Source organism: Halichoerus grypus, chromosome 14 (genome assembly GCF_964656455.1).
Source record: "Halichoerus grypus chromosome 14, mHalGry1.hap1.1, whole genome shotgun sequence".
Classification (NCBI taxonomy): domain Eukaryota; kingdom Metazoa; phylum Chordata; class Mammalia; order Carnivora; family Phocidae; genus Halichoerus; species Halichoerus grypus.
The window spans coordinates 10,241,997-10,509,713 of record NC_135725.1 but is presented as its reverse complement, the minus strand read 5'-3'; the positions used below and the strand labels follow the sequence as shown (position 1 = coordinate 10,509,713).

General features: G+C 45.9%; 1 protein-coding gene and 1 pseudogene across 8 annotated transcripts; one reads left to right on the top strand and one right to left on the bottom strand.

Moving 5' to 3' along the window:
• Window positions 1–25,220: 25,220 nt before the first annotated feature.
• KANK1 (KN motif and ankyrin repeat domains 1) lies at window positions 25,221–224,318 on the top strand. Of its 8 annotated transcripts, XM_078062000.1 has the most exons (14): window positions 25,228–25,536; window positions 90,202–90,333; window positions 105,967–106,077; window positions 162,112–162,231; window positions 192,882–195,542; window positions 210,123–210,320; window positions 210,970–211,078; window positions 212,259–212,501; window positions 213,889–213,976; window positions 216,980–217,199; window positions 219,728–219,870; window positions 220,464–220,664; window positions 222,705–222,803; window positions 223,330–224,318. In XM_078062000.1, exons 4-14 carry the CDS (start codon window positions 162,195–162,197, stop codon window positions 223,390–223,392), a joined length of 4,062 nt encoding a protein of 1,353 aa, XP_077918126.1. In that variant the 5' UTR covers window positions 25,228–25,536; window positions 90,202–90,333; window positions 105,967–106,077; window positions 162,112–162,194; the 3' UTR covers window positions 223,393–224,318. The 8 variants fall into 8 exon arrangements, with proteins under 8 accessions (XP_077918127.1, XP_077918126.1, XP_035946739.1 ...); XM_036090846.2 differs by lacking the exon at window positions 105,967–106,077; XM_036090847.2 differs by lacking the exons at window positions 25,228–25,536; window positions 105,967–106,077 and adding an exon at window positions 26,146–26,278.
• A 33,568-nt stretch (window positions 224,319–257,886) lies between these two features.
• On the bottom strand, window positions 257,887–260,156 carry LOC118534772 (tRNA N6-adenosine threonylcarbamoyltransferase, mitochondrial-like; annotated as a pseudogene).
• Window positions 260,157–267,717: the final 7,561 nt, after the last annotated feature.

Sequence of the window (267,717 nt, the reverse complement as noted above, 5' to 3'; positions counted from 1 at the left end):
GCACGGCAGTTTAAATGGGGCTGAGAAATCCAGCAAGCCCTGGGGGTTTAGTGTGCATGTGCACGGGGGTCTTGGGGGGCGTTTTTGTGTGTGGGTTTTTTTGTTTTCTGGGGTGTTTTGTCTGGTTGGTCTTGTTTTTTTTGTTTGTTTGTTGGGTGTTGGTTGGTTGGTTTTGCTTTAGGAGCAGAAAACTGATCCAGCCTGTCTCACGGTGAGTAGTGGACTTAAGAAAGAAAGAGGCGCGCAGCATCAGCCCAGGGATTCCGGCAGGCTCTGGGCTCTTTTTTTCTCAGGAGCTGTGAAGCTGTAGGAAAAGCAGTCCAAGTGGGAACCAAGTAAGGTAATATGAAGCATGGGCATAGTCCTAAAATCTTCCCGGTCCGCTCCAACTAGAGGAGCCCAGAAGGTGCAGCTCAACGTGCATTCAGGATGAAAGGGTAAAAGAAAGTGGGGGGCAGGGGGCGGGGCATCCTCCAGTGAAGTCTCCCGAGCAGAACCCCCCCCCCCCCTCGTCCCAAGCTTGGTGTTCACCTGCCTGAGCTCTGATTCTCATGGCAAACCCACAGCGTTGAGAGGCCAAGCGGGACAGCATTTCCTGCAGATGAGGAAGTCAAACCCAGTCTCTGCCCTTGGAGGACACCCCGCCCCAGGGGTGCGCATGTGTGCACATAGCTGGAGCGGAGGTTTGAAAGCGTCCCCATCCTCCATCACCCCTGAGCTCCAGTGGAAATCCAGCTACAGGTTAACCCCCTCACTGTGCACTTGCTTCTTGAAGCTTTCTTCCCTTTCCCACCCATCCCTCCCTGACTTCTCCCCCTCTAGTTTTATCTGTGTATGAGACTGTCCACCCCGCCCCCACTTGATTGGAAGTTCTCTGCGGCTGGGAGCTCTCCCTCTTTTTGACAGTGAAGAGATTAAAGATCAGGAAGCTGTTATCCAAGTGGACACTAGCCCTCCTGGGTAGTGAAGACAACCCTGGTCACAGTCCACATGGGGATTCTTGCTGTGTAGACCAGATACCAGAGAAATTAAATTCTCCTTCAACTAAACGATGCCAAGTTGATCATTTTGCAAAGAGCTGGTCCGAGTCATGTTAATAGAGGACATAGCATTTCTTCAAATAACAGGAGACATTTGTGGCCGGGTGATCTTAAAGCTCACTCGGTTGAAGTTGCTTGTTCTTTATGTAACGAAGGAAAAACATCTACCGCAGTGCTCCCTGGAAGGAACCTGCCCAGGGATCTGATCACCCACCAAGGCCTCCTCTACCTACTGGGCTAACCATGTTTTCTGACAGAGCTGGGCACAGGAAAGCCCACGGCACCAGCAGAGGCCGTAAATGTTGAGTTTGCAAGAAGGTACCAAGAAAGAATCAAGGAGGGGCACTCTATACTGGGGCAAAGAGATGGGGTTTCCCAAGACGGGGTAAGGACTCCAGACTGAAGGTGGGAAAAAGGAACTGTAAGGGGTAAGATGGAGAGAGGTGTGGGGGGCACACTGAGAGAGGTCACGAGATGGGGCTATCCCGGTGGGTATGCCTCCTTGGGAGAGCCCAAGTCTGCCATCTTCCCTGGAGTGGGACAGACTCAAGTAAGATAAAGTCACACTTTCTGGTCCTTCTTCACTCAGCTGTTCTATGTGGTTAATGGCATTTTAGTAGAAGAATGCATTCGAACAAATAAATAAAATCTTTTAAGAAATAAAAAATAAAAGAATGCATTCTCCCGAATCTCCATTGTAGGTGGGTGTTACCACATGAGGACATGTGCACCAGCCAGCAAGGAACAAGACCCACTCCCTGTGCACAAGCAACAATAAAAAGAAATCTGATCCCCACACCCTCCTCCCCTTCTGCTTCAATCAGAGGTAGCAAGAAATGCCCTTATGTGACTAAAAAGAAGGGGCTCTTCTCCTCTAGGGCCAACTTATATCCCCAGAGACCTAGGCATGGTGTTGTACATAACTCTTGGCATCTCATAAATAGCTGATACATAAAGACAAGCATTTCTGCTATGGCCCACCTTATCCGCAGCCCCTTGTTGAGAGCCTGCCCTGCCCACAGTCTCTGGACGGGGCTGTTGGCTCTTCTGAAGGACAGGCACCTGCTGCTTCTCGCACACCATGGCTGATTGACCAAGGAAACCAGTGTGATCCTGAGAGCCAAACAATGCCTCAGGCCCTGAGTTTCTCTCCTTTCCACTTTCCTGAGGTGTAGTTACCTTCATCTCTGTGAGACTTCTGACTCTTGACCATAGTTCCCTCTTTTTTCTGAGGTGGCTTGAGTGGGTTTCTGCTTCTGAGCACCAAACAAACTCTATCAGGACCTGATTGCTTATGGGAATGCTAAATGCAGGCAAGATTTTCCTCTTTCTCCCCTTGAATCAGGATAGGCTTTGGTCCCCAGAATACAGGGAGGTGATGTGGTATGAGTTCTGGCCTCAATCTTAAGAAGCTTACCAGCTCTTTTTTTCATCCTCTTGGAGCTCTGCCTCCTTGGGAGAGCTAAGTCTGCCATCTTCCCTGGAGTGGGACAGAATCAAGTAAGATAAAGTCTTGTCCTTCTTCTTCACTCAGCTGTTCTATGAGGTTAATGGCATTTTAGTAGAAGAATGCATTCGAACAAATGCATTCTTGGAGCTGAACAAATGCTCCTCTTGGAGCTCTGGGGATATAAGTTGGCCCTAGAGGAGAAGAGCCCCTTCTTTTCTACAAAAGAGGTCTGGCTATATAATGTGCAGGACCCAGGGTAAAAGGAAAATGCAAGGTCCCTTGTTTAAAAAATTATTAAGAATTTCAAGATGGTGGCAACAGAGCATTAAACCCAGCAGGGGCCCCTCTGGGTGTGGGACCCCGTGCATGTGTTGCATCCCTATGAAGCCGGCCCTGCTGGCCATCCTGATGGTGGGACCTCATGGAAAGACAGAGATCCCTGGCCTGGTCCTCGCTGCTCCAGCCATCCCAGCCAAGGTGCCTGACCCGGCAGGGAAGCCCTCTTGGATTTCCAGCCCCAGCTGAGCCTCCGGGGGGGAGGCGGGAGTGCACAAGTGACTCCGGGTAAGACCAGCAGAAGAACCGCCCGGCTGAGCCCAACCCAGATTGCAGAACCGTGAGCAGAGACGTGTTGTTCTTCACGGAAAGCACACTAAAGCTCTCAGGGCAGATGATATAGTCCCGAGGGCCGCTTACTTGGGATGATTTGTTACAGAGTCACTGGTAACTGAGACAGGAAGAAAGAGCATTCACAGCGACAGGACACTTGCTGTGCTCCCGACCCTCACAACAACCTGCCCGTTGCCCCTGTTTGCAGGAGAGGTAGTAGCATTTCCATGCGGGAGGGACTGCCTCCCACCCCCCGGTTCCACTGTCAGTAAGTGGCAGCAGCAGAATTTGAACCCGAGTCTGACTGATTCCAAGACCTTATGATGTTCCTACAATAGAACAAAGAAGGACCCAGGAAAGGTACGTGGACCTCGGAGACTGTTGGGTCGGGATCTGGCGACAAACGTCATTCCCACGTTTCCTCTGGAATCCCAGAGTTGAAATGTCCGCCGGGGAAGTGATCCCTGATGGGGCACCCTCCCGTCACAGCTCGATCAGCTTCTACGGTAATTCCTGTGCTCCTGGACGTAGCCTGCAGTGGGGCTTGCTCTGGTTTCCTGATGGGGATGATACTGAGAACATCGCATGGGATTAGCTAGGGGTAGTCACCGCTGATTTATGCACCTCTTATCCCCCAACAAACCTCAGGCACCTGTGGTCAACTGGGAATGAGGTGGGGATGCTGGGACCTTGTGCCCAGAAGGCACAAGAATTAATTTCAACAGTAGATGAAGCCAGAGTTCATTAAGAACCTGAAAGAGTTGTCCCTATGTGATGGCATCTGATAAAAAAAAAACAAACTTTTTATGTATGTTACTCGCGGTTTTGAATTTTCTTTACCGAGTCTTCTTGAGTGTCATCAAGGGATGAGTGAGTGTGTAGGCAGGTGCCCGTCTGTCTGTCCGTCTACCTGTGGGTGGTGAACTCATCACACTAGTTCAGCCATGAGATCACGGTTAAATGCTAAGTCAGCCTTAAGCAAAAGAAGGACAGTCCCCAGCCCAGAGGAGGTGCTGGGCAGGAAAGCGGTGTGGACCAGTGTTTATGAGCACAGATCTAGAATCAAAAATCCCAAGGTCCAGTGCCTAGTTCTGCTTCTTACTCATCAGTCATTGCAATGGGCTGAATGTCTGTGACCCCCCCCTCAAAAAAAATTCCTATGTTGAATCCTAACCCCCACTGTGATGGTATTTGGAGGTGGGGCCATCATAGGTGATTAGGTCATGAGGGTGGAGCCCTCAGGAATGAGATTCATGTCCTTACAGAAGGGACCCCAGAGAGCTCTCACCCCCTCCCACCGTGTGAGGACACAGCAAGAAGTAGGCCATCGGCAACCGGGGAGAGAGACCTCACCTCACACTGAATCTGTGGCATCTTGGGCTCAGACTTCAGCCTCCAAACTGTGAGAAGTGAGTGTCTGTTGTTTATAACCACCCAGTCTGTGTCAGAGACACAGTTAAAGCAGCCTGGACGGTCTGAGATGGTGATGAACTTTGTAAGCCTCAGTCTCCTACTTCCCTGCAAAATGAGATGCGTGAGGACTAAAGGAGATAGAACACGGTCAACAAGGTGCCAGGCTTCAGACAAGGGCTTAATAAATACCAGCTGTCATTTTATTTGATGAGCAAAAGAAGGCAAACATCTGTTCTTCGACTCCCTTGCCTTGTCGCCTGTGTCCTTTCTCTGAAAAGTGTGTGATTTCTGTCTTCTCTTCCCTCTCCCCTCACCTGCCATCTGGTTCCCTCTTGCTACCCATCCCCCCTTCTCCCTCTCTGTCCCCACCTTCCTTCACCTTCTGCTCCTGAACTGGGGTTGAGCGTCAGAGAGGACAGAGGAGGATACAGGGCAGAGAGGCATTGGGTGCCAGTGGGGCTATCTAGACTTTTCTAGGAATTTTTCCAGGACTCTTAACATTAGGCAAAACCTCAGCAATCATCTGATGGTGTCCAAACCCCTCACTTATGGGCAAGGACACCTGGGCAAGAACTCAGGCCTCCCGGATTCCCATCCAAAAGAAAAGAAGGGGGGGAGGCCAACCCCATGTTTCCGTCTCAACCAGGATGGCCTTACTTCTCAAAGCACTTCCCCTCCTTCCTTGCTCAGCTGTGGTAATCTCAAATCGTACCAAGATTTTGGCCATGATGGACTCCCCTCTGTGCACCAAGATGCTCATCTCCCGGGACACCCATAGAAATACTATTAGTAAATATTATCCATTGCTTTTTTCTGAGACCTTACTATTTTTTAAGTAGTGTGTTAAGCACCAACTTACTTGGTTTTATTTTCTTTTTTGTGTTAAAAATGTTACATTTGCAACATTGGAATACATGTCTGACTTCTGAGCCAAAGTGAACAAAAGCAAAAAAGATACAAATGGGTTTTTAAAAGTTGTTTCTTCCTCCAAATTAGCTCTGTTCTGTTGTACAAGTCACCTTTTCTGAGCCCCCTTTCTCCTCTGTTCACTGGGGATGGAAACATCTGCAGGGCTATCATAAAGCTTAAAAGCACATCTGTCTGACACCAAGTATTCAATAAACAATAATTATCATCATTACTCCATTTTGCAGTTTGGCCAGGAATTGTGGGGGAGTTGGGATGACAGGTGAGAAAGTCAAGGACATAAGGGAAGACTAAAGGGTGTAATAAGGATAATAGATTTTAAATATATTACTCATTTTTACATTCTGTGAATGACGTTCTCTCTGATCAGTCTGAGGTTTCTCTGTGCCTTAGGGAGGACTGAGATTTTTAGAGCAAGAATGCAAAGTGAAAAAAAAAGTAAAGGTCCAGCGTTTAACTTTCAAATTTGAGTTTCTAGAAAGACAGTCTTTAGAAGTCATCGATTGTCTGGGGCGCCTGGGAGGCTCAGTTGGTTAAGCATCTGACTCTTGATTTCAGCTCAGGTCATGATCTCAGGGTTGTGAGACCGAGCCCCGCATTAGGCTCTGCACTGGGCGTGGAGCCTGCTTGGGACTCTCTCTCTGCCTCTGCCCCTCCTCCTGCGCTCACACTCTCCCTCTCAAACAAACAAAAAAAAGGTCATGGGTTATAGAATAAGAAAAGGATTTTCTAAATTCCTACCACTTCTGTTAACAGATCAAGGGTCTGAATGGCAGAGCTGAGGTCTAAGCCATCAGCAAAGAGATGTGAGTTTGACCTAAGGGGTGTCCTTGCTAAGCAGAAAAGATGGGGTGGTTTTTTTCCCCCCTTTCCAAACTAGGAGAGTGCCAGGAAAAGACAAGACAGAGATTGGAGGAGAAAAAACGAGCCCCGTGTGTCCTGGCTGAGATATGGGTGGTACATACATTGAGGGAAAGCCGGGTCTACCCTGGCTCCCCCCATTGGCCCCCTGGGTCTGTCTCCAAAAAAGGTAGGTAATGACCTTGTGAAGGCACCCAGTGGCTGGAAGGATCTGAGGATGACGGGGAAACTGACCGCTCAGAACAGACAGGTCAGACTGAGGTGGTAACTTCCACCCCACCCTGATCATCAAAGCCCACCAGGGGCCACCCGGGGAGAGAAAGAAGCAGAAGAACATGAAGCACAGCAGAAATCGCACCTTTGTTAGGATCGTCCACATTGCCAGACAGATGAGATACTGATGTTCAGCCGAAGAACTTTCTGGAACCGTTACGGAGACCCTGCGTCTGGGGCCTGCCCCGTCTGTGGGCTGCAGTGTGGGTGGCTGCCACCTCATGACTTCATAGGTCGCGTCAGCAGTGGTGCAGAGGAATGCCCCGCTGGCTAAGAACGACAAAGGACGGTATTTCAATAAAGGGTCATTTCACAACAAAAGAAACACAGCATGGTTATCAGGCAGAGGGTCTACATGAGTGCTCTCGGACCTCCTAAAGCCCGGGTGGCCCAGGAGGGACCCAGCCATCTCCGCAGGTCCTCGAGGACATGGGCGCTGATGAGTGAAGAGTCAGACGGACGTGGCAAGGGATGGGCTGCAGGGCCTAACCAAGGACCAGATAAGGAGTGTGGCTGAGACACAGAGGGGTCTGCGGGCCACCAAAGCCAACGTGGGAGCTGGGAGCAAGTCACAAGAGAAGACCCTGGAGCCCTGACTAAGGCAGAAAAAGCCACAGTTTCCCCAAGCACGGATATCAACGGTGCCGTCAGCCAGATACCCAGAGACCTTGCTAAAAACATCAGCACCAACTATCTTAGCTCAGGCTGCGTAACGAAGCAGGCTGGGTGGCTTCCGCAGCAGACATTTATCTTCTCACACTTCTGGAGGCTGGGAAGTCCAAGATCAAGGGGCTAGCCAGTTAGGTTTCTGCTGAGAGCTCTCTTCGTAATTTGTAGAGGCCCAGCTTCTCACTGCGTGTGCACCGGGCCTTCCCTTGGTGTGTGCATGCAGAGAGAGAAAGGGAGGTTTCTCTTCTTTTTATAAGGCAACTAATCTCGTGATGAGTGGGATTCTCCCCACCCTCACGACCTCATCTCAACCTAACTACCCCCCAAAGACCCCGTCTCCAAATACCATCACATTGGGGGTTAGGGCTTCAACATATGCATCTGGGGGCACAAACATCCAGCGTTTGTAACACCAGCCCTGATCATAGGTGTGCAGATCTACAGCTTGGTTCTCACCTATTACCACCAAGACACCCACCTGCCTCTGGGACACCACAAGGTACCATCTTGGAAAGCAAGGCAGGAAACAAACAAGATTAGCCATCTACCTTGAAATGAAAACAAAAACAAAACAACTCTTTAAACCAAAACTTCTTTCCTATCTAAAGAGACTAAGATACCGTTAAATGGTTAATGCAGTGAAAGCTGATGACAGAGATTTGGTCAGTTGTAGGAAACCACACTTACTTTGCACGCTGAATGTAATTTGATACATTTGGACCCCATTATATGAAAGGAAAAACAATTGCCCTTGACTTTACTGTGCTAAACATCCATTGCATCTTTAAGGTATCTCTTTTCCACCTGTTTTGCATATGCATGCTTATTTTTTTTAAAAGATTTTATTTATTTATGTTGAGAGACAGAGAGCATGAGAGAAAGAGAGCGAGCACGAGCAGGGGGAGGGGCAGAGAGAGAAGCAGACTCCCCGCTGAGCAGGGAACCCCATGCAGGGCTCCATCTGGGCCCCGGGATCATGACTGGAGTCGAAGGCAGACGCTTAACCGGCTGAGCCACCCAGGCGCCCATATGCATGCTTATTTTAAATAGCTGCAATGCATATCATTCACGTAATTTTATCTGGTGCTATTTGTAAAATTCTCCAAAATCACTTTTCCATGCTGCTATGTGCTCTTCCCAATTATCAGTGTTCATGGACACATAAGCTGTTAGTCAAAACTCCTGCAGGTGCAGATAACATACAGCCAACCCCAACTCGCTTAAGGAAAATAGGAATTTAACGGGGCAATATTGGGACTGCTCATGGAACTGCAAAAACCAGGCGGCCTTGGGGACCCAAGTGTTAGGGGCCAGGAGCCTTATGTCACCAGAGTTCTTCACTACTAATTCTCCTTCCAGACGCCACGTGATGGGAGCCATGCCACCTGCAAAGGTGGGTGTCAATCATACAACTCTCCAGCATAAGCATAAAGGGAAGATGGGGTCTTTTCAACAGAAAAATCTAAGGGAAAGCCTTTGCCTTGGGTTGGCTCGTGTGTCCATCCTGGACCAATCATTGTGATGAAAAAGAAGGGTTACAGTGGCCCTTTCCAAGTTGCTTTTCTACTTCTTTAATGGGAGCAGAGGGAGGGCAGAATCTCCTAATAGAAGAAGGCTAGTATCTACAACACGTAATTGATTTAAACAGGCTATTTAACATTTAGACTGTAATTATTTTGCTCTGTGAAATTATTTGCCGGGACACTTCCTCTCCTTTGAGATTGTTCACTTGCAAGAGAAGGGAATTCATGTTTATTGATCACCTTTGTGCCGGGAGCTTAGCTGGAGGAGGTACATTTCCATTAGCCACATGTTCCAAACGGGGAAGCAAAGACTAACGGAGTTAGAAGGCTCACTTAAGGTGGTTCAGCTACTAAGTGACATTGACTTGAAAACCTGCATCTTGATTAAGATCAGTGGATCAACACAAAATTGCAAAGGACAGTACTATCTAAAAGTATATAAGAAAGCTACATGGGAGAATAACATATTAGATGTTGTGGGGACTACAGCTGAGGGAGAAGAGAAAAATCCTAACAGGCTCCCATTTCCCTACTTACAGCAGCTCCTTTCTTCTCAGACTAACGGCCTGGGGTCTTCCCGACCTTTGGCTCTCCCTCAAGGAAGTTCACACAGCGTTGTTTTCAGAAGCCAACACTCTATCCTCGTGTCTCTACTTGCAAGAAAATAACCGGGCTTCCAGTAAATGTAATTGGTGTTAGTGATTTATTATACACCCAGTTCTCCAGATGGCCCTTCGTGTGGAGATTATTTTTCCTGAAAACAGAAAAATATGGAATTTTCCCCCACTCATCAGGTTATAACAGGTCCACAATCGACTCCGTCAAAGCTGGAACCAAAAACCTTGACAGAGTTCCCTTAAGACAGAGAGAAATACAAAAAAAAAAAAAAAAAAAAGCATTCCATCTGGTAAATAATTGCTGGGGTCGCATTCCTGTGCATTCAGGCACAAGGTAACTACTGTACAACACAGAGCTGTGAAAACGTCTAGGCCTAATGGGGCAACAGGAGAGAAGATCTACTTACATCTATCGTATCCTCAAAACGCAGCCTCCCGGGCTGCTGGTGCATCCTGGACTCCCAGCTCATCCACAGTCGGATGAGCTAGACGGACCTAAAATTCCTCCCAGATGCCTGAGGAAATTCGCTCTGGAGTACAGAAGGTTGGATGGACACATTAAGAGTGAGGGGGAGCGTTTGCCAAGGTCATTTTCAGATGACCGTGTTTGCAGAGCCAAGTCAAACGTGATTCTAAGTAACCTGTCTTCGTCCTAAAGAGCAGGTTGGAAAATGTATCTAAAAGCTACCTCGGTCTTGTGATGGGATGCTTGGGAACCGGAACAGTGTTCAGCAGGAAGCGAGGAGCTGCCAGAAGAATTTAAAGCACAGGAGTTAATATGTAGCACATTAAGTTCAGCGGGAGAATCTATGCTATGATTTTCATTCAGGAAGAACCCTTTTAAGTCAGAGCTTGCTACCCACGGAACACACTTCCTCATAAGCTCCCTGCCTCTGGAAGCCTAGGCAGGAGAGCCACATGCTAGAGATCTTGTGTGTTTGTGTGTGTGTGTGTGTGTGTGTGTGTGTGTGTGTGTGTTTGGGGGGGTGATCCAAGAATTTGGGGAGCTGGGTTCAAGTTAGAGCTCATAGATGCAAATGCCTTTTAGGGGTGAGGTGGTTAAATTGTTTAAAATGTTAAGTGGATTAGACAGGCACACCCCACCTAAAGGAGTTCAAACTCAGTATTATTTAAAAAAAAAAAAGCATCGGCTTGGCCAAATAAAACATCTCTGCAGGATTCGGCTGTGGATCAAGAGGACCGTTTGCCACTCCTGAACTAAAAGATCCTTAAGTTCTTTGACTTCTTGGTTCTGTGTATGTGGAAATAATACATTTTCTCTCTTAAGAGCCAAACATTTGTGTTAACCTTTGCAGTAGGAGAAGACAGGCGGCCTAGAAGTACAGAATGTGGTCTCCATCCTCTAGGACCTCAAAAATATTTTTAAACTAGATGTGTTCATACAAAGGCAATATACGGGCAAAACTGTATAAAGGCCTATAGCCGCTCAGAGGAAGCAGCACTAACTTTTATCTAGATTGGTCTACAAAGAGCCACGGAATAGGCAATTTGGGCTTAAAGGAACAAACACTGAGATAAACAGAGAGCAGAGTTGTCAGGTAGTGAGAATAGTATAAAAAACAAAACAAAACCAACAGAAAGACCAAAAGGTGGGGGATGGGTAGAGGGAGGTCCTTGGATCCTGGCGAGAGTCCTCCCAACTTCTTCCCCAGACCCTGAAACCGGCTTCCTGTCACCTGTTCAGGTCCTGCTCCCCACCAGCCTCCAACTCTCCCTCCCCAGGGACTGAAGGCTTTCCCTGAGGCCCTAGTTCCCCTGGCTGGGCCCCCCCACCTGCGCTCAGAGCCTGAGACCCCCCCTTCCATAGCCTCCTGCACCCCTTGGCTCCGTGCCTATTTGCAGACTAATCGACAGGCTGCCAATCCGCCACTCCGAGGGACAATTACACCTGATGATGCTAACCCATCAAGGCAAGCGAATTCGATTTTCAAGTTGAGAGTGTACTTCTAAAAACCTGATGACCAGATGTGAGAAGGCAGAACCCCTCTTCAGAATTTGAATTTGGCTTGGGAACTCCTTGGTATTTGTAGCGTGCGCTTGGTGGTATGTTAGTTGCCGTCAGTCGCTCACGGTGACTCATGGCTCACAAGGGGTCAAGATCTGTGCTGGGCTCAGCACATGCATCCTTCACTTGCCTCCCCCCTCAACCCCTAAGATGGGGTCCATCCTTATCCCCTCTGTAGTGATGAGTAAACTAGGCCCAAAGTCCCGCCATCAGCGAGGGCACAGATTCAAATGCAAGGCTTCTGTCTCCAGAAACCGTCTGCAAGCACGAACCATGACACGACACAAGTTCACGTCAGCGTGCCGCTCCTGGGGGGTGTGAGCAGACACTCGACCGCCCGGGGGCCTCCGCTGGCCCAGCAGTTGAGGTGAGCCTCCCTCACTCCCCGAACAAAGCCCCCATTCGCTGTGGGAATTTCTATCACCGGCTTTTCTAACAGTGTGAGATTCTCACATGAGATCACCTGGGCCGTTTCAAAAACAGCCAGCACTGATTGGTGCCCCAACCCCAGCCCCCAGCCCCCAGAGATTCAGGTTTAATGGGTTTGGGTTTGAGCCAGACATCGGTGTCCTATAAGATCTCCCCAGGGAACCCGGATGTGCAGGAAGGCTTGAGAACACAGGCGGTGAGCAGTGGCTGGGGGCTGTTTTCTGGAACCGAGGGCCAGTTGTGGCCTCTGTGTGGGCCTCAGCGTTCTGGTCGGTAAAATGGGAGTTCAGAGGTGTGTAGTTTGTGGGGCAGAAGGGAGGATTAGGCTACATGGGAAAAGTGGTGTGCAGTGATGGCGAGGTCCCCGGTGCCCCCCGGAAAGCCTCACGGGGCCAGAATGACGCTGACATTTGTAGTTGCTCGTGCACACACCCCGTCGCTTGCAAAAGACGGTGCATTCTTCCCGTTTTCGCTCAGCCCGCCTGACACCACGGGGAAGGGGGGGATGGGCGGGCACCCCTGGCAACTTGCCAGGTTTGTGGGCGATGTGGGGTCAGACGGCTGGGGTGCGCCGTCACCGGGGGCCTGCTCTCGGGGGTGCTGAAATCAGGGGTGACGCGGAAAGAAGATGCCCCGGGAAGGGCCGAGACAGGGAGCAGGGCCTGCAGACCAGAGCCAGGCTGGTTGGAAGCGGGCAGGCGGCTCGTGGTCCGACGTGCCCGCCCCGCAGACCGACAGCGTCAGCTCCAAGCCCAGCTCTGCCTCAGCCTCGCCGCGCTCCGCGCACTCACTTCTCCGGGTCGCTTTTCCCCTCGTGTCTAAACTGTGGCTGAGGTTATCCACCCTCTGAGGATGCAGAGCGCTCAGCACCGAGCCCCCCCCCCCCCCCCCCCGCTCCCCCCACTCGGCACTCCGGATCTGGCCACTGTGCCCACTTTGCCAATCTGCCCCAAAGTAAGAAGAGCCTCCAGTGCCACCTCTCCCAGGCCCTGGAAATCAGGTAAACTGCGGCTCCACGGTTCGCTCCAATCCATTACCTCCTCCCTCTCTTGGACCCACAGTCACAAGCATTGAGAATCAAGTTTGAAAGAGATAGTGAGAGGTGAGATAAAGGGTCTAAGTGACCCAAAATAAAGGCAGTGGATCTATTTCTGGTCCCTTCTCAGGGAGCATGGGGTTGATGGCTTGCAGAGTGGGGCACAGAGAGGTGACAAAGGACTCCTCCCATATCTCTGGCCTGCAACAAGCCCCAGGGAGCGCTATGTAGCACCCAGGCTCAGACAACACAGCAGGAAGAATGATGTGCTTGAGCCTGGAGAGAAGGACCTTTGGGATTTTCCTGGGGATGGCTATTGTCAACGTCTCTCAGAATAAGAATCCAGCACGAGGTTGATCCCACCTTGGTGTTTGCCATGGAGAAGTCAAGAAAACAAAGGTTAGGCCTCACAAGACATGCATGTGACAGTGGTTTGGCCCACGAGGGACCCAAGTTTGACTCTAGAGAGGCCCTGGAAGCCAGCATGGTCCCGGGTCAACTTTGGTCGTTGGGTCTTAGGAAGCAAATCCATTAACCCAATTTTCAACTGGCAGACAGACTACCCCTTCCCTACTCTTTTTTTTTTTTTTTTTTAAAGATTTTATTTATTTATTTGACAGAGAGAGATATAGCGAGAGCAGGAACACAAGCAGGGGGAGTGGGAGAGGGAGAAGCAGGCCTCCTGCCGAGCAGGGAGCCCGATGTGGGGCTCGATCCCAGGACCCTGGGATCATGACCTGAGCCGAAGGCAGACGCTTAACGACTGAGCCACCCAGGTGCCCCCTCCTTCCCTACTCTTAATCCCTGTGCTTTGGATGAAACTGACTATATCCCTGTCCCCAGGGAGTAGGTGTGGTATTCAGGCCAGTCAGAGCATCATATTCCTCTGACCAAGCGATAGGGTTCCCTAATCTCAAAACAATCTCTCGTGCTCATTTGTAGTCATAGGAGGACTTCAGCTGAGGAGCTGGGGAAGATTCCCACATTCCCTCTGGCTGGGCCTGTGTGGTCATGATAACAGGTGCCATCACATAGAACCTGAGAAGGAAGCAGGAACTTGCCAAAGGGAGAACCAAGAGATGGAGAGATACTGAGTCCTGAGGGCACTGGTTCAGACTCTGATCAAGCCGAACCTGAAGCCAGTGCTTCTGCTGGACTTTTTTTTTTTTTTAAAGATTTTATTTATTTATTTGACAGAGAGAGAGTGAGCGAGAGAGGGAACACAAGCAGGGGGAGTGGGAGAGGGAGAAGCAGGCTTCCCGTGGAGCAGGGAGCCCGATGCGGGGCTCGATCCCAGGACCCTGGGATCATGACCTGAGCCGAAGGCAGACGCTTAACCGACTGAGCCACCCAGGCGCCCCAGGACTTTTTAGTTACATGAACCAAGAAGCTCCCTTTTGTCTTAAGCCAGTTTGGCGTGGGGTTTTCCATGTCTTGCAGTGAAAGATTCTCAACTGACTCCAAAAATTATTGGCCAGACTCCAATGACTGAAGTTGAAATCTTTACTTGTTGGATATTGGATTTATTTATTAATTGGATATATTAAGATAGGAAGGCCCTTCTTCAGAGCTGTTGTAATCATAGAATTATTTTACACATGACCATAGAGCTGCCATTTTACCAATGAGGACGCATAGCAGAATCTGAACAAGTCCTGGGCTCTGTGTAACCCTGAAGTCGATCCTGCATTTGCTTCTCAGTTAATCATCATCATTATCATCAAACCCAGGCCTCACTTCCCCAGGCCCTCTTCTTTGGGTTTCTTCTTCTGTGGCCCAGCCTGATTTCATATTCATCTTGAAAGGAAACTGATCAGCGTGGCCACCAATTCCCTAGGAACCTGGTTGTGTTGAATAACAAAAAGTCAGCTGGGTACATTGAGGATCTCATTGGCTTTATTGAACTTTCCATGAGTCGGGCAGCATCCCAACTAGCAAACAGAAAGGAGCTCCCTGGAGCTGTAGACAAGGAAAAGTTTTTAAAAGCAGAGGGGGAGTGGGGGGAAAAAGGAAATTTTTGGTGAAGAATGCATTGTTTTAGGCAAGGTCACCCTCCTAAGGGGAACAGAAAGGGTCTATCAGTAAATTTGTAGTGCTGACTAAAAAATGCCATGTTGACTGGTTAAAGGTTACCTCCCTGGAGAGCTTGAAACTGCAGTTAGGTTAAATATCAAATCTTGGTTTGCTTATGTGGGCCCTTAACATAAGTGAGGGGCTGTCGTTTTCTTAACAGTACTGACTAGTTCATCTGCTCCGTAAATCTCTATAAGTATGGGGGCCACACCGGGGCATGGTGCCTGGCTTATGCGCGTGTATGGGGGTTGAGGTTTTTCTGCGATCAGTCTGTCCTCACACCATGCGGTGTGTGGGGATGTGGAGCCTGAGAGAAGGGGAGCACACAGCGGCTGGGGAGGGGGCAGCTTCGGCGCAAGCAGGCAGGCTAGTGCTCATGGGTAACCACTGGGTTCCTGCACCTGGCTGGCCAGTCCTGCTGAAGGAGGAAGAAAAGAAGCCAGCTGAAATCTTCATTCACCCTCCGATTATTTTATTCATTCGGACGGACAAAACCTGGACTTGAGCCCTGTTTCTGCCACGTACAAGTTGTTTGAACCTGGATATGTGCGCTGATCTCCACTACCTCAATTGTAAAGGGCAGTTATGGTGACATCTGACCTGCCCCGTTCACAGGATTGTTGGGAGAATCGTGGGTCGATGTACATGATAAGTGCTGCACACACAGACTCTGCAAAGAGTCAGGTGCCAGGAATGACTGCCCCTTTTATCCGGGGTCAGGATTCTCTGTTACTGTGTGTGCATGTTGACAGCTGTAATCGTGGTGTTACGGTTATAGGGAGAGCCCCCAGTCATATTAAGTGTATGATTTTAAGAATGACAGAGCTTCTGGACTATATTTTGCAAATCAAAGCTTGTAATTTAAGGAACAATAGGATACTAACAAGGGAGTGTTCTGGGAAATTGAGGACATATGGTCAGCAGAGAGATATTAAAAAAAAAAAAATACTGAACTGGGAGTTAGGAGACTTGATCCCTAGTCCTTCCTCTGTCTGTGATCTTGAGCCATGGTGGCAACCTTGATGGCTTCTGTTCCCCCGATCTGTAAAACTAGGTTGCTTGACCTCATTGTTTCATAACTGGGATGAGGTTAAAAAAACGGTTCATTTATTTATTTTATAGAAGAAGCTTGAGAGAGCTTGCACGTGCACAGAGAGAGAACCCAAGCAGACTTCCCACTGAGCATGGAGCCAAGATCCAGGCTCAATCCTGAGATCATGACCTGAGTCGAAATCAAGAGTCAGATGCTTACCCGACTGAGCCACCTGGGTGCCCCACTGGTATGAGTTTTTAGAGTTACCCGGGGAGATCCACAAATGTAGAATATTTGTTTTGTTTCCTGCTGTGTTTCCAAAGCATAGAAAAGTCCTTGGCCCAAGGTAGGTACTCAGTATTTTTTTAATGAACAAATAAAACTTTATGAAAATTAACAGGCCTGGGCACACTCCAGAATCCTCATAGAGTATGTGTTTTTATTGGTCAGGTTTAGCAAATAAAAACACAAGGCATCCAGTGAAGTCTGAATTTCAGATAAACAATGACATTTTTGGAGCATACATATGTGGTATGCAGTATTAGGCTATTGCATCTCGTGTAAAGATAGCCAGGTAAGGTTAGAGCTTTGGGCCAGAGAGTGGCACCTTGAAACTGGCCAAGATTTCAGAATCAGACAGATAATCTTGGTGTGAGTCTCTGCCTTGATTGTGTAATTTTAACCGATTGCTGAACTTTACTGGGCTTTGTAAAGACAGTGTTCATCCCATAGGGTTGCTGAAGATATTCGAGATAATGTAGGTATGATGGCCTGCACTTAGCACGTATCTCTACTTCTGTAGCCGATATGGGCAGTTGGTCTGAAGGAAAAAACTCAGCATCACCACGACCTTCACCGAATGCATTGTCAACTAGTAACTTGGCATTCCAAAGTGACCAGGAATAGAAAGAACAGTTCTAGGTAGACCTGAGCAAAGTGAGACTGAATGCTGACCTTCTGTCAAACAATACCTCTATGTCTGGGGGGAACAAAACATACTCAAAATTAATAGCGTATCCAGAATAAACAGAGGAAGGAAATTCTTTCCTTTCATTTGTTATGAAATGTCATTTGCTTAACTGACTTTTTCTAATGTCAAAAGTAAATATTCAGGTTTCCTAGGGTCACTCGACAGAGGGATGGGCCACTAGTTGGGTAGTGAAAATACTTCAATCCTGACCTGGTTTCTCTCTCTTCTAAGTTAAAAGCATCTTCTGTGTCTGGAGCATTTGTTGTTTCTAGAAATGTCTGATACATCTCTTCTGGTTGAAAAACGAACACATGTGGCAACACGTGTAAAATGTTCATTGAAAGGAAACAACTTGCTAGAAACACATATTTAATGCTGAGTATATATTATGTACCAAAGACTGTCCTAGGTGCTGGGGCTCCTCAGTGAACAAAACAGACCCAAATCCTTGCCTTTGTGGAAATGGCATCCTGGGATAGGGAGAAAAATATAAGCATCCTGAATAAATGAGTTCTGTAGGATGTGGACGGTGATGGTTTCTACAGGAAAGGACCAGAGGGGAAGGAAGGTGGGACTGAGGATGGTGGGGTGGTCATTTTAGTTAGCATGGTAACAGTGGGCCTCATTGGCAAGGTGGCATTTGGGAAACGGAGGTGATGGAAGGAGCCATGCTGATCTGGGGGGATGAGAAGAAGACTATCAAGCACAAAAGACCTAAGGCAGGTGCATGCCAAGAGTGTTCCAAGAACAGTGCGGAGGCCGGTGTAGCCAGAGTAGAGAGAGGGAAGACGGTAGGAAGAGAGAAGACCCAAGTCACTGTTATGGTCTTAATCGTGATGAGAGATCCCATGAACCTCACTGCAAATGTGAATCTTAGTTTCTTTACTCTGTGCTTGTAGGGGTCATCTTCAACTACGCACTTGCAATGACGGCTCTTAATTTGTAATGCACGGTTAGATTAGAGATTTCCCCCCACACATCTATGACTGCAGGAAGCAACACAGCTTAGCAAAGATACATGCGCCTTCATCAATAGATCTGAGCTCCTATTCTGATGTTCTTGCTAGGTGTGTGCCCTTGGGCAAGTTACTTGACCTCTCTGTGCTTCAAGTTCCATCTCTGAAATGGGCGAAATGAGGCACCTGGAAGTGCCTCCGTTGAAGTTGTGAAGATTGTAGGGAAGGTCCACGGACAATCTTAACACAGTGCTTGACACATAGGAAATACTAAAAAAATACCATTATTATTTCTTGAGAAGTATAATCAGGAAGATGGGGTATTTTGAAATATCTATTTCAGTGTATATTTACCAAAACATGTTTTTGAGCAAAAATGGCCTTTGAGCCAACCTCTAGGATGATCCCTCATGATCCTTTGTCTGAGGATTCAGACCCATGTATGGTCCCCTCCCACCTTGGACCAGGGTTGGTCTATGTGACCATAAATTATGGCAGAAGTGATAATATGTTACTTTTTTAGAAGAAATATTTAATTAAAAAAATCTTTTTTTTGTCTAATGATATGTCACTTTGACGCTTAGATTATAAAAGCATTGCAACTATGATCTTGCTCTTTCTTTCTCTCTCAATCATCACTTAGCTCTGGGGCAAGGCAACTGTTATGTCCTGAGCAGCCCCATGGAAAGGTGCCCCCTATGGAGGGGTCTACATGACAAGGTACTGAGACCTTGCGCCAAGAATCATGTGAGTCAGAGTCTTTTTGGAAGTGGACCCACCAGGTGCGGTCAAGCCTTCAGATGATAGCAGCCCTCACGGACATTTTGACTGTAACTTCATGAGAGCCCCTGAGCCAGAACCATCCAGCTAAGCAGCTCCCAGATTCCCGAACCACAGAAACCAGGTGAGATGATAAATATTTGTTGTCTCAAGCTTCTAAGTTTTGCGATAATTTGTTTATGCAGCGATACATAATTAATAACAATAATTTATATATATTTTTTTCTAATTAACTTTTGATTATAAAGGATTTACTAGGCCTAAACCTATTTCTCTCATGTTTGATCTTTAAACATCACCCCTGGTCCTTGGTAAGTCTACAAGCACTTATTTTTTGACATAGTTGTTATCAGTGTAAATCAATGTATATACGCTACTTGGTATTTTGATTTTCCCCTCCGAGTCATGTCATATGCACCAACAGATTGCCGCATTCTTAGCATTTTTACTGGCTCTACGGCATTCTTTGCTATTGCTACGTCACCTTAGCTCAAACGTTCCCTATTGTAAGACATACTGAGTTACAACAAAAATAGTGCCCATGAGCCAGGCAATGTCCTGAGAGTTCCATAGACTAGGTCCCTGCTCTCAGATATGAGAAAGACAGGCAACACAGAGGGGCAAGTCCTCCTGAGGCTCACAGACTACCACAGGGATCAAACATGAACACTGGTGTTGGTTAGGTGAGTACACTGTCCTTGAGGTTGACCTAAGACAGTGGGTGCAAAGGAGCTGGGTGAACGTCATTGTTAAGATAACAGTCAGAGCTTTCTAGAATTCTGTGTGCTTCCTGGAGACATACAGAAATGACAGTAGACAATAAAACCTTGGGGAAAAAAAAAATCCTTGCCTTGGCTCCAAGTCTCAAAGCAGGATTTCAGGGAGGGTATCCCTGAACTAAAGCCATTGTCCCCCAACTCCGTGTGTCTGCCTCCCCCTCTCAGCGTTCTCCTCCCCTCCTTTGGCTGTGCTTTGTCAGACCCTACCATTGTGGCTGGAAGAGAAAAAGTTGACTAAGCCCTTCTTTGTTGAAATGCAGCACCACGTTACACATACCGGGTCTCTTCTGAATACAGCATTCATCAGAAGGCTCTTACGTAACCAGATCCTACAAGCAGGGAGCACCGTTTCTCCAGCTGGGTCGGTTCTGGTGCTCGCCGTTTGACTTTCCCAACCTTGCCGACAAGATTCAGGGGGACCACGGGGTCAGCAAGCCGTTTTCACCTGTAAAAAAATAACGTGCGATAAAGGGAGCTGCACTTAGTGTACCAAGGAACACGAAACACAAGCACCTCTAGAACCTCATCAGGGTCGTGCTCATCAGTCTATGGAACCAGATGCAGCCCCGCCACTCGGGGCAAAGTCAACACTTCTTGAGTGACAAGACTGAGGTATTGACATCAGGGATCCTTATTAGGTTTCAGCTGTGCTAATCCTCAGATGAATGTGGTGCAGCGTCCCTCCCTCCCCTCAGTGCCCCTAGCGCCCCCAGAAGACGCCCCTCCCTGTTCAGCTGCACTCAGAGAACCTTCATTTTAATTAGAAGTCTGTCTGATGAAAAAGCACCCGGGCTCAAAAGACCACTCCAGTTGTTTGAAAACTCCCGGGTTAGAGAATGGGGCAGTGAGGTCAAGGTCAAAAGGTCACCAGGTCAGGATTTTCTTGCCAAAGGAGAAAATGCTTCAGCAACAATGACTCAGTGCAAAGTTATGACTAATATGATTAAAACAAAAACAAGCAAACAAAACAAAATACCTCCAACACAATGCACACAGTGTGCCAGTTGAAAGTGACGGGGGGTGGGGCGGGGGGTGAATTCTGGCTCTGCCCCTTCGCAGCCCAGGTTCGAATCCTGCCTCCACCACTTAGCACTGTGGCTTCCTGTGGAGGCTTGAGCCTCCCTGAACCTCTGCCTTCATTTCTGCAATGTGAATAATCATCACGCCTACCTCGCAGGACGATGAGGTTCTCAGTAAGTGTTATCAGTTATTAAAATTATATTGTTTTAATTACGATAATACTTTATACCTCTTTCAAGCCAAAGTCTTTTATATTACGGTAAAGTTTGTACATGTATTAGCTCCTCTAAATGACGGGTGGTTTGTTTGGATTCTTCATCTTTGTGTCCTTTATAAAGCTTAACCCAGTGCTTTGGGCACAGTAGGCCCCCAATAAATATTTGTCAAATAAGTAAATGTCCTAAATATAGTGAGTCTGCAGGGACAGGCTTGTACACATAATCCCTCTAGTTAGGGACCTATGAGAATGTCACACACCTTTTGAATACTGTATAAATATTTTAAATGAGTAACAAGGATATAATGAAGATTACAATTATGAATAAAGATTACTCTTAGCTCAAATTTCCTGAACTAGGGTTACATCCTTCAGCAATATATAAAACGTATTCATACAGGGTTTCAGCTTACTGCAGACTAAACCCTCACTTACTTTGCAAAAGAAAGCAAATGAATCAATGTGTTCTTTACCTTTCAGACGGGTGTTTCCAGGAACCAGGAGTGTGGGGCTATCATGTTATAGGTTGAAATAACTTCCTTTCTTTCTAGCTTTAGATAATAATTACATGTTTTCTGACACAGACGGCAGCTAGATTATTTTACATTCATTTCCTAAGCTTCGTAATGCTTATAACTAAGTGGCAAACTAACTAGTGAAATCTGAGTTATGAGCTTTGGGACACAGAAAAAAGCAGAGCAGGCTCTATGGGCCATTCCCTTCTGCTTCTCTCTTTTAGCTTTCTCCAACAAGGGAGGTCGAAGCGCTGTTTTGGAAGAGGGAACCACAAAACCATTGGCAGTAGGTAAGTGATCCAGACTGTGAGTCATGGACTAGGGTTTTGTAATATTAATAGATGTTCTTCAGCAAGAAGACTCCTTAGTGGCAGTAAGAACTGAGCCAGGATCTAGATCCTCCAAGGTCGGCCTTGGAAAAGGATCTGTAGTGGTGAATCCAGCTGTCTCCACTGCCCGATATGCACAATATGCAGCCCCCCACCCCACCCCCAACCCCCAGTTTACCTTTTCTTTCAGGGAGACTCACTTGGGCTCAGGTTTGCACACACATACACTCTCACACACACACACACACGTTCTTGCCACCATGACTTCTCTTTAATACTCTGACATGAGAACAGCCAAAACACTTTCCCTCACATCTCTAAAATATTTGAGAATGACAAAAACTTAAAAAAAAATCTCAACAATAACTGTGGTATATATCTGTTGTAAAAAAAAAAATGAAATAAAGAAGAGTATGGGAAAGGAAATGACTTCCAGGGCCTACCCCAATTCTTCTGTCCCAAAGGACTAGTGTGACTTTGGTGACCTCTCGCCTGGGGGTCTTTCTTGCTCTGTCCTGATTTATCTCCTTGCTGCCGTGTACCTTATTGGGTTTCAATGCACAAGACATTCAGGGCGCCATATTCCTTCCTGCAGGTTACCCAAGGCCCGCTCTGGTGCAACTCACTCTGTGAGGTTCGAGCCTTACTGCAACGTGAGGTTGATACTTCCATTTTACAGACGAGAAGCTTGAGGCTCAGGGAGGTAAAAGAGTTGACTGCTCTTACCTGCACACACTTCCTAGTATATGGCAGAGGACTAACTGCGTGACACGAAGGTCCACTATGCAAATGGTATACCCCACAACCAGGGCAGACGCCCTTTAGCTGCAAAGCCCGTATAACGTATGGCTGTGTTTGTTACTAATTTACTAGATAGCTTAACTGAATCCTGAGGGAATGGGTGCAGGAGACATTGGTTTTGATGGGAAAGGAGAGTAAGGAGAAGGTTCTAAATCTGGAGTTGCTGCCAGTAAGACAGTCCTCATTATGTCCCCATGTGTAAAGTGCAGAGCCACATGATGTCAGTGGAGTGATAGAAATAAATAATGTGTGTTTTAAAAGGGCCTGATGGAAATATGTCAAAATCTGAACAGTGACTGTATCTAGGTGATGGAGCCATAAATGATTATTATTTCTAATTTGTCCTTTTCATATTTTCCCAAAGTTTTTTTTTTCCTGATAATGGGCATGCATTACTTCTATAGTCTGAAAAACTTAAGTATTAGCTTATAACGTGTTAGCTATATGTTATATTGTAAAAACATATGACTATCAAATTAAAAATGTATGTGCTTCAAAGGACCCTATCAAGTGAAAAGACAACCCACAAAATGGGAGAAAATATTTACCAATTATTTATCTGATATATATCAGATAAAGGACTCGTATTACTTATCAGATATAAGTAAAGGCCACTTACAACTCAACAATAGAAAGACACATAACCCAATGTAAAAATGGGCAAAAGATTTGAACTGACATTTCTCCACAGCAGATATACGGATGGCCAATAAGGATATGAAAAGATGCTCAACATCATTAGTCATTAGGGAAATATGAATTAAAACCACGAGACACCAATTCACACCCACTAGAATATATATAATAAAAAAGATGACAATGACCGTGGACGAGGGTTTGGAGAAATTGGAAGGTAAACAATATGGCCACCTTGGAAAAGTGTGTCAGTTCCTTGAAAAGTTAATCACAGAGTTACCATATAGCCAAGAAACTCCACTCCTAGATATATACCCAAGAGAAAGGAAAACCTGTTTACACAGAAATGGGTACACGATCATTCATAGCAGCATAGAGCGGCGTAGAGTGAAAAAGTAGAAGCAATCCAAAATGCCCATCAGAGGATGAATGGATAAACAAGATGTGGTTTTATCCACACGAGGAAATATTATTCAGCTATAAAAAGGAGTACCGATACAGGCTACAGCATGGATGCACTCTGCCAATATTAAGTTTAAGAAGCCAGACACAAAGGCTTTCTATTGTATGTTTCTACTTACGTGAAATGTTCAGTATAGGCAAATTCATAGAGACAGAAAGCAGATTAGTGTTTGCCCAGGGCTCAGTGTGGGGGGGACTGAGGAGCGACTTCTGATGGGTGTGGGGTTTCCTACTGGAATAATCGAAGTGTTCTGGACTTAGATAGTGGCCGTGGTTGCAGAACTGTGAATATATTCAAAAATCACCAAATGGTAAACTTTAAGAGTAAACTTTATGGTATGCGAATTGTATCTCAACAGAGGAATGACTAAAAATGAAGTAAAATTTCAAATAGAAATCCACCAAAAAAATTCAGAATCTGCCTTACTTTTGACTGATTAGGTTTGACTACGTTTGAGGGCCTGGGGAATAAATGTTCACTGACTAAATGTAATGAAGGAAAAACGACGGATGGAGAGTACTGTGTGCATGCAGGAGCCCCCTGCCTGATTCTCCCTCTTACTCCTTAACCCCCCGGGGTGGGGGGATAAAGATTCTTTTCATAGAATTGCGGACATTAGGCAGGGAGAGGGTAGAAAAGATCTGCTGAACCCATACACCCTTATTCTACCCATGAAGAAACTGAGGCCCAGAAGGAGGAAAGAGTTTGCTCACTGCCCCCCACCCCCGTCATGAGCTGCAAAGGGGCTGATGAGCTTTCCCTGCCCCACGTTATCTTTGAGCTGCCGCCCGCCTGTCCTTTTCACCGGCAGGGCCATCCATTTCAGGAATTAGCAGGTGTGCTTTGCCTGTACGCAGAGAGAAGCACTGATTGCACAGCCTCTTCGCCCCAAAGGCCAGCATTTCGCTTTTTGAGGTTCGACGACTCTCCACTGTAATCTACTTGCAAAAATACCGTGACAAGTGTACGGCGCCGCTGGGTGCGTGCTCTGCTGGAGAGCTCGGGGGCGGGGGGGGGGGGGTAGGGCCCCAGCCCCCTAAAGAAAAGCAGTGACTGGAGAGCGGGCATTAATGGGTTTTTGTTTTGTCTTGGTAATACTTGGTTTTACAAAGTTGGCCTTCCTGTCCGGTTTATTCAAACCATTTTCATTGGAAAGAAGACTCCAGCCACAGTGTCTCAATCTCCACGGATCCACTCGCACCCAACTGCGACTGCTCTGAATCCAGTGTCTGACTTCCTAGTTGGCTCTCAGCTCCCGCGGCGGGCACTGCGCCTTCTCTGGAGCCCACCCCCCCCCGCCCCCCCGCGCCCCTGCACGCCTCTGCACACGCTTCTGTACTCCCCTTTCCACTCAGGACTCTGTCCTACCCCCGGAGCCGGTCACTGGCCGCCCCTGTGCGGGTCCCGCTCAGGCACCTGCAGGAAACGAGAGCCCCGCGCGCTCACCTGGGGCCAGAAAACCAACCCACAGCCGCAGTTTGTCAGCGGAGTGGTGGGAGGGGGCAGTAAAAAGGCGCTGGGGCTGGGTATTAACCGTGATCCCTCCCGGCCGGGGACGAGAGGTGGGAACTGACTCAAGTTTCCCCGGGGAGTGGAATTTTTCGCTCCCTCGGGGAGAGAAGCAGGCACACGTGGGCGGCAGGAGCGCGCCCGGCGGACGGCGCTGCCCGGCTTGGCGGCTCGCCGGGCAGGGGTGAGGCGGAGGTGCGCGAAGGTGCCTCGTGGGCCTGGCGGAGTTGGGGCGGCGCGCAGGCGCACTGGGGCCAGCCCGCCGGCCGGGTCCCGGGGTACAAAGAAGCGCCGCGCAGAGCAGGGGTTCCTGGAGGTCTCCGGAGCCGCCTGGGGAGTCCCTCCCGCCCCGCTTCGGGACGCCGCCACGGTCGCTTCCCGCGCGGCGACTGAGGCTTGCCAGCCTCCCCCACCCGCTCGCCCCTGCAGGGGCTGCAGGGCCCGGAGAGCGGCAGTCCGTTTCGGGGTTTAATTCTGGCGCTCGCACGCGGGGCCGGCTCCGCCCTCTCCGCCCCGCCCCCTCCTCCGAGGTCCGGGAGCCGCGGCCCGCCGGGCGCCGCAGGTTGGGGAGCGCGCCTGGAGGTGAGTGAGTCTGGGGGCTGCGCCGCGCCCTGGGTCCGGAGGGGTCGGCGCGGGGCGTCCGGACCCCGACCCCTGGCGCGGGCCGGCCAACTTGGCGCGCGCCCGGGGCGGTGGCGGAGGGCAGCCCCGCGGGCTCGCGCTCGCCCTGCCTCCCCCGGCGGCCTCGGGGCGGGCCTAGGGACGGGGTCCGAGAGACCTTTGCTCGGGCCCCGCGGCCGCCCGGCTTTGGCGCGCGCTGCGGCCGCGCGGCTCGGCCGGTCGGGGCAGCGGCAGAGTCCGGGCCGGGGCCGGGAGGGTGCGGGCGCGCTGCGCTGGGGCACCCTCGGGCCCTGCACTAGCCCGGGACGGGGTGCCGGACCCTCCCCGAGGCGTCACGGGGTGAAGTTCTCGGCCCCGCTCCGCAGGGGGAGTGGAGGTCGACCTCTTTATCTCTGTGCCCCAGAGCGGCAGGTGGCCTCGGTCGCCCTCCGCCGACTCCGAGATGGCTCCGGCCCGGGTCGGAGGGGTCGGGAGGTGGGGGGAGGGCGGGGGAGCCGGGGCCTCCGGGACGCGACCCTGACCAGCGCGGCGTGCGCTTCTGGGCGGCCCGCGGCGTCAGGTCGGCGGAGGGTGCCAGCGTCCTTGAGCGGACTTGGTCCCCGACGTCCCCTGTACCGTGCCATTTCGGCAGGCAGCCCCCGCCCCTTGCTCACTCTCCCCCTGCACCTGGGTCCCCGGGAAACTTCGGAGGCAGCTTCTCGAGGTGGGTCCTGCGGGTCGGCGGGAGCGGCTCTGCCCCGGGGTGATGGGTGAGGGCTTTGGCCGCGTTAGCGTTAAAAACAATCTGTGGCGTCCCCCAGTGCTCGCTGTCTGCACCTCATCTCTGCGAGGTTCGTCTCTTCGTGTTAACGAAATACATCAGCAAGACAGCCCTGAGACTAGCAAGGAAGGGTAATCATCCACACGTGTAATTGTGCAGTTTCTCCCCCCCCCCACCATTCCTGCATCTTTGAGTTGGATGGAAATCAGAACCTGCTTCCTCTTTTTTAATTCGTGGGTTTAGTCACCTTGATTTTTAGCTGGTGCTTAGCTGTTCATCTCCTAATTGTTCTTTTCGTCCAACTTTCTCTACTAAAAAGTGGGGCACTCCCACGTTGTATTTATTTTAAAAATTGAGATATAATAAACATGCCATAAATTTACCCTTTTAAACTGTTCAATTCCATGGTTTGTAGTATATTCACAAAGTTATACCGTTATCACTACGAATTCCAGAACATTTTCATCACCCCCCAGAGAAGCCCCATCCGCGTTAGCAGTCATTCCTCATTTCACCCTTCCCCAGCCTCCCTCCTTCATTTTAAGGTGAGGTTTTCCCAAGGTAGAGATTGAATTAGAAACTGAGAGATTATTAACGTCGGACCTTTTTCAGTTAATGGATTTGGGGGAAGGTGCTGCGGATGAGGCAGTGGAAGAAAATTTTAGTAGGGACTGTCCCGTGGTGAGATTAGTGTCTAAGGATGCAGGAGAATCGGTTAGTGGTGGAATGATGGCCTCCTTCAAAGACACTCACAGGAGGGATGCATTTTATCTCCTGTGGGGCACGGGGGTGCTTTGGGGGTACTTTGTCAAGTTCGCAAACTTTTCTAGTTGAGGTTCCACCTCAGCAAAAGTGAGCTCTGTTTTGTGTGTGTTTCGGGGGGGCGGGAAGGATGATAGAGCAGAAGAAGAGCAATGTTTTAAAAATAGTTTTGTTTTAAATCATCCAAACTGGTCCCAAAGAAAGAAACCACAGGCAAATGGCCACGAGAATCGATACAGTCAAGACCTAGATTCATTTTGTGAGTGTCAGCATTTGCTCACAAATAGTGCCATGAGCTGATGTGCTCTTGCATCAATTCCCTAGTCCAGGGGGGAGGAGGAGGGTGGGCAGGGGTGTAGCTGGAGGAAATTCAAGGAATTGGGGAGGAGGCAGGCAAAGGGCTGACAAGGGGCTGTGCTTATGGGAGTGGAGGCCCGTAGGGTTCAGAAGCAGCAAGGGGGATCTCAGGGAAAAATTACAGACACGTCACTCAGGCATTTGCTGGATTATTTGTGCATGTTTTAAAAATCTCAGCGGAGTTGAAACAGCCCAAATGACACAGCAACCTCCGCACATCTCTTCTGCCTTGCATTCAAAGAAGCCAAGTTGGTTTCGAATGTTATGGGACATTTTGTCTCTGTTGCCTGGGTAGCTTGGCTTATGCCATCTGTTTTTTTTGTTTCGTTTTGTTTTTAAGTAATTGTTAAACTATATAACACACATACCAATCGTAAGTGTACAATATGATGAATTTTCACAGTGAACGTGAACTTGTAACTTGCCCTGAGATCAAGACACAGAATGTTGCCAGACTGCAGAAGACCCCTTCTGTTCTCTTCCCGTTACTTTTTCCTCCCAGGGTAACCACTGTCCCAACCCATAGATCAGTTTTGCCTGTTTTCATGCTCTACGGGTATGGTATCCTCTAGTACACGTTTTTTGTTTGTTTGTCTTTCAATCTGGCTTCTTTCTTTCAAAATCACACTGATGAGATTTAGCCATGTTGCATGTGGCTCTAATTCAGTCATTATCCTTGCTGTCCAATATTCCATTTGTGTGACTGTGCCCCAAATTATTTATCCATTCTGGGGTTGATGGGCGTTTGAATGGTTTCCACATTTTGTCCATGGCCAGTAGTGTGGCTGTGAACATTCTAGCACATGTCTTGATACACCTGTGCACATTTGTTTAGGTTATATACTTAGTAGAATTGAGAGTTCTAGACTGTTCAGTTTAGAAGATGCTGCCAGATTCCAAAGTGTTTGTTTAGTTAATACTTCTACTAGCAGCATGTGAGAGTTCTGTCCTGTTTTAAAAAGTAAAAGCAGTAAATCTACAGAGTTGCACAAATGGACAAAAGGTGACCCATATTTGCCCCATTCCAGCAGACGGATTATTTCAGTTGTGTCCACTTCTAGTGCTTTTCCATGTCTGCTCCTGTTTTTATGAAGCCATAAGAGTCAATTTGGTATTTTGTTTGTCTTAACAGTGTGTCTTAATATTGTTTCAATCTCCATGACTTTCTAATTCCTGCACACATCCACAATCCCGTGGACAGGCTTCCATTTAATAATCCCCCCCAGCAATAGAAATGAGTGTTAATTTTTTTGGAGTTGTATATATTGCTAAAGAAACCATCTTTGTGCATGTATTTCCCCCCCTTTTTTGGGATCATTTCATAAACTAGAGTCTTTGTTTTTTTATGGCTCTGGATCCATGTTGTTAAACTACCACTTGCAGAACCCAGCTGTCCTTGAATCTAGTACAGAATTGATTAAAGTAACCTTTAAATTGCTAATATGTTACCTGCAAAAAGGTGTCTAATTGGTTTAAAATCCGACTCTCAAAGTAACAGTGAAGTTGACCCTGATACCTGCTTTTTATTTTTATTTTTTTAATTTTTTTAAAGATTTTATTTATTTATTTAATTGACAGAGAGAGAGAGAGAGAGAGACAGCGAGAGAGGGAACACAAGCAGGGGTAGTGGGAGAGGGAGAAGCAGGCTTCCCGCGGAGCGGGGAGCCCGATGTGGGGCTCGATCCCAGGACCCTGGGATCATGACCTGAGCCGAAGGCAGTCGCTTAACCAACTGAGCCACCCAGGCGCCCCGAGATACCTGCTTTTTAAATAGTGTAAATGGGACTATTGTAGTTTCACTTGCCAGTCACATATGATTTTTCTTTATCTGATGCTTTTTTGCCAAGGTACTAAGTTAGGAGTTTTAGTGAGTACAAGAGGAATCCTAACATTAAGTAGCTGGTTGTCCGGAAATTATGTATAAAAATTAAGAATACCAGCTAGGCAGTTTCCTTACATGTAACAAAGGAGTGTTTAGTTCATTTACCAGATATTGAGTACTTCTGTGGGTTCTGAATCAAAAGAGGTCTTTCTTGCCTGAATGGTTAGGATCGGCTTCCTTGAAAAGTAAGACTTGAGCTGAGTTTTAAGGGATCCTTAGAAATTGGCGAGGGAGCAGATCTCGCTGAAGAAGATACCACTGAGTTATCTCCAGAAGAGAGATGAACAGCACACAGGCTATCCTGGACAGTGAAAATGATGCTGGTCTTCTTTTTATTCTTTCTCTGGAATATAGTGAAAATTGGTGAACTAATATAAAGGCAGAAAAAATTATTAAAGCTTTTTGGATGAACACTTTTTTACTTTCAAGTCAACATCCTGGGGTTCGATTGTGAACACTTGCCGAAGATTACCGTGCAGTGGACTGCTGCTTTGCCTAGTTGTGGCTCTAAACTCACTCTTTCCCCTCAAATAAAATACGGCAAAAATTTCTCTAAGGTAAAGACTGCTCCACCAACTTGCATGTAGAATAAGCCAATATCAATTTACCTTTAGTGAATAATAATGACATTTCTATTTTATGCAAGGCTTGGTGGGGAAATTCAGAGATGTAGACCCTCACAGAGTTCATAGCAAGTGGGGAGATAGAAAGATACAGAATTATAGTGGGAGGCAGAAGGATGGAAATATCTGCTCTTCATGGCTCATTCTGGAAATGTAAGGGGTGGGAAAATTCATGCTGGGAGGTTTGTATGATATTTAAGGAGATTGGGCCTTGGAAAATGTATACGGGTGGGGATTACAGCAAAGGGCATTGCATTTTAGGGCCTAGCTTTTGAAGCAGCAAGGCAGTCTGGTAGGGCTTGACGTAGTGGTTTGCTCAGTCACATACTTGGAGACTCAGGTGAATGGCAGCTTGAGATTATGCTCTCTGTCCAGTGGCTTCTAGCTGCTGAGCCAGCCTAGATATCTTTGGGAGAATGTTGTAGCTCTGGACCCAGACTGGCTGATTTGGATATAGGTTGTGCTGCGTGCTGGGTGACCTTTGGCACAGTTACTGAATCTCTTTGTGATTCAGTTTCCCATTTATAAAAAGGGGATAACAAAAGCACTCCCCTCATGGAGTTGCCTGAGGATTAAGTGAGTTAAAGTGATATCAGAGGGGCACTGGGGTGGCTCCAACTCTGGATTTCCGAGTGTCCAACTCTTGATTTCGGCTGAGGTCATGATCTCGGGGTGCTGGGATCAAGCCCTGCATCAGGCTCCGTGCTCAGTGTGGAGTCCGCTTGGGATTCTCTTCCCCTCCCTGTGCCCCTCCCCCTGTGCATGCTCACTCTCTCTTTCAAATAAATCTTTAAAAACCAAAACCAAAACCATAGAGAGCACTTAGAAGACTACCTGGTACACCATAAATGCTAAGCATGTTCACTGTTTTTTTTTTAATTTTTAATTGTTTAAATTTCTGAAATAGTATTTGTCTATAGAATAATGCAAACAACAAAAAAGCATTTAAAATGAAAACTAAAACCCGTTCCTCCTCTCGGATCCCTGCTCAGCTACAGTCTCTTATCGGGTGTTACTGTTAACTCTTGCCATTTTCAGTTCTTTTGGTGGTTGTCATTGTACAAATGACCTCAGACTTGTTTCATGGTATTATGGATTCCGTGGGTCAGGGATTCAGGCAGGACTTGGCTGCTTCTTGTGGTGGTGAGGTCTCTGTGTAGCACCCACTTGGTGACTGGGCTGGTCTGGACAGTCCGAGAAGGCTTTGCTCTCATGCCCCATGCCTTGACAGGGATGACTGGGGGGCTGGGCTCAGTGTTGACTGCTGACCAGAGTACTTACTACGCATGGCAACTTCAGCATGGTGGCCCCGGGTAGTCGGACTACTCACATGGCCACAAGCTTCCCTCATGTATTAATCAGGGTTCTCTAGAGAAACAACAAATAGTATGTATGTATTTTTATAGAAAAAGATGTATTTTAAGGAGTTGGCTCACATGATTATGGAGGCTGGTGAGTCCAAAATCTGCAGTGTGGGCCAGAGACTGGAGACCCAGGAGAGCCAATGGTGCAGATGAAGACCAAAGGCAGTCTGCTGGAGAATTCCCTCTTGTGTGGGGAAGCTGATGTTTTTGTCCTATCCAGACCGTCAACTGATTGCATGAGGCCCACCCGCATTATGGAATACAATCTGCTTTACCCAGAGTTCACTGATTAAAATGTTAATCTCATCCCCAAATACTCTCCAGATGGACGAATACATTTAACTGCTAGAGTGCCTCAAGAGAACCAGTTAGAAGCTTCCTGGCCTTTTATGACCCAGCATCGGAGGTTACATGACTTTCCTTTCACCAAACTCTGTTGATTGGGTCCATCGCAAAGCCTGCTCGGATTCAAGGAGAGGGGACGTGGACCTGCCACTCAATGGGAAGAGTGTCAGCACATTTGCAGCCTTCTTCTTAGACTGCCATAGTGTACCCTTGATTTCAACAGATTTTGCAGCATCCATTCGTTCCCTGCTAAGGAAGAAAGGGAATTAATACTATCCCCACCTCTCCTCTCTTCTTCTCCCCTCTGCCTCTCAATTTTTTTAGATATCCCATTATTTTTATCTTGCTCTTGCTATTTTTAGTTCTCTTTTTTCAGTAACCTTTATAATTTTAAATAAAGCATTCCATACTTGACAAGGCCATGGAGAAATGAGACTTGTTGAGTGTGTGTGTGTGTGTTTGAGCAGTGGAAAAGAACAGAACTGTCTAGGAGGAGACCTAACAGAGAGGCTCTTATTAAAACACTCCAGTCACTAGATGTGTGAATTGTTTGTGAGCATGTCCCCTGATGCGCACAGCAGGTGACCTAATCCAGCAGTTTTTATTTTCTCTTTGGCTTTTAAACTCGGATACCTATTTGCCTTTTTCTTCTTTGAGCTTTATGTTTCAAGTATGAATGCTTTCTCACTGATGAAGAATCTTAAAACAGATACACTGTTGAGTTGTGTATTTGTGTATGGATACATACACCAGAAGAACCTATCAGAACTAAGCATCCTCATGCTTTTTTCATTACAGAAGCAATCAGTTAATTGGAAACAGTTATATATTTCAGACAGTGTCAGGAACCCTGTAGCTCTGTTGGAAGGTTTTTTTTTTTTAATTAGTTAATGGAATTGAGCAGTGGGGTTTAGTTTAACGCTCAGAAGACACACTAATCCCTTTTTTTTAAAAATAATTATCCCCTGAGAAGCACACAAGAACCTCTATTCTTGTTGGTTTACATTGTTGTGTATTGCAGATAAAACTCCTTTTTATATAATTTTTGGCTTGATTAGAGGTAAGAATGTAAATGTGTTGATATCAGCATTATAATTTTGGCCAAATTCAGAATTCTGACTTGTTCACATGTTGGCCTTGGGGAAAATATGAAAAAAATAGAGCAAAGGTAGAAATCAAGCTGAATTCATCCTCCCTCTTTCTCTTTCTTTCTCCTTCTCTGTCTCTTCCCCCCTTACCCCCTTTCCTTCTCTCCCCCCCCCCCTTTTCTCAACAGAACTGCTCTTTCCTATAAAAGTAACTGCTTAAGAGTAGCCCTTTTTAAGGGCACCTGGGTGGCTCAGTCGGTTAAGCCTCCAACTCCTGATTTCGGCTCAGGTCATGATCTCAGGGTCATGAGATCGGGTCCTGAGTCGGGTTCTGTGCTCAGTGGGGAGTCTGCTTGAGATCCTCCCTGTCCCTCTGCCACTTTCCCCCCTCAAATAAATAAGTAAACCTTTTTAAAAAAGAGTAGCCCTTTTTAGGGGCAGTGATTGTCCCTCTTACGTGATGCTATGAGTCCCTTTTCTGCCAAAGACTTGCTCATCTCCCTTCCCCCACACAGAGCCATGGACCCCAGCTGATCATCTTTGTATCACATCCCTGGGGGTATCCACCTCATATCAGAGGTCACTTGTGTCAGTGTCTGAACTTTAATACATGGAATCGCAGTGTGTGTACCCTTTTGTGCCTGGCTTCTTTTCACTCCGTGTTGTATTTGGAAGACTGCGCCATGCTGTTTTATGTGGCTACGGGTTGTTCTGTTCATTGGTTTCTTGTGTTCCACGGTGTGAATATACCACCGCTGACCCCTCCTCCTGGAGACCTGCTTTGGGTTGTTTCCTGTTTGGGACCAGCACGCACAGTCTGCGCATGTGTTCTGATGGATGGATGTATACGGTTGTGTTGGATGCACATCCAGGAGCAGAGCTGGCGGCCGGCCTGTGCACAGTTCTGCTGTGGGAGAGATCGCCCGAGCGGTGGTATTCACGTCTATGCCCGCAGTGCTGTGTGAGTTCGACTCGCTCTAATGCTTTCATTCCCCTCTATCTTATTTTAGCCAGCTGGGTCATACCTATTCTTGAATTCCCCAGGCTGATGAAGATGAGCACGCCAAAAAAGGGCTCATATAACATATGCTATAACATGTGTTATAGCATAGCACGATACAAAACATCAGATTAGTTTAAAGAATTCATCCAGAGATGTTATGTCCGCTTTTTAACTGGCTTAGCTTTTCTGTTTTTCCATGCTATAAAATTCAGTTCTCATGGGATTTTCTTTAATTTGGTAGGAGATGCCTGTCAAGAGATTGACACTTAATAAAAGTTAACAAAACTTTACGAATAAACTCTCCTGGTTCTGAGCATTAAGGCTTTCGGTATATATAAAAGCTGAAATTTTGCCCGTGCCGTCTTACCGTTTGAACTTTGCTGATTTGTTAAGTTGATCTACTGATTTTTGGCATTTACTGTGACATTTTTATAGGAGGATTTGTCTAAGTCATGCTCTGTAGGTGGTCAGGAATTAAATTTCCACAAGAAAGTGCAAAAGAAAATTTGAGCTCTTGGGGCATAATTTTTTAAAGGCAGAAAAGAAGGGGAGTAGCCACACAGGGATATGCTGGATATTATATAGATTGAGTGGCAGTGCTAAGTTTTTTGCCATTTTTTTAGAAAATGAAATGAGTCATTTTGATGAAACTTAATGTGTGATTTGATGTGCTTGAGTTTGTTTTATTTCCTTTTGAAATTTCATCCTTCAGCTTCTACTTTTTTTTTTTTTAAGATTTTATTTATTAATTTGATAGAGACACCCCGAGAGAGGGAACATAAGCAGGGGCAGTGGAAGAGGGAGAAGCAGGCTCCCTGCTTCTACTTTAAGGGGCCTGTTTTATCTTCTCAATTGTTTCTTTTTGAGGATTGTATGCCTCTTTAGGAATGCAGCCCCGCTTTGTACTTAGTGCAAATGTTCTCTCCGCCTTTATATATCACTAGGGGTGTTGCTGATCAAGGGAGAGGCACTATTTGTCTTCAGTACTTGTAAGATATTTGTGGGTACTGTTTGGCCTGTTGGAGGCAAGATTAAATCCTGGGTGGCGTAGCCTAAATGGTCTTTAGAAATCCCAGGCTTCTGATCTTGAGAGCCGAATAAGATTTCTCTGCCTCCAGAGACCCCACCCTTTGATCCCCTTCCAGAGTTACAGTTTAGGAGTGGGGGGAGAGTTTGTAGGATCTCTATCAAGGAGAGGAGTTTGGAAGAGAAATGATGGAAGCTTACTTCCTACAACTCAAAGTTTCTTAGCCCAGGCAGGGTTTCAGTAACAATAAGGAGAAACAGTTCAAATAGTTTACAGCTGTGGAAGTTTTTTGTATATTGTTAAAAAAAAATTTTTTTTTTTTTTTTAAGTTGAGGGAATTCAAGACTAATCCTCTCATGAAGTCATGTGAACTTGTGTTCTGATATGTTTTGGTTGGGGGGAGGAAGGGAGTGCTTGTGGCCCTAGAGTGGGATCTGAGAATTGTTCATAATGCTGAGAAGGGCCATGGTGTGGGAGGGTGGGGGGCACTGGCTTGAGGAACAGCAGCAGGGGCTATTTATGGAGTGGTGAAATAGAAGGGAGATGACTAGGTTACGCTTTGTAGGCATTCAAAAATATTTGTTGAATGAATATGCATGATTATATTCATCACGTACTAAAGCTGCCAGATCTGCATGAAGGTCCCGATTCATTAACTATTGCAGTGGTTTAGGTGCTCACTGTGTGGGAACTTATCCTTTAGGTGATAAGGAATTCCGTGCTTCCATCAGCTACAGCTGAAGCATTTTGGTTGTAAAGAGATTTGTCTTAACAAGATTTGATACACACACACACCCACACCCACCTACCCACCGGCCAGGCATGCATCTGAATCCTGTTTTGTTCCCTACTGCTCCTCTCTACACACCCTTCCTGTGTGTGTGTGTGTGTGTGTGTGTGTGTGTGTGTGTGTGAGAGAGAGAGAGAGAGAGAGAGAGAGAGAACTTAGGGACACGAGGGTACTATAAGTTACCCTCAATGGACTCTGTTTTGTCAGGAGAGTTTTATTTATTTTTGTATTCAATTCCCATTTATTTTTGGCTCTTGGGGCCATGTGATCTCTTCAATATGAAAAAAAAAAGCAGCAAGTTCAACACAAAATAAGATCAGAAGTGCAGAGTAGGACAGAACCAAAGTAGGGGAAAGGGAAGAGGTGAGATGCTGGAAGATGGAGAACTTCCTGTCCCCCTCTTCTGAGGAATGACTCAAATGTTTAGGTGGCAGCACACAGCTTTCCATAGGTAATTTTCCCCTTTATTTTCAGCAAAGTTTTATTTTTATTTTTTTTAATTGTTTTTTGAAAATTTCATTTATTTTTTTAGAGAGAGAGAGAGCAAGCAGGGGGAGCAGCAGAGGGGGAGGGAGAGAGAGAACCCCAAGCACACTCCACGCTCAGCCTGGAGCCCGTCGTGGGGCTCGATCCCACGACCCCGAGATCAGGACCTGAGCCAACACAAGAGTCGGACACTCAACCGACTGAGTCACCCAGGTGCCCCCAGGAGAGTTTTAATCAATTTTTAGGTTACTAGAGAAAGAGAACTGTCTCTTTTTGTTTGTTTCTGGCTCACTTTAGCCAGCCCCCGGAAACAAAAGGCTACTGTTTGGATAATCACGGGAAACTGGGAGAACCTAATTGGAAGGACTTTGTTTTCCTTTAATGAAATCCTGTGTGCTCATAAAGCTGTTTCACACCTTCCAGAGAAAAGGAGCTCTCACTCAGAAACAGAGTGCTACTGTGTCTGGGCTTGGTGCTGCGCGCCCTGGGGAGGGCGTGCCAATGCTCACCTCCTGAGGTCAGGAGTGAGTAAGAAGACCAGGACTTTGAGCCAGCCCAGACCCACTGAAGAAAGGAGCTTTACTACATCGGAAGGAAGAAAAAGAAAATGTCATTCTTTCCTGTCCATCAGCTTTGCCAGCAAGTGGGGAAATGCTGCTTAAGGGCTTGACATTTATATAGTTTAGGAATCGTTTTCTTGGGAACTTTCTCTTTCAAAGAAAAAGTGTTAGGAACCTCTGGCCTCACATCGAGTTTGACCAAATAACCAGGCTTCCCTGTTGATCTGATTTGAGTCCTGACTTTAAGCTGTTACCCGCAGAACCAACCCCAGGCTGCCTCGGGGTGCTGAGTCCGTGGAAACTGTGCTTGGTTCTCAACATCTCTTTGTCTCTCCTTGACCCTCAGTGGCCCAGGGCAGCTTTATCTTCCCCACTTTCTTCCCTTTTTTTACCTTTATTTTTGGACCGCTCAGATTGAAGGGATCTGATTCAATATAGGGCAGTGGTCAGGAGCCTGGGTTCTAGAGTCTTAACTCTTACGCTTCCTGTTGGCCGTCTATTTCCTTTGCCTCCTTGTGTCTGAAAAGAAACAGTATCATTTTGCTATGCTGTTCAAGTGTGTCTTGGGTGTGTGAGTGTGGGGTGGGGGGGAGGCAGGGCAGAGGAAGTAGGGAGGGAATATAAAAGAAGGAAGGTCTAAGATATAGTATTTCCTGACTGTAAAACTCCCTGGAAGAACATCTCAAAAGAGCTGTCCTGTTTGCTCAGGGCCAGAGGAGCAGAGAAAGGGTTATGGTCCCAGGTAGCACACAGTGGATCAGAGAACCCTGGGAGCAAGTAGAAGGGCAGAGCCAGGCTCAGGGACCCCAACTCCGAGAAGTGCCACCACCCTTCTCTCTGCAAGGTCTTCCACAGATTTGGCTGAGCAAGATCATCTGTCTCTGCCTGTAACATGGGGGTAACGAGAGGTCTGGTATAGAGGAGCCCAGGTGATCAACGAGGTCATGGGCGTATGAGCCTTGCCGGAGTTGTGTTGACATCTGGATCACTTGGGAGTCCTGGTGCTCTGACTGCTGCCCCAGCCAAGGAAACTCAGCGGTTATGTAGGATTCCTGGTAATTACTGTTGGTTATTGAAGTTGGGGTACTTGTCTCAGGAGGCACTGGGATGGGGAGAGATGAGATACGGTCCTGGGACCCCAAGTTGGGGCTCTGCACATCTCTTCTGGGAAATAACCTCCATACGAATGCTGGTTATGCAGAGCTATGCTGGAAACATGTTATGGGACTTTCAAGGGCTGGTGGTGCAAACCATTCATCATTTAGAATAACGTTTCTAGGATATAATGCATAAATATTCTTGATAAGCTGTGGGCACACTACTGGTTGTTAAATCGGTGATTCATTGTATCTGAAGCTTTGGGGGAATGAGAAGAGTAACATTGTATTTATAGTCCAAAGCCTATGCAAAGGCTGGGTCCCATTCAGTTAACTGCTTAGCTTTTCTTAAATCAGTGACTGTGTGGACCCAGAGGTTGGGTCTTTTTCTCGCAGCAACATGTACTGTTTTGCCTTTTCTTGTGTTCATTAAAATTAAGAACTTTCATTTAGCAGTATAAATGAAGGGTGGAAAGGCAGGTCACAAAGTGGAAGGGATTTGTCATATATTCAATAAGCAGCTTGTCCAGAATATGTCAGGAACAGCTATGAATCAGAAGGGCATTCAACATCACCAGTCATCAGGAAAATGCGCATTAAAACTTCTATAAAATACCAACACATATTCAAATGGCTCAAATTAAAAAAAAAAAAAAAACGACCCTGATAACCAAATATTAGTAGAGATAGGAAAAACTCAAACTCTCATTAACTGCTGGTGGAAGTATAAATTGGGTTTAATCACCACTTTGGACTTACTTCCGAAGCTGGACAAATACCTAGCTTATGATTCAGTAATTATACTCCTAGATGTATATGCCCGACAGGAATGAGCACATATGTGCACTAGAAGCATTTGCAAGACCTCTCGTAACAGAATGATAGGAACCTCAGAGAAATAGTCCAAATGCACATGAATGGCAGGATTCATGTGTGAAATATTGCACAGCAATAAAAAAAAACAGTAGTGCTGCACAGAAAAACATGAATATTGAGACATTATATTGAGTAATATTATAGATATTATATTGAGTAAAAAAGCCAAAAGTGTACATATTGTATGATTTCTTTTATATGAAGCTCAAAAGGGGGGAAGAATAATCACTGGTGAATAGAAGAATAGGGCAGGGGGGCTGGGGTCAGGGGTATATTGACTGGGAAAGGACATGGGGGTCTTCTGGGGTCCTGATGAGGTTTTCTATCTTTGACCTAGTTGCTGATGACATGAATATGTTCGTTTGTAAGGATTCCTCATGATAAATATTTAAGATTTATAATTTTACTGTATGTGTGTTATTCTCTAATTTTAAAAGTTTATTAAGATCAAACATTTAAAAATAAATAAGCCAGGATTTATAATAAAACAGGTAGGCTTACTGGCTGTGTAAAAAGAGAAACTCATTTAAACTGGCTTAGACAAAGCAGCATGAACAAGGAGTTGGTTGGGAAACCAACCCAGCCAGTCCTCCTAGGAGTTAGGACCTGAGGTTGGTTCCTGGTACCTGGCACTCATGGTATCTTGCCTCCAGCATTTGTACCATCCTTTGGCTTTTCCCTACAGATTACCTTTCTCTGCTTCAGCTCACATGTGGTAGAAAATTGGCAGCTCAGCCCTTCCTATCTCCAGTCTTGCTGCTCTAGCCCACTCTCCCATCAGCAAGGCTTAGCCTGTGCCTCTTTTTTTTTTTCTCCCTGGAGATCGGAATCATTTTGTGATCCCGTTAGCTGTGGCCAGGGAGGCTGGGATTGTGTAGGGAACACAGAGTAGCCAAGGGTAAGGATGGGTGAATTTTTCTAAAAGGGAAATGTGTGTGGGAAGAAAATGGTCGCCATCCTATCACGTGTTCTCCTGCTGAATGTCTGCTCCCTCAGGTCTTTTTTAGCCCTAATTTGGAGCAGGGAAGAAGAGTCCCCAGGAAATTCTTTTGCTACCTCACAACCAATCAGACTCTCGTGTTTGCTTCCAAATGGACACCCCAGCAGCTTGACCCTGATATTTTGCAAAGTCTTCCTGAGCTAAGCTTTTCCAAGATCTCTCACAAACTAGCCTTGTAGAGGGAGCTGTTACCTTGTATCATTTGGGGATTATGGAATAGTTTCCCTAATGCATGAAGATTCACATCTTCTGGATCTAATTTTCTGTCCAATTGTAGGAAATAGTGTTCCTAACTTGATTTGAACTTAGCAATGAGAATAGCCTTCCTGATAACTACTGTGGGCTTGCTAACCATGATAGAGGAAACCATGGCCCCCAGATTCAGGGCTTTGCAGGGAAGAGTATAGCATTATCTCTCTCCCACTCTCTTGGGTCAGCTTAGTCCTAGTAAGTGTTAGGAGTTTCTCTGGGCATCCAGCTTGCCAAAACCCCATCACGAATTTGAGATGGTGCTGAATTTTTCCTTCAGCAGTGAAGTTTTGAAATGAATTGCTGTATATTTTCATCAGAGTAGCTATGAGAAGAGTCTTTAAGCATTGTTTTTCTTTGGCTTCTAGAAAAAAGTTTGAGAGATCTAGTAATTTTCATCAAGTTATTTTTAAATTGCTCATTTAAAAAACTGTCTGCACCATCAGAATATTCATATTGGTAAGATTTCCGGGCAGAGACTAATACTAAAAAGCTAAAATGAACCTGGCCTTTTTTGGGCTTGATTTCTACATCCCATAAAATCCCAATTACATTTCCTTGTTTTGCTGGGAGACCGGTTTGCCAGTTAAGTTTATAACCTTGATTCTTGTTTTATTCCCCCATCAGCTAGAGATTAATTACATGTCTGTGGAACGGTGAGCTGTTGAACCTTATCTTCTTTGAACCTACCATTGTTCTCCACAAGGTCTTCTAAAGGTCAAACAAGTAACTTAAGTTTTCTCTCTCTTTCTAAAGCACATATTTATAAGGTAAAAACTTGAATTAGAAAAAGACATTATTTTCAGTTTATTTTGTATGTTATGCAGATGGTTAGCATGGAAATTCACTGGTGGTAAGACCTACCTGTTTTTCTGCATTCATTAGGTTGCCCTGGGTATCAATTATTCCATTGATCATTAAAACATTTTTTTAAAAAAAGAAGTGATGGCTTCATCTCTCACCTTAGGCTACATGATGCTCAGTGACCTAAAACAACATTTTAATTTCTGGTTCACATTACGCGGCAGCTGCAGTTCTACTCCAGAGGTCTTCTCTAGTCTAGCTCCAGAGCCGGGTTGAACGAGCCACCCCTCTCTGGGACATGGCAGAGGGTGAGAAAGGGAATGACCAGTCCATTCGTGGCTGTTAAGGCTCCTGTTTATATATGACTTCTCGCATTCAGTGGGTTATGGCAAGTCACATGGCTAAGCCGACCAACAGCAGGGTAGGGAAATGTAATTAATTCTTCCATCGGGAGACACTACAAGTCACATGAAAATGGGAAGTCTATTCCTTTTATAGGGAGGGCTGCAGATAATTGAAACAACATAGTCTGCCACAATGAAGAACTATATTTAATTCTAAGAGGTTTAAGGGCCTGTATGCTGAATCAGAACCAGCATTTAGATTGATTACATCTGTATTTTGGGGGTTGTTTTGAAAAAGTTATGCTTCAGAAATCTGCCTACATATGGAAAACAGGTCTTATTTTTATACAGGACTGATTAATCTTTTATGAGTTGCAGAGCTGTACCCACAATTTGGTAACTTTCCACTCATTTTTTCTTAAGGGTCTAGATCTGAATTTAAACAGGAAGTTACTCTTCTTACTCTCTTGACCTTTGTTTCTTGATTTTCTATGTGTTATTGCTGTCTTATTGGCCGATTGTCTTTTGTTTAATTGCCTGAGTTAATATGGTTTTGGCAGCCACTCAAAGGTGGATGACACTGTAAAGAGAATGATAGAGATGAGCCTTTTGGAAAAACTAAAATTTATTAGGGCTTGGTGAATCTGTCCTGGTATTTTTCTTTCAAAAGTGAAATTGCTGAGCTGTTGCTAATATCCTTACTGGGGAATTTCTGTCTTAGTGTTGACAATGGACAAAATCAGAACCCTTTGAAGAAAGATGGCAAATTGCAATTGTACTTACTGTGAGGTATGAAACTTCAGTGCCTTGAGTGGTTATTCTCCCGTATGCATGTTGGGGAGATTCAGAACCCTTTTTGGGGGGCAAACAGGGAATCTTGGCTATTCTTAGAGTTTCACCCTCACAGCCTTTTGTGGAGTGGGGACCATCTGTTTAGGCAAGAGTCTTGCATAATTTCTTTCTTTATTTTTTTTTTAAGATTTATTTCCTATAGTTAAGAGGCTATTATGATTTGTCTCCCTCTCTGATTTCGTCAAACCGTAAGAGACTCTTAACTATAGGAAACAAACAGTGTCGCTGGAGGGGAGGTGGGTGGGGGAAGGGGTAACTGGGTGATGGGCATTAAGGAGGACGCTTGATATAATGAGCACTGGGTGTTGTATGCAACTGATGAATCCCTGACCTCTACCTCTGAAGCAAAAATACACTATATGTTAATTAACTGAATTAAAATAAAATAAAGAGATTTATTTACTTTAGAGTGTGTGCATGAGTGGGGGGAGGGCCAGAAGGCGAGGGAGAGAGTGAGAGGATCTCTGGTGAGCACAGAGTCACACGCGGAGCTCAGTCTCATGACCCTGAGATCACGACCTGAGCCTAAATCAAGAGTCAGCTGCTTAACCAACTGAGCCACCCAGGTATCCTTAGTTTCTGTAATTTTTATAAGAATGCTGAGATTTCTTCTGATTGGCTGATTTTTAAAAAACAGATATAATTGACATAAACATTATGTTAACTTTAGCTTTATAATGTAATGATTCAATATTTGCATATTTTGCAAAATGATCACCACAATAAGTCTAGTTAACATCCATCACCACACATAGTTACAAATTTTTTTTCATTGTGATGAGAACTTCTATTTTTTTATTAGAGTTTTTTATTTTAATTCTAGTTAGCTAACATACAGTGTTAGAATAGTCTCAGGTGGACAATATAGGGATTCAACAATCCTATACATGACTTAAGTGCTCGTCATGATAAATATACTTTTTAGTCCCCATCACCTCTTTCACCCATCGCTCTGCTCACCTCCCCTTGGGTAACCATCTGTCATATGAATGAAATCATATGGTATTCGACCTCACACCAGTCAGAATGGCTAAAATTAACAAGTCAGGAAATGACAGATGTTGGCGGGGATGCGGAGAAAGGGGAACCCTCCTACACTGTTGGTGGGAATGCAAGCTGGTGCAGCCACTCTGGAAAACAGTATTAGGAGGTTCCTCAAGAAGTTGAAAATAGAGCTACCATATGATCCAGCAATTGCACTACTGGGTATTTACCCCAAAGATACAAAAGTAGGGATCCGAAAGGGTACGTGCACCCCGATGTTTATAGCAGCCATGTCCACAATAGCCAAACTGTGGAAAGAGCCAAGATGTCCATCGACAGATGAATGGATAAAGAAGATGTGGTATATATATACAATGGAATATTATGCAGCCATCAAAAGGAATGAGATCTTGCCATTTGCAACGACGTGGATGGAACTGGAGGGTATTATGCTGAGCGAAATAAGTCAAACAGAGAAAGACATGTATCATATGAGCTCACTGATATGAGGAATTCTTAATCTCAGGAAACAAACTGAGGGTTGCTGGAGTGGGGGGTGGGGTGGGAGGGATGGGATGACTGGGTGATAGACACTGGGGAGGGTATGTGCTCTGGTAAGCGCTGTGAATTGTGCAAGACTGTTGAATCTCAGATCTGTACCTCTGAAACAAATAATGCAATATATGTTAAGAAAAAATCAGAGGGTTAGACGAACCATGAGAGACGATGGACTCTGAAAAACAAACTGAGGGTTCTAGAGGGGAGGCGGGTGGGAGGTTGGGTTAGTATCATTAACTATAATTGGTTGGCTTTTAAGGTAAGTAGAGCAGTCCTTAATGGGTAACACTTAATCGGTCCCAAGTATAAAGGAAAACTTGTTTTTGAGAAATAGTGTCCATTTATGAAATTCTAAAGGATTTTACACACCAGTCCCATCCAAATATTGGGTAGTTGTGATGCTGCTTTTCCTTTTCCTCTAATTTCTCTTATCAAGTTGGCATGTGTTATATTCTGAGCTTGCGTTATTGAAGGATAGGAAATGGTTTAAGGAATGGCCACAGGAAGCCCTAACACAGTGCATCTCTTTCATGTCTCTCAGTGGCCCTTTTATGAGGAGGCATTAGAAAAGTTCCCCTAGGCCCTAATATTGGAAGATTTTGATTTACTGAATGATACGAATCTCGTATGAGACCGTGATTTCCTTATTGCTTTGGCCAAATGTGTATCCTACTGTTAAACAATCATGTACAGCTTCATGATTGTCATTTTCCCTAACTATTTTAGACGTTGTTTACTATTCCATTATATTTTCCCTTGTTCTGCATTTGATGTTTTTCTTCTGTTTTTAAAATTAAGGTAAATATAGTTCAGGCTAATTTGGAAAGTTGCCTGAAGCCCTTTTTGGAATGAGGTTAGATACAAATACTTAGAGTATGCTTACTTGGTGCATTCAGACATTTTAAGAGGCCCTTAAAATGTATATGAAGTGTGCAGAGAGAGGAGGAAAGCCGAGTAGCCCCCTTTCTGTGCCCTTTGTCTCCCTTGTTATTCTCACTAACAGGTGTGCACGCTCAGGGGTCGCTGGGGTCTCTGGCCCTTCTACTCAGAGTCTAGGCAAGAGACTCTGTCGGGGCCCTTTCACTAATGAAGAAGGGGCTCGTGGTGTGCCATGGGGTCTACGGTGCAGGCCCAGGACTGAGTGGGATTAAACTGGCAGGAGGCAGGGGTATGATGGGCACGTGGGCAGGAACAGCTCAGGAAGGGACTGCACGCTGACTTTGGGTTTGGAGTTCGTATTTTCCAATGAGCTACGTTGGCATCTGACCCAGGTCACTCTGCAAACTCTGACACACTCCTCGGGCCAGGAGTGTGTGCCCGTCTGTGCTCTCCTAACCTCTAGCCTATGACCTGCTCTGGCTTTCCCTTCACTACCCTCCTTCGGTGCTGACGGCTCTTGGTAATCAAGCCAGAATTGGCCAGAAGCTAAACACCTGGCCTGCTGTGCTGTAGCTTCTCGAAGAAGTGCTTTCCCTGAACTTTGCCTTCATGCCCTTTGCTGTTATTGATGGACAGTAGAAAGCATGTTCATATTCAAGTTTTTGTACACTTGCTCGTTCTTCTCCTTGCTCACTGGCCATTCCTTTTCACTTTCCTTTGCTGGTTCTTCGTCTCCTTGATTTTTGGAGGGCCATAGGGCTCAGTCCTTGATCTTTTCTGTAGACTCTCACTCCCTCAGTGATGTCGTCTAATCTCATGGCTTCAGGTACTATTAATATTCTGCTGAGTCTCACATTTATTTCTCTAGCTCTGACTTCTTTCCTCAGCTCCATGCTTGTATGTCCAACTACGTCCTCCTGTCTCCACCTGGATGTCTCCTGTGGCCACCTCAGTGTGGCCAGAACAGAATTCCTGCTTTATCCCCAAACTTGTTTTTCCCACAGCCTTTCCTATTTCCATTGTTGGCAAGACCCTAAAACTATGTGTTCATCTTCACTTTCTTTTCTTTCCCACTCCAATCCATTAGCAAATCCTGCTGATTCTATCTTAGGAATTTACCCAGAAGCTTCCTCTTCCCCATTTCCATCGTCCACTCTCTCACTTGGATTACTGCAACAGCCTCAGAACTGGTCTCCCTGTTTCTGTCCTTGCGATCCATTCTCAGCAGTGGTTCTTTAAAAACAAAGGTCAGATGATGGCTCTTCTCTGCTCAAACCCTCTGTTGGCTTCCTGTTTGCAGAAGAGGAAAAGTTTTTACAGTGAACTCTGGGACTCTTTTGACCTGGACCCTGGGTAGTATATAACTTCCTCTCCTGTACCCGCTCCCCTCCCTTGCTTGAGAGCACTGGCCTCCTTGGTCTTCCTCAGACTTGCCTGTGTGCTTCCCCTGGGCGCTGGCTGCTTCTCCCCCTCCAGTGCTCTCATCCCCATCCCTGCTCATGCTGAGTGCTTGCCCCCATGTCAGGTACCTTGACTGTTGATCGCAGTACCTTGACTGTTGATTCAGAATTGAAATCAGCCTCCTCCTGCCACCCTTCATCCCCCTGAGTCCTTCCTTGTCCTTTTTCCCATAGCATAATAGCATATTATGTAACTCACCTATTATGTTTATTGTCCGTCTACCCTGGCAGAATATGGACTTCCCCGGGTAGGGCTCTTGATCTGGTTTGTTGGCTCACGTATCCCAAACTCTTAGAACAGAGCCTGGAAACATAGAAAGTGCTTCGTAGATATTTGTTGTCCAGTGAGCTGCTAATAAGGGTTCACTGCGCCCTTCACAGTCCCTCCTATAAGGAAGCGTATGCTTTGGTTAATGTTATGAAATAAAACCATCTATTTCCCTGTTGAACAGGGACTTTTACTTTTTTCCCCCAGTTATGAAAGTTGTGTAACTCATCGTATTTCCTTTTTTGCTCTGGCTACCAGGATGCCAGGAGCTAAGTTGTATGGTCAATTGTGCTTCACTATGTAGGTAAAAATCATCCGACCCCTCTTCTCCTTTCCTTTTTTTTTTTTTTTTTAAGATTTTATTTATTTATTTGACAGCGAGAGACACAGCGAGAGAGGGAACACAAGCAGGGGGAGTGGGAGAGGGAGAAGCAGGCTTCCCGCAGAGCAGGGAGCCCGATGCGGGGCTCGATCCCAGGACCCTGAGATCATGACCTGAGCCGAAGGCAGACGCTTAACGACTGAGCCACCCAGGCGCCCCCTCTTCTCCTTTCCTATTCCTTCCTCATAGGCAATCAGTGTTCTTGCTTCTAAAGATACTCATAAGTAAGAAACACTAAATAAAACAGTATGTGTGTGTGTATTGTCATATTCTTTCCCCTTTTAAAATCCCAAATAACATACTTCATGTATTGTTATGCACCTTGCTCTTTTCATTTAACCTAACATCTTGAAATTCCTCTATATAGGTAGAGTTTTTCTTACATTTTTATAGTTTTAAACAGAGCAACATAATATTTTCTTCTTACAGGTACTCTATTTTGTTAGATAGGTTTCCTTTTGATTTTGATATTTGCAACAGTGCTGCAAGAGATAACTTTGCATGTGGGTTATTTTGCTTACGTATGATAAAATCCTAACTATGGGATCGCCAGGTGAAAGGATACATGGCATTTGTACTTGGAGTAGATTTTGCCCCAAATGTCTTCCATAGAAGCTGTGCTAATATATATACTCTCACCAGCAAGGTGCACAAGTCCCTGTTTGTTCACATCCTTGCCAACATGGTATGTTATGAAACTTGTTCATCTTTGCCAATGTGATAAGTGAAAAACAGTATCTCATGTGGTTTTAATTTGCATTTCACTTAGGAGGTTGAGTGTCCCTTCATGAGTCAGTCCATAGGAGCCCTTTGTATTTACCTTCCTGTGAACTCTTTTGTCCTTTGCTATTGGGCTGTTAGGGACCAATTTGTGTCACTTTATATCCAAGGGAAGTGAGCCCCTTATGTGTGATGAGAGTTGGAGATGTTCCTAGTGTACTGTTCATCTTTTGACTTGGATTATGTTACATTTCTCCATGTAGACAATTTTATCAGCTGCCTATTTTAAGGCCTTTGAATTTAATACCATAAAGAGAAAAAGGCCATCCTTACTCTAAATTTTTTTTTTTTAATTGTCCAGGGCTGCTTTTGTTACTTCTTTGCTTTCAGTTTTTATTTTTATATTATTCATCCATCTTGAATTTATTTTACAATGTAGGGATCCCTGTATACTTTTTTTTAGATGGCTGCTGGTTTTCACAACCTTTTACTTAATAATCCATTTACCTCCTTTGATAGGAAATGCCACCTTTATCATATATTAAATCCCGCATGCTTGTGTGTCCATTTCTTGACATTTCTGTTCTGTTGATCAGCCTTGCTATTCATGTTTTAACTGTGACACTTCTCATTATTAAGGATTTTCTAATCTGTTTTGATATTAGGGAGGATTAGGTTTTTATTTTATTTATTTTATTGTTATTGTGGACATTTACTACCAATTTTGCAGTGGCATTTAAAGGTGAATTATGCAAAATTTAAAGGAAACCAATCAGCATTTTATGTAACTCAGAGGTACACTGACCTAGGTTGGTTCAGCTCAGAGTTTGCTAATGTGAGGCTTACTATTTTTGTTGTTTTCCAGTGGGGTGAAACAAGATACCAAAACAGGTTAAAAGTACTTAATTATTCACTTTTGGGATCAAGATTGGTTTACAAGTTAGAGCGTTTAGTCTTGAGGGAAGATTAAACATGATTAAATAGGTCAGTAATCACAAAGCAAAACTCTGAAGTTGGAGAGTTGGGTGAAGAGGCTTGGTGGTGGGGACTCCGAGACATTTGAGATGCAACTTGGTTCATTCTCAGGTGTTGAAAATCCAGTATCAGCAGCCTTGGTGATTTTCCTAGTGCAGAACCTTTATTTGAGATGACAAAAAGAGACTGCAGTGAACCAGAGACCATTTCATTCTGAGTCGTGACAGCCTTTTGGCATCTGTCTCCGGCCTTACTCTGAAAAACCTCAGAACGTGGAAGAAATAGTTTCCACGTCTCCGAGTATTTGTCTGTGTGAGCCAGGCTGTTGCCATATTGTATCGTGACACCAAGCAAGAGAAGAGAGCTCATCTGGATGCCCACCTTAGCCGTGGTGCCCAAAGTGCCTGTGCACGAGTGAGTCACTTTAGGAATTGTTTTCCTCCCGATGGTAATGAATTTAAACCATGAACTCAATGTGAGTGCAAGCACAGATATAATAAAGAGGAGACCTGTCTTAGCTCGGGCTGCCATAACAAAGTACCCAGACTGGATGGCTTAACAGCCCTGTTACTTCTCGCAGTGGTGGAAGCTGAAGTGCAAGATCAAGGTGCTCCATGGGTGGGTTCTGGTGAGAGTGAGTGTGAGTGTACTTCCTGGCTGGTGCTTCTTGCTCTGTCCTTGTGTGTGGGGAGAGGAAGAGCCCTGGTCGCTCTTCTTCTTCTTCTAGGAGCACTGATCCCTCATGACCTCACCTCAACCCAGTTACCTCGCAAAGGTTTCATCTCCAGATACCATCACTTTGGGGGTTAAGACTTCAACATACAAATACAGTGAGCGGTCAGTCCTTTCCTCAGAGGACTCGAAGGGGATTTTGGCTTCACCTAAACATACAGTATATGCAGAGTAAAAATATTCAGGAGATTCATCTTTTTTTTTTTTTAGGAGCTCTGGGCCTAAAACTCACGTTTCAGTTTTTCCATGTAGCGCCTACAGTGGGCCCAGGATGTTTCAGTGGTTTGCTTTGGAAGGTGCTAGGGCCTCCTTTCCCTTTGTAAGTGAGAGGTTTCAAAAAGAAGCATTCACTTGAATGTCCGTGTGCGTTTGGTTTGTGTTTCCCCATTTTCACCATGTTTAAGTATACATTTCAGTGGCATTAAGTATATTCACATTGCTGTGCAAGCATCCCCACTCTCTATCTCCAGAACTTTTTCATCTTCCCAGACAGAAACTCCATCCCCATTAAACACTAACTCCCCATTTCCCCCTCCTCCTGCTCCCAGGCAACCACTTCTACTTTATACTTTTTTTAATGTTTGGATTTTTACCTCCGATACCTTTCATATTAGAAAGTCTTCACTAAGCTACTTGGCCTCAGTGTACAATTTGCTGGTTAAGCTTGGGACGGTCTTAATCACTCGTTTTGGAACATGTGGAAAGTGGATAAAACTGTCTGACTTTATTAGGAAGAAATGTGCTTCCAGATTTCTGGAGGAGACGAGAGATTCCCTTACCAACGGTAGCGTCTCCATCAACCGTGGGTTTTCTTATCCCTTGGCCAGAAAGCGACCTCGCCGTTGTGGGATGATCAACCGTGTATACACAGCTGCAGGAGGGAGCTGGGAGGTGGCTGTGGTCGGAGGCTGAGTAAGTCCCGGAAGGTAACGCATCGAGCACCGTGCGGTTGCGGGTCAGAACGATTTTGGAATTGGAGCCCGGTGGGTGACTCTTTCAAGAGGAAGGCACTTTGGAATATTTGCTTTGCTTTGAAGCCAGCTCCAGGGAGAGATTGTGACTTCTTGTCAGACAGAGGCAAAGCTGGGTGTGTGAGGTTTTCACATGCAGGAGCAAAGGTGGTTGAAAAAGGGAGATCATCGTTAATTTTGTCAGTAAAATTTGTTGAGCCCCCAGGGCAATTTGGAGAGGCCTTGCTGTTCTCGGAGTCTGTTGCCGATGATGGTGTATCTTAGGCATTAATCCTGGGGTAAGAGCGTAAATCTGGGTTCGGAGTTTGGGTCTGCCAATTTGTGACTTTGGGCATGCTGTTTAACATTTCCAAGCCTGGGTTTCCTCAAGTGAAGAATGCACATGGAGATAGTTTGCTACTGGTTCTGTGTAAGGAATAGATCAAATAGGGCACAAGGCATTTAAAGTGTCTGGCACAGTCTAAGTACTTAAAGTAGGAAAACTCTTATGCCCCCGGAAGAGGCATATAACATAGACTGTCTTAGACGTGTGTATTTTTATCCTTCAAGAAAACACTGTTAGGATCTCCCAATCCTGAACTGTATGACTTCTTTGAATTGCGAATCATTTTTATCGGATCGTGTTGTGTCCGATCATCCTGGTAAGAAGTGCCAGATAAGAGAGGCTGGTTCTTCCAGCTTGGTCAAAACTGGGGCGGCATCACTCGCTCCCTTCAGGAGCGAGTGAAGCCGATGCAGAGGTCCTGGGAGCTTTGAACAGCTCCCATCGTGTTGTTTTCCTCTTCAAACAGTAGGCTGGAATTCATTTTCAGTAGCTAGCTAGGTTCATTATCTTCCTGTCTCCGAGTCATATCTCCTCCTTCCCATGTTGATGAAAAGCCAAACCAAATCACTAGGCACACGGGCCACATCCTACTTTTAGGAGGATCTGGAGATTCACCTGCCAACATTCCTGGATTCTATAGATTTGGACTGAGATAAGGTGGAGAGGATAAGCCATCCAGCTCCTTTACTCTGCTGCTATTTTTTGTTTTTTAATCCCCCTGGGTTAGCAGAGGCTTGCAGCTTGAGGAGCAGAGAATATGTGTGGGCAGAGATAAGGTCCAGTTCTCTTGTCATGTGCACCCAAATAATGCATCTGCTCTGATAACTGCCGATCTGGGTCTACTTGGAAAGGGCACTGAGTGACAAATAGTGGGAGTGCGAAGAATGAGCCTTTAGATCTACCCAACTTGACAAAATTCAGAAAATGTCATGCAGAAATGTATGCCTTTCCAGTTGGTGAATCCAAAACAATGGGATTGTTGGCAGAACTTTTGAAACTCGTTCTTTTTTGAAAGCATCATTGTGTTCAGTGGGTACATGTGCTTGGCTCATAAACATGCGTGCCTTCATCACACTGCCGGGGGCGGGGGGGCTGTGCATTTTACCACCAGGAGAAAGGAACGGAAGAAGTGGTGTCTTCCCTGCAGGTGCTAAGAGGTTTTCTCGAAAGAAAGAAAATGTGACTCTTAGGCAGAAAAGGAGGACTGTGTCAGTAGACATGTATCTTAACCAACCTACTAGGGGAGACCGGTTTCATGCCTCACCACTTGGTTTTATCTTCATCATTCCTAAGGTAACTTTTTCTCCCTCTTAGTTATGCAGTAGCCTGCTGGCTGACATTTAACTCTGGACTGAGAATCCTGGGGAATGAACGACTGTAATTTATAGCCAGATGCAAAGAGACAGAAGGGATATTCAAATGCTTTCGGCGCCTTGTTTCTTTCCTTGGGATGTCTTCTTCCAGAAACCTTACGAAAGCCCCAAAACTAAAGAATTCTTACAATAGGAAAACACCTGTCATTCCTCCTACGTAAAAAATTCTAGGGGTTTCTGCAAAATTTGGCTTTGCTGTGCCCCTGCAGGAACAATTGTGGTCTTTTTAATTGTCGTTGTGTATTATAATTTCATGGATGGAGATGGGTGGGAGGCGGGGGAGAGGGGGAGGCTGAGGTAGGAAGCCAGGCTGGAGAATTAAAAATGATGTCTTTCTTTGAGGATGCCCCCGTCACCCCCCTGCTGCTGGCTTCCCGACCGTGGGACCCAGCCGCATCACTTCCTGTCCAAGTTGGCACTGAGAGGAGCGCAGTATCTCTGCCCAGTGTTCTCAGACTGCACTTGGCATGTTTCCAGTAATAGAGTCACCCAGAGAAACGACTCGGCCCCCTTTTTGTCTTTTCTCTGTTGCCTTGGGCAGCTTCCCCAGGCCTCAGTCCATCTGTCTCTTGCATTTTGGAATAGCCCCATTGAGTTCCCAGATCTTGCCTTTGATTTATGTAGCACTGGCTTCCTGAACATCCAGGTCTGCCTCTCCTCCCTTCTTTTATGCTTAGACCCTCAGTCTTCCCTAGGGAGGACTCATCACATGCTTTCCTGTGGGAGAAAGGAAAGATGCATTCCTCTCCAGCCATTTTTCTTTCTACACTCAGATGCACTCCTGTCCACCCATTTTCCAGGGTCTGCCCTGTGCTAGGCACCGTATGAAGGCTCTGCCTGCATGACCTCATTAACCCCTGTCGTCCCGTGAGGTGGGAGCCGAGGCCATCCCTAAGTGTGGTTCACCTACGTTGTCTGCCCTAGGTCACGTGATGGGACAGCAGGATTGCCCCTCTGGTGGTCAGGCGCCTTCCCCCACTTGGGGGCTTCACTTTCTTAGCCCACAGTAGGCAGCGAATGCTAGACTGCTAGTATTCGTGATTTCCTCTGCTCTTGACAATGTAGGACGGCAATTTAGGTTTCCGCCCTCCCGAGCTTTCCTTTGCATCCATATGTTTCCTAACAGGTCTGTTCAGGGCTGTCTAGACTTTCTCTGCCATGCTCCGCAGAATTCCTCCAGGCCCACCCGCCGCCTGATTCCAAAGCCACGGCCACGTTTCTTGGTTTTTGTTACAACAGCACCCCACTTCCAGCTACCAAATCTGTGTTAGTTTTCTATCCCTGCCATGACAGAACCCTGAAATTTAATGCTTAGAGCAACACAAATATATTCTCTTACAGCTCTGTAGGTTAGAAGGTCAACACAGGACTCAGGGGAATCAAATCGGGGGGGGGCAGGGCTGGTTCTGGGTGGGGGGGGAGGAATCTGTTTCTTCACTGTCCCAACTTCTAGAGGCCCTCTGCATTCCTTGGCTCAAGACCCACTTCCTCCATCTTCAAAGCCACCAATGGTGATTTGAGTCCCTTTCACATTTCAGATTTCTCTGGCTACTTCATCTTCTGTCCCATCTCTGGATCTCTGACCACAGCCAGAGAAGTCTGTCTGCTCTCAAGCTCCCATGATTACATTGCACCCACCACGATAACCCAGGCAGCTCTCCTCAGCTCATGGGTCCTTAACTTTAACCACATGTTCAAGTCCTTTTTGATAACATACTCAGGTTGGGGAATTAGGACTTGGATATCGTTGGTGGGGTGGTGGGGGTACATTCTTCTGCCTGCCACACAAAGTACGGTATAAATTCTTAGCAAAATTAACTCTCTGGTCTTCGTTTGCAGCCAGCATTCCTGTTGGCCAAGTGTGCAGCTGCTGATACAAGAAGCATTTTTATTCAGGGCTCATCTGTGCATCTGGCCAGCGCACGCACCTTGCACAACAGGTGCGAGACGAGCAAGAGCCTTTGGAGGACTAGAAGCTTCCTCCTTTCCTCTTAAAGTGAAAACAAGCTGTAGAGGCAAGGAGACCACTTGGGTGTGACTTTCCCCTTTACTTTGAAATTAAGAAAAACTAAAACTAAACCAAGAACAACAACAAAAAAACCTTCCATAACAGAAATACTAGTGCTGATGCATAAAACTGACCCACCTCCTCAAAAGCTCTTTCTCCTTTGAACGCAAAGCTAAGCTTTCATGGGAAAATCAGACCCCCCCCCCCCCACCAGTGACATTTGGTTGTCTTTCTGAGCAGAGTCCCTTTGGGGGGTTGGGAAGCGCCCTCTCCACTTGCCACCTGGAACTCAATGCCAGTTCCGCTCTGATAACTGGTTAGCCTGGAGGGTCCTCACAAGTGAAATCTTGTCTCAGGAAATAATTTGCTTGAAGATCAAAGCGTGGATGGGATAGATTAAGTTTTCAACAAGCCACAGGTCTGGGAGAATGTAAACACTGTCTCTTAAGTGCTGCTCAGCTCCTCATGAACGAGTCATTTGAGGGGACTCTTTTTTTCTTTTAAGATGAAAATTCTGCATGTGGTTGATTTACATCTGAGTATGTAGAACAAGAACTCTGGAAAATTGGTCCCTCAGCAAGGAAGATAAGGCCCCGAGATGACCAGTTATTACTGTATATTTTCACACCTCCTTTAGATAAGTGCTTCTCAAGGGGCTTTGGTGGTGGTGGTGGGGGAGGGTGGTGACTTTGCCCCTTGGGGGGGCATTTGGCAATGTCTGGAGATATTTTTGATTGTCACGATTCAGGGGAGGGGTGCTCCCAGCATCGGGTGGCTTGAGGCCAGGGATGCTGCTGAACGCCCTACGTGTACGGGGCAGCCCCCACAACCAACGGTTATCCAGCCAAAAACATCAGTAGTGCCAAGGCTGAGAAACCTGTAGAAGGACGGGCTTCTCTTTTCCACTTATTCAGCTGTGGTTTTAACAGATGTGATTTCTCTGAGGGGCTGCTCCTTTCTTTCCTCATAGCATCTTGCCCTTAGTGGGCTTAGTGCCCGCCATCTTTGTTAAGATCTTTGTCTTCTTTGGTCTCGGAGCAGAGCTCTCGGGGTGGGGGTGGGGGTTGGGGCAGCATGGACAGGCTGACTGTGGCCGAGTCAGCATGGTCTCCAGAGTGGAAAGATCACAGGCTTTGGACTTCTCCTAGCCTCTGCTCGCTGACATGTAAAGTGGAGGTGATCATAGCACCCAATGTAGGATATGATTGTATTTAAGAAACATGGTGTCGCAAAATGTTTGATGTGTAACGAGTGCAGAGTAAATGTCTTCTTTTCCCAGACAACTGATCAGGAGACTGTGTGCAAAGCCCAAGGGGCCTAGGACCCCTTTTTGGGGCTAAAAAGTTGCATATAAAGGAGAGGCAGAAGTCTTAAGCTTTCTGGGATTTTTATCCCCCCACCATCCAGGAAGGAGAAGGAAAGAAACTTAGAGCTTTTTAGTAAAGGTTACTCTGTGATTGACAAAACAATCTGAAGCACTTAGGAGGCATGTTTTGCCTTGGGCCAGAGCTAATTTTAAAACTAAAATGACAGCAACTAGTTCACGTTGGAACATTCCTGACTTAATTACAGATACCTGCAAAAGTCCCTTCAAACAGGTGGGTCTCAGCGACCGGGGGCTCTCCCTTGGTCAGTTAGTTGGTCGAGAAGAGTGCAGAACAAAGGGCTAGAAGTCTGATCTGACAGAGAATTCTGTCTCCTCTCGATTCAGAACTTGTTTCCCATTTGTCAAGCGGACATAATAATAACTCCCCTCAGAGGATGGCTGTGAGCATTGAGCGAAAGTGTATTTTAAGACATCCCGCAGGGTACGTGCTTCATGAATGGTACCTGTAAAGGGTATTGGTTGAAATGTTTCCAGTTTTTCAGTGTCATGTAACAAAAGTGTGAGGAGAGGTAACAAGAAGTTAACATTTCACTCTACCTGTTTATTAGTAGTTCTGTCCAATTATGTTTGTTTTGAGAAAACTGATGTTTGAGGAATCCCAAGCCTTCGACTGGTTGCTACTTATGCTTTTATGGTGGGAGAGTCAGCCTAGATCTGTGACCCGTAGTTCTCATGCCACCAGCAAGTCCCTGTTGGACGTCATGTTTTTGGTGCCACTGGAAAATTAGCAGAGGGGCTGCTTACAAAGTTTTCACTTGAAAAAAACCTGCTAAACTCAACTGATGACAAAAGTGGTTAATCGTTGTAAGATTGGACATCTCTCCGGTTAATTTCTGTGCCCATCGATGTGCCCCTGGCCGCTTTCAGAACCTGAGTCCAAGTCCTTCTCTTGCAGGAGGTTCCAGACGGTCTCCACGTCGGCCTGATAATTTCTCCATTCTGCATCTCCTAACTTCCTATTTTCCCAGGCTGCCCCTTTCCTGCTTTCCATTGCAGACATCCTGTTGAGTACGTAGAACACCTTGTGTTATATAATTTCCCTGCCTGCATGTTTTTCTTGAGGCTCGTTCCACATCATGTATATATTTTGCTATCACCATGGCACCTGGACTGGTATTCGCTATTGAGGATGAGCCATCAAAAATTTGAGGTTAGCAGTGAGAGGACCTGCCAGCACCGTGCGGAGGAATGAACCAGGCGGAAGCCGATAGGTAGGGGGTGTGGGTGGGGGTCTGGCATGTTTGGCTGCAGAGTAAGTGCCCCGCTAGGGGAAGGGAAGGACAGGCTGTTAGGGGCACATAGTACTGGGAACAGTAGGGGTGGGGGCAGGGAGGCTCAAGCCCTGAAACCTCTTGTATGAGGTGCAGTTAGCCAGGTGAAGCCAATGTGAAAGGGGCGTGCTGTTCCAGACGCAGGTGGGAGAGTGTCTTTGTTCACAACCCAAGAGAGAGAGTTGAGTTTGATTTCAAATTGGAGAGTGAATTTGGGTAGGCGGGTGGGGGAGGTGTGCGGAGTGGGGATAAGGTCCTAAAGGGCCTGGCTAGCCGCCACGTTAAGAAATTTTAAACTTGATCTCAAGGGTGGTGGGAAATCATTGAAGAGTTTTAAGCCCGGTGAGTTCTGTAACTAGGAGTACGGATGGGGAAAGGCCCTGCAGTCTGGGGGTAGGAGCAGCCTGCAAAGGAACTTGAGGACGCTGGTCCAGAGGGGTCCGAGGAAACCTGCAGGGGTGCCTTTCAAGGAGGGGATGGTTACAAGCGTCCCATCCTGTGCAGCCACGGGAACGGAGTCGTGCGTTGGATCTCGCGGCAGGAACAGTTTCCAGGGCAGGATGCCTGCTGGCCCCAGAGCTGAGGGTGGCGGAGTGGGGGGACGTGAGGAACGGGCCACTGTGTGTAAAGCAGTGCTTCTGCTGGCCTTCGCGGGCGTGAGAAGAAGCTGTGCCCCTGGATGTGTGGCTCGGTGAGTGGACCGTGGGGGAGTGAGCCGCTCCCGTAGGCCCCCTTAGCTGCTGCCCTTGTCTGGTCTGCGGACCGTACCCCCACGCACCCCCATGCGCGGTGGCTGACGGTCCATCAGCAGTTCTCAGTCTGGGGCAGTTTTGCTCAGTTGGGGGGTATTTGGCAATCTGTGAAGACATTTTTGGTTACAAACTGAACCAAGGCGGGTGGGGGGCTACTGGCGTCTAGTGGGTAGAGGCCAGGGACGCTGCTGACTGCTCAGGACAGCCCCCACATCACAGACGTGTCCAGCCCCAAATGCCAGGTGTACAAAGCTTGAGAAACCTTGGTGGAGGCGAACCTTTCCAGGTCTTTGCCTGAGACGAGGAGGGCGTGGGAGGTGGACCGGGGAGCGGAGTCCTTCTATGCCTCGCTCCAGCCTTATTTGTGGTTGTCTCCTCTTTTCTCCATGGCCACGTCCCCTTTCTCATCAGGTTGTAGCTGGTCAGCCGTTCTCCTGTACCCATTTCTCACACACACACCCCGGCCCACCCCAGCACTGTGATGCAAGGTACTCTTGTGTACTCATTTCTGTTTCCGGGCACCTTGTAAGACATCTGTATTTTAATACCGTTCGGTCAGGAAAATCTATTTTGGCACCAGAGAGACGGATGTTGCTTCGGCTCATCGAAAGTAGCCCGTAATTCATTGTCAGGGTGATAGGGCTTTAACACATGGTCCGTCAAGCAACCCCTTGACCATCAGGCGTGGAGCAGGACTGGAAGTATTCCTTGTCTTTGGAAGCAAGCCTCACTCCTGGCTTTCGGAAGGAAAGAGGACACATGGTTCTCACCAGATAGGGTTGTAGCAGCTCTCCCAGCCCTCGTGGGACACATTAAGTCATTATGTCAGCAGTGTCCAGTCTGTGTTCCCTGGTCAGTTATTGTTGAAACATTTGGGGCCGATGAGGAGGAGAGGAATGAATTAGCAGCTCCCTCTCTCGCTGTCCGTTTCTAGCCTTCTCGGACTGTAGCACGATCCAGATGCTGGCTGCTTGTCTGATGATCTGGGTTCTGCACGGTGCGGAAGGTGGCCGGCTAGGTCTTGTGAGCCCCTCTAACGTGAGGCTGGCAGCATCCTGGGTCCAGTGGACAGAAAAACGTATTGCAACATCCTGTCAGTGGGGAGATACCTGAATTCACAGAACAGCCGTGGAGAGTCCAGGGTGAGTTTGAAGAGCAAAGTGGTCTTTTCTGTTTTCAGAAATATTTTACCCGCTGCAGTGGGTGAATCTAAACCCCCTGAAAGAAATGAAAACAAGCTTAATACTAAGTTTTGGCAGAGTGCTCAAAACAGCCAGACTGTGTGGGTTAAGCACAGGAAGCATCTTCATTTTAAAATGGTGGTAATGGTAATGAGCCACTGGCCATGTTGAACGCATGATGAGCCTTGGTTGTGGGCATGTCCTTTCTGAATTAATTGCTGGATGTAGAGCTGGATTTCAGGCCCCTTTCAATTAAATCGTCTTTCATGTAATTTAAAGAGATAGGGCTGATGAGACTTCCCTTCCTGCACACTGAGTACCACAGGACAGGTGACACACGTGGCTTTGGTGTGTCCGTTTGTAACGTCTTAACTCTGTCTCCAACCCCACAAAACAGTAAAACGCACTGTAGCTCTTCAGCTTCTGTGGCCAGCCAGCCCATGCTGTGAAAGGGGAAAGTGGTGGAGGGCAGGAAAAGGGGAAAAACTGTTGGTCTTCTGGTGTGGCCAGTTCCTCTTATGATGTGTGCTAAAAACTCTTGGTGGTAATTCCCCCGAGGAAAGGATATCTTGTATGGGTAAATAACCCAGCCTTGCATAATATCAACAGTCACTCTAAACCCTATTGCAGACCCTCAGTGGAAATGATGATTCAGGGTTTTTCTCCCTTCAGTCAACCAACAGGTGATTCTCTAGTGAAGGGTCCAAACTCCGTTGTTAGGGTTACTGTAGTTCCTAACCCAGGAAGCTTTCTAAAGGTCTGTCCATGGTGTATGGAGGATTCCTGATCTTGTGATTGCAGTAGGCGAACTTGGTACTTCCAGGCTGTCAATCTCTGGCATCATGTGTAGATGCCCTCATTTGCTTTCTAGGACTGCTTTAGCCGTAAATAGCAGGGGTATTTGCTGAGAACATTTGCAAAGAGAATGCAAACAAATCTGTATTTATTTGAACAAACAGATGTGCATGACTGGTGTGGAAAAAAAGTCTTATAAGGAAATTTTTATAAACAAAGATCCTCCCCCAACTCACTATGTATTTATATGTCTGTGTTTGCATACGAAAAAATAGAAAAGGATGTCCTGAAGTGTTAACAGTGTTTGTTTGTTTGGAATTAGACTAATTTAGTTGAAATTTTTTCTGATCAGGATCTTAAAATGTTTTGTAATGACCATGTTATATTTATGCAATAAAAATGAAGGGGGAAGATAGGCATAAATATATAAAGAGCCAGAATTTTAAAGTCTGGTTAAAGAGCTACATATTGCATGAAATTAGAGATGAAATCATATAAAAATTTTTTTTCATTTTAATATCACCAGTAATTTCAAAGAAGTTTATTTTCTTTTTCCATTTACTGCACAGGAAAACAGAGGGAAAGAAAGCATCTACGATGAATTTTCCACTTTTCTTCTCTGTGATTTTATTTCTTCTTTGCGCTCACTTTGATAGTTCTTCTTCCAGGCCTCTTACTCTAGAACCTTCCAGCAGAGAGAGTGGAGTACCCCATCCAGACCCTGACCTCGAGCCGTGGGTGTGACCGCGAGCCAGTTGCCTCCAGCCCCCCACTCTGCCCGAATTGCCAAGGAGTTTTTGGTGGCAGATCAAACCTGACTGGTAGAGGAAGCTCCATGGTGTTTAAAGACAGGCTCTGTTTCGTGTTTACTAGTTTTTGCTCCCTTAGAATAAAAGACCAGGCCGTCCTTAGGAAGGACTGTTGTCCCTTCCTTTTCCTGTTGTGGCTCAGACAGCTGCCTCTGCAGACAGCTTGAGATGGGGAGCAACCTTGGGTGCAGCTAGCCCCAGGCTGCACCGTGGGGGTGTGAGAGAGAAGCCACCCCAGTCCTCCCTCAGCCCGAGCCACCTGGCTCCTTTGTTTCTTTCTCCTCCTTGGCGTCTGGGGTACAAGAAGCAGTGACTCCATCACATAGGAACTCCGAAGCTGGTGAATAAAGCCCCGAGCAGGTGGCTGCCTATTGTCTGTCTGGAGGAAGTGAGCAAGGTTCTTCCTGGGACGGCTTTTGTCTTTTGAGAGCTTCTAAAGGGAAAAATGATCCTTAATTAGGGTTGGGGGCTTGTCCACACACAGTCCTGGGGTCAGAATATTCCCTAGGGAAGACCGCCTTGGTGGGTTTGGGTCTTTTCTCTTCCACATGACTGTGAGGCCCTGTGGAGTGAGGACTTGCTTTCTCTGTGGGCATGTCTGGAATGTCAGCAGTCTCCAGACCACTGGGTTGGATGCGGAGAGTCAGAAAACAAGTTCCAAAAAAAAGAGATCAGCTTGTGGGTGGGATAAATATGCAGACTTCATCTGTGGTAAGTTCCCCCTGAGGTCATAATTTTTAGTACCTTTTTAGATATCAGTAATTCTAAAGAGAGGCTCTAATCTTGGGGTTTTATGAAAGCAATTAGGGTGTCCATTACAAAAACCCACTCATTCTTGAATGACATGGTGCTTGTCCACCAGTCTTCCCACATCCATGCATTAGCTTGACTGCAGGTCTTCAGCAGTATCATCCTTCGGGTCGGGCAGCAAGAACAGATAAGGCATCTTAAAACCTCACCGACCACAAGGAACCTGGACTCCTTTATCAGATTAAATTCTCTCAGGAGTGAGAGGCCCTGACCGGCAGCCTGTGAGGTTCTGCCGGCTCTCCGCGCTCGGTCTTCGGGATTGTGGGAGGGAAGGGCTTCAGAGGAAGAAGGCCCAGCAGCCATCGTGGAGAAATCTCTGTAATCACTTTGTTTTATCCAGTTGCTTTTTCTTCCTTCCTCTGAGCTGTCTATCTCTGGACATGATCAGACTCCTCTCCCCCTTTTCCTGGGCTCCAGATTAATTTCCTGCCCCCTGCTCAGCAGTTTCTCCAAGATCATGTAGCTCTAGGAGGCTTTAGGTCCAGCCCTCTAGCTGCTGTTTCACTGTGTCTCCCATCTTGGCAGGAGCTGAGTGCGGGAGAGGAAGGGAAAGCAGGGGAAGAGATGAGGGGCCCGGGAGGACAGCTAACATGGAGGGCTGAAGGAGGTAGATGAAGAACGTGCCGTGAAGGGAGATGGCAGTTCATGATTAATTATTAGTCCCACCTCGGGCGCCTGGGTGGCTCAGTCGGTTAAGCGTCTGCTTTCAGCTTGGGTCGTGATCTCAGGGTCCTGGAATCGAGTCCCGAGTCGGGCTCCCTGCTCAGCAGGAAGCCTGCTTCTCCCTCACTCCCTGCCCCTCCACCCCACGCGTGTTCTCTCTCGCTCTCTCTCAAATAAATAAATAAAATCTTAAAAAAATAATTATTAGTCCCACCTGTCTGGCTCTGGCTGGTCAAACTTAGACCAGGAAGCCTCTCTCCCTCCCTCAGACTTTTCTCGGTTGCAATACAGGTGAAAATAAGGTGGGAAGAACAAAGGCAGGCCATAGGGACAAAGGGAAAACAGACCAGTTTGCCTGTTTCCCTCTTTCATCCAGATTGAGTAGATGGGAGAAAGAGTTGTTACCCCATGATGCTACTTAATACCCGTTTCAGGATACTAGGCTATTGGGTTTTATAAGAATGATTCCCAGGATTTTGAATATGAAGTTAGCTGTCTGTCTGAACTCAGAGGGCCCAAAGTTGTTTTTCAGTTTTGATCGGATTCTGCTGTTGGAAACCAGAAAGATGTTGAATGAATTTACTTTCTCATTTGACTTTCTTGTGTGTCTAAAAACCCGTCTGATCCAAAATTGTGTTTACCTCTGAACGCTATGACATTAGATGATAACCCTCTTTCTTGAAATAATGCCTAGAGGACTGTTCATGATGCTGTCTCTCAGGGGCACCTGGGTGGCTCAGTCGGTTAAACGTCTGCCTTCGGCTCAGGTCATGATCTCAGGGTCCTGGGATCGAGTCCTGCATCTGGCTCCCTGCTCAGCGGGGGGTCTGCTTCTCCCTCTCCCTCTGCCCCTCCCCCTCCTTGTGCGTGTTCTCTCTGTCTCTCTGTGAAATACAAAAATTAAAAAAAAAACAAAAAGATGTATAATGCTGTCTGTCCCCTGTGCTCTAGACCCTGCACTCGGTGCTAGAGATACAGCAGTGAACAGACGGGATCCCTGCTGCGTGGAGCTTGTAGTCTGGTTGTGTAGACAGTTACACAAGAGCAATGCAGTTATAATTGTGACAGGAGTTAAAGCGAGTAAAAGGAGTGTGCAACGGGAAGATCTAATCTAGCATCGGCTAGGACGGCTTTCCCTAGAAGTGACTTGAGACCAGAGGACTAATAGAATGGGCTGGGTGCAGGCTGGGCGTGGATGCTCTGGGTGGGGGATGGGGAATGAGGTGGGAGGGAACAGTGCTGGAACAGCATGTGCAAAGGCCCTGAGGTAGGAAGGGTCTTCAGCCTGCTTGGGAACAGATTAGGATTCTGTGACTGGTGTAGAATGGACAGGATGAGGACCAAAGTAGAAGGTCCGTTAGCTGGTGAAATGGCTAGGCCAGGACTCAAACCCAAATCTGTATGAAGATTAAAGGCATCATCTCCTGAGCATTTGTTAAACAATATTCGGTAATGATATTGACGTCAACGCACAGCTTATTTAAAAGATTCTTAAGTGAAAGCTTTCTTTCCTTATGGCTTATTGATCTTTTAATTATAATATGTGTTTTAATATTAAGTTATCGGCTGCAGAAAAGAAGGGGAAGGACTCATTTGAATCAACCAGCAGAAACTTGGAATCATGCCTGCTGCCTACTTCAGCCCTGCCAAGATGTAATTTCTTTAATTCATCCAATCGCATTCTTGACTAACCTGCGCAGGTCCGTACTGCACCTTGGCTTTTCCCCCATAACAGCTTAGGGATCTCTAAAGAAAATATTTTGAAATATTCTCTCTTGATCAGGGTGTTTGTGGTTAGATGCTGTATACACTGCTTTTGGTGCAGAATGAACTGTTTTTCTACCATGTGATTCTTTGTTAGGAATGAATGTGGTTGTAGTTTTGTCACCTTTATTTAAAAAATCATTAATCAGGTGCTTTTGTAGAGGAAGTGATTTAGATGTTTGCAGCCTTTCTTTTCCAGAGACTTAAGTAGGTTCCGAGGTATTTAAGATTGAACAGTTCTGTTGGGTCATAATAAAACGACTATCTTGCATGGAGAGCTGCTTTGTGCAAGGCGGTAGGCTTTAGATTGCTTTGATTCTGATGACTTCCCTGTGATGAAGATTGTACTGTAGTTCTTGTTCTACATTTGGGGAAACTGAGGCTTAAACATGGCGGAGCTGAGACCTGACCTCAGGCTCTCTCAGGGTCCCTGGTCTTGGTCCCATGCATTTCTGGTTCCAGGGTCAAGTTTGTCTTAGGCAGCTGTTGGGAGTCACCTCAAATCCTGGCAACCGAGTAACATCACAGATCAAATAAATCTGAGTCAAGTAGTGACATTTTCTTACCAACTATTGTAAGGACCACGGTTGAAAAAAAGGGATGCTAAGGGCTTACTGTCCCGTTAGGCACCCTTGTACACAAAACTTTTGATAAGTTCAAATCTTCCCTGTGTTTGCATATATTCTAATGGGAGTATTGGAAGATCAGTCAACTGCTCTTCATGGTATTGGTGGAAATTAAACCCACATATAACGGCAATCTCAACGAATGACCACTTAACAAAAACAATCATTGATTGCAGTGATTCTCAAATTGTAATCCTCATCTGAATCCCCTGAGGGCTCAAGAGTGGGACAGGGACAGCATGGAGCCATCCTCACTGTCGGGAAAACAGGGGGGTCCCCTGCCTCTCCTCCCCCTACACCACGTACATGGTGGCATGAGGCTTGGATGTACAATCACCTCTACAGGGATGAAACTTCCACTCTGCTGGTGTTTGTCCTAATTGCCTATACTGCTACGTTAGATGAGCCAAATGAGTAAATGTCAATCAGGATTCAGAGGCCCCATAGGTAAAATATTCTACTTGGTATATTATGGAGATGGTCCTTACTGGCGGGTGGTGGAGGTGGTGGAAGGGCATGTTTCAGTGCCAAAAGCTCTGCTGGGTTTTTCCTTCTCTCCTTGCTGTGAACGAGAATTACCTGCAGTAACTGAAAAATTTAAGATTCCTATTTGGCTGGAAATTAAATCACATAGGCTGGTTTAGTAAGCCTGAAGAAATTCTTTCAGATTTGATGTGTCCAGACTTGTTACTGGAATATGAAGTATTTGATTTAAGAAGATCTGTGGGCTCCCAGTGCATAAGTGTTTTTGAAAGTATGTTTCTCAGAATACGATTAGAAAAAAATTCCTTTGGAATGCAAAAATGACCTTTTAGTGGTGATAAAGATGCTGACAACCTTTGTACTAAGAAATGAAACAAAAACAAAAACTTTTAACCTTCATGATGTTATAATAACATCATTAATTTTTTTGTAGCCGAGCATCACCGATCATATTTAATCATTAAACTTTTTCAGAGCTGTACTAAAAAGACAATTACTTTTCAAATCATACTCCTCTAATATTGCAAAGTTGATGGAGGGGTGCTAAGTTATAATTCTTATTTCTTCTTTCTCTAGAGTTTGTTTTGTTTTAGTTCAAGCAGGGAAGAACAAAATTCTAACTAAATATGAAGGCATTTTAGAAAATCTTATTTTAAGAAGGAAGGGAAATTTTGGAGTCACTTCTGATAATGGACCTCAAAAAAAATCCTGAGACCTATTAGAATTTTTTAAAATTCCAATATAGTTAATACACAGTGTTCTGTTAGTTTCACATGTACAATATAGTGTGATTCAGCACTTGCATATAACACCCAGTGCTCATCACATGTGCCCTCCTTCATCCTCATACCCTATTTCCCCCATCCCCCCACCCACCTTCCCTCTGGTAGCCATCAGATTGTTCTCTATCGTTAAGAGTCTGTTTTTTGGTTTGCCCCTTTTTTTTCTTCCTTAGTTTTGTTTCTTAAATTCCACATGAGTGACATCTCATGGTATTTGTCTTTCTCTGATTTATTTCACTTAGCATTATACTCTCTAGTTCCATCCATGTTGTTGCAGGTGGCAAGATTTCATTCTTTTTTTTTTTAAGATTTTATTTATTTATTTGAGAGAGAGAGACCACATGAGCAGGTATAGCAGGAGAGGGAGAAGCAGACTCCCCGCTGAGCAGGGAGCCCGACGCAGGGCTCAATCCCAGGACCCTGGGATCATGACCTGAGCCGAAGGCAGACACTTAAACCAACTGAGCCACCCAGGCACCCCAAGATTTCATTCTTTTTTATGGCTGAGTAATATCCATTATAATGGAATATGTACACACACACACCACTTTATTCATTCATCTATTGATGGACACTTGGGCTGCTTCCATAATTTGGCTGTTTAAATAATGCTGCAATAAACATAGGGGTGCATATATCTCTTCCAGTTAGTGCTTTCGTATTCTTTAGGAAAATACCCAGCGGTGGAATTACTGGATCATAGTAATTCTATTTGTAATGTTCTGAGGAACGCCCATGCTGTCTCGCACAGGGGCCACACCAGTTTGCGCCAACAATGCACGGGAGTCCCTTGCTCTCTGCATCCTTGCCAACCCTTGTTGTTTCTTGTTAGAATTTCTTAGTTTATCTTGCTTAATTTTCTTATTCTTAAATTAATGAACATATGTTGCTCATGTAAAAAACTCCCTCGTGTGTGTATCTGCTGCACGGAGAGAAGTTCAGTGTGTATTTAGAGATTGCTGGCGAAGCGTTTGGGAACCTTGGTTTCTTGTGCTCTCCTCCGATTGTGTGTGGCTTGAGTCTTAAGCTCCAGACTTGACCGGGCTGGTTTTAGAGTCCCGGTGCCGTCAGTTATGAGGTGTGACCCTCACAATATCATTTAACCGTGGAGTCTCAGTTTCTACATCTCTTAGATATAATTATATTATCCACCTCATGTGGTTGTGCAGTGCCTGGCTTGGTAAATGATCTGTAATGTTAGCTATCGCCCTGATAAATTGCATGGCTGTATTCGTTTTCTTTTTGCAAAAAAACCCACAAAAACATATATAATAAAGTAAGCATTCTGAATCTGTGGAGCGATCTGGATAAGAATCCAGGAGCTAGAAATAGTCACTACCTTATGTGGTATTTTACACTTACTTTGGTCCCTGTGAAATAAAATATAAACTTCTATCCAAGATCTTTTTAAACTAATAGGGTAATCATTAGGGTGCCACGATGTAAAAATGTGCTTGTGAAACTAAGGTTTGGGAAGTGAAATGAATCAGATACACTGACTGTAAGGTTTTTCTTTTTCATAGCTGGTCTTCCGTTACTCTGTTGATCCGAAGTGGGATTTTAAAATCTAATGTCCTTGTTCCATTAAGATAATTCAATAATTTATCCAATTACTCTCCTTACTCAACTTCAGTTCTCAGCCTGTTGGTGCCTTATCTCTGGCTCTTGCCCTGGTTTTGGCTTTCCCGCAGAGTTCTAGTTTTGTTTTTTTTGTCCATTTCGGTGGGCTGGGCTTCTTTCTACTTTCAGTCTTTCAGTCATATGCGTGCCTCCTTTCTCGTTCCAGGCTCACTTAGGACTCATCCCTCTGCTGTGTAGCCTCCTTACCGTCTCAGCAAATGAGACGCAGTGTGCGACCTTGTTTGGATGCTTATTTGAACAGACCATCTGCAAAAACACACTTTTGAGACAGTCACAGAAATTTTCCTGTGGACTGATTCTCAGTGATAAGACCATTATTAATTTTGTTAGGGCTTGATAATGGCAGGTGGTTATGTTAAAAAACCGTGTTCTCTTTCAGGTGGAGGACAGTAAGAAAAAAAATACACGTAGGACTTGGGGAGGTTCTATAATACCACAGGGGGCCCAGAGGTAGTAACACTGCTCATTGTAGGAAATATGAGGAATATGGAGAAATTGAGAGGAGCCCCCCCAGCCGAATTGTTACACAGTCAATGCTATTATTATGTGTGGCATTTATGTTCTGCACAGTGCCGTGAGCACTGAGTTAGTAAATACCAAACCACTGCTCCTCATGTAAGAAAGACTAGCTTAGGTTCCTGTGAGCTTTTGGTCATTAACACTTTCGTCAGCAGTTCAGTATGTAGCCTTGTTTTATATGTGTTTCTGTTTTAAAGACACCTCGTTTAATATATGTTGTTGATTCACGAGCACTAAGCTCAGGGCCAGCAGCACCGTAGCTCAGGCCTGAATGAAGCTGATGTCGCACGCGTGTCTTCTCCGTAAGGCCCGTCACAGACTTCTCGCTCTTAGACCACTAGACAGCACCTTAGCCTTTTGCTTAGGGGCCATTTCAGACAACAAAATTATCAACAAAAATGCAAAAAACGTGGAACTAAATGACTGTGAAAAGGACACTTGTTTACCGTAGGAGAGCTGAAACAAGAAGGCAGAGTGTTGCCTCGTTTGACCTCAGCTGGGAATGTGTGCGTAGAGTGAATCACATATTTCACCGCTCCGCACATGCCCGTGAGTGACCACGAGTGTTGATTTGGGGGTTAGAGGTTTCACTGAGCGCCAGGCCACTTTGCAAATACGGAGTCCGTGAATAACGAGGATCTCCTCTAGTTTTGCAAGCCTTTTAGGGGTGGTCTACCCTACCCATAGGCATTGAATATTTTTGCCACAGATTTGTCACTTTCTGGTCAATTGTCTGGTCCGTTCTTATGGTCATACAGATTTATCCTAAACTCTAAACATCAAAGGTAGCCACGTAGAATTTCTTGCAAATATTTTTGCAGAGGTCACCCATTTATTTTTTGTGCACTGAAGTTTTTAATTACATAGTCAACACTGTTATTCCCTTTCATTTTTTGTCTAAGCTTAGGAAACTCAAGGATGATGATTTTTATTTTTTTTAATTTTTTTAAAAGATTTTATTTATTTATTTGACAGCGAGAGACACAGCGAGAGAGGGAACACAAGCAGGGGGAGTGGGGGAGGGAGAAGCAGGCTTCCCGCAGAGCAAGGAGCCCGATGCGGGGCTCGATCCCAAGACCCTGGGACCATGACCTGAGCCGAAGGCAGATGCTTAACAACTGAGCCACTCAGGCGCCCCAAGGATGATGATTTTTAATTGGAAAGAGCAAAACACATGTAGATGGCTGGGGGAGGATGCCCACACTGGGGTAGGTGACCGAATGCGGAGATTCTTCGATTGAGTTTGAGTCTCCACAACCAGTTTCATCCTATCTTAGGACACTTAAAAAGTCCCGCTGGAGGTAATCTACTTGAAAACGCTTTGTAAACTTAAAAATGCTGTCAAAAGTGTAAGGGCATAATACTTTCTGATTTGTAGACTTGTGCCAGCAATCTTGGAGGACAGGAGGAAGGCCAAAAAGAGCGAAAAGAGAGGCAGATATTCCTTAGAAATGGAAAACATTTTAATTTTCTGAAATAGAAAATGAGAAATGATAGATCTTTCCAAGTATGGCTAAGAAAGCTCTTTTAAAGGTGATTGCCTAGCAAAATCAGAGCTTTCTCAGGTTGGCTATGTTTGTGGCTCTTACCATGGGCCCCATTCCTACCTTTATGCTGTGGTCCCACCAGATAGAGCTCTTCCCTCCTGCAGGCTAGTGCTTCTGTGGTCTGGAACTTTCCTAAAGCATTTTAAAAAATGATTTATTCATTTTGGAGAGAGAGAAAGAGCACAAGCAGGAGGGGCAGGGAGAGGCCGAGAGAATCTCCAACAGACTCCCCACTGAGTGCAGAGCCCAACATCTGCTGGATATCACAACTCTGAGATCACGACCTGAGCCGAAACCAAGAGTTGGACACTTAACCGACTGCACCACCCAGGCGCCCCTTTCTCAAAGCATTTTTACCTCGGGTTGGAGTTGTCTGTGGGTCATCTCTCTACCTCCCTGAAGACAAGCTTCTGTCTTACTCATGGTTTCATCTCTCATTGACTCTAGTTGAGTGTCTTCAAAAGAACAGGTGTGAAATGATCTTGGAATGGAATAAACAGAGAGAAGAAGGGATGGTTTGGGATTACCTAGGAAAGAGGCACAGTGGTTGCAGGAAGTTGGCATGGGTTTCCCAAGGACAAGCCTTTCTTAAACTCACCTTGTTTTCTTTCTTTCTTTTTTTTAATTTTATTTATTTTTTTTATAGAGAATTTTTTTTTAAAGATTTTATTTATTTGACCGAGAGAGACACAGCGAGAGGGGGAACACAAGCAGGGGGAGTGGGAGAGGGAGCAGCAGGCTTCCTGCTGAGCGGGGAGCCCAATGCGGGGCTCGATCCCAGGACCCCGGGATCATGACCTGAGCCGAAGGCAGGCGCTTAACGACTGAGCCACCCAGGTGCCCCTCTTAGGATCCTTTTAAGGATAAGTTCAAAAATATAGACTTGATTATAATAAGATACATAGATGTGTTGCAGGTGGATTAACCATTTGACTTAGTGCAATTCACTGCCTTGCCAATGCTATTCTCATTTTCCCGTCAACATACTATTTAGGAAAAGGAGAGTTTATATTTTTTTGGGGAAGCTGTGAAGGGATAGAAGGTGCAGGGGTGGTTGTAGGCAGGAGTGTAGGGTAAGTTGGAAGCATAACCAAGAGCTATGTGTCTTTGAAGTTGCACATTTTTGTCCAAAAAGAAATCCACTTTGTATTTTATTTTTTAACCTATCCATATTTGTTTTAATATAAAAATATTTTAAATTGTCAGAAGATAAATAGTTTTGGTAGCCCTTCTAAAAAGACATGGTGTCCTGGTTTGAGAAAGTGGTCTTTGATAAAGAAAGGTGGATCACCATTTACGTCTGTCTCAGGGTTAGGATGTCAGAAATCAGGATAGAAAAAGGTTTCTAAAAGTCAAAGGCAATCAACATGAACAAATACATAATTGAGCTCTAGTGAATGCAATTTCCTTATCTCTGGTATAGGGAAAAAAATTTCATTTTTGTGGCATGGGGAGACCTGGGTCAATAACAGCTCTTGCTGAAGAGATTGAAGGTTTGAGCCAGGGGCTTGACGTAGTTGGCCATTTCCAGCAGCATTAATGACATAGTATTCCGAACTAAGGAGATAATCACGCTCTTGTTTCCTGCACTGGACAGGTAGCCTCTGAGGGCTTGCTTTCAGTTCTGAGCTCTACGTTTAAGAGGGCAACCAGGGAGGAGAATGGCCTAGAAACTATGTCCTACCAGGAATAGTTGAAAGGCTGTGGGGTGGAAAAGAGAGCAAACTAACTTCTCAGAAGTGGAACTTTCAGACAGACGGAAGAGCCTTCTCTTCTCTGTCCATGAATTCAAGATTTTTTTCCTGTGTGTTCACAAAGAAAATAGAGATCTTCTAGACACTCGTTAGTGAGTGCTTTCTTCCACCAAATGCAGCATGTACATCATTTCATGTTTATATTTCTGTATCTCTATTATTCTTTCTAATGGCTGCATAGCATCCCATTATATGAACACACCCTTTATGAAAACCATCTCTCACTGGTAGTCATTTTGGTGATTTGCAATTTCTTAGTATCATAAGCACCAGCACTAGGATGAATATCTTTGAGATATTCCTATGACCATGTACTTGTCAAGTTATTTCCTTAGGACAAATTCTCAGAAATGCAATAGCTTGCTCAAAGTTAGGTGGTTTTTTGTTTTTTTTTTTCTTTTTAAGGCTTTGGGTACTTCCTGCCAAATGGCCTTACCAATACATCTGGACGTGTTAAAGAATTTGGATTACCCCAAGTCAGAGATGTGCAGAGGGGATTTTGGCAATGAGTTGTATGTTGGACAGTGGTCTAAGATCCCTTCAAAAAGGTCACGGTAGTTTTGACCAGGTGATTGTTTTATCTAAAGGTGTCCTGTTTCAGTCTTAGAGTCCCTAAGGAAAGTAATGCAGATTTCTCATCCAAAAGCACGGTAGAAATGAACCAGTGAAGAGAGGCATGTCTCAGGCTGCACGTCAGCAGACCCTCTGGCTGGTAGTAGTCGGCACATGGAAAAGAAATTGCAACAAGTACTTTCTCCGATTGATTAAGAGAAAAGATGGAGCAAGCCTGCACACTGCAGTTCTGTTGCATAAAGTCACTGCACACCCATGAAATGTTTTGTCAGACTTTATTTTTATTTTCTGACCTTTAATAGAAAACAATTTTTTGTTTATATATAGCCCTCACCAAAGTCTATTGCCAGGAAGCTAATTCTGTTACCCACATCCCTAATATGGCAACTTTGTCTCTATTTCTGTTCTTTGTGCATTGTGTTGGGTCTTAAACTGTGACTATTCCATTAACTGAGAGCTCTGAATAGCCATTGTGTAACTGGAGTGATATTCTGTCTATGTCCGTTCCATGCATTGTGTTCGAGAATAAACGTGCTGTTTGATTTCTGACGGACCTCTCTCATTGCCACTACTAATATGATGTTATTGAAAAGATAAGCCGAAGAATAAACCTCAGAAGCGCTCTGCATTGTTGAAACAAAAAATCTTTCAGTTTAGAATTATATGATTATATATATGTATGTATATATATATGTATGTATGTGTATGTATATATATACATATATGCATATATATATATATATATGTTTCTGTAGTTGAATATAGGTGGTAGACACATCAGTGTCTTATCCTTGGGGTTTAGGTGAGAAGTGAAATTGAATCCAGCATTATGTTGATATGTGCTTTGCTAGGGAGAAGTTCTCCCCCCCGCCCCCGCTTTTAAAGTCAAAATCTCTAGTCTATGGTCCAGAAAGATGAGGGGCTCTGACCAACTCAAATGAATTCAGCCCTAGTAGCTTGTTGGATCACTAGGAATGGTATCAACAATATCAACACCTAGACCAGGGCGGGGTACTCAGAGATGCCACACAGATATTTGTCAGAGACCTGATAAAAATCAGAGGTTCTTGTTCTCTTATCTATAACATGTTAGTTTGTGTGCTCCTAGAGGACACAGTCTCTGTTTTGCTCATTCTTTAGCATCCTAGCTTCTCACCACTGTCCCAGTGTTATAAAATGTGCACTTTCTTTGTCAAGGTAGAAGTGTTTAAACTTTTCAGACATTCCCATTTATACAAAACGGTTTGAGCACATGTCCTCAAAATCGACACTTAACTCTAAATTAGACATCTGCATGTGTCTGTACTGAGGTTACATGCTCAGCTTCGTTTTACACTGATCATATAAAACACATGTAAAGTAATTATATGTAATTTTAGCAATGCTAAAATAAGAATGATGAAAAGCAGTGTTTTTAAATGTATTGATAACCGTGATGGCTTCATATTAACATTAGCTAATACTTAAAAGGGTACACTATATATTTATTTCTGCTCCTTCCTATTTTTGGCCTCTTCATCATTTAGTCTCGTACCCAGCTCTGGTGTTTCATGGCTCCCCTCCCACCTCCTAATACCCTTTCAGCCGGTGGCCTCACCGCAAACTACTTCTCTGTGCTTCGTTCAGATTCTTCAGAGTCAGCCTCCCAATTTCCCCATTTTGCCTTATCTTGTCAGGTCAACTCATGTGAATCTCTTTGACAAATGGTGTTGGTTTTGGCTTCTCTCGGCAGGTCCGCTCTGGGCCCCACAGGTCACTGGGACAAGTGGGAGACAAAGTCACTCGGCACTGGCAGCAAGGAGTGTGGGCGGGATGGCTTCACCGAGGAGGGGCCCACGGAGGTTGGAGTGGTGGCCCAGCCTTCCACAAATGTGGCGGTGGGCATAGAAGAGACTGAAGTCTGACTTCCTCTCTTTTTCCTTTGCAGACGCATGCCAACATTCTTTCAAAGATCACTAGGCATATTCAGCAAAGTTTTTGCCATTGAAATAAAAAAGAGCTGGGGACTGTTTATTCCTATAAAGATCTTCCCCAGCCACCCACCCATCCACCAGTCCTGTCCAGTGACGACTGGGGAGAAAATGGTAGCAACTGCATCTTGAAAACTTAACCCATAGTTCTTGCAGGAGCAGAAATGATTTCATGTTTGCTCCCATTTAGCCTCGTGCAGACTGGGGTTTAAAGATCTCTTGTGCAGAGCACAACTCATTTCTTCTGCATAGATGGAAGCCAACAAGGAAAACTCGAACGGCAGGTCCTAGTTTGGAAGGGCCATATGAATGAAGCACGTGTTTGGGAATGTGAAACCTACTTATGCACCCAGGGGAGTGTTTTCTTTTGAAAAGCACCTCTAGGTCCCTTCCTTGTAGAACCTGAGTACGGTGTTGGCCCCTTCTAAAGCTGTGGCCACCTGGAGCAGTGCATGAGCTTGTCAGAATCAGACCTCTTGTGAGTATGTTTCTGTGGTCTGGATGATTGCACGTGTTCTAGAACTTTAAGCGGCCAAGTGGTATTGAATTTAGAGTTAATTTTTTTTTTTTAGAGTTAATTTTTTTTTAAAGTGGCTCAAAACTGTCCAGCAGGAATATAATTTACAGTCTTCCAAGGAGAGGGAGAGGAGAGCCCTAACATTTATTGAATGCCTAAGTTCAGCACTTTGCATTCTTTGTTTTATTTCATCTCCCTGTCCCTGTTAGGTAACTATGATTATTCCGACTTTATGGAGAGGAAAGTAAAGCTCAGAAGCTGCAATATGAAAATCACAGACTAATCAGATATGAGGTATAGAAGGTGATCCTATGTGATGATAGCTTACATTTCTTTTGATGAACTATGTGCCACAAAGGATGGTGTGCAGTTCAACATGTGTTATTTTATTCTCAGCACATTTAAGCCTCAGAGGTTTTTTGTTTTTGTTTTTGTTTTTATTTTATTATTTTAGAGAGAGAGAGTGAGCAGGGAGAGGGGCAGAAGTAGAGGGAGAGAGAATCTCAAGCAGACTCCCTGCGGAACGGGGAGCCCTACCCGGGGCTCGATCTCATGACCCTGAGATCATGACCTGAGCCAAAATCAAGAGTTGGATGCTTAACTGACTGAGCCACCCAGGTGCCCCTAAGCCTTAGAGGTTTTAAAAAATCAGTCTCCCAAGACTGTCTTGAGACCAAGGACAAACATTATTAAAATGTTGTTGGATCTCCTTCTAGTCCCTTGTATATATTTTTTGTGGAATGAGCTTCATACCCAGTTTTCACTTAACTGTATAAAACAAGCATTTCTTCGTCTTCATAAAATCTTCATAAACATGAAATCTGTAATAATTTATTTCTAACTATTTGCTATTATAATAGTGGAGCAGTGAATATACATTACTAAATCTGTGGGGGAGGGGGAGTTTAAAACATTTTTTTCTTAATGTGTATTATTAGAAGCAAAGTTATAGGGTCAAAAGTTATATTTATTCTTAAAACTGTAACCACTTTAAAGGACCTTGATACATGTTGCCTAATTGATTTAACTATGGGCGCAATATCCACCACAGGGCAGTGTTGTGAGTGAATGCCCATTGCCCTGCAGACCTAGTCCCGGGGGTGGGATGGGTGGTCCCAATACTGTTCCATCCAGGACCATCCCCGCTGCGGCACACAGGGGATATGGGAGGCTGTTGGGGCAGAGGACTCACCTCAGTCTGCCTGACACCCAGCTGTTTCCAGCTGCTTAGATGCACCCTTTACTAGTCTTCCTGCCATCCCTCCATTGTGTCATGTCCATTTCGAAAAGCACAACTTTTTGTCTCTGTATTATTCATCATTCTTACTTCCATCCCCTCAATATGTCATAGTGCTTTTCTTTTCTAAGAGTATTTACTTAGGTATCCTTAGAAGAGATGTACACTTAACTTCTTTGATTGGATTTTATTTTATTTTTGATTGGATTTATTTTTTAAGATTTTATCTATTTGAGAGAGAGAGAGAGCGTATGCACAAGCAGTGGGGGGGGGGGAGGGAGAAGCAGACCCCCCGCTGAGCAGGACCCTGGGATCATGACCTGAGCCGAAGGCAGACGCTTAACCGACTGAGCCCCTTTTATTAAATTTTAAATCAACTCCTGGATTTATTGTTTCTTTCTTTTTTTTTTTAATGCATTCACTGTTGCTCAAGTGTTTTGTAGTAATTTTTCTTAACAAATGGAGTTGGGTGTTTTTCCTCATTGGATATGTAGTTCACTTATTGTAATTACTTACGGCTTCCTTGCATTTATCTTTGGCCAGATGCATAAGATTTGATCTATGGGGTTTGTCAATTCCGCACCTTCCCCAGCCCCAGATGTTTCTGTTATTGTCAAAGCAGTCTCATATTAGGATTTATATTTCTTTGAAACAATACTTATTTAGGAAAATGGTTTCTTTTCCTCTATGTATTGGGCTTTTTTGTTTAAAGGCCTAGTATTTCTCTGATGGTTTTGTTTTAATCTGTGCTTGGAGTGTGGTCTGCTGCCTTGAAGAATGTATTGAATTCTTTAGTATATAATACTAAAGATATATATATATATTTATATGTTATTTGGTATAAATATATATAATGAACGATGTATGGTATTTGGTATAAGCATATATAGTAAATTATGGATATTTGGAAAAGATGTATTTCTATAAAGTTCACTTAGACTTCATTTTAAAAATCTGCACTTGTATTTTAATTACCATGAAAATGTGAGGTCCTTAGCATGCCCTGAATATGAAGACTTGCTTTCCTAGCGGGGGTGACAGTTTTGAGATCACAGAGTCTTGCTGGCTGGCTTCACTGTTACCCAGTGGGCCTGGCTGGGTGTAGACCCGTAGTATAGACAGAAATCAAGACTCAGGTCCCTAGAAACCTGATCTGTGACCTAGACCCTGTCCAGGAGGTGTTCTGATCAGAAAGTTAATCTGTTAGAGGAACTTTCATCACTGTAAAAGGCAGAAATGATTTTCTTAAAGCTTTTGATAAAATCTGGATGCATCCTGCTTTACCCTATTTATTATGAAAACTGAGCACTGGATATTTTTTTAAAACCACCTGCCTCCATTAATTTAGATTAATAGTGACGTATACTAAGCAATTGAAAATATGTCCTTTTTGTAAGTTTTTGGAATGTATAGAGACTAAATTATGTTGCTTTTTATGTTAATAAAGTTATTGAAGACTCCTTGACTTAGTTCTTCATAAGGCTTCATACACGTGTTTAATGTCTGCCTAATATTTAATAATAATTTAAGTTTCTGACATTTTGTGGTAGTGGGACAATAAATGTTTAAGCTTAAATCTTTGTCAGATTGTTTTGAACATTATTTCTTTAATGTGTGTTATTAGAAGCAAAGTGACTGGGTTAAAAATTATAAAGTTGTGTGTGTGTATGTGTGTGTGTATATGTATATTAACATATAGAAATAATACTAAATAGCTGTAACCACTCTAAAGACTCTGGATGCATCTTGCCAAATTTATTTCTTTTAAATGGGACCACTGTCTACCCCATGGCGGGATGTGAGTATCTGTCTCCCACCTTGCCCCTGGGGGTGGTCCCAGTGCTCATCCCCCAGCTGTGGTGCTCCATCCAGGACCAACTCCTTCTATGGGGTGTTGGTGTGAAAAAGTGGTGTCATGTGTCTTCTCCGTAAGAAAAGGCATTGTTACCAAGACAAACAGTGGTACTGGATCCAGCTACGTACATGCCAGAGCCAGAGAAAAGCTTCACTGGAGAGACTGTCGACCATTGTTGGAGGTCGGTAATGCAGAAGTTACGTAGTGTTCCTTTGGCAACAGGTGTTAGTAGATTTATTCTAATGTAGGAGCCCTTTAAAGAAAATTCCAAGCACCTACACTGAAAAATAAAATAATAAAGTAAGCCTTAGGAATGCATTACTTGTTAAGACTTAGCAAGGGAGGGCACATGTTGAACAAGATGGGTTGCTTTTTTCAATTTAATAGGTAAGGAAATAAGCCATGCATCCCTTTTTAATTAAATGTTTTTAAGCAAGGAAACAATGACCAGTATAAGCTCTCCGGCCCCCAGGCACTTACACTCTCATGTAAATTTACAGTTAGAGACACGCAGTCCTGCTTTTTGGAATGAATGCTGAAACGCAGTTGGAGCAAGTCTCGGCTGAGAAACTTAGATGCACAGAGTGAGATGTGTTTCCTAATTCCTAGTTTTGTTTAAAAGGCACAAATTATTCAGGGAGGGAGAAATAGGAGTTTATAGGAAAAACTTAAGTTTTGGTAAAGATCTCCAGTTTTGTGCTTTAGCTTCTTGTCTCATAAAAATCAAGTCCTAAACTCACCAAGTGGTTATTCTTCCTAGTTTACCTGTGGGTCAAGGTCAGAACAACTGGGGACACTAGTTGAGCATCTGGGTCTGCTGGTCTACCCACGAGGTTGCTGGGAAGACTTGTGGGTTTTCCTTTTTTCAGTCATTTCAGTTGCAAACGAGTTCGAATTAGAAGGTCAGTTTTTCCTTGACTTAGATGTCTCTAGCTTGTATATATAATAAACAGTGATTAAAAATATATTTATGCTTTTTAAGAGGACATATATGTCTTAACTGGAACTTATTGAAAGAAATGTGAAAAAAATCATTATATAATGAGTCAAAAAACATGCATGTCAAGCAGCAACTAAATAAAAATTTTTATTTAAACAATAATGAACAATTCACCCATCCCCTCCCCCCGCCCCGCAACTGCCAATCTGTACTCTGTGAGCTTGGTTTTGCTTTGTTTTTTCTTGTTTAGATCCCACATATAAGAGAGATCATATGGTATTTGTCTTTCTCTGTCTGACATATTTCACTTAGCACCCTCTAGGTCCATCCATGTTGTTACAGGTGGCAAATCCCATTCTCTTTTATGGCTGAGCAATATTTCACTATATATATATGCCACATCTCATTTATCCATTCATCCATCGAGGACACAGGTTGTTTTCATATCTTGGCTGTTGTCAGTAATGTTGCCGTGGAATGGGGGTGCAGATAGTTTTTCAAAGTAGGGTTTTCATTTTCTTCAGATAAATATCCAGAACTGGAGTTGTTGGATCCTATGGTAGCTCTACTTTTAATTTTTGGGGGAAGCTCCTTACTGTTTTCCAGAGCGGCTGCACCACTTTTCATTCCTGCCAACAATGCCTGAGGGGTCCCTTTCTCTGTGTCCTCACCAGCACTTGTTACTTCTTGTCTTTTTTTTTTAAGTTTATTTAAGTAATCTCTACACCCAGTTGGGGCTCGAATTCATGAGATCAAGAGCTACACGTTCCACCAACTGAGCCAGCCAGGTGCCCGCCCCACTTCCTGTCTTTTTGGTATTAGCCACTGTAACAAGTGTGAGGTAACATCTCATTGTGGTTTTGGTTTGCATTTCACTGATGATTAATGTTATAGAGCATCTTTTCATGGACCTGTTATCCATCTTTATGTCTTTGGAAAAGTATTCAGATCCTCTGCTCATTTTTTAATTGGTTTGTGGGGTTGTTTTGTTTGCTGTTAAGTTGAATGAGTTTTTTTTTTGTTTTTTTTTTTTTAAAGATTTTATTTATTTGACAGAGAGAGAGATAGCAAGAGCAGGAACACAAGCAAGGGGAGTGGGAGAGGGAGAAGCAGGCTTCCCGTGGAGCAGGGAGCCCGATGTGGGGCTCGATCCCAGGACTCTGGGATCGTGACCTGAGGCGAAGGCAGGCACTTAACGACTGAGCCACCCAGGCGCCCCTGAATGAGTTCTTTTTTTTAAGATTTTATTTTTTTAAGTAATCTCTACACCCAACATGGGGCTTGAACTCACAACCCTGAGATCAGCCAGGTGCCCTGGGCTATATGCATTCTTTATATAATTTAGACATTAATCCTTATCAGATATATGATTTGCAATTATTTCCTCCCATTCAGGAGGTTGTCGTTTCATTTTATTGATGATCTCCTTTGTTGTGGAGAAGCTTTTTAGTTTCATTTAGTCCCGCTTATTTATTTTTGCTTTTGTTGCTTTTACTTTTGGTGTCAGATTTAAAAAATCATCACCAAGACTGACCTCAGGAGTTCTATGGTTGCAGGTCTTACATTCAAATGTCTCATCTATTTTGAGTTGATTTTGTGTGTGGTGTAAGATAGAAGTCCAGTTTCATTCTTGTGCATGTGGCTGTCCAGTTTTCCCAGCACCATTTATTGGAGAGACTGTTCTTTCCCCATTGTATTCTTGTCTTCTTTATCATAAATCAAGCGAGAATTTTTATTTTTTTTTTATTATTTTTTTTTTTTAAAGATTTTATTTATTTATTTGAGAGAGAGAGAATGAGAGAGAGCGAGTACATGAGAGGGGGGAGAGTCAGAGGGAGAAGCAGACTCCCCGCTGAGCAGGGAGCCCGATGCGGGACTCGATCCAGGGACTCCAGGATCATGACCTGAGCCGAAGGCAGTCGCCCAACCAACTGAGCCACCCAGGCGCCCTCAAGCGAGAATTTTTAATATGCCAGTGCATTCTTTGCATTCGTACATTTTACCTGCTGAGGTGACAATGGCTACTTCTGGTAGAACAATCTTTTCATCTTTCTGTGTTTATATTAGAAACTTAAAATCTGATTTCTTGTTAGGCTAGCCCAAGGTGAGGTTGTGTCAAGTGGCATATCTGTTTAGGAGTTGCTTTATTTTTTTGTAAAGATTTATTTATTTTAGAGAGAGTGTGTGAATGGGGGGGAGGGGCAGACGGAGAGAGAGAACCCCAAGCCAGCTCTGCGCTGAGTGTGGAGTCCGACATGGGGCTCGATCCCATGACCCCGAGATCATGACCTAAGCCGAAATCAGGAGTCGGATGCTTGAACCAACTGAGCCACCGAGGCACCACACCCTTTTTCTTTTTAAGTAGGCTCTGCGCCCAGTGTGGGGCTTGAACTCACGACCCTGAGATCAAGAGTTGCATGCTGTACCAACTGAGCCTGTCCGGCGTCACACGAGTTGCTTTTTTATTCTTTGCAGTTTCCCTGAACATTACCACAATATACGTCCTGACACAGTAAAGGTTAGGTTTAGCAGGAAATTAACTTTTCTAGCATGTTTTGAGAAAAATATTTGAGCTGGTATAAATTTTAGTTACTGGCAGGGTGGAAGAGAGTCTGGCTTGCAGGATTCATGATGGCGGCATGCGGCTGTGATTGGTCAGGTGTTGCCTTTATGTCCTAAATGAGTTCATGCCATGACCAAAGGAGAGTCTCTACAGTCAAAGAATAAAAAGTAACTTGTAAATGTGGAGAGCCTAGGTCAGTAAGTTAAAATTGCTGCTTTACCAGTCTCCAGGTTTATGTAATAAATTAAAAACCAAGACTCTGTGTTTTGCTTTGGTTTTTGTTGACGCTAGAAGTAACTGAAGTCCTTATTGGTTGGGAAAGAATGGTGGCGAGGGTGGCAGGGATTATAGAAGCCACAGGCATTGTTTTGTTTGTATTTTAAAGAAAATGTTGAAATGGCTGAAAGAGTTTTCCTAACTCACCCCCCTCCCCTGAGACGGATTGGTGTTTGCTTTAGAAATCCTGAGTGAAAAGACTTGAGGAATTACCCCCTTGGGGTGAGAATGACTGATGGAGGAAGGCCAGGCTCCCTACATTACACGGTAATGGAGTTACATACACACTTTGCAAATGTTTAGTATTAGACGGAGTTAACTGTCGATGAACAGCCCACTTCCCGTTCTTGTAATTGCAGTTAGCGTCCATGCGCCTGTGCTCTGTGTTTTCAGGATGCTTGCCAGGCTAACCTGGGTTTGTCTTTATACTGGAAAGAGTTATACTGGAAGAAATCGTTTTGTCCGCTTAGGACTCACCGATCATCACTAGCATGGACTCGCTTGGCTGCTGGACTGCAAATATTTGAAAGGTCCTTCAGCCCCACTCCTCTCTTGGGAAGGGTGACAGGAGGTCTGTGCCTGTAATAATTCCATTAAGGCTGAGGAGCAGTACGATGGTGGGTGGGCAGGGCGTCAGCTGTCTCTCTTGAAACGCTAGAGCCTGGGCTCTGATAATTAATGAGGTTGAGAGAGCATTTCCTTGGTGAACTTTACTGCTTGACCCAGTTGACTGGGGCACTCTGGGGAAATGGGCCTTGATTCCTGCTCTCACTTCCCAAGATTGAAATCTGGCATTTATATGATTGTTGATATTGAAACGGGCACCCACAGGACCCTATGTTCTCAATTGGGAAGAAGCCATTATATTTTGTAATTCTTTTTTTCAAAAGTACATACTCTTTAAAAAAAAAGAGTATGTACATTTCAAATTGAAACCTGTGTGTTTTTGCTGTCTTTTTTTTTTTTTTTTAAAGATTTTATTTATTTATTTGACACAGAGAGACAGCGAGAGAGGGAACACAAGCAGGGGAGACGGAGAAGCAGGCTTCCTGCCGAGCAGGGAGCCCGATGCGGGGCTCGATCCCAGGACCCTGGGATCATGACCTGAGCCGAAGGGAGATGCTCAATGACTGAGCCACCCAGGCGCCCCTTTGTTTTGTCTTTATATATAAAATGGACCTTGATTGAAGTAATTTTTATTTTCATGAGGAATAATCAAAAGCATCTTCTATTATTCGGATTTGGGGAATGCTCACATTTGCTAGGCTTTATCTTTTTTAAAAGATAAAGATTTCTCCCATCTTGTTTGGTGAATGAGGGGTATGGGTATTTGGCTTAAATGTTACAAATTATTTCTATTAAAGCAGTTAACAATATTCTAAAAGACAATATTCTAAAATCAGCAGCTGGTAGTTGGTAATGTCTTTTAAATTACCTAATAATAACTTTCAGTCAGGTTTCCAGTATTTGGGAAGTAGGTGTTCTCAGTTTATGGATAGAGAATTAAAGCACAGAGAAAGTGCAGTACCTGTCTGAGGTAAGTCCCATGGTTGGGGACAAAAGCCACGTTCATATTCTCTTTCATGTAATAAACCAATTAAAGAAGATGGTGTTCTAGTTAATAGCAAGGAATAGCTTAACAAGTGGTTCTCAGAGTATGGTCCCTGGGCCATCAGCACCGTCTGAGAGCTTGTTAGAAGTTTAAATTTTCGATCTTACCCTGGATCTGCGGAACTAAAGTCGGGAGGTCTGAGTCCAGCAGTTTGGGTTTGTAAAGCCCTTTCGAGTACTTGTGACACACTCGCGAGTTTGAGAAGCACAGCTTTGGTACCCGTGGATGTTGTTCTAAACGCTCGGAGTCGCCAGGGTGATCTAGCCTGCAGGGGACTGAGGGTAGATGGGGGCGGGCAAGGGGCCGGCAGGGGGGCAGCCTCCTTGGCACAGGGGGCCTTCCCAGCACCCCAGACCTGACCTTTCAAGGTGCAGAGAGAGGATAGGTCAGGAAGCAGCAGAGGAGGGGCTTCTGTCTGACCTGCCCCTCTCCAGCAGGTGCTTTGCCTGAGGCCCCCCTCCCGGCAGGGGTGTCCCGTTACTGCATCCCCAGGCCTCATGGTTTCTTCGTCATGTTCTGGTCGGAATCTCACGCTCTCAAGAGCAGCCTCAGCCACTCGCTTTGGTTCTTTGATTGAGGATCCCTGGGTGTTGCTCCATCCTTTCGTTTTGGGGGGCTGTGCACCGGCTCACAGGGTTTGTGCTTGGGATGCAGAGGCTTCCTGCTGAGCTCGGTGCTCCCCCTGGAGTAGGAGCTGTACTTCAGACCCGCGGGAGAGGGGAGCAAGGCCCCTGTCGGCTCGTAAGGCGTTAGATTCCCTGCTCCTGACGTGAGGTGCTTGGTGAACAACTGTTGAATGAAAGTCCGTATCGTCAGCACCAAGGTTGTATCCTGTCCTGTAGAGCTCATGCATGCCCTTTGTCCGCTTCTGTTTAAGACCGTGGTTCTCAAAATGTGGTGCTCCCCCCGGCCCCCCCGCCCAGCCCTGCCCGCAGCAACAGCACAGCGTACCTGGGCACTTGTTAGACGTGGACATTCTCAGGCCTCACCGCAGACCTAGTGGTTCTGAAACTCAGGTGGGAACCAGGCATCTCTGCTTTAAGAGACTGATGCTTCGGATTCGGATTTATGCTTTAGATTTGAGAACCACTGGTTTTAGGTGCTTGGGTTTTTTTTGTTTTGTTTTGCTTTGTTGTTTTTAAAGATTTATTTATTTGAGAAAGAGAGAGAGTAGGGGTGATGCGGAGGGAGACGGAGAATCCTGAAGCTGTCTCACCACTGAACTCGGAGCCCGACGTGGGGCTCGATCCCAGGACCCTGAGATCAGGACCTGAGCCGAAATCGGGAGTTGGCCACCTAAACGACTGAGCCCCCAGGCACTCCTGTTTCGTTTTGTTGTTGTTGTTTTTTGTTTGTTGTTGTTTTTTTTTTAATACCTTTTGTTATAATTTTCTGGGAAAGTAAAGATGTTTGGCATTTAGACTTTGGAGATAAGAGCGTACTGGGGCTCAGCGTGGCATCCTCCGGAGCACCTGACAGGGCGCTGTTAGCTGATTGTTATCTGCTTGCACACCCTTCCTCGAGGACTCAGGGTCCAGCAAGTGGCCTCTTGCCACCTCAGCCCCGGCTCGCCCCCAGTTGTGGTCTCTTGCTCCACAGGGAGCTGAAAGAGGGTAGAAACACTGGAGGGTACGGAACTTTCCATCCTGGGGCTTATGGTTTAAAGGGCACAATTGAGCCAAGCGGTACACCTATTGGAGAGAAAGCACTTTCTGATCTGGTCTCTCTCTCTCTCTCTCTCTCTCTCTCTCTCTTTCACACACACACACACACACACACACACACACACACGAGCATTCATTCACCTTCTGTTCTCTTTGCTTTAAGTTGGAAATGTTCTTCCTCCTTTATATAAAATCTAGATACTAAGTAAGGAAGTATACTTTGGATGACTGAATGCCCCTTATTCCCTGCGCAATTTCTCAAGTGTAACTTTTTTTTTGGCCTTTGCTAAGCTATGCAGGGTAAAAATGTTGTGTTTATTAATAGTATAGTTTACATGGTTAGTTAACTATTTCGCTTCTGATTAATCCTAAAAGAGAAAAGCTTTTTTTTCTTGAGCCCTCTATATAAAAATTTTTTTTCCTCTGGGGCAGTATCACAGTTTAAGAATATATCTGACCATTGATTTTTTAAAAAAAAATGCATAGATAAACAGCTAGCTTTTACCTTGTTACAAGATCATTGCAAGGTTTTAGGGAAAAATCAAGTATGACAATTGAAGAGAAAAATACCCATGACTAAGTTGGACTATTCTTTACCGTATCAAGAAATTGTATGTGGATGTTTATGGGAGAAGTTATTCTAGACCCTACCAGTTTTCTGCCAAAAAAAAAAAAAAAAACAACAAAACCCAAACTGACGTTACTCTATAGAGAACTGTTTTCTCCCACCTCTGTATAATGTTTAACTTGTCTTTGTAATGTAGGCTCAAGCTCTGCTAACAATTCCATCTTTAAGATGACAAGCCTATACCGGGGGGGGGGGGGGGGGCACTGCGCAGAGCACAAACATCCCTCTCGGGGTTTTACCTTTATATCCTGATTTAATAGAATGTCTGCATCTGGAAACAGGACGAATGGACTATATATATATATATATATATATATATATATATATATAAAATGTCAGCTAAAGCAGGATATTCACATGCAAGCCTAGAAAAACAGGATTCAGTGAGGCCCAATTTGGCAGGGCAGGCACACTGAAATGGGGAAACGAGACACCTAAACTGGGAGGTGTTCCCAGTTCCAGAGCATGGACTACACCAGGCAGCCCCCGTCCCACTCCACCTCCTACCCCCAGCCTGGCTCTACTTTCTTGGGTCTGGTCCAGTGCTCACCCAGCACACCCAGTTACTAACTTGAGAACATGGTAATAGGGAAAGGATGGTATTCACTTGGGTCTCTTTGGCTGTGAGGATCAAAACCAACTTCCGGAGGGCTTTCTCAGGATACTGAAGTACCCCCAAAGAATCCAGGATCCTCAGAGAAAACCTAGGATCAAACCCAGAAAGCACAAGGAAGTTAGAGGACGCTGTGTGTTGTCCTGACTGCTCTCAGTTTCACCCCCCCTTTCCACAGACCAGCTCTGTCTTTCACGGGGCCACCTGCTTCTGGCACCCAAAGCTGCTGCTTTGAAGCCCTATGAGAGAAGCATCTCTCTTCGCCTGGGTCTGATGTCTTTATGGGCCCCGTGAGGCCATGGCTGGGTGAGAGGTGTGCGTACTGGGAGGCAGTAAGGGAGGGTCACCTCTGACCCTCTAGCTGGGTCAGAAAATTCCAAAGAAGGGAGTAGTTGATGTGGAGAGGACAAAAGCATTCCCCCCACGCATACCATGAACATGTTGCTGTGGGTTTATTCATTAACCTCGCACTCTGTGGGAGGAATCATCTTTGGCTCCAAGAAGATCTGGATGTTGGACCTGAAAAAGCTTGGGCCAGACTGGGGAATCAGGGTCATGGATGACAGTGAATTTTCCAAAGTGACTCCACCCCACGAGGCCTCGTGGCCGCGAGCAGGTGATGTCTCTGTGAGTGCAGACCCTTTAAACAGCCCTGGTGACGAGCAAGGCTGAAGTTCACGGTGAATGCCTGCACGGTGGAAAAGCCTCCTGAATCTCTGCTCTAGAGACATCCTTTACTCTGAATAACATTCTGATCTCCTGATGGAAATCGACGAGTTTGAACTAATACTCTCAGAAAATATATATAGGTTACCAGATACTAATCCTTTTGGCTTCAGGAGTTCATTTGCTCACTCAGTTGTTAATTCAGATTGGGAATGAATCTTGGTACACAAACTCAGGGGTGAAAAAATACTGTATTTCTCTGAATCAGCGTATCTGGTGGTAGCAGAAAGGTTGAGCTTGCGGCTCTTTCCCGTATCGCCCTCCCAAGATTGTGCCAGAGTTCCAGGCTTCTGCTATTTGTCATGAAGTCAGAAGGCCCCCTGGGTCATCTCTTCACACTGATCCCTGCTGCTCTTGGGTCAGAATTGAGGCTGGGGGGTGGGGGGACACTTTGTCACAGGAGGAGTCCAAGCTCCACATCCTGCCATTCTCTTGGGGCCCCTGTGTGTCTGGGGGTGCAGCCAACGAGCAGGTGTGACCCTCTGTGGCTCCGAGTTTCACACTCAGCTCTTGTGCAAGAATGAGGGTGATTGCTCTCCTCTTAAGCTGTGTTCTTCTTAAGGAAGCCGGCCACAGCCTCCCTGATTCAGGGAAGCCAGCACTCTCTAACCACAGGAACGAGGCACGTTGAGAGAGACAGAGATCCTGAGAAGCCTCCCGCCCCGGAGTCGGAACTGCCCACGCCTGGCCAACAACCAGTCATGAGCATGGGTCCCCTGTGGTCAGTTCACCACTTGGAGGCATCCCCTGCTCTTCATCATGGCTCCAGATTTGTGGGTGGTTGTATCTGCTCCAAACCAGGTGCATGAAGGCATTTGTCATTGGGCTGTTTCCAAAGCCAGTCTGGAAACCTGTTGATTCCCGAAGAGTAGCCTTCCAATTCCTAAGCATTTTCCATACATCCTCAGTGAATTCATAAAAGCATCAGGAGAGCTTTTCCTTTTCCCTTCTCTGACGTTGGGTGATTTCGTCCTGTTAATATTCCTATGGGGAAACTCACCCACCTGGCCCACACACACCGTACACTTCTGCCCTCGGACTTTGCACGCACTAGACTAACAGCGACTACAGACAGTGTTGCTGATCAGCCTCCATCCTTCGCTGCCCGGCCCACAGCACGGCTACTGCATCATAAAATAAACATTTGGGGAGTGTGTGTGTGGGGGTATATATTTAGGACTAAAGCAAGGAGAACCCTATAGCAGATGGCAAAGCTTGCTCGCAGCATTAATAAAAATCTGCCACCTTGGGCAGCCAGCAGATGACCGAGGACCTGTGAATGCTTCCTCGTCTAGAATTTCAGCACTGGCTCTACATAAAATATTTATGCAGCCGTGCTTCTTACCCCCGGCCAAAGCGTGGGCCCACGTGTATACTGTTACTATAGACATCACCAACGTATAACCAGCTGAAGAACCCTGAAGGGTATTTGGAATGTTGGAAAGTAAACGGCCATGGGGTTCAGTTTGTAGGGGCTGAGAGAGAGTGGCCTTGGTTCCGAAACAGAAATATTTATCTTGTGACCAGAATGGCTCTTCAGTGGTCAAGACACATGACAGAGGAGGGGGAAGAGAGTTTGCTAAGGCAAACGCTAGAAGGCACGGCGCAGAAGCTGGTAAGCTGGGGTACTGTGGGCAGAGAGACCAGAGTTACTGTTAAGAAATGTTACTGAAAACACAGCTCGCAATCATTCTGTTACCGAGTCTCTCTTTAGGTCCCTAGAGACACACTCGTGTATTATGTTTGTAAAATGTATCATGCGCACATACCAAAGTAGACGATTAAAAATGCTAATAATGCTTATCATTTTTTTCTCTATTCAAATCTGATTTTTCTGTTTTCTTTTTTTGATTTTTTAAAATTTAAATCCAGGGGCACCTGGGTGGCTCAGTTGTTAAGCGTCTGCCTTCGGCTCAGGTCGTGATCCTGGGGTCCTGGGATCGAGCCCCGTATCGGGCTCCCTGTTCAGCAGGAAGCCTGCTTCTCCCTCTCCCACTCCCCCTGCTTGTGTTCCCTCTCTCGCTGTGTCTCTCTCTGTCAAATAAATACACAAAATCTTTAAAAAAATAATAAAATTTAAATTCAATTAACTCAGTTCATTTCATAATTAATTCAGTTAATGAACATAGAGTGTATTCTTAGTTTCGGAGGTACCTATCCGATTGTTCTAAACTTACAAGAAAGCACTATTTTGAAGGAAGAAAAAAATGTTTGAAGTTATCTTTTTGACAGTTTAGCTTATATTATACATGTCACCCAGAGGTAGTCATCTGGTATCTGACCTGAATCTGGACGTTTTTTTTTTTTTTTTCCCCTTCATTCTCCTGAAGCAGGGAAATAGAATGTAGGTAGATGCTGAGAGTGGATAGCATATGGCTGTTGAATAGTTCTGGAAGGTTTCTTAGAGAACCCAAACCAGGCACGCACAGGTGGTGGTGGACGGAGAGGTTGGAAGGGTCTGCAGTCAGTTGTTTTTGGTGACCGAGCTCTGTGCATTTGGTGAAGTGAGGAGTGAGGGAAAAAGCGAGGGGAGGTACTTTTATTGGTCTCAGTCAGGCAAGCTTCAGGGTACAAAATGACCAGCACAAACTCGGTGGCTTGTCTCTGCTTGTCTCCACGTGCCCTCCTGGTTTCTCCTCAGTCCCCTTCAGTCTGGGTACTTCACCAGCTCGATGGCAAATTGTCCTCAGGGGTCACCAGTGGCCACCTTACTTGTTGCTAAGTTCAGTGACCTCTTGTGAGTCCCCCATCCACAGACTTTGGCGTCACTCATGTTTGTCTGGGTTAGTGTGCCTCTCCACCTGCACGGGTATTCTGCACGTGTATCCACTCCTCTGTGTCTCCTTCCTCGGTGCTTCTTCCTCTGTCTTCCTTGACCTGTGTTCATTCATCACCCTTAGAACCTTCATTTAGTCCTGAAACTACAGCGATCATCTTTCTTGAGGTAAAAGGCTGGCAGCCAGTCCTCTTTCTCCACTGCGGGTCATCCCCGTTGAGGCAGAGAGTTTGATCACAAGATGGCTCTTCAAATTAGAACACATGTGCTTTGACACCAAATCTACAGGCATTGGGTGTGCTTAGAACTCATCTCCTGGCTCCATGAGAAGGCCCCTGGATTGTCTATGTATGGTTTACTTTTTGCTGATGGAATAAGCTCCCGCGTGAGCCTCTCCGGGCAAGTGAAAATGGTGGCATTAATAAAAAAAAAAAATCTCATTACCTCAAGGCACAAAGGCGTATAAATTTCAAAAAGCATTTGCAAAGCGGATCCAAAAAATACTGGGTTTGTAAACACTGAAATGTGGTCCACACTAAAGTGGAAAACTTAATCAGAATTGTCCTGTTCCAGCTGGACCACTGAGCTTAATAAACACAAAACAATGGACAATGCTGTTAGGACACCGTATGAGGGTTAAATTGCCTAGAACGTGGGCCTTGGAAGGGCCACGGGCTCAGCTGAGCCTTGACAGAAGGGATAAGAAAAGCCCTATCCTGCGTGGGGAGTGATGGGTACAAAGGCAGGGTCTAAGTGTGTGTTCTTTGGAACATAGGAAGACTTAGCCTGACGAGGACAGGCGGTATTTGTTGGAAGTTGGAGGAAGATAAGATAAAGTAGAGCTAGATTATGGAAGCAGCTGAGAGTCAGCAGAGGAGTTTATATTTGACAGAAGAGAATATTATTACCGCCATGGACCCGGATGTAAGAGAATGCTAGATTTGGAAATTCGAAGACCAGCAAAGTTTAGATTTGGAGGCATCCTCTAAGGTGGGATGGGAAGCACTCCTATTTCTCAAGCCTTTGCTGTACGCCAGGCACGTGGTGTCATAGTTCTTCCCTTTAGAGTAACGTTAGCGGTAGATACCCTTGTTCCCATTTTACACGTGACAGACTGAGCTCCACGGAAAGGTGAGGAGCACCTGGGCCAGGATTGAAGTGCAGGGACATCTGACTTCGAAGCACAATGAGGATGGAGACCATTTTATTCTGTTCTTCATTTCGCAGTCCAGAAAACTGAGACCCAGGAGAGAGGGGATTGTTGAGGGTGACACGGGTAGGAGGAGGACGGGAGCAGCTACTCCGCAAGAGAGCCTGGGTGGGTGGTGATCTGCGGAGAGAGGCCAGGCTCGAGGCTGCTGCTGGGGGCAGCTGGGGGTGACACGGTACCTGGCAGCATAGTGGGTGGACCAGAGCGAGAAAGAGACACGGAACCGTAGGGCATTCCAAGGGAAAGGGGTGCTGCACTGATCCCACAGTGAGGGATGGCTGGAAAATCATCCCAAGGTTTGAATCCCAGGGAACTGCCACGCACAGAGAAAATCCTCGGTGGAGCTAGTTTTCTGAGAAAGGCCATGTGCTTCTTATGGAGTGGTCTGACTCTGAAATGACAGGGACACCAAAATATAAAAATCGATGGTACTTGTGAGCTGCCTTCCGTACACACGGACCAAATACGTGAACAGCATGGAAGTGAAAGGTGAAAAGTCTGGGAGGAACCAGCCCTTGTCTTTGAAGGGACTGGGACATACCCCAAGAGCCAGCAGCTAAGCTTGTCCCGAGAGCAAAGGACACTCCCATTTGCATCATCTCCTAGTCCATCTGTCACTCTGGGCCGTCCCTTCCGCCCCCACCCCACCCCCCCGGAAAACGACTTAACTCTACTCCATAGCTGTGTCTAGTCATCGATTCCCCTCTCCTGCAGGTCCTGGGCCTGGCAAGGGTATTGCTCCCCCACATTTCCCTCACCAAGATTCTTCTTCTTTCAGAATGATTGTCTCATGGCTGGCTGGACAGCCTGCTGAATGGTTGAATTGCCTCCATCTTTGGACCACACAGGGGAGATTGTCCCTGGAGCTAAAACACTGATCACAGTCATCTTGTGGCCTGACCTGATTGAGGTAAGGTATACTTTTTTTCTGTATGGCTGTCCTGAAGTTGTCATGTTTGTGTCCTTTACCTTTGCCTTTTGGAGACCTTAATCCATTCTTTCCCCCGAGGTTTTATGCTCTCATAAGCCTCTTGGAGTGCTCTTCTTCTGTAAATGTGTAAGAGGGCAGAAGAGACTTTTACAAGATAAAATATGAGCAAGCTGCTTGGCTCTGAAGAATAAAGCGGAAAATATATTACTCCTCAGATTAAATCAGTAAAAGTACCCTATTTCCATAAACACAATATGCATAGAGTGGATTATATTAGAGAAACTGAATAGATTGAAAGGAGTATTATTAAGGCCACTTGAAAAAAATGGAGATACTTCAATATTAATAGATTGCTGGCTTTATTCAAGTAAAGAGAATTTAGAACATACAGAGAATTTAAAAGAAAAAAAAAAAAAGTCTAGTCCTGCCACTTCGAGAGATAATCCATGGTAAAATTTTGATGCATTACTTATAATATTTATATTACAAATATTTGTAATGATGTGTGTCTGTGTGTGTGTGTGTGAGTGTTATGTGTGCTAACTTGCCTGATTTGCAAACTGAGTAACATTTATCACAGGCTTGCTTTATGCCTGGCTCTATCCCAAGCACTTGACATATATTCATTTATAAATTCTCACAAGCCGGTACAGTGGGTTTTTGTTATCCGCATTTAAACATAAGAAAACTGAGGTGCAGAGAAATTAAATGACTGGCCCGTGCTCACACAGCTGGTAAACCCACTCAAAACTTGAACCAGTCAGATAAGAAAGCTCATATGAATGGGCTTTTTTTTTTTTTTTTTGCATACCTCTTTTCCTTAAGAAGATGCTGATTCCTCGGGGCGCCTGGGTGGCTCAGTCGGTTAAGCGTCTGCCTTCGGCTCAGGTCATGATCCCAGGGTCCTGGGATCAAGTCCCACTTTGGGCTCCTTGCTCAGCGGGGAGCCTGCTTCTCCCTCTCCTCCCGGCTTGTGCTCCCTCTTTCTATCTCTGTCGTTATCTCTGTTTCTCTCAAATAAATAAATAAAATCTGAGAAAAAGAAAGCAGATACTTACTCCTCTTTTTCTCTAGCATCATTTTAAGTGTGTGCAATTCACTTCCATGGTGATGTGCCGGCTTCCCTACCCCGTCTCCTTTTGTGCACACCCATGATTAGTTCCCCAGGACATCCTGCTCTAAGTGGCTTGGCTGAGTCAGCGGGAATGCGGGAATGTTCCATTCCCGTTTTTGATTCACTCTGCTAATGGTCTTCTCAACAGGTACCAGTTTATATTCTAACTAGTGGTATATGGAAGTGCCTGGTGACCCTAAGCCCTCAGCAACATTGGCAGTTAGCAATTTGAATACGTTTGTTTGCTAAAAGATTCCAGGTGTCCTCGTTCAGGTCCACATTCGTGCCTCTGATACTCTAGAGCTGTGGCCTCCTGCCTGGTTTCTTTCTCTCCACTTCAGTCCTTTGTCACAAAGGAGTTGCGGGACAGTGGGTAAGAAGAGCATGGGCTCTAGAGCTAGATGCCTGCGTTCAAATCACGGCTGTACTACTCGGCCTCAGTTTTCCCATCAATAAAATGGAATGAATACTAAAACCTCTCTTACAGTGCTGCTAGGTGATAGTTGATGTAAGGTACTTGAGAACAGTGCCTGACTCTTGGTATGTGCTCAGTTAATTGTTGCCCAGTACTGTCTTCCAGAAATCCATGCTCAGGGGTGCCTGGGTGGCACAGTTGGTTGTGTCCAAATCTTGACTTCATCTCAGGTTGAGATCTCAGGGTTGTGAGATGGAGGTCCGCATCAGGCTCTGTGATGAGTGTGCGGTCTGTTTGAGATTCTCTCTCCCTCTGCCTCTCCTGCTCATGCTCTCTCTCTCTAAAAATAAATAATCTTTAAGGAAAAAATGTCCATACTCAGACACCTGGGTGGCTCAGTTGGTTAAGCATCTGCCTCCGGCTCAGGTCCTGGGATCGAGTCCCGCATCGGGCTCCCTGCTCAGCGGGGAGTCTGCTTCTCCCTCTGCCTGCCGCTTCCCCTGCTTGTGCTCTCTCTCTCTCTGACAAATAAATAAACAAAATCTTAAAAAAATGGTCCGTACTCTTACAATTAAAGAAAAGGTTATACTTGTTTGCAGTGACATATGATGATTATCCAATTTGTAATTCACAGTAATATCTAAAGTGCTCACATCGTTGTATTGTTTGTGTTGACACTGTGAGCAACCTAAAGGTGGCACGTAGCCATCCTGCCTCAGTGGATCCTGACAGGTCACTGGTAACGAGGAGACAGTAATGACGGGCGTGTGAAATAAGTGGAACGTGAAAGTGCTTTATGAGCTCACAGAGCACTCCACTGGAGCCTCACGGCAGAGCTGTGAAGAGCTGGGGCAGCCACTATTGACCTTGCTCTGTAGAGGAGGAGCTAAGTGACTTGCTCACTTAAGCTCGTGGAGATGGTCAGTGGTAGGGCTGGGTGTGTACGCAGGCTTTCTGACTATAAACCCCCATTCTTGGTGCTTCGTGACATGATGGAAAGTTGAGGGAGGGACAGGTGTCGATACCCAGCTCTAGAATGTGCTAGGAAAGGAAGGAGCCAAGTGGCATGCCCCCTGGGGTTGGGGGGAGGACGAGGGACCCAGTGAGGCGGGGGAGGCAGAGGAGGAGGGAGGGGGCTTTCTCCTTGCAGGGAGGAGGGGGGAGGGAGGGAAGGGATGGAGGATGTAGACTCAGATGCTTTGACTTAGAAAGGAATATTTGAGGGGGCTCCAGACTTAGGACCTGAATATAACTCCTGAAAGGAGAAGGAAGAAGGTATGGTTGAGACTAAGAGCAGTGGGTTTGTAGTTTTTGATTTGAGAAAGAGGAGCTATTCAGAATAGCCCAGGTGTGAAATGGACCAGGGAATCCAGAGGGCTGCCAAAGACCTTTGCTGCCCAAGAGGTAGGACCCAGATAATGTCACTCAGAAGTTGAGTACTGCAGTGACCATATTTATGCACTCTTGTCGCATAAATGGTGCGTGGTGTTTTAATGAGTGGATAAGCAAGCAATGGTTCTCAGTTCTTGGTTCTAGAAACCTTGTCGGAGGCTGTGCTTACCGTCAGGCAATGGGTACATGAAGTAGGGAGAGGGTAGATGATTTCTTAATCTGTGAAATGAGGTTTTAGATTTCATAGATGCTTCTAGAAGTCCCTTTCTACCACACCGTTTCCTGATTCATCTTCAGCCTACACTGAATCTCCTGTCTGTGACCCCGTCTACTAGACAGTTTAGCCTTTTAATGTTACGATCTAGATACTTTCTTTGATTACTTCGCTTACTCTCATAAGCAATGTATATCGACTGTAGAAAAATTAAAGATACGTAGACAAAAAAGACGTATTTAACACACATAATCCTACCACGATTAAATACCCACTGTTAATGTTCTTCCAGAGGCTTTACTGTATGTATATGCCTAAATAAGATTTTTAAATATAAAAATGAAACTTGCTTTTCTTTTTTTTTTTTTTTTAATTTATTTATTTGAGAGAGAAAGAGAGAGAGAACAGGGGAAGGGGCAGAGGGGGAGAGAGAATCCTAAGCAGACTCCACGCTGAGTGCGGATCCTGAGGCGGGGCTCGATCCCACGACCCTGAGATCATGCCTGAGCCAAAATCAAGAGTCCGACGCTCAACTGACTGAGCCACCCAGGCGCCCTTCAACTTGCTTTTCCTGATACACTGTAAACTTCTCTCCGTATCAGTGGTCACAGTCATGGCGGCATAATTTTTCTTATTATTGAAGCATAATTGACATACGGTGTTATATTTGTCTCAGGTATACAACGGACTGATTTGACAAGTTTATACATTACTCAGTGCTCATGACCATCTGTCACCAACATATATGGCAATGCATATCCTCCTGTTCTTGAGGCTGCTCTTAATGATCTTTAATATAAATTCAGGAAAGAGGTTTTTAACATGTATTATGTGAAAAATCTGAACCAGTTTACAAATTCCACTGGCAGTATGCAAGAGATATTTTTCGCACACTCTTCTTAATATTAAAGTGGAATTAAAAAACCTTAATCCAGTTTTATGGACAAGTGAACCTTTGTCATGTATTTACAAACCATTAATATTTCTCCCGTGAATTCTCTGTTCCTGTCCTTTGCCCGTATCTCCAGAGGGACATTTGCTTTTTTTGTTAGTAACTTGCAAGAGAGTTTTTACTGTAAAATATCTTTTATTATTAAAATAGTATAAGTTTTTATGTCCTTTGCCTTTGAATTCTGTACCGTGTTTTTAAAAGGAAGTAAATATTTAATTTTTGGTAGTGAACTCTTTTGCCTGTGGTTCCCATATAGACTAACTAGGAAGCAGGAATGCCTTTAAGTGTTCTTCCTGCAGTCAGCCCTTTGCATAGCAGAATGACCTCTTTCAGGTGTTGTCCCATCCCCACACACCCCTGCCTGAGCTGTCAAGGCAGTCTCCTTACTGTGGCCTGCTCTCCAGCCTCACCTCTGTTACTCTCCCTGTGGATCACTGTGTTCCAGCACCCCTGGCCTCCTTTGCATCCAGGGAACGTGCCAGCCTCTTTCCTGCCCCCAGGACTCTGCAGGTGCTGTTCCTTTGTTCGTGAGCACACGTGCACGTACACAGACCCACACGCACTCACGCTTGTGCTCACACACATCACTTGCGGCTGACTCTGTCTCATTCAGAGAGGTGGTTCCCCAGAGAGAGCCCCAGAGCAGGCTGCTTGGGTTCGCCTGGCTTCCCCATTCCCCAGCTCCATGCCCTTGGACCCCTTCACGAACTCTTCCTCCCCTGGAACATCACAGTCGTCATCATAATAGTCCTTACTTATCTCAGAGCTGTTGGGAGGCGTAAATGGGTGAATTTATGCAAAGGTCTTCAAAGAAATCAACCCCGTGCACAGAAGTGCACATCAGTGGTTCACTGTCCCTGTCATTTTCCGGTTCTCAGAGAGTGCTGTCCTGTCCAGCCTTGGTCATTCCCTCCGGCATTCTCCATCTCATAATCCTCTTTTATCGCTTTGAGACTTACCAGGATGCAATTATTTTGCGTTGATTTACTTTGCCCTGTTTTCTTGGCTAGTCCGTGGCTCCCCGGGGACAGGGGCTGAGTCTGTGTTGTCCACAGCTAGGTTTCTGGCGCTTTGCAACATTTGTAGAGAGAATGAGTGAATATCAACACGTCCAACCAGACTGCATAGACATTCACCTACGTTGTGTTGTTGTTTTATGGTTTTAGTTCGCATTTTTAAATAGTTCATCTGTGTGAAACTTAATTTGAAGTATGGTTTGAAATACAAATGCAAATTAATTTTTCCCCACATGAAGTAGCCAATCGCAATTTTTTTTTTCTTTTTTTTTTTGAGAGAGCTCCAACCCAGATTTCTTAGGGACTCTGATGTTGTTTCTTGTTTCTTTGTTCATCTCTCCTTGGGTAGTCCTTTTGCAAAAAGTAAATGCAGAAACTGTTCATTGACTTGAGCCAAATTCCTCATGAGCGTGCTGGCCGAGGACCAAGAAAGATGCTCCTGGGGTCACTTCCCATGGCCTGAAGTAAGACATGATGTTAACTGACTTAGGGACTTGTGGCATTTGTTCAATATCAAATGCTACTAAACTGGCTGGATATTTCAGGCAGCCCTGTTTTAGATATTCTGTCTTCCATTTCTAAAAAATTACTGAAATCACTGAAAATTACTTCCACATTCTACTGACTAAATCACTTTTCCTGAACTGCCTCTTGCATTTTTTAGATGAGAGATGAATATGCCTCGGTAGACCATGTGTTCTGATTTTTGGTTTGGAAAGACAGGTCACCATTCTTTTCCAGATTTTACCTTTCATCGTTAAAATTAATGAAAAAACGAGACCTACCCATTGTCAGAAAACATGTATACAGAAAAAAACCTGACTCTTGGATTCTACCTTCTAGATCACCCCTTCATATAACCCCTCTAAGTTTATTATATGTCCTACCAGGCTTTTTTTTATGCTTAGATCTTTACATACGTGCACGCGCGCGCGCACACACATTCACTTACTCTCTCCCTCTCACCCCACCCCCTGCAAATACTTGCATGCTTTTCCTGAACAATGTCCTAAACCCACTTTCTTAGACACATCAGTAGGCTTTCAAAACACTCGAAGTCTTTCTTCCCTAGCTGGTAACATGCGAGAAAAGTTACTAAGTGCTCTTTTCCCAGGGCTTTAAACCCCAGGTCCTGCTTGGCTTGTGTGAGTCACTGGATGTAATCATCCAGAGGGCAGGGGCGGCTCGGGCACACTCAGGAATGTGGTGTAATCTGATAAGGATTTCCATCTCACGGCAAAGGAAGAAATGGGGACTCAGAAGGGAAGCCAGCGGGATGGGAGAGGGGACATTCTTCTCCGTCCGTGAGGGTACACCTTCAGCGGAGGTGTTTTCCCTGGGTTATAGACCACGTAGGCTGATTTCTGGGGAGAGGGGCTCGCAGATTGGGGTGCTGTCAAGGGATAGAATTTTTCACCACTCATTCTCTTCTGTGTCTTTTTTTTCTTTCGCTCCGTGATAATAGAAGACACTGTGGGGTGGACCGGGGCGGAGAGCGCAGCGAGTCGCAGGCTGTGCCCTTCACACTGGCAATGGGAAGCGGGCGGCTGACCGCCCCGGGTTCTGATCGATGGCACCGCACTCCAGAGACCTGGAGGGGTTTCTGTAAGTGATGGGGACCCCGGACTCCTGCAGAATGGCACTTGTCGGGGGTTTTCACAGTGCCCACCTTATTGCGCCAGAGAGGCAGGTTTCATTGCTTAAGGGGACGATTTATGGCCATGGGCTTATCTCCTTGTTTTAGCTCTTTATGTTTTTCCTGCCTCTTAATAAAAGGTGAAGTCACAAAGCAATTAAATAGTAGTGTGGTTTTCAGGCAGGAGGTGGAGAAGGGCTACCCCGGGGGAAAGGCTAACATGATTGACAGAGGCTGACTGGAGATTTACATTGGGAATAACTCGTTCCTCAAAACTTTCTTCATTTCCTGGTGGGAAGTAGGGGGTAAATCATCGACCAGGAGGATGGATGATTAAAAGTGTAGGAGTTATGATTTCTTTTTGACTTTGTAAGTCTCTAAATCTAAACCTTAACGGAGGGTTCTCATTTTAGGAACTCTTGAGGAAGTGATGGAAACCAGCCCTGCCAAGGATTGAAGGGAAGCAGAAACACTGTAAAGTCTCGAATTGCTAATAAGCTTGAGCTGCTTTATATTTTATAAAATGTCTTGAGATCCAGCGAAATGAAGTAGAGAATTCATGAGCCTTTTTTTTTATTCCTTAAACTCAGATCCACAAGTGTATATATTTTTGAATATTTAAAATATCGAATGGGGTTTCAACTGTTAGTGTCTGGAGTTTTTTAAATATGTAATAGTGACACTTAAAATGAGGAAAAATGTGGACAATTGAACGTAAACATATAGAGAGTTGAGGTTCCCTGTTCCTCTTATCCCAGCTTCCTCAAACATAAAAGAAACGCTTTTGATTTCGCCACTTTGTATCGATGACCTATTTATTCTCATCAAGAGAATTAACAAGTGAAGATACAGAAGTTGAAGTTGTCATTCTTTCTTCTCCGAGAAACATTATGATTTTAAGGAGTTTTGAAAAGCGGCCTTTTGATCTGAAGTTCTCTTTCTTCCTGGTAACCCCATGGAAATGGCCAAAGCAGACAGCTTAAATTAAAATGAAGTTGTTGGTACCTGTTGAGAGAAGGAGTAATTTAACGAAGAGTTAATTTATATGACCCAGAAAATGAGTGGCTAAACGGACATTGCTTGTTCTGGTGTGAATTTCTCTTGCCATGAAAGCTCCCTGCCGGGGAGACTTCATGCCTTCACAGGAGCACCCTTGTCCCCCCACCCCCGGAACTTTACCACCACAAAAAAAGAACAAGAACCAGAGAGTCACGTACACAGCCGCCCTGTTGCTGTTGAGGGTGTGCATCCTGACAGATGACCCCCCGAGAGGATCTGTGCTGAAGGAATAGGGGAGATATTCATTTCTAGAGCTTGGTAAAATGGTAACAAACAGCTTTTATCCCAGATCAGTAAATCTTTCCCAAGTCCCTGGCCAGGGTTCTGTGTGTGGGCCGTGGAGTGGCCATTGTTCGGTTTCTGCCCCTATAAAGAAGGGTGTGGGACGCCTTTGGATGCCCACCGCTGTAGATGAAGTTTGGAGAGAGAAGGCTGTGTGACCTCTCAGCCCTTATTCTGGGCTGTTTCCCAGGCAGTGGATCATTTGGTTACCCCGGGGCCAGTGCTTATGAACAGTCGCTGATTTTGATTATGTGTCATTTTCCCCGGTGGCAGTCCTTTATCCACCCAGACTGCTGCCCAGGGAGGTATCCGGATACGGAAGGCGCCCATCTGCACTGGTACCACGATCTTACTATTCTAGCAGAAGGTAACTCAGTGGGGAATTAATGTTTTCCTCTTACCCGTGTATTATTTCTTTTCAATTGTATTTGTCTTCAATGACATGAAATTCGCATAGCATAAAAGTGAATAATTTAAAAATGAACAATTCAGTGGCATTCAGCCCATCATAGTGTTGCATAGCTGCCCCTTCTGTCTAGTTCCAACACATTTTTCCTACCCCAAAAGGAAACCCTGTACCCATTAAGCAGTGACTCCTTATTCCCTCCTCCCTCAGAAATTGAACCATTTACATTTATATTCCCATAAAGGTTCCAATTTCTCCACATCCTTGCCAACACATGTTTTCCTTTTTTTCTTTATTGTAGCCATCCTTGTGACTATGAAATAGTACTTGATTGAGGTTTTGATTTACATGTCCCTAATGTCCCCAATGTCCCTAAGAATGCAAAAGCATTCTTAAAGGTGTTGTTAGCCCAACTTACTGTTGTTAGGTGAGGAAGCAACTAGGAGTACATACACGCCTCTTGGGCTCTTCTCTCTCTTGCCCTCTGTACACCCTGCCCCACTCCCAACCTAGCTCTCGTTATCCCCCCTCACCCGCCACCATTGCTGGCAGTCTTTCCAAATGATATTGATCATCTTTTCATGTGCTTATTGACCATTTGTGTATCTTCTCTGGAGAAATGTCAATTCAAATCGTTTGCCCATTTTTAAATTGGGTCATCTTACAAAAAAATAAATTGGGTTGTCTTTTTGTTGTTGAGCTGTAAGAGTTCTTTATATATTTTAGATACTAGACCCTTATCAGGTATATGATTTGCAAATATTTTCTCTTTTTCTTGTCTTTTCACTACCTTGGTAATGTGCTTTGACACACAAAAGTTTTTTATTTTGATGAAGTCCAAGTGATTTATTTTTCTCTTTTGTTGTTCTTGCTTTTGATGTCTAAAAATTGCTGCCTCATCCAAAGTCAGGAAGATTTATCCCTATGTTTTCTTCCAAGAATTTTGTGTTTTTCTCTCTTACGTTTAGTGTATTAATCCATTTTGATTTAATTTTTTATGAGGTATGAGGTCAGGGTTCAACTTAATTCTCTTGTATGTGTGTATCTAGTTGTCCCATTTGTTGAAGAGACTCTCTTCCCCCATTGAATGGTCTTCACACCCTTTAAAATAATCAACTGGTCATATATGTGAGGATTTAGGTTTAGACCCTTAGTTTTTTCCTCATTAGTCTGTTTGTCCTTGTGCCAGTTTACTCTCTTTTGATAACTATAGCTTTGTAGTAAGTTTTGAAATTGGGAACTGTGAATTTTCCAACTTTGTTCCTCTTTTTCAATATGCTTTGGATATTCAGAGCCCCTTGCAGTTCCATATGAATTTAAGGATCAGCTTTTCTATTTCTGGAAGAAGAAAAAAAGGCTATTGATAGGAACTGCACTAATTCCATAGGTGGCAGTATTGTTACCTTGATGGTATTAAGTCTTCCAGTTCATGAACATATGATGTCTTGCCATGTATTTACATTTGTCTGAACTTATTTCAGCATTGTTTTATAGTTGCAGTGTACAAGTATTTTACCTCCATTAAATTTATTCTTAGATATTTTGTTCTTTGGAGGCAATTGTAAATGAATCCATCTCCTTGACTTCCTTTTCCAATTGTTCCCTCCTGGTGTAGAGAAGCACAACTGCCTATATGTTATTTTCATTTCAAAAAAATTACAGTTAAAAGAATAATCTCTACTGGTTATTTTATTTTATTTTATTTTAAGATTTTATTTATTTATTTGACAGAGAGAGAGACACCGCGAGAGAGGGAACACAAGCAGGGGGAGTGGGAGAGGGAGAAGCAGGCTTCCCGCAGAGCAGGGAGCCCGATGCGGGGCTCGATCCCAGGACCCCGGGATCATGACCTGAGCCGAAGGCAGTCGCTTAATGACTGAGCCACCCAGGCGCCCCTCTACTGGTTATTTTAAAAATGACTCCTTCTCAGCGGGAAGCCTGCTTCTCCCTCTCCCTCTGCTTGTGTTCTCTCTCTCGCTGCGTCTCTCTCTGCCAAATAAATAAATAAAATCTTTAAAAAAAATAAAAATAAAAATGACTTAAGATGAGGGGCCTAGGTGGCTCAGTCAGTTAAATGTCCGACTCCTGACCTCAGTGTAGATCTTCTCAGGGTTGTGAGTTCAAGCCCCACTTTGGGTTCCACACTAGGTGTGGAGCCTACTTAAAAAAATGACATAGGAACCCCACTATCCCTCCATATACTCCGTTCTGTTTTGTATTTAAGATTTTATTTATTTATTTGTCAGAGAGAGAGAGCACACAAGCAGGGGGAGTGGCAGGCAGAAGGAGAAGCAGACTCCCTACTGAGCAGGGAGCCTGATGTGTGGCTCGATCCCAGAACCCTGGGATCAAGGCCTGAGCCGAAGGCAGACGCTTAACCGACTGAGCCACCCAGGTGTCCCTCCCTCCATATATTCCTGTTAAGTTTGATATACATCCTTTTATATATTTTCTATACATATACATGCAAATAAGCCTTCTTCCTTCCGGTAGACTCTTACTTCGTCTACGTTTTAACTTAAGTATAGATTATGAGTATCTTTCTAGGTCAGTACATCTAGATTTTCATTATTCCTTTTAAATGCTACAGAGTATCCTGTTGTACAATGTACTATAAGAGTATTCTTTTAATGAGCATTTGGCATGTTTTTAGGTTTTTTTTTTTAAATAAACAATGCAACAATTAACAGTCTTGTGTGAGTATTGATCCATACTTGTGTATGTCTTGAAGGTAATGTCCCATAAGTAGAATTGCTGAGGCAAAAAATAGGCACATAATATCTTTTGGTGGACGGTGTTTTTGTTTTTGTTTAAGTGTGTCTATTACGGGTATAGATGCTACCTACTCTAAGAACTCACAGCGAGTAGTTAAATGCTTTGAAAGAAATGTGAAAAGGGGGGTATGTGTAACCCTTCTGATTCTTTGTGCAATGTGGTAACATATAATCTCAATAAAATGTAAATGATAAAATCCTTTTGGGTATGTGTGTGAACTATGTAAGCAAAAGCATTCTTAAAGGTGTTGTTAGCCCAACTTACCGTTGTTAGGTGAGGAAGCAACTAGGAGTACGTACAAGCCTCTTGGGCTCTTCTCTCTCTTGCCCGCTGTACACCCCGCCCCACTCCCAACCTAGCTCTCGTTATCCCCCCTCCCCCGCCACCATTGCTGGCAGTCTTTCCAAAAGACCTTTTGCTTGTTGACAGACTCTGTGAACACCCAGTGTTCTCTTCTTTGGCACAGTCCAAGAAAGACCAGTTTGGGAATTTGCTAACATGTTCTGAAGGCAAAGACTTTGTTTTGTTCAAGTCTAACTGAAAAGCTTAGCTCAACCCCAGAAGGCAGACCATATCCGTTTTGGGGGAGGGTCACCCTCATGTTCTGCGTGGCTGAGTCTCACATCTCACACCTTCCTATGCCTTTCCGTGGTTTACTAAGTAGAGCAGAGGAAGGTGCTTTTGCAAACATCTCCAAAGAAAAGAAAGTCAGATGGAAGTGAGGAATAAGAGTCAGCCCCGTTGCTTTCCATTTCCATCCATTTTTTTTTAACTTTTTATTTTGAAATAATTTTAGACTTGGAGAAAAGTTGCAAAGATAGTACAGAGTTCACATGCCCCCTTCAGCCAGCTTCCTTCAGTGTGAATATCTTATCTAACCAGAGTACAACGATCAGAACCAGGAGATTTAAATTGCTAGAGCACTTTTAGCTACACTCTAGGCCTTGTTAGCGTCCCCTCCAATTTTCCATGAAGGTCCTTTTTCTGTTCTAGGATCCAGTGCAGGATCCACACTGGATTGAGTTGTTCTGCCTTCTCAGACTCCCACAGTTCTTCCCTTGTTTTTCATAATCTTGATACTTTTGAACAGTACCAGTCAGTTCTTTTGTTGAATGAAATTTCCTGAATTGGGGGTTTTCTGGCATTTTCTCATATTTACTTGTGAGGCTATGAGTGGTGACTTGATGTTTTTCTTATTGGTGGTGATGCTAATCTTGATCACTTGATTCAAGTAGTATCTCCTGGGTTTCTCCACTATAAAAGTGCTGTTGTAATTAGCAAATTAGTCACTTTGTAATTAATAAATATCTTGGGGGCAGATCCTTTGAGTCCGTGCAAAGATCCTGCTTCTCCTCAAGCTTTTGCGCACTGATTTTAGCATTCCATTGTAGGTCTTCCCTGCAATAATTATTACTGTGCTATTGGCCTAACAGTCATTTGGTATTGCCTTCATTTCTTATACATTTATTTATTCATTCTTCCATAAGGAAGAGCTGTTCTCTTATATATGCATCAGTGTGGACTCGTGGATAGTTATTTTATTCTAATGGTTCTAATCCAGTGCCATCATTATGGATTTTTTTGCTCAAATTGCTCTAGCTTTGGCCATCGGGTATTCCTTCAGATTGGCCCCAATGTCCTTTGACAAGTTCCCGTCCTTTTTCAAGCACTTCCTTCCTTTGTGGTACCTCCAGATGTTCCAGGCTCATCTTGCATTTTTCTTGCTCTACCACTGGAATCAATCACTTCTTCAAGGAGAGTGGTATTGCAAAACCAGTATCTGTGGTGGGTGTGTACATCATGCCTGGCCTATCATTGCATCTATCTTCCATCAGGTTTAAAGTGAGGTCCTCCCCGTGAGCACAGCCGTAGCAAGCCTGAAACTTGCTCTTGACTCTCCTAGGCAGTTAATCATTTCGGTGTAAAATCATTTTGATCAGACCATTTAATGGTGGGTTGTGAAAATCGGTTGCTGCTCATAGAGACAGGGAGACAGACAAATAGGTATTTGGACTCTGAATGGAATGGGTTAACTTTTTTGTGGAAAAACGTTCTTACATTCAAAGGCTGCTGTTAGCATTCAGGCATTCCTAACATTCCTTTTATCATCTTGCATGGATTTTTCACTCTCACTTTTAGCCCATGTCCTATTTTAAGGTAATAAGAGTAACTTTTGGTCTTTCTGTTATAGAAGGGAAATACTACTTGATGTATTCCTATTAGAGTGTTTTACTCAATGTTTAAGTACAGATTGGTCGTCCTATAATTACTTTATTTTTGCATAGATATTATGTGGCACAAAACTTTTCATAAATTGGGTATGTCCTTCTAACTTTATTTATGAAGTCTTATAATCATTGATAAAATATTTTTATTTTATTATTGTTATGTTAATCACCATACATTACATCATTAGTTTTAGATGTAGTGTTCCATGATTCATTGTTTGTGATAAAATATTTTTATTACGAGTATTGAGGGCTTCTTTTCCTTGGAGAGCCAGTGTAATTTCTTTGCTGCTTTTAATTCTTGCAGAATAGAACTTGCCTAGATGAGATTCCAGTGGGACTCATTTATTCCTCTGTAACTTTTCCTATTTCTTTTACATATCCGCTCTTTTGGCCCGCAGTTTCTGTGAGAACAAAGCATGACGTCAAGGCACATTCCACACGTGATTGGTGGGATTCTAATAGTTAAAAGTGTATTCATCTACAGTGATAAGGATCTTCCTGCGCATTTTGCTGTATTTCAGAGCTCATTCTTGGGTCTTACCACCTGTTTCTTGTGTATGGAGAAACTTTTTCTTTTTCCTCTCTCAAAATACAGATGGAAGAGTGGGTTTATAGCAGGATTTAAGAAGGCACATCTTTTTCAAGGACATTTTCCTTTTGACTTGGGCATTTTGTATGAGTATTCTTCCCACCCTTGCTATACTTCTGTTTGGAAGTGGGGTTAGGTGTACTTTGGTACAAAGCCCAGCTGGTCAGTTAAAGCCTCGTGTTGTAATGTTTTGAAAATATGCCTGGCTGACTCTGACCTCTAAATGTGTAAATTATCTTTGTAGCAATAAGAGGCCTTGAAGAGCTTGAAGTTGTTTTGATAACTAATCATTATATGATAATTCAGCCAGAAGAATTTGCTAAGAACAGCTTGTGTGCCTTGCATCCAATTTAAAGGTTAGGAGTGTAGGACTATAACTGCAGTTGTGTAAAGAGACACCACATAATATTTGGTATTTCTTTACTATTAATAGTTCCTGCATTAATCATCGTCTTTACCTTTCCCTCGTTCTAGAACAGAGGAACATTGTACTTACTATATTAATAATTATTGTGTGTCCATTATTAATTAAAAGAATAAATTGGCTTAACTTTTTCTTATTTAAAAATTCCACCTTATCATGATCTCAGGGTCCTGGCTTCGAGCCCCATGTTGGGCTCTGTGCTCAGCTGGGAGTCTGCTTCTCTCCCATTCTCTCTGCCCATCCCCCTACTCATGCTCCTGCGCGCTTGTACTCTCTCTCTCTCAAATAAATAAAATGAATCTTTAAAAAAAAAAAAAAAATTCCACCTTACCATGCCTGGTTTTTCTTTTTTTCCATTAAGTCATTGTTGAGGAGGTGGGTGGCATATCAGTGGCCCTTGAGTTTAGCAAAAAGCTTTTTTCATCCTATAGAATCTTGACTTCGGGATACTAATTCATGGATGCATTAGTGTCTAAGGTAACAGAGCTAATATTCAAAGCACCAAACAAGTATTGTTCTAATTACTCTGGTTATTTATTCCATCCCTTTTCTGGAAACATGGGAAATATTAACAGTGATGCTAATCATAACCATTTATTGAATCAGCATTATGTGCCAGAGAGTGTGTGGGACAGTTTGCAACTAGCATCTCACTCCATCTTAATAGAAACCTCCTAATATTTCAGAAAAGGAACCCAGTGCTTAAAATGTTAAATGACTTATGGTGCCTGGTTGGCTCAGTCGGTTAAGGGCCATATTGGTAAGAAGCAGTAGGTCCAACTCTTGATCTCAGCTCAGGTCTTGATCTTGGGTTGTGGGTTCAAGCCCCTCGTTGGGCTCCACACTGGGCATGGAGTCTACTTAAAAAAAAAAGAAAAAGAAAAGAATACAAGATGTTAAATGACTCATCCAAGATCACACAGTGAGTAGGCCAGAGAACTGCTTGGGTTTTGTCTAAGGTCAGTGCTCATCCCACATAGCATACTGTGGTTGTCCTCATGTCACTAAAGAGGAGTATGTCTTTAGGGATTGCCTTTCCCTCAAAGTATTTTTAAAATTTTTAAGATATTTTAAAGTATTTAAAAAAATTTTTTTTTGTTTTATAAGGAGGCTCCATGCCCGGCATAGAGACCAGCAGAGGGCTTAAACTCAACAGCCCTGAGATCAAGACTTGAGCTGAGATCAAGAGTCAGAAGCTCAACCGACTGAGCCGCCCAGGTGCCCCATTTTTTAAAATGATTTTTAATGTTAGGTGTTTTGGGGTTCAGGTATTGTCACACCTTTGGTTTTGAGACAAAAAATTCTAGATGTGAGGAAAGGTAATTGCTCCCAGATGGTGCAGTCATGCCTTTTCTTGAAGCCGAAGACGACTTCTCTCTTAGACTTTCTCGCTTTCCTTGAGTAGAAACTTCAGGCTTTGGGCTGGTGGAGTATTATATTTAATGGCAGAAAAGATAAAGCACTGAACATGACATTATGTAGACTGTGAAGATGAGTCTGTTTTAACTGCCTTGACCTTTAGTGTGAATGACCCTGGGTCACCCTCCACCCGGCAACAGTGTACGGAGTTTGGATTCGGAAAGTCCGGCGAATGATGCAATTGGGAACTTATGTGGAATAAATAAAAAGCCCTAACTTCAACTTCCCTTGCATTTATCCTTCCTAAATCTCTAAGATGTGAACTTCTGATTATACTGGGCTCATGATGAGGTCATCCATGGAAGAAGGAAGTCTTGAGAAAGTAGGAGGGTAGATTTGCCTCCAGCAGGTAATTAAAAACCTGCTTTACAAGTTTTGGAAAAGTGGGGTCAGATGTGTTAGGCTTGAGATGTACAAGGGTTTTGCTGGATGATGGATGATTTGGGACTTCAAGGAGCTATCCAGCTTCCGTAGCCTGAAAGTTCCCTTCTTAGGCAAAGAAGACACATGGAGGACACTGTAAGCACAGCAATCACATATAACTTGAACACTAAAAAACACTATTTGGCTATGGGTGTGAGTGTAAAGTAACCATGGGACTTTCACGTGAGGAACACTTAGGCAGTGAGACGGAAAATGAATTGTCAGAGTGTTCTAAATTTACTGTGCATGCCTCCAAGCTGGGTAACAGGACCACTTACTTACAGCTGATCTTTCAGAGAATGCCCTTGTCATTGTGCTAACTACAGAAGAAAGGGCCATATTGGTAAGAAACAGTAGGTCCTGGTCCATTTTTTGTTGGTGATGGGAAATATCCTGTTACTGCCTTGTCTCTTAAATCACACCTCAGCAAGTGTCTAGAAAATGAAATTGCAGGAGAAAGATTGTTATAATTGAATATGTGTCATTTGCAGACTCTTAAACATTTGGGGGGCATTGGCATAAGTAGAACACACTGGAATCGGCTTCCCTGAAGTTGGATGCATTCTGACATGGAAGACCTCTTGTCATTGGAATTTTCTTGGTTTAATTTTTTTTTTCTTTTAAAGTGTGGAGCCCACGACAGGGCTTGAACACATGACCCTGAGATTAAGACCTGAGCTGAGATCAAGAGTCAGATGCTTAACTAACTGAGCCACCCAAGCGCCCCTGGAATTTCCTTGTTTTAGAACATTTGGATGCACTGGCCCCGGTGTTGTGAGACATTCACACGTTCACGGAGGAAGACTGCGTTCTGCCCGGCTTCCCTCTCACAGGGACCGTGAGATTAGGCCCCAGATAATGGGCGACTGTGGAATGACAGAGATTACTTTCCCTCTGCTCCTCTTTTGGTTTTCATCCTCTCTTCTGTGATTTGTTTGCACTCCTTGACTTGACCTAACATTCCTCTTTACTGAATCCATTCCTCTTAACAAACCGAGGGTTACAGAGGTCGGCTTTGAGGGTAAGGCTTTCTGGATGATTTGGCCTAATGGTTTCAGAGAGGGTGTGTTTCAGGCAGGTATGGAATAGCTAGTAAAGCTTCTCTCTTTTCAAGAATTTGGACTAAAACAACACTGTTACATTAAAGTGATTAAGAGGATTCCCAGCCATTGGTCATTGGAAATGCCATTTGATGATTTCTGAGGTCATAAGGCTCTCTGGTTACATATTTCATGCTGGAGAATTTTTTTTCTTTTTTTAAAATATTTTATTTATGTATTTGACAGAGAGACAGTGAGAGAGGGGACATAAGCAGGGGGAGTGGGAGAGGAAGCAGGCTTCCTACTGAGCAGCGAGCCCGACGTGGGGCTCCATCCCAGGACCCTGGGATCATGACCTGAGCCGAAGGCAGACGCTTGATGACTGAGCCACCCAGGTGCCCCCATGCTGGAGAATTTAAAGATGGATGTCACGTGATACTATGAATGTAAGCTAAAAGTGCTAATTAATGTCAAGTTTACTTATTTAACTCCAAATTACCTTGTGAATGTGCATCCAGAAATTTTTAAAATTGGAGCCATGGTTCATCTTCTGCTTGTGTATTTTTTTTCCTGTAAAGTGTTATATTGTATGAACATTTCCACAAATGGGCAGAAGTCCTTTATATATAGTGGTCATTTTTAGTAGGAACATAATATCCCATTATGCTGATGTACCATGGTTCTTGCTAAGCCCCTGATGTTGGATATTTAGTCTGTTTCTAGTTTTCTCTATGACAGATATTAAGGGACATATAGAAAGGGCCATTCTTGCTATGATGGTTGCTCATCTGTTGAATTTGTGCCAGGCATGACCTCAGATGCTGTGGCCCATGAACAAAGACAATTGAGACTCAGAGTGCTGTAGGAGATTAGAGCCGTGAGGGAGGCTTTCAGTCTAGTGAGATCAAGGAAGGTGGCATGGAAGAGAGGCATTTGATTCTGGGTCTTAAGAGGAGTAAGAATGGCAAATATGGGGAAATTGAACCCCCAAGGAGTGGAGTGAGCAGTTTCAGAGTATTGTGGCTGGAGTGTGTTGGATCCATCTGCTAAAGAGCCAAAAATACATTTTATTAGAAAATATCCCACTACAAGTACGTGTCCTAATATGTTTTGGAAAGCATATATACTAGAAGGTATGACTAAAATGTTGCCAAAGAGATGCTTTGTAGGAAAGTAAGTACGTTACTGGAGGCTTAACTCCTATTTGCCAGTCACTTTTTGGTCTTCCCTAATGGTGATTCTACAGACCAGTCATATGAGGGAAACTAAATATCTGATTTCCGGGCGATGGAAGAGAGGCACTGGGAGGTATACCATTTTCCGTAAAATATAAGAAGTCATCAACATATCTACGAACAACTGCAGCTCCTTCAATTATTCTTGCGTAGACCTAGCATTTTGGGGGTAGATACTAAGTGCTAGATGGGCCAGTGCTAGAACAAAAGAAAGAATACTTCATCACCCAAGGAAACGAATGGATTAATTGACGGAAGAAGCAGAATAAATAATTGCAGCAGTGAAAACAAAATCTCAACAGTACGTTAAGCTCCTTGAAGTTACACGTAGGATACTATGGAGGCCCAGGGAAGAGGCATCTCACACTGGTAGGGGATACCAGGGAAGACTTCCGGAAGAGGAAGTGTCTTAAAGAGTGGGACAGAAAGCAGATGGAGCCCTCGTGTGGTAGGAAGAGTGGTCCACCTGGGCAGAGGCATGAAAATTAGAGAACATAAACACTAGGGGAAGAAAATTGTGTATGTATATATGTATATACTGTCCTCTGCAGCTGGAGAGGTGGGGAGAGACCAGGTAATGCGTGACTGTGAATACCATGCCGTAGGAAAACTCTCAGGTTTAAAAAAAAAAAAAAAAGGCAGGATCAGATTTACCCAGGAAGTGACTGGGATGGTACAGCCTAGGGATGGTGAGCATAGTGACAGGGGAAAGGAAGGGATGGAGAAGGAGACTCCCTAGTGGCTAACTCTCCCTTAGTGCTTTGGAATGTGAGGAAATGAGCAGCTTACTCAAGAGAGCCACTGTGCCCAGAACGGTTTTGTAAGTGGATGAATACCTGGGGAGGAGGATTTTATTATGGGTTAGGCCATGGCTAGCATGGGAGAGAGAAGTGCTAATGAGATTAACTTGTCTCCATAGCCCAGATGGCATTTGGGGGAGCCCAGGTCTGTCTGTGTTACACGGCCCTGTGTCCTGACTCCCTTCCCATTAGCGGGGGTGGTGGTTAAGCAAACTGCCACACACTGGTTTCCAGTTCTGGCTTTTACCATTCAGCCAGTTTTATCCAATTAGTATGAGTATGTTTTCCTCTTTAAAAGACCAGAAGGTGGCTGGGTGGCTCAGTCCGTTGGGTGGCTGACTTCGGATTTTGGCTCAGTTCATGATCTCAGGGTCCTGGGATCGCCCTGAGTTGAGCTCCACACTCAGCGGTGGGGTGGGCACGGTGTGTGGGGGGGGAGGTCAGCTTTGGGATTCTCTCCCTCTGCCCCTCCCCATGCTCGCTCTCTCATAAATAAATAAATCGTTAAAAAAAAAAAAAAAAGACCAGAAGGGAAGAAAAACCATGGAACTTTCCCCTGATATGGATCGCCTTGTATTTTATATGTAGAATATTTAATTTACATATACATGATGTACAAAAATTTTAAAAATTAAAAATACAAGAGGCAAAAATAAGTTATAACTTTCATGTGACCATTGCAGCGGAAAAGGAGAACCAGTATTAGGTCTTACGATGTGCTCACCCACTCAGCGCATATGGATGGACACACCTTCTGTGTCTCAGGCACTGTGCTCACAACTATGGAAACGTCAGGGAACAAACAGAGTCTCTGTTCTCCTGGTATTTACATTCTAGTGGATCTGGAGGAGATGTGACCCACTCCTGAGTTGTTTTTAAAGACTAAGAAGAAACTGGTGAAATGTGGTTGTTCACCCAGATTTTTAAGTTTGAGTGTCTTATGCCCGAGGAATGCTTTGGGGCTACAACTTAAATCCCAGTTTTATGAATTTTCATGGGTCATTCTTTAAAACTGGCTCTTCGAGGGGTGGTTAGTAAATGATACCCTCTTTCACCTCCCTGAATCCCTCTGCGTGCTGCTGGGTCATTCAGAATGGCACTAAGGTGAAATGTGGCATTTCGTAATCCACTCGAAGACAGGTGGTTACATCTGCTCAACACAGGCTCGATTAGGCACCTCTCGAGTGGGCTTGTTGGTTCTTGTGCAGATCCTGTTTCCACCCCGCTTCCGGACCAGCTGCACATACCTGCCTCACCCCAGTCCAGGAGGCCAGCCTTGTTGTCTTCACCCAGCCCAGAAGCAGAGTTCCAGAAAAATCTACTTCCCATGCCATAAGAGCCTCTGTAACTTTTTGCTCTCCTTGTTCTCCTAACTCCTGTGCTGGGACAGAATGTCACCGTAGGGATAGCAAGGATTTTTAGGCAAAGAGAAAGCTCTGAAATGGGCATAGTGTTGAGACATGAAGTACCAGAGCAACCTTCTTTCATGTTCCTGGTACCCTTAACCAGGTTGTGTGTATGTAACCTTTGTTTTTCCTTGTAGAAACCTAGGCGGGGGGTGGGGTAGGGGGTGGGGTTGCGTGTAACTCACCACTACCATGGAACCTTTGAAGAAAAGAGTATAAACTTTCAGGATTATAACATGAATGACTTCATTTGATGGTTATCACATCACAACACAGCAATTTTCCTTTATTCATATTTGTGTATTCTCTTAAAGACCTAAAGGACTCTTTTGGCTTTTAAAAAAAAAAAACCTCTATTGACCAACGTTATATATAGGAAGATGTCATTGTTTTAGAACATAGGAGATGCAGATGGTCAATGTGAGGGCGTGTGCACTGGGCAAGTGTCAGGACGGTTGGAGGCGAGGTGGGCATCATCCGCAGTCTCTGCCTCAGGACCAGCCCAGTCATCTCCCAGGCTGATTGGGTCTTTCTTCAAGCCGAGGGGATAGACAGACAGGACAGATTATTGACAAAAGGTTATCAGTCTTCAGGGTGGGGCTGTTGAACCACACCTGAGAAGCAACCTTGATGAAGCCAACTCATAAAGTTACTTAAGAGCCTCCACCCCGGTTGATGGTCTAGATTGTCTCCAAGGGAGTGAACTGCGCTAGTGTTAAGACTTTGAGTGGGATAATGGATGCATTCATACACATCACTTCGATACAGCATTTTCTTGGATGGCACCATGGGAAATAACACATGAGCACACGCTCACGCCTCTTGTTAGCTTTCTGGGTCACTGCTGGCCTCTTGCCGTCCTTCCTTGCCCAGCTGTCTTTTGGGACCAGAGCCTTTGTGAGATCATTGAAAATGTTTATGTTCTTAAAAACCCAAACGGAAGAAGTGACTGCTACCCATTCAGAACGTTGGCTGAAACAATAAATTAAGATTTTAAGAGAGGACTGTCTACCCATGTAGGCTTTGACCAGAATAAATTTACCATGTTATTAAACTGATCATTGTGGTGATGTTGCGATCTATAATATGCCACTACACTGTTTTAATTTGGAAAGTACTTTGATAAGGTTATGGCTTATACGTTATATGGATTTATTTGTAAATCCTTGGGGGGGTTCTGTAAACTTTAGATTGTGGTCTCAAGTCTATTTTAAATAGATTCAGTGGACGTTGATCCTGCTACCATATTTTGCCTTTTAACCCACTGGTGGTACTTGCATTTCCTTTAATGGACTTTAGTAAAATTTAGGAAGGCTTATAAATTCCAGTTGAACTAACTCTAAATAAAGGAGAAGTAGGTCAATATCTTCCTTTGGAATCAGGGCAAAAGTAATTTTCCTCATACCACTGGTTAGCAAGTATTTTGTATTTCTTTGTTAAAGAAAGTCAAAAATATTTTCAAATTGCTTATAAATTTTGTCACTCTAATATAAGCATGCTTTTCTCTTTCTTATATATTTTAGTTTTCATTTCACTTTATTTTTAAAGTTTTATTTATTTGAGCAATCTCCATACCCACATGGAGCTCGAACTCACGACCTTGAGATCAAGAGTCACATGCTCTTCCAACTGAGCCAGTCAGGCGACCCTAGTTTTCATTTTATTTACGTGCTGTATTCGGAATACTGTTTTTACTTAAGTTGCAACAGTTTTCCAGTGCTTGACAAAACCTCTACCATGATACTGATAAATAATGTTGAATCACATAATCTCTAAACCATCTTTCTCATGTTAAAAATGTAAATTATGTCTAATTCTTTGATACTTTAGACCCCATGGCAGTAAAATCTAGCTTCCCCTGGGATAAAATCACAAAAATCACTAGGTCAAAAGTATGAACATGGTTTGATTTGGTGAAAGAGTTTATAATTATCAAAGACTCTTTCTAGATTATAAAAGTAGTACATGATCATCCTAATAAATTAGAATGGTATAGAAGTATATAAAATTAAAATTCTTCCTGGGACCTCAATCCCACTTCCCAGAGCAAGCCATGGTGAGCCCTTCAGCCAAGGTTATATGGCATGAGAAAAGGTGGTTCTATAGAGTACTGGTTTATTTGTCTGGCTTAAGAAATGGAATCCAAGCAGTTCCTTTTTGGACAAGGTGATGAGGTACCCATTGTTGGTTTTCTGTAGCTGCTGGTTTGACAAAGTGTAATTTCCTATGGTCGTGATGTTCATGCCCTCTTGACTGTGATCAAGAGATGGCTGGAAGTGGCAGGCCCCAGTTTTTCTGGAAGTAAGGGTCATTGAAGAATCCTTGCAGATAAGAGAGGAATTGTATATCCCAGGCCCGGGAGTGATGACTGGACGGGCGGGTGGGGGGCGGGGGTGGGGGCGGGTGGAGGCAGTTCAGGTGTGCTTAGGGAAGAACACACTCCCGGCCACACACAGTCCGTGACCTGAGTGTCCTTGACATTTGATTTCATCTTCTCCACCCCTAGATAAAAATCATGTTTGAAGTCTTTTCCACTTTTCTTAGGAAATGTGGTTGAAGAAAGGGAAAGAAGCCAATTTATAAGACCGCTTTTTAGGGGTGCCTGGGTGGCTCAGTTGTTAAGCATCTGCCTTCGGCTCTGGTCATGATCCCAGGGTCCTGGGATCGAGCCCCGCATCGGGCTCCCTGCTTGGCAGGAAGCCTGCTTCTCCCTCTCCCACTCCCCCTGCTTGTGTTCCCTCTCCCGCTGTGTTTCTCTCTGTCAAATAAATAAATAAAATCTTTAAAAAAAAGACCGCTTTTTAGAAATGAAGTAATTTCCTCCACGAGCTTACGGAAGAAAAATACAGTGGTGTTCTCCCATTTGGTTGTTTCATTGAATTGTTTTGAATGAATTACCTTTGGAAGGAGGTGTCTTCTATGTCCTGTGTGTGCTCACTTACTTTGCTATCATTCGGTTACCTTATCCCCTGCCCACCAGCCCTGTCTCCATCCCCACATCTGAAGGGAAGGTTGACCTGACATGCATGGTGGTTTTTTGGCCTTTGGAGATGTTACCTGTCAGTCCCCAGAGTTAAGTTTGCTGTTATTGGGCCCAGTCCGCAGCTTTTGACCCGTAAAAACAGTAGGCAAGCTAGAGGATCTTTTAGTGAGTCAGACAGTTGTCATCGAACTGAGTCCTGCTCCCTGGGCCGGCTTCCTCGCTGACTCTTGTGTCTTAGTTTCCAACTTGTAAAACTGGGTGTCTGAACATATCTGCCAGATTCCGTCTAGGACACAGCTGGGAAGAGGTGGGGGCCTCCAGTGATGCTTGAAATTGCAGTAAAAGCCATGAGACCCGCGTCCTCTGCCCTCAGCCCGCACAGAGGGGAATTCCAAACAGAGAAGCCACTAAAGAACTTCTGCTTCCCTTCACCTTTTAATGCAGTAAAGTGTCTATCTCATCAGATAGGAGTTAAGTCTCAAATTCAGAACCTCAGATACTGATTCTCTGACCTTCACATTCCATTTCTGAGGGGTTTTTTTTTTTGACAGTTTATCTTCTCAGTAAATTTTCAGTATCTTTATCATCTTTGCCATCTAACCTTATGTGCATCTGTCCGTAGAAAACTAGGATGTTGGAAAATAACATCTGCTTTTATTTGCGTAACGAACACACGCATTGCTTTGGATACCTCCCACACCCACCCACCACGCTTCCCATGGTCTGTTCTGCTCTTGGGAGATGATGTGCCATTTTGTGCTTTGGGCAGTTCTAGAAAAAAATCCACAGCCAAGTGCGGTAACTCTTGGGTGGAGGATTGAGAATGTAATTTTTACAATCTATTTTTTTTTTTTTAACAGCCAATTATTAGAAATAAGAAAGGGAATTTCGATACCAAGTCTGAGATGTCCCGGTGGTGAACTCTCATGGGGTATCATTCTCAAAGCAACACTGGTGGAATGCAGTTCAGCAGCACGAAGGCAGAAGGACTTCTAGATAAGCATGATGTAGGCTGGAGTGGTGATAAGGTAGCCAGCTCCATCCTAGGTGTTTCTTGGAAGAGAAGTGAATGCCTTGGGGATTTTGGTATTATCTCCATGCCTGTTCCTTTTTTTTTTTCTATTCAGCCCTTGAACAAGCCTTTGTATTAAAAAACAAAAAAACAAAAAACAAAAAAAACCACTTTCATATAAAAATATGTTGTAATTTGGATTACATGGACCACTTAGGAAGGGGACAAAATACAAACGCAGTGAGACACAGTGGATTTGTGGGATGGGAATTCAAGCCGTCTGTTCCGTTGAAGAAGCTGCAGGAATTTAACCTGAAATCCTAAGACAAAGACATCTCACAAGACCATCCTGGAATGTGACGAACACGGCAATTTTAAGTGAGTAATAACTCTGATGATGGTGCTAGTTTGAGCCTCGGTTCAGACCGTCAGCAGTTCTGGTAATGAGTTAACAAGAGGTGAGTGAGCCCCAGGAGTCACATAAGGCAGGAATCACCGTGCCCTGTGACATCTGCCTTCCCTGGGCTTGTAGTAACTCGATCGGGGTATACAGAACAGTAACAGTAATGGATTTTGTGCACACCCAGTCTTGTTTCAGAGTACGGTTTATGGTGGCTTAAAAAGTCCTGCAGAGTAAAGTTTTGGACGTCAGTGGGTGAGGATGTTGGGACAGCGGGAAATAGCAAGAAGAGGAGGTGAGGAAGGAAGACAGGGACATCGTGCACTGTGTCCGGTAAATACGCTGCAGACAGGCCCCCGATGTGCCCCCGTGCTCTCTGCCAGCCAAGGCAGAGAGAGAAGCACGACCAGCGATGCAGTCCCAGCATCTGTGAGATCCAGAAGTGACTTAGGAAGAGCGCACGTTCTCACCACGGATCGTGGCCGTGCCGTCAACAACATGAGGACCTTACGTAGAGTCCTAACAGTCACTGCCTGGGGGGAGTGGAGTTTGCAGACTTTACGGGGAAAACAGAATCTGCCTGCTTGCCTCCGTTTGTGCTCATTTGTAAAGTTTTACTAATTACAGAGGTGAATATAGGAGTCACTTTTTCCCCCTTCTCAGTGTGCAATAGGGGATACTTTAAATGACATCAAAAGCAGGATACTTAACACTTCCTGATTAGAAAGAGTGGGTCCACAAGCTCTTAAATTTTTCTCTTTCTGGTGTCACAAGGACCATCCGTAGTCACTAGATGGCAGTATCAACAGCCTTTTGGGAAGTTGAAGAGGCTCACGCATCTCTGAAGTCCTGAAAATGCAGAAAAGTAGGCAAACCATTTTCACTAAACACCCGGGATCTCATTTCTGCACCCTACACGGAAACAGAAAAACCTGTTTTCTTCGTGGCCGGCGAGAAGCTGCTGTCTGTGATAGCTACTAGCTCATCAGGGTGGCCCTGGGGCTGTGCTTTTTGCAAGAAGCGAATCGTCCACTGTGCACGCCCACCGTGGTCCCGGCTTGAACCCCCGCCCGTCACCGGGCCATTGTCACTTCACAGTCGCCCCGGACCGCCCATGGGAGGCGTGCAATCGTGTGTGTAGCACGTGGGAATCATTTGTAGACCCCCTCAGTGTTTGTGCATTTATCATCTCTAGCACCAAAGCAACATAATCTCTCTCAGCGAGTGTGATTTTTGTTTCCAATTAGGTGAAAACCTTTTGCCCGTTTCCTTCTTTGAGGAGAGATGACATTCTTTCTCAGACTGTTTTTATTTTATTTTTTTTTAAAGATTTTATTTATTTATTTGAGAGAGAGAGCACAAAGGGAGAAGCAGACTCCCCGCTGAGCAGAGAGTCCCTGGGATCATGACCTGAGCCGAAGGCAGACACTTAACGACTGAGCCACCCAGGCGCCCCGAGACTTTTTTTTTTTTTTTAATGAAAACGTTAGACTTATTTTAAAATCATAATGGTATAAAATTAACGGCATTTGGTTGAAGTTTAGGATTTTTATAGTCTATCTCAGGTAGCCTGTGAGAAGGGTTAGGAAGACTGGTTTTGTCCTGTTTCTTGGGGCATTTTATTGACCGCAGCTCTGCTGGTGTTCGGAGTGAGACTGTCCTTCATTGTGTGGGACTGTCCCCTGTGTTGCAGGTTGTTCTGCATCCCTGGCCCCGTCCACGAAATGCCAGGCATGCCCCGCGGGCGCTGGGACCACCCAGTAACGCACGTTTCCCTGTGCCTCCTTAAGGGATTGAGAGCTGCTGGGCCAGAGGTTTTGCTGTACATCGTGGGTCTTGTGGAATTTACTGGGCAGAATCTTGTAAAGAAATGTACGTTGCTAACTTTATATTTTAAAAAATCACAACCTCAACCTCGTCACCTTAAACTTCGCATTTTCATTTATTTGTGGGTTGTCATTTCAATTGTACGTAAACACAATTTTTTAAAAAGTTTTTATTTATTTTAGAGAGAGAGAGAAAGACAGCATGAGCGGGAGGGGCAGAGGGAAAGGGAGAGAGAGAATCCCAAGTAGACTCCATACTAGCGTGGAGCCTGACGTGGGGCTGGATCCCATGACCTGAGCTGAAATCAGGAGTCGGACAGTTAACCGACTATTACCACGCAGGTGCTCCAATACAATTTTTATGTAGCATAAAATTATATATATAAAATTTTTTGGTATACTTTCCATATAACCCCATGATGCACTTTCCTTGTATTCCTTGTCTTTCTGCTTCGCCTACAAGTCCTGGTCAGATAATTCCTTTTCCTCTACCCTGCTTCTCCCCTCCCCTTTTTAAAAGTTACCACCATTTATTTTTCTCTCAGGTGAATGTGAGTATCATTTTCTTGAGAACGATGAAGTGTCTTTTTTTGCGTCTTCAACTGAAACGGTTAATATACAAATAACTCAGGGGTGAATTGTATTCTTTGCTCTTTTAGTCCTTCTGACATCATAGGTTCTTCCTTTTTTGCTAGACTTTTCCCCTCCCTTGAAAGTTTAATTGGATGAGAGGAATCCTTGCCTGTGTTTGCTCACTCTTACTGATCTCCTCCGCCCTGGAGTGATGGTTTGCTACCCACATGGTACTCATTTGTGAATTGGGCTAGTTGAGAAGAGTGTTTCTTTCTTTCTTTTTCATTTTCTTTTCTCATCAACTAGACTAAAAATACCCCCTTGAGCTTAAGACCTGGGCCTTAGGATTCCCAAATGTTCTCATGGTACCTGGCACAAGGGCCAGTCCTTGGTAAAGGCTTGATTAGTGGATGTGTTTCCTGTTTTACTTTCCCTGGTTGGTCTTTGTATCGCTGCAGTCATACCAGCTTCCGGTTGTAGGTTAGGTCACCATAAGTTATGGCCAAGACATCAGGAGCAAATTTTATATCTTTCCTTTGATGTCTAAAGGCAGAAGACAGGGGTAGAGGGGATCCCAGGTGGCCCCTGACCTAACAGCAATCCATGAGTATGAAAGAGAAAAGGGGCAACACCTGCTGAATCGGGGTGGAAGACTATGAACGTGTTTCTGGTCCACAGGATGCCACGTTCCGAAGGCTGTGCCAGCTGGTAACATGAATTCTGCACCTGAGCTGATCCTCTGCACCTGCTGGACAAGCCTCTTCCAGCACCAAGTGCGACATATTATGGAGCAGCAGGGACTTCTGCAGCTATCCTATCGGCGTTACTTGTCCCCCACCCCGACGCCCCCAGCATCAGCCTGGCACCACACCCCCGCCTGAAGCTCAGTGAAGAAACACTGTTTGATGCTAAAGCTTTCACTCATCCCGATGGAATTTTCAAGTTTAGGTGATCCTGGGGACTTGTTTGGTTTACTAGGCTTCTCACTTTGATCCGATTCTAGAACTACCATGTTACAAGCTATATCCATGGGGACCGAAGTGAAGCTATTTTGGCAGTTAGTCCAGTGACTGATCAGGACCTGGTTAATCGTCTGTCCGCTCACATCTGGAGCCACTGGATTAAAGATGGCGGATCTTGTGTGGATTGTTAGAATAGACACTTGAAATGCTGTCAGATTGCTATCAAACTGCATAACCCAGGTTTTCATTTCAATTCACAAAAACCTTTATTTTGCTTGCCACTTCTCCAAACTGTCACTTAATAACCTAACAGCTTCTTATCTCCACACCCTGTAAAGAAAGATTAGATTTATATTGAACTGGTACCTACCAAATTTCGCCACTGATTTTCTGAGTACTTCCTGTCATCCGAACATCCAGTCACGCTTTATGAAGAGCCCTGTGTGAGTCTACTCAAAATCAATCAAGGCAGTAATTACACGACCCCAAATCTCAGTGGCTTTCAAAACCAAGGTTGATTTCTCACTCGTGCTCTGTGTTCACTGTGGGTCAGCTGCAGCTGTGTTCAGTGTTGACATCAATCTATTGATGGAACAACCTCTATCTACATCATTGTTCCTCTTCAGAGCAGGAGAAAAAGAGAACAAGGTGAAGGTTCATGCTAACTCTTCATGTTTTCTCCTGGAAGTCATACGCGGTCATCGCCTGGAGCAAGTCATGTGGCCACACTTGAATTCGGCAGGATGGGGATGTGTAATTCCTCCTTAGGAAGGGGCAGGAAACTTTGGTGAAGAGTAATATAACCACCACATTTCTAAAAATGCAAGATCTTCATATTCTAAGAGAGTAGTTTGTGTTTCATTTTTCAAAATATAGTTCCGTAAGTGAACGGTGGGCCAGTTAGGTTGATTTTTTTCATTCCTGTAAAGAACCTACTATTATATCTAGTAAAGTATAATCAAGTTTATGATCTATTTATTTGAGCTGTCTTTAAAATTAAAGTTCTTTTACTGTGTCCAGTTCTTTTATCGGTGGCTTAACAATTTGTATTCTACAACTGTCCCTTGTTGGCTTTGGTGTTCAACATTTATTTTTCAAAACCATACATGGCTGTCATCTTCACAAGGTAAATGGAGTCAGTGGAGGGGAAGTATCAGGAAGAAGAAATGGGGGGGATGACAAATGTCTAATGTCTTGGATTCTATTTCCATATTAAATGTCTCCAAAACGTCAGTCCTTGCTTCTGTGGGTGTATCTGTTTAGTCTGAAAAGTTACTTCTGCTCTTGGCCACAAGCCAGCATGGCAGGAAGAGCCCAGTGTCACCTTTACAGCTAGGTGACAGTGATAAGGAAGCAAGCGACTCTTCTTTCATCTGGCTCTGGGGGGCAAGGTACAAGCAAAATGGGCTGGTAGAAGAAATTGCTCCCTTGGCTGAATTTTCCCCACCATCACCTTAAGGCAGGAAGGCTGATGCTCTATACCTGTCTTCTTTGGCAAAAACTCAACTAAATGGGCCAGTTCCTGACACGTCCCTATACACACTTTGAATTGCTTCTTCTGTTTTCTGCTTTTCCTGCTCAGGTTTCTCTTGGGAGCAGGTCCCACTTAGGACTTATCACTTCCATCAAAATGACAACACATATTTATAGAATGGGCTGTCTGATGGAAAGAGGGTGTGGGCAGAGTGGAGGAAGGAGCGAATCCTGGCTGCTGTCGGTCAACGGTATTTATGGAACCCCCCTCCGGATGCCAAGCTGATTGTGGGCAGTTATCAAAAAATGTGTTTGGCCCACCTGCCTCTTGCTTGAATCCACCCTGCGTGCCGGACCTCATCTTCAAGCTTCTTTCTACTAATACTCCCCGTGGAACTCAGCTTCCTTCGGGGACAGATGAATACTCCCAAGAATAAAATAGAGCCATACTGCCTGTGATGTAAAAGTGTGCCATTCTTTGAGAAAGGCAGAGTGTTCTCTGTTGCAGGCCATAATTTTAATGCAGGACCCAGGAATGGTCTCATTGTCAAAATATTTATCAGGACATAATTTTTTAAAGCAAAGACTGCCATCTTTTAAAATATATATATATTCACTCCTAAGCACCTGATTCCCTGTCTCACACACACAGTAGGGATCCATGAAATAATTTTTAAATGATGATGAGTGATAGAGCTTACTCAGGTTTTTTTTTGTTTTTTGTTTTTTTTAAATCTTCAACCACAACCCCCAAATTTGTCATCCAGGAAGGGCTGCTTTGATTCAGTAGGAAAGCTTATGCGCTCTGGGTGGGGAGGCAACCTTTCCTAACAGCTCATGTCTCTCCTGAGGCAAAATTGGCTCCACCCTATTATCCCAAGTACAATCTGCGGCTTCTAGTAGCTTGAACAAAATGTGCCACCGTGAAACAGAGAGAGAATGTGTGGAAGCAGAGAAGTAGGGAATTAACGACCAAACTTACTGTGACGTAGAGCATTTTTAAATGTGGACTTCACATTTCCTGAACTTAGGTTCACTGTCTGTTGGTAAAAATCCACAGCACCCTTGGGAGGAAAAAAATGGCCATAACGAAGTGCAATCCTCTATTTATAAAGAAACACTTACCCAGGTCAGTTAAAAGTCCTCTTGTAGAGTTGACTCTTCAGTTCTTTCTTTAGAGTCAATAGTTGTCTCAAAGGTGTAGGAGAGATTTATAGTACTTTTGAATTGGGGGACTTGGTGGATGTGGGGGCTATCTTCTCTATGCCTTAAGAATAGTTTTTTAAAGTGTTCTTTTTCTTTCTCTTTTTTTTTTAAGATTTTATTTATTTGAGAGAGAGAGCACAAGCAGGGGGAGTGGCAGGGGGAGAGGAGAAGCAGACTCCCTGCTGAGCAGGGAGCCTGATGCGGGACTTGATCCCAGGACCCTGAGATCATGACCTGAGCCGAAGACAGACACTTACCCGACTGAGCCACCCAGGCGCCCCTAAAATGTTCTTTTTCAAACCATAGCGTACTTAGAGGCACAATACTTAATCTAACTTGTTGGGTGGAAGGTGAGGTGGGATAAGAATGAGATGAGGTAAGCTGAAATCACAGCTGTGACATCAACAATGGGCTGGTGTCGTAGCAACATCTTCGTACCTATGTTATACGTAACTGACCCTTTGCATATCAGCGAAGCTGGGTCAGCCCAGTTGCTTTATGCTTTGAAAACGTGTGATTATTTTCACACAGAAGAGCTGACATTCCTTCAGAATAGCTAAATCTGCCCTTCTTTTAGAATCACACGAGCCACTCTTATAATCATAGTAGCTTTCCGGCGTTCAGCTAGGGACAGAGTGGATAAAGATATTTCCTGATCCACAAGTAATTCTGCCTTTGATTTATGGGTGCATACAGATTGCAGATCACAGATGGTCTCAGTCAGCCTTACTGAACATTTCAAGGGTTTTATATACAATAGATTCCCATGTTAAATGTTAATATTTAATAAAATATTAGCAATTTGCTATAATTTTAAAACAATTTAAAGAGACTCTCCCTCAGGTGGGATTGTTTCGCTATGTGTATCCAGCTGGTTTAACGTCTTCTATTGTGTGGTTTTTTTTTTTTTTTTTTTGGCTAGTTCAGGTCTGGGCAGGCCAAAGGTTTAACATCTTCTATTGTGTGTTTTTTTGGTCTAGTTCAGGTCTTGTGCAGGCACTGGAGTCTTCTGAAATGCTCTTACTCTGTATTACTCAGGGTCATTAACCACAACCTACTCCTGTCTTGAAATGGGGCATTAACTCTTGAACAACCCATACCCTGAAACCTGATTTCAGGGGCCCAGGAGAGCAACAAGCAATTCTTTGCAAGGAAAGCAAAAAAACAAATTTTTAAAAAATTAAATCTCGGGGTCACGTCAAATTAGCAATGTGAGGTTTGAAAGAATAAAAAGTGCTGTGTCTTTTCTCAGGGACTACAGTCCTATTAACAGTTCTGCTGTTGACCTAAAGGAACCTACAGGGTATCAGTTGGCTCATTGATCTGATTTAATTCCATATTGGAAATGAGTCATCATTTGATTTACCAGAGGTAAAGTCTCTTGGGTCAAATTCTCTAATTTGTTGTCTCCCATCTGGTCTGTTTAAGTCCTCATTTAAGGGCTAACCTGCACACATACTTCCAGAGTGCTCAATACCAGAAATCGGAGGTATGTATTTCAGTGTCTCTTTCTCCGTACCTGAAAGCCACCTAGTGTATGTGGCTAAGGCTTTTACTCGAGGGCCTCATCTGATAAGAGTAACCTAATAGCTGACAGCTGTCAGATACCGTGTTAGGCTGAATGGTTAAGTAATTGCAATCAAAGATAAATTAATCCTTTTGAGGTATTTATATCCGCTGTGCCAAAATCCTATCGTTAAACTTGAGCTTTATGAAGCATTACTGACTATATAGTAAAACGAATGTAGCAAAGCCTCAAGGTGCTCTGGAGTCTGGTTTGAGTTCCCTGTGATACTGACTTAGCAAGTGTGGAAATTCTGAAGTCATCACGACAGAGAAGAATCTGAGTCCGCCCAGGGATTCTGGACCATGGGAAGCACTACTGAAAAGAACAAAAGACTCAAAGGCCCCAGGTCTCCGTTGTTTCCTTCTGGGAAATCTCTGTTGTCAAATCTTCAAGGAACAGCGATTCCAGGCAGCTAGAGGTGAGAAGTCGAAGCCCCTCGATAATTCATGCCTTCCTTTCCCATGACTGAGGTCTTCCTGCAGCCAGAGGACAGCCAGGGAGAACATGGGTTGCCCTCTTCTTTCTTCAGCAGACCCTGCCCTGTGAGCCCCTCACACCCCGCTTTCCAGCCCGCCTGCTCTCTCGCTTGCTCCTACAGTGTCTGTTGGGGCGTCCTGCTGTTGACCTTCACATGAGGGCTGTGTCCTTGCCAGTGGAGGGGAGACAGTGCAGACAAGGGCGATGAGGAAACCCACATGCTCTGCCCGATAGCTTTGGTTTGCCCTGGGGACCTCTGCTATTGCTTATGCCTCTTGGGAAGAGAGAGAGAGAGACAGAACAAACCCAAAACACTGCTTTCAGAAACCTCGGACAGGAATAAGTGACAGGCTATCCCTGATGGGACAGGCAGCTTACAGCTAAACACTCATTTATTGGGTTCTTCTGCTTTGTACCCTTTTCGAAGCTCCTTAAGCTAACAGTGAAGCTCCTCGCCTGTTTGGAGGGAGAGCCTACAAGAGAGGATGAGAAGGATTTTTGGAAGAGGTTTTCTAGGTATATTTGTCTTTTCCCAGTCATATGTAAGCTTCTGTGGCTCCCACTCAGCGTATAACAGGGCTTTACACGATTCCATAGCCGGTAAAATTGGCCTAATTACTGATTGTTCCCTCTCCCCAGAGTGGAACCGGGAATGCCCCTGCTTGGGCGCCATCTTGCCTCTTCAGTTCTGAGCAGACAGGGCTTACCATAGTGGGTTAGGTTAGTGTGGCTGGACCTTGGCTGTACATCATCAGAATCCCTGATGAGTTGTTGTTGTTGTTGTTGTTGTTTTTAAATAGACTTACCCAGGTTTCACCCCAGACCTAGGGGATCAGCGTCTCCTGAATTGGCAGCTGGGCTAGGTATCTGGGTGCTTGCCCTCCAGGAGCTTACACACAGCCCGGGGGAGGAGGCAGAGGGGTACACATCCAATTACCACTTGACGTTGTTCATGCTCTAGGGGCCCGGGCTTCTGGTTGTGTGCAAGCCACTGCCGTTCACAGAACATTCCCCTCATACTTGGTGCTGTGTATATGATTCCGTGTTTTATTATCACCTTGCAAAGTATGCTTTTAGTCACTGTTGTGTGGACGAGGAGACCTCAGAGACGTTTTAGTACACATGCCGAGTCTCAAGCCAGCTGGTGACGGCACCGAGAAGCAGATGCTGGGCTGCCCCACCTCAAAGCCTGTGTGTGTCTCAGAGCCCCTTTCTGCCCCAGGGACCCCTCATAGTGCCAAGGCTCTGTCCCTCACCCAGTTTAGCACACCTGCTTTGAATTCGTGTACCCCTGGATTCTGTCAGCACTCTACTCAGTATCATGAGAGTCTTAATTTGTCTAAAACCTATTTTCTCCATTTTTTTCTTTTCCTGGGAATCTGCATTTGAAAAACCAAGCTCTTAGTTTGCTAAGAATATTATGTGTAACGTTTAAACAGATTTCACCAATACAGAATAACAGGGAGGGGAAGATAAAAATAATTCTGGACTTCTACCGGATTTCTGAACGGTTACTTCTGGGTAGTAATATCTTTGCTGTTAAAAGCCTATTCTACCACTCACGTGCATTATACTAATGTAAGAATCTGTGTAAAGTTTCATGTTTTGAAGCATCACATAGATTGAAATATTCGTTTTTTTCAGTAGTCCTCTGAAACTAAAGACAAAAGGAATGTATCTTTATAAATAGAAGAGAGATACAAGAGGTAGGTGTTTTCTACAAGTTCAGAGGCTGAGTAATTCATAGATCATTCGTTAACTGACAGAGCTCTGACCATGTAACTGGGGTCTTTGGATTCATGACCCACTGCCCTCCATCCTTGGTGGCGGTTGAGAAGCTACATACTATGACCGAATGCACATCTTGCATGATGCTCAGAGACATGCTGAATCATGCGTTTTAAGACTGACATGTACTCATTTTTCTTTTTTTTTTTTAATATGAAGTTTGTTTTTCATTAAAATTGTTTTCAACCCTTCTTTGTGCTTCTAGATACAGTGTGCGCTCTTAGAGCTTTTATTGCCCTGCTGGGTCATGGAACTTTACAAGGAATGGAAATAAGGGAATGAGAGAGCAGTAGGCTCATTTGGGCTAGTTAAGCAATACCTGAAGCCTGATTAAATGCATTTGGAATGGATGCCTTGTTGTTTTCAGTCTCTGTGTAAGACTTCCCTTGGAGCAAAAGGAAGCTAGTCATCTTTGCATCTTGTTGCTTCGTGCTCCCCTCGGGCTCTCTGTGATGGGGCACTGCGCTCAGTGACGATGGCCACATGCAAAAATAAAGGCATGGGTCCTGCTCTGGAAGAAGCTGAAAAATCCAGTGGGGCAAACAATAAATGCAGAAATAATTACTTAATTTCAAATGGATCTAGTAGGTACCTAGAGAGCTGCATAGAAGCATCTGAAAAGTTGCATTAAAAAAAAGCAAACCAATATCTCCTTTAAAAATAACTTAGTAACAACCACAGAAATCTTTCTTACCAAACCACCAGTGAGAACCCGGTCTCTAAGTAGGAGTGGAGAGTGTCCATCCAGACAGTCTTTGGTTTAAAGCTTAAATCTTGACAGACTTACTTTAGGCCCTTGAGCAAACTAAACTTTTTTAGTCCTTAACTTCTAACTTCTAAATTATAAAATGACAACAGAACCTAACCTGAGTGTCTACGAAATTGGCATCTGTAAGATACTGGGGAATCAGAAAGGTCCCACTAAGGGTACACAGCATCTAGGACTGTTAATGTCCAGGGCAGACACGCTAAGCCTGCAAATTCCTGCAGATAAGAGCCAGATTTCCTTCTGGAGGAAAAGACAGCTACCATCATGAAAAAGTTAGCTTAAACATTTTTTTTTTTTTAGTATGTTTTCCTAAGCCCTTATCAAGTAGGGCACCTAGATAAGAATGGTTAAGTATTTAGCTGTAAGCCAGCAGTTGAGAATAGGAACTATTTAAATCTGTAAGAACTTAAGTCCAACAAAAATGCTGGCTGACAGCCTGACTGAGGTGAAATAAACCTTGTTTCCAAGTTTCCCAGAAAAATTGTTTTTTATGGGCCTTAGCATAGGCCTCCGAGTGCATGTGTGTGTGTGTGTGTTCTCTTTTAATCCACAGGAAACTTGTAGGTTGGGTCTTCTGATAGTTGTCCATTGTTAAGTGTTGTTTCTTTTTTTTTAAAAGATTTTATTTATTTATTTGACAGAGAGAGAGAGAGGCAGGAGAGAGGGAACACAAGCAGGGGGAGTGGGAGAGGGAGAAGCAGGCTTCCTGCTGAGCAGGGAGCCCAATGAGGGGCTTGATCTCAGGACCCTGGGATCATGACCCGAGCTGAAGGCAGACGCCTAACGACTGAGCCACCCAGGCGCCCCTCGTTCTGTCTATCTTTATACCTGATTCTGCAAGGAATGTCTAGAAAAGGCCAGAACTTGAGGTTGTTGAGTCACTTTTTCTAAGTGTTTTGGACAGCTCTCTGCGTTTCCCTGGTTTGTTAACTGAAATAGCCACCTTAGAAATATCCTGAAATAGTTACTCAAAGAAGTCTTCAGAATAAAATGAAAGGAAAGTTTCAGGCATCCTCTGCCAAATGTGGATCATGCTTTAAAATGATCAGTCTCCCAGGGCGCCTGGCTGGCTCGGTTGGTGGAGCATGAGATGCTTGTTCTGGGGGTCAAGAGTTCGAGCCTCACACTGGGCATGGAGATTACTTAAAAGTAAAATCTTTAAAAAATGGTCTTCTGAGTATTATCTTGAGGGTGACACTGTGTATGTGAAGACTGAGAATTTCGCCCTTTTTCTGGAGTGTTCCTGTTTCCCTAAAGCACAGACCCTTGGAATAGTCGGGACCACTCACACTGGAAACGGAAACCCATGTCTTCGGCCACTAGTTTCTCACTCTCAACCTGGTACCTTCTTTCCCCTCCTGATTCTAGCTGTGCTTTGTCAAGGACCTCCTTTCCCTATCGGTCCCTGTTAATAAGCTTGACAGGTAGAGGCCTGGATGTTCCAGGACATCTGGACGTTAGTCTCATCTCCCAAAGGGGCTGTTTGATGATGCAGAGCATCCTTTTGTGAGTGGTGAGCAACCCTGCCATTTTGACGCTCACTGTCTTCTCTCCTGACTGACCCAGTTATAAAGCTGGCTCCTGGAACCTTCCTTCAATTGTTGCTGTCAGCCCAGCTGGTGTTTTGGTTTTGTCATAGGTGTGAGTTTCAGGGAGCCCAAGGGTGGGCGTGTGGGATCTGCGTACTTGCTTAAGCTTTTTTTTTTTTTTTTTCTTTGCGAGAGAGAGAGAGAGAGAGAAATGAGAGGAGAGAGAGAGCATGAGAGGGGGGAGGGTCAGAGGGAGAAGCAGACTCCCCGCTGAGCAGGGAGCCCGATGTGAGACTCGATCCCGGGACTCCAGGATCATGACCTGAGCCGGAGGCAGATGCTTAACCGACTAAGCCACCCAGGCGCCCCATTGCTTAAGCTTTATAAAGATCTCATGTCCTAGGCTGGTAGGTTTTATTTTTTCCCTCTTTTCTGTTTTCAGTAGTAGTGGTAACCAACCCTCAGGAATTTAGAGCTAGAGTTAGGGCCACATGTTAATAGTATTTATTTCTTCCCTTAATAAGGATTTATTAAGTCCCTGATGTATGCACAGTCTTCTGCTAAATGAAAATTATCCCCAAAAAAATTGTTTTTAGAAAACACAGGATATGACTAAAGGAGAACTTCAGAATATTTATCTGTAGAGTAGTAAGCATAAACTTTTATGAGCACAGTGCTTTTATGGTATACAAAACACTTCTAAAATACAATCACTTGTTTCATTTCCTCGGTAATCCTCAACGAGGTATTTTCTGCATTTTACTGACTCGAATCAAAGCTGAGCCAAGCTTCTCTCCTGGCTCTTGAAGCAAGGAAAAACCAGCGGACGGATGCTGAGCCCCAGACCCCAGCCTGCTCGTCAGGACCTGCTCCTAGCTGGGGAGTCCTGGCTGCCCTGCCTTCTTCGTGTGCTCTCTTTCCCTGCAGTTGGCCACCTGGAGAACCTCTGTCTTGCTTTGGGGACTTTGGTTTGTGTCTTCCCTCTTCCTGCTTTTGGTCTTCTCAGCTACAAATTCTGAACAACTCCCGGGATGGTCCTCATAGTGGGCGAGCCCTGTATTTTTTCCCAGGTGCACACACCATTACACACTGATGTATCTGAAATGGGATGCATCCTGTGCCCACCACTGAGGTCCACTTCTTTCCCAGAGTTTCCGTCTACTGGTCACCGGGGGCACTACAAACTGAGACCAAGGTTTGCGGTCCCTGCTGGAGGATGTTTGGGCTACACTGGTGATGTGAATTCAGAATGCAAATCCAGGGAATACTGGCTCTGGTTTAAATCCTAGGGGGGAGATTTCCCCCTCCGCGCCCAGTTCCAAGCTCTCCCTGACATCCCTTTCTGCATGGCAGGCTTCCTCCTCTGTGGCTCTTTGGTGCCCTAGCTTCATGGGGGGCTCCCCTGCTCAACTCCCCATCTTGGGTGCTTTTGCTTTCTCGGTGGTACATAAAGTAATGCCCACCTTATGATGGTGACATGTCACATTTGATGAAACGTGGTATGTGGTGAGAGGCACTCTGGATGGCTGTTGGTGTTGCGTTGCGTAGCGTTGTTTGCTTTCAGGAGAATAAGTGGGTGCTCCCTGCTCCGCATCGCCCAGCCTGAGGCTTGCTGATTTGCTAAGACAAAGCCAGACTGTGTCACCAGTCCCTGTCCCTTCCCCCCAGCCTTCCTGGCAGCTGCCTAATTTCGTTTCTTGCTGGTTGCACCCCAGGGACAGAAATACAATGTTAATAAATATGTCTACATGTAATAGAGAAACAAGCTGTAAAAACAGTCATTTGCCGTCTGCTCGGATGCATTCCTAGGAAAAGAGGTGACATTTTCTGACTCAGTAACTTAACAGCTCTCCTGCCTCCTGTCGGGCTCATCACAGACAAATGATGACTATCCAAACACGTGTCCCGGAGAAAACACGTTGGTCCCTAGAGCAAATATGAATACCAAATGCCTGATTGTCCCTGCTGCTGGTGAGGGTGCTGGACAGCTACTCCGTTCTCAGTGACAGGGGTTCACAGCTGCAGCCTGGGGTGCAAATCGATGGAGCTAAAACACCTCGTCGGCATCTAGAGAGAGAGGTAGATAACCAAGTGGAGAGAGGAGTCGGGCGCAAGGCCTGTCTGTATTTGGGGAAGGGGAAGTGTCGTAGACAGCAGACTCCTTGCTTAGCGAGTGCCCTCTAAATGTCGGGCACTGTGCTAGGCGCTTGGTGTATATTATTAGTTCATCTATTGGGAATATGAGTGCCCTTTTTAAGAACAAAGGGAATAATAAGAATAAAAGGTAATCATCAAACGCCTCAACAGGTTCCAGGGGGAAGGTGAGAAACGGGAAGTGGGAGAGGCTGCAGAAAGCTTGTTCGAAATCTGCAGCTTGAAGGTTTTCTAACAAAAAGGCCAGGTCAAGGTGTGCCTGGTCGGTGGGAGCAGGTGGCTTGGTGTAAGCAGTTCTAGGAGTGATATAGACCTTGTGTTGTTGCTTTGGTTCAGTGACACCATGTTTTGAATCCCACCCACTCACAAAGATTTTCTTAGCCCTTTGCCCTTGAGACAAAGGGCACGAAATCACGAGTTGAGTTGCAGACAGATTAAATACACAGTGCCGCTTATGCCCAGCAAACAGAATGATCTGTGAAAGTTATGTGGCCCACACCAAAACGAAATGCTATATAGCTTCCTGAGCGTCCCAGGATCCTTGGGGCTTCCCCTGAGCAATGCTAACCAGGCTTCCACTCCATGGAATTCTACCCCAAGATTCTCTTGGACGTTCATCAGCTATGCCCTTGGGCCCAAACGTCTTGCACCACCAATCTCCAGCCCAGACCTCCCACCTGCCGCCATCCCTGCTGTGTGTTTCCATGATGGAGAATTCCCAAGGAGTGTCCTTGTTCCTCCGCGAGGCAGGCCTTTTTCTTTAGTTCCGCCAGAGCATTAATTCCTAAAAACAAACCCAGTCCTGTGGCTTCTGAGCTCATGTGACATTCAGTGGCTCCCAATACTTTCAAAACAAAATCCAAACTCCTTGGCTTAGTATACAAAGCCCTTAGTCATCCAGCTCTTGTGTATTTTAATTTCCCACAGCTCCCTCTTACACACCCCATCCTGGGGGCTCTTGCCTTTCTGTCTGTTGCATGTCTTCTTTGAAGACTACACTTCCTCCCCTTCAGGGCCAACTCACTCATCGTCAACACTCCGTTCAAGGGCGATGCCCTCCGATAACCCATTCCCACATCTCTGGATTATCTACCTCCCCTCTGTGTTCTGTAGCTCTCAGCTGACGCCTTTTGGATAACTATTTAACTTGCGGTTAAATTGAAAAAGGTCATAACTTCCCTTCCGCTACTCCTCTGTCCGTGAAGACAAAGGATGTACCCTTAATCTCCGTCCTCCTAGGACGAACAGTGTCTCTGGCCCCTAACAGTCTCTGAAAGACTTGAATAAAAAGGAGGTCACATTTGGCGCCCCATTTAACGATGACTCGGAGTTTGGTCAAGCCATGGAAGGTAGCAGCAAACTTCTATTTAAGTCAGATTTCACAGTTTCCTTTAACATCAGATCTTGGCAGCCACCTATTGTGGATTTTCATGACCAAAAATATTCCTGAAATTCCACACTTGCAGATTTTGACCTCTGGGATGACACATCCACCACGTGTCGTTCTTTGTCAAGGTGATCGTGCTTTTACCTTGGGGATCTAAGAGAAGAGGTTAACGGAATCGGTGGTTTAGTGATGATGTTGTTCATCTTAAAAGTTGAATGGGAAGTATTTTACAAACTGGTTAGAGAAGATCATTATTGGGAACATAGAGAAGATAATTGCTTAGTACATGTATCATAACGGGTAGAGATGGAGGTTTCACGCAAAATAAAACAGCCTGTAATTTTTTTTTTTTTACAGCTTCTATACCATTTTCTGCCCACTCTTGAATTTGTACCCACTTCTAGTACCCCGTAAGAAAATTAGGGAATGAAACATTTTATGAACTGTGAATAAGTAATCCAGCTCTTTCTCGTGCCATGGACACTGCTACTGATCGTACCACTCTTACAAGACTCCAAATTAATAAAAATTGACTGATTCAGTGGCTCAGGGACAGCATCGGAGGCTCAGGCGGTCCCTCCCTGGCGCTGTCTGGTCAGATAGGGCATTGTGTGTCTGTCTCAGGAATGGAGGAATCTTTCCCCAGAAGTGGCCTGGAGAAAGTCTCTTTGCATCTCACTGACCGGAATGGAGTCAATGTCCTTTCCTAAACCCATCACTGGCAAGGAGAACAAGGTTACTATGGTAACGAACCTGTGCACAATGTTAATACAGAGGTGGAAAGTTGGCCATCAGGACTCCAAGGCTTTCCTCCTTCCTATTCTGTAACCCTCCTCGCCATACCCACCCCCCACCATTTTGGCCTCCCCTTGGTGGCTTTACAAAGTTGTGCCTGCCTACTTCTACCAAACCTCCTCTCTGCCCCTCCAGATTCTTGGCACCCCCAAGCCCTCACCTAAGTTCCCTCTGCTCCATGGAACTTTTTTTTTTTTTTAAGATTTTATTTATTTATTCATGAGAGACAGAGAGAGAGAGAGGCAGAGGGAGAAGCAGGCTCCCAAGGAGCAGGGAGCCCGATGCGGGACTCGATCCCAGGACCCTGAGATCATGACCCGAGCCGAAGGCAGACGCTTAACCATCTGAGCCACCCAGGCGCCCTCCATAGAACTTTCTTTGCCCTCCCTCTTTTCTGCTTATTTGGGACCTGTGTGAAGGTCACATCTCCCAGCTGGATTCTGAGGTCTTTGGGGCATGTCTTTGCTTCTCTCTGTTCCCTCGTGTACTTTTCAGAGAACCACAAACCCTGACTTTATTTGTGCAAACCCTTTCCCCAAAATGTTACTAAGACTAATATAACCCACAAATGGAAATTTTCTTAACATTCTATTCATAATAAGCCCCTTTGAGACTAGAGCCAGTCCTTAAAATAAAATATTCATCCCTTTCTATTATTAGAAAAGTAAGAATTCCATATTAGTAGAACAAGAAAAAGTACAAGTGACATTCACAATGTATTAATATTCTTTCTTCATCCACTCACTTTTTTTTGTCCTTTTTGTAAGGAATCACAAACTCACTTCTGCAATGGTACATACAGGTTTTAGATTTTCTTAATTTATTTTACTAATATTCTCAGAGAGGGGTTCCTAGTTTTCACTACATGTAATTATTGAAGGAGCTTTTTAAAAATATGCATGTATAGGGGCACCTGGGTGGCTCAGTCCATTGGGTGGCTGACTCTTGATTTCGGCTCAAGTCATGATCTCAGGGTCATGAGATCAATCCCCAATGCAGGGCTCTGTGCTGAGCATGGAGCCTGCCTGAGATTCTCTCTCTCCCTCTCCCTCCAACTTGATCACAAGCATGCATGCTCTCTCTCTCTCTCTATATATATATGTCTCAAAAATATATATATTTAAATATATATATATTTAAAATATGTATATCTAGGTATCATATTCAAAACTTCAGGTTCAAGTGGTCTGGGGTAGGGTCCAGTCTGTTTTCATAAAATGGGATCTAAAAGTTCCCCAGGAGAGTCTATGGGCAGCTGGGTTGAGAACGCTACTATTACATATCCAGATGCAAAACCCTTCTTGGTGAGAATTATCAGAATAATTTCAAACTTTTCAGGGTTCTTGTCCATACTGGTGCCATATTTTATTGTTTCTCATCACCAGCACATCTGATCACACAGGCTGGGTGCTTACTTCCTGTGTGCTTCGTGTCTAATTATCGCCCTTTCCTTCCTCCTTTTCCCCACCTGGACTATAAGCATCTCCGCGTTTCCCATCTGCCCCGTAGCAAGCATTCGGGGCGGCATGAAGGATGTCATGGAGGCTCAGTCATTTTCCAGCAGCAGAGTAGTTTTGCCCAGATGCTGAATGTTACTCTTCGGCTTCATCCTCGCACTGCCTTCTGTTCTGCAAGCACCGAATTGACCATCCACCTTCCTTTAGGCCCCCAAAGCCATCCTCTTTCCCAGAGCCTTTACCCGGCCGCTTCAGACTTCCCCAGGCCTTCCCTAGCCCCCTGTTCAAACCTTTGCAACTTTCAGGAATATTTAGTGCTTTACTCCATCCATTTGTCTGCCTTCCCTCCCGCCTCCCCCCTGCCATTTCTACTGCATTCCACTCCTCCAACAATTCCTTAATGTCTCTTTCATCAGGAAGAAAACTTGTCCTGGCTCATAGGAATACTCATCCTCCTCCCCACCCCATTCTTTCTCAAGCCTGCTATTTGCGGGTCTTCTGCTTTCTTCAGACACTAGCAAATAGTCTCATGACCTCTACACAATAATGACGTGAAAGCTTTAGTTTGAGAATTTGCTGGATGTTTGTTCTTTTGTCTCCTTTTTTCACCTCTGGTGATACGGCCTTTGGAAAATGGAGGGTTTAACCCATTTTGTAAGGTCCAACATTCACTTGATCGTGCCTAACGATGACTGGTAGCAGATGTCGTAAGTAGGGTTGCCTACAGCAGTGGTTCTTAAGTTTCGGAGTGCATCAGAATCACTAGGAGTCCTTATTCAAACACAGGTTGCTGGGCCCTATCCCCAGGATTGCGGATTCAGTGAGTCTGGGGAAGCTTGAGAATTTGTATTTCTAGTAAGTTTCTGAGTAATGGTGCTATGCTTGTTTGGGGACCATACTTTGAGACAATCACTGTCCTGTGGGACCAAGAAACAACCCAAGAATGAATGTGCAGATCTTCCTCGACTTGAAATGGGGTTACATTCTGATAAACCCCTCACAAGTTGAAAATAGCGTAATTCAGAAATGCATTTAATACACCAAACGTCATAGCTTAGCCTAGTCCACCTTCAGTGTACTCAGAACACTTACGTTGGCCTATAGTTGGGCAAAATCATCTAACACAAAGCCATTTTATAATGAAGTATCGAATACCTCATTTAATTTATTGAATACTGTGCAGAAAGTAAAAAGCACAAGGGTTGTAGGGTCTAGATTGCTGTCCGTGTATCAGTTGTTCACCCCCGTGATCATGTGGCTGACTGGGTAGGTGGTTTGCTCCACTGCCCAGCATCACAAGACAGTACCATACCACATGGGAAAAGATCAGAATTCAGAATTTGGGGGGGTGAAGTGTGGTGTCTATGGAATGCATATCCCTTTCATGCCATCATAAAATCCTAAGTCAAACCATCGTAAGTCAAAGACTGTCTGTTTTCATGTGGGGTTCAGTGATATCATCAAAGACCCAGGTGCTTACTGTCATTCCACTCTGCTTTCCACCATATGCTGGTGGTCCTCAGACTTGCTCTGCATGGGGGCAAAATGGCTGCAGAAGTGCCGAGCATCACATCCAGATACACACTAATCTGTATCTTCCTTTATGTATGTAGCAGTGGTAACTGTTGGGGAAACTAAAACAGAAGATCCAGGGGTTCTTATCAAATATCGTGGTGAAGGTATGAGCACAGTAGTCATTGAGGGCAAGTTAACTTGGCTCTGTGCTCTCCATCATCGTGGCAGATGAAGATACTGCTCATTCAAGAAGCATACTGTCGTGGTTCTTCCTCTACCTACACTGTAATTATTTGAGGATTTCCATCAATTTCTTAAACATCTTAGTACTTTCAGGGTCAGAGAATTTTCGTGTTCCAGGGATGCTCTTGGCAGAACAGTATCATGAGGAAAGATACCTGTCTTATATCGTTGTCTGGAACCCTGGCCTGTCCGAAATGACAGCATGAATCTGCAGATGAAGCCACCCTGTATGTCCAAGGCTGGTTGCAAACAGGACTCGACCCCATGGGAACAGGGCCTCACTCCCCAGGCTCCCACTGCATCTCTTACCCGTGGTGCCAGGAGAGCCTCCACGGCCGAGATCCTTCTTGTCCCGTAGAAGCCACTTCTGTCTTCTCTCCTGCGCCTTTCCTGAAGGTTTGCTCTCTTGGCCACCCTCTGGCACTTCACGGAGGAAGCTGCCCCTCTGCTGTGTCAGGGATGCGCTGGTTTTGTTCAGCAGAAGCATAGAAACAGAGTCTCACATGAGTATTTCGTGACCGTTGGTGCCCAGATGACGTTGTTAGCAGCAGCTCGGTGAAGTGTCCCCGCTGTGTCTTGTCAGCTGGAGGCAGACTGTTTGGCAGGGAGTGTGTTGGTCCTTGATTCCCAGGTTCTGGGCAAACTTGTAGTTGTCCATCCTTTCAAACTTGGTGGACTTCGGTGTCTTTCATCAAAGTATCGGATTTGACGTCAGCCATTTAGGAAGCACTTGGCTTCTTACTCTTTTCTGTGGGTTCCTGGTCCCCAGATCAACATGAGTCTTGCAGTTTCCTCCTCTCATTTCTCCCCAGACTGATTCCTCTTTCTGTCATTCAATTTATGCCACTGCCAAGAACCGATATAAAAAGGGGGCGTAACGATGCCCATAATTTAGGGACAGTTGGCTCCTTTTAACCCAGGGCTGAGCAGTTGGATTTGACTACATTTATTTTTGTGTATTTTAATACGTTCACCTAAACAAGGTTCATGCTTTAGAAGTTTCATAAGAATGCATGGTATGTAAAAAAAAAACATATCTCGATAGAGGTTCTGTGTTCCTTAGGGAGCCCCATAAAAAAGCAATCTTAGGATGCACTTTTCCCCTGATGCTAAACACTTTGCTTCAGCAGGCTCTACCAGGTCTCTCCCCACTGTCATTTTACTTTAGGATTACATTCCACTCCATTTTATTTAAACATACACCTCCCTTTTTATTTCTGTTTCTTACCTTTGGCAGTAATCAGTTTCTCAAGAACCCACCTTCTTTCCATTTGGGGATATGATTTTGGATGATTTTACCAAACACTACCACACCCTTCTGCTTTTCTTGCGTGTGTGTGTGTGTGTGTGTGTGTGTCTGTCTGTCTGTCTGTTTCAGGCTCTAGGTGAGGTCTCTAGATCTCCTTTTACACAGCGCCCCCAAATCAGGGACTCAAAAGCTCTCATCCCCAATCCTGTGCTTTATGAATTACAAGACCCTTGGCCGCTCACCTTTATCCTAACTGCTCAAACAGGTGCAGTCTGTTTGAATGGAAACACACCAGCATTTTTAAATGTCTGCCTGTGTTATAATGATATTTCAGAAGGGAGTGCTCAATTTTGATGTCATTTTTTAAGCCATATTGGTAGCCTACACCGATTTCCCGTTTTCCACCAGTGATGCCTCAAGCCTGAAAATGTAGCTGTGTGTTGGGAGAAGCCCCACAATAGTGAGAAGTTCGGCTGTAAGAAACCAGGTCCCCCGTGGAAGTGATAATTAATACAATTAGATGTGCGCGGTATGTCTAGAGGTAGTCTGGGCATGTATGTGTATATGTCTTTATCAGATAAATAAATGAAAATCTTTTATTTAAGTAAATTATTTCCTGTGTTAGAATCCACCTTGTCACGTGTTTGCTTTGGTCATTGGGAGTAAAGTAGAACATGCCTCTTGGTATTCCTCCCTTTTTCTTGGTATCCTTTATATTCTTCCCAAGCGATGGGTTTGTTTTGTGAAATGGCTGATAAGATCATCACCACCACCATCGTAAACACATAAATGGAGCAGTGTTCAGGGTATTCTAAGCATTGGGATCCCAAAGGCTTTTAAGGCATATGGCCCCCCTCTTAAGGAGCTGGGAACAGAGGCATCCTTGGGCCACCCATTTGTGCTTTACCAGGGTAGGGGGAGAAAATAACCTTTCTCTTTGAGGGTAACGTGTAAAGATCCATTAGCTTATCCTCTCCACCTTTAAAAAACAGACATTATTGGGGAGCCCAGATGGCTCAGTCAGTTAAACATCTGACCCTTGATTTTGGCTCAGGTGATGATCTCAGGGTCAGGAGGTTGAGCCCCGCATTGGGCTCTGCGCTGGGTGTGGAGCCTGCTTAAGATTCTCTCTCTCCCTCGCCCTCTGCCTCCTGCCCCTGCCCCCCCCCCCGGCCAGCTTAGGCATGCTCTCTTCTCTTTCTCTCTCTAAAAAACAAAACAAAAAACCCCCAGATATTACTTTTCCAGCAACTTTTCTGAATTAATTTACCTTTGGGCAAACTAAAAACTGGGAAGAGGAGCGTGGTGTTGAGTGGCAGATCTGGTTTTGAACAAGTGTTTGCTTTTGCTAAATCCCAGCAGTGCATGAGCTTGCTTTTGTCAGTTTCGTACCCCAAATTTGGGGCTCATGGGCACGCTCGGCCACCAGCACTGAGCAATGGTTTGCATTTCCGTGAATGGCCAGCTGATAGAATTCGTCATCTTTGAGAGGGAGAAAAATTCAAGCTAGACAAGAGCTTTTGTGGCAGGTAATTCTTATTTGAAATTTATTTGAATTTCTAAAGGCAAATTTGTTTCTATGTCCTGCAAAGTCAATAGGTACCTGTCAACTTTCTTTTTTCTCTTTCATCTGGTAAGCTTCTATAGATGGAAGAAAGTTAGCGCTTCCTTTTGGTATTCTGAGAGTTTTATTTTTGTGCCTCCAATTGGCAGCCTTCCGGCTCCACAAGCCAGTGTCGACGTGATGGCGCTGGTAAGTATTCCTGGTGTTCTAGAAGATTTTTTTGGATGCAGTTTATGCCTGAGTAAATTTATCTTTCTTTCTCCTACCTTATAGCCCCCTATTTAATATATTAGGAACCATTTTATAAACAAAACAAACAAACAAAAAAAAGGAGAGCCTATTTGGAAGCATAAAAAGAGTGAAGGGAAGGTCATTTTTAAGCGTCTGGTTAGATCACAATTCGGGAAGATCTTAATATTTTGAAATCAAAGTATTAAACCGTGGATCTATTGAGGGTGGCGATGACAGTCTTGCCTCTCTGTCTTCCTTTGAAATCTCATGCAGATTTGTGTGTGTGTGTGTGTGTGTGTGTGTGTGTACGTATCTACACTTTCTGGTGATAAGGTCCGGAACTTTTTCGTAAGCTTTTCAAAGCTACTGCTTTAAGATATCTTTTTGATGATAAACTTTTACCGTATTTTTTTTAAGATCTGCTCTTTTGCTGTCTAAAAACAACTTTTAATATTAGTTAACTCTTTAAATGCTTCCTTTGCAGAATAAGATTTTTTTTTCAATATGGTTTTTGTTTTTGGTTTTTGTTTTTTTTGGTTTAATTTACTCTCCACTTAAAATTTTGATCTCCATTCTAGGGAGCTTCTCCCATGAGTATTTTGTTTAAAAGCAAGGGATTTTAAGATAAATGGACTAAACTTAGCTTTGATTTGTCTTGCATATGGGAAAATGTATATTGAAGTGTAGTCTGTGATGTTTCACTACAGAGTATGCAACGTTCTTTACCACAATTGTCTTGGTGCTTCTCCAAGTGGTGTCTGTGGTAAAACCAGTCTCTTTTAACCTTGGTAATAAAGTAGAGAGGATCCTGGCCTGGTGGGTCTGGAGACTAGGCTATATCGTCTTCCTGAAAAGCAGTTAAAGGAAGCACAGATTTTTAAATCTACGTGGTCCCTGTGGTTTCAATCAAGGTGATAAGTATCTGTGATTTTTGTGTAGGTGCTGGTGTTTCGAGAACAAACATCAACTACCATTAACCTGGGTAGAAGGGAATTGAATTCTACTCTGACATTTTTAGGAGTTTAAGAAATAGGCTTCAGGTTAATAATCAGTGAAATAAAAGAGGTCACATTTTTAGGAAATGGAATCTCTCATGTTTAAAAACTAATGTACCCTGGTTTTTGCGACAAAAACAAGGTAAAGGGCTAAGGAAGTATTTCCTTTTTTTTTTTTTTAAGAAAGTATTTCATGATTTGACCACAAATTACATTTTTGGCCTTAATGATCTGACTTGGCCACAAAATTACATAGGTATTTCAGTAGCCATTTGTTGACCGCTTAGCAGGTGCTGAGCCCCAGGCAGGCTACCCTGGAATGACAAGAGGACTGAAGCTTGGTGGTAGACCCCAGGGACTAACAGTTCAGGGCTTGGCAGTCAACTAATAATGTCCTTGCTTGACACTTTGTTTTACTTTTATGTTTTTCTACGTTTGCTTAGGATACCTGTTTCAGCAGTCATACACTAACCTTTGGAAAATATGAATGTCACCAGGCACCACAGGAAATGTTTTTTATATTTAGAAGTAAATTGTAGTAAATCAGGTTATATTTCTCCATCAGAGAATACGCTGTTCTGGATAGCTGAGCTTTCCAAATGGCTCAGGATTTGTCCCTGTGATGATGTCTTCTGTGTCCTTCTCTTGCCTGAACCATTTTGGTTTGAAAACCTTTTGAAATTGATTACATATTTATACACTTTCTTAAGCAATCTATTGAACATAATCTAAGCTTCTCTTAGTAAGTTAGGTCTGTCATTGTCAATCGTAGTTACTATGTTATAACGTCCCTAGGAACCACAGTTTATAGGGTTGTTTTCTGCCTTCTCAAGCATTATTTTATTTTATTTTATTCTTGAGAGAAATAGAGCATGGGAGCAGGAAGTGGGGAGGGGCAGAGGGAGAGGGAGAGAGAGAATATTAAGCAGGCTCCATGCCCAGCACAGAGCTGAATGCAGGGCTCGACCTCACGACCTGAGCCAAAATCAAGGGTCGAATGCTCAACTGACTGGTCCACCCAGGCACCCCAAGCATCATTTTAACATCTCTTCTCTTGCTATAGGAATTTGCCTTTGAGTTACATGACTTTTCTAAAGCAGTCCCCCAAACTTATAATCTGATCAGGGGTTGGGGGGGGGGAAGGAGGGCCAAACAGCCAAATTTAATAGAATCATATGTGGAAGAAGAGTAAATTGGCCATGGATTTAAGGTTTCAGCATAAGCAAAGCTCATGGATTTATTTGTGATCGTTTATCTATGTATTTGATTATTTTCTATTCTCAGTGTTCCAAGCAGACACCTGAGTTCTGGGTAGCTATGTCCTTATCACATAAGGATGTTTTATACTATTTCTTGGCATCCTAAACACAGATGTTGTATTGTACTTTTATTATATTGATGAAATATGAGAATGAGGGAAGCTGAAATTGAAGAGGACTGTCACTTTTATACCTCTGTGTTTTTTTCTGTGCCTTTCCATGAAACTTAATCCACTATAACTATTGATCTTTGGTACTGGTCAGGTCTCAAAGTAGTGAAAACTACAAAAAACAAGTGTAGTTTTTAGTGTTCACACTCTTTCCCCATTAGATGTGTATTTAATCCCCACCCTGTTTCTTATTTTGGGGTTTGTTTGTTTGTTTGTTTTAATCATTACAGTTTGCTTTAAGGGAGTGCTCTTTTTTAAGAGAAAGCTCTTAAAACAGTTGTATGCAGCCCTAGTATCAACTAAGAAGCACCAAAAGGAAACTATGGGGAATGAAAGCTCTCGCCATAATCTCATGAAGTGTTCTATGCTATTTTTTCCTTGTTGACTCAGAACAAATAAAGAAGGAGCTGAATGACCTTAGTTTTTCTTTCTGGCCCACACTTACTGTAGCAGAGACCTGAAATACCAGCCCTGATCTAAGACCTTAGGTGGGTAGCCTTGGGAAAGTGTCTTTCACAGAGCTGTCTTTCCAGTCCAAGGAAATGAGGTCAAAATAAAGGATCTGGCTGTTGTACATTTCAACCTTCTGCTTTCACCTGCTGTTTCTGGAGGCTCCTTCTCCTGTTAGCCATGTTAACTACATAATAGTAAACTTGTTTCTTTTCTCTTTGTTTATTTTTCTTCAGTTTTTTAGTGGGGCCCGGGGCAGAGGGAGAGAATCTTAAGCAGGCGCCACAACCAGCGTGGAGCCCAACGTGGGGCTCGATCTCAAAACTCTGAGATCATAACCTGAGCTGAAATCAAGAGTCGGACACTTAACCGACTGAGCCCACCCAGGTGCCTCTCTTTTCTCATTCTTTACTAGGATCATCTCAGTATTTCTTTAAAAATATTCTGCATAGGGGCGCCTGGGTGGCTCAGATGGTTGGGCATCTGCCTTTGGCTCGGGTCATGATCCGGGAGTCCTGGGATTGAGTCCCATGTCGGGCTCCCTGCTCCTTGAGGAGCCTGCTTCTCCCTCTGCCTCTCTATCTCTCTGACTCTCATGAATAAATAAATAAAATCTTTTAAAAAAAATTCTGCATATATAATATGTAATATTTGCCTTCTCTGGGTCATAAAATGAGAACACAGACACAAGAATCGAAATGTACCAATTCGTTTTCTTATGCAACTTACTCATTCACTCAAAAAATAATCTTTAATTAATTAAAATAATTCTGAACATTGCCTGTCCTAGGCTGAGTGGTAGGTGCTTAGGAAACGAGGACGATCGTTGCACTTGCAAAGCCTACAGCCCCTGGGTGGGCAGAGAGCAGCAGGCTGGCAGTGAGCGTCGGGCTGGTCTGTGCCCTTACCAGGTCAGGTGCCACGTGGAGCTCACTTCTCTGAACCCGGTCTCCTGATCTGTTACAGGGGGCACGTATCTCACGAAGCTGTTTTGCAGCTTAGCTAAGATAATGCATGTGAAAACATCGAAAAATTGTACAGCGAGGACGAGTCTGTTCTCAGGTTTGGTTTAGAATAGAGGGTGGGAGACTTTTGTCCTGAAACCATTTAGATAATCCAGCTCTGAGATTCTGAGTTAAAGGGAAACAATGCATGTCAGTGTCGAATGCAGTTCCCAGGAGAATGTTGGAGGTTGTATTATTCAGAGCCTCTTGCTCTAGAAAATCCTGTTACTGGCATTATGCTCAGGGGTGAGGACAGTGAAACCAGCACAGCTTTGTTGGACTTCGCTGGTTCCTGCAGCCTTTCTCAGCCTCCACTGTGCATTTTTACTCTATCCATTAATAAGAACGTAGAGAGCCTCGTGGCAGTGGGATATATATAAGATGCCTGTTTTATGACTGGGTTCTATGTCTTTATAGCATTCTCTCCGTGTTTCTCTGTCTTGGTATTCCCTTCCCCTCCCTTTTTTTCTGTTAGTTCTTAAAGACTCGGAGATGATGCGTCCCAGTTTGCCTGGGACCATCCTAGTTTATGCCTGTTGTTCCAACATCCCATCTACTTAACATTTTAGCCCTCTCAAAAGTGTCCCAATTTGAATCATAAGCTATATGGTCACTTTGGTTCAAGGCATTGAAAAAAAAAATGAAACCTGGAGCCAGCAAATGAGTGGAATTATAAGAATCTTTGATAATTGACCTCAGCCACTGAAATGACTTAGATGTGGATGTGGTCCAATAACGTCCTGGAATGCAACTTACAGATTAAAGTCGTAGTGTCTGATGATCAGCACCCACGGCAGCCGGTTTCCAATGAGCTGTTCAGACTAGAACGTGTATTTGTGCACCCTGACTCAAAACAGTAGCTTTGACACCCAAACGGTTTCCATTCTCGCTTGGCTTGTTGGAGCTTGAAGGCTCACGTTCCTTCTTAAAGGCCTATCAAGGTTTTCATTCAGCGTGAATATTCGTTCGCATTCAGATGGTATCCATCTCGGGGTTTTTGCGTGTTTGTTTAAGCTCTACGCCCAGCTCAAGACCCCGAGTTCAAAAGTTGCACGTTCTACCGACTGAGCCAGCCAGGCGCCCCCGTATCCATCTCATTTTTGACCATTGTTCCCCCCTGGCAGCCAGGCGAGGGGGGTGTGAAACATGCCTCGCGCCTGCAGCTCTTACGGGGTGACTCCGGGGGGCGGGTGGGATGAGGAGGCAGCTCACAGGGGCCAGCCTACAAGACAGCTTCTTCACCACATCCTCCTCCTCTCTTCAATGAGAAGGTGGGACTGAAAGAGACAGGAGCTTAAGGGGAAAATCATGCAAGGAGGAGGCTGCCACTTTCTGTGTCCCCTTGCAGGCCCCGGTAGAACCACAAAATGGTCCCTTCCCGCCAGCATTAGTGCGGAATTTGTGAAAAGGTCAAGAGGATACTGTACTATTTTAGCATCCGCAATCCCAATATTCTCATAAGCAGAGCAGTAGGCAAAAAGTTCAGTGCAAGTCACGGTTGGTTGAAAGCAAACGCGTAACTGCCTTTCTCTGTCCACAGCCAGTGTGGGAGTTCTGGGGTTGGCCTCTGCGCTCACGGGTCCTAAAGAAATATGTAGGAATTAAGTCTTGCAAAGTGAAAGCAGAAGGTCAGAAAATAAAGAAAAATCGATGGAACAGGTCAATTCAGTGCTCTCCCCAGAGCGCGGACTTCGCAGAGACGCGAACGTGGTGTAGAGATCTCTGTGAAACCAGCGGGCTTTCTCGCGCTTTTTGGTGGGCAGTTGTTGAAATGCTGATTCTGATGTCCTGGGGCTGGGGTGGGGGCCACTTGCTGCGTTTGTGACCAGCTCCGAGGGGTGTTGGTGTTGCTGACAAGCCGCTTGTCAGGACAGGGCACTTCAGCGGGCTCTGACTCTGGATGTCACTGTTGTCCCGCACGCAAGTGAGGGTGACACAGAGGGGACCCTGTACTGGGAGGAGCTGCTTCGCCGAGGCTCGAACGAGAAGAACTGTCCAGTTAGGGCTTAACTCTGGCTCCCAGTCTCTTCCAAAATCTTCCAGCATTCTCTACAGAGGCCCCGTGTTCCTGCCGATGAAAAGAATCAAGAAATACACATTTCGTGGACTTGGAATTCCAGGAACTGGCTCTTTGTACAGCAGTTAAGTGCTAGGAGGGAAGGAGAGGGGGGCAGAAGTGTAAGAAAATAAATAGGAACTTAGGGGACATTCAGAGAGGAAAGTTCCATTTCCTTCTGCTTCCGTCGTAGGAAAAAAGCTGTTATGTGCCTTCCTCTCTTCACCTGGAAGGACACGGGGCCACCACTAACTGGTTCCTGGGACTCTATTCTACCTCTTAACCTCTGTTATTTCATGAAATGTTCTCATCTACAAAGGCAGGATCTGAACTCAGAGGGTTTTTAGAGCACATTGTTAAACCATGGCAACCAAGAGTTTTATAATCATATGACGTTGTATATAATATATTCGTACGTCTTTACTTCAAGTATGTGGTTTTATTTCTGTAAGGACACCTCTAAAATGTGTGTGTGTTAATATATATATTTCGTATTTTCCCCTTGGCTCTCTTTAAAAAAAAAATCTTGGTTTCATAGCTTCAGAAAATTTTTATATAATTCATAGTTGGCTGTATTAATTTCTTCTTCCGTGTTCCTAATCTAAGGAATCTGGCCTCACAGTGGCAGCAATAGCTAGAACTTTCTTCTGCAGTTTACCAGCATTTTCCCTACCCACCTGCTTATGTGGGGTGTATGTGTGTGCATGAGATACCTCTTTGAAAGAATAAAGGGGAGCCTGTTCCAGAAGGTACTTAGGGTCCAAATGTATGTACTTGACTGTGTTCTTTTGACACAATGACCTCTTCAGTCTTAGGACAGGAGTCTAGAGTGTATTCCCATCTCTGCTCTGACCAATTGGTTACACACCAACCCCCATATAATGTAGTAGGTAATGAGCCACTATAAGTCATTCCAGGATTTCTCATTCTTAGACTTCTGGAGGAGAGAATTAAACATTTTCTATAAATTTACCCCCAGAGACAGCATTAATACTATATACAGGAATTGAGTTTATGAAATATAATTTACTCTGAACCAAGGCTGAAGAATAAACAGAATCCCACGTTGAACAACAAAAATGGCCATATTAAATTCAAACATCATAAGAACATATTGTATGCAGAGAGATTTTTGGATGCATTGTTTTGATGGTGTGTTTACTGTGTTAAAAGCAACGCAGATAGACATGGATTACAGTTCCATTGGCCCTTCCATGCGGTTTTGGCGAGAGTTCCACCTTTCTGCGGGGTGACCTGGCATTACCTGTCAGAATGCACAGGCTGTGTCTTTTCATGTCATAAATCCACTTCTTGGAATTGATCCATAGCGAATTATTGGACAGGTACACAAAGCTGAATGTAAAAGTATGTTCCCAGAGTACTTGTAATATGAGAAAATTGGAAATAATCTAAATATTCAGTAAAAAGGAAAGTCAAATAAAATATGGCCCAGGCATGAAAGGGAACATTCTGCAGCTGTTAAAACGGAAAGATGCAGGTGTTATCTTTAAAAGATGGCTCTTATAGGGGCTCCTGGGTGGCTCGGTTGGTTAAGCTTCTGCCTTCAGCTCAGGTCATGATCCCGGGACCCTGGGATCGAGCCCCATGTCCAGCTCCCTGCTCAGCAGGGAAACTGCTTCTCCCTCTGCCGCTCCCCCTGCTCATGCTCTCTCTCAGATAAATAAATAAAATTTAAAAAAAAAGATGGCTCCTATAAATGTTAAAAGAATTATAGTAATGGTGCTGAGACAATTGGTTATTCAGATGGAGAAAAATTAAGCTCGACCCCTGCCTCATACCGTATACAAAAATTAATTTGAGATGAAGCACAGAAAAAACTAAAACCTTAAAGCTTCTAGAAGAAAACAAAAAATAATGTCTTTGCATCTCAGGGGCAAGCAAGATTTCTTAGCACAAGACTTCTTAGCACTAACCATAGAAGAAGACAACTGGTGTTCTGGGCTTCCCAAAATTTAAAACTTCTGTTCTTCAAAAAAGCAACATTAGGAAAACAAAAAGGCAAGCAACAGCCTGCTGTGGAAATATTTGTGATATTTTAACACTTACAAATCCAAAAAAGGACTCTTACCCAATTATATAAAGAATTACTGTAATTCAAGAGCAAAAAGACAAACAACTAATAAGAAATGAAGAAAAGATGTGCCCAGAGTTGTTGCAGAAGAAGGTCTGTGATGGCCACTCAGCCCAGAAGAAGATGCTCAATAGCATTGGTCATCAGGGAGACAGGGGCAAGTCAAACCACCAGCAGTGATGACCAACACCAGCTGATAGTATCTAGTATTGGTGACAATGAGCAACAACTTGAACTTGCGTACATTGCCAGTGAGAATGTAAAATGTTGCAACCACTTTGGAAAGAAGTTGGGGGTGTTTCTTAGAAAGTTAACCACACACTCTCTGTGATCCAGCAGTTTTATTCCTGAGTGTATAAACACATGTTCACAAAAAAGATGTGTGGGAGAATATTCATAGCAGCTTTATTCATAATTGTCCCATCGCGGAAACGTCAGTGGGTGAAAGGATGAAAAGATTGTAACATATTAACAAAAAATGCTACTCACAGTAAATAGAAGAGACTAAAGAAAAATAAAGTAACATATTTGGGAACGAATGTGTATGCCCATGTGTGTGAGCACAGGGAAGAATTAGGACACTACCCACCAGAATTATAGCTGATTTTTCATTTTTTCTCTTACACTTTTCTTTATTGTTGAAAATGTGCCACTGTTGCCCCAAAAGAGAAAAGGTACCTTCGTTTGGAAGGGGTAGGATGAAGCAACGCCTTTTAGCACTGAGTTGGAGAAGAATCCAGAACCCTCCTCTTATAGCACTTCCTCCCTGTTGCCTGGTGGTCAATATCTGTGGTCAGCCCTGTGCCAGGATGAGCTTCCAGATGTGGCAGGGGGCGGGGGGCCTGGGAGGCAAGACCTATGTCCTGCTGACCCATGCACAACATCCCATGGGGTCTGAATTGATTTGGCAACATCGGCCCAGGGGAGCCTAGGATTGACACAAGCCCAAATACAGAATCACAGGATGTCTGTCAGCCTTGGAGTTGTTATTACAGGGCTGTCCTCACCCCACCCTAGAGAACCGGGGGCCCAGAGCATTTAAGTAACTTTGCCAGAGTCCTGGAGGTCGTTTGAGGCCACATGGAAATGAAAACGTGGTTTCCAGGCTCCTGGTCTTGGGCTGCGACTTTGCTCATCACGATCTCCACTGTTGTGGATGAGCCCCCGTCCTCATGAACAGCTTTTAAGGCCACCGAAAAGAGGTTTCCAGGTAAGGGAATGGACTTTCTTTCATATCTTAGAACATTTTATTGTTAAGCCTTGGGTCCAGATTTGTGTCCAGTGAAAGAGGCTGAAATTCAGAGGTTCTTTTTGTTTTGTTTTGTTTAAAAAGATGTTATTTATTTGTCAGAGAGAGAAAGCACAAGCGGGGGGGAGCAGCAGGCAGAGGGAGAAGCAGACTCTCTGCCGAGCAGGGAGCCCGATGCAGGACTCGATCCCAAGACCCCGGGATCATGACCTGAGCCGAAGGCAGGGGCTCAACCAACTGAGCCACCCAGGCGTCCCGAAATTCAGAGGTTCTTGACTTTCCTTGAGTCCTGACCTCTTTTGGATATGGACTGAAGGCAGTAAAAAGCTCTCCCTTGAACAGTGTGTGTTTGCTAAAAACCACAAAACTTTGCATTTGATTTGGGGAGTTTCAGAAACCTCTGAGACCTGTCATTGTGTAGGAAATGTTCTTTGCCTTGCATTCCTTGAGTTTTCAAGTAGTCCTCTTGCATTTGAACATAAGGAAACGAACCAGTTTTCATACCGTTGTGGTGAATACGTTTCTTGACAAAATAATCGTTTGGGAACAGAAAGGACAGCAACTAGGAATATCATCAACACACCTCATCACAGTAGACCCTTAAGTGTTTTCTGTGTTTCCTGTTGCTGTTAACATCGTCTTTCCAATACAAGTAAAATTTCATGGTATTTTTAAAAAATCCCACCACACTGGCACAACTGGTTTAGTTTTGGCATTGTGTTCAATTCTCCTCTGCTCCTACCCAGTGCGAATAGTTCATGAGTACAGCGGAAGACTGTCTTCAGCATGTTCCTCCATCCTGTTATTTGGAAGAAGACCATCCCTTCCATAAGAAAGACACAAGCCAAGGCCCCCGACCCATGAAGAGGCCAACATTTCTCTGTGCTTCTCACCAAAAACTAGGTGTTTGGATAACAGCAGGTAGTTTCCACTTAAACGATGGAAGAGTTTTGAAAACGGCCCAGTGCCATGGTTTTGGAAATGGCTGCGGAACTTGTTAACACACCAACCACTGGGCCCACTTGAAATTTCGGATTTGGCAGCCCGGGGTGGGCCCAAGAACATGCATTTCTGATAAATCTCCAGGTGACAATACTAGTCCAGGGCCACACTTTGAGAAACAGTGACGTGTGAGGAATAAGAGTCCTAGAAAGCACTGTGTTCTCCAGACTTCTCCTGTAACAAGACATTTCACACACCGTGCCAGGATCAGGGAATCAGAATCTCCAGGGATTGTCTCAGGATGCTGTACTCTCAGATTTGGGGAAACACTGTTGCAATCGGGTAAGCCCTACAGAACCCCATGGAACAGTAGACTTGACTGACGGCTCCAAGCCAGCGTGGTCTGCTCATCCCCTGTATGCTTCGACCCGATGACTCTGTCAGCTTCTACAAGTGTATCTTCCTGGCTTCATCCTCAATTTTTAAATGAACTTTGGGCCATCCTTATAAAGATTTTTATTTTAGGTACCAAATACGTTGTGCAAGAGAGAAACCAGGACGCCTGCCTTCTGAGAATTTCCTGAGGTTTTAGTGAGCTCCCTTTCTGTAAGCACAGTCACAATTGAGTGTGCGTGCGTGTGAGAGGGAGATAGAGACGGGAAGGAAGGAGAGAAATATGCATTTCTAGCAAGTTCCCTGGTGATGGTGATGCTGCTCGTGTAGGGATCCCATTTTGAAAACCACTGGAATAGACCAATGACTCTCAACGTAGCACATTGGAATCTCCTGGGGGAGCTTTCTTTATGCCAGGGTCCCACCCGCAGAGTAGTTTCACTGGTGTGTGGTGGGGCCTGGGCAATAATTCCGCTATTCTGCCGAGGTCATGAACCACTGCTTAGGCTCTCTCAGGATAGAAGGTAAGCCTATTAGGAAACGTAAAGCCTGATAGGGAAAATACGGCTAACCCAGTGCGTGTCACACTTCACCGTGTGTGCGAATCACCTGGCCATCTTGTTAGGCTGCAGGTTCTGTTCAGCAGGTCTGTCGTGGGGCCCACGGTTCTGCTTTTTTAACAAGTCCGGCAGCTGCCGCTGCTGTTGATTAGGGGGCATGGGGGCTGCACTTTGAATAGCAAGGGACTTAGAAGCTTTAACGAACATGTGTAACTGCCTATCAACACATCATTTTTATATTTAAAAGGTATATTTTGGGGGCGCCTGGGTGGCTCAGTCAGTTAAGCATCCGACTCTTGATTTTGGCTTAGGTCATGATCTCAGGGTTGTGAGATCAAGACCCGCATCAGGCTCTGTGTTGGGTGTGGAATTGCTTAAGATTCTGTCTCTCCCTCTGCCCCTCCCCCTGCCTGTGCTCTCTCTCTCTCTCTATTTTTTTTAATATATATTTTAAAAACAGGGGCACCTCGGTGGCCCAGATGGTTAAGCGTCTGCCTTCAGCTCAGGTCATGATCCCAGGGTCCTGGGATCGAACCCCACATCGGGCTCCTGGCTCAGCGAGGAGCCTACTTCTCCCTCTGCCTCTCTCCCTGCTCGTGCTTTCTCTCTCTCTCTCTGTATCTCTGTGTCTCAAATGAATAAATAAAATCTTAAAAAAAAATTTAAAAACAGTATAAAACAAAACAATGTCCTTGAGATGCTAGACATATTAAATTAGAAATAATAGCTATTTTGCCATTAATGAATGTTTACCTTCCCTTGATGTCTAGACATTTTTGTTGTAGCTTCTCCCTGCCCCCTTCCTGTAGTTTCACACAAATGTTTGTGAATTAATTTTGCTTTAGTACGCTACACAGATACCCACAGACCTTTCTCCCCCCCACCCCCACCCCTTGGTCTGGATCTCCGTGTGCACGGTCTTTCTGAGAAGGGATCTTGGGGATCTTGCCTTCTTGCTTCCTCGCTGCCTTAGCCCCTGCCCACTGGGTGTTGATACCCAGGGGGCTAAATGTTCAGTAAAGCCCCAAGGCCCCCACTTTAGGAGCGGATGGCTTTCGGCCCTGCCCCACTGTCACATTGCACGCTCGAGGAGCCGGCCTTCTGGGGACGTGGCTTCAGCCTGTGTTTCTGGCTCAAGCCCACCCTTTTTCTCCTGGGTGAGGGGTGAAGCCTCTTCCCTGGCAGGTTCCATCCTCTGGCACTTTTCCAAGCGTGGTGGAGTTGAGACATTGCCATCAGAGCCTTTTAGGAGAAAGAACGGAGGGGTGGGGCAAGGAGGAGGCAGGACTTCGGGCTGCGGAGGAAGGGATTAGAGTCCCAGCGGCAGAGTCGCCTTCCCCAGGCCTGTTGCGGCTTCCAGCTGAACATGGCGGAAGTGTTGAGTGATTGATGGCATTTGAATTGGCCCTCAGAGGACACGTCTGTGGCCTCTGACCATTTGAAATTGGTGGGAATGACCCCAAGGGTCTTCCCTTCCCATGCCGACCAGCGGACAAGGCTTTCCCTCCGAGGCGTGGCCTGTCCTTGGTCAGGCTGTCACTCTCCTGCTGTTACCCGAAGCATCCCTCGGTGGAATGACGGGCGGGCGGGAAACGTTTTCAGTCATCTCCGTGGCAGATCCCAATACCCCCACCCCACACCCTGGTGTTTACGCACCTCACACGGCGAGACGAACATGGGCAGAACTTCTGCAGAGTCATGAAAGCGGCGTGCTTGTCCCAGCAGGAAAGCCTGAGACCAAAAAGCAGAGAATGTTTTGAGTCTTCAATACCAAAAAGGGAAAAGCTTAAGTGAGATTTATTTCAATGGGCGAAAGCAACATTGAAGATCTGTTGGAACAGTTTGTATGACTTATTAAGGGCAACTTGAATTTGAGGGTGGCTGGGGCACAGCAGACGCTGGTTCTTCCTCTCTAGGTCTCTGGATTCCGTTTTGGGTTCCAGCTTTTCCAGTAACCATTTTTAGAATCTTTAAAGATTTGTTTATCTATTTGAGAGAGAGCGCGGGGGGGCGGGGAGGGGCAGAGGGAGAGGGAGAGGGAGAGAGAGCATCTCAAGGAGACTCCCTGCCGAGTGCAGAGCCCAACAAGGGGCTCAATCCTACGACCCTGAGACCATGACCTCTGAGCCAAAATCATAAATCAGACGCTTAACGGACTACACCACCCAGGCGGGTGTATTTTGCTCTACTGTTAACAGTGTAACATTTCGGGTACCTCCTGGGCTAGCCACTCAACTTCCTTTAAGTTTAAGTAAGTAGGAACTTGTAGGTTCCCAGGAAAACACAAGAACTTATGGGAAATGTCTGTTTGGCATGGCTGTGCCTTTCTGTTGTAGAGTGGAAAGTAAAAATTTCAGAAGTTAAAGTATACTCAAAGGGCTAGTTATATCATTGGGGGAAATTCTCTGTGAAGTCTGAAAAAACCATTCCCGAAGCATCTAGTGTCTTTTCCCCATAACAGTAGTAAAGAAGACCCAATCTACGTCTCCTTAAAATGGCAAGAAACCTAAGCAAAACACTTAAAAAAAAAAAAAAAGATTTTATTTATTTTAGGGAGAGAGCAAGTGTGTGGGGGAGGGGCAGAGGGGGATGGGGAGGGAAAAAATCTCAAGCAGATTCCACACCTCCACGCCAAGCACAGAGGTCCATACAGGGCTCAATCCTAGCACCCTGACACCTCCACCCCAGCCAAAACCAAGAGTCGGACACTCGCTGAGCCACCCAGACACCCCCTAAGCAAAATACTTAAAAGTAAGATCATTTATTTTGTGTTACACATTGGTATTAAAATGCTTAGTGGCTTTGCACTCAGAATAAACCCCCTTCCCCTTCCCATATCCAGCAAGGCCCAACAAATGTCCTAATTTAGCCTCTGTTCACCTCTCTGCTCTTTCGCTCCCTTATATATAAAACTCGGTTGCTCAAACACATAGAGCTTTTTCCTGCCCCAGTGCCTTTGGACCATGCTTTTACAGGAAAAAAGGATTTTAATTTTAATGAAGACCACTTCACCAGTTTTTACTTTTAAGGATCTTTCCGTGTCCTCTCTAAACTCTTCTCCAAGCTCTAGAAGATCTTTGACGTTGTCTTCTAAAAGTTTTAGGTTTTTTGGTTTGTTTTACATTCAAGACTCTGAGTCCTTCCGAATTGATTTTTGTATAAGGTGAAACGTTAAGGCCAAGGTTGGTTGGTTTGTTTTTGGAAAAGATCTTTCTTCCCTGGTAGGGTTGTTTTATATGCCCTTGTGGAAACTTTGTGGGAGCGTTGATATGTCGGGCTGTTTCTGGGCTCCATCCTTATTCCCCACACTCCCCCAGCTAACCCCTATCTGTCCCTCGGGTCTCACCTTCTATGTCATTTCCCTAGAGATGCTTGCAAGGACCACCCATCCCCATCCATCTCCATATCCTCATCATCAACACTAAGGAATTTGGCCTTCATTATTCTCACTCAGCACCTATTTTTTTCCCTCCCTTGTGGCATTTAGCATAATGTGTTAATAATTTGCTGTTGTGTGTGTGTCAATATGTGTGAAATTCCTGCCTCTAAGCCCCAAGAAGGCAGAAACTGAGTCTCTTGTTTACCATTCAAGTTCTACAAGTGTGCCTCTTTCAAGCTGAGGGCCCAATCAATACGTTTTGAGTAAATGAATGGCAAAAAGTCAAGCCTCTTGGGGGACATTGTCTAAATCACCGGGTACCATTTTCTTAAAATCAGTGGGCATTCCTGGTTCTTGGAGCCTTAAGACTTAGTTTTTCCTCATTTCACCCATCTTTTAAAGTAGTGGTTTTGAGAACCTTTGGCCTGCATCAGAGGCACCTGCAGACCCCTAGAGTTCCAGATTCACTAGGTCGGGATGGCCTGAGAATTTGCATTTCTAAGAAGTTCCCAGAAGATGAGTGCTAATGGTGCTGTCAGGGAACCACACTTTGAGAACCTCTGCTTGAAGATGAAGAACCTGAGGATGTGTTATGATTCTCTTTTACTTAATGACCATCCCAGGCACCCTTGAACTTGTCATTGAATAGCATTGATCACTTTAAGAGTAATCACGGAGAATATATCCTATAAGAATCGAATCCCAGAAGAATTAGAGGGAAAATGTCTGCTACCTCAGTAAATAAATGAGAACTTCACATTTTAAATAATTAAAATAGGAAATGAGCAAAAGCCTTTCACACTACAGTAAACTAATTCTCTTACAACTATGGCTGTTACATTTGGGTTCTTTAATATTTGAAGAGGCTAAAGCACTGACATTTTAACTCGTAAACAACTAGCAGTAGGGATGCTTTCGAAGAGCAAGACGTCACTAATGAGGACGGACTTGTAAATGATAGGGTTAGGTTTCTGCTGTGGTCTCTTCCTTCAACCCTTTAGAGATGAACCAAAGCAAATCAGCACCTACTATTTAATGTGCCTATACTGAATCATAAAAGTAGTTTCTTCTGAAGTCAACAAGAAACTTAAAGGTGGTAAGCTTAAAAAAAAAAAATTCGATAAATCTAATTTTCATTTATCTTCCCTTTCATTGCCCTCTTTGTTGCAGAGGAAAACAGCCAGTTTTCAGCCTAGGTTGTTACGATCTGATAAACCCTCCTCACTGAACATTTCCTGGAAAGAGCATTTACCAACAGCCTTTTCTTTAAGTGATCAGGAAGCTGTGTGAATTCCAGCAACCCAGCTGGGACAGAGCCAGTGTCAGGTTCTGCAAGTGTTTGCAGGCTCTGAGGTGGTGGTTTGAACCTGTTGGTTAGTAGCATTGTCCTTACGCACACTCTTGGAAAGATCCCAAAGCGCTTTCATGATGTAGAGTGGACGTGGATGGGCAGGGAGGGTCTGTGGGAGGGCTAGACACGCCCATGCCCACTTCGGGGGCACAGGGAGGCAGATCTTAACGTGGGAGCTCTTTTCATAAGGCAGAAAAGCGGAATGAGGAATTGGTTTTTAGTAGAGCTAATCTGTTCCACATATTGTGAGACCTAAATTATCTTTCAGCCCAAAGCACAGATGTCTAGTTAGACTACTGGAGGCATGGGGGGAGGTGAGCATCTACTCTGTTCATTGCTGAATCCTCCGTACCAGAAACAGTGCCTGGCACATTACAGGCCCTTACTTGTTAAATGAATAAATGAATTTATTTACTGTGGCTTCTTTCCTATTTTCTTTTTAGTGTCTTCATTTTAACTTGTTCCTGTGATATAGAAACTTCTTCTCGCCTCTTAAATGTTACCCCAAGGAATAAGTTGTAAATGTAACTATTTGAACAAATGGCAAAAAAAATTTTTCTAATGGGCAAAAACCATTTGTTTTTCTACATTATAAATGAAGCTAGTGTCCAGGTAGGATTCTGACTTAGATCTTGATTGATAATGGAGATTTTCTTCCACCTCTACCCCACCCATACCAAGAAAATGATCTGCTGTATTTGAGAAGGGTAAATGGGTCTGGGTCATAATTAGGTAATTTGGTTGGAAAATAACCAAGAGGTAGTTAACATTATTGCCACGGTTTCTGTGGTGGGAGCCAATATTAGAAATCACTGGAAGATAATCTGATGATGAATTGTGGCCAAAGTTTGCACTCAAACATACTTTTAATTAAGTTACTTTTAATTAAACTCTGGACAGAACTATCTGGGCAATCATAGATGGTGTATAATAAGTTAGATAGGTTTTTGGATGAGTGTTTGAAAGACTTGACTTATTTAAAGAAATAAATGAGCTTTCCACGTTTCGTTAGGGTAAAGGTATTTGTGTCCATGTGTATGTGTGTGTGTTTCCAGTTTGGCTTTTGCAGACTCTATTCTCTTCAGTTTTCTCTTTAGCACTCAGGCGTTGGTCCTCTTTCTCGACTAGGCGGTTCACTTCATTTACAGCTAAGCCCCCGTGTAAGCACCTGGTTCTCTAGCCACAGCTCTGCTTGCCATCCACTTTCTTTTTCTTTCTTTCTTTCTTTCTTTCTTTCTTTCTTTCTTTCTTTCTTTCTTTTTTTTTTTTTTTTAAGATTTATGTATTTATTTTTGGGGGGAGTGGAGAGGGGCGGAGGGAGAACAAGAGCCCTAAAGCAGACTTCCCGCTGAGCTCAGAGCCCAATGTAGGGCTCGATCCCACGACCCCCAGATCATGACCTGAGCCAGAATCAAGAGTCGGATGCTTAACTGACTGAACCACCCAGGTGTCCCCCCCCCCTTTTTTTTACGATTTTGTTTCTTAAAGCAATCTCTACACGCAACATGAGGCTCAAACTCACAACCTCGACATCAAGAGTCACATACATGCTCTGCCAATGGAGCCAGCCGCGTGCCCCGCCATGCACTTTCTTATCTCTTGACTTTGCATATGTTGTTCCTTCTGTCTAGAATGCCCTTCCCTCTTTCTCACCCTGGAAAACACTCATTCATCCTTTCAGACTCAGGCCAAGTGGTCTCTTATAAATACATTTTTCGGCTACTCGCAGCCTTTTGGGGCAAAGCAAGGGCACCTTGCTATGGAATAGAATCAACTGTGCATACACAGCTGTTGTAGTGCTTTCTCCTTTGATTACGTGCCTGCCCGCTTCCAGCACTAGTGTGCGAACTTCTGGGAAGGGTACAGTGCTTTAGTTTATCTTATGTCTCCAAGCAGAAACAAAATGGTGGCTGGCAAAAGAAACAGTCAAAAAAACAAAGAGGCAACCCATGGAATGGGAGAAGATATTTGTAAATGACATCACAGATAAAGGGCTGATATCCAAGATCTATAAAGAACTTCTCAAACTCAACACCCAAAAAACAAATAATCCAGTCAAAAAATGGGCAGAAGACATGAACAGATACTTCTCTAAAGAAGACATCCAAATGGCTAACAGACACATGAAAAAATGTTCATCATCATTAGCCATCAGGGAAATTCAAATCAAAACCACAATGAGATACCACCTTACACCAGTTAGAATGGCAAAAATTAACAAAACAGGAAACAACAAATGTTGGCAAGACTGTGGAGAAAGGGGAACCCTCTTACACTGTTGGTGGGAACGCAAGCTGGCACAGCCACTCTGGAAAACAGTATGGAGGTTCCTCAAAAAGTTGAAAATAGAGCTACCGTATGACCCAGCAACTGCACTACTAGGTATTTACCCCAAAGATACAGATGTAGTGAAAATAAGGGGCACCTGCACCCCAATGTTCATAGCAGCAAACTCCACAATAGCCAAACTGTGGAGGGAGCCAAGATGCCCTTCAACAGATGAATGGATAAAGAAGATGTGGTCCATATATACAATGGAATATTACTCAGCCATCAGAAAGGATGAATACCCACCATTTGCATCAACATGGACAGAACTGGAGGAGATTATGCTAAGTGAAATAAGTCAAGCAGAGAAAGTCAGTTATCATATGGTTTCACTCAGATGTGGAACATAAGCAATAGCACGGAGGACCATAGGGGAAGGGAGGGAAAACTGAAGGGGGAGAAATCAGAGAGGGAGACAAACCATGAGAGACTATGGACCCCAGGAAACAAACTGAGGGTTTCAGAAGGGAAGGGGTGGGGGAGGGGGTAACAGCGTGATGGGTATTGAGGGCACGTGTTGTGATGAGCACTGGGTGTTATACACAACTAATGAATCATTGAACACTACATCTGAAACTAATGATGTACTCTACAGTGGCTAACTGAATATAATAAAATAAAAATAAAATATACATACAAAGAAAAAAATAGTGGCTGGCACAGATGCTCAGAGTTGCAGGTCTTTAAAACATGTGAAGGTGATAAAAATAGACACATCAAAAAGAAAAGAAAAAGAAATCACCTCAGGTGGTAATGGTGCCACATTAGCCCTGAGAGATAGTGAGTGATTATTTTTTCAGATTCTCTCTTTTCCAGATTTTAGGAACACCTGTTTATGTTTCTCATTTTGTGAAGCAAAAGAAAAACTCCTGATGACAAGTCGTAAAAGAGATTCCAGAACCTGGGCATCCAAACCATGATTTCACCTTTCCCAGTTGTCATTTGAGCCTCGAGGTTCTTAATTCCAATGTGACTGCCCTCCTTCTGTCCATTTTTGAAATTCCTATGATTCCGTTGGGAGCCTCCCACCTATCTTCAATGGCGGAGAATGTTGCCGGGTTGAGAAAGTACTTAATTTTTGGAAAGAGTCAGATGACATGCATAGCAAAGGCTAAGGCACGAGGTGGTGAGCCAGGCAGACTGGTGTCCTGTGGAGTCTCGAGGAGAGTGTGATGGGCGCGTACTGAGACATTTCCTGTGTGTCACCCAAGTCCCTCCTCAAGCTTGTACACACGTCATCTCAAGGAATAAGACGGGAAATACAATCGCTCCAAAAACAATATCCCCTCAAGTTCTGAAGCATAACTTTCTGTCTAAAAGGAATTTGAGCAAAGCATCCTAGCAATAAGCAGATACACCCCCCGGGTGACCTCCTTGAAAGGTTCCTCTTATTTATGGGCATAAATTCTTACTTGTTAAAGCGGTAGTGCATGCGGCCCCAGGGGCTGGATGGCTTCCCTCTGGACTTAGCTCTCTCACTTCCTGGCTCTCTGAGCCAGGCATGTTCTCACCTCCCCGTGCCTTGGTTTCCTTTTTATAAAATGGGGAGAGAGAATTTTCAGTACTTCACAGGGTCATTGTGAGGTTTGAATAAGGTGATAACTGCTAGGTGCTTTTAACAAGTGCCTTGAATGTAACATAATTTTGCAAATTCTGAGATGCACATTGTTCACATTTTATTTTTTTTTAAGATTTTTATTTATTTACTTATTTATTTGACAGAGAGAGAGGCAGTGAGAGAGGGAACACAAGCAGGGGGAGTGGGGAAGGGAGAAGCAGGCTTCCCGCCGAGCAGGGAGCCCGATGTGGGGCTCAATCCCAGGACCCTGGGATCATGACCTGAGCCGAAGGCAGACGCCTAACGACTGAGCCACCCAGGCACACCCATTTTTTCACATTTTAAACACTTCTGAAATGAGGCTATGTCTTACAATTAATGTTTAATAAACAGTTTATGGCCATTTAATGAACAGCACCTTTCTTAATCACTGATACTTTAAATAATGGTGCCCCGTAGAATAGATGCCATTTATATCACAATAACTGAGAGTAGTAAGAGCTCGATAAATACCAGCTGCCATCTGCATGGTCTTCAGCATTGCCCTCATCATCATTATCTGGGCTCCAACCAAGACAGCGGCATTTGGGTGGTTGGTGGTACCAGCCTAGAGTATGTATCAGATCTCAGTTTCATCTGTTTTCATTAATGTGTTCTTAGAAAAGACCTAATGAGCTGTTCTTCACATTTGTTTCATGGTAAGCTCATAATATAAACTATTTATGGGGTAAATTCATGCCATGTCTGCAGTATTCTCTGCATTATACCAGGGGAGCTACTAAAAATGCTCTTCAGATTAGTCTCTTGAAATCAACAGAGAAGAAGACAAATTCCTTATTTTCTGTATTGATGTCTTTTCCTAAAGCCTTTCAAAGAAGTGCTTTTTCTTAGTGAGCAGAACTAAGCCACCATTGTACCACTTAAGATTTACTGTTTGCAGTCTTCTCCGGGGAAGAAAAGAAGCAGTTTATTGATTTGTAACAGAGAATGGATCGTGGCCAAACCTTTTCTGGTTTATATAATGCACTGACTGAAGAATCTGCATGTCATTAAGAAGACTAAGGCCTCACAGTTTGAGGCCACCTGTCAGGCATGAACAATAACTGGGGAAAATCAATACACAATATAAAAGTGTTGTTTTTGTGCAGATGCCACCAGGATCCACGCCCAGTGACAGCCACGTCATATTATTTCTACCAGCAGTATGCTTCTAGTTCCTAATTTGGGGGCTTCCTCCTCATTTTGATTTTATTGTCCAGTTTGAGGGAGGGTGGGAGAGACCAGTTTGGATCTGATGTAGAAATCTTCTGCCGGGGGAAGGAGGTTCACTAACAGGAGAGGACCTCGGACCAAAGTGGAGGAAGCTTGACTCAGAAGATTCTGGGCATATCTCCATCCAAATACCTTGACACATATTTCACGCACATATAATACACGCAGCCTGTTTCTTCTTGCCTTCTGTTTGCCCTCAAGAGTTTAAGTGGTGGTATTTACAAGCCGTTATGAAGCAAGAGCACAAGCACTTAGGTCTAGAAAGGGGCCAGGGATCAGGGTTTTGCTTAGGTTTTGTTTTTGTTGACTTTTAGAAGTATAGTGAGTTGAAGAATTCCAGAAGCTGGGCTTCTCTCCTCTGCCCCCTTATCTCCCTGCTCCCTCTCCTCCTCCTTCTGCCCTCCCAGAATATATATATAGTCCAGTCCAAATATATATATATTTTTTTTAACAAAGCTGCATTTGCCAGACATGTGTAGTCATTCCTATTCTTAAAGGTAATGCTCGGGGTGCCTGGGTGGCTCAGTCGGTTAAACGTCTGCCTTCGGCTCAGGTCATGATCCCAGGGTCCTGGGATCGAGCCCCACATCGGGCTCTCTGCTCGGCGGGAAGCCTGCTTCTCCCTCTCCCACTCCCCCTGCTTGTGTTCCCCCTCTCTCTGTGTCTCTCTCTGTCAAATAAATAAATCTTTAAAAAAAAAAAAAAAAAGGTAATGCTCACTTGCTCCCTAAAGCCTGCCATCTGGGTGAGCCAGCTCTGCTTGCACAGAGGTTACTGCTTTCCAAGCTCAATGCCATGGACCTGAATCAGTGCCTGTTTGCAACAGGTCAGGTGATTGCCACATAGGCAGACAGATGAGAGCCGTCCTGTCCTCCTGGTGTGCTGCCAGACCAAAAATGGGGACCAGCAGGGAGCCCGGAGGCCTCACGCGGACGGCTGAGAGTCACGTCTCTGCGGGTGGGCTGAATGGTACTCACCAGGGCTGGAGAAGCCAAGCAAGGGAACGGTGTCGTTAGGTTTTGAAGTATAGCGCAGGCTCATTCAGGCAGCGAAGAGAAGTTCACTAGCTCCGCAGCGAGAAATGCTCACCCTGTGTGATCACAGAGATCAGCCATATCCTCTGCCCTCCTCTTATTTACTTGTCTTTCTCACTTCTTATAATCTCCGTGACTATGGCCTGTTCGGTTCCTTCTGCATAGCATTTGGAAAATTCTCTTTTCTTCCTCCCGAGCGTTTTAAAGCAAATAAAACCAGACACAGGAAGTCTCTAATTTTTTTTTTTTTTTAAGAAAACAGTTACTATTACAAAAGTAATAAAGGAGCTAAACTCATTCCTAATGTCATCACCCAGGGGCAACCGTAAGGAACATTTTGGTGTATTTCCTTCTCATGGTTTTAAATAAATGTATAAATATGTACATCCATATTTTTAACAAAATTAGGTTTATGACAGAATACAGTATTTATTGATGTCCTTTGAGTATTTTGCTACATTATTAAAAGCTCTTAAATGACTTCAGTGGCTGCATGAGGACCCAGTGTATATGGATGTGTTTGTTACGTTGGCGTTCTCCTATTGGAAGGTCATTGTGGGTTTCCGAATTCATGCTTGAATTCTCAACTTGGAATTCATTAGATCAATTTCTTCAGGTTTTGTGGGTCTAGAGTTAGGATCCGGGCACAGTGGAAACGGAATACTTCCATCTGTACCATTGTTTGCTTTCTTTGCCAGCATTTTTCAAAAGGCATTTTGAAAAAGCAAGGTTGGAGCAGGGTTCCTTTCCCGTTCTTGTTTCCTTTTTGTTTTCAATTTTGTGATTGTAATACATCTTATGGTAGTAATCGCAGTTAACTTTCATTTTTTTTTAATTTTCTTGTTTTTTTAGAGAGGGAGCAGGGAGGGGCAGAGGGAGAGAGTATCTTATCAGGCTTCACACCCAGCACGGAGCCCCACATGGGGCTCGATCCCACGACCCTGAGATCATGACCTGAGCCGAAGTCAAGAGTCGGATGCTTAACCAACTGAGCCACCCAGGCGCCCCTCAGTTAAATTTTAAATAGAGGATTCATATAAAGTAAGAAATAGGGTGCCCAACGTGAACCCTAATGTTTCCAAGCCGTGTGCCACACTATGTCATGTGAAGGTTATCTGATAGGACAGTGGGAGATATGGAAGACTTTTTAAGAGAGGAGCTGACCGGATCACATTTATGTTTTAAAAGACCAAGTAGGTGAAAGGCTTTGAGATACCTCAGAAGGGTTCCCATGAATGAATCCTTTAAAAATGTGAACGCTTGGTACAACAACAACAACTACTCTAAAAGTGCAATTGAGTGAATGAAAGTGTTGAGCCAACCTTTGGAAAAGAGGCTTATGTGTAAGAACCAAAAATGGTTGGTGACGGGCTATAGAGCGATACCCGTTACGAGGCCATTGGCGTTTGAAGGCCACCTTCCTAAAAACAGCCACGTTTCTAGAGAACCGGTTTCATCTCCTGGAAGAGTACCGTGTCTGGAGACCTGCTCTCGGTGCCTGTCCCCGGGCGCATCTGCGGGGGCCAGGCAGCTGTCACCGCCGTCCACGGGCTGCCTCACCCTCACCCGGATTGGCGCCCTCCATGAACAGCCATCTTTGCAAGCAGACATCTAAGATTTAGTGTTGTACATATTTTTAAATGATCCATTTTGATGGGGCTCTCTTTATTGTTTCAGGTTGAATGCATTTGGGAACTTGATGCATAAAATTTGCATGACTCCTCACTCCTTTCTGGATCTGTCGTTGGATTCCAGCCAGCATGGCTCACACCACAAAGGTTAACGGCTGTGCATCAGGTAACTGCTCTGGAGTGTGTGTGTGTGTAAGTGTATGCCTTTGCTTAAGCTGACTTCTTATTTCTTTTTTAATAATGGCTAGATATTAATTAGCAAGTTGCCTAGATAACTAGGCTTTCGAAAAATTTTCTATCCAATGAGGATGGTTTTTTGCCTCTTTTTTTTTAATCTCGTCGAGAATTCGCTTTTATCTTTAGAGTCTTTATGTACAGGAATCAGTTAGGTAAATTATCACCCAAGTCAATTCTGTTGAAGTGGTGAAAGATAAATGTAAAATCCTGAATGCTGATCCAAGTGTAATGTGCACTCCTCTCGAACTTCTTTGTGAGGGATTGAGCAACGAGAGAGGGAAGTGAGTCTGGGTGCTTCAAGCCAATTTCCTCGTATCCACTCCCAGGCATCTTTCGTTTCATGTTGCTACACAAAGAGAAAGAGGGGCTAGAGAAGAGCATACTATTTGAAGTGACTTTCCCGGAGAGGAATATGCCACAAGCCGTATCATGAATCATAAAGACTTGCATTCTCAGTTCTACTCCAGTTACATTAGAGACCTATGTAGTTTGCATATCTCGTCCAATATTGCTTATATAAGATTTGGGAAAATTTATAGAACAAACACAGAGAAAAGCCTCCCAAGAGACAGTGTAAGACAGCAGGTGACCACCTGTCCAATACGGTACGCCAGGTGCTCATTCCACTCTTGAATGATCTGCCAAAGAGCAGAGTGTATGAGAGTAGGGATTGTGTGTGGGGAGCACCCGTGTGATGTCTGAACCCAGTCCTGGCTCTGCTGCTCTGGCTAATGGGAAGAATGGCGAGTTGGAATCAGGAGCCCTGAATTAGAGTCCCATATCCAGCACTAACCGTGGGATACGGGGCAGGACTCTTTCTCCATGTGTAAAACGTCAGTAAATACATCTACCTGCAGGGTTAGGACCCATGTGAGGACCAGAAGTGGACTTACAAGCGCCCTGTAAGCTGGAAAGCTCTGGTAAACCAGGAATAGGAGGAGCCCTCTGGAGTGGGCGTACTCAGCCCACATGTGACTTTCTGTCCCAGCAATCCCAGCTGCAAGCATCCCTTCTGGCAAGAACGCTGTAGCTTGCCCCAGACCAAACCCAACCCAACCCAACTCGGTGGCTTATTCCGGGACAACTGGTCTCTTTCTCTGTTTATTCTTTTGCTTGCCCTTTCTACTGCCCAGCTTCTCGGGGCTTTTATAGATTCTGCTCGGGACTGCTGTCACTAAGACAATATGAATGACAAAAGCTAACATGTCATGAGCGCTTACTGTGTACTACAGTGGCCCGGATGCCTTGCCTGCATCATCATGCTTAATCCTCACAGTAATCCTATGAGATTATGCTGTTCTCACCACCACCACCATCCCTATGTGATGGCAGAGAAACTCGGGCACTCAGCTAAGGAAGAGAAGTCAGGATTATTCCTTGTTTCTCTGGTAAAATATTTGATAAAGGAGGAAATTGAAGCATTGTGAAATTTCTTGAGTGTTGTGGGTGAGTTTCAGCCCCCCGTGATGCTATCCTTTCCCATCCCATTCCTGCCCTTACCTGTGTTCACATTCAGAGGAAGGGGGGTCTGGGGTTGTTGGTGCCTCCAGATCTTGACCCTCTGGTATCTCTGGCACATTCCTTTCTCCAAGGGTTTAGATACCTACCTCGTTTGCCCTCCATTCCTTTTCAACTTGACTCGTCCTAGAGTGTCCCTTTCCCCTTTGTTCCTAAAGTCTGATGACCCAGCTATAACCTTTCCCCACTGCCTAACAGGTCTGTGCACTGAGTTTGGAAGCAAAGGGAAGCTCTCTAATTAGTGACTTCTGGGGTGTCTGGGGATAAATGGTTACTGCAGACAGGTGTCGGGACCAGGCAAGGGACAGTACTGTTTATTCTAGTGGCCATGACCTCTACAAGCAATCTGATTAGAGGCTCAGCCAGACACAATTATTTTAGTTATACTCACACACACACACATATATGCATGTATATATATACATATATACAATGCTTATTTTAGAAAATTTTAAAATATAAAAGTTTAATATTTTCTTTAAAAATAAAGCAGGAATTACTGATAATACTACAACCCAGAAATACATGTTCTGCTTATTTTCCATGTTTTCTTTAAATTTTGTATATTTCACACAGTTGAGATGATGTGCTTATAAAAATCATGATTTTACCTTTTCTTTTCCTACTCTATATTACAAAAGAAATAGCTGCCCACTGTTAAAAAAAAATACTCAAACAATGCAAAAGTATATGCTGGTTATAAATACACTGTTTCAAAATGTAATTAACATATGAACATTTATAGGCTGCAGATTAAGATGGGATAAAAAGGGCTTTATGGCAGGAAATGAGGGCTGGTTACTGATCCTTCCGGTGAGAAAAATAAATAATTTCGGTAGTTCAGTAAAGTTTTTATTTTTTATTTTTTATTTTTTTTTTAAAGATTTTATTTATTTATTTGAGAGAGAGTGAGAGAGACAGCACATGAGAGGGGGGAGGGTCGGAGGGAGAAGCAGACTCCCCGCCGAGCAGGGAGCCCGATGCGGGACTCGATCCTGGGACTCCAGGATCATGACCTGAGCCGAAGGCAGTCGCTTAACCAACTGAGCCACCCAGGCGCCCCAGTAAAGTTTTTAATGTGGAGTAAATTGTATATTTTTTTTCATTTTCCAAAGATAAAGTATAATATTAAATATACTTTTTTAAACTGTATTTCCCCTACGTGTGTGGTACCCAAAGGAGTCTCCCCCACCGTTCCCCTGAAAAATCAGTGCTTTGGGCTCCATAGAACATGAGGAAAAATCCCATATGAAGGTGAGGTCAGGGCATTGGCACCAGAAACACTTTTCATGGTCTTAGGAACAAAGCAGGAGCAAAAGAAGCCAGCTGAGAAGAGAACCAGTTGGCCAAGTGGTGCCCTCGCTGCCAACACGTCTGAGGACTGACATCCCACATTCATGTCCCTGTTGAGAGTTGAAACTGAGGAAGGGACCATCCAGAGTCCTTTTATCCTTTGACTTCCCCACTGAGTCCTTCAGTTAGTTTGAATAAAAGGTACCGATTTTACAAGAAGAGCAGCGAGTTAATGCTGTACTTTGTGAAATGTCTTGCCCTCAGTTTCAGGCCGACAAAATGCATCAAGGAGATGTGCCGGGCACCTGTGTGCACCCGCCTCGCTGAAGAAACACGCTTTACTAGTACATGGCAGAGATCCTGGAGCACATCCAGTGTGCCAGGCACTCTTCTGGGCGCTGGGGCTTCAGCAGGGAACAAACAGGCCAAAACTCCTGCCTCCAAGGACCTTCCATTCTGGTAGAGGCCGAGGGTTTCTGTGGACCGAGCCTCCAGATAAAATAGAGGGCCGACTTATGCTAAAAAAAAAAAAAAGTATTCACTGTGTATTTGAAATTCGGATTTTGCCGGGTGTCCTTGCTTCTTACTTGCTACACCTGGCAGCCCCACCTAGGCACCCCTCCCAGCCTCGTCTTCCTCCTCACCATCCACCCCCTCGGCTTCAATCATGTCTCTGTGTCTGTCACCTCTTTTCCACAAGATCTCCATCCTACTTCTGTTGACCGGTCCAGTTTTGCTTGCATTCGTTGCAAACACTTGACGGTGGTCTTACAGAGAGTCCCCTAATGTCATTTGTTAATGTGATGAGCTACAAGCATTAATAGAAATGGCTTGAGACCGTTCCCTGTTCTTGTGGACCCCTAGGAAGCACATGGGGGGGCGGGGGGCGTTGGTTAGGAAAATGGCTGTATTTCTGCACTTCGGAGATGGGGACAGTCTGCTTTTTCTCAGGTCTCTCAATCATGTTGTAAACTGGATGCACTGTTTACCTCAGTAAACACTAATTATTAATGTTGTGAAACTTTAATTAGAGCTTCGACTCTCTTTAGAAGCTAACGAACAAGTGGCTTATTTGTCAGATGAAGGTAATATACCTGTCCTGCCTTCTTCACAGGAGTGTTGTGAGGGGAAAATAAAACAGGAGCCACAAAAACGCTTTTTAAGATGTAAAACGCTGGTCTGATGTCAGGGGAAATCACCGCCCCCCTCGTTCTGTGAGCTCGCTCCTCAGTTCCCGGGCTGAAAAGCACCTGTTCACAGGCCACCGGGCCAGGCCCTTTCAGACCCTTTGACTTTGAGGCAAGAACTATATTACTGTCCTGCGTCTAACAGTTAAATGAAATAAATAGATGAGTATTAGGGAGTACCATTTCATGCCTCCCATCACCAGTCTTATTCTTGCTAATATTTGCCTTTGGTAGTTTATTATGGTTTTTCTCCCTCTTGCTATTCCTCTTTCAAAGCATAAATATACATATATATATATTTTTTTTTTTTTTCCGGATAACTATCTATTGACTTACTTAGGGTACTTATCGAACTGCATTAAAAACTTGGTTCTCATTTTAAATTCCTATGATAAATTTCATTAAGTCTGGTTGTTACTCTGGTCAGTCATTTGGCTCCAGGTTTTGTCTCCACGCTGATCTTAAATGAGGTACAAAGGCCGCTGATAAGACCAGGTCAGCCAGGGCCCCAGACTCGCGGCCGAGCAGGTAGAATTCTGCCGCTCGGTGCAACCCACTCGGTTGTGTAAATATTTTTCCCGGGCAGCAGCGTTTCTCAAACAGAACTCTGAGCCCGCTGCCGTGAACCCGACAGCAGGAATTAATTGCGTGCTGTTTGTCAAGCCCGAGACCAGTTTGCCCTGACTGGTCTGGCAGGAACCGCCCTGGGTTTTCCGAGACCATGTGTAAGGAAAGTCTCAGCCTGGCAGAGGTGGGGGGGGGGTGTGTGTGTCTCTGCTGGTGAGTCTTAGACCTGTGGTCTCCATCAGCCTTCCTCCAGAGGCAGAAGGTGAGCTGATGAGACGCTGAGGCTCCTTGAATGTGTGAGTACCATCCATGACCCTCCAGGGTGTCCTGGAAAAGTCTGCCAAAGGACGAAATGTGTGTTCCTGTCTGTGCTTTGCATTCCCTTGTAAGCGGTATGTTTGGAGAGCTGAGGGTACAACACAGTTGCCTGATATCAAAACAGAGGTAAAGGGCTAATGTGGGGGTCTTTTTTTTTTTTTAAGATTTTATTTATTTATTTGACAGAGAGAGACAGCGAGAGAGGGAACACAAGCAGGGGGAGTGGGAGAGGGAGAAGCAGGCTTCCCGCCGAGCAGGGAGCCCGATGTGGGGCTCGATCCCAGGACCCTGGGATCATGACCTGAGCCGAAGGCAGACGCTTAACGACTGAGCCACCCAGGCGCCCAGTGTGGGGGTCTTTATGAGTCCACCTGTCCCTACTTTTCAGATGACAAAACACAAGTTGCCCAGCCCACACAGCTAACGGCTAAGCCAGACATTGAACGCAGAGGGTCTTTTTCCCTTTGTTCAGCACATTCTGTTGACATTAAAAATCAGAAGTGTGGCATCTGTGAAGTCCTAATTAAGTAGATCAAGGGGAAAGTATGTATTTCAAGAAACTCCATGAAACCCAAAAGTAGAAGAGTTGCGAGTAAAATGTCCTCCCTGATAGAGGTTAGGTTGATAAGTTAGTTTCTTCTTAGTGTGAATTATCTCATAGAGCCAAATTAACAAACATATTAGTATTGAGTACATCATGCAGTTTCATCCTGTTACTCGGTGTGCTTAATAATCGGATTTCATTTCAACTTTAAATGAAACTGTTCGTTTTTTGTTGATTAAAGGCTCATTTCACGTTGAGGTTTACAAATAATGTATTTTCTTATAGTGATGGTGTTTCAGAAGATAGTTATTTTTTTAAGTATTAGTTACATTTGAGTTTCACATTGCCGAGACCACCTACAAATAGGAGACACTGGATTTCAGAGACTTGCCTGTCTGGTTAAATCAGAACCCCAGAATTCATCCAGCCCCCAGAGACATTCTGGAGAGTCCCTCCCTCGTCAGGGCTTGCTTGGTTTACATACTCTTAAGGCTTCCGTTTTAACCAGTAGCCAGCTTCACCTGATAAAGCTTTGTTGCTCCAGACCGTGAGCAAGTCCTGATGGGTTAAGCATCATTCAGATTTCAGACAGGCGATTAAACTCTGCAGTTGAGCCGAGGAAAGATGCCCTATCTGGCAGTGAGTCCCAGCCTACTTGGGTGTAGGAAGGGTAGAATCCAGGCTCTTGCCCGTCCCAGGTGTTGGGCAAAGATTCACTCTTCGGTTGGAGACTTCTGCCCAGATGCTGTGTGGGCGCCGAGGGGAAAGAAAAAACACAAAAGAAAAACCCAGCAGGGAGATGCGCTCCGATGTTAAAGCCTTGAGCTGTTGCTCTCCTTTGGAAGTTGCAGAGTGAGGCAAAGGATTAAAACAGCCCTTCCTACAAAATTTGAATATCCTGTGCCCTGCTCACCGGCAGACTTCCCCTCGGTGAGTATTGGCTTGTGTTTCTGGTTATGCATTTCCCCTCTTTCTCAAAGGACTTGGGTGGGCCAGCTGAGCCCATCCAAAGTATAGCTCGTTAGCTTCCTTTCCAAGGGTTTGCCTTCTTCCTGTGTCCCAGATAATTCCAGTTCATCTCCTTTTGTGCAGTGTCTGAGAAAGGTTTGTGTGGGCTTGGGAAATGAATGACTACAGCTCACAGTTTCTGCTTTGGGGTCCTTCTCTCTAAGAGGCTGTTTGATTTGATCTGGCATAGAAAATATCAGCATAATTCTCACATTCACAGAGGTCGTAAATTCTTGCTCTTTTCTCGCAGCATACCTAAAAATTGCATGGAGGAGACTTCTCTAATAAAACCTCGTAGAAGACTCAGCCAGGAAATCAGATTTGATAGGATTCATTCAAACACTTGTAGAAATTCTAAGTTTAAAAAAAAAAATTTGATGATTCTGTATTTCCTCTCTTGGCGTCTCTGCTGGATATTTTTGGAATGAGCTGGAACTGATTCACTCATTTCCATATGCTTTAGGAAAAGTATGCTCATGTTTCAGAGGCTAAGCCTGGTTCTGCTTTGGGCTGCAATTCCTCGTGAATCCTGAAGATGAGAAGTGTTTTAAATATGCAGCCCATTTGTATCTCCTAGTGATCTCAGCTGGTAGTTCTATATGGACAAGTGATCTCACAACTTAAAAATATGTAGGCGACTATTTTGAGGATTTTTTTTTTTAAATTGTGACCAGATTTCTAATCTTAGCAGCACTTAGAATATAATTAAATAATATTCTATAATATTCAGGAGGCCTTTCTAACCAACAGATAGAAAAGCAGAATTGTGAACATGAAGGAAAACAGGGCTGATGGACAGATTGTTGTTGCATTGATGGGATGTGTTCTCATCCCCAAAGTTCAATCTGTGGACTCTCACTCTGTCTCGTGTGTGACAGGCCAGATTTGAGTGGCCCATGACTTTCCTCCCGCTGGGTCTGGAGGTTTGGTAGTTTCACCCCATGAGCCTTTATTTAAAGGAGGTGCTTAGAATGATGGTTTATGGAAGCAATGTGCTCTGAATAGTCACAGGTGCTGAGTTTATTTTAGGTCCTTTCTCGCGATCTTAGTTAAGTGAAAAAGTTTTCTCTCTGCGGGATCTCTCATACTCTGGGCATGATCTCTGTTCGGTAGAAACAGGAGACAGTCACGTGATTTTCTGAATCTAGTCTCACAATGTTTGGTTTAGTCAATAAATCCCATCAGCTTTGCAAATAATTTTGTGAAAACATTGATTCAGCCTGCGCTGTCAGATTTTCCCATTCCTGCCCACTTTTCTGAGGGCCTTTTTCTCTTGCAACAACTGTCCACCAGGCGAAGGCTTTTTAAATGTTTGTATACAAGCAGCCGCAACAGGCACTTTTCAGAGTCTCCTGGAAGAGAAGGAGGAGGTTGTCCCCAGACTCGAAACACGAAAGAGAGAGATGTGGTATTTCTAAAGATTCATAAGCCCAACCACGTGGTGTCTTCACCCCCATAGTTACGTGCATCACCTCTTGTTTTCTTCTAACAAAAACCAAAAAGTGTTCCTTCTTCCTCCGCTGCCCGTGTCCTCCACAGCTCAGTCCATATACCCATCACGTGTGGCTGATTTATTTCCTTTTCCCCAGCATTCCCGATTGACTGACGGGGATGCATTAATCAAATCAGGGACTCATCAGGGAAATGTGGGGTTTTTTCGGGGTTTTTTTGAGGCAGTTCATTTGGCGTGTTCCCCGCCAGCTGGGAGGACAAAGACTCATCTGTCTTGCCATGAGCTGTCCCAGGAGGCAGTAAAACCTGCCGGCTTTCTGCGCCCTGTACCCCAGCCAGGACTCCACCCCTGCAAGGGGTGAATCAGCCCGATGATACACCGATTGTTAGAGCGCACCAGGGTGGAGACCTGGCAGTCTGTAGGCCGGTAGGGGCGGAGGGAACGGTTTGCATGTCAAACCATTCCAACAACGTAGCTTACAGGAAAAAAATTGCAAAACACCGAAGCCCTGTGCCACCAAGTTTTTCCATTAGCGCCACGCTTTACACAGCTTCCAGATCTGCCCCGGACACAGCTGCCTGACAGTGTCACATCGTAAGCTTCTGGGGGGTAAGGGGTCCCACCAGCTCCTGGGCACGGCCCTGTACACTCTCATGCATCACCCAGGAGCTGTGGATTCTCTGAGCAGGGCTGCTCACACATTATTGAGGCACTAGGAACCAGCATCTGGAACTTACCCCCACTCCCAGGATACTGCTTTTAAATGAAGAATCCCCAGACAGAAAATCTTCCAGAAAGGTAAAGGGGGCCGAAAGCTGGGGGCTTTCCCTCTGGGGCTCTCATTCTTTGGTTTTCTGTCCTCTGGCCACTTTGATGACGAAAAAGCAGACTTTGCATTTAAATCAGGGTGTCGCTTTGGAACGACCAGAAGGAAGGATACAAAACTCAGTGAAAATACTTCAGCGCAGTGAGCTAGCTCATTCATTCAGGAGCTCACTTTTAAATGACCACACAGAAACGTATTTGGCAGAAGGGCAGCTGTTCGCCTTCTTTGTGACATGGACCAACCCTGATGTCCTGTGACAGTGGGTCTTTCTTTGCCTTACTGTCATTTCTTTGTGACTTTGTTAAGGATGGCTGGCAAGATGAAGGAGCACTGAACTGTTGATACTTTTGTTATTTTTTCAGTCTCTCCAAACCTGTGTGGCTTTCACTAACTTTAATCTCTGTTCACTCCTAACTCTGGGCTTTTGTTTTTGGCCTCATTTGGACAGAAATCATGATCTGTTTCTGTGTCTTCAGTCCTGAGGCCTGCAAAAATCTTGGTGGGCCTTCCCAGCCCTCCAGGGCTCCAGGCAGCAAGAGACCAGCTCTGGGCAGAGGGTCCTGAAGCCAGCGGGGGCTTCTGCACCATCCCCACTGCTGTTCCCCAGCCCACCTGCCCTGTTCCCTTCCTAGGGGCTCACTCAAAGCCCTGTTCTTGATCTGGATGGCTTTCCCATACCTCCCAAGCCCTTCTTGTCCTTCAAGAGCAGCTTCCTCTCTGACCTGTTCCAACAAGTGTTCTCAGGTACTCCCAGGGGGACGTCACCCCTACCTCTTCTTAATTCCTGGAGAGCTGTGTATTTTAATATAGAGTCAGGGGTGTGTGCTTCACCAGTCTGTAAGCGTTGAGGTCTCAGGAGGCAAGAGTCCCATCATCTACACCTCGGTATACCCGTTGTGGCTTGCTTAATATTCCGCCTGGGGTCCCCGGGCTTCGCGTTCAAGGAGCACATGTTTGCAGCACGCCTACCTTGTGCCAGCACGATGCTGGGCAGCGAATCCAGAGCGAGACATGGGCACAGCGCCTGCTGGAGAATCTGTGTGATTGAACTGAGCCCTGCCGTTGGCCCGTCTTACATTGTTACTCCCTTTGCAGTTTCCTCCCAGCCTGTGCACCTGGGTATTTTTCCCGGATGAACAGGTGGCTTTCAGCCCGTGGCTCACACTCACTGACAGCCTTCCTCCTCTTACCTCGCCTCTAAGTGCAAGGGGTAGCATCTGCTTTCTCTCCATCACGTGCTCTGATGTAGGCTTAAAATGGTACCGTTGGTTAAGTGCCTTGCGTTCCAGGGAGAGGTGACCAGGTGTAACGTGGTTGTCCAGGGAGGATGCTTGTCCAAGGCCATTTGGAAGGTTCTTTCTAGCTCCCATGGCCACTTTCTTGTTAGCGACCCAGCCAGAGACAGGAGGTGGAGCTCTCACCAGTTCCTTTTGCCCCAGGCTTGTTACCTGGTCTGGTTCGGCGGGCTGGTTGGAACTGTGGATGAGAAACCGAGTTGGTGGCCTCTAAGGTTGGGAGTATGGCCGGCCGGTCTGCCTGCGTTCTTTCCCACGGTTCTCTTGGGAAGGTCTCTACAGATCCCTGCCCCCCTTTTAGATGGGAGGAAATAAACGGTTATTTAATTATATAATTATTAAATAAATTATCGTTAATAAATTATAATTATTATAACCTATAAATTATAAATAAATATTAAATAGACTCTTACTGTTTGCGGCGTTTATAGTCTTTGTGGCAATCTAATTTAAAGTTTTAATCCCCTTACTTCATGCCTCAATTCATTTGTCACAGGCTTTTTAAATGCTGATTTTAGGGCGCCTGGGTGGCTCAGATGGTTAAGCGTCTGCCTCCCGCTCAGGTCATGATCCCAGGGTCCTGGGATCGAGCCCCGCATCGGGGTCCCTGCTCCTTGGGAGCCTGCTTCTCCCTCTGCCTCTCTCTCTCTCTCTCTCTCATGAATAAATAAATAGAATCTTTAAAAAAAAAAAATGCTGATTTTAAGGCTCAGGTGAAAATATATTGAGACAGTCTGTTTATCCAAATCTGATGAAAGTAATAATCAGGGGGCACCCCAGACTGTAAAGTAAGCCTGACGTGTAGAAATTCAGTGTGACTCTGGTGTTAAGACTTAAATGGGTTCGAGGAAATGCGCTCTGTTGAGTAAGGTAAACGCAGACAGAGGATCTCTTCCTGGCATTTTTCGATAGGCCCATCACCCATAGCGTCCTCGTCCTCATCTCACTCTCCTGGCCAGAATCTCACACCTCTGCTGGGCACACCCTCCTCATGTTGACTGTGGCCTCTCCTTGGAAAATCTCCCCTTACCTTAAAGTCTTAGAGGAGATCCTTCAAATCCAGGCGTGTGAAGGAGGAGTCCTCTTCCAATACCCAACGCTGTACACACCTAACAGGGCAAGAAAGAGCTAGAAGCCCTTGCTGGACCTGTCCTGTAATCCCCTTCAGGTCCTGTCAGCCCTTTGGGCTGTGGTGGAGGTGGGTGGAGAAGGAGCCAGTGGGGACGTGGAAAGGAGCTCCACCCACACTGCTCTCCCTCCCTGGAGTTCCCTTAGACACCAGCTTTTGTATCGCACCCATCACTGGTCCGAGAGCCCAGGCGGGGTGAAGTAGCACCATAAGGTATTTGGATTCTTTAGGGGCTGGGGGGGGGGAGGCTGTGAGGAGGCTAGAATATCGCAGACATAACCCAGGCCTCCCATGAGAGTGATAACAGAGTATCCTGCTTTCAATCTGTGTCTTTTCAAGATGAATACTTACAGGTAGGGTTTTTGCACATTAAGTTTACCTTCAGGAGACATGGTGGTAAGGATCCTAGGCTGTTGTTTTGGTCTTTATTTATTTATTTATTTATTTATTTATTATCTATTTAAGATTTTTATTTGAGAGAGAGCGAGAGATAGAAAGAGAGGGCGTGCACGAGCAGGGGGTAGGGGCAGAGGGAGAAGCAGACTCCTCACTGAGCAGGGAGACCCTGGGATCATGACCTGAGCCGAGGGCAGACGCTTAACCCACTGAGCCACCCAGGCGCCCTGGTCTTTATTTTTTTAAATGAAACATCATGGTAGTAAGAGAGCTAAATGCAACACAAGTAATTCAGTCAATATGCAGCAGAATGAAAATTGTTTTTTCTAATTTGTTTTATAGTTTACTCCAACAAGGGAACAAAGGGAAGAAGGGGCATCTGGATGGCTCTGTGGAACGTGTGACTCTTGATCTCGGGGTTGTGAGTTCGAGCCCCACGTTGGATGTAGAGATTACTTAAAAATAAAACCTTTAAAAAAGGATAAAATAGGAAAGAAAAAAGTGGTCACCTGGAAAATGGGAAAGGAGAAGGGATAGGAACAGGAGTGAAAGTGGGTCCCAAATGGATAGCACGAAGTCCTTGCTTTGTGTCACAACACTGAGGCCTGGGAGTGTGTTCTGTGTGACCAACCTAAGGTTTGTGTTTTAATTTGAATCAATTGCCAAGATTTTTTAAGTTAGGTAATTTCGTATAAAAATACTAATTTCTTCAGCTTCCCTTGAAAAGTCAAAAGATGTGGCCTCGCTGGGTGGTGTATTCTACAGGCCAAGTGAGCTGGAGGGAATGGGTGCTCTCTGGTCTCCCCAGCTGCCCCGGACCCCTCCTTTTAGTTACTGGCCTGGACTCGAAAGGTACTTGAATTTATGATCTGGACCCTGAGGGTATTTACATGTTTCAGGGGCTGCTCCCACTAGGGCTCTCAGCTTCCTGTAAGCCAAAAGGAAGAACATGCTTTGCGTTGCAGATTTTGCTTGGTTTGAAGCGGAGGTTCTCCTTCCTGGCTTCATTATAGACTCATCTGGGGAACTTCTGAAAATTCTAATGCCCCTGGCTCCCCTCCAAGAGACTCTGACTCATTGGGGTGGGGGGCAGGCAACTCAGCATTTTTAAAAACAGCCCCGGGCCATTTAATTGTGCAGCAGAGTTGAAAACTTGGGGGAGGGGGGAGCCTGTCTGGGAGGTCCCAGCATTGGCCCTTACACCTTGGAGGCTAAAAGTGATGTTCTTACGGTGACCCCTCTGGCCCAGAGGCCTGCCTCCACTATAAAATGAGGACACGGACTCAGAATCTTTGACATTTTTGTACATCTCTTTAAAAGGAAAGAGTAACCCGCAGAGTGTGGCCTCTCTGGAAGGAATTAAATTGACTGAGTGGGCCCCGGGCACCTGCAGTGGGGGGGGTGGGCACGGCACTGTTGAGATGAAGAGGACAAAGCTCCTCTAAGTCTGTCGGGATGTGAGATGTGTGCACGAGTAGGAACAGAGGGCAAAACAAGCTGTTCTGAGAGCCTGGAGGGAAGAGGCGGCCGGAAGGATAAAGGACAACTTCAGACAGAACTGATGCTTTAGCTGGTCTGCGAAAACTTGGAGGACTTTTGTCTGGGAAGGTCGGGAAAACACATCAGAGGGGGAAAGAACAATCCAAGCTAAAATGTGTTTCTTCTCCTCCCCACCCTTCAGAGACACCTGCTCCACCACCCCACCCCCACTTTTCTCTGCCCTCTGAAGGTGCAGGAAAGAATAGACCTCGAATGTGGCCTTTCACTACTAGGTAGCATTCACACAGGGATGGAGGAGCGAGCGATACGGATGATGTCAGCCTCATCTGTAAAATGCCAGAGATCCTCGTTCGCTCCCAGGGCCGTTATGGAGTTGAAATGAGTTCGCATCTGTATGTGGGTTAGATGCGGGCACGCGGGCGGCTGGGAGCCTCAGAACCCCGCTGAGGCTGGAGGGGTGTTAGCAACCGCTACCCAGGAGAATAGGACTGTACTGGGGGAGGAGGGTAAATTCAGGCTCTGTCAGGAACTCTGCATCTCACGATGTCCAAAATGTAACTCACTGTTACACTCACTACTTCACTGAACGTCAGTTTTCTCTCTAGACTAGGGGACAGCCCCCCGCCCCCCCGGGAGAAAGTCTTGACGCAGTAATCCGGTTCAGTAAGCATCACAACTGCGGGCTCAGCTAGGCTTGATTGCAGCCCAGAGCCCTGCAGCCGCCACCCAGGGGATGAAGACTGTTGGTGCCCTCGGGCAGCCTGGTGACCCAGAAGGCTTCCGTCTACAGTGCATTTCCCTTCTCATTGGGAGTCACCCTTCCCGGCTCCTTTGCACCTGTCCGAGGAAAAGCCTTGAGTATATCCCCGTCCTGCCGGGTCTCGTTTGGATGCTTCTTTTGTACATAAATTAAGAGAGAGTAAAGGCAGACAGGTGTGTCTTTCTCCCGACAGTGGGAGCCTGTGTGACCGGTACTTTCTAGGCAGCAAGAGCTCCTATCTTCAATTATTCTTCCTTCCCAACCTTTGTCCTCCTTCATAAAGGACTACATATCTATTTGTATACTATGACTTCTGCTAGACCTCACCTTAATGGAAGCACACATACAAAATAATTACCTTCAGCTGTTTTGGGAATAAGCTATACTCTTTTGTTGTTGTTGTTGTTTTTAAATAAGCTGTATTCTTACCCAAACACGATGTTTGTGAAATAAAAATTCAGCAGTATTCTCTTTTGCAGGATTAAAAAACACTACATTCAGATGCCTTCCTCCATTGAGTTCTTAAGAACAAGTCTTTGGATAATAATACCTAGTTTGGAATATAATCACATGACTGAGTGGTACCAGAATTTTCTCACAAGTACAGAGAAAAAACTTGCTGTGTTAAAAGCAAATGATAAAACAAGCCTTAGGGGATTTTTAGGTTGGTGGGTGTTTCCTAAAACTGGTTTGTGGGGATGGATGCCACAATTGTATACATTTACTAAAACTCATCAAACTATTCACTTTTTAAAATGGGTACATTTTATGGTATGTAAATATCTCAATAAAGCTTTTTTTAAGCCCCTCCCCCCAGAAAAGGAAAAAAGAGACCTAATTCAAATCTCTTACCTAATGTAGGTGTTGTTGGGTAAAATAACTTGGAATGATTTGGACCCTGTATTTCAGAGTATCTGGCACTTGAAGCTTTGTTCTTAGTTTATTATTTTTCTTTGAATCAGTTTATTTATTTGATGTAAAATAAGCCCAGATGAGCCCCACATCGTCTTAAAACGTTTAGTCCTTGTAGCTTCACACAGAAAGATGTGTGTCCCAATGATTATCATCCAGCCACCAAATCTGGGCCAGGAGGCTGGAGCCAGAAGGTAAATGGAGTGAGGTGTGTGTGCACGGCCACCAAGATGAACCAGTCAAACAAGGCAAATTCAGTGGATTCTTATAAAATTTTGCCTCTCTCCTCGTAGCTATACCCTGTTTTGGATTTTGCAAAGCAGGTGATTTCGAGTCATCCCTAATCTTTGTTAATCTCTGTTTTATTGTTTAGAACGGGTTTTGCTTGTTTGCCCCATAGACAGAGTTCAGTAAATCTTGTTTTTCTAGAGTCACTTTTATCCAGTGTTCTTAGGCCAAGGTAAGAATGTGTCTTAAAATACCATTTCTTTTCTTTTTTCTTTCTTTCTTTTTTAGGTGATGTATTTAAACCATTAGAGGAACCATTCTTATGTTTTAAAACAGAAACCAAAGGTTGCTGAAAGATGTTACCATCCTAAAACAGAATGCACTTGTTGGGAAACTTAAGTCTGTGTCTTTGAAAGTCACATGATCGAATTTGGGTGAAGATGTGTAAGAGAATATGAAAAAAAAAATAAAATAAAAGCTCGGGTCTGTGGTTTACAACCAGGAGTGTTTTTAGCCTTCAAATTACATGTTGCATTAAAGAAGAGTAAAGCAAGCAGAGAAACCACTCGCCTCTAGCCCAGCCTGAGCTCAGCATACAACTGAATCATTTCCTTCAGCAGATGGCTGCTGAGTTATAGTTCGGATTATAACAGGGAGCCTTTCTCAGCACTGGAGGCTTTGGGGAAGGGACTCGGGGAAAAACAGAAAGCATTTATTGTTTTTCTCAATTCTTTGTCGAATTAGCAGGTTTGCAGCTGTATCTCTAGGTCAGCATTTCAGGTGTCTAAAGAAAATGAAGATAGTGTGCTCGAAAAATTGGAAGGGGCATGGGAGCTATCTGCCTCCACTTCTTTATTCATTGCTGTTAAGATCCTTGCTAGCAGTTTTGTTGGTTGGTAGATTTTGCTGTCTCTCTGGCACTTGGAGTGCTGGAATTAAACCCCACAGCCAGGAGGCTGTTAGTTGGTCAGGAAATTCCAAATGGGTATAAATAAATTCTCTGCAGCAGATCCTGGGCTCTCTGCCTGGCTGATGTGTGTAGCGCTTTTAATGAGGAGGGAAGTATGCTTGAGACTTGGCTTCCTGCTTGCTGAAAATCACAGTTACTTTGTTTCTGGGGAGGTGAGTAAGAAAGCCCGAAAGAAGAAAAAAAGAGGAGAGCGTGAAGTTTGGGGGAGGGTGGGAGTGGGGGGTTGGTGAAGTATGAACTCAAGCTCTGTGTGTTATGAAAAATGTTTGCTTTTATTACAAGCTGGAAAGGATACCTCGGTACTTGATTTTTGGCTCACTGATCATTTCAGCTTTAACATAAAGATGTCATTGTCGTGGGAATGAAAGGTTGTACATATAGGCTAAGGTCTGCGTTTCTGAGTTTATGGTTTATTTAAGTTCCAGAATTTATTTATTTATTTATTTATTTATTATTTTTTGTGTGTGTGGCTAAATCCATTTTTGGTCATTTCTTTTCAGCTCTGTGTTTCTAATGGGGAGCTGTTCTGTGTGCCTTAAAGCTGGCTTCTTGTTCTTTTATAAACGCTATAAAACAAAATATGGGCTGTGATTCATACAGTTACTCCAGTTCTCTCCCCTCCTGCGCCCCCCCACCGAAAAAAACCTGGTGCTGTTTTATTAGAAAAGCCCTTTCTGTCCCACTGTCTCAGCTTGTGCTCCTTCTCTGCTTTCCACAGAACTATCCTTAGAACTGCCACATTTCCTATTTACCCTCCGAGTGACGTATTATTTTTGAAGAAAGTTTGGAGGACAGCCTTCAGTCCCCAGCCTAGCTCTGTGCTGTGCACGCATGACCAAGTCGGGCTGTATTTCAGTAGCATCTTTCCAAACGAGACCGTGAACACCCGAAAGCACTGCCTCGGTGGGTGAGGGGCAGGTCCTGAAGGCAGGCGTGGGGCTATTTCAAGACCGACTTGGGGTCGAGAGGGGCTGCCCCCGAGAGCTGGCGCGGAGTGCTGGAACAGAGGGCCCTGCCGTGTCACATGCCTCCTTCACGCACGGTGCCTTTTCCTAAGACGCGGCCCATTCCGTTCCCTTTCCACCTTCGCCCCTCCCAGCTGCTCACCTGGCTTCTGGACTCTTCCGGCAGGCCCAGAGCAGAACTGAAGCTACAGCGAAGGGAAGCTGCGTTTGGGCGGTGGGCGGGCTGTGCCAGCTGTTGCGATGCATCTGGAAAGGTGCTGCGGGACAAAATGGGCCGAGGACGAGGCCACGGGCACCGGCTGCCTGAGCTCATCTGGTCTGACCCTGCTGCCGTGCCCCGCTGTCTCCACTTGATCATGTCGCGTGCGGTGTGACGACGTTCCGTGGGAAGTGCAGTCGGGAGGGGGTCATCGTCTGGAAGAAACCTTCGGGAATTCCAGAGGCCCACCCAGCTTCTCATCTTATGCAGGCAGACCTGGTCGCCGCACCGTGCCATTCCAGACCCCTGCTGCCCGTCGCTTGCCTGTGAACTTGGAAATATTTATAGCTCCTGTCTTGTTTTATGAAGATTACACCTTCCCCAGTTTAGGCGAGCCCAGCTAGACTGCCACGGAAATGTGCTCCCTGGTTCTAAAGCCCACGTCTACACAGTGTGTTCAAGAGGCGCTTTCCTCTTAGGACTTCAGTAGAACTGAAAGCATGACATTGTTCAGAAAAATTAGTGTGGACTCATGTCTCCGTATTACGAGAAGAGAATGTTTTGATTTGGCCATAGTTTATTTTTAAAGGTTAGGGATGTTCATCAACTTTGGCTTTTGTTTTCTCTTACCTCCTTCCTGCATGGCTGATGCTGGACCAGGCCTTCCTCTATCCCCTAACTGGCACCTGCTCTCCACGTTCCCTGCGCCCAGCGAGCACGCACGAGCATGTTCCCTGCCTGGCCCAGCCAGCATCTCTCCCGTCCACTCCCAGAGGCACAATCCAGTGTAGACCTCAACGCCGTAGCTTTTGCTCAGCACCTCAAAGCCGAGCTTCATGGAGTGGGGGAGAAGCAGCAGGGTGGCGGGGAGGCAGCCTGGGTCATCTGGGGTGTGTCATCCAACACCAGAGGGTGATCCAGTCGCAGTAAATAATAATAACAGGCTGCAGGCATCGATCTAAGCAGTCCGCAACCACACTGTGAAGCAGGTCTGTTATTTGCCCAATTACACAGCTGAAATGGGATCTAACTTGCCAACAGCTGGAAAGTGGCAGAACCAGGATCCAAACCCAGGCAGTCTGGCCCCGGAGTGCTGGCTTTGATCATTACATGTCTTCCCCCATCATTCCTGACTAATCTGTAGATGGCTCGATGCAGTTTTTCATTTCAGCATGTATTGAGCATGTTATACACTCGGGGATAGAAAAAGAAATTCTAGTTGATTCCTGCGTTCTCCACCCCCCGGTCCAAGACACCGGCTGGTGGGGGAAGACCCACACGTGCCTGCTGATCAGGATGTGTAGGCAGAGTGTTTCAGAACAGAGGGAAGAAGGTGACTAGTTCCTCCCAGGACAGAGCAGCTGGGGATAAGTGAAGCTTTGATGAAGGATGGGCTGTTGGGGTTGAACCAGGATAGTGCAGCTAATCCTGACAGATGAGAAGGGCAGTGCAGGTGGAGGGAACAGAATGAGCAAAGGTGGATGGGCTTGAAAGTTGTTCTATAGGTTGAGGTGCAGGGTGGGAAGGAAACTGGGAGGTGCTGGATTGGGGCCAAATTGTCGAAGACTTTGGATGCCACAGAGAGGAACGTTTATTTATTTTTTTTTAAGATTTTATTTATTGATTTGAGAGAGAGAGCGAGAGAGCAGCAGAGGAAGAGAGCGTGGGAGAAGCAGGCTCGATCCCAGGACCCCAGGATCATGACCTGAGCCGAAGGTAGATGCTTAACTGACTGAGCCACCCAGGCGCCCCCAGAAAGGAGCGTTTAGACTTTATTCTCTCTAATGGGGCTCCTGGCATATCAGTCTGCAACATTAATAATTGAGAAAACTTCACATTTCCAGGGATACCTCAAACAAATGTAACATTCCTCAAAGAATATGTAATAGAGAAGAGCAGAGGCATCAGGCCCTGATTAAAAAAAAAAAAAAAAAAAAGGCTGCCTCATTTGCATATATGAGCATCAGCGGCATCTTGGCCATGCCCCCCAGTGACTGGCTCACTGCTTTCCTGTCCCTCAAAGACGCTGAAGGCACAAGCGAAGGAAGCTTATCATCATCTCTATCTCTCATTCTCTCTACCTATGCATATATGTATAATTTATTTTGAAATAATTTCAAACTTGCCAAAAATTTAAAGAAATTCTCGTACCTCCTTCACCCTGATTCAGATTCGCCAGTGGTTAACACTTAACCACATTTGCTCCATCTCATTGTGTGTGTGTGTGTGTTTGTGTGTGTGTGTGTGTGTGTGTGTCGGGGGGGAGGGGGGCCCTGCATTGGCCATGTCTCTTTAGGCTCCATCAGCCTAGAACAGTTCTTAGCCTTTCCTTTCTTTCGCGACCTTGATGGATTTTTTTTTTTTTTAAAGATTTATTTACTGGGGCTCCTGGGTGGCTCAGGCGGTTAAGCGTCTGCCTTCGGCTCAGGTCATGATCATAGGGTCCAGGGATAGAGCCCCGCATTGGGCTCCCTGCTCAGCGGGGAGTCTGCTTCTCTCTCCCCACTCCTGCTCTCTCTCTCTCTCTCTCTCCCTCATTCTCTCTCTCAAATAAATAAATAAAATCTTTTAAAAAACCGATTTATTTATTTATTTTAGAGAAAGAATGCACGAGAGTGAGCTGGGGGGAGGGGCAGAGGGAGAGAAAGAATCCTCAAGCAGACTCCCTGCCGAGCCCGGAGCCCTATGTGGGGCTCGACCTGAGTCAAAACCGAGTCGGGCACTTAACCCACTGAGCCACCCAGGCGCCCTGATCTTGATGGTTTTAAAGAGAGGCCTTCTGTTCTGCAGGATGACTTTCAGGTAGGATCCATCGAGGTTTCTGGACTCACGCCATACGTTCTAGACAGGAATACCACAGAAATGGTGCCGGTCCCACTGGGTGTCTGTCAGCTTCCTGCACCACTTTTCCCTTTGTGGTCGATAAGTACTTTATGGGAAGGTATTGTGATGCCACCCCAGTACCCTGTTCATCAGTAGAAGTCTCTGCTCATAAGCTGTAGGATCCGGTAATGATTATTCCTTCCCAAATCAGCCACTGTTATAATGCTTCTTAAGTGATGATTTTCTGTTTTCATAATTCCTTTATTCAGTAGTTGACACTCTAGTGTATTTATATATTATAACATCGTGGGCTCAGAGGTCCCTGGTTTATTCACCAGGTTGTAATCTGCTATATCATTAATCATAATATTTTGATGCTGAAATTTTCCCAGATTGGGACATTGAGAACCTGAAGGAGTTTCTGAACCAGATGGACAGTTTTTTTTTCTTTTTTTCTTTCTTTTTTTTTAAAGAGAAAAATGCAAGAGTGAGTGGGTTGGGGGAGGTGGCAGGGGTGCAGAGGGAGAGAATCTTAAGCAGTCTTCATACCCAGTGTGGAGCCCCATGTGGGGCTCGATCTCACAACCCTGAGATCATGATCGGAGCTGAAATCAAGAGTCGGACGCTTAACCGACTGAGCCACCCAGGCGTCCTGACACCATCTTTATAGAGCTGATCTGAGGTATACTGACATTTGAGAATAACTCATGGGCAAGCATGTATTCTCTAAGTTCTCGATGTTGTATGCACCTCGGGCCCTGGGGGTCACCTGCAGCGAGATCCTTGTCAGGCAGGCAGACTATGACAAGTGACTCTAGGGACAGGCTGACCTGAAATTGAGCTTGTCAGAGACCAGCTTAGTGAGTGGAAGACTTGGATTTTTAGCGTGTACTGCTTGGGTTCTCCCAGACCCTATCCTCTATCTTTAGCCTTTGCATTAGCTAATTCAGCGCCTGGGCAGGTGTGGGTAGAGTATGGGCTGGGGCGGGAGCAGTAAGGGGGGGTACGAACTTGCCGTCCTGTCTTTCCCTCCCTTGCAGAGACACTTGCTAGCTGTCAGGGGCAATGTTTCTGCTTCATATACGTGTTCAGTCCCTGCGGTTCCCATCCTAGAGTTTCAAGTACAGAGCCCGTTTGTACTCTGCATTTCAGAGCGCTAAGTCAGACCCTCACCCGCGCCACACGTGTCCCTCCCAGATTAGATTTATCATGTTTTCATGACCTTCAGAAAAGGAAATCCTATCATTTTTCTCTGCAGTGAATCATCCACTCGTTTAAAGAAAAATATTTTCTTTTTTAACGGCATAATGAGGTCATGGAGAGAGCCCCCGAGGATGAGTCCTGAGAGCTGATCCTGGTCCCCAGCCCAGACCAGAGTAGCTGAGATTGTCAAGCCTTTCCAAGAGGCCACAGGTCACCCCAAATGCAGATTCTAAGTTCTGGTGGCTTTAACACTACAGCTAACAGTTAGTATCGAGTTGTTTTAAAACTCACTCCATGCAAAGGAATTTGTGACACCGGGGGAAACATTCATGGGGACTTGGAGCAATCCATGGAAAGCTGCTGGAGGATGCTGAAGGGAATTTCAGTCCATACCCCAGCATCTGGCCAGAGCAGTCTTATTAAAATGCAGATCTGATCATTTCACTCCCTTGTTTAGAACCCTTCGATAGCTTCCCAGTGCACTTAGGAGCCAAAAACCTGACTCCCAGGGCCCTGCCTGGCTGGGGCGCGGCCCCCTCTCTGCCTCGCTTGGGGCAGAGCCCTCCGTTCAGTGTCTACAAGTGGTGTGTTAGGTGTGTGCCTTTTCTTTACCTAGAGCTTCTCCTGTCGCCTTCCCCCTGCAAGCACACACCCTGCCCCGTGCCCAAGGCACTCCTCAAATACAGCCCTGCGGCAGCGCGCTCCATGCCCCCCCCGCCCCGACCCCCGCTCTGTCCAGCGCGCTCCCTGTGCTTGACTTTCACCGCGCTTCTCACCGCTGGTCCTTCATTTCTGCAGCCCCTCGTCTGTCTTCTCCTGTACTTTGCAAGTTCACCTAGACAGGCTCTGTGTCTGATTTGCTGAGTAGCTCCTAGCCGGGTTTGGCACATGGTAGGTACTTCATAAATACTTACTGAATGAAAGAATAAAATCCTTCTTTCAGTCTGGTCATTGCACCTTCCCTAGATCAGCATGCCCTTTATGGGGTGTGGGATTCTGAAGCCAGTATGGAAAAGGGATAGTGATGGGAGACAGTGGAAGGTGTGGGGACGGCGTGCAGGTTAGTGTCTGTGGGCAAAGGTTAAAAAAGCAGAGATGAGATCAGCCTCGAGAGGATATCTAAACATTTAGAGGGAGAAGCCACAAGAAGTTAAAAAGAGTTACGGATGTGCGGAACAAGACCACATTACAACCTTAGCCGCATTAACAAACCAAGCCTATAAAATCGCACTTAGGCTGCATGTGACAGGTCACTTGGCCTGGTATTCCCTGTGAACTTCCAGGTTACACTTTTGCTTTCTTTACTGTTGTCACCTTCCGCGCACGAGGCGTCTGGGGGGCCATTTCAAACAGCTGCAACCTGGAGAGGCCTGGATGGTATCGGGGAGGTTCGTGGGAACAGAAGTTCAGGCTTGCCTCAGCAGGCTCCAGCACTTAGTAGGTGCTCATCGTGTGCATGAATGGATGGGCGGGTGTGCTCCCTGGGAGGGGCGAAGAGCCAGGGGAAAAGGAACTCTTTGGTAGATGGAAGAACAGGAGGAAATCTCATCTGTCCTATGTTATTTTAAAGCAGAACGAGGAACGCTTACATTGTTCTCTTTCTTTTTGTATGTCCTGCCCTTGCTTGTAGATTTGGTACAGGGAAGGTCCTTGGGTCTGACAGTCTTACTGCTAACAATGCCATCAGCAGAACTTTCCTGTTAAACCTGTCCAGAAAGATCTATTCCACTTTACTGTTTTCTCTGTCCCACTGATCCGAGCCTAGAAAAGTTGATTTGCTAACTCGGTTGCTCTCATACTTTGAGTGATTAACATCGTGAGAACTTTCTCTCCCTCTGCAAGTTCATCCTTCTGGTTTTCTTTCCTGCCTGTCAGCCCTAGCTGATGTGGAGTCTTTTCGACTGCCTCCAACAACAGGATGCTTGCAACTCTGCTGCTTTTAAATATGGGAATCCATGATAATTATGTGCTTCTCAGGGACTGACTCAGCTCTTGGGGCAGAGTCTTCATGCTTCACGGGAGTACAGACAGTATGGTTACAGGAATTAGCAAAGTTCTTCAGTTTCAACACTTCAGGTAGAGCATCTGGTAAAGAAAAACACATAAGCATGGAAGTTGTGACCCATGGGTGTCATTATTTTCATTGTGCCATCAGTCAGTCAGTAATTGGGCCTAGATTATATAGCAGTGAAACCAGAAGAAGTCATTGTATCCTCACTGACAGATAAAGTAATAATATCAAAGTTTTGTCCATTGATAAGTCCACCAGGACGTGTTAGTCCAGAAACCTCCGGTGTGTTTTGCTCATACTAAAGAATGGCTCACTGTGGTAGAATGTGTAGGAAAGTATTTAGCGTTTTCTTGCTCAAAAGTGGCATTTTTCACCCTGTCCCTGGAGCATGATGGTACGGCCCCACTAAGAAGAGGGGGCCTTGAAGACTGTGACTTCTGTAGCCAAAGTTCTCAGTCGCTCTCCAGGAAGTTTTGACTCTGTTCATTGTCCTTAGCATAGGCCTTCTCCGCTTCAACATGGCGGACATTCTGGACTGGATAATCCGCTGTTTAGGAGGGTGGGGCTGTCCTGAGCATGTAGGATGCTTAGCAGCAACCCTGGCCTCTATCCACAAGATGCCACTAGCACCTCCTTCTAGTGGTGATGACCAGAAACGTGTCCAGACATTGCCATGTGTCCCCTGGGGGGCAAAAATCACCCCCAGTTGAGAACCACCAATAGGTTAATCCTGTGACTAATTTACTACCATCTAGTCTAATCTCCCACCTCCCAGTGAATGTATTAATTTTTTTGTCTGCCCAAACCAAATATTGTTTGGAAAGTTTAATTTCCTTGAGAAGTGAAGATCATATAACACCTTTTGTTAATCTAAAAGAAATTATTCTTGGGGTGCCTGGCTTGCTCCGTTGGTAGAACATGCAACTCTTGGTCTCAGGGTCTTGAGTTCAAGCTCCACATTGGGCATAGAGCTTACTTAAAAGAAAAAAAAGAAGTTGGGCCCCTGGGTGGCTCAGTCAGTTGAGCATCCGGCTCTTGATTTCAGCTCGGGTCGTGATCGCAAGGGTGTGAGATCAAGTCCCCTGTGGGGCTCTGTGCTGAGCGTGGAGTCTGCTTGAGATTCTCTCTCCCTCTCCCTCTGCTCCTCCCCTGCTTGCACACATGCTCTTTCTCTCTAAAAAAAAAAAAAAAAGTTATTTTTGAGATATCCATATCTGCATTTCACTTTGCTCATGCAGCTAAGCTGCAAGGAAATTTTAAACTTTTCTTGAGGCCATAAATTGGGCCCCTCTCACGGAGCTCTAAGTTTTATAGGTGGTAAATATATAAATAAAGAGTAGAATTACCATCAGTTTGTTGATTTCGGCTTCTCTCTGAACACAAGGGAATTTGCTCTGGACTTGGGACATTGTCTCTAGTTAGTGTTGTCTCATTTGGTGTTTGGTTACCCCAAATTGCAGACCGTAGAAAGTGGGTCATGAGAGACAAGCGGGAAGAGGGACTCTGATACCATTCATGTTTAGGAAGTAGGTCAGCCCCAAGATGACGTCAACCCAAGAAGTTGTGTACCTGCTGTTAGTGGCCTGCCTCCTTACGTTGGTACAACAGTGTAAATTCTGCTGATTCCACCTCTTTGTTTCATTTCTGCCTTGTATTTTATTTGGGTTTTATCCCCGTGCACCTCACCCCCACTAGACTGTGAGCCTTGTGAAAGTGGGGACCTTATCTCTTGTTCACACTGTGTCCCCAGCTCTTAGAACAGAGCCTGGTAAATAGTGATAGATAAATGGACAGGTGGATGGATGGACAAACGGATGGATGGATATTATTACTAAGATTGTTTTTATCAATATTAATTATAAGTTGAATGTATGAATAAATTTTTTATTTGGTTGGTCCTCATGTCACACTTGAGGATAATAACATTCTAAATGGCCCCCTTGAATTTAATCTCTTTGCCTCCCTTGGTCCAATCCACACACAGTGTCAAGACAGTCAGAGTGGAGGTCTTTTTAGCCTCTAGCGTGGGGCTGGGTGTGCACCTCAGGGTGATCGTAAGTGGAACAGATCCCCCTGGTCTGGGACCTGAGTCTGATGGCCTCTTTCGTACTCAGCCACCCCCCTCTCTTCTGACCTCGTCTGTCCTCGGGCCATACCAGCAGTCTCTGCCCTGGCCCTTGGCCGTTTGCCTCTCTTTCCTTTTACTCTATCATCACATGTCTTACCTTAAAAACTCAGCTCTTGGTTAACTCCATTTCTGTTTTGATTAATTATTCACGTATGATCATATTGTTCTTGTTGATAACATGCCTTTGTAACTGATCTCAATTAGTGTTGTGTTTAGGATGTTTGGTGTTTATTTGCCAGCTAGACTATACCTCCTTTTATTTCTTATAATCCTTCCTCCTACTCTTTCCACTGAATAGGACCATTTTCTGCACCCAATTAAGCTTGTAATAAATGCTGTATAATGAAGGCAGAGGTGGTGCCAAGAGCAGTCTCCACCACTGGATTTCCAGACATTTAGAAAATTCTTGTAAACCCCAGGGGACAGCCCTCTGATTCCAGAATATTTAGTTGGAAGCTGTTACTTTCAGGATTCCATTTGCAGACATAGCCAGTGGTTTTTGGCTATATATAAATAGGCATAACCCTGTTAATCCAAAAAAAAAAAAAAAAAGGTTTCAGGCAGTTAAGATTCTCTATAACTCACTTAGAGATTTTTTTACAAACTTTTTTTAATTCTTTCCTGATTATTCTTGAGTTAATAAAAATTTCTGTATAAAAAAGTTTTACTGTAACATACCCCAGTTAATCATTTAACATTTTTCTTCTTTTCAAGATCTGGTCTTAATTTTTTGTGGGGGAGGGGAGACACAGGGGAGTGACTGCTGTATCCATTAGAATTCAGTGTAGATCCAAGTAACAGAGACCCAACACGCAAAATAGCTTAACAAAAGAGAAGTTTATCTTTCTTTTACATAGACGTATAGAGGTGGCTTTCCAGGTGTAGTATGATAGCTCTGATCCGCAGAGCTCTTAGAGACCCAGGATTTTTCTAGCACATTGTTCTTCCATCCCTATGTGTGAACTCACGGTCCAATAAAGCAGCTAGTGTTCCAGTCATCACATCTGCATTCCAGGCAGCAGGATGGGGGAAGTGACAAAGAAGAAAGGAGGCCAGAGAACTATTCCTGTGTCTTCAAAGGGAGGTTCCGGGGGGTTACTTTATGACGTTTCTGCATATGGCCATACTAACAGTAAAAGAGGCCAGAGAAATGTAGTCTTTATATGTGCCCAACTAAACCAGGAGTCCTGTTAGTTTCAAAGATGGGATAACACATACTGAGGAACATCTGGCTGTCTTTGCCATGGCTGCCCCGTTCATCCCCCTCCTAAAAGAACTTTCTTGGAGTTTATTTCAATACATTTTCTCTTGCTTCCTAGTAACTTCTTGTAATCTTGTAAATATTTTTTATGAGATAAATAGCTATGTGTTGTAAAAATGTATAAGATATAAGGAACAACATAAAAACCATCCATGATTCTACAATCTAAAGATAACCAGTGAAACAGCTTCTTGTAAGAATTGTCTTTAACACTAATATGGAGCAAGCAACTTCTGCCTACAGAATATTAAGATGTTCTTAAAAATTCATTATATACTACTGTATGTTCAGTTATTCCTTCGGGAAACATGTTTAAACATCTACATAGTTCCACACATCTTATTAAATGATGTGTATGATTGGGAAGGGGGAGTATGAAGGAAATTTTAAAAATTAAATTTGTTGCTCTTAAGATACTTAATCAAGCACAGAGAGAAAACCTACACATTTGGAGAAGTTGGGAAATGAATCAGGGCCTTATAAATGCCATATTTGTGTTACTATACGTGAAGGTACACCAGAAAGCAGGAGGTAAAAGAATGACACTGGGTGTCTTTCTTTAGTTGTAGAACATACAGTGGACAGTTGATTGTAAAAATGACACCCTGAGAAACACAGGTTGCTTTTTTAGGTGCTGGGGAATGAAATTTGGATGACAGCTTCTTAGGATAGTCTGATTTAAGCAGTATTAGGAAATCATCAAGCCTAACATGGTTAAATTCTAACCTTTCCTGAGTCCCAGATTGAGAAGTCCAGAGTTCATTTGGGGGATAATTCAGCATGACCTATGCATTTTGTGAACTTCAGAAATAACTAAAGATGGGCCAGCCAGTTAAGTTTCACTGAAAAATGTGATGTGCTTTGGGGCGCCTGGGTGGCTCAGTTGGTTAAGTGTCTGCCTTCGGCTCAGGTCATGATCCCGGGGTCCTGGGATCGAGCCCCGCCTCGGGCTCCCTGCTCCGTGGGGAGCCTGCTTCTCCCCCTCCCTCTGCCTGCCGCACCCCTGCTTGTGCTGGCTCTCTATCTCTCTGTCAAATAAATAAAATCTTAAAAAAAAAAATGTGATGTGCTTTGTTGCATTCTAAATCCTGACATCAAATCAGTGCGTTTTTTAAAAAAAAAAGTGCGTTGAAGAGAAATAGATAAAAATTAACCTTTTCTACTGAAAATGGGTAAAATAACTCTGTTAAGAAATACACAGAAAAATTCTGGAGTCATACCAAAATATTAATAGGGCCCCTAAGCGGTGAGAGCCGAGTGACTTTTTTCATTCTTTAAATGGCCTGGAGGCGATTTTTTTTTTTTTTTTTTTAACATAAGCCATGGACTACTTTTGTAACTGGAAAACGGTGGGGCTTTTTAAAGAACTTTTCATCAAGGGCAAAGGCTCAGTTGAGATTCATACTATGGTTAAGGGATAGCTGCTTGTCGCTGCTGAGGAGCCAAGGGCCGAGAAGAGTTCCCGCAGGGCCCCTGACCAGGCGGGACTGCCGCGCGCTTGGAGAACCTGCTGGGGAGGGACAGTGGCGCCTGTTGTGCGGGGAACGTCCTCAGGTGACCGGGGCCGCGGCCGCCTGGCGTCGGCGGGAGCACCCAGACTCTCCCTGGGAAGTGGCTCGTACCGCAGACGCACAGCCTGCGTGCGGAGCTGTTTGAATCGCCCGCCCGGCCGCGCTGGCCTGAAGGACACGCATTTTCACGGGATCCCGGGTTCCTGTTTTCATTAAGAAAGCAGGCAGTGCCGAGCAGCTGAGTGGGCTGGGGGTGGTGGCGCCGGAGCCAGAGGGAGACTTCATTGGTGCGACCCGGGCCTATGGTGTTCGCGCGTGGCCCGGCGAAGTGTGCACGAATGTTGAGCCTCCTTTCCTGAGCGGGTGAAGACCGACGGAGGGCGTCCGAGGCGGCGCCGGGGCCAAGTGCGAGCCAGCTGGTGAGCTGGGCAGCCGGGCGGGCGCCCCGGGGGTGGGGGTGCCGCGGGCGCGGAGCAGGGAGCAGGCCGGCGGGCCGCGAAGGCGCCGGCTGTGCGGCTGGCGGCGATCAGGCCGGTGGGGAGCCCTCGGGGCGCCCGGGATGGGGGTGAGCTGCCGGCGGGGAGCGGAGCGCAGCGGGCGCCGGAGAGGGGAGATGAGCTGCCGGCGGGGAGCGGAGCGCAGCGGGCGCCCCCACCCCCCGGAAGGAGGGTGCGCGGCCTGCGGGTGATCAGGCCGGTGGAGAGCGCAGCGGGCGCCTGGGAGGAGGGTGAGCGGCCGGTAGGCAGCGGAGCGCAAGGGGGGCGGGGGCGGGGGCCTGGTCCCAGGGCTGAGCCCCCTGTGGCCTGGAGGAGCCACAGCCCAATTTTAGAATCGGGGGCTCCTGTCCGTCAGATCTGCCCGCTTTTACCTGACACCAGAGCGGGCAGCTTCTCTTTGCTTGTGGAATTTCAGACAGCACTGGAAACAGGTCGGGCTGCATATTTTGGGTGAGCGTGTTGTCCATGTGGAGTTAAAAAGGAAAGAAAGAGGGAAAGAAAGACGCAGTTCTGTTAGCATGAGCACAAGCTTCCTGGTGCCGGCTCATCATCAGCTCACCCTTACATGGGTGAGCAAGTGATTAAGGTTGAGCGCTTCTTCCAAGTAGAATTCTCTTGCCATGTTTTAGAAATGAAATCTGGTGCCTCATTTCCAACAGCGAGAACAGTTTAATATTGTTTTAAATCAGGGCACAGAGAATGCACAACTCTGCTGCTTGGCAGTCTTTTTGTACTTTTCTTTCCAACATTTCAGAGGAAAGAGGGCAAATTGGAGGCAAAAGGTTTACTCAGAGCATTCACCCTATCAGGTGTAAATGCTCAGCAGGGTTTGGACTGGGAAGGGCAGGCAGGCAACCCACATTGCTGGAAGTACTTCACAACAGTCCGGTGGGTTTTTATACCCAGGATAGGAACAGGGGTACAAATGGCTTGCATTTTCACTCATTGCTTTTGGGTATTTTCCATAGCTCAAAAAATACAGAGCTTGTTATTATGACTTTAGGAAAACACATTACTTAATCCTACAATTTAAACAAACAAAAATGGCCTTGCTTTTCAATTTGAAATGCACAGCTCAGGTCAGCAGCAAGGTCTGTGCCTTGAAAAAGTTCTTGCGTTTCCTTTTCTAAATGTTTGGTTTAGCCAGAAGTAGCATTTAGTGAATGCCACAGGATCCAGGGCTTGGAGTATAGGTTTGCTTTTATTTTCATTCTCTTTTGCATCTGTTTGCATATGGTAAAATACAACATGGGGTATTCTTAGGATATGGAATGTTTTGTCCAAAAGGAGTCAAAGAGGAGAAAAATGTTTTCTCTAGTTGGGACAGGCTGTTGGTGATGGTGGTGGTTTTAAACGGGAAGACACAAAATAGAGTTGAAGTCTGTTCTCCAACTGTGTTCCTACCCATTCTGCCGGAGTTCATCACTCATCGGCCCCTGGGTCCTGGCTCTCTCAGCAAGGAAGGGGTCAAGGCAAGTTGTGATCTTGGGGGGCTGGTCAGGCACCAGGGCGCCCTTGGCCGCTGTTTAGAAAGGCTGCAAAGTCCGCAGAAGAGTGACTGCTGTAAGAACTCCCATCCCGGGCGTCCTGCATCTCTGCTGATTTGGTCCGTTATTCTGACTTTTCACTTTTGGTGCCTCAGCGTTCACTTTATAAAATAGGAGTCTCAAGGACTGCTCTCTAGACTTCAGTGGACTCGAGACCACAAAAGAAATGATCTCCTCGAAATGCGTTCACGTCTTTTCAGTACGTTCTTTTCCAAAAATAAAGTGTTCAGTGAGGACTTAATATACGCTTGGCTCTTTAAAAACCACTGTCTCATTACATTCTTATAACAGCCTTATGAGGTAAATACGTGTATTTCCATTTTTACTCAGGGAGAAACTGAAGTTCCAAAGGGTTTATTAACTTACCCACCCAGCTGTTAAGTTGTAGATCCAGGATTAGAACAGAAAGAAGGCTGTCAACTCTTAAATCATACTAGTTGGCTACACTGCACCATACACAAATGCTCGTTTGTTTTTTTATCACCAAGTATATTCCATAGCTTTATAATATTGTCTTCTCGCTCTCCTAGGAAAAGCAGAGGGTGTTCTGAATGGAGATCATGACAAGGAACAGAAAGATCCTTATTTTGTGGAGACCCCCTACGGTTATCAACTAGACTTAGACTTCCTCAAGTACGTGGATGACATACAGAAAGGAAACACCATCAAGAAACTGAACATCCAGAAGAGGCGGAAGCCATCGGTGCCGTGCCCAGACAGCAGGGCGGCGCCCGGCCAGCAAGGTGTATGGACTTCCACAGAATCCCTGTCCTCCTCCAACAGTGATGACAACAAGCAGTGCCCCCACTTCCTCCTCACCAGAAGCCAAGTGACATCGACGCCAATCCCAAGGCCCCCTGCCCCTCTGGAGGCCTCGCCCACTTTTCTTACCATCCCGGAGAGCCGACAGCTGCCACCACCCTCACCACAGCTCCCGAAGCACAACCTTCATGTCACCAAGACGCTGATGGAGACCCGGAGAAGACTGGAACAGGAGAGAGTCGCCATGCAGGTGGCACCGGGTGAGTTCCGACGGCCCAGGCTGGCCAGTTTTGGAGGCATGGGCTCCACGAGCTCGCTCTCCTCCTTTATGGGTTCTGGAAACCACAATCCCGCCATGCACCCACTTCAGAACGGGTACCAAGGCAACGGGGATTACAGCGGCTATGTCCCGGCTCCTGCCACCACTTCGTCCATGGGGAGCTCCATGCGCCACAGCCCCCTGAGCTCCGGGATCTCCACTCCAGTGACCAACGTGAGCCCCATGCACCTGCAGCACATCCGCGAGCAGATGGCTATCGCCCTGAAACGCCTGAAGGAGCTCGAGGAGCAGGTGCGAACCATCCCTGTGCTCCAGGTAAAGATCTCAGTCTTGCAAGAGGAGAAAAGACAGTTGGCCTCGCAGCTGAAAAACCAGAGAGCCACAGCCCAGAACGACATCGGGGGCATGAGGAAGCGGTCCTACAGCGCTGGGAACGCATCCCAGCTGGAAGAGCTCTCCAGGGCCCGGCGAGGCGGCGGGGAATTGTACATCGACTACGAGGAGGAGGAGATGAGGAGCGTAGAGCAGAGTGCGCAGAGCATCAGGGAGTTCCGGCAGCTCGCAGCGGACATGCGGGCCCTGGAGCAGAAGATCCAGGACAGCAGCGGCGAGGCCTCCTCGGAGCTCCGGGAGAACGGGGAGTGCCGGTCCGTGGCCGTGGGTGCCAACGAGAACATGGACCACGTGGTCGTTTACCGCAGGGGCCCCGGGGCCTGTAGGGACGCCGCTGTGGGGACCGTCACGGAGACGAGGAGCTCTGGGGTCGGCGTGACGGAGGCCATGCTGGGACTGATGACGGAAGCTGACAAAGAAATCGAGCTGCAGCAGCAGACCATAGAAGCCCTGAAGGAAAAGATCTACCGCCTGGAAGTTCAACTGAAGGAAACCACGCATGACCGCGAGATGACCAAGCTCAAGCAAGAACTGCAGGCCGCTGGGTCGAGGAAGAAGGTGGACAAAGCCGTGACGGCCCAGCCGCCTGTCTGCAGCAAGATGGTGGAGGCCGTGGTGCCCACGAGAGACCAGATGGCAGGCCGCCACGTGGACGTGGCCGACACGGGCGTCGGGACCTCCGTGCACACGCGCAGCGTGGCGGTCTCCTGCCAGCCCGCGTGTGAGAGTAGAGCCGCGGGGCCTGAGCTGCCCCTGAACTGGTGGATTGTCAAGGAACGGGTGGAGCTGCGTGACCAGTGTGCCGGGAGGTCCGTGGAGACGTGCGACAAGAGTGTGGGGGTGGAAATCAGTATCTGTGAGACGGGCAGCAACACGGAGGAGTCTGTGAACGACCTCTCGCTCCTCAAGACCAACCTGAATCTCAAAGAAGTGCGATCCATCGGCTGCGGGGATTGTTCTGTCGACGTGACCGTCTGCCCTCCGAAGGAGCACACGTCGCGGAGCGTGAACACAGAGGCTGTTAGCCAGGTCGAGGCCGCTGTCATGGCGGTGCCCCCGACCACCAGCCGGCACACGAGTACGGCCTGGGGACAGGTGGACCAGTCCACCAACACCGAGACGGCCACCCTCGTGGACTCCAGCACCAGCACCTCCCTCAGCACTTTGGACAAGCAGACCAGCACCCAGGCTGTGGAGATGCGGACCGTGGCCATCGGGGAAGGCCGTGTGAAGGATATCAACTCCTCCGCCAAGATGCGCTCCATTGGCGTGGGAACGGTGCTGTCTGGCAGCTCCGGCTTTGACAGGCCTTCGGCTGTGAAGACCAAAGAGTCAGGCGTGGGGCAGATAAATATTCACGACAACTATCTGGTTGGTCTCAAAATGAGGACCATAGCTTGTGGTCCTCCCCAGCTGACTTTGGGGCTGGCAGCCAGCAGGAGGAGCGTAGGTGTTGGGGATGAGCCCGTTGGAGAGTTCACGGAGAGCCCCCAGCCCCAGGCTCCTTCTGGCATGATGACCGGCTTGGACCACTACATCGAGCGCGTCCAGAAGTTACTGGCAGAGCAGCAGACTCTGCTGGCCGAGAACTACAGTGAACTGGCGGAAGCTTTTGGGGAGCCGCACTCACAGATTGGCTCTCTGAACTCGCAGCTCATTAGCACCCTGTCCTCGATCAACTCTGTCATGAAGTCTGCAAGCACGGAGGAGCTGAGGAACCCTGACTTCCCCAAAATGAGCCTGGGTAAAGTTACAGGTATGTGGCGTTCCGAGGGACCGGGGGATGAGGACAGATGGGGATAGTGTACTTGCAGGAGGTATGGACTTTTTTCACCTGCTAGAACCATTTTTTGAAACCCTGGAGGAAGCTTTAGAATGGTCATGGGTAGAATGAACACCAAGAATCAAAATTCATAAGGAGCTCTGCTGATTCCCATTGTCTGGTGGTCTCACTGGCCTTGGGCTGTTGGGAGCAGAAAAGCAAGCTTGGGTTGACTGGCCTGGTGGCTGTCTTCTGGGGCTGTTGGTTTGCTGCCATGTCTTCTAGTTACGTACTTGCTCATTTTATACAGGACAGTCTGCAAAAGTCCCACAGTGTTCGTAAGCCTACTTACCAGTACATGCTCAGTAAAAAGTACTGGCATGAAATGTTCTTCATTAAAACTTTGACGGAGGGAGAGAGATTGTATTAGTTCATGTATTAATTCAGCAAATAACGGTTCTGTTCCTGACCTTTTCCAAGCATAGGTATAGGCTTCTGTCCTCACGGTGCTTACTCTCCAGCTGAGGGCACAGTATGTCAGGACGTGACTCGTGCCGTGAAGGAAGGAACTCCAGTTATAGGGAGAGTGAGTGGTGATGGTCGGGGTGGGGGCGATTGGAGATGGGGTGGTCCAGAAAGGCCTCTCTGATAAGGGCCCCCGGAGCCAGAGAAGGGAGCCTTTGCCACGGTTCATTTTGACAGGTGCTTAAGGTGTTCTTTCTCATCCTTTCCTCATTGGGATTCCTGCTCACCCCCGCTTTTCGTAAAAACGGAAACTAATTGAGAAATTACCCTGAAAGATTTTATGACATGTAATATTTCCCCGCGAGCCTCGTTAACGTGACTTCCCTTTCACGTGTCTCTAAGCAGTCATCGTGTCCTTCTAGGACAGGGCTTTGTTCCTGACTCTCCCGCTCGCTCGAACCATCATGACCTAGAGAGAGAAAGTCACCCTTCTTTACACTTCATTTGTAAAGTGGGGATTCGAAGGGCACCCATCCTATAAGGTGGTCATTGTGCTCACTGCTGGCTCACATTGAGCTCAGGATAGACCTTTCTTGTCACTGGTGATGTTGCTGTAGTGTATCCCGTGGGGCTTCTTTTGTTGACAAGCTAAACTATAGTTGAGGTTTGGGAAGCTACCAAAAACACACCCTCCACTCTGACCAAATGCTTCAGGTAAAATGAATGTAAATGCTTCACGTGATTTGATGAGTGCACACTGAATTTAATTGGATGTGAAAATGTGCAGTGTGGACTGAATCGTGAGTAAACCATTGACAAAAATTTTTAATTCTTTCTTTCTTTATAGGCAAAAGGGTAATGGTTAAAATAGACTGAAACTGAATATTTTTCTATCTTCCCAAGTTTCCACTTCCAAACCTGAATTCGTATTAGTTTTTAGTAAGCGTGCTGTGGGACAGATAGTTTATTGTGGAAGAAAACATGACAATGACAGCCGAGGGGTGGGGTTTGTGCCTTTTAGAATCAAGTCTAGTAAGTGTACAGAGGGGTCATTTTATTATTTTTTAAAAATATTTTATCTATTTATTTGACAGAGAGCAAGAGCAGGAACACAAGCAGGGGGAGTGGGAGGGGGAGCCCGACGTGGGGCTCGACCCCAGGACCCTGAGATCATGACCTGAGCCGAAGGCAGACGCCCAATGACTGAGCCACCCAGGCGCCCCCAGAGGGGTCATTTTAGAGTAAATAGGATAAAAATGACATGTGGACTCAAGCAAAGTCTTAAGTAACTCATCATATGTCTGCTTCCACTTCTTTTTAAAAATCATGAGGTCAGATGTGAAGTCAAAATAAAACTCTTAAATATCCCCAGACACAGATGGTACTGTGGGTCATCCATTATAAGAACATTTTCCTGCCAGCTTCCTCCCTCCACCCCAAACTGGGGTTTCTGTTTCGCATTCCTGCCAAAAATATTTCGCTGTACCATTGTGGTCATCTGCCTGACACCCTGAGCATCAGGAACCGGGAGAAGGTTTTGTCTGGCTGTGTAACAGTGCTCTGTGGTCCATTTCCAGCCACACCGACATTCCAGACATCACTGTTTAGATCTGACCCTGCAAACGAACACCTAAATTAATCAGCTGAGATGTAGGAGACCTACAGCATTTGAACAGAAGTATAAATATTTTTTTTAAGATTTTATTTATTTGAGAGAGAGCGAGTTTAGAGCATGAGTGGAGTGAGGGGCAGAGGGAGAAGCAGACCCCCCCACTGAGCAGGGAGCCCGATGCAGGACTCAATCCCAGGACCCTGGGATCATGACCTGAGCCGAAGGCAGACGCTTAACCGACTCAGCCACCCAGGAGCCCCAGCAGTATAAATATTTTTAATAGCACTTACGTGGTCACGAAGGCAGCTCCCTCTCAGAGAACAATTTTAAAGTATTTCTGTAATTCGCATCACATTTGGATTCTAACGTCCTAATGCAGAAGGAGTTAGGTGAGGGCAGAGCGTTAAACTTTCGTTACTTGGTGTTTGCTATATGGACTGAAAACCAAAGCAGCTTGATATGGTAGAGATTTTCAACACTTGGACGCTGTGAAGGGTGAAGATGTGTCCAAATGCACTGGGGCTTACTGCGGGCTCCGAACAACATAGAATATTGTTCACACCCAGTCTAGAATACATTTCTGTACCAAAAGGCATGAACAGCATAGACATTTTCTCCCCCAACTGAAACGATGTGGAATTGGAGTTTGATGTCCCCAAAAGAGCATATAAACGATCACTTACAGTAACCCGGTACTTGATTTTAAAAAAGCTAGGTTTGGGCTCTGAAGCCAGGCATTCTGGGTTCAGATTCTTTCTGTCCCCCTAGGACAAGTTGTCTTTGTTCCTTCCTGGGGTCGAAGGGAACGTTTAATGAGTCAGTGTGAGTAAAGCATTTGTAATAGTCTGCAGCCCAGAGCATAGATGCTCAGTAAATGCCGGCTGTCATTGCTGTCCCTGTTTTTGCTACTTCCAGAAATGGAAATGTAGATGCAGAACAAATTGCCACACAAAAATTGCACAAATGGCCTCTTGTTTTTAATCCAAATGTTTATCTTCATAATTCTGGCTGTCACTTTTTCCCCTCAATTACTAAGCCTCCCCAACTAACAGTTTTATCAAGATAAGGAAAGATACCAGTAAAAAATGGAAAGCACAAAATAAGTAGAATAAATTTTCAGTTCTGAGTCATTCAGAGTCTGTCTAAAAGCTACAAACAAAGCCTAAATTGAATTATGTGTATTTATGCCCAATCCAGAGACTTCTCAATTTTTCTAGGTTGGAGATATAAGAGCATGTCTTATTTAAAAAAAAATTTTTTTTTTGAGTAGTCTCCATGCTTAGGGCACCTGGGTGGCTCAGTCACTTAAGCCCCTGACTCTTGATCTCAGCTCAAGTCTAGGCATGGAGCGTACTTAAAAAAAAAAAGGTTGGAAGCTTAACCGACTGAGCCACCCGGGCACCCCGAGAGCATCCCTTTTTCACAGGCAAAAGAGCATTCTTTTTTGTAGCACCATAATGCCTAACACCCCTACTCAATTTCTTAAAATAATAACTGGAATATGTGCTTGTAACAAATTAATGGTTCAGAAGAGCTTAAAATAAAGAGTGGAAGCCTCCCTCGTGCTCCCCTGGGGTAACGCCTTGTGTGTTTGGTGTGTACAAGTGTGTGTGTGTGGCTCTATATTTTAGAGATGTAAATTCTTTTTTTTTTTTTTTTTTAAAGATTTTATTAATTTATTCATGAGAGATAGAGAGAGAGAGAGGCAGAGGGAGAAGCAGGCTCCCGGCTGAGCAGGGAGCCCGATGCGGGACTCGATCCCAGGACCCTGGGATCATGACCTGAGCCGAAGGCAGACGCTTAACCATCTGAGCCACCCAGGTGCCCCGAGATGTAAATTCTTTTTAACAAAAGTTGAATCCTACATATTCTATGTATTTGTCACATAAAAGGTCACAAACGTTCTTCTGGGATTAAAGAGACCTTGTCATAATTTTGATGCAGCTGAAATTTGTTGATGACCAAAGATATTCTATACTTTTTTTTTTCTCAGTGTTCCTTTCTTTAGAATTTTAATTCCAGTATAGTTAACATACAGTGTTATATTAGTTTCAGGCGTACGATATAGTGACACAGCAGTTCTATACATTACTCAGGGCTCATTGTATTTTTAATTACCTTCACATATTTCACACACACACCCCCCACCTCCCCTCTGGTAACCATCAGTTTTCTATATTTAAGAGTCTGGTTTTTGTCTGTCCCTTGTTTTCTTTGTTCATTTGTCTCTTAAATTCCACGTGTGAGTAAAATCATACAGTATTTGTGTTTCTGTGACTGACTGATTTCCCTTAACATTATACCCTCTAGATCCGTCCATGTTGTTGCAAATGGCAAGATTCTTTTTTATGGCTGGATAATATTCCAAAGTATATATATATATACCACGTCTTCTTTATCCATTCATCAGCTGAGTTACACTTGGGCTGCTTCCATAATTTCGCGATTGTTGGTTATGCTGCAGTAAACATCAGGGTGCATATATCCATAAAACACTTTTTGATTCCTCGTGGTCTGAGTTTCCTGTACTTAATATTTTCTTTTATGGAATTACAAAGTTAAGAGGAAATAAGTTTCTGTTCTCACACAAACCTTAGGAAAAAATTGTTTATTCTTCCTGTAAATCAGTTGGATTATTTTGGTTTGAAGAGTGAGTTAATTTTTTTTTTTTTTTTACCTTTTCCCTCTGGAGAGAGAAAATCGTAAATGAATGACTTGCACTTACAAATATTCCAAAACTAATACCTGTCTCTGAGCAAATATAAACAAAACTATCTATAACAGTGTAATTTAACTGCCTGCCACAATATGTAGGAAATTAATCTCTCATACTCAGAAGAATTGCTTTTTTTTTTTTTAATAGAAGAACTGCTTTTTAAATCAGCTTCCATATTTACACCCTTAGTTATCTTGGGTTTAATAAAAAATAAAGTATGAACTTGAAGTCATTCCCATAACTGTGAAAGCAATTTTGTAGACAGAGATCTGAGCCAAAGCAAAATCAGGGAAATAAAGTCGTTATAGAAATACCATTTCTAGGGCGCCTGGGTGGCTCAGTTGGTTAAGCGACTGCCTTCGGCTCAGGTCATGATCCTGGAGTCCCTGGATCGAGTCCCGCATCAGGCTCCCTGCTCGGCAGGGAGTCTGCTTCTCCCTCTGACCCTCCCCCCTCTCATGTGCTCTCTCTCATTCTCTCTCTCTCAAATAAATAAATAAAATCTTTAAAAAAAAAAAAAAAAAAAAAAAGAAATACCATTTCTAGTGAGTTTTCTCTTAGCTCAAATAATATACCATTTACTTGTCTAAGGACTTAGAAGTTTTTTTAATCACAATTTTTTAAAATAAATGCTACAAGAACATCGTATAATCTGGACGAAATGCTTCTGAAGCTCTGCAGTGTGTAATGGCCTGATGGAGGGGAGAGCCTGCTGACCCGGAAGTGGCTCAGGAACTTGCAGTATTGGTTGAGAGACGAAGAATCAGGGCTGCCATGTCCTCTTCTGTCATGAGAAGGCTGGATTCCATGTTTCTTGCTCGGACCCCTTTCAGCAGAATTATTCTCTAAAAGTTGCTCTTCACCAGGCTGCCCATCAGATTCAGCTGAGAAAGTATTTTTCTAAAATTCATGGGTTCTCTGCTGCCACCCACCACCACCACCGGTACCAGTAGGCACACCCAGGCCCTGTTTCAGGGAAATACTGTTGGAATAAACCACCTTAGAGCAAGCCCTCTTAATCTGGGGGCCATTGCTTTATGAACAGTTTTACGTTAGGAAGTTTTGTGAAGAAATTGAAGACTTTTCATCAGATTCTCAAAAGAGGGGCGCCTGGGTGGCTCAGTCAGTTAAGCAGCTGCCTTCTGCTCAGGTCATGATCCCAGGATCCTGGGATTGAGCCCCATGTCAGGCTCCCGGATCGTCAGGGAGTCTGCTTCTCCCTCCACCTGCCCCTCCCCCTTCTTGTGCACGCGCGCTCTCTCTCTGTCTGTCAAATAAATAAATAAAATCTTTAAAAAAAAAAGATTATCAAAAGAGATAGTGGATACTCAGAAAAATTGAAATTGCAGATCTGGGACATCTGTTACAAACCTTGGGGAAAAGGACCCCCGCCCAAAGGAAAATCTTTTATGAGTTTAAAATCTGTCCACCACTTTTGTGAACCTGTCCCTGGACACATGTTTGACAATCTTACTCTTTTAAACTGACGCTTCATTGTTTTAAATGGGTATTGACATGGCCGTGCAACTCCGGAAAAAGATGCAAGTTTACTTTGACATATATTCTGAAGCCTAAAGTATGCAGTTCATATCTGGCTAAAGCATACAGATTGGTAGTTTTTGAGAACTGAAGTGAGTTCTTGGATGTTCGGTCATTAAGGATGAAGTGAATTTGTTGATATTGGACAGTGGCCAGAGCTGTTTATTCTTCCTCCAAGCAGCTAGTCGTTCATATCTCAGTAAAAATATTTTTCTTAAAGATTTATTTATGAGAGAGAGTGAGAGAGAGAGCAGGAGCAGGGGGAGGAGCAGAGGGAGAGGGACAAGCAGACTCCACGCTGAGCGCCGAGCCCAATACAGGGCTCTATCTCAGGACCCTGAGATCGTGACCTGAGCTGAAACCAAGAGTTAGACACTTAACGGACTGAGCCACCCAGGTGCCCCTCAGTAAAGATATTTACAGTCTGCTCTGTCCCCTTCTCTGTTCAGGTCAGTTGGTAGCTGTGCATTGACTGTGAACTCTGTGCAAAGTGTGGTACTGCAACAAAGATGTAACGTGGTCTCTGCCTTGAAGAACTTGTATTCCAGTTGGACTAATCCAAGCCAAGACATGTATACCAGAAATATGAACGATAACCTATGGCAATATGTGTTAACCACCAAATGAGCAAATAGAAAGTGCTCCAAGAGTTTAGCTGCAATCAGGCCCTCTGAGATCAGGGGAGGAGATGAGGGCTTTAGCTGTTTCTGGAAGTGCACCCATGCTTAACCTAACTTTAGTTAATGCAGCCTGTCAGTGTGGCTTTTCTGGGTCAGGTCTTGGGATGGTTTGTAATTAAATGTGGGTGGGGTTGTGGTGAGGAGAATCTGATTCTTCATCCACCCTAGCATTTTAATTTCTAAGTACCCACTTTTAGATACATTCATGAAAGCTATCTGGAATGTTCCCAGGAAAATATTAAAACAGCCCTAGAAATTATTAAACTGCAGCTCTGACCCTTGAAGCTCTCCAGTTCAAGTTGACTGTGTTGGTGGTCACAGCCATTGGCCTTCAGGCAGAGTTCTGAATGTTGAGCCTTGAATCAGGATGGGATTGCCCTTTCTCCTCCATCAAAGATGCATACCTTCTCCCAGAAGTAATATGTACCAAAAAAGCAGGTGATCTTTCATGAATAATCTCTACTGTCTGTTCCTCAAACCAGTATGTGCACTGAAAAGGATGAATTTATGCCCAAGCCCTTTTCTTTATGGAAAAACTACATGTATTGAGATCCCTTTGAATTCGTAGTTTTATTTGGGGAAAATACCAATGATTGCATGGCCTCCGTTATGATTCAGATATTTCAGGCCTACTTCTTAACAAACAAGCTACATGTTCTTTAAAAATCAGATCGGAATGTTTAGCTGAAATTTTGACAAAATACATGTTTAATAGCTGGCCACAGTGTTCATAGTTGTGTTTTCAGAAAGCACCTGGCATTATAAATAAAAGTATTGGTTGGCATAGCAGAAGAGTTGGGATATGTGAGCAGAGTGATTTCTAAAATCCATTTTATTTTTTAAAATCAATTTTCTAACAAATGTAGGTACACAGTGGAATATACCAAGAACTAATACAAATTCTAGGTGGAGAAATGTCACAGAGGAAATTGGAGAGGGTGATCTTGTAAAAAAACAAACAAAAAAACCAGAAAACAAACAAAAAACCTCCTCCAGCTCTGTTTTTCATTGAAGGCTTTTTTTATAAAATAGTTTCCTTTTTAACATTTCTAAATGTTGCATTCTAAACGGTTTAAAGTCAGGAACATACACAGAGTTTTCACTTTAATAAAGTGACTTACTTTTCATGATAGTTTGTCTTAGGTAGTTTAATTATCCATATATTAAATGCTATGTGTACTTTAGAATTAATGCTTTGAAGTGCTCTTATTTTCCAGAGCACTGAGATTTCTGTGACTCACTCTCTTTTATTTATCACTAACCTGGTCAACTTGTAAAATGAGGTTCATGCTTTATTGGCATTTATGGTCATTATAAGTTAAAGACCGAAGCACAGCTGCCCCCCTCCCCTGCTCTCGAGCTCCCCAGCAGCACCTGTGGGGACCATTGCCACTTGCTGGGAGCTTTGAGCATCTAGGCCCAGAGTGCTGGAATTCTGCAGGTATTTTGTGGTTACTCCTGTGGTTTTACCCACGTTGTCAGGGTAGCGTTTACTGGGAGTCGTGGACTTATACCCTTAATGGTCCAGGCCTATTAACTAAACTCCAGTAATTACTAAAAATTCACATGGTGCAAGTCGATGGATTGAAACCAGAGGGAAGTCTAAACTCTTGTTTTCAGCAGTCAAGTTTGTTTTTATTAAGGAAGCTCTGGGCCCAACATGGGGCTCGAACTCACAGCCCTGAGATCAAGGGTTGCATGCCCTACTGACTGAGCCATCCAGGTGCCCCTCAGCCGTCAAGTTTTATATCTGTTAAATAATTCACTGGTTCTCAATCCTGGCTGCACATGAGAAAAGCTTGAGGAGCTTTTTAAAAGTACTAACCCTCGGGCCCCCCTACGGAGAGTTCATTGTATCTGAATTTTTAAAAGCCCCACCCCCAGGTTTGTTGGTTCTGAAGTGCAGCCAGGGTCAGGACTGTTGGATTTTGTTGTCCTCTTTATTTTGCTTTTCTGGGCTGCACCTTTTCCTGTGTTTCACTTGAACACAGCAGTCCTGGGCTGGTGCACATCTCATTCTTGGTGTGCTCTCTAACGACGATGGGTCCTCATCAAGTTCAGGCCATTGTTTTCGGGCCATTCGAGAGCAGCCAGAGTTTCAGCACCATCCAAAAAACATTTTCTGGCAATAGAGGTGACACATTACCTCTGGTTCCAGCGAATGAGGACTAGTTCAACATTTAATGTCATTCTTTGCCTTGCTAGTTAGTCTCCACAGAACCCTGGCGACTTTCCGTTGAATTACATAGGCACTTAGGGAAGGCTGTCCGTTCCCCAGCACGGCTCTCGGCACTGGAGAGGACCCAACCAAGAGCATAGCACGGAGGGACTCCAGGGGCTCGTGTTCTTATGGCGGAGACACCCATGAAGCCGAGAAAGCAGAGGGTGGGCATACTTTGGTCTGGACACTTAAGTGCTGCAGGACATGGAGGGAGGAAAGAGACCTCTGTGGACTAGCACCAGAGGAGAAGGGCTATAGAGGAAGTAGATTCGGGGCCAGCTTCGAAAAGAGTATGGTTCAAGTGCACGTACTGAAGTTTGCTGAAATTCCAGGCTGTAGAATGGTCTAGTAAAGAAGGACACAGGTGGGAGTGATGACGTCACATGAGACCTGTGAACACATGGAGGGTGGGAAGGGTTGAGCAGTAGAACTCCCACGGGCGGTCCATTCATCATGAAGGACCCTCATGTGCCTGCTGGAGGGGTTGGCCCTGCATGGGAGAGGTTCTGAGAAGCCCTAGTTGACGCAACAGTGCTCTGATGAGGAGGAACGGTGGCCTTGGGGGGGGGGGGGCGAGGTGGGCAGATTGTCTGCAAAGGAGGGCAGGGGCAGTGTGGATTTACTGAGTTGTTAGAAATGTTCCGTATCTTAATGAGGAAGGTGGTTACACAGGCGTATGCATTTACCAGAACTCACTGAACTCCACAATTGTGCATTTTCTTGTATATAAATTATACCTCAACTTATAAATATGTTTTGAAAGCTGTGTTCAAAAAGAAAGAGGGGCGCCTGGGTGGCTTAGTCAGTTAAGCATCTGCCTTCAGCTCAGGTCATGATCCCAGGGTCTTGGTATCGAGCCCCACATTGGGCTCCTTACTCAGTGGGGAGTCTGCTCTTCCCTCTGCCTGCCCCTCCCCTTGCTTGTGCTCTCTCAAGCTCGTTCGCTGTCTCTCAAATAAGTAAATAAAATCTTTTAAAAAAAGAAAAATTAGGGGCGCCTGGGTGGCTCAGTCGTTAAGCGTCTGCCTTCAGCTCAGGTCATGATCCCAGGGTCCTGGGATCTAGTCCCACATTGGGCTCCCTGCTCTGCGGGAAGCCTGCTTCTCCCTCTCCCACTCCCTCTGCTTGTGTTCCCTCTCTCGCTGTCTCTCTCTGTCAAATAAATAAAATCTTTAAAAGAAAAAAGAAAAATTAAAAAAAGAAAAAAAAGAGAAATCTATGGATCCAAAAACTTAAAACCCAGAGCAACCAGTGGAAATCTGTGACAAGGATTCCTGTTCAGATATCTTACAGAAGTTTTTCTGAGAACATCGGAGAAATGTGAATACTGACCAAATATACAATAATCTTTTAAAAAATTTTTAGGTTTTTTTAGCGCTATAATTATTTTTTAAGAGCTCTTTGAGGAATATATGCTAAAATCGTTATGGACGGAAGTGATAGACCCTCTAGGTTTTGCTTCCAAGCACCCCCATGTGAGTGGGTGGAGGAGTCTAGCTGGGGCCCAAGCTCTGATGGCTCTTGAAGCCCAGGATGGGCACGCAGGGATTCATTATACTGGTGTCTGCTTTTGTGTATGTCTCTGGTTGCAAAAATAATAAAAAAAAAAACATTGGGGTTATTTGCATTTTAAAAGTCCTCACTGGTTCTTTTTTTTTTTTTTATGTTATGTTAGTCACCATACATTACATCATTAGTTTTTAATGTAGTGTTCCATGATTCCTTGTTTGCGTATAACACCCAGTGCTCCATGCAGAACGTGCCCTCTTTAATACCCATCACCAGGCTAACCCATCCCCCACCCTCTCCCCTCTAAAACCCTCAGTTTGTTTCTCAGAGTCGATAGTCTCTCATGGTTCATCTCCCTCTCCGATTTCCCCCCTTTTATTTTTCCCTTTCTATTATCTTCTTCTTTTTTTTTTTTTTTTAACATATAATGTATTATTTGTTTCAGAGGTACAGGTCTGTGATTCATCAGTCTTACACAATTCACAGCGCTCACCATAGCACATCCCCTCCCCAAAGTCTATGACCCAGCCACCCCATCCCTCCCACCCCCCATCCACTCCAGCAACCCTGTTTGTTTCCTGAGATTAAGAATTCCTCATATCAGTGAGATCATATGATACTTGTCTTTCTGTGATTGACTTATTTCGTTTAGCATAATAACCCTCCAGTTCCATCCACGTCGTTGCAAATGGCAAGATTTCATTCCTTTTGATGGCTGCATAATATTCCATTGAATATATATACCACATCTTCTTTATCCATTCATCTGTCGATGGACATCTTGGCTCTCCACAGTTTGGCTATTGTCGACATTGCTGCTATAAACACTGGGGTGCATGTGCCCCTTCGGATCCCTACATTTGTATATTTGGGGTAAATACCCAGTAATGCAATTACTGGGTCGTAGGGTAGCTCTATTTTCAACTTTCTGAGGAACCTCCATACTGTTTTCCAGAGTGGCTGCACCAATTTGCAGTCCCACCAACAGTGTAGGAGGGTTCCCCTTTCTCCGCATCCCTGCCAACATCTGTCATTTCCTGACTTGTTAATTTTAGCCATTCTGACTGGTGAGTCCTCACTGGTTCTTGAATAGGAGCATGCTTTGTGAAAGTGCTTCTCCAGGAAGAGTGTGCTGGTGCTTGGGGATCGGAGCGGCTGAGCCTTTGGGGAGGTCACCCCTCTAGCTCTGCCGTGCTGTTGGGGGGGGTGGAGAAGGAGGAACGGAGGCCAATGCCCTGCTTTGTTTACTTTGCTTACAGTAAGTCAGAGGCTTCGTTTTTGCTGTTGGGGAAGCACATCCGGTCACAAAGGCACTGCATATCATCTGGAGGGCTGCACCCAGTGTTGCGTGTGTTTGCTGGGGGAGGGAGGTGGATTTGTGGAGTCACCTGGGAGGCCCCTTGCCTGCAGAGCTAGAAAACGGACTTGTGCTGCTGGTTCACGGACAGAGTACTGCTCACACGGTTAGGAAATGTGGGTTCTGGTCCAGCTATGAAGTCACCGAACCTCCCTGGCATTCAGAATTCTTAGCTTGGATACATGAGAATTAAAATTTAGGTGATCCCTAATGCCTCACTGTGAACATTTTGCCTCCCTCCACTTTTTTTATTAGAGGGTCATTGTTTTAAACCAGTACTTTCCAAAGTGGGCCACATGCATCAGACTGTCTTGTGGACGGGTCAGTGGGGATGTCAGAGATGCCCACCACTGGGGCCCCATTGCAGATCCACAGCAGGTGCTTGGGAATCTGCATTTTAGCACATACCCCAGACGGTTCACATGAACAGAGTTTGAAGAGAACAGTTACAGAATCTATCATGGTGGTGGTTGTTTTTTTTTTCTAATTGCCTCAAAATACAATCAGTATTTAAATTTCTTTTCTTCTGAGGATCCAAGCAATTTCAGAACTTTAAAAAAGAGAGAAGTTGTGATCAAATCGTTATCATATGGCATTGCTGTGGGTAGATTTAAATTTATTTGGATTAGTAACTCATGTTTATAGTGCATAATTTAGGAAGTCAACACAATGAAGAAAAAAATTATGGCAACCTATAATTCTTTAGCCTTAGAAAAGCAGTGTTAAATAGGTTTGTTGTGTATCCTTCCAGACTTTTTCTAATATGTATACATATAAATATAATTATTTCCCAAAATAGGTTTATTTTCTCCAAATGATTTAATAATACATTTTTATTTTTATTTTTATTTAAGATTTTTATTTATTTGACAGAGAGAGACACAGCGAGAGAGGGAACACAAGCAGGGGGGAATGGGAGAAGGAGAAACAGGCTTCCCACTGAGCAGGGAGCCAAATGCGGGGCTTGATCCCAGGACCCTGGGATCATGACCTGAGCCGAAGGCAGACGCTTAACGACTGAGCCACCCAGGCGCCCCTAATAATGTATTTTTAAAACTCACTAACACACTATGCTTATCTTTCCGTGCTAAAAATGTCTACCTACATCAGCATTTTTAATGGCTGCATAGAATTCCTTTGTATAAATGCACCAGAGCTTATTTCACTAGTTTCTTATTGATGCACTGTGGTATCTGCCTCTTCCCGCTGTTTCACTCATGGAAACAGTGAACATCCTTCTGTATCTTTTTGTACATCCTTAGGATAAAATTCCTAGAAACAAATTGCTAGTCAAAGAATTTTCTTATTTTTTTAAAATGATTTTGAACACAGTTAATATTCACTCTAAAAAATGGCAAATACAGAGAAAAGTTAAAATCTCCGTAGCTTCCAGATAACTTTTATATATTTTTCTAATACAATCACATATGTAGAGTCTTATTATCTGCTTTTCTCGTTTAACCATACGTTGTAAACATCTTCCCTTGTCAGCCACGTTAAAGATACTGTGATACACCTAGATACAGTAATTATATGCAATGAATTGATATGATTCTTCTGCTTGAGTCAGTGAACAAATATTAAGTACCTGAAAGACACAAAAGCAATCTAGTAGATGTGAGGAGAGAGAGTTGATTCGAACGGTTTGGTGCCCTCAAAAGTCTTACAGACTAGAAGGGAGTCTTAGGCGGTCCCAGGTCCCTGTAAGAGGGTCTATAGCTGGACTGTGGGAGTTAGGGAAAGAAAAGTCATGTTTAGTTAGGTCAGGGAAGGCTCAGAAGAGGGTGACCGAGGGCTTGACCCTGTGCAGGTGGGGAGGAAGAAGCATTCCAGGTAGAGGAGCATTCTCTAGGACGTACTGTCAGGAAAATGAGAGACGCCCACTCTCACCATCCCAGTGACTGGGAGGCAGTCCTCCCCTCAAAAGGGACCCCAGACGTGGTGGGAGATAAAGGTGGAGACGTAATGAGATGTGTCAGGCTGTGGGTCGTCTAGAGTATGTGGCTAAGCATCATGGACTGCGTTTCCTGAGCAGAGGGGAGTGTTTTTTAGCTTTGCTCAGATTCGTTGTAGCCAGAGTGCCGATGGGATTTGAGGGGCTGGAGTTTTGCTCATCAGCTGTGTGTGTGAGGGGCCGTGGTAAAGGAAGAGGACGGTCAGGATGCTATGCTGCCAGCCCGACCCGAACGGACCCGGATGGTAGCAGCCGGGGCAGAGGGAAGAGAAGGAGGTGGAAGGACAGGTCTGGGCGGACCCAGATGTGGTGATAAAGGGAAGGTGGAGGGTCAAGAAGGCCTTGGGGTTTGAGTCTGGGTGGCTTCCGTAGTACGGCCATATATGCAAAAGGAAAACACAGGGAGAAAAGCACTTAAGAAAATGATGAGTTGCAAAAATTAAAAAAAAAAAAAAAAAAGTTCAGCCCCTTTCGTTTGGTCTTAACATCACATGCTTCTACCCCCGTCTCCTTCCTCACAGGCAGTGGTTTGGAATACACCTGTAAGTGTGGAGGCCTTCAGGCAGGAGCTCCGTTCCACACCCAGACCTCCCCGCCTGAGCAAGCAGTGGGGACCGTGGAAGAGAGACCCCTCGGCGGCCAGGACGCCTTCCCCTCTCAGGAAAGCACGCTGTCCCCCGTGAACCTGACAGACGACCAGATAGCCGCCGGCCTCTATGGTAACCTTCCTCACTCAGCCCTTCTCAGCCTCAGGATTCTAGGACCAGCACTGCTGGTACCCCAGTCTAATGTCAGAGTGTCTCATAGGTTGACCTGGAAGAACCATTGACCTAAGAAGTGTTAGGAAGGTAGGCCTAGAACATCTTTAAAAAGATTGCTAAAGAAAGGAGTGTGCCGTCCCCTGAAGAAAACTCATCTGATTTTGTGAATTATGAAATATTTTGAATAGCATTTCACTCCTTCGCAGCCTGGCAGGCATAACTTCTTCCCAGATTATCTCAGCTAAAAGAAAAGAACAATAATAATCCCTATTTTAGTGCCTACGTGGTTCTTGAGGCCCGAATAAGTTATGACCTCACTTTATAAACAGTGAAGCCTGATGCAAATGCTAGTTGTCAGTGCTTTTGTTATGTTTGGAAGTGCTGATGGTGGATTTTTTTCCCCATTTAAAGAACTTCAAATTATTTTCTTTACATGCATACATCTTTCCAATGGATTTTGTGCCAGCTTCTCATATGCAAGTGCCAAGATCTAAATTTACATGAATGAGAAAAAAAAAAAAGAACATGAAGAAAGATTTCTTGGTCCCTTAACTTGCATGGGTATGAGTTGTGTTAATTTTGCTCACCTTGATTCCCTTTTTCGCAGTATGTACAAACAATGAAAGCACACTGAAGTCTATCATGAAGAAGAAAGATGGCAACAAAGATTCAAATGGAGCAAAGAAGAATCTTCAGTTTGTTGGCATTAACGGAGGGTAAGGAAAGATGCTACCAGTCAGTTTGTACCTGGTCTGTCTGTCTCCTTCGCCTCCTGTCTCCTCAAGTCCCATTTCAAGGTGCCCAGGCTGGGCTTCAGCCACATCTTGGTGACGGAAGATCCCCTCAGAAAGGTGCATTTGGGCTCCTCTCCTCTTCTTGCTATCTTTAAGGATGTGTCACTCTTGAAAAGACACCTGATGACGCTGAGCAGTTTACATCTTCCCACCTCTGATCTGCAAACAGTAGTCTTCAACAAAAGTAGCAGGCGACAAGTGTCCCACGGAGTTGGACAACTTGTTCTTACCTGTACCAGACTCAGGAACAAACAGAAAGAGGCAAGAGCATCGCTCCACGGGCTGGTGATGGTCATCCACTCCTTCACAACGGGTTATTTTGCTTAGCTCTCCATGCTTACATACAAAATTGTAGGGCCTTTCGCTTGACCAGTAATCCAGCTGTGCCTTCAGTTCTTTACTTTCTAAATAGAATGTCTGTTAGCTCTTTATTCCTTCTCACTGGGCCAGATAAATAGTGAAGGCTGTTTGTCATCCACAGTTGAATCAGAACAGCTAATCTATTAATCCATATACGGCCTCGGCTTCAACAGGAAAGCACTAATGCGGTTAGTTTCAGTAATATTTATGGCAAAGCATTACATAAAGATTTAACTTAATGGGGCCTATTTTCTGAATCTTTGTGAAGTCTAGTTGGGTAGTGCGGCCGAGGAGTTTTTGGAGGGCGCGTGCCAGAGGAACTATCGATTACTTACCTAATCTGTTCAGCATGACACGGGAACAATTAATGGAGCAAAATAGGAAGAATGTAAGGGAAAAGAAAAAAGAAGGAACAGAAAGAAATGAACCACTGCAGACCTGGCTTTCATGAAGTAAATTTCCTTTGATTTATCCTAAGCCAGAGGTGCTATATATACGTATTTTTTTTTCCTACAAGTAGTATAATGATACCAATTGGCAACTCAAGTTATGCCTTCTAAGCCAGAACCCATTCGAAACCACCAGATTTTTAAATAGACCTTACTTTGAACTTCTAAATGCAGGGTCTCAAACCACAGGTCAGATGTCTGGAGTCAGTCAGCCGCTTTCCCTCATAAGAGTTTCGGTCACGGGGTCTTTCTGGGCACACCTTGCATCTCCTGAACTCCCAATTGCCACCTAGGTATGAAACAACTTCAAGTGATGATTCCAGCTCAGATGAAAGCTCTTCCTCCGAGTCAGATGACGAGTGTGATGTCATTCAGTACCCTCCCGAGGAAGAGGAGGAGGAAGAGGAGGATGAAGACACTCGGGGAATGGCGGAAGGGCACCATGCCGTTAATATTGAAGGTTTCAAGTCTGCCAGGGTGGAAGATGAGATGCAGGTTCCAGAATGTGAACCTGAGAAGGTGGAAATCAGAGAGAGGTGTGGTACACTCCCCTCCCCTCCCTAACCCTTCCCACGTTCATTGTGCCTTTGGCAAGAGAACTGGCCGATTAGGAGATTTCACCATTTGTTACTATTGGTTGGGTCTTTCCGATCCCCAAAGGAGAGCTAAACTTCATCCTCAGAGGTACGACCGTCGTGTCGTGATGCTAATAAATACAGGTGCGGAGGGAGAGAACTCCTAGATCTCTCAGAGTAGCAAAGAGAAGGGCCTGATCAGGCTGCCACCTTGTTTCCTTTAAATGTATTTGCTAGCTAATTTTATGTGTGGAGCCGCCATCCACAGAACTATCACGTGCCGTTAAAGTTTTCAGTGTTCCGACAACCCACCTTATATTTGAAGGCAATGTTAGAATTTTGTGTGGCCAGCACATGTCTTTTAAGATTTCAGATTTTATCATTAGCCATTCATCTCAATACAGGTCAGTACTGTTCTAATAGGATCGCTGTGTGTGAAAGGAGCGGTCTTTTAGCCCCAGCTGAAGATCACATTCACTTCAAAGATGATATAATCAGTCACATGTCTGCATTTTGTTGCTCACTGAGTGATAGGGAACACCACAAGAATGGGTTTGGGAGTCTCCTAAGCAGCAGCTGAAATACCCAATAAACACTCTGGTTGGCTGAAACACGTACCTAACGATGTAGCAGATTTTAAAGACTGCTAGCAAATGTGGACTCGATGCTTATAAAACAGAGAATAGAACAGATGGAAAATTCAAGATGGTTTTTCACTGTGTGGAGTAAAAATAGAACATTTCAGAAAACTTCTGTTTAATTTTGCAAATGAAAGTTTAACTGCATTAACACAAGGTAAGTGTTTCTAGTTTATATTTCCAAGTATTTTCACATGGCTCAGGATCTTGTCATCTAGGTTTTTTTTTTTTTTAAACAGCTTTATTGAGCTATCATTTATTTACCGTATGTCATCTGACTTTTCAGTTTAGATTTTCATGGGGGTTAAACATTTTCTGAGTGCAGATGTGTGGTTTGCTGGTCAGCATAGTGGATCTGTGGTAATTCTGACCTCTTCATCCCCTTAAGAGTAGAAACATTTTTGGGAACTTAGAATAAAAGGAATAAAAAAGTTCCACAGGTTATTCCATAATGTCATAAAGGCCAAACAGGTGAAGCTGAAAGCTGCCCATACGGAAAGGCCTGAGCTCTGGGTGGAGACATTGATTCTGTACGTCCTCGGACGCCTAGGGGAGCCCACTCCGACCTCCAGGCAAGCACCTTCCCCCACCACGAACCTGCTGAGGTCCACTTGGGGCCTCTTGTCTTTTAAAGGGCCATAGAGTTTGCAATAAAAATGACTTTCCTTTGGTGGCCACTCGTGAGCTCTCTTTCTTTTATCTTGTCGTAGGTATGAATTAAGTGAAAAGATGCTGTCTGCCTGCAACTTACTGAAAAATAATATAAATGACCCCAAAGCTTTGACCAGCAAGGATATGGTGAGTCTGCCCTCCGGACATCGTCCCCTGCCGGTACAGATTACCCGAGTGGACACCAAAGTCAAGGTGTCTCTAGCCGGCCCCCGAGCCCTTGTTGCCCACACGCTGTGCCCCCGAACTCTCTCTAGCTCGTGTAAGCAGAGCGAGCCTCGCGTTGCCCTGTTCGCACCGCCCGTTAGCCTCAGGCCCCGCAGCGGACACCCCCAGCCTGTACTTCTCTCGGCAGGGAAGCCTCTGTGAGACGCATACTTGCACACGGGAGGGAGGGCTAATTGCAGTCAGTCGTCAGGTTTCGACACATTCTGCTTCCGCTCCCAGAACCTTGTGATCCAGGGAGAAGAGCCACCAGAGTTGTTGTGTTTTGTTTTTTTGTTTTTAAAGTTGGCCTCTGGCTTTTTAAAAAGCAGCCTCTCTGGGCCGAGGTCAGCATTCCTTTCAATTATGAAAGTGCGTGTCATGTTCCCGGGTGGAATGCTGGCGGCCGCTATTTTTAAACTTCGGAGTCACTGCGCTTGTCATCTGTGCCCAGTTTGAGAGACCTGGAAGCTCACAGCAGTGAAGCTGGTGGTTGCTTCAGGGACAGGAAGGACACGGCCCTGGGCAGATGAGCATTTCTGGGCGACGGTGAATCGGATACCACGGCGAAGTGTGTCGCTCTCCCCCATGGGGCTGGTGGAGTTTTGAGGTGCGGCTTCTGTCCCAGGTCAGACCCGCCCTCTGGCTGACAGTTGTCTTCAGCGCGTTGAGAAGACGTCGGTTCTCCCGTTACATCCGACAGCGTTGGCATTTGAATCTCGGCACCTCCTCAACGTGGAGTTTTCTGCCGCATAACCCAAGTCAGCAGCGAGTGAGAAGGCCTCACGGGATTGTAGAGTGATGAAACCAAAATGTTAGAACTGGAGGGGACTTGAGGGATCCCCTCATGCCGGAAAGGCACCGTTTTCCTCGTGGACGACACGCACAGTCTGAGGGAGAACTGGGACTGTTGTCACAGGCGCGAGGCGCATGGGCGTGCATACCTGTGAGGCCACCGTGTCCTGGTCTTTTCTGTTTTAACTGAGGCCCTGAAGATGAGGAGTCTTGTCCAGAGCTAATTAACTAGTTGCTCATTAGTACTGGGGCTAGGTGATACCTCTCCAATACTGGTCCATGTTTTATTTATCCTTTCTGAATCGTATTACCTTATCATACGGCATCCTTTTTTAAAATTACGGTTGTGCCTCATATTTGTTTCCATCGCTATAGAAACTTAAATTTCTCAGAGCCAGCTGTGTCTTGACATTAAATTAGCGAGCTGAGAAAGGCACACGGCGGTGATGTTTACAGAAGAAGATACGAAGTAAAATCCCTGGCCTGGGGCGGGGGCGGACCCAGAACTCCTTCAGTATAAACTAAATTTCTGTCTACGCCTCAGTCCCAAGAGAGCAAAACCATGAAATGTCACTGCAGTGTTAATATCTCCCACGAGGTTGAACCTGAACTTAAAACTGGTGCTTCTGGACCCTAGATCTTAGAGCTAGAATATGCTTTGACCATTCTCAAAATACCTGGTCATGTGGTCTTCAGGGAGGACCATCCATTTCTCTGGCCCCAGATTGCCAAGCTGTATTGTCACGCACACACTCCGTGGTCAGTTCCTTTTTGGTTAAACTGAACTCACTTGACGAAAACGCGTTGAAGGAATTGCGCCGTGAAAAGTGGTAGACACACACGAACAGTCACAGTGCCAGGGCCAGTAACCATAACAGGACGCCACATACACGGCAGTAACAAGAGTTCAACACCCAAACGACACAAATTCCCCTCTCTCCATGTGAGGACGGGCTCCAGAGAGATAGAAACCTGAATATGTAGAAGAATGAGCAGAAGAAAGCATTAGATGAATTTTTTTCCCACCCCAGGACCCTTTTCATCAAGTGCCGCGGAATGTGATTGAATGGGCTAAAACCAAATCATCAGTAGCTGGACGATAAAGATGCGGAAGCTAGTACAATTCCAGCTCCCACTTCTCTGTAGAAAGGGGACCTCTTGGGTTCTGGTGCTCTTGACGTAGGCTTTCCGTCTTTCTTTGGTCTATTTCTAAACCTTTCAGGAGTAAGCAAAGCACAGATGAACGGTAAACTCGTGTAAAAAGGGCTCATGGAAGAAGCATTCTAGTTCCTCCCGTCACCAGCAGTGGTCATGGGCAGTCTGCCTTGAACTTCACATGGTCCGGGTTTGACTTGGTAGCTCCTGAAATAAGATCCATGTTCATGTGTCCACAGCCTGAGGGAAGGCATGCCCGGGGCTCCTGGTCAGATGCAGATGATCCTAAATGAGAAATGTAATTTGTTTCGAACCTGCTTTTTAATCCCTTTCCATGATTGAATGTTTGTCTTTGGGATTGGAGTGGGAATGGGGTTGGCTACACCCTCATGGCCTTTCAGCCCAGTGCTGTGGGGATGTTGAAGGAGTTAAGGGTGGTCTGGATAGGAAGAAAGCAGCATAAATTCAGTGTGGGTGAAGTAATTTCTTCTGTCCTGAGTACTCTGAAAATCACATGTAGGGCCAGCATAATTACTTAATGTTAATAGTTCAAGCATCAGTGAAGCCAGGCCTACGTGTTTTTATGTGTATTGCCTCATTTGTCCTCATCACAAGCACTGTGGGGAAAAGGTATTTTTATTACCCCCATTTTGCAGATGAGCAAACTGAGGCACGGAGTAAGTGTCTTCCCCAGGAGAGCACAGCTCACAAGTAGCAGAGCCAGGATTGGATCCTTGCAGTAGAGCCCCTGAACAGTGCTGCGCGGACTCTTTTACAGAAGTTAGAAACGTCTGTGGTTGAAAGTCCGGAGCGGTGCTCCAGTTTGCAGTTTGAGGCTCCTCTTAGGGCTCCGGGTTTCATGCGTGGTTCTCTGAGAGCCGACTCTCGCTGCGTACACTGACTATAAAAGGCCTCGTTTCTCGGGCTTTCAGCTGGGCTATAAATAGAACTAACGGCCACTTGCTGGTGTTTTGGCAGCGGTTCTGTCTGAACACCCTGCAGCACGAGTGGTTCCGCGTGTCCAGTCAGAAGTCAGCCAGCCCGGCCATGGTGGGCGACTACATAGCGGCGTTCGAGGCCATTTCCCCGGACGTCCTCCGCCACATCATCAACATGGCGGACGGCAACGGCAACACGGCCCTCCACTACAGCGTGTCCCACTCCAACTTCGAGATCGTGAAGCTGCTCTTGGACGCTGGTATGTGCACCTGGCCTCTTCCCTGACCGCGCTCCGGCGGTGACTCCGCTCAGAGAGGCCGGCTGACCCGCTCCTCTGGCTGGCACCGCCCCACAGCCGCCCCCATGGCTTGTCCACGCGCTCTGGCAGCCATACCCTTCTGGAGTCACTGGGGGGACGCTTGACCTGTAAACCTCCAGGTCCGTTTTGAAAGGAGGTTGGGAGGCTGTTCTTGCTGCGGTTCAGCTGCGTTCAGGCGAGGTGTCTCCCTGGTGAGGAGCGTGCCTCGGGGTCCCTCCCGAGCTGAATCACCTGGTGGGGCAGGACAGAGTGCTGCTCCTGGGACCCGTGTCAGCTTCGCTGGTTGCACGCTGCTCTCTGTGCCCTTGCTCCCCGACCCCATCCAGCGGCCTTGCAGAGGTGTTCCACTAGCCAAGATGGGGACCACAAAGCCACTACAACGGATTGTAGTAGAATCGTAACCATTCCCACCGAAATAGACCCTGTTGCTAGGGACTCCGCGTAGAGTGAAGAAAGTGTTATTCTTGTATCTGAGCCCCAGTAATGAGAAGGGTGAAAACCCTTGTTTATAATTGGAACATCCCATCCCAGAATATAGCCACTGCATGTCTGATACACGAAGCGAGGGTGTGCTACGTGGAAGGGTCCCCTTGGAAAATGGCGAACTTCCAACTTTTTGTTCAAATACAGTAGCCCAGTGGTACATACAGTCCCCGAGTCACTCTGATTTATTTTTGAAACACGTATTTTTACTTCTAGTATGTGACTGATACAGAATTTATAGTACCTCGGTCTTAAATTAGCGAGCACACAATGTGAACCTTTGATTTAGCATATGCAATAAAATTGTCAGGTTTCCCCCTACTGCTTCTTGGTCCAACTCACTAATTTCTTCTACTCCGTTTTGGGGAAATTAGATTAATGCAGAGAAGTAACCAAGCAAGATTTACCCCCTTTTCTAAGTTTACTTATTCCCGGCAGATGGGACTATGTTAGGCTAAAACTGCTTCCATCTTAGAGGAAGGAATTCCAAGCCTCCTTCCCTTTAGACTTTCCAGACTAGAAACAGAGCTGGTGATACTGTCAGCCCACGTTGTTGTTTATTTTTTTTAAAAAAGATTTTATTTATTTATTTGAGAGAGAGAGAGAGAGAGCACAAGCTTCAGGGAGAGGGAGAAGCAGGCTTCCCGCAGAGCAGGGAGCCCGATGTGGGACTCGATCCCAGGACCCTGAGATCATGACCTGAGCTGAAGGCAGACACTTAACTGACTGGGCCACCCAGGTGCCCCCCCCCACATTGTTGTCTAAACAGAGAAGTGGATAATATCCAGAAGAGCCAAAAACAAGATTTCCAATTACTCTTGAAAGTAACAATTTAATCTACCCTTGGAAAATTTGTGTGGACAAGATATTTTGGTAAATTAAATGGTTTTGGAAAATTAAGGGGTTTTGGTTAATCACCCTGCTGGATATACCTGACCCTCTACTGCCCACCGTTACAGGCTGAGGCTGGGGCTCCGTCCAGCGTGTGGGTGAACGTAGTGACCGCAGCCTCTGTGAACGACTGAACATCACAGATGATGGGGAGCCTCAGAGAGCTCGTTGGTTCACATGCTTCTCCATCACACAGCTTTTTCTGTCTCCTTTTCTACGTTAAAAAACATGCCCTTTGTGTAAATGCCATCATGTCCCTACTGTGCAGTTATTTTTGAGCGTAAGGCAAGTTTGCACGGTATCTTCTCTTCTCACTCCTTACGGTAGAAACATCCTGAACATTTTAACTATATATGGTCACACACGAAAGCTTCTTTCCTGCACTCTGCATTCCTTTCATTTTATTAGAAAGTGCTAAAGGAATTTAGAAAAGGATCGCTGAGCCCCCAGTGCCTCCTTAAGAATTACAGGAATAGAAAACGTCTGGTCTGTTGTGTCTGTTAGTCCCTGGCAGTTTCTCACTGCGTTTGCTCTCAGACCGCAGTTCCGAGAACAGCTCAGCTAGGTGCCATGGGATTGGAATTGGGCTTCGAAGGCCCCAAGCAAGTCAGAGGAGCAAACTTAGGGTCTCCAAATGAGTCGTGATCTCTGAGTGGGTGACGCCATCGTGTTCTCTCCACAAGCCTTTACAGATCCGTCCTATTCGTAGCTCTACCTGCCTCCTTCGTTCTGTAATCATGATCCCCCAAACACAGACGAGTGTCCACATCCCACATTATGTGGACTCTCTGAAGCCACCATTACTTAGAACAACCCCTCAGCGCTCCGGGCTGTTGCAGTCGAGCCACCAGTTGCGAATAGGAGGTGCCGTGAGGGCTCACTCTCGCGTCTGCTGCTTCTGGCCTCACACGACACAAAACCTTTTATCCTCTCGTTGAGTATGAAAACGTCTCCGGCAGTTCCTTCCGAGTCACTCTGGGAGGCGGAGCCCCGGGGGCCGTTTCACAGGCTTCCCCCCAGCCCTGTTCCTTCGGTCCACGGGAGAAGGGTCGCCGTAGGAAGGCTTCTCCCTGACGAGACTCATGTCTCCGCAGACATGTGCAACGTGGATCACCAGAACAAGGCGGGCTACACCCCCATCATGCTGGCAGCCCTGGCCGCCGTGGAAGCCGAGAAGGACATGCGCGTCGTGGAAGAACTCTTCGGCAGCGGGGATGTGAACGCCAAAGCCAGCCAGGTGAGCGCGCTTGCCGCCCGGGTCCGTGCCCGGCCCGCACCCTGAGCATGTGCCCGCGTCCCCGCGGCTGCCCGGCCGCCCTGGCTGACCAGACCTGCTGGGGAAGTAGCTTCACAGTCGCCTGGCGGGCGTCCCCCTCCTTGGCCTCGCGCGCTGCCTCTGTCCGGAGCGGGGTGCACCTGCTGTGTAGGTCAGCCCACCTCGGAGGGCCCGGGAGTGCCCGCCGTCTGCCCGGCGGTGGCTCGTTCCTGTCTCCGCGGTGTAGTGTCGTCATGCTGGCCACGCAGCGGCCCCGGGCTGGTTGGACTGCTAAACACCTTTGACCTTCCCGGCTCCTCGCTCTAAGGGGACAGGTCCTCCCAGCGCCAGGGGAACACTGACGCATTGCTTGATGATCTTACTTAGCTCGGCGGCGCTCAGAACAAGAAACTGTTTCTCCGTGCCGGCCACCACCCAGCCCCAGACTCGTTCCACGTCTGCTTTGTCCCCTCTGTCATCCCGCCGTCCCCCCACCTCGCACCCCCGCCCCGGGCAGGCCGCCCCCCGCCGGTCTGTGCCGTGCCGCTGACGGGCCCCGCCACTCCTCCCCACAGGCGGGTCAGACGGCCCTCATGCTGGCCGTCAGCCACGGGCGGATTGACATGGTGAAGGGCCTGCTGGCCTGTGGGGCTGACGTCAACATCCAGGACGACGAGGGCTCCACGGCGCTCATGTGTGCCAGCGAGCACGGGCACGCGGAGATCGTCAAGCTGCTGCTGGCCCAGCCGGGCTGCAACGGCCACCTGGAGGACAACGTAAGTGAGCGACGCAGCCTCCGCGGGGCCTGCCCGCCGGGGGTCTGCCGGGCCCCTTGGCAGAGGGGAAAGGGCACGTTCTCCGCGCTGCTCGCTGGGGACCTCGTGCTGTGGTCCGGGCCGCCGCCCTTCCCGGCCCAGCACGGCAGCGCTGCCTATGTGCAAGCTCACGCTCCCAGGAACTAGAGCCAGAGGCAGGCCGATGAGGCCTCAGCGCCCACGCTCATTGCAGGAGGAGGGCGATGAGCTCGTCGGAGAGCCAGCGCGGCCGTGGAAAGCACAGACTGACGCCCAGAGCAGACTGAGCGCAGGCATCTTGCAGGTCCACGGAGAAGAGAGGACCGGGTCCCTGGAGCGTTGGGAAAGCCGGGTTGCTAGCTGTTCTGGGCCGGAACTACTAGATGACTAGAGCCAGCTGTCCCCACCCCCGAAATGAGGGCAAGTGGGCCCTCACTGGGGCCCCTCAGAGGGAATCACTCGTGTATCTCATCAGCCCGGCCCTCCAGACCATCCGGCGCCTTCGAGCACATCTCCCTGCTCCTGCCTTGGCTATTCCATCATCGTAACCCCGATCTGCTCTCCCCCTTCCCAAGCTGTCCCTGTTGCAGATAACCCCTCGCCTGGGAAACATTGTAAGGGAAGCAGCTGCCTCTGCATGTCTCCAGGCCAGAGGGGAGGAGGGCCAGTAGGTGAAGGCACAGAACTAGTATTTGGTTGGCGCTGTGGTCTGAAGTGCAAAGGTCACAGAGGACAGGTTGGGTTGGTTCTGCTTTGGAAAGTTTATCTCCGCAGAGCACGGATTTGGCCCAGAGCTTCCTTCAGCTCAAAACACTAAAAAGTTAGAAGGAAAATGTACTTTTTGGGCACTAAGCATCAGATCCCGGTGGGCCCAGGCCAGCAGGAAGAGCAGACCAGTGCAGGCGTTTACTTGTACCCAGGACCGGGGTGTCGATGGTGGGCTTCCACATGGCAGACACCTCCCCGGGGGTGAAGAAGCTGTACCTGTCCCCCATGCCCCTAACTTCGGCGGGAGCAGAAGGAGTGCTTCCAACTTACCCTTCCTCGAGAGCAGTGTGTGTGGCCTGTGTCTTGATTTTTGTTTGTTTGCTTTTACTTCTGCTCTCTCTTAGCCAAGAATAGCCCATAGATGTAGTCATAAGAGGCCCCAGAGCCACAAGCAGCTTCCAGAAATGCTGGTCACCTCAGGAAGGTGGGAGGAAGGAAGGAGGAGGGGAGAGGGAGGGCAAGTCCCTCCGAGAATTCCGAGTGGGAGGGAAGGACCCTAAGAAGCCGACCACCAGAGAATTGTTTCCTGCTGCCAGTGACCAGAAGGGCATCCTTATTCCAAGACCAGACAGAAAGTAAATGGTGCTGGGTTTGGCCTTCTCCCTCCTTGACATGCATCCGAAGCCCTGCAAGTTCATGGAAGCCAAACACGTACCTGGAAACTCTGACTTCCCCATATTTAGTATTTCCCCTTGGATTTTCATACGATGCGTTTGTGCAAGGCAGCAGGATCGGTGACTGTGCATGGATGGTGTTCGTAGCGGGCGATAGGAGCGCTTAGGGCCAGAGGATTGACTCCCTCCCCAAGGGCAACGTTGAAAGATCGTTGGCAAGTGGCAGGGTATCCAAACACCGTGTGGTACTGCTTGCTCACTGTAAAGATAAGAAACACAGACGCTTAGGTTTCTACCCCATCTTCCTCTACGGCCCACAGCTGGTGCAAAGAGTAGTGGGGTGAGTCCGTGGTGGGCAGCCTATGTTGAGGATGCACGGGGCCCACACCTCCACACTAACCACTGGGAGGCACAGTGGGGATGAGGTGACTGTCCTCCGGCAGGGACTCCACTCCGGTGGGCGCGGCGCCTCATGGTAGCCTCAGGGCTTCGCCCTCAGAGGTCCAGAAAAGTCTCCCGAAGGACTGAACCGATTTGGGGAACCGTAACAGTTCTTGGAGAGTATTTGTTTTGCTCTCTTTCGGCTGTCTGGAAGTTGGAGAAACCCACCCTGGCTTGTTCTTTTCCATGTTCTCTTCAGGACGGCAGCACCGCGCTCTCGATAGCCCTGGAGGCAGGACACAAGGACATCGCCGTTCTTCTGTACGCCCACGTCAACTTCGCCAAGGCCCAGTCTCCGGTCAGTGTTGTGCATTTGGCGTTTGTGAACAGGCTCAAGCCCACCAGACCGGTGGGCCCCCTTCTTCAGGGAGTTGACAGGAGACGCAGGTTTTCTGAGGCTTCTGAAACGGGGAGTGTTAGTCTGCGGCTTTAGGGTTCGTGACTTTTGCCCCCCCAGGCGGCCGGGAGAGCTGACCTCTGCTTGTCCTCAGGAGACAGACGCTCACATACATGAAGGGTTTAGTTCTGGGCAGAATTACCCAAATGGCACCTGGGGCGCCCATGAATACATACTGCTACGTCCCTGGCATTTTTCCTAAGGCACACAGTGAGCAGCGACCTGTGGTCCACGAGTCCGCCCTTAGCAGGACGCTGACTTCCCAGGACGGCGCAGCAGACTGGGTCTATAGCCCGTGTCCCAGGGGTCCGCGCTCCGCGCACAGGTGGTTGTCGGCTCTGCTCACGGAGTTCCTCAGTCACGGAGGACGCATCTGCCTGAGGTCACTTATTAACCCCCCATTTTTTTCTCCTCTCCTGGTCTCTAGGGCACCCCTAGGCTTGGAAGGAAGACATCTCCTGGTCCCACCCACCGAAGTTCATTTGATTGATAGATGCAAATAGCCGTCCATTTACATGCCACCATTAAGCTGCTGCTTGTTCCTGTTGGGGTGACAGACACTGAATGTATTCGTATTGTGCCTGAGCTCACCAGCACGCAGAACGGGAGGCCTGGCGCCTGGAGCTGCGCGGCGGAAGCCGAGCCAGCGGGAGCCGGCTGCCGGGCACACGCCGCCTCCCTCCTGGCTGTCTTCCCTCTGCGCTGGGCGTGCTTACCCCCGGCTCTGTGGCTGTCGAGTCTCTGCTCCGTTATGTACAGTCCTAGTCTCTCCCCACCTTGCCACTGCCGGGAAGCATCAGCTTCTCACTGGCTTGACATTTTTTTAAATGTTCCACAAGTATTTATATTGACTTAATGTGGAGCCATGGGAAAGCTCTCTGAAGATTCCATTTCAGGACGGTTTTGTTGATTCGTGTGTGTGTGTGTGTTTACTCTTCTCAAGTAAGGCAGTGGAGATGACTGGTCATCAGCACCTTGGGCCTGGGCCTGGAAGGTTTCTGGTTTAAAAATCAAAAACGGAACTCTCGAAAAGTAGAAAACTTACGAAAGGAAGTCTTTTCAGTTGGGTTAATCTAGGTGGATGTATTATATGACTTTTTATATAAAAGGTATCTATATAAAATGGACACAGTATTTTCAACTTTTATATTCCATAGTCATTGAGACAGGAGGAACTACGTGTAACGTTGCCATGTTTTTATTAATCATCGCCCAAGTCCGCATCCAATGGCAGAGGTTGGATCTCGTTAGAGGGGTTGGCAATATATTTGCCTCTAGGGAACCACAGTGTAGTTCTCCATGTATTTATGAATCCCTTTCTACCGTGTCACATTTACTTTGCTCTTATATGTATTTAAATGTTTGAAGTGCCTTAGACTCTTGCCATATTTTCAAAATAAAATTTCATTAAGCTCTTGTGCGTGTCCCCGCTCTGTCTCCGACAGCTGTCTGCCCGGCCCTGTTGACTTACGGCCCCGGAAGCCGGGCTGATGGACTGCACGGGCGGGGAGAGCCGGCCCGCTGGTCTTGCACTTGGCCGAGAGGAGAGCACGACTCTGTTCACACAGCTCTGCCCAGTACTCAGGTTGCCCGTCAGGCATCGAAAATTTAAGACCTTATTAGGCAAGCAGCTCATCAGACAGGTAATCTCCAAGCGGAGGCAATGAGTGAGCTCTTCTCAGGTGCAGGGCACCGGCCTCTGGCCCTCGTTTTGGGAGCACCTGCTGGGTGACGGCACCTGCCTTGCAGTCCCTTTTACAAAGTAAAGAGGACTGAGTCCACCTCGTTCAAATGAGGAAGCATGGCGGCCAAAATGCAAATGAGGTGTTTGCACACGGTCACTGGTGGTGAATTTTAACCCGGCCTGTTTGCGAGAGCCAGGTGCACGGGAGAAATATCACGGAGGCTTTTCTCACACCTTTCTCTATTCCTCTTTCCTTCCTGTCGTCTGTTCATGCACTGCTGAGCTCAAAAAAGAGACCAGAGGACAGATTTTTTTCCAGCAGGTGTGTATCACAGTGCCTTTCCTAGAAGGCTTGTTTCACGGGCTGGGAGGAATGCGTCGTTTAGAGAAGAACTCAGAGGAGCTGTAAAAAGCGGTGCTCGAAATTGAGGCCAACTTGGGGTGGTAAGAACTGTCCTCTCCCCCCCTGCACCCAGGCCCAGGCCCAGGCCCATGGCGGGACATCGGGGGCAGAAGGGCCGCCCTCTTTCTTGAACCATGAAAGCGAGGTCACAGCCACCTGGGGGCATGAGCACCTTTGTCCCAGGACAGATCCGCTAGCTCTGGGGTCAGGGCTCAATTTCAGTTCACGTAGTTTTTCAGGCTCCTTCAGACATGAAATAGCACAATAAATTAAGGCAGAAGAGTGTGTTTGAAGCAAAGTAGGTCTGTGAGTTTTCTGCCCCTCGATGGCATGGCATGCCTTTGGATCAGGGAGGATCTCTCAGGTGGTTTGAGGTCCTGGGAGTTTTGTTCTGTTTGAAAAGGAAGGCATTCGTGATGTCAGTGCGCGAGAAAATGAATTCCTACACCTTTGTGCTCCATTTCAGATTTCTTATGCTTAATTTTACAAAACCGAATGAGCGATTTTATCATGGAGTGAGGTCTTGTTCAATCCGTACCTAGCTTCTGGGTTTGCCGGCGTAGGCCTTGTTTATGCTGCTAACACTGGGCACTTAGAAGGCGTTTTATCTTGGGATCTTGGCACATTATATAAACCAGCCTGATTCTCCCCCATTGGTTCAGCTGCTGCTTATTGAGGCGCGAGTCCATAAAGGGATTTGTGGCCGGACACTCGGGCAAGGCCCCCAAATGAGGCTGGCATGGGGCTGGAGACTCCTGATTTTGTTTTCTCGCTGACGTGAAGAGAAGCCTAAACCTTTAAGTGACAGGCAGCCTCTTTTTTCAGACAGCCTTGTCCTGGAAAACTAGAAGCCGAAGGCCAGTATCCTCCCCCAGACAGAAGGAATAGAGCAGTGGGAACTTTGAGACTTTAAAGTTAAGAAAGTGAAACATGACTCATCCTGCCGCCGTTGTGACATTAAATAATGGACTAAACCCTGTGCGGGGGGTGGCGGGGGTTGAGGGTGCCAGGAGCGTGCTGTCTAGACGAGTCCCCCTGATAAACCAAGTGTTGCGTGTAAGTTGCCCATACTCTAAGGGGAACAGTCTTAGCCCCGACTTTTTTTTTTTTTAATTTTTTTATTGTTATGTTAATCCCCATACATTACATCATTAGTTTTAGATATAGTGTTCCATGATTCATTGTTTGTGCATAACACCCAGTGCTCCATGCAGAACGTGCCCTCCTCAATATCCATCACCAGGCTAACCCATCCTCCCAACCCCCTCCCCTCTAGAACCCTCAGTTTGTTTTTCAGAGTCCATCGTCTCTCATGGTTCGTCTGTCGCTCCGATTTCCCCCCCTTCATTCTTCCCCTCCTGCTACATTCTTCTTTTTTTTTTCTTTCTTAACATATATTGCATTATTTGTTTCAGAGGTACAGATCTGAGATTCAACAGTCTTGCACAATTCACAGCGCTTACCAGAGCACCTACCCTCCCCAGTGTCCATCACCCAGTCACCCCATCCCTCCCACCCCACCCCCCACTCCAGCAACCCTCAGTTTGTTTCCTGAGATTAAGAATTCCTCATATCAGTGAGGTCATATGATACATGTCTTTCTCTGTTTGACTTATTTCGCTCAGCATAATACCCTCCAGTTCCATTCACGTCATTGCAAATGGCAAGATCTCATTCCTTTTGATGGCTGCATAATATTCCATTGTATATATATACCACCTCTTCTTTATCCATTCATCTGTTGATGGACATCTTGGTTCTTTCCACAGTTTGGCTATTGTGGACATTGCTGCTATAAACATCGGGGTGCACGTACCCTTTCGGATCCCTACTTTTGTATCTTTGGGGTAAATACCCAGTAGTGCAATTGCTGGATCATATGGTAGCTCTATTTTCAACTTTTTGAGGAACCTCCATACTGTTTTCCAGAGTGTTAGCCCTGACTTTTGTGGCCCTGAAATACTGCAGGTAATGGGCTAACCCTCGCAGATGGGATCCCGTCCTAATGGGTTCTTTGCTGCCGGGAGCCGGCTGCAAGCAGAGAGTTTGATTTTCATGATGCTTTTGTGGGAACTTCTGCCTTCACTGCATGTGTAAGAACTGATGGTGGGAGCTGGGGGGAAATGCCAGTTGTGGGCCCCACCCTGAGGAGCAGCACCCCGGTGTTTCTCAGTGCGGCCTCTGGTCCACGCTGAGAATGGCTTTACTCCCAAATTACGGGGCACTACCATAGTTCTTTTCCAAACAAGTCAGGTGAGTTGGAGAGAGCCGGAACAAAACAAGAAACATGACGCCTAGTCTTTTATCTTGGGTGTGCGAGGAGCCAACATGGCCTCTGCGTGGTGTTTGTCCGTCTTTGGTGGCATTTCTGCAACTCTGGAGCAGTCCGTTCTAGAAGGCCAGGAGCCACGGCGGCCGTGGTCCGGGGGTGAGGGGGGGCGGTATGTGAGGGACGGCGATGGAGCGGGCAGCTCTGCAGTGTTTTCCTAAGCCCATCTATCCCTTTCCCTCTTCCTGGAAAAGCAGGACCGTTTCTGCGCAGGAAGAAGGCCGCGACCCATTGCCTTGGCTTTGGAATAAAGACAGCATGCTGTTTTCTTTTCTACTGAAAGAAAATCCTTTTTAGGCCCTGGGCCTCAGCCAGAGATTGTTCTACGTTCTGCCATAAGGAAATTACCAATCATATATTTGCTCTGTTGTTACTCAGCATGGCTGTGATTTAGAAGCCAGCCAGTCATAAGAATCTCTTTTCAGTCCATTTTGCTGAGGATGATTACCACAAAAGGATGTGGCTGAGCCAGTGGCCACCCCGTTCCAGGACCGCTCACACTCGCTCTCCCTCCCTCCCTGCCGAAGTCACTGGCTGTTTCCCGGGCCGGGAGCTGGGGAGTCACAATCAGCTCTGGGAGCGTGAAAGGTGGAATTAGCACTCGTCCCTGAGCTACCCTGCCTGAATTCCCGCAAGGATTTTGCCGAGAAGCTAGAAAGCAGAATGTCATGTTTTCTGGGCGCATGCTAGTACAGATAGGTCGGATTTTGAGGACATTTTGGGGCGGAGCTGGTGTTTTAGAAAACCAGCTGCCCCATGCCTCTGCACGAAGATCTTTTGATGATTTAAGAGGCGCGGGGATGGGAACTATATGCCTCCTTTTCAGGTCATGGAAGTTGCATAAGAAATAATCTGAAGACCAAATGCCCGTCTTATTTTTGAGCCAAAACAGGTTTTACACCTGTTCCCCGCCCCCAACCCAGAAAGATCCAGTTTGCCCAGCACTGGAACCACCTGCAGGGGTGAGGCTGTGTGGCAGAGAGGGAGGCCCTGAGCGCAGGCAGGCAGGGGCTGCTTTGCCACCAGACTGGTCAGGCGGGTCCACACCCAGGGCCCGCCGGGGGGTCACTGATTTCTCACGTGTTGGGCAGCAGAGAGATTCTGGCTCAGATCCACCTGCTCTGCAATGAAACTGATGTGCTCAAACAAACAGATAATAAAGATAACAGTCACTAATTAGATTGGGTCCCTCAATCCTACCTAGAAATATGCCACCACCACCGCGAAAAGCCAGTCTTCCGAAAGGACGAGAAGTTCAGGTGCCTGGCTGACCAATACTAGTTGAATGAATGAGGGTAAAAACATCCTTGGAGAGTGGCGTTGAAAGTCAGGAGAGTGTTGGGGCGCCTGGGTGGCTCAGTCGTTAAGCGTCTGCCTTCAGCTCAGGTCATGATCCCAGGGTCCTGGGATCGAGTCCCGCATCGGGCTCCCTGCTCTGCGGGAAGCCTGCTTCTCCCTCTCCCACTCCCCCTGCTTGTGTTCCCTCTCTCACTGTGTCTCTCTCTGTCAAATAAATAAAAAAAAAAAAAATTAAAAAAAAAGGAGAGTGTTACTACTAGGGAGCAGGGAGGTTCCTGGGAGGGAGCCTCCTAGGGGCTGGCGAGCCCCTAGGAATGGTTTGCTTCTTAGCCTGGAAGTAGCTACACTCTTATGTTCCCTTTATGATCATTCAACAGGCCGTATACTCACAATTTGTGTACTTCTGTGTGTGCGTATGTTAACTTCAATTTTTTTTTTAATTTAAAAAAACGCGAGGGCCCCCTGGGTGGCTCAGTTGGTTAAATATCTGACTCTTGATTTCTGCTGGCGTGGTGATCTCAGGGTGCTGAGATTGAGCCCCAGGTTGGGCTTTGTGCTGAGCATGGAGCCTGCTTAAGAGTCTCTTTCCCTCTCCCTCGGCTTCTACCGCCCCCCCCCAACTCACGCATGTGCACACTGTCTCAAAAAAAAATTTTTTTTAATTTGAAAAATTTGAATAAAAAAGATCTTAGGTGGGAGGGTGTCGGTTTTGTAGATTTGAAAGTGAACAGGAATGGGGACGCATGGCTGCTCAGTCAGTAGAGCATGAGACTCTCGATCTCAAGGTCATGAGTTTGAGCCCCACGTTGGGCATAGAGCTTATTTAAAAAAAAAAAAAAAAAGTGAGCAGGAATAAAACGATAGTGAACCTAAACCTGGAAACGCTGGGTCCCACCATTTCTTTAACATTGGTACAGAGCTTTGCACACGATGGGTGTTGGGGTCCACCCGTAACCTTGGGTAGTAATCATTTGGGCTGTTCTCAGATGTTCCGGTTCTTTTTCCGGGTACTCCCTGCCTACTTCTGAAGTCAGGCTTGGCCGTGTGGTTTTGTTGGCAGCGGAACATTAGCGAGAAGTGACGTGTCCGTTGCAGGTGGGAGCTTGAAAAGCCAGTCTGCTGCTGTGTCCCCTTCTCCCATCTTGCTCGTGGAAACAAGTGTCCAGACGGACTTAGCGCCGCCGGGGACCCCTGGGGACTGCGTGGAGCAGAGTGTCCTCACCATCCTACATTCCAGGCTGTCAGGAACACAGATTTACCATTATCCTGTCACGGGAGGGGAGTTTGCAGGTGATTTGTCAGCACGGCATGACTTAGGTTTTCTTTATTCATACAGAAATTGGGTTCGGGCTGTGGGTGCAGCTGGACCTGAATGGCTTAGTAGGTGAGCTGTGGACGGCAGGGGCATGGGCTTAGTGGACTCAGTCAAGGACATGGGAAAGCCATGCATGCTTTTCCGTATCTTCCCGAGGCTGGTACGTGCCAGGAGCTAGCGACCTTGGTGCACAGGGACGCAGGTAGCCTGTTACGTAGACGCCCTGGGGCAGCAAGGACTAGATCTCGGGGAAGGACAGCCATTTCCTGTGTCCCTGGGGAGGCTGATTGTATCTCATGAACGTGTCGGTCTCAAACCTGAGCACACATCAGAATCCTGAGGAGGGCTTGTGACAACCCAGACGAGTTTCTGATTCAGTGGGTCCGGGAAGAGGCCTGAGAACCAGCATTTTAAAAACAAGCTACAAGCTCCCCAGTGAGGCTGAGGGTGCTGGTCCGGAGACCACGCACTGAGAACCGCTGCTCATGGGGAAGGAGTATTAGAGGTAGACTCTCTTACTTCAACCACGAGCACCTGCTGGGTAGGCATCTTCAGTGTCTGTATTCCTTAATCTTGGTGGGCTTTGTTTGTAATTTCCAGTGACTGAGACTTCACAGTTAGCTTGTGCACTGCGAACCTTTTGCTCCCCAATTTAAAAATCAAATTTTGCCAAGGTGCAGTTGTCTCATGGCTACTCTTTCTTTCTAGAGCTTGTATAATATATCAAGTGTTAATAAATCCTGTGTTCCTCCAGAATTGGGTTTTAGAACCCAGCCAGAGGCCTGGGCTTGAATCACAGCAGTCTTAACAAGAAAAATGACGCACCCAGTGCACTTGGAAAGAAAGAAAGCTTTATTTGCGCGGATCCCACTGAGTCTCTCTCTGTGTTGGCTCACCCCCTCGTGAATGCTCGTTTAAAAATCACCGTCTCCTCCTGAGACCCCAGTGAAGCACTAAGGAGAGGGTGGGCTGTGTGGATGTCCTCCCACCCCCCCAGCTGCTGTCCCTGAATTCCTCTCTCTGTTCCTGTCCTGCATCGGGCAGAGGCTCACAATGGTTTCCCTTTGCAGAGCCAGGCCGGCGGTCTTTCTGGATGCTCACGCCAAGGCCTGAGAGACAGGGGCATCTGTGAGGGCAGGCCCTGGGGGCCCACAGGACCAGGAACCAACTCGAGGGGTCTCCCCACCCAAAGGCACATATCGTGCATGTGCATGTCCATCGTTCTTGGGTCAGAGACTCAGTTGAGACGAGTCAAGAAGAGGGGGGGAAGTTAGTATTTCGCAGGGAAACTGGAGGCAACTTGTTTATACCCTCCCCCACCTATAAATTAATCTCTGAGAGACAGGACTCCCTTTCAGGAAGTACACCGGCCGACACTGATTGATGGCAGGCCTTGAATGACCGGAGAACATTCATGAAGTTCCTCCCGAGGCCCCATTCAATCATGGTCAGGATAGAGCCGGAAGCTTGGTGTTGATCTTGTAAGCCCTGCCGTGTTTTCTGGTCCGTATAATATTTCAAAAGGTAGAACAGAGTACTTTTATGTGTCTCTGTGTGTTAGGAGTTTGGGGACTCGGGCTCAGGAGGCCGATAAGCCTACGACTGCCAGAGCGACAGACTTGGATTCATGAGTTCGTCCTGCCAGATGCATATCTGTGCTTCTGATTCACACTGAAATTAGGGAAGCCAAACACTGCCACCCCTCTCCCGTGAGTCTAACAAAGGGGACCTCTCGGTGGTCTGTACACACGCCGAGCTCTGCGTGAAGGGGAGTTTTATCCAGATGTCAACATGAAGACCAGCGACCGCTGCAAAGAGCCGCCCTGTCTGGGTAGAGAAGCCCCCTGCTCTCGGCAATCCGTGGAAATACGGGGAGGCATCTCTTTTTCCGGGCTCTGCTTCAACCCCCTCCGTCGATTTGGTGCCTAATCAAGAATGACTTTTCACTTCTTGCTGTGCTCATGCTGTGGTTTCTACCAAGATATTGAACACATCTGTAGAACTGAAGGCCGGGGAAAGATCTTCAGCTCGAGGTAGCGCAAGCGAAGATCAGTCTGCGGGGACCCATTTTCCTTTGAAGGCGAAAGTTGCTGCTGATAATTCTTCCAAGGGTGCGTCATTCTCTGATTTATAAGTGGGCACGTCAGTTACCTTGGCCACAGTGATGCTCTGTAACACACAGCCGCAGAGCCTCTGCGGTGTCCAGCCGTGAGCATTTATTCCTCCCGGGTCTGGGGGGCCCACTAACCTCTGGCTCTGCTGCTGACCGTGGCCCGTCTCACGCTGGGCCGTCAGCTGAGGGAAGCTGGCTCCGCTCCCGTAGCTCACGGTTTCAGCTCTGTGACTCGTACCTTCCAGCTGCATAGCCCAAGCGTGTTCTCAAGGCCGTGACAAAGATGCAGGAAGAGCAAGTGGACCAGGCTTGTTCAGGCTTCGCTTCAGTGCCGGCACCCCATCATTCCACACGACATGCTCTTGGCCCCGGCAAGTCCAAGACCAGCCCAGATTCAAGGAGATCGGGAAACAGGTCGGGCCTCTTCAGTGAGAAGAACAAGTCAGGATGTTTGGCTGCAAACAGAGTAAAGGATGTGGAGCCAGAAAATGCAATAAATACTTCACAGTGAGATCCTTCCCCTTCGTGGTTCTGGCCAGGGTTTTGGGTGTTGCTCAATAGACCTACTTCTATTACCCTCCTTAAATACCTGTGGGAAAGGGTGGAGACAGTAAATCTGGTCCCTCCTTGAGGCTAACTGATGTTTGCGGAGCTCTTCCACAGTGGACGCCTCATGGAAATTTTCAGCCGAACCATCATCACTGCCATGAGCATCACCATGGGGGAGCCCCTGACTAGACTCCCCTGCCACAGAGCGGCCAGGGACTGTGACACCGTGCAGCAGTGGGCAGGAAGTGGGGTGGCCACCCGGAAGCAGCTGGAAGGGAGGACCTGTCCTAAGAGTCTTGGGAGCTGGTTTCAAATGCTGTGTTTGAGGGGCATCAGCCAGGGTGAGACATGACAGAGGAAGGCTGTCCTCACCCAGGCACCCACACCGGGAAGCATGTCCACAGCCTTTGGCTTCCTGCTGACAGAGTCCAAGAGGGGACTGGCATGAGTCACATTAGAGCCCCTTCGGGTCCCAGCTAGAAGCAGGATTATCACCACAGGCCCTGGCTACCTCCCGTGGCCAACAGGCAGGGCTCCGTAATCTTGTCTGAGGTCTTGTCCATGGGCTTGTTCTGAGGCGGTCTTACCAAGTGAGTCGGGCACGGTGTCGGGCAGTTACCTGCCCTTCGGGAGCTGGTCCCAGCCTAACGTCCCCCACGGAGCTGGGATCTTGGTTGTGCCGGCTGAGGGGCTGTGTGTGCTGAGGTTGGGGGCGGGCAGCCGGCAGAGACAAGCTTTCCCACTTGCTAATGGAGTGAAGGGAACTCCTGGGGGGCGCCTGGGGGGCCCAGTCTGTGAAGCATCCGACGACTCTTGATTTCGGTTCAGGTTATGATCTCAGGGTCGTGAGATGGAGCCCCATGTTGGGCTCCGTGTGCGGCAGGGGGTCTGCTTGGGATTCTCCCTCGCCCTCTGCCTCTCCCCCTGCTTGTGTACTTTCTCTCTCAAATAAATAAATAAATCTTTTAAAAAGAAGAAGAAAGAAGGGAACTTTTCACTGCCTAGGGGCAGCATAACCGTCTGGCTGCTCTGTGAGAAGCCGTCTACCGAATAGCCTCAAAATACAGAGGCATGTGTTCCCAGGTTCCACCGTAAAGGTCCAGCCGACGGCATCGTCACTTTGGTCAAGCACGAGAAACACCTTTGTAGGATTGTGGGCGGAGCGCACAGGAAGACAAGGAGACCTATGTAACTCTCAGACCCCAGCCTCGCAGACGAAGGCTGGAAGAGCCGGCAGCCGCACGCTGAGCGGGATGGATGCCTTCTTACAGTTGTCTTCAGATGCCATGGGTCCCAGGATCACCAGGGCCGGGCCCTGCCACCCGCATTCCCTTCCAGGGACGCCACTTTCCCCACAACCCAGACGGTGAGCAGAAGCATTTGTCGGGAAGAAGGTGCTGGGTCCCAAGTCCGGAGTCCACAGGCTGTTCACCGCGAGCCACAGGGTGGGCAGTCACACATCTAAAGGGCAGTCGTGTGAACAGGGAGAAGAGGAGTTCTGTCCTGCTCCAGGAGGAAGGGGTCGGAACACTGAGCCAAAAATCCAACCCCCAGCACACAACGCATTTAAATGACACCCCTCCGCCCCCCAGGAAAGGGTGAACTAGGAAAAACTCGTTCGGCTAAAGCAACTGAAGTCGGAATGGGCTCCACCAGCGTTAAGGGACGTGAGAGCCTGCATGGGCATCCTGAGGTCCCACCAGTGCTGAGACTGCGGCTTTCCTCCAAGCCACCAACCCGGTCACTCACTCTGTTCCCTGCGCAGCCTGACCTATCAGCCCCGCCCCTCCCCAGCGGCCAGTGGTGGACACACCCCTGCATGAGCCAGTCTCCTACTGACCGTGTTTTCCAAACAAAAAGTCATGGGTGCAAAATCAGTGTTACTACAAGCATTTTTTAATAACCCAATAAATCCGGAATTTCAGATTGTACCACGTATAGTAATGGTAATAGTTAATGAAACTGCATTCACATGCCCACGCACGCACGTTCTGCGTCACAAGGTAAGATGTCTTGGTGACGGTGGGCAGAGCAGAAGTCTAGGTGCAGGACACGATGCAGCCAGGCCCAGCGGTAGTTGTAGTTCCTCATAAGGGATGCAGGGAGGAATCTTCTCGAGCACCTATTGTGACTCCTTCTGAGTCAAGGTGGGCGTAGGGCTGCACAAAGTGGAGAGGATCAGCCCCTCCCCATCGAGGGGATAACCATTGGGTTGACAAGCAGCCACACCCAAGTAAAGAAAAGCACGTTAGGGTGCAGCGGGCCCCTGAGATAGGATGGCAGGTGGAGCCCGGGGGAGGTAGGAGAGCTCCTGGGAAGATTCATCCAGACTTGTGTCCTGAAGGAAGCAAAGAGCAGGACAGTGCCCGAAAGAAAGGGAGTTTACCTCCTAGCAGGCTGGCGCTGGAAAGGGCTTTCGGGCAAATGTCGCCATCTCATTTTCCCCCTGGTAACCCACATTTGTGGCTTCATGGACTATAAAAGTTCAAAGTTTATAGCAAGTCCCTTTCTCTTTCAAAGCTTGTCTCTCCCTTTCTTATTTTGACTTCTTATGTGTGATTTTTTTTCGTTGTGGTAAAATACGCATAACATGCAGTTTGCCATTTTAATTTTTAAGTGTATGATTCAGTGGCATTCAGTACATTTGCGCTGATGAATGACCACCGGCACCATCCGTCTCCGAAGCTCATCACCCAAAGCAGAAGCTTACCATCGAGCAGTAACGACCCACTTCCCACTCCCGCTCGCCTCTGGTATGCTCCGTTCCACTTTCTGTTTCTGCGAATTTGCCTGAAATAAGTGTATTTCACTTGGCATAACATCTTCAAGATTCAACCGTGTTGTAGCGAGTGTCAGGCCTCCATTCCTTTTTATGGCAGGATAATAGCGCATTGTATGTATACGCCGTGGTTTGTTTATCCATTATCCTTGGATGGTCACTTGGGTTGTTATCACCACCCCACAATGAAGTAACTGGGGCACCTAGATGGCTCAGTCGGTTACACATCCAACTCTTGGTTTTGGCTCAGGTCATGATCTCAGGGTCGTGAGATCAAGCCCCGTGTCAGGCTTTGCACTCAGCCCAGGGTCTGCTTGGGATTCTCTCTCTCCCTCTGCTCCTCCTCCTGCTCACACTCTCTAAATCAATCAATCAATCAGTCTTTTTTAAAAAATCCTGAAATGAAGGAACTGAAGCTCTGAGTGGCTCAGAGTTACCCAGCTACTTAATGGGAAGCCTGATTAGAGAGTGCGTGTCTCCTGCATCCTAGGCCAAGATTGCTACTACTCCAGGCCAGTGGCCCAACACCCCTTTATTTCACATTCTGCTCTGGTTTCACATAGTGAAAGATGACAATCCTTTATATAGCACCTAACTACGTACCAGGCACTGTTCTCAGTGCTTTATGCGTGTTAACTCATTTTCTCCTCACCATAAACCTGTAAGGTCAATGCCCACCGTTACTTTCCCCTTTTGGCAGAGAAGGAAACAGAAGCAGGGAGGTTAGGTAACTTGCCCAACATCACACAGCTATTAAGTGACACAGCTGGGCCAAGAACCCAGTTCCAGAATCCCTGCGCTTACTCCCAATACACTGCCCCTCTTGTGGAGAGAAAAGAATTCTTCACCAAAGCAATACATCCAGTGGGATTATATTTCAGTGTTAGAGATTCAAATTCCAGAGACAAAATCAACCAAGCTGCCCTTTTTCTGAGATTAACTGGGGAAGACAAATTTATTCCAGGGAAAAGATTGCAAGCTGAGTTACACCTGCCTTTTTTCAGCAAATGTCTATGGCCTCAAACTCTGCATGGGTCTTATGGGACAGTCTGCCCCCCTAGCCAGATGATTTAGGAGCTGCAGGGCAAACATAAATCCTTCAGGCCCAAAAGTGGTCCCCTAAAATATCCTAGACTCTGCTCAGTTAAAGACACAGAAGTGTGATTCCGGGAATACCCTTGCTACTACAAATACAATTACTCGGTTTTCCATGTGCCTCTGAGTCTCACGCTCCCGCCTACCACAGCCACTACAGTTAGGGCTAGGCCAGGAGTCTGCAGACCCCAGAAGAGTCACACAAGCACCCAACCACCCTGCCCCAGTTCTATTTAGGTCATGTGACCTGTCAACTAGGACAAAAAGCTAAAGCACAGCTGCTTTCTCCAAGTCTGTTCTACTTGGGAAAGCAAGTGCTGAGGATATCACTCCCACCCTAGGGAGGGAGGATACAGGAGGCAGGCCCGCTGTCTCCAGCAAAACAAGCAAGGATGCTTATTTACGGGCCCTGCCGAGAAAATGTATTATTAGAAGGGCTGAGCCCTGGGGGACTCTGTGTCCTTGCCGTGTGGCTGGCTGAGTTCTCCAGGTCGTGGGTGGTTTCAGCCAGTAAGTCTAAGGACTTCGGCTGATCGGTCAACAAGAACAGAGCTTATTTACCTGCCACAGAACATCGGGCTGTCGCTTTGATAAGACTCCTTCAAGGTGCCCTTGGAAAGCAACCAGTTTGCTGGCTTCTACCCTTTCCTCTGAGGCGCAGACTGCTAAGGCAGCAAGAGAGGGTACACACGCACCCTGCTGTTTTATGTGTCTAGCCATGATGAAGTTTTTCTCTTCAACCTCACCCACCCACCGGTGGTGGCCCATGGCTCCTACATGAGCAGTAAGAAGCCACAGAAATCCGGGTGATGGATGCAGTCACATGGAGCCCTGCAGTTCCAGAACTATTCTCTGGCGCTCCGTAAATAACCGCCGGCGATACCCCCCTTCTTACCCAGAAGTCTTCTCAGAGGGGTCCCCTGGAGTTCTCAGGACCCTGTCCAGAGCTAGGGCAAGAAAGAACCCATGGAAGGTGGAAACCCGTGCAGGCTACACAGCACCCTGCTGGGGCCGTGAAGACCCCAGAGGAGCCACGCAAGCACCCCACCAGTTACATTCAGATCATGTGACTTGACCAGGAAGGGAGAAACTTCTGGAAGGAACGCCAGAGAGTCTCCATAGCTGCTCTACTCCAAGCCTCTTACACCCAGAAAAGCAAGTGACGAGCAACCACACGAGGTCATGCTCGTCAAAGCATTTTGTAGACGTGTCTAAGCGCTCCAGGAGGGCCAACTCTCGCTGGGGGTGAGGGCGTTTTTCCTTGAGGTTGGGCTGCTTTTCATTCCGAGTTCCAGTGACCGGCATTCCTCCCCAGGGCACCAGGTGCTCGCACGGAGACAGTGTCTTCCCAGTCACCCCATGAGCGCGGACAACAGCTGGGCTGGTGGCTAATCGTTTAAACCGCAGATGTCCCTGTTCGAACTGGATCGTCCCCTATGGCGCTGGACCCCGGCAGGCTGCTCTTTGGGTGACGAAAAGAAAAGCCCACTGGGCAGCAAGAAGACTTCTCAGAGGAGCCTGAAGCCTGCCTGTGGGGCGTGCGGAGGAAGGGGTCCTCACGCACTCCTGTGTGCCTCTCAGTGTGGGACAGACGATTCCAGCCTCCCCCGGGCCGCGCTGCCGTGTTCTAGGCTCGCTCACCATCCCCCTGTACGCTAGCAGCCCATGCCGGCCCGTTCCCTCCTGTGGGCTGATGCTGTACGGAGCACTTCCGGGCATCCCCTCATCGAGTCCCATTAGCTGGGTTGTCACCAAGCTCCCTGTGTTCCACCTCCTTAGCAGCTTCTGTGTCTGTCCCCTTCTTGCTCCTTGGGTTCTCTCATTTCTGGGCCTCAAACACTGGTCTCTTTGCCAAGCAAATGCAGAGAAGCATGGCCCCGACCAGGATTATAAGGGGTGGCCTTATGCATACCAGTGGATCTATCAGTGGACACTCAGAAGAGACCAGAACAATGCACTCCTATTATGGCTATTCATCTGGAGGGAAGGCGATCAATATAGACACTAATCCAGTTTAATAAGGGAAGCAGGCCTCCCTTACTGGTTCTGTTCCAGGGCACGAAGGGAGTTCACTGTCACTACGTCCCTGCTTCTGTTCTCTGGCTGACCACTGCAGTCCCTCAGTGCTGTTAGACCAGACACTTGGCACCTGCTCTTCTGAGAGTTTCTTGTCACTCGTGAAGCTTCCCTGACCAGTAACGATGGTACACAGAGGAGAACGCCTCACACCTCATTATGGCTAACGTGGGCGAGTCTTCATCTTTGGAAGCATGTTCTATCCTACTTTGGAAAAAAGCAAAAGTCTTTCCTCTTGCAGGCCACTGGACGTACCGTACTTCATATCAAGTAAGGTGAGGCCCCAGAGAGGGCTTCCTGGACCAACTAAACTAGGTCTGGCCCTTGCCTTGACCTCACTTACTCTGTGGGCAATAGGGAGCACTGGCCTTTTTTTGCCTGCAGTCGTAGAAACACCTGATTTCAAGTCTCAGTACTCATGTTCTGAAACACCGTAAGACTAAAATGAAACACCACCTTAGTAGACTTCTTTCCCATAAAACGAAATTATATACTCTTTCTGTTCCATAATTAGAGGAAAGATACTCTTCCCTCTAGTAAAAATAAGGAAAAGAGAATTTAAAGAGGTCCATTATTTTTTTCAAAAATTATGTGGGAATTAAGGGGAGCCTGGGGTGGCTCAGTCAGGTAAGCATCAGACTCTTGATTTTGGCTCAGGTCACGATCTCAGGGTCGTGAGATCGACCACCGCATTGGAGCCTACTTAAGATTCTCTCTCTCCAGGGGCGCCTGGGTGGCTCAGTCGTTAAGTGTCTGCCTTCGGCTCAGGTCATGATCCCAGGGTCCTGGGATCGAGCCCCACATCGGGCTCCCTGCTCGGCGGGAAGCCTGCTTCTCCCTCTCCCACTCCCCCTGCTTGTGTTTCCTCTCTCGCTGTGTCTCTCTCTGTCAAATAAATAAATAAAATCTTTAAAAAAAAAAAAAAAGATTCTCTCCTTCTCCCTCTGCTCCCACCCCCCCGCCACCTGCTTGCACACACAAGCGCTCGCTCTTTCTAAAAAAAAAAAAAAAAAGGTAGGAATTTAAATACCACTTAATAAATTATTGCACTGTGTCATCTAAACAACCATACTAAAAAAAAAAAAAATTTAAGTGAATCTGCCTATTACAGTGCTGATACCTGTCACTACTTTTGTTTTTTTCTCTCTATATTTGTTTTTCCTTCTACAATTCTCCCTCTATTTATTGTAGCAAATTATGACACATTTATAGTTTGGGTATGTATCGAATAGTTGTACACATCCTCTCAATGTCAAGAAGGCAGGAATCTAGAAGCCGGAACCGTACCCAGCGCAGGCTAGGGGAGCCGTGCGCCCTACGGTTCTCTGCCACCTGGTGTCTACATCTGGGTACTGCACTGTCATCAGTCGGGTCCGACAAGGGTGTTCTCCCCCTTCACCATCCCCGGGAGGCCAAACGCAGACCAAGCCCACTCCTGTGGGATGAGAGAAAAAGTACCAGGAACTCTGGCATCAGACCTAACTTAGACTCCTTCGTACCCCCTTTACACCTGAGCCTGTGAGCAAGTTACCTTCCCTTTTGGAGACTTCATTTCTACACCTGTAGCCTGCAGGTGATAATGCCCGCCTTCAGAGTCGTGGCCACAGAAGTTCTAGAAAGCCGCATGGGCGTGACGTTGCTGTGAAGATTAAATGAATAGTGTAAAGTGCCCGCCAGCCATCCAACAATGAATGCTTCCTGAACAAATGAGAGCCTGAGTAGGACAGCAGACGGAAGGAACCTGGGAGGAAGGTCGGTCCGTCAGTCCAGCTGACGTCCCCTCTTCTGAGGGACCCAGGGAGGCGAGGGGCAGGCAGGAATGCTGGTGACTGAGGGCGAGGCTCTTTCTGACAGTGGCACTTGGAGTCCCGCTTCCAAATCCCTAAGGCTAAGAAACCCAGTGGCCTAGCTGGGTTTGGGCCCATCCCGGGTCCAGACATCTGGCCGGGGGTCCTCTGTGATCGTTAAGGGAGACCAGGAAGGGGTTGGTCCTCGTGAACTGGATTGGCATTCTGGGGGGTGTTCACTGCACCACAGGAGGGTCTGAACCAGGCAGCGGAGACAACAGGATGCGGGTGGGAAGAGCCCTTCCGATACTGGGTTACGTCTTACAGGGGAACAGCTGTGACAGGTAAGAAAGCCTACGCTGAAGTTGCTGCTAGACCCTAAACCATGAACTTCTAGAAAGCCAGATGGGTATGGATTGATTTATCTCATCCATCTGCTACTAAAGAATCAACGGATGCAAGTATCACTTTTATTCCCCTTCAAATATACAAAAATGGAAACCCAGAGAAATTAGATTTTGTGTTTGATGTTACAAAAGTAATGGGCTCTAAACCGGAACCTGAGTTCTCCACGTTCTGCTGAGATTTTCTTCCAATACAGCACGACAGCTCCAGGTAAAGGGCAGCCTCCAGAAGAAACTGTCAGATTTTTTTTTTTTTTTAAGATTTTATTTCTTTATTTAAGAGAGAGAGGGAACACAAGCAGAGGGAGCGGCAGGCAGAGGGAGAAGCAGGCTCCCCGCTGAGCAAGGAGCCCCACGTGGGGCTTGATCCCAGGATCCTGGGACTACGACCTGAGCCGAAGGCAGATGCTTAACGACTGAGCCACCCAGGCACCCCACCTGTCGAGTATTTTGAGAAGAGCAACCCCCAGGAAGTTCCAATGAGCTGGACAGGAGGCATCATCTTCCAGTCGTGGTCCATGGGTAGTTAGTATGTTTTTCCATGACCTTTAATCCTCGATGACCTCCTACCTATTTGAAATAAAGGTTCAGGGGTCTTTTTGGAAACACACACACACACACATACAAACTCCCAAAACAAAAAACATTGGTCTTATTCTTTATATTAGCTTCATTAAACAGATTTCAGCTTTAGGAAACATAATCAGAGCAGAGCCTAACTTAAGAAATTCTTTTTACTAAGAAATCAATTCCTTTTAGGTTGTTTATAAATAATCTTCTTCTCTACTGTTTTTTCAATTGTTGAAAATGAATACAGTATTTTAAAAATAGCGCATTAAGATAGAAGCTACAGGTGTACTGTAAATTATTATTAGGAAACAAGTGTGGCAGACAGACCGTGGTTGTGGTTGTCCCCACCATCTCCTGATGGTCACGCCTTTGCGATGCCCCTCCCCTCGAGCAGGGGTGGGACCTGTGACTTGCTTCTGCCCACACGGGATGGCAAAGGCGATAGAATGTCACGTCTATGATCACGTCACGTAAGGTTGTAACACCTGTCTTGTAAGGAGACTCTTCCTTGTAGGCTGTGAGGAAGTAAGTGGTCATTGTTGGCAAGACCCACATGGCAAGGAGCCGAGGGTGCCCTCTGGCCAACAGCTTCCAAGAAAATGAGGCCCTCCATCGGACAACCCGCGAGAAACGGAAAGCTCCTAACAGCGATGTGAGCAGGGAAGTATATTCTTTCCCACTCTGGCCGCAGATGAGACCACAGCCCCAGTGATCATGTTGATTACAGCTTTGCAGTAGATGCGGCTAAGCTGGGCCTGGACTCCTGACCTACGGAAACTGTGACATAATGAATACGTGTTGCTTTGAGCCACTGAGTTTGTGGTGACATGGCTGTATAGCAATAGGGTGACCTACTACAACTAGACCATATAAAGAAGAAAAAATGTTCATTCTCACGACCCGGAGATTACTGTTGCTCACAGTTTGTGGATAGTTTCCTGAGTACAATTAATACATCATCCCTGAAAAATCATAATTAAACAGAAGCAATAGGTCAGAGAAGGAAAGTCCCTCTCTCTCCCCTGGGAAAATCACTGTTAACAATTTTACCTGTTTCCATCTCTCTCTCTCTCTCTCAATATTCATAGAACTATATATTTAGATATAGTAAAACTGTACATATGTAGCGTACATATATAGAAGACACACATGTAGAAAAACACTTTACATACTTTTAAAAAGAAATACACATGCATGGTTTCTTTAGAAAAATAAACAGACTGGCATCTTTTATACTTTCCTGTAGCAGTTGCTCAAGTCAAAAAACTAGGAGTCTTTTTCGCTCTTCTCTTTGCCTTACCCCCACCTCCAAGTCTCCAGTAAATGCCATTGTCTCCATCTTAAAATATAACCCAAGTGCGCCGGGTTACTCGTCACTTTGACCACTGTTTGCACAGTGAGTCCGAGGCAGCCTGAGCTGGATCACGACTCTCCCACTCGGAGCCCACCGATCGCTCTCATTGCCTGCAGAATAAAAATGACAGCCCTCCTTTCCTACCACACCGTCCCCCCGCCCCTGCTCCGTACAGGTCACGGCTACTCTGCGTTTTCTAGTCCCCTAACCCTGACCGCATCCCACCATCCGCCTTGTGGTTGGGCCGTGGTGTGCATGCTCTGGAGATCCTGAAGGCAGGGGCATGCAAAGGGCAAACTGCTGGATGAAGACTGTCTTCAGCAAGCTTATCCAGCCACCCTTGCTTCGTTCACACTCGTCCTGATGTGTCGTTACCACCCCCAGAGGATTTGAACCCCCTTCAGAAGAGGTGATTCAAACCCAAAGAGAATTTTTTTTATCAGGAAGGTCAAGCCCACAGTGTGGACATTCTCACCGTCTGAGGGTAGAATGTCCTGGGGAAGACTGTGAGTCACGGTTGCCTGGATTACGAGCCATGGAAGGCTTTCCCCAGCCCAAAATGTGAGATCCAACCTCCTGATATCGGCCAATGGCCCTCAATTGTTCTGACTCCACCCGTCTTTCCTGCTCACTCCCCCCTCGGCTGCCACTGCTCTCCTCCCGGCCTCTTCTCGGGCAGCCCTGTGTCCCCCTTGTGCATGCCTAAGTCCCCCAACCTAATGTTCCCCCAAACCATTCACATCTTAACCTACATACTCACCAGTCTGTCAACTTCCAACTTGACCCCTCTGTCCCGGAGCGCGTTCTGTTCCAGCAGCTAGTTTTGGCCTATCGTGCCTGAGCAAGTGTGTGCGAGCACAGTACTGGACCCCACAGAGCAACAAAAAGGGCATCGGGCTGGATGTTAAAATACAACTTTGACAGTGACGCTAGGTATCGTCGCGGGTGGAGTTGAGAAAGCAGAGGAAAGAGATCCACGGGCCATGGCAGGGATGACTTTGACGTTATTGAGAACACTAGAAAGGGCCCCTGCAGCCCAGGAATACTGGCCAATAAGGAGAGGGCGAGCAGGTGGTCACAGTCACAAGCAGAAGCTTCTCGGGTCTTGGAGCATGGGTGGTCAAAGCCCCACCAGGGTGCTCTGCGGAGCTTGCATCTGCTTGGGGACAAGGCCGCATGGACTGCTTATAGGCTGGTTTAAGTAGCACTCCGGTATCCAGGAGCGTCCTTCGTGAGAAACAGTTGCACGTGGGTAATACTGTCATTTCTCTTGTTACCTGAATCTCTTCTAGATTCGCACACTATGAACACGGTGAGCAACTATATTCTGAAATACCCAGATCAGGCACCTTGCTCTGGGTACAGTAGATTCTTCAGGGTAGTTATGTTTAAATGCTTTCTCTTACCCACCTGCAGTAACTCCCATGGCTTCTTGGACTAGAGTTACTATCACAACATGGTATCTACATTATTGTTTCCTCTCTGTCTTCTTCACAGCTCCGACAGAGTAGGGCCATGGGCCCGGCAGGGTCTCAGCGGGAAATAGATACCACTGCCAAATTGGGAACCCCCACTTCCTAAGGGACAATTCCCCAGGATAAAGTCCGGTAGAGTGGAAAGCACGGAGGATGCTGTGGTACCCAGAGCCAGCAAAGCCAGAGGGGAGAGTCCTATGGAAAAGGGCCTCCTTCCCCAGAGGGACGGGAGCAGCCTGAGACAAGCATGCGGCGCCAGGAAAGGACAATCCAGGGGAATCAAGACTCCAGCCTCGCTCCCGACCCACCCTCGGGGCTCCCTGTTGGCTGACCCGACGCCAGGGGGCCAGGAGGCCAGGGAGGGGGTCCACAGGATCCCCCTTCTGGGCAGAGAGCAGGGTGGAGATGTGGAGAGTGGATCCGGCCGGGCGAAGGGAGCTATCCAGCACTGAGTGTGTCCTACTTGATATTTATGTCCCTCAGGCCCAGAACAACCCTCATTTAAGATTTACATCCCTGGTGCCCAGGAAAATCCTTGATAGGAGGGGAGAGATTGTAGTTATATGTCAACCATATTGCCAGGCACTAGAGATAAAAACATAAATGTTAATAATCATTTGGCTGGAAGGAGAGCATGAAGGATGAAGTAGAGAGGAGGAAGGAAGAACACTTGGCTGAGGGTACACGTTTACGGGGCTCCAAACCTCTCTAGGGACCGAGTCAGCTGCCCCCAAGGTAAGGGTCTGTTTGAGGATCTCAGGAAGAATATTTAGCCCACCTTTCTTTTAAAAAAGAGCAATGCAAGTGCAATCCGTCTTCGACTAGCCATGGATACGAAGCTAAAGAGAGTTGTGCCAGGTCCAGCACAGGATAGGATCAGTTACGCTACACAAACAAAAACATCAAAATGGTAGTGGCCCCTTCTGGGTATATACTCAAAAGAACTGAAAGCGGAGTCCAAAGAGATATTTGTACAGTCACATGCCTGGCAGCCTTATTCTCCATAGCCACAGGAAGAAGCGACCCACGTGTCTATCGATGGATGAATGGATAAACAAATGTAGTAAATACCTGCAATGGAATCGCATTCAGCCTTACAAAGAAGGAAAATTCTGGGGCACCCGGGTGGCTCAGTCGGTTAAGCGTCTGCCTTTGGCTCAGGTCATGATCCCAGGGTCCTGGGATCGAGGCCCGTGTCAGGCTCCCTGCTCAGCGGGAAGCCTGCTTCTCCCTCTCCCTCTGCCCCTCCCCCCACTTATGTTCTCTCCCTCTCTCTCAAATAAATAATCTTAAAAAAAAAAAGGAAAGAAAGAAAATTCTGTCACCTGCCACAACACAGATTGAACCTTGAGGACATTATACTAAGTAAAATAAGCCAGTCACAAAAAGATAAATACTGCATGATTCTGCTTATATGAGGAACCTAGAATAGTCCAGTTCCTAGATGCATGAGGTATGATGGTGGTTTCCAGGGGCTGGGGGAGAGCAGGGGCTGGGGTATCTTGTTTAATGGGTGCAGATTTTTAGTTTTTACAAGACGAAAAGGGTTTCGGAGACCGGTTGCACAACAATGTGAATGTACTTAACTCTCTTGAACTGTACACTTAAAAATGATTAAGATAATACATTTGATGTTATATGAATTTTACCACCATTTTTAAAGATTTCTTAATCAAAAAATAAATACAGTGTCTTTTTTTTTTAAGATTTTATTTATTTGAGAGAGAGAGAATGAGAGAGAGAGAGAGAGCACAAGAGGGGGAGGGTCAGAGGGAGAAGCAGACTCCCCGCTGAGCAGGGAGCCCGACGCGGGACTCGATCCCGGGACTCCAGGATCATGACCCGAGCCGAAGGCAGTCGCCCAACCAACTGAGCCACCCAGGCGCCCCTAAATACAGTGTCTTAACCCACAACAGTTCATCTCTCACCCCACTATATTTTCACCAAGGGTCAGCCAGCGTCTCTGTCCCATGTTATTATTGACCTCCCTCTGGACCCAGCCAGTGGGGTAACCACCTTCTGGAATGCTGCTGGTTTCCATGGCTGAGGAGAGAGACTAGGGGTGAGTCTTTCCCACCCGAACCTGATAAGCTCAAGTACCCACAGAGACATGGGGGCAAGAAAGGCACTAAGAGGTATGCAGATCTAAGAGGAATGTCTAGAAAAAAACCATAGGGATGGCTACTGCCCCAAGAAGCTGACCAGACTCGAACAGATAAGAAGTGGACTGTGTTTAGTTGGTTTTTGTTTTTGTTTTTTTTTAAACCACCAGCCTGGCCTAAAAGTGTCTGTGACTGCTCGAGATTTTAAGTGACCTTTGGTCCCCTCAGCGACCTTTAGGCAGCAAGCAGGCCGAGAAAGCCGTCCCTCCCCCAAGGATATCCTCTACTAGTGCCCTATTCAAATGACACTTAGGAGAGTGATCGAAGAGCAAAGCAGAGCCACAGGCCATGGACGGCACAGACAGGGAACTGCCTCCAGGGAGCTGAATCGGGGCCTGTTCGAGAAAGATGCTCTCCCCGCAGAGGGGGAGGAGTGTGAGCTTCTCGGAACGTCCGCACACCCTCGGTCCGCGTCAGACTGTGGACCAGGGACGCTGTGCAGCCCCGCATTTTCTTTTCCCAAAGGAGTGGTTCGTGCACAGATCCTATCCTGATGTGGCCACTGCATGTGGGGTGGGGGGTCCCAGATAGCCCAGCGTTCTGGCTCACTGGTTTCCAGGTGGGTGAGACTGCACCTCATTCACTGAAGTCCAAGGAGACCCGAATTTTGAACTGGATACTGACCCTGGACGGGACATCTGGGCTCCAGGGGCAATGAGAGCAGAATAAGTCTATTCTGAGCACAGCAAGAGGGTGAGCTGGTACGCTGGGTAGAGTGTGGTGTTCACTAGGCATTCTGACATTCTCCGATTCCGAGTACACTTTAAGGTTGCACTTTCGGCCCCTCTTGTAGCTGGAAGAGACTCAATGATGAGTGTACTTCTTTGCCTTCTGCTTTCACTGGTTATACATGTGAACCAAGAGGGGGGTCTGGGAATAAGCATATTAGAAATGACAGAAAGAAAGAAAGAAAGGAAGGAAGGAAGGAAAGAAGGAAGGAAGGAAGGAAGGAAAGAAAGAAAGAAGAAAGAAAGAAAGAAAGAGAAAGAAAGAAAGAAAGAAAGAAAAAGAAAGAAAGAAAGAAAGAAAGAAAGAAAAGAAAGAAAGAAGAACGAAAGAAAGAAAGAAAGAAAGAAAGAAAGAAAGAAAGAAAGAAAGAAAGAAAGAAACTACAAATATAGGTTTGAATTAAACCACTAAAAAAAAATAGATAAAAATAGATGATTAGTACAACAAAGGCCTGGAGCAGACAGGAGAGAATATTAAGAGAATAGGGGCCGATGTTGGCACAAAATAGGAGGAGGGCCACCAGGCGAGGGACCTGCTGAAGGCTTGGAGGACGGAGATGCTTTGGTTCATTTATCTGCTTGTGTTGGGGCCTCCAGCCCATCGCACACCCCCCACTACCTGCGTGGAGATTAGAGAGCAATCACACCACCAGCGAAGCGTGTTCTCGGGCATGACGTTAAGGCTAGACTTGGTATCTTCCGTAACGTGTGGTGGGTGCCACTAGTTTGCTCACTCCAGCCCAGCACGGAATCCCAGAGCTGGCGACTCCTCCTGGAGGAAAAGGCCCACGGGAAGGAGCCACTGGCCAGCGCTCAGGTGTAATAGATTCTATTAATTCACACCTGTGACAGAACCATTTTTAGAGGGTTTTAAGGGGATTTGCTATTTTATTTTACTTTATTTTATTTATGTATTTTTTTAAATCACCCAACCCTGGGACTTATAATTTTTTAAAAGATTTATTTATTTATTTTAAAGAGAGAGAGAGTGGGAGGAGAGGCAAAGGGGGAGGGAGTGGGAGAGAATCTCAAGCAGACTCCCCGCGGAGCACAGAGCCCGAGTTGGGGCTCGATCCCACGACCCTGAGATCATGACCTGAGCCGAAATCAAGAGTCAGATGCTCAACTGACAGAGCCACCACCCAGGCGCCCTGGGACTTGCAATTTTAAAGCTGTTCTGCTGGGGGGTGGGAGAGTCTGGGGGCAGGAGGGTGTTATGATGACTTAAGACAGTGGCAACGGCCCCATAGGTACCAAGGATCGCAAAGGACTGAGGCAAGGTAGGTGAGTCAGCCAGCCACCACCTCGACCCAGAAAAGCAGCAATGCCGTTCAGGGCCACCCTGGCTCCTCCTTTGGGCAGCGCCTTGCTTTCCGCCATGAAATTCAAAGAGAAAAGATCTTTGCAATCAGGAAGCCAGAGACATTAGCAGAGCCCAGAAAGAGGTCGTCAACTTTCTGGATATGGGGGCTTCATCCCGTAACACTTGGCAGCCCTGACCAGAAGCTTGACGTGGTTATTGAAAAAAAGAGAAGTGCTTGGCTTTTCATCCCTGAGACTCTCCAATCACATACACCTTGGTCAAATCTGTCTCCTTCCCCATCTCTGGATTTCTCCGTCCCTGGAGCACCTGCCTCTCGTTTGGCCGCACCAGCTTACTTTACTCACATCCTCTGCTGTGCTGAAAGAAATGTCTGAGTTCTGGACTGACTGATGCACTTCCTATTGTCCTCCTCAATCTGCTCTCATGTCTAATAACCTGATAGGGTAACAACTACAGACCATTAGTCCAAACTCTCAAGTCTTCTCTTAATCTCGTTCATGCTGGAGTTTCCAAGAAAGCGGAAGGATCTAGCTGAAGGCAGGGAGCAAGGCCCACCATGACAAACCACCGCAAACTGGGGGGGCTTAAAACAACAGAAATTTATTCTCTCCTTGTTCTGGAGGCCAGAAATCCAAAATTAAGGTGATGACAGTCATGTTCTCTCTCAAGGCTCTAGGGGAGGATCCTTCCATGTCTCTTGCAGTTTCTGGTGGTTGCTGGCCACACTTGGAGGTCCTCGACTTGTAGACACACCACTCCAATCTCTGTCTCTGTGTCTGCATCTTCCCAAGGTGTTCTCCTCTCTGTGGGTCTGGGTCCACATTTCCCTCTTCCTTTTTTTCTTTTTTAAAGATTTATTTGAGAGAGAGAGAGTGTGCACGGTGGGAGGGACAAAGGGAGAGGGAGAGAAGCAGACTCCCCACTGAGTGCGGAGCCCTACACGGGGCTCGATCTCATGACCCTGAGATCAGATCTGAGCCAGAACCAAGAGTCGGACACTCAACCGACTGCCCCCCCAGGCGCCCCCACATTTCCCTCTTCTGACAAGGACACCAGCCACAATGACCTCACTTTAACTTGTGTAATTACATCTGCAAAGACCCTATTTCTGAATAAGGTCACAGGCTGAGATTCTGGGGAAAGATGAGTTTGAGGGGATAGCAGTCAACCCGGGACAACCCAGTGACTAACCCCAGGAATGAAAGTCTTTCTCTCCTGGAGTCAGGGGCATGGCCCGGAGTGGCTGCTTAGTACCTTTACCTTGGCCTCTGGACTGCCGCAGGTGGCCCTCCCAGTTGAGCACTCACTCTGACCAGGCCTTCTATAGTTTTCCGTGTAGTAGCTCATTACATTGCCACAAAAATCCCAGGAGGCGGACTCTCACCATCCCCGTTTGGCAAAGGACACTAACAGTGCTGAGAAGTTGAGTGCATTGTAGACGGACCCCCCCACAGAGGCATGAGACCACCTCTGTGCAGAGCACTTAGGTCTGGAAGAGGTTTGCTTTTCTCCGTTTATTTTGTATTTCTAAAAAACATCAAACTATGAAACATGGAGAAAGAGTGTATCAAGGCCCATGTTTTAAAAAATAGTATGTTTGAAAAGTGAATTAACCAAGATAATTGACACAAGCATCTGGCCATGAGGAAACAAAAGCCTGCCTATGAAAAACCGTGCGCATCTCTTCAAGTCGGCCTTGTGCAGCTAACTTCAGCCAAGCCCCAGGGTTCGCTACCTGAGTCCTATGAGCTGGGTCTCCCCCAGGAGTGGTGAGCCCCAAGTCAAAAGGTGCCGGATCTACGTCTCCCTGATTGTGATAGCAGTCAGTCTGCACCTTCGGGACCAGCCTGGAGGAAGGAACAATCCTGGCCCAAAGGAACTCCTGCCCAACTGGGCCATGACAAGACAGACCGGTCACTCTCCTCGGGGAGCTTGTGTTCTGGCGGGGAGACAGGCACGTAAACAAACACATGAGCGCGTTTCAGGGAGGGAGCCGTGCTGAGTAGACGGCGACGCAGCGTGAGGGGCCATGACCTTCGGGTGGGCAGCGTGAGGCTGGGGCCCCGGAGAAGAGTGTCTTTCAGGCGATGACGAAGTTACTGAGACCTGAATCACGAGAGGGTGAGCAGTTTGTCAGCTGGAGCGGGACTGGAGAAGGGGAAACACTTCATCCATCCGCCTGGCCAGCCTGGACCTCGGGGCCCACACAACGGCCCCGTTCTGCTGCACCTGCCCAGCAGCTATGTCATTTCATAGAACAAGTGCAAATTAAATACGAAGGTTTATCTGTGAAGCTGTTGCCCTGATTGTAAGGTAAATGTGTGCAAATAGCTGGACGTAATTTCGTTAAGGGTTCAGCACTGGGGAGCAACGCACTCCATCAAGGAAAGGGAGACACATGCCCCTTTAGGAACAACCTCCTCTTCAATTCACAAATAAATAATGGGAGCTGGGAAGGAAATTGTTGTCTTTAAATCAAAGGCCACTTTGGCATTCTTCCACAGCAGTTACGGTGAGCCCAGACCATGTCCCTGAACCCTAGGAAAAGCCTGGATTCCACACCGTGGCTGGAGTAGAGTTCCCAGAGCTGGGGTGCCCGTGGGGTGCTGTCGGTCCTGTATTGGGGTAGGCCTGGGTGGCCAGCCTCAACAGCCTTCATTTTTAGCACCCCCCCCCCCCCGCCCCACCGCTGGAAAAGGCTGCCTAATGCGTAGAGCCATCGGGCATGTACCAGGGGACACCACGTTGATGGCTCGCCCAACGTCCATCCAGTCGCCTCCAGCTCAGTCCTGTAGTAAGACTGTGGTCTGGAGAGGTAAATTCCCCGCGTGTCGTGCCGTCCTTTGCAGCTGGGATGTTAGCGGGTCACGGGACTCCAGTTGTACCTAGAGAACGACTTACAGGAGTCCCCGAGCTGGAGGTCACCCCGGGGACGCACAGCCACGTGCACGGGGAGGAGACCTTCCGGCCAACGCGCGGGCCGATGCACCGGGTTCTTTGGGGGGGCTGTAGCAGCTGTGGGCATCCAGCCCCCCATTCACAGGGGCCAGAGAGCGGGCGGCAGCAACCACAGGGCTTCTGCTACAATTATACGGAGCCGGGGGGTTCCAAGGTTCTCTGCACATCAGACTCACCTGGAAAATGTGTTAAAGCCCAGCTTGCCGGGCCTCAGTCCCCAGGGTCCCTCATTCCGTGGGTCTGAGGTGAGGCCCGAGACTTTGTCTTTCTGCCGCCTTCCCAGATGTCGGTGAGGCAGCTGGTCTGGGAACACACTTCGAAAACTCCTCTTTCGAGGTCCGATTCCTCCTTTCTCCTGGGCGCAGTGTCGATGGCTGCATTGTTCCTTTGTATCATTTTTTAACCTTCCTGGAGGTTCTGCGCATCAGGTCAGACCCTTGGTTAAACCCCTTGCGGGTTGCTGGCCTTTTGTACCGATGATCTCAACATTCTTGGAATTCTCCACCGAATCCTCCTATCGCCTCCGTTGGGGTCTTCGGGTCAATTCTCTGTCCCTGGCTCTATTGCTTGCAGAAGTCCCATGACTCATGCTGACATAAACCCCATCCTACCAGATGTTCTTCATTTCAGCATCCTATCTCAATAACTCCCTCTTGTGCTGGAACTGCCCCAGACTCCCCCACTTTCTCCCAAAATAATCCAATCGGGAATGTTCACTGAAGGACAGGGTTAGGGTCTATTTTGCTCAAAGGCAAACATGTCTTGAATTTAGCACAGAAACTGAAGTAGCCCCACAGAAGAAAAAATAAAGTTATAAGAACGTCTTTTTATCTACCAAAGGAAACAAAAGTCAGATGGCAGGTGCCTGCTTTGTGCTCCGTTCTTTAAGATCTGATCCTTTTTCTTTTCTTCTTCTTCTTCTTTTTTTTTTGGTAAAGTATCTTAATGTAAAATTTAAAATCAAAACAACCTAAAAGAGCCCTCTTTGAAGGGTATGAGAGTGGATAAGATTGATTAAATGGCATCTTACTAGACGCGTCTATTTAAAATTGGTTAAAAGGTATTATTTACCCAATGAACCATAAAGGCTCAAAAAAAAAAAAAAATCCTAACACAATAACAGCGCCTCAGGTAAATGCCCCTTCAGACAGTTTTTTAAATGTGTATCATTTATTTGATAAAGCAGAGCAGCCTATCGAGAGAGGAGTTATGGTCTGCTGCATAAATAGGCATTTGGACAGCTTTAAAAATGCATACTCTTTACACCCAAATGCCGAGGGAAAATCCCAACAGAAAGTGGTTATTATGAGCAAAGAGCAACCACTTTTCAAAACCAAGAGGTGATCCAGCCCAGTGGTGTCTTTCAAACTTTTCTTCTCCTAGAGCTGCATTGATCTTCTATTTATTTATTTATTTCGATGGCCACAAGTCACTTCTGGGTCTGGGTCAAGAGGCTTCTGACCTGCCCTGAGCTCAGGCTTATGGGTGTCCTCACCGTTGTGTGCCCACCAGAATCACCAGGGAGCCTACCCAGACCCCACCCCAAAGAGGCCGGGGCACGGTTCTAGAAGCTCCTCAGGTGATTCCGATCTGCAGTCAGCGTTGAGAACCCCCAGGCTAGATAAAGAATCCAAAGCCCAGAGAGGCCAAGTGACTTGCCCAAGATCACACAGCAAGCCTGGGAGCGACCCAGGTATCTGGATCTTCACTCATGCTGCTCCTATACACTCTCCCCTTGCCTTGCAGAGTTGCCTTTTCCCTTTACTTTTAATACAATTTCACGCTTCTTTCGTTACATCTACATTTAGAGTATTTAAATAGTGTAGAGTAGTTATGCAATCACATCAGCAAGCATTTAGGAAATGCAACGAGAAAAAATACACTTCATTCCCCAAATACCAGCTCGGTAAGTACTTTTGTATTAACTGTACTAGATTGCCTTAGATCCCGTTTTCATCTTTATATATCTTCCCTATTTGTAAATGTGAGTTTATATGTTTGTGTATTTTAAAATTTTATACCCCAGGTACTCTACCTTACTGCAAATTCTCTATTGGTTTTAAGTTAATTTTAAAAATAATAGATGTTTGGGGTGCCTGGGTGGCTCAGTCGGTTAAGCCTCCAACTTTTTTTATTTCGGCTCAGGTCCTGATCTCAGGGTCGCGAGATGGAGCCCCGAGTGTAGTTCTGCATTGAGTGTGGAGTCTGCTTAAGAGTCTCTCTCTCCAAAAAAAAAAAAAAAAAGAATCTCTCTCTCCTTCTCCCTCTGCCCCTGCCCCACCCCTCTCTCTAAATAATAATAATTGCTATTCACTGAAAAGCTCAAGGAATATAAACATACATAAGATAGAAAATAGAGGGTCCTAAACCCTTCACCTCCCAGTTTCTAGAAGAAATCTTTTTTTTTTCTATACATACTCTGAAATGAGAACAAATCCTGGGTACAATTCTGTAATTTGTTCTTTTTTTCTTTTTCTACTTTAACTACATGCTCTGGGCTCCTTTCCCTGTCAGTACATACTGATTACCTCATACACACCATGCCACTAAATGGATAGTCCCTAATTCGTTTAACCAGTCTTCTGAAACACTGAAAAGCCTTTTCTATCAGAAACATCCAGCACGCAAACAAACAACTAAGCATGTGAACGTCAGGGCCTCCCAGCTGGGGCCCCGACCCTCCCCGGCTGCCCCCTCCAGGCGGCCGGTCCCCGGCGCCCGCGTCCCAGCGCACACTCCGTACCCTGAAGATAGAGGGCTGGGAGGACTCCTGTCATTGACTCCCCAGCCCGACCCGCCGGTGGAAAAGCAGCCCGCAAGGAGTGATACTGATAATTCGCCTCATTTCCAAGGCAACTCAGAGAACAGGGAGGCCAGGCCCAGGATGTGCCTGATCTGAATGTGCTTTCAGAAATCCCCAAAGCTGCCAGGATTCAAGGACTTGAGGTCTCCTGCCCAGACTAACCTTTGTGTTCCGGGTCCCTCCTCCTGCTACTCTCAGGATGGGAGGCAAGATGGAAAAAGAGCCCTTCAGTTACAGCAACACAGGTGGTTTTGTCTTTCACTCTTGTTTTCAAACATCAAGGAACGAAAGGAAATAGAAACTCATTGCCAAAAGAGTGAATTTTGCAGAAAGCAATTTAGCAATATTTCAAGAGCCTTGATAAGGCCCTTGAAACTCTGACCTAGAGATCCTATCTCTGCGCAACCTAAAGAGAGAATCACACTTGGGCAGGAATATTAAGAGCCCAGGCTCCACCCTTTACTGGCAACTGGCTTTGGACAAGATACCTCTCCGTGCCCGTTTCCTCATCTCTAAAATACGAATAATACTTGTACCTCCTCGTTGGGCTCTTGTGAAGATGAGGTCAATTCACCCACGTAAGCGTTCAGAAAGGGACCGAGAAAGCTTTGCAAATGTTGGCTATTGTCATGTGTAACAGCAGCAATTGATAGGGAGCTAGTGAAACAGACACTGGAATATTATGTAGCCGTGAAAAATCACCATGGGGCAAATCCTCGCAACATAACGTCAATTGAGAAAGACAGAATAAAAAGACAACTTTACACAAAGTGTGATATTGATTACATACGATTGCAGCAAAGTGTTGGGTATGTCCAGACTCTAAGATTATGAGCATTTTTGTATTTTTATATATCCTATGAGGTTTTCTGTAAATGGGCATCCGTGACTTTTATATTCGGGATTAATAGGGGTTTTTTTTTTTTTTAAATAAAAAAGGATCTCAGGATACATACATGTATCAAACAATGCTAATCCTTCTCTCCCAACATTAGGGCCAATGCTGCTCCAAAGCAGAGGGCTAAGGGTTGTTTGTCTGCTCTCTTGGTCTCCCCACTGTGTGTGGCTCTTCCCCCACCACAGCTGTCCTGCCTTTTCACTTCCCTCCTTTCTCCCTTACTCGGCTTCCTCTCAAGATAGGAGTCTATGAACTTACTCAGGCTCAACCATAAAAGACTGTTAATTCTTAAAGCATCATGCTTCCCACGAAAATATATGTTTTACCAGGGAACAGAGACAAAGGATGACATCCCTAACAGTAGAATTTTAGACACCATCAAGACAAAGGAGGATGCTGTTAAATAAGCAGGAGGGAAAAAGATTTCCTGATGCCTCTGAAATCAAATCCTGGTGATGCATTAGGCTAACTCAGCTCAAAATCAATGACGTTCAAAGTGCAAAATCCTTATTTCCTGAGAGGAGCAGACCTTGATCAAATTACCAGGAATGAATAAACCCAGTTGGAGGTGGGGTGGAAGAGGGAGGTAGAAAGGGCAGGTTCACTCAGGAGAGAGGTTTACTATTTTCAATATGATATAGGTCGTTCATGAGCCTTTGGGGTGTCCAGAAGGAGATGCCGGGAAATAAGGCCAATTCCTTGGCGAGGGCAAGAAAGACACCAGTGTCTTCCAAGGACTGGACTCACCTGACTTTCTGCCCACCGGAGGGAGCAGGAAGGAAAAATGAATGCCCTTCCCAAGTTCAGAGGGCGCTGTGCTGGGGAAAGGACATGGCTGGAATTGACATTGTCAGCCCAGGTTTGTAACAAAGAAATCGCTTCGTAATTTTAAAATTATTCATTCTCCCCCTCCCCCATGCTGTGGCCTCATCCCAGGAAGTAGCAAGTCAACTGTATCCAATGAGGGATTAAAGATAATAAATAAAAGAGTAGCAATTAGTTGTGCGTCCTGATTTAAGAGGCCGGGCTGCCTGGGTCACGCTCAAGTGCCTTATCAAATTTAGGTCTATTATGACTGTCTTGTATTTCAATTGATGTTTGTGCTCACGTCTGAAGGCCCTTGTACCGCAAGGCTTTTCCGATATAAAAGAACTTAAACGTATAGATTGTTCTAGGATTCTATCATTCTTGCAGCACGAGGCAAAAGAATTCAAAATGGCAGTTTAATGAGTCATGCAAAGCGGCTCAGAATTCAGTGTCACTGCTTCAGTTGTTTTCCCCTCTCCAAAGGCCAGGCGCGAGGCAGAGTCATACGGTTGTTCTCTAAATGCCATGGTTCTGACTTGCCTTTTTATAATTCTTGGTAATTTCCTTGCTTTCTGAAAAGCAAAAGCATTCCAGGGGCCCCAACCTGAGGTGGGCTGATAAGCAGAGTCCTTTTCAGAGCCAAACAGGAAAACAAAAAAAAAACAAGAAACAAAACAAAACAAAAAAGAAAACCCAAAGGTGAGGAAATCAGCCCGGGGTGGCGGGGGGGGGGTGGGGGGGGGACGACTTTCAGGCAACGCTTGCCCCGAATGCACCCCTTCCTGAGCTAGTGCCGGGGCAGACCATGGAGGTAGATGCTGGAAGGACCCTCTCTGAAATGTGCCAAAAGTCCTCTCCTTTGTGGCGGCGGCGTCCTTGGCCAGGGACCTGGGAGAGCGTCCTGAGCAGCCCCAGCGGGCAAGGGTTTCCCTGCTTGATCGACAAATCTAATTTTAACCGTGCACTAATTCTTGCATTGCTGCCCTCCGTATTTTCACCTCCCGGCCATAATTTTACCTGCCAACTCAGGTGAACAGTCTTTAATAGGACAAAGCCTCCGAAAGGTTAGACCGTATTGGCTTGTGTGCTGAGAGTCTGTACTTTCGTGTTGAGTCCTCACAAGTGAGATTTGGCCGTATGAGCCCCGCATCAGGCTCCCCTAGGGTCACCTCCTGGCCGTACTTTTGGGGAGAGAAGCGTTCTCTGCTGTCCTCCGTTCAGGTGCGAGGGGACCAAAAAGGAGATTCACGGCCCCCTTGCTGTCCACCTCTCATCGCCTTCCATTTGTCACTGCACACGATGATGCAGTGACATGCTGGGGACATGCAAAAGGAAATGACACTCGAGAAGAGAAGGATTTTAAATCGAACAGGACTATGGCTCTTCTCATAATAGAAGGGAATGGCTCTCAAGAAAGAAAGGGAACAAAATTTAAAGTCGTTGTCATGCGCTGTACTACATAAAAATCAAGTTAGCATATGAGAAACCCTAAAAATAACAAAGAATTAGCCAGGATGCTTAAATCCAGTCCCTAGCTTCCCCCAACAATGTTATATGGGGAAGCACAGTTTGTCCCTAACACTCTGTGGTTGGGCAGGCGAGGCAATCGGAGGTCTCTAGAAGCCCCACAGGCTGATATTACGTTGGATTTTAGGAAACTTCTGTAGTCTGTAGTGTGGCAATTTGTGGTTCTCAGGTCCACAGCCACAGATTGCTTTCATATTAACATTAGGTATTTGTGGGCTCAGTGAGGCTCTTACACGTTTTGCGAAGGAACAGTCACATTATTTCTGGACTCCCTAACTCATGCGAAAACCAGCCGCCATGGGTACTGTATTAATGTGCTGAGCTGCAAAGTACAGCAAAGCAGGGCCCTTGAGCAACAGACACTTCCTGTCTCACGGTCACGGAGGCTGGAAGTCCAACATCAAGAGGAGACACACAGACGCGGGGCGGGCTCCTCCTGAGGCCGGGAGGGAGGGATCTGTCCCAGGCCTCTCGCTTAGCTTCTGGCGGTCTGCAAGAAATCTTTGCTTTTCCTTGGCTTGTCAACGTGACCTCTGCCTTCACCTTCACACAGCCTTCTCCTTGAGTGCGTTGATGTGTCCAAATGTCCCCGTTTGCTGAGGACACCGGTCATACTGCATGAGGAGTCCAGCTTACGGCCGTTCCACTACATCTCAGCTTGACTAATTACACCTGCTATGACCCCACTTCCAAAACAGGCCACGTTCAGGGGCACTGGGAGTTGGGAATTCAACCCATGAGTTCTTGAGGGACACAATTCAACTCCCAGAAGATGTCTTTGCTTTATTTCCAGGAAAAATGGTTGAGCGGCTCATTGAAATCTGCGAGTAGGAACCTGGTCTTAGTTCAACCCAAAGCTGATTTATAAATAAAGAAAATAAGGTTGGATTTCTTCAAAACACACACACACACACACACACACACACACACACAACCTCTAACTATTAACTAGCTAAATGACCTTGGGTGAGTCCTGTAATCTTTCTGGATTCTGTTTCCTTATCTATAAAAATGAGGAGTTTGAGATAAGCTTTAAAGTTTTTCCAGTATTAGAAATCTAAGCCCATACAGCACAGAGGAGAATTTATAACTGGTATTGACAATGGACTGCAGATATAGTTTTACAGTGGGCTTGTGGTCAGATAATAAAAGAAGATCCAAACATTTTATTTTAGTTTTTTTTTTGTAAAGATTTTATTTATTTATTTGACAGAAAGAGACACAGCGAGAGAGGGAACACAAGCAGGGGGAGTGGGAAAGGGAGAAGCAGGCTTCCCGCTGAGCAGGGAGCCCGGTGCGGGGCTCGATCCCAGGACCCTGGGATCATGACCTGAGCAGAAGGCAGATATTTAACCGACTGAGCCACCCAGGGGTCCCAAGATCCAAACATTTTAAAATAGGTGTTATGCAGCTGCTAAGTAAGACAAGCAGACCCGTTCCTGCCAGTGTCATGCACACAGTGATTCGGTGAGTGACCCCAAGTTTCCAGAGGATTCTGGCTCTATCGTGGACCCACGCACTCCTCTGTTGTCATTGGTACAGCTGCCGAGTCCACTACGCGGACTGCGGCGTGACCACGGTCAGAAATAACAACTACATCAAAGCTAACGATAAATGCACAGATCACCCAGCTCTCTCACGGGGTGCAAAGACTTGCGTCGTCCGTTGCTAAAAACCCCGTTCTCCCTTACAGGCCACAGAGTGAGCGCCTTGATAAAATTGTTCTCTAAAACAATCATGTTCACAGAACTGTGAAAATATAAGCATCTGGGGCAGCCTTGTTTTACTCACCTAGCAGAACACGGGCGAACCAGAGAAACCACTCTGTACTCTTTCCTTCTTCTTCTTCTTTTTTTTTTTACATCTTTAATGTCCTTTATTATCTTTATATACCCTCTTATTTCACGTTTTTATAGTACTTTACATGGCAATTTCTTTCAGATATATTTTTTGATTAAAAACATAACAGCATCTGCAAACTATTTGAGCCTTTATGTACTGATCTAAACCTCTTACCATTTCACTCATAATGGGTAAGAAATCTTTTCTAAAACTATGTACTACTTTTCTTTTTTTCTTACTGTGTATAATTTTTATCAGTCTATTAATCAGAAATATTTAGATAAATGGCAGTAGTGTATTATTATTTGACTGAAATAGACACCTTAATAGAAAAGAATGGAGAAATTAATTCTAAATAATTACCTTGTCAAGCATGTCACCTGGTGCTATGTCCAAAGACTTCCCCAGAAGCAGAAAATCTGAAACTCCTCTAACTAATGCCAATAGACAATGACCTCCAGAAATCAAAAGAACTAAAAAGGGAAATCCTACTTTATTTAACAACCTAATAGTAAGTGCATGAGCCTCCATATGATGAATGGGAATGAAAGGTTTTTTTAACTGGTCTATTAGTTTTAAGTTAAATGATAAGCCTGCTCCCAAGCTTAAAGCAAGTCCTGGTTTTACAGTAGTTGTGATTGCTGAGAGTTCACTTGGAGAGACTTTACTGGCAGAGAGAGCTTCTTGCACTATTCATCAAATATTTTCTCTGTGAAGTTGCTGAGCTCCTGGAGGAACAATCCCACCTGTTTTTAAATGAACTTCAGTTTGGGAGTGTATTGCTTCTCCCAAAACATTTCCCAGTTTCATCCACCACAGCAGTGGCTGTATCATCACAACTGGTTTCAATTCCCAATACTAGTTTATGAAGAAACAGTTTTCCAGGATGAAAATTAAAACTTCTTAAAAATTCATAAGGTTTCCTTCTTGATGGTTTAGAAAAAACTCCTGCTGTCTTATTCAGTATTAGCATAGTTACTCTACAGATAACTCCTCCCTCGTGAACGACAGCGGCTCGTACTGGTTTCGTTCCCCCTGTACTCTTTCCTTCTATTCTTAAGCAAAGCTCTGCTGGATTTCCTTGGCTCTCGGTGCTGCGTACAGAAGTGCAGATCAAAGCTCACCAGCTCCGGAATGTTATTCTTCCTGCCTCTGGGACAACAGCATTCCTGATCTTAGCCTTTCATAAGGCGATACGATCTCAGACGGGGAGAAACGGAAAGACTTGATCACTATGAATTTCTTACTTTGCTCCCTCGTTCTATGCTTGGTCTTAGAATGACAGAATTGTCTAACTCTGCTTCTCCTTTACTTCACTGCAATGTAAACAAGCCAAATGCTCCAACTACAAATGAACTTTCTTAAGAGACGCAAGAGAGTCTATTGCAACCAACTCGAATCAATAACAACTGGAAACAATAAGGATCAAGGAAACAAATTATCTCTTTGTTTAAAAGGAGATAATTTTATGATTAAGCTTATGTTGCCACATGGGGATATTTGTTAAGAGAATATGCCTTTCATAGGGAAAATGGTTAAGCTAATTATTAAAGATCTACTTGGTGGAATTTTATGTATTGTTTTTAAATGATGGTTTTGAAGTCTATGTAATAACATAAGGAGAAGTATATTAATAATGTCACAGGAATGGGGCACCTGGGTGGCTCAATCCGTTAAGCATCCAACTCTTGATCTTGGCTCGGGTCGTGATCTCAGGGTGGTGGGATTGAGCCCCGTGTTGGGTTCCGTGCTGGGCTTGGAGCCTGCTTAGAATTTGCTCTTTCCTAGCCGAGATGCCCTTCAACAGATGAATGGATAAAGAAGATGTGGTCCATATATACAATGGAATATTACTCAGCCATCAGAAAGGATGAATACCCAACTTTTACATCAACATGGATGGGACTGGAGGAGATTATGCTAAGTGAAATAAGTCAAGCAGAGAAAGTCAATTATCATATGGTTTCACTTATTTGTGGAACATAAGGAATAACATGGAGGACATTAGGAGAAGGAAGGGAAAAGTGGGCAGGGGGAATTGGAGGGAGAGATGAACCATGAGAGACTATGGACCTGAGAAACAAACAGGGTTTTAGAGGGTAGGGGGGATTGGTTAGCCCGGTGATGGGTATTAAGGAGGGCACGTACTGCATGGAGCACTGGGTGTTATACGAAAACAATGGATCATGGATCACTACATCAAAAACTAATGATGTATTGTATGGTGACTAACATAACATAATAAAATTAAAAACTACAAAAAAAAAAAAAAAAGAATTTGCTCTTTCCTTCTCCCTCAGCCTCTACCCCCTACCCCCCACACGCACATGCTCTCTCTCTCTCTAAGATGAGTAAATGAATAATGAATAAATATTTTTTTTAAATGTCACAGGGAAAAATCAGGGTGATAACCATGTTTTTGCAAATGTATATACAATGATTAACAGAATAAAGCCCCATGCTCTCGCCCTGGCTGCCCGACCTGCCCACCTGCCTGGTTCTCTGACCACATCTTCTCTCCCTATCCTGGTTCTGCACTGTGCTCGAGCCACCCAGCACCTCTTATATGGTTATATGCACCCAGTGTGTTTGCACCGCAGGGCCTTTGCACATGCTCTTCTAGCTACCTGGAATGTTCTTTCCCCTCTCCTTACATGCTAGCTCCTTCCTCCGTGCAAGTCATAGCTCAACATTACGTCCTTAGAAAGATTTCCCTGAGTACCTGATCCAAAGAAGAGACCTCATGTTTCTTTATCAACTTGTTTGATTTCTCCATAGTGCTGGTGAAGGGCCATGAAGTCATCCTTATTTCACGTATTCATTTAATGTTTTTCTTGTTTATGATATCAGGAGCTCTGCTTATCATTTACTGTTAGATCCCCAGATCCCAGAATAAAAGTTGGTCAGGTAATATCTGTTCTATGAACAAATGAAAATATGCATTAAAAAAAGAAAGGCAAGACATCAAATTGCCAACACTTTCTACAAAGTTAATGGAATTAAAGGTCATTTTCCCTCCTTTTCTCTATTTTTTTATGTTTTCTGTAATATTATTCTATATTATAATAAAAAAGAGGAAAAAAAGGAATTATTTACCTTCCAAAATGCCCACATAAACATAAAAAGCGCAGTCCTATTGTATATTCCAAACTATGATAAATTCATAATTTGTTCCCTTAATGAACCAACTCCAAAGAGTCCAAAGAAAATAAGAACATTTGCATCTGCTTTTGGAAACGTTAGGCCTAAATCAAAGAGAAACTGATCACATTAAATCACTCAAAAGTATTCTATTTTGTATCTTTCTTCTGGAACACTGTATAATGAAAATTGGGTTTAGAAGTTCTACCTCGGGACGCCTGGGTAGCCTCCGACTCCTGTTTTCGGCTCAGCTCAGGATCTTGGGGTTATGGGATGGAGCCCGGAGTCCGGCTCTGCGCTCAGTGGGGAGTCTGCTTGGAAATCTCTCTCTCCCTCTGCCCCTTCCCCACTGTACCCCCCCCCAAATAAATAAATAAATAAGTTCCACCTCAACATAAATCAGCTGTTCTGTAGATATGATGGTCTCATACTTCTATCTGGATTTCTGGAAAGTGCTGATTTTTTTTTTTAAGATTTTATTTATTTATTTGACAGAGAGCACAAGCAGGGGTGCGGCAGGCAGAGGGAGAGGGAGAAGCAGGCTCCCCTTGGAGCAGGGAGCCGGATGCGGGTCTCAGTCCCAGGACCTGAGCCGAAGGCAGACGCTTAACTGACTGAGCCACCCAGGCGCCCCTAGAAGGTGCTGAATTATGATGGCAATTGTAAGTAACTTGCCTTGATTTTTAAAAATAATCTAACCTCATTGAATAAAGATCATACAAAACTTCCAATCATTATATTAATGAAATGGGCAGTATGTATTTGGTAAAATAGATGATGTATGCACATAGAAATATCTGGAAACCATGAATCTGGACCAGAAAACTCTGAGAGGAGATAAGAAAAAAAAAAATAATGTATTTGGATTGTTCAGTGGGTCTTTTGAAAAAGATTTTCCTGGCTCTGTAAATAAGGGGTGCGGGACGGTGAAAAGGAAAGGGAAAAAAAAGTGCCCCAAATCGAAAAAAAAGACAATGACGAATGGCAGTTCCTCCAGATGAGCGGCCTGTTTATGCCACCTGCTGGATTCTAGCTGCACTGCTTAGTCATGCCCCGATTTCGAGGCAGGCCGATGCCCCCTGACTTCCTACAAAGCCTCTAATCTCTTTAATCCCCATTTGGACTTCCTTGTTTCTTTCTTTCTTTAAAGGGGCTGCCAACTGATGTTCACTGGACACGAGTCCTGGTTCTATGAGCAAAAAGGACCTTCTGAAAACTGACCTTGTGCAAGAACTTGCTCACAGCGCGTCCTCTGCCAAGCCCGCCCTGACCCACCCCAGGCAGTCAGCCCCCCTCCTGCTGAGTCCTTCCTGGCCCACAGCCCACCTGGCCTTGTACTGTGAGTGCTGGTGGGTCTGTTCCCACCGCCAACTCCCCAGCATGTGAGGACCCTGGGGGCACCCTGCTTCCTGGGCCCGGAGCATGATAAGGCTGGTGCTGATTTGGGCTGACGTCGTTCAAGTGCCATAACCCATTTCATCCCCACGACACCCCAGCGAGGAGCTAGTACTCTCCCTACTTCACAGATGAGGAAACTAGAACAGAGAGGCGGAGGAACGCGTCCTGGGGCACCCAGGCAGGCAGTCAAGCTCCAGGCCTGTGCCCCTCGCTGCTACTCCATCCGCCCCTCAGGGAACGCTGAGCTGTGTGCTCTGCGTGTGAACTTGGCCCTGTGTTCACCTGTCCCAGAGGGCCACCTCGCTGGGTTTGCGCACTGCCCTCCGGGCACCCTGTCCTCTCTTCCCCACTCTGCTCCGTGCCCTGGGGTGCTGGCCTGCGTGGACTGCGCCCACAGGCCCCCTTAGTCTCCGGCTCGGGTTTGGCCGTGGTCAATGGGAGGCGCGCCCACAGCCTGGGAGGGCGGGAGAAGGGCAAGAAGGCGTACTTCTTTCCTTGGTGTTCTCCCTGTTGGTGGCCAGAGGCTGGCTCGGTGTCTGCTGAGCCACAGCCCCTGCCGGGGGGCCCTCTCCAAGGCGTCGGCAACTCGCGGGTCCCCACCCTATTCCTCCCCACGTCCCCTTGCTGACGCCAGCCGCAGGGTGCTGTGTCATCCCATACTGATTTCTCCTGACTGCCCCCGCACCCCTGTACGGTGTGTTTTTATTCACTTCTCCATTCCCCACTGGGGGTGCCGTCCCCCTCCTGTCGGTACCCTGACCGATCCCGCCTCCAGCAAGCGCCCGCCCCCCCCACCTGCTCCAATTCTGCCCACCTGCTGAGCCCACCACTCAGCCTCTGGGTTAAGGTTTTGTTTCTGGGTGTCCTTTGTGTGTAAAGGCCCAGGCGAGGAATCTTCCAACCATTAATGACAGCTGCTCATCAGACTGCTGCCCATCCCTGTCCCAGGTCAAGTAGCTTCTGCGGTGAGAAATAGACAAGGGAGTCGGGAAGAGCAAGCCAGGAAGGTAGAGAAGGGGAAAGGGGGTGATGCGGTCCCAGGGACAAACTCTGCCAAGGTCCTAAGGACAACTTTCGAGAAGGCTGTCTAGCGCCGTGGTTACAGCAGGGCCTGGAGGGGACAGAGCGGGTAGGAGTCACAGGTCTGCTACCCAACAGCTGGGAGCACCGCACCGCACAGAGCCTCTCATTTAGAAAGGGTGAACAGTGGGGCACCTGGCTGGCTCAGCTGGCTGAGCTTCTGGCTCTGGGTTTTGGCTAGATGGTGACCTCGGGGTCGGGAGATCAAGCCCCGCGTTGGGCTCTGCACCCAGCGTGGAGTCAGCTTGAGTTTCTCTCTCCCTCTGCTCCTCCCCCCAGCTCTCTCTTTCTCTCTCTGAAATAAATAAACCTTAAAAAGAAAAAAAAAAAGGCAAACAGCAGCAGGATGTGCTTGCTAAGGTTGTTATGAACAGTAGACAAATCACACAAGCAAACACTTTCCCGCCGCGGCCACGCATCCCGTGCACAGTAGGAGCTATGGACTCTGTCAGCCGCTCAGCACTTTCTGTTCCCAGTGCCTTGGGAGGCTTAGCGGAAACCCTTTACTTGGCGATCTGGGAGCTATGGGGGGGTCACGGGGGGCAGGGTGGGGGGCAGGCAAGTGCTGTCTGGAAAGCAGGGAGCTCGGAAGTCAGGAAGTTCTGGTTCAGATCTTTTCTGTCATTTCATGGTTACATGAGCTTGGGCAGGTTTTACGTCAACTTTGTGTGTCTCAGTTTTCTCATCGGTGAAACAGAGGTGATTATCCCTACCTTGCAGCACCGTTAGGACGGTCCAGGGATAGCGGAATGGCGATCACAGAGGAGGCACTCAATTTTATTTTCCCTTTGAAACCAAGATTTTAGATAGATAGATACATGGATAGATGATAGATAGAATTATAAAAGAGAAAGAGAGGGAGAGAGAGAGCAACAGATTTATTTGAAGGAAGTAGCCAATGCAGCTGTGGAGGTCATGAGTCAGAAATCTATAGGGTCAGCCCTCAGGCTGGACGCCTGCCCGGGTCTCTATATTGTAGCCAGTGGGCAGAATTCCTTTCTTTTTTTTTTTTTTTTAAGATTTTATTTATTTATTTGAGAGAGAAAGAGAGCTGGAAGAGGGGCAGAGGGGGAGGGAGAGGGACAAGCGGACTCCGTGCAGAGCACAGAGCCCAGCCTCACCACCCTGAGATCATGACCTGAGCCAAGACCAAGAATCTGATGCTTAACCGACTGAGCCACCCAGGTGCCCCGGCAGAATTCCTTCTTAGGGAAAACTGTGTTTGCTCCTATGGCCCTCAACTGATTGGATGAGACCCACCCACAAGAAGGACTTAAGTCAACTGATTGTAAATATTAATTACATCTACAAAAGACTTTCACGGCAACATGTACACTAGTGTTTAACCAAACAGGTGAGCACCATAGCCTAGCCAAGTTGACACATTATATTAACCAGCACAATGACCATTCGAATTCCAGGTAGTGTCTCCTTTAAAGACAATAGGATAGGGCGCCTGGGTGGCTCAGTTGGTTAAGCGACTGCCTTCGGCTCAGGTCATGATCCTGGAGTCCCGGGATCGAGTCCCGCATCGGGCTCCCTGCTCGGCAGGGAGTCTGCTTCTCCCTCTGACCCTCCTCCCTCTCATGCTCTCTGTCTCTCATTCTCTCTCTCAAATAAATAAATAAAATCTTTAAAAATAAATAAATAAATAAAGACAATAGGATAATGTAGCTCTATCATTTGTGTGTGTGTGTGCACGTGTGTGTTTTCTTTCCTTGCTTCTCCTTTAGGTCATGAATTCTCAAGAGGAAGAGAGGTAAAAATTGATTTCCTGGGGGACAAAGAAATTCCTACACTTACAAAGACTTGTGTTCCTCCAAAGTCAAACTCTATCTGACGAAATCTTACTCCTCACCATTTATTTAATTTCTCTCATTAGGAAAGAAATTAAATTACACATTATGTGTTTCACATTATAGAATGTATCTTATTTAAGCTTAATTGATTTGCATTTATTAAATTAAATTCTTTTCCTGCGGGGGTGATCATGAATGACAAAGGCAAGGAACACTACCTTGGATCCTTTTGTGGACGTATTTTAACAGCTGTAGCGAGGAAAGTAAAGGTGTGACATGGTGTTCTTCCTTGACTGTGTTGGATTCGACCCTTTTTGCTGTTCCATCTTTAATTTTATGAATGATGAGAGGAGGTTGTGTTCTATGATTTAGCCAATCTTTAGAAAAATGTGGCCGTTAAGTTGTAGTAACTCAATATTAAAAGTAATTTCCATAGAAATGTGTGGCGGCGTCAGCAGCCTGGTGCTATCGCCCATTACTCAAACCCGCACCTGCACAGCCGCCTCCGAGCTCATTCTGCCCAGAAGAACCTTATTACAGGCCTGAGGAAACAAGTTATATTTATGATGATGACTTACAGTTAAACCTACAGCCAGGGCCTCTTCCTCCTAGGCCTCTGTCCTATTCAAAATGCCATTTATTTCGAGAAACGGCTAGTTATTTCTGTTGAGCATCAAATGAGCTGCCAGACTGCTGCCTGAAATAAAACCACTTGTGTCTGGGGACCTTTCAAAGTTTCCTTTTCAACATGAGCTACTTTAAAACAACCAGAGCACAGCCTCCAGCTCCGTCCTCCCTTCCAGGTGTGAGCTGGGCGGGGAACGGGACGGCGCAGAGCCTGGGCTCCTTCACCCTGAGTGGTGATTACGGTGCCAGCCTGCCCCACTGCGGGAAGACACTCAGGAAGCCAGGAAGTGCCACCAAATGTCAGGTCTTATTATAACGAAGCAAAAGCCCCAGTGTTTTCTGCAGAGGTTATCACTGATGAGAAACCGCACACCCGCTGTCCCTCTAGCTGTTTCTTCCTCCACACACGTCGGCCTGACCACTTGGGCTCATCCTTCAGGTCTCTGCATAGAGTCACCTCCTCGGAGAAGCCCTCCTAGGTTTCCTATC

Bases quoted from the DNA above. Each gene is read 5' to 3' on its own strand.
- KANK1 (XM_036090846.2), top strand. From the start codon at position 162,195: ATGGCTCACACCACAAAGGTTAACGGCTGTGCATCAG. The intron at 212,502-213,888 runs GTGTGGTACACT...ATCTTGTCGTAG, and splicing joins AAGGTGGAAATCAGAGAGAG to GTATGAATTAAGTGAAAAGA. The intron at 220,665-222,704 runs GTAAGTGAGCGA...TGTTCTCTTCAG, and splicing joins ACGGCCACCTGGAGGACAAC to GACGGCAGCACCGCGCTCTC.